Consider the following 278589-nt stretch of genomic DNA (forward strand, 5'->3'; position numbering starts at 1 on the left):
CACGTAACACACACATATATTTCACATTGTTTTAAAATTTTGTCTAAGCCAGGATTTCCCAACCTTGGCACTACTGACACTTTGGACTGGATCCTTCTTTGTTGTGAGGGGGCTGTCCTGTCTGTTGTAGGATATTTAGTGGTGTACCTCTACCAACCAGATGCCGGGAGCTGCCCTGTCCCTGCCCCCCAACCCCCCATTGTGACAGTCAAAAATGTCTCCTGGGGGAGGAGACAAAAACCACTCCTGCTTGAAAGCCACCAGTCTGAGCAAATATTTGGCAATACTCAGTTGAACAAATTCTGCAGCTCAAATGCCCTAAGACAACACCCATTTGTGCTGTGCGCCTGGCTGCGCGGTGTGGTCCTGAAGCCAGCAACCTGCACATCTGGAAGCCCGTTAGAAATGCTGAATCTCGGGCGCCTGGGTGGCTCAGTGGGTTAAGCCGCTGCCTTCGGCTCGGGTCATGATCTCAGGGTCCTGGGATCGAGTCCTGCATCGGGCTCTCTGCTCAGCAGGGAGTCTGCTTCCTCTTCTCTCTCTCTCTGCCTGCCTCTCTGCCTGCTTGTGATCTCTCTCTGTCAAATAAATGAATAAAATCTTAAAAAAAAAAAATGCTGAATCTCAGGCCCCACCCTGGTCCTGATGAATTGGGATCTGCATTTCAACAAGATCCCCAGACCATTCCTGAAATTTGAGAAACTCTGACACAGAGATGACACAAATTCTGCTTCTCTGAAGAAAGTCACCCAGATGCAGTGTCTCTCAGTGGGGAGTTTTGGGTCGGGACAATCCTATTGTTGTGTGGGGTTGTCCTTCGCTTTGCAGGACATCCCTGCCCCATCCTTATTAAATGTCCACAGCACTCCCCAGAGTGCTCCCCAGACAATCAGCAATACGCTCATCTTCCAGACACCCTCTGGGGAGCAGGAGAGTGTTTTCTTACAATGAGAGCACTTTGACAGTGGCGCTGCCTCAGTCTGCAGACATCCAGGAGGCAAGGAGAGAGGCAGAAGTGAAAACAGCTCCAGGGCCTTTCCGTCACATCTTCAAGGTGGGAGGGCTATGGTGCCAAGGGCTGAGCACTGGCCCCCTGGGGCCAAGAGGAAAGCGTCAGAGCTGGGCACAGGGAGGGGAGCAGGGAAGCCAGAGCTGTGACCCGCAGCCCAACCAGTTAGACCAGCCAGGGCAGTTCCCCCTGGTCCTGGCAGCCTTGATAGATAGCCTCATCAGGATAAAGCAAATGAGTGAAAATAGCTTGGCATCTGAGAGGTGTGTCTGAGGTACTGAAGGGAATGCATCCAGGTGGGATGAGGGAGGTACCCATTCTGAGCCCTGCCCCCTTCTCACCTGGGACAATCTTCAGGATTTCCCCCAGCCCAGAAGATAGCTAACTCCATGCACGTCTGGGAAACTTGAGACCCCAGTGGGGAGAGACCTAGCTTCCAGGCTGCAGCTGGACACTGACCTACACTGGGAGCAGAAGGAGCTGGGCTTGCCCTCCAACCTTCCTGTTGGCCAGGCACTTGAATCAGGGGCTCCCCGGCCAGATGCCCTCCTCCCTCCCCCAAACTTCTACCATTATGACTCTCTGCAGCCCCACAGACCCCAAGAATACTTACTCTCTTGCCCACCTGCATTAGAAGTGCTGTTCCTTCTGGCTAGAAAGCCCTTCTTTACCTTCCAGTAACTCCCAGTCATTTTCCAAGACCTCTCTTGGAAGCACTTTCTGACAAGGTCATGAGTTGGCTGTTCTCTTTTCCACATTTCAGTCAGTCAGTCAGTCAGTCAGTCAGCTAACCGGTGTTTGTTGAGCACCTGCCTTGGGCCAGGTCCTGAGAATTGTTTTTTTTAAGACTTTATTTATTTATTTGACAGAGAGAGAGACACAGCAAAAGAGAGAACACAAGCAGGGGTAGAGGGAGAGGGAGAAGCAGGCTCCCCACTGAGTGGAGAGCCCAGTGTGGGACTCCATCCCAACATCCTCGGATCAGACGCTTAATGGACAATAATGCCCCAAGTACTGAGAATCTGATGAGGAGCAAGAACTGCCACATCTAGCCTTGTGGCTCTTACACATTCCTGGGAGGAACTCAGTGGATGGTGGCAGGCAGAGAAGGCAGATGTGATCTCTTTGTTTGCAGCTGAGGAGGAAACTGCAGCCTGTAGACTGGAGGGATAAACCTCTCTCAGACCTGTGTGATCGGTCTGCCCCATGACAGCCCCGTAGCTAATGCCGTGCACTGTCCGTCCCCTGCAAACACCTCCTCCCCACCTCCACCCCTGCCACCCCTCAAATGCCACAGCTGGTGAAAGAGACCACCCATAGCACATCTCCCTGTCTCCATCCTGAGGATGCCCATCACCTTCCCTAATTCCTCCCAAGGGGCCTGGATGGAGACTCAGAAACAGGATCAGGTTGATCCACATCTGTCTTTTGGCTTTTAGGGGAAGATATTTTTCTAACTTGGCTGTTTCTGGACTCTCTTCTCCCTGCCTCAGTTTGGAAGCCTGTGTTGGAAGAAAGGCCCTGAAACTTCCTAGAGGCAATGTGTCCTGAAGTCCTCTGTGAAGAAGGGAAGCTTGTGTGGTTTTGTCCTGGCCCAAGAGACTGGGCTTTGCATCAAGGGGAAGTTCAAGTCCAGCAGTGAGTCTCGGATTCGGAAATGGGAAGAATTCTTCCAATGTTGCTCGAGAAGGGTCCCAAATTCATATCTCCTGCTGGCTCTCAGGTTCAGAACTGTTTTAAGAAAGGAAAAATGTTGGCCAATTCTAGGGAGGACCCACACCTTCAGACAAGGTCAACAACAACAACAAAAAGCTGGAAGGGAGGAGGGTAGAGTTGGGAACAGAGGCCTCGCTTAGCTCTTCTCTGAATCATCCCACTTCTGGCCACAGTCAGCTTCTCACGGTGCGATCCAAACAGCTCCATGTTGGCTCCCACATCTAGCCAAACTAAGTTGTTTCCCAACATCCCATCCTCTCCCAGCCGGAGCCTGTGGGCCCCTGACCTCTGGCCTTTCCTTGGAAGAGCCTTGCAGAGCCCAGGAATGCCTCCCATGGCTGGGCCCCTCAGAATGTCAGAAGGGAACTTTCTACAGTCTGCCCTAGGACCCAGGAGGCAAATCTGGGAGAGGGAGCAAGGAAGCCTGACTGGCAGAGAACCAATGAGAGCACGAACATACCCACCCGCAGCCATGCCGTCCCCCTGTCAGCTTTCCCACATTGCTTGACCCAGCCAAGAACCATCCCAAATATTGTTCTCCTATCACCTCCTCCTCGCATAAGGACAAAGAGGCCTCACCGCTGTGGGGCCGCATGAACACAAGTGATGGAGACTCTACCCGCTCCTCCATCAAAACCTCTAGGCCCAGGGCCACAGCCAGCAGACACCGTGCTTTCTGTGACTTAGAAAAAGGAGGCTCCTCTGAGCAGAAGGACTTTAGAAGGATCTCCCCTGAGTGATCCAAGCAGGAAAAAGTGTCCCATCTGTGCCTCTGGACTGGCTCTCTTGGGCATAGCATAATTTGTTCAACTATATATGTGGCCCTGGTTCAGCACCCCCTTCCAAAGCCTCCCCTAGGTGGTCTGGGAATCTTCCAGAGTGCTTGTACTCACCAATGAGTCTTACCCACAGTTACCCCCCAGCCTCCACCACGCTCTTCCTTTCCTGCTTCAGTTCCCTGATTGATGGCTCTACCTCTGAGGCCACTGGAGGATATTTCCCCTCTGCTGGAGCTTGCTGGGAGGGTGCTGATGTCCAGGCACAGAGTAGCCCCAAGGCCTTCCTAGAGCACAAAACTCTGGTCAGGATAATGGCAGGGCAAAACAGCCCAAATGTGTTCTTAATAGCTACAGTTTATTTAGCTCTGTGTCTACCCAGTTTCTCAACAGCACTGCCATATGATTACGTCTGTTCTCAGCTTGTGGTCCATTCTGAACTTTTGTTTTTGTTGTTGTTTCTTCGTTTTTTTTTTTTTTTCCTGCCTGATGCATTGAAGTTGATAACTGGTATTGTTTTATTCAGCATGTATTTTTTTGCATATATCAGCATGGAAATTCGGGGTCAGGAAATTTCTAATGGTTTGAGAAGACCTATGAAAAGTAAGGTAGTTCTGCAGAAGAGCAGAAACATCATTCAGAAAAGAATTTCCACGGAATTGAAGAGAGAGAAGTCCTGCTCCTTGGAGCTTTCCCTAATACCCTGTCAGCAACAGCTACTGTGAGATGCAACTGGGTAGCAGCCAGTAGTCTCCAGCCCTGGGCTAATGCATCTTTTCACCCTTCACCTCCCTTCCTCCTGCAAACACAAGATGGTTTGGATTAATATGCTCCCTTCTCATTGGCCCTTCTACCTCAAGACACCTCATCACTGGTAAAGACAAGATGCAGCTGCTGCCCTGATTGGCTGATCTGTTGCTGGGGTAAAGGCCAGCAGGGTGATTCTGCTTTCCCAGATGTGGTCTCCTTCAGGCCCTGAAGATACACACCCCCATTCAGTCTCTCTTGACCTTCCTCCTACCCCCAGATAGTCCCTCCTTCCTCTTGTGGTTGCACAGTAAACAATCACGCCATCCAAGGGTTCCCTGGGGAGATCCAGAGGTTTTCGTCTTTGCAGTGGTTAGTGTGCAAAAGTAGGATTTCATATAATCCATGAAGGCAAAATTGGGGGAAATCAGCCTTTGATAATCAAGAACACATACACTTCCACAATACCAAACAAGAGGTCATAGATTTTCTGACAACTAAATACCTCTGACAGCCACTAATGCAGATTAAGTAGGGCTTTTGCACGTAAAGCGAATGTGTAAAAACACAGGGCATCCTAGTCCCCAGCTGCTACCAGTAGCCACTGTGCCTGAAATTCCCACTAAGACTTATTCCTTTATAAATTTTCTTCTCCTGGGGCCAACTGTTAAAATACAAAGAGCCCAAAGTCTTTTCTGAAAGATGTGTGAAAAGCATGAACTCAAGTGAGTTCAAAGACACCAATATGTTTTAGGACCCCCTGTGATAGGCAGAATTGGGGCCCCTAAAGATGTCCATATCCTAATCCATGGAACCGGTGGCAAAAGGGACATGGCAGATGTGATTAACATTCAGGACTTTGGGATAGAAAGGTTAGACTGGATTATCTGGATGGGTCCAAAATAATTACATGAACCCTTAAAGGCAGAAAGATTTTCCTGACAGTGGTCAGAGAAAGAGACATGGTAATATAGAAGCCAAATCAGACTGATGCTTTGTTGCTAGCTTTGAAGATGTAGGAAGGGGGCTACCAGTGAAGGAATACTTGTGAATGCTTCTAAAAATAGGAAAAAAAGGAAACAAATTCTCCCAAAGGGCTTCCAGAAACACAGTCCTACCAACACCTTGTTTAACCCAGTGAGGCTTGAGGCAGACTTCTGACCTGCCAAACTGTAAGATGATAAATTTGTGGTGTTTTAAGCTACTAAGTTTATGGTATTTTGCAGCAATAGGAAATGAAAATAACCCTTCCTTAGAGATTCAAAATACACGTTGGCATATTAAAGAGACGAGGGAGACTTTCAGTAAAGATACCAGTTTAAGTCGTCATTTCAGAAACTTATTTGAAAACCTGGGGAGATCCAGAGGTTTTCATCTTTGCAGTGGTTAGTGTGCGAAAGTAGGATTTCATATAAATCCTGCGATGCCTGGGTGGCTCAGTCAGTTAAGCATCTGCCTTCAGCTCAGGTCATGGTCCCTTGGTCCTGGGATGGAGTCCCATGTCGGGCTCCTTGCTCCTCAGGAAACCTGCTTCTCCCTCTGCCTGCTGCTCCCCCTGCTTATGCTCTCCCTCTCTTTCTCTCTCTGACAAAGAAATAAATAAAATATTTTTTAAAAAAATAAAAGGAAACCACACCTTTAGTCCCCTGTAACATCTACTAAGCATCTTAGAACATGATATGGAAAATACTGCTGTAAAGCATTAACTGTTACTAACATCTTAGTGTGACTTAGTTCCTGTTTTCAGTGTGATAGCTAGGTGAGAGAGAACAGGACACAGGACAGGCAAGTTTTAGCAAGCCGACATGGAGCCCTAAAGGGGTGAACTCTGGTACAGGAAGTCAGGGGAGAGAGTGGGGAATAGAAAGGAAGTGGACACAGACTAGAGAGAAACTTCAGCTATGACAAGCCTGTGTTGACATGCTCAATAGTTTGTGCCAAATCTTCCCTACCTTTCAGGTTGACCATCTTCGCTATAAAATCTGCCCTGACTTCCTCCTCTCCCCCAGGCCTGGGCTGGAAGGTCCTTCATGAGCCTCCATGGCCCCCTGTGTTTGTTCAGCTCTGGCCGTGGCAGCCATATAGTGAAATTGCCTGTTTATTCGTCTGTCTCTCCCACTAGCCTGAAGTTGCTGGAAGACAAAGGCTGTGTCTGGTTCACTGTTCACATCTTCTGTGTCCCACTCATGCTCGGCACATGGAAGTACTCAGGCTGAGCCTCTGTCCTCCCCTTTTTGGACCAGAACTGTATATGAGATTATTCCTTTCTTTATGACCAGTGAGTACTGTTGAGACCTGTATCACCACTCAGTCACAGTCCAGCCCAACAAGAACTAACCTTCCCAGTAAGACCACAGAGCACCTTCTGTCATACCTTTAAAAAAAAAAAAAAAAACAACAAAACCTGTCTCCCTTCTCTGGTGAAACAAACAGAGTTTAGTCTGAAAGTGTTCCACGTTGGACCACAGTTTGTGGAGCTTCTGTAGAGGCTATAAGGAAGGCAGGTCAAAAGAGCACATGCTACATCTTCCAAGATGGTTTATAGGAAGCAAACGGAATTAAGGGTTGTATGTGTTGAACAGGACACTCCGGGGAAAGGAAACAAGGGCTAGGTCAGTACTGGTGTGAGGTGAGAGATAAAGCAAGCCAGAGAGAGAATCCCCTACACCACCTCTCCCACAATCCCGGAAGTCTTCTTGGACGTGAAACACTTAGAAGTAAAGAGAAACCAAAATTTCCTGTGGGGAACCACCCCTTCCCCTCTCCCCCCACCAAGAAGAAACACATGATTTGGGCCTGGATGGTTAGAGCCCTGAATCTGCTAGTTCCAGGAAGGGGGCGGGTTGGAGGGATAGAGGGAAGTAGGCAGATGAGAGTGACTTCTGAGTCTGAACTTGAACCTGGAAGGACAAAGTCCTGTAGCTGTCACTCAGTGGAGAATGACAATAAACTACCATAAAGAAGAGCAGAGGTGAGAAACAGAAAGGGTCCCAGTTCTGGTGCCACCACATGAGTCCTGGGTTAAGTGTCATCTGAAGTCTTTTATATATGAGTCAATAAACTACCCCCCCCTTTTAGATTTTATTTATTTGAGAGAGAGAGAAAGAGAGAGCGCGAGCACACAAGCAGGGGGAATGGCAGTTAGAAGGAGAGGCATAGGAAGAACTGGCTCCCCACAGATATGGAGCCTGATGAGGGACTCCGTCCCAGGATCCCAGGGATCATGACCTGAGCCAAAAGCAGATGCTTAACCAACTGAGCCACCCAGGTGCCCCTAAACTCCCTTTTCTGAGGAAGTCAGTTTAAGTTGGATTCCTATTCCATTGCAATCAAGAGTCCTGATGATGTAGAAGAAAGAAGAGCTTACATAGTATGAGAAAATAGTGGAAGGGCACTCAGGTGGCTCAGTCGGTAAAGCCTGCAACTCGGGGTTTTACGTTTGAGCCCCATGTTGGGTGTAGAGATTACTTAAAAATAAAATCTTTTTAAAAAATGGTGAAGAAACCTGAAAACCAAGAGGCAAGGGGGTAGTGAACACCTACTTCCAGCTCTCCTCTCTGGGAACTGCCACCTCTCCCCACCCCCAAGTTCACAGGAGGAGGGCTCCCTTGTAACTGGGTTTTGTTCAAAAGACCCTGCTCCCCCGGCCTCAACTGAGCCCACCATATTTTCTTTCTCAGGAAACTGGAGCTGGGACTTAGAGTGCAGTGCCAATGGAGGCTGGTATCCCGAAGATGAAAAGACGCCAGGCATAGCTGGGACGCGAGGCATAGCTGTATTTTCTGCCTGTGGACTGTGCAGTAGAGAGAAAGGCAATACATCACATTACAGATGAGAAATTTGAAAAGTCAGAGAGACTATATAGCTTTGCCTAAGGTTGCACACTTGGTACGTTTTTCACAGAACTAGAGTCTAGCTTTTCTGATTCAAAAGTTAGGCAGGGGGGCGCCTGAGTGGCTCAGTGGGTTAAAGACTCTGCCTTCAGCTCAGGTCATGATCCCAGGGTCATGGGATCTAGCCCCGCATCGCGCTCTCTGCTCAGCAGGGAGCCTGCTTCCTCCTCTCTCTCTGCCTGCCTCTCTGTCTACTTGTGATCTCTGAGTGTCAAATAAATAAATAAAATCTTAAAAAAAAAAAAAAAGTTAGGCAGGAAACAGCGGGATCGGGGCGCCCCAAGAACTCTAGACCTGTGAGCAACTTGCCTTGCTTTACAGCACTTCCCGAGAATTTACACCGCCTCAACCTCAGCGGTCCGAGCAGCCACTAACTCCCCGAAACTCCAACTCCCATTATGCATCGCGACTGCACGGACTAAACCCGGGATAAACTACAAGCCCCAGAATTCTTTGGGAGAGAGCTACGCTAGAACGAAGGGGCGGAGGCGCGTATTCACGTCGGCCGCGCGGGACCGTTAAATTTGAAACTTGGAGGGTTTGAGGAGGCTGGTTTGCCAAGGAGTCGGTGCAAACTTTTGTCCCTCTGGTCGCTTTGTTACTTCTAAGGGCAGGTTGCGGAAGGAATTCCAGGCGGTCTGCGGCCCTGAAGAAAGGCCTGCGGCAGGAAGAGGGCTTGAACCGGGAATGCAGGATGGCGGCGACAAAGAAGGAAGGGGGTGCTCTGAGGTGGGTACCGGAGAAAGGCTGCCGGGAACTGTGCCTGGGAGACCCGAGGATGTAGCCGGTGACAGTCTCTGCTCAGTGCAGTCCAGAGGAACACGGTCGGGAGAAGAGTGGGCCTGGCTGGAGCCTCCTTCCTGCTGGAGTCGGGGGCGCAAGTGTTGGAGGTGAAGACAGGGTTAGTTAGCATCGACCTCACTGGGGTGAGGGCACGGGAGAACGCAGCTGCATCAAAGCAAAGGAGGCTGTGCGATCCCAATGTACAAAGAATTGGGAATTTGTAGTATGGTCTATGTATCTCCGCTCAGCCATTTTCTAGCTCTTTGATCTTGGACTCACTCGTCTTAGGATGGAAAATGCTGGTGGGTGGGGGACGGCCCTAACTGGGTGATGGGCATTAAGGAGAGCACTTGAGGTAGTGAGCACTGGGTGTTATATGCAACGGATGAATCACTGAATTCTACCTCTGAAAGTAGTAATACTGTGTATGTTAAGTGACTCTAGATAAAAAAAGGATAGCCGAGATATAATAAATTGCTACTTAAATATGAAAATCATACTGTAATCTTATAAATAAAATCACACTGTTATCTTTTTAAAAAATATGGAAAATGCTGATGAATTCAAAGTATGTGTAAGGTAAATGCCTCCAAATAAGTGCCAAATGGTAGGTGTTTCCATGTCAATGGCATAATTAAAAATATAAAAAGCCCTTCTCTGCATGCTTGCTGCTTTTCTATATATATATATATATATATATATATATATATATATATCAGTTCTTCTAGGTTGGAAATCTGTATGCATTTTTTAAAAAGATTTTATTTATTTATTTGAGAGACAGTGAGATAGAGCATGAGAAGGGGGAGGGGCAGAGGGACAAACAGACTCCTCGCTGAGTGGGGCACCCTAGGTGGGGCTCCACCCCAGCACCCTGAGATCATGACCTGAGCCAAGTCAGATGCTTAAACTACTGAGCTACTCAGGTGCCCTAAGGTATGCATTTTCATTATGGGGTACACCATACTTAGATAAATGCTATATGGAGAACTCTTTAGCTTATGCAACAAATATTTATTGATTACCTACTAAGTGCTAAATATGGCAAATAAAAGACACAAAAATCCCTACCCTTGTGAAATTTAAGTTCTGGAGTGGGGTGAGGGTGGGTGCAGCAGACAAGAAACAAGATCAATAAACTTAAGTTAAATGGTCAGTACGAAAAGAACTAAAACAGTGGGGATTAGGGGCATTGATGCAATTTTAGATATTTTTTGAACAGGGGGCCTCACTGAGAAGGTGTCTTTTGGGTCAAGACTTGAAGGAAACTGCTCTGAGTTGGATTCCCTGCTCACCATGGAGTCTGCTTCTCCCTCTCCCTCTGCTGGTCCCCCTGCTTCTCTCTCTCTCTCTCAAATAAATAAAATCTTTAAAAAAAAGACTTGAAGGAAACTCAAGAGTCAGTCAAGCACATATCTGGGGGAAGTACAGAGATTTGAAGGGTGAGGGTTGGGGGAGGGAGCTGCATCTGGCAAGTAGTTGGAGTCAAGTGAACCAGAAGAGCAAAAGGAAATGAAGGATGAGGTAGAGGTGAGGATGCAAAGATTGTAAGGACTTGGCTTTTACTCTGGTTCAAAAGTCAGTGGAAGGTTTTGAGCAGAGGAAAGACAGGATCTGATATTAGTTTCAATAGGATCACTAGCTGCAGTGTTGAAAAGACTAAGGCAGAAGAGGATGAAAGCAGTTATGAGGTTACTGAAATAATCCAGGCAAGAGAAGATGGTAGCTTGAGCCAGACTAGAAACAATGGAGATGATAGAAGGTTGATTTCTGAATCTGTTTTGAAGGTAGAGCCGACAGAATTTGCCAGGTAACTGGAGGTGGGGGATAAGGAAAGGGGTGTCAAGGTTGGCACTGAAGATTTTTGGCTTGAGCAACTGGAAAAATGAAATTGCCATTTATTTGAGATGGAGGAACACTGGGAGGAGCAGGTCTGGAAGGAGACCAGACAAGCAAAGAGGGAGGGGAGCAGTCCCAGCTCAGTTTGGGACATTAGGTGAGGTAGTTTAATTGCTATTTCAAGATTAAGAAAAGAAATTCAGATGAACTCAGCAGACATTTATTCAGTGCTTCCTGGAGACAGAGTCTATAATATTAGACCATGAGGTTGTAAAAATAAATGACATGGCCCTTACATTTATAAGATTCACACATATAGTTAAAAAGATGTGAGTAGTTACAACCTAAATTATTAATCACTTATAGTTAACCTTGAGAGTTTTCAGCTCTCATCTAAACTAAGGTCACATGTAACTTTCACTTTATTTCAAAGATTAGTGCCTATCTGTTTCTCTGTTTTAAACCCAGAGATTGTGTCTCTCATAGTTACAGAGCTCTGAAGTTCAGAGCACATACCCCATAAGGTATGGGGTGCCTCCAAAAAACTTGTGGGAATTTCCCCATCCACAGGCTGGGGGCAGTTGTAACCAATAAATCGTATTTTTGTCTGCTTGTGCTCTGGGCTACCTGTATATACATATAAACTTCAGTTTTAAGTCATCAGTTGAAGCATGGTGTGTTGGTCTGACAAACTGCTAATTTTTTTTTTTTTTAAGATTTTATTTATTTATTTATTTATTTGAGCCTAAGAGAGAGAGAAAGCACACACAAGCAAAGGGAGGAGCAGAGGGAGAGGGTTAAGCAGACTCCATACTGAGCGCAGAGCCCAACGTGGGGCTCAATCCCACAACTCTGAGCTGAAATCAAGAGTCAAATGCTTAACCAACTCAGCCACCCAAGTGCCCCTGTTTGCTAATTTTAAACTGAATGAGATGATGCATTTAGTGCTTTTTATCTACTTTGCCAAATTTATAATTTTTCTCCTTCTTTTCTTCCTTAAATTTTATTCTTATAACTGTCTTCAGTACCCTAGTTACATTCTCTCTTCTGTTAGGCAATACTACAGCCATAAACTTGGAAACCAGGTTACAGAAAGGCCCAGACACTTAGGAGTATAAGAACACTACTAATGTGCCAGCCCACCATATTCAGCCCAAAGATCATGAATAATCACTTATTTGAAAACATTTATAATAATCTATATATACATAGAAGTATGAAACTTACTTTCATTTCTCTTCACAGTGAAGCCATGTCCTTGGAAGGAGATGAGTGGGAACTGAGTAAAGAAAATGTCCAACCGTTACGGCAAGGGCGGATCATGTCCACACTTCAGGGAGCATTGGCACAGCAAGAATCTGCCTCTAACACTACTCTTCAGCAACAGAAACGGTGTGTAGAATGGTGGGGGGTGAACCTGTCATCATTCATCTCCAACTGTAGTTGGTAATGAAGATGTGGATCCATGCCTACTGGCATTAAGAAGTACTTTTCAAAATTTGATAGTGTGAGAATCTGTTCCCCACCTGCTTTTTCATCACACAACAGCTACTTAAAGATCTGCTCAAGTATGATTAAGAACAAGAGCTATAGGATTTCATTTAATTATGGAGCAGTCAAACTCTTGTATCAATAGAAATAGATCTTATACAGAACAGTGAGAAACAAGGGAAAGTAAGTATCATATTAAACAATATTTATCAAAAGTGTTATATCATGCTGGATCCCTAAATAGAATTAACTCTTGAATAGTAATCAGTTAAAAGAAATTGCTTCCTTGGATTCTGAGTACTGAGAGAGTAAAATCTTCTTTTTTTTTTTTTTTTTTTTTAAGATTTTATTTATTTAGGCAAAGAGGCCAGCAGAGAGAGAGAGGGGGAAGCAGGCTCCTTGCTGAGCAGAGAACCCAATGTGGGGCTCAATCCCAGGACCCTGGGATCACGACCTGAGCTAAAGGCAGAGGCTTTAACCCACTGAGCCACCCAGGTGCCCCTGAAATCTTCTATCTTGTGTATGCATTCAATTTTTAACTTTCCAGGAAAGCATTTTTGAGAGTACGCCAAAAAGAAATAGTGATCTCTAAAGAAAATATAAACCTGAGAGAAATTAACCCACTGAGCCACCCAGGTGCCCCAAGGACTGCTGATTTTTTTTTTTTTTTTAAGATTTTATTTATTTATTTGACAAGAGATCACAAGTAGGCAGAGAGGCAGACAGAGAGAGAGGAGGAAGCAGGCCCCCTGCTGAGTAGAGAGCCTGATGAGGTGCTTGATCCCAGCGTCCTGGGATCATGACCTGAGCCGAAGGCAGAGGCTTTAACCCACTGAGCCACCCAGCGCCCCGGACTGCTGATTTTTATCAGTAGTGTCTTAGATTTTAGTTTTCCACCATTTCTGCAGGTAATGGCCTCATTATCTCATACCTAAATCACCATATTAACTTCATAATGGCGTTTCCTTTTCTAATTTCTTTTATTCTTAAAATGTTACTTAATTGATCTTTTAAATCTTTACTTAACATATTCAAGATACTCTCCAATTAAAGAACCAGTAGTGGCTTGAGCAGATGGAATCCAAAGTCTTTTAGTTTAGTTATATTTCTTTTAAGTAATCTCTGTGCCCAGTGTGGAGCTTGAACTCATAACCCTGAAATAAAGAGATGCATGCTCCACAGACTAAGGCAGCCAGGCTCTCCAAGTCTTTAAATTTACATTTAAAACAAGCCCTTCTTCTCCAGTAGACATTCTAACGTAGTGTTAGACGTTACTACTGACCTCCTGACAATATGTCAGAAGGAAGATCTTTTGCTCCTAGACCATGGTTGTGTGTTTGTATGTATATCATGGTAAGGTTAATCCCTTACTCTGTCTATCTCCGTTTATTCCTGATACAGTTAGTGTCAGGAGCTAGTGTTAGTAACTCTCCCACTTTTACAACTTTATTCAACATTGATTTCTTGGAAATCTTGGAAAAATCCCCCCCCCTTTTTATTTTCCCCAAATTTTATGGTTCCTTCAGAATCCCACCTTCTGAAGCTGCTTCTGTGATACCTCCTTTTGACTTATCAAAACCTTTATGATCCATTCTTGGCAACTGTGATATACTATCCTGCTTTGTATTGTTAGTTAATTTTCCCTTTGTATACTTTGTCTTTCTTATTATAGATGCCTTTGCATCAGTAATTATTGTATAGTTCTTTGTATCAGATATAACCTTTTATATGGTTTTTATAAATTTTTTATTTTAATTTTGCTTTATTAATTTCTATTAATGTAAATTGTTTATTACCTAGTACTTCCTATCATTTATGGAGTACTTATTATGTCTAAACACTTTATAGTAAGAGTAATCAACCTAAATAATTAGATAGGTACTACAGTAGTCCTGCCTGATCTGTGGTTTCACTTTCCTCAATTTCATTTACCTGCTGTCACCTGTGGTCCAGGAGCAGATGATAGTCCTTCTGACATTTTGTCAGGACGTCAGTAGTAGTCTAACTCTGTGCTAGAATGTCTACATCATTCACCTCACTTCATCTCATCATGTAGGCAATTTATCATCTCACATCATCACAAGAAAAAGATGAAAGATGAGTAGAGTACAATAAGATAGTTAGAGAGAGAGACCACATTCACATAACTCTTACTATAGTATATTGTTACAGTTTTTCTATTTTATTGTTGTAAATTCCTTACCATGCCTAATATATAAATTAAAGTTTATCATAGGTATGTATGTACAGGAATAAAACATAGTATATATAGGTTTAAGAAGTATCCTCAAATTCAGGCATCCATTGGGGATCTTGGAAATTATCTTCCTGCAGATAAAGGGGGGACTTCTTTATTTTTATTCCCAATTTACAGATGAGGAGACTGAAAACAGAATTTGAACTGGTTGTCTAATGTCACTGTGCTATTGATTAGTAGAACTGCTAATTTGAACCTAGGGAGTTTTTTTCCAGAGTTCTAAACTGCTGTGTAATTCTGTTTTTCTGTATGTTGTTTTGGAATTTATCTAATTTCCCCATGTTTTGTCCTTTCTGTTATATTATCAGGCAGAATCTTGATTATTTCTATTTTTCTTCCTGTTTAACAAACCCTCAAGCTCCAGTGAAGTTATTTGGATTGATGCTAAAAAATGAATAAAATTAAATGAATTATGAATGAATATGAATAAAATTCATATTAATAAAATTGAATAAATAAAAATAAATGAAATGAATAATAAATGAAATAAATAATAAATAATAATATAATAAATAAATATAATAATAATAATAAATGGAGTGAATAAATGAAAAATGAATAAAATTAAAAAATGAATAAAATGGAAGTGATGCTTATTTATTTGGCTATTTATTTATTTTGCTAATGCTAACATTTTCTGTTTAAATTTCAGGGCATTTGAATCTGAAATTCGGTTTTACACTGGAAATGACCCTCTGGATGTTTGGGATAGGTACGTCTTTTATTTCACAAGGGCACTAGCAACTTTTTTTTTTCTCATAAAATCAGTTTATTTACAGTTTGCCACCTTACTCTAAAAGGATATGATAAAGGACACAGATGAACATCCAGATGGATGAGATGCATAGGGCAAGGATTGTAGAGCTTCTGTCAGTCTCTTTGAGGGCCGTTCTCCCAGCACCTCCACCCACGTGCTCCAGCCACCTGGTGGAGGCTCTCCAGGCCTTGTACTTGTGGAGTCTTAGGGAGGTTTCATTGAGTTGGCATGACAGTCATTAACTCCATTTCTCCCCTCTCCCCTCTTCGGAGAGTGGGCTTAGGGCTGACTTCCAAGCTTCTAACCATGACCAGCTCCCATCCAGGAGTCACCACATTAGAACAAGAGACCTTGCTCTCATCCAGGAAGTAAGGGCACTAGATGAGTCCTTAGGGCCATGCCTCTCAAATTAGGGTGTACGGAGCAGTGTGTCAGAATACAAAGTGGTATCTCCCTCTCTCTTTTCTTTTCTTTTTTTTTTTTTAAGATTTTATTTATTTATTTATTTGACAGACAGAGATCACAGGCAGAGAGAAGGAGAAGCAGTCTCCCTGCTGAGCAGGGAGCCCAATGCAGGACTCAATCCCAGGACCCCAGGATAATGACCTGAGCTGAAGGCAGATGCCCAACCATCTGAGGCACCCAGGTGCCCCAAAGTGATATCTTTGAGAGAGACAGTGTTTCTTCTTGAGGTGTTCGTAACTGAAGAAATTTCAAATTTGTGGCATGCAGCTGAGAGCTACACCCTTTTATCCCCATACCCATTATTTCCCAGAGGCACATGTTAGCAAAATTTAAGAAATATAGGCTTAGGACATGTCATTGAGGGCCTCTAAATAAACATACTTTCAAATTAGATATTTTTGCTTAAGAAAGTCAAGAATGGGTCTTGGTGCAAGAATAAAAGTACACATTAAACTTTAAAATTCTTTTTGAGCGCCTGGGTTGCCCAAAAAGTGGCTCAATTGGTTGGGTGTCTGTCTTCAGCTCAGGTCATGATCCCGGAGTCACAGGATTGAGTCCCATGGCTAGCTCCCCGCCCAGTAGGAAGTCTGCTTCTCCCTCTCCCCCTGCTCTTTTTCTTGCTCACTCTCTCAAATAAAATCTTTAAAAATCAATCAATCAATAAATAAAACTTTTCTTTTCCATTCAGGTATATTAATTGGACAGAGCAGAACTATCCTCAGGGGGGGAAAGAGAGTAATATGTCAACATTATTAGAAAGAGCTGTTGAAGCACTACAAGGAGAAAAACGATACTATAACGATCCACGATTTCTTAGTCTTTGGCTCAAATTGGTAAGTCTTTCTCAAGTCTGTTTGAGTTTAAAGTATTACGCCAGGTGATTTTCTCTAGAGCTTTCTGGTACATACCAAAAAAAGAAAGGCAAAACCTGAGCTATTTAGTAGGTACTAAACTAAACAATTAATACATACTCAATATTTGTCAAATTGGCTCTATTTAAAGATGGATTTTAATGGAAGTTGGGTTTTTTTTTGGCCCCTTTAAAAGTGATCATAAGGCCTGTATACCTCCTCATGGGAGTGGATTATTTATTTCAAATATAACTGGGCCATGCAACTGTACTGGGAGAGGATCTGTAGGAGCCAACACATGGCAGTAGTATGATTGTTAGTGAAAAAGTTTTCCAGGTGATTCTGGTATCCCTTTGTCCCCTTTCTGAGAATCAATACCATGAAAAGATAGTGTTTTTTATGTAGTATACTGCTACATCCAAAAATATCTGCCTGTCCACTTTATATCATCTCATTTGACATGTAGTTCTTTTATTTCTAGAACACTCTTTAGGCTTTTTTTTTTTTAATGAAAATATCTTCAAATAAGATAATGACCAGAATTTCTTAGGTATTAATTTCATTGCCTTTATCCTAAAAGAGATAAGAAAAAGTAAGTGATTTAAAAAAAAGAGAGAGAAAAGAAAGATAAAGTAAGTGATAAATATTTAGAATAGAATGTTAGATAATAGATAATTAGATAATGGATAACTGGATACTTATAAAAATAAATTATTTTTATTAAAAAACCAATAAAAATAGATAATTTTATATTTTTAAATTATTCTAAATAATAGCATATTTACAATAGCCATTGTAATATAAAATATTGACATTTGAAATTGATAAAATTTTTGGCTAAAATATATCTCTTGAGACCTTATTTTAAACTTCAAATATCACTAATAAAGGAATTAGGTGAGTCCTGAAGGCATAAGCTATCTTGGTTTCCATAGGACATTTGACATATCTTGGCATCATTATTGACAATTTGGAAAAATTATCTTTGGAGCATTAGTGGTAAGGATGTCAAAGGATGGTACCCAAGGAATGCTAAACAGATTTGTTAGCATGGAGACTATGGTCCCTGGTAGCTTACAAATAGATTTTTTTTCTTCATTCCATCCTATATAATATTCTTATCCTAAATAATGTTCTTATATGTGATTTACCTAACGTTTGGACTAGATAAATCTCTAAAGTAATTCTTTATCTCAGGATTAGATGATAATATTTAGTTGGAACTATTGAAAGTAACAATTAATTGGAATAATTTTGCTCACAAAAGCTGACCTGGTGCTGGTATTGAAGAATAGTGATATTATTATAACATAAAAAGCATAGTCTAGACCAAAACTACTGGAAGAATGGTCGGCAGACTGTTCAACATATGTAAAAGTTCAGAGCAAGCATTTCGAAGTTTTGTTAAGTTTTGTTAACAAATTTGACTTTCCCGCAACATCCAAACACATCATCGTATTTCTAGTAATTTGTTTTTATTATATTTTTTTAAAAATACCAATCAACAATAGGAAAAAAAAAATACCAGTCAACAGGGTGCCTGGGTGGCTCGGTGGGTTAAGCCTCTGCCTTCAGCTCAGGTCATGATCTAAGGGTCCTGGGATTGAGCCCCACATTGGGCTCTTTGCTCAGCGGGGAGCCTGCTCTGCCTGCCTCTCTACCTACTTGTGATCTCTGTCTGTCAAATAAATAATTAAAATCTTTAAAAAACAAAACCAAAAAACAGTCAACAATGGAATGGAAACTTGAAACTCTCACACACCAAAACTAGCTTCTTTCCCATGGACAGTCTGAGAAGTGCTGTTCTAGACAACTCTCAGAGTCAAATGATCAGCCCTAGAATGATCAGCAATAATCTGAACTTTGTAGATGGTTAACAGGATGCATGATGAACTATTTTGCTGGGTTTTTTTTTTTTTCTTTATGTAATGGTCAAGAAGAGTAACAGTTGGCTTCCTCACACTACTTTCTTTGCTTTGCAGAAAAATTTCTCTAAGAATTATTTTTGTAAGGGGTAACTACAATCTAGCTAAGGAAAAAATTGTTCTTAGGCAGTATCCAGGATTTCTAGTTAAAAGTGTAAAATAAAATTGTTGGGCGCCTGGGTGGCTCAGTGGGTTAAGCCGCTGCCTTCGGCTCAGGTCATGATCTCAGGGTCCTGGGATTGAGTCCCGCATCGGGCTCTCTGCTCAGCAGGGAGCCTGCTTCCTCCTCTCTCTCTGCCTATGTGTGATCTCTCTCTGTCAAATAAATAAATAAAATCTTTTAAAAAAAAAAAAAAGTGTAAAATTGTTTTAGTTGGCTTGTTAGGGATTACCAGAAAGATTTGTCTAACTCTTGGATATATTAATCTAACCATGTGGTCCTTTTATTTATGTTATTTCTTAAGTAATCTCATTCAGCACTCTAGAATAACCTGATCTTTTTTGGCTTTTTCAGGTTGAACCAGAGCTATTTAGAAAGCCATTAACAAGTGCAGTCAATGTTAACCTTTATTTATATAGTAATAGATGTCGAGGACTATATCTGATACTGATAACATGTTCAGAATTACAACTTGAATTGCTATCACAAAGGGGAAAACATCACTCATTTGGATAAGCAGAAAACTCCATTTATTGTATTACTATACAATTAAATTATAAAATACTATTTGTTTTTGTTAAAGATAGAAATGGAGTATTTCATTTATTCAGTTTTCTACCAGACCCTATCTAGAGATTGGGATATAGTGGATAGTAATATTTTGTGCCTTTGTGGAGCTTACTTTATTGGGAAAGACAGATGTTAAGCATTTAATTGTCACAAAAGAGAAAGCAGGAAAGTATTGAGTTGTGTAGGAGTGAATACATACAAGGAGGACTTAACCTAGGCTAGACAATCAGGGACAGATATAGAGGAGAGAAAATGTATCAAGTAAATAAATAGGAGAAAATGTTAGTCTCCTTTGTGGTATAAGAACTCCTAATTAGAACACTGAAATGCCATTTTTGTATGAAATTAAAATTGGGTATTTTCTGTGAAATTAGTATTTGGGTATAACTACTAGCATTTTAAATTTGTACAACACTTAGAAAGCAAGTTGTTGCTTTTTAGAGTGATTTAGGGTGATTCAGTCCATTAGGCGTCTGCCTTAGGCTCAGGTCTTGATCCCTCGGTCCTGCGATTGAGCCCTGCATCAGGCTCCCTGCTTCTCCCTCTGCCCCCTGCTGCTCCTCCTGCTCATGCTCTTTCTCTCTTTCTCTCTCTCTCTCTGTCAAATAAATATATAAATAAAAATCTTCTAATAAAAGGGCAATTTTTTACTGTTTAACATAGTTCTATTTCTAGGAATTTATTTAAGGGAGTAATATGAAACATGAAAGGTTGTGTGCATGAAGATATTTGTTATAAAAATTATTGTAATGGGGCAAAGTAGAAGCTGTCTATCCAAAAAATAGGGAGTAGCTAAATGATGGAAGATTTCTGGGTGGAATATTTTTTACTTATCTAAAAATAATAACGAATAACCAGCAACATGGAAAAATGAATGATGGACAATTAAGTGGAATAAAAGCAAATTTTCTTGTGATTAAAACTTTATAAAATGATAAAAACCCCTTTATCTGTGTAAGATGATATATGTTCTTTTTTTTCCTTAAGGAAAAAATATATGTTGCACTGTTAATGATGTGGGATTTTTTTTTTTAAAGATTTTATTTATTTATTTGACAGAGAGAAAGATCAAGATAGGCAGAGAGGCAGGCGGGGGGGGGGGGGTAGCAGGCTCCCTGCTGAGCAGAGAACCTGGTGCGGGGCTTGATCCCAGAACCCTGAGATCATGACCTGAGCCAAAGGCAGAGGCCCAACCCATTGGGCCACCCAGGTGCCCCTGATGTGGGATTTTTATTGAGCCATTCCCCTACCTTCTTACTACTAGAATTATCTACATTATATCTGGTCTTATAAGACCCTCCTAAAATACAAATACAGATTTGACCATGTCATTCCCTTGCTTACAGCTCTCCCACCCAACACACATACATTTACTATCAGGTAGATTTAAAATTAATTATCTTAACATTTAAGACCTGTTAAACCCTTTTTTCCAAGCTCCTGTCTTGTCTGCATCCCTATAAACTTTAAGTCTCTGTCTTTGCTTAAACCATTTTCTCTGTCTAGAATGTCCTTCCTTTCCCATTCTCTACCGGATATGTCTATTCCTCCTTCAACGCCACACTCAAATGTCATACTTTCTTGAGATCTTTCCTTCTCATCCCTTTTCCTTTTTTTTTTTTTTTTAAAGATTTTATTTATTTGACACAGAGAGAGAGAGATCACAAGTAGGCAGAGAGGCAGGCAGAGAGAGAGGGGAAGAAGCAGGCTCCCTGCGGAGCAAAGAACCTGATGCAGGGCTCAATCCCAGGACCCCGGGATCATGACCTGAGCCACCCAGGCGCCCCTCTCATCCCTTTTCTTACAAATTAATTTCTTTTGCTTACTTTTTAAGTCTTCCCAGTAAAGTCCTTATAACATTGTATTATAACAGATACATATTTTTTCAATGCAGAAACTACATAAAACTCCAGTGATTTTTCTGGCACATAAAAGACAGTAAGTGAATAGAAATTGGTTAACTGTTAATGCTTTTAATTTGTTACAGGGACATTTATGCAATGAGCCTTTGGATATGTACAGTTATTTACACAGCCAAGGGATTGGTGTTTCACTTGCTCAGTTCTATATCTCATGGGCTGAAGAATATGAAGCTAGAGAAAACTTTAAGAAGGCAGATAAGATATTTCAGGAAGGAATTCAACAGAAGGCGGAACCACTGGAACGACTACAGTCACAGCACCGGTAAACTTCTCTAGAGCTTATCTTCACTCTTTAAAACTAATAGATATAAATCATTGGTTTTGCATCTGAATAAAATGTTCTCCATGGATTGGCAAGTTTCCTTAGTTTTGATTTTTAATTTTTTTAAATTAAATTTTTTAAAAGACCAATTTATATTTAGCATATAGTAAAATCTACTCTTTGTTGTACAATTCTGTAAGTTTTCACAAATGAATGGAGACCTGTAACCATTACCATGATCAAGTTCCGACACTCCATAGAATTTCCTTATGCTCTCTGCCTTTGTAGTTTAACACATACTCTCATTCCCAAACCTTGGCAACCATTGATCCTATTCTCCACCTCTATAGTTTTGCCTTTTCCATAATATCACATAAATAGCATCATTCACTGTAGCTTTTTGAATCTGACTGCTTTCATTTTAGCATAATGCATTTTGGTTGTTAAATTGATTCTGCTTTAAAGATAGATATTCTGAATTCAAGTCTTTGTCAGGTATGTGACTTGTAAATCTTCTCCCAGTTTCCCTATGGTCTATTTGTTCTATTAATAGTGTGATTATAGAACAAAATGTTTTAATTTCGCAGAAGTCTAACTTACTTACTTTTGCATGGATCATGAGAACTCTGTGTAGTGGAAGGTTGCCAAAAGTTTCTCCTATGTTTTTATCTTGAAATTTCAAGAAAAAAAATTTGAGTATAGTTTATACACAACATTGCATTAGTTTCAGGTGTATAGTATAAGGATTGGCTAAGTTGATAAATTAAGCTGTGCTCATCACAAGTGTAGCGCCCATCTGTCACCATACAAAGCCCTTACAGTATCAATAACTTTCTTATGCTATTATTCTTATGCTTTTATTCCCATGACTTATTAATTCCATAACTGGAAGCCTGTGTCCTCTCTGGCAATCAACAGTTTGTTCTCTGTATTTATAGGTCTTATTCTGCTTTTTGTTTGTTTAAGTCTGACTTATTTCACTTAGCATAATAGGCTCTAGGTACATCCATGTTGTCACCAGTGGCACCAATTTATGCTTTTTTATAGCTGCATAATATTCCATCATACACGTGTGTGTGTGTGTGTGTGTGTGTGTGAGTGTGTGTGAGAGAGAGAGAGAGAGAGAGAGACATACACACATAAGCACACAATATCTTCCTTAATCTATTGAGAGGCACTTAGGTTGCTTCTATATCTTAGCTGTTGTAAATAATGCTGCAGTAAACATAGGTGTTAGGTGTGCATATATCTTTTTGAATTAGTGTTTTTGGGTTTTTTTGGGTAGATACCAGATAGTGGAATTATTGGATTATATGGTATTTCTATGTTTCTATGTTTAATTAAAAAAAAAAGATTTATTTATTTACTTTAGAGAGTATGGGTAGGGGCAGAGGGAGAGAATCTTTAAGCAGACTCCCCACTGAGCACGGAGTCCGATATGGGGCTCAGTCCCATGATCCATGAGGTCACAATCTGAGTTAAAACCAAGAGCTGGATGCCCAAACAACTGATCCACCCAGGCGCCCCAGTCTTCAAGTCTTTGTCGTTTTACTTTTATATTTAGCTCTCTGATCCACTTTGAGTTAGTTTTTGTAGAAAGTATTGATCAAAGTTTTGTTTTTGTTTTTGCATACAAACTTCCATTTGTTCTTGTACCACTTGTTGAAAAGATTTTCTTCATTGAACTGACTTTGCACCTTTGTCGAAAATCATACTCGACATTAAAAAAAAGTATTTGTGTAGGTTTATTTCTGTTATTCTGTTCTGATCTGTATATCTGTTAATTAGTGTATATACCACAGTATCTAGATTACTGTAGCTTTATAGTGAGTCTAGAAATCAGGTAAATAGGAGACCTCTAACTTTGTTCTTCTTTTTAGGTCTTCTAGTTCCTTGGACTTTCTGTAAAAGTTTTAGAATTAGCTTCTGGGATTTTGATTAGTATTGTGCATAAACTTGGTATATTTCTCCATTTATTTAGATCTTTGATTTCTTTGAGTATGCTTTTATAGTATTTGTCTTTTGAGGAATTGACTCATTTCATCTATGAGTTTAGGAGCATAGAGTTGTTTATAGTGTTTATTTTCCTTTTAATGTCTGTATGTTATATAGGTACCTCTCCCCTTTCATTCCTGATATTCGTAATTTGTGTTTTCTCTTTTTTCCCTCAGTCTAGCTAAAAGTTTATTGATTTTATTCATCTTTTTTTTTAAGACTTTATTTATTTATTTGATAAAGACACAGTGAGAGAGGAAACACAAGCAGAGCGAGTGGGAGAGGGAGAAGCAGGATTCCAGCTGAGCAGGGAGCCCTATGTGGGGCTCGATCCCACAACCCTGGGATCATGAGTTGAGCCGAAGGCAGACGCTTAACGACTGAGCCACCCATGCGCCCAGATTTTATCGATCTTTTTAGAGAACCAGCTTTTGGTTTCATTGCTTTTTCTTAATTGACTTTTTCTTCTTATTTTTATTAATTTCTGCTCTTTATTATTTCCTTCTTTTAATTATTTTTTAATTATTATTTCCTTCTTTGTGTTTGCTTTAAGTTTAACTTGCTCTTTTTCTAGTTTAAGGTGATAACCTGTTTCACTAATTCTAGATCTAATATCTAATCTATGCCTTATCTAATATAAAAATTTCCTTCTTAACACTGCTTTAGCTATACACCACAATTTTTTTTTTTTTTAAGATTTTATTTATTTATTTGAAAGAGAAATCACAAGTAGGCAGAGAGGCAGGCAGAGAGAGAAAGGGGAGCAGGCTCTCTGCTGAGCAGAGAGCCTGATCGGGACTTGATCCCAAGACAACTGAGATCATGACCTGAGCCGAAGGCAGAGGCTTAACCCACTGAGCCACCCAGGCGCCCTATACTCCACAAATTTTGATATAATACTGTATTTTTCATTTTCATTCAGCACAAAATATTTTAATTTCACATATGTTGTTCCTTTGACTCGGGTTATTTAGAAGTGTATTAATTTAATGGGAAATGTTTGGAGATTTTTCAGATGTCTCTCTGTTACAGATTCCTAGTTTAATTCCATTAAGGTCAGGGAACATTTGTATGGTTTCATTTGTTTTTAAGTTTTGTTTTATGGCCCAGAATATGTTCTGTTGTCAGTGAATATTCTGTGGACACTTGAAAAATATGTGTTTTCTGCTGTTCAGGGGTAGAATGTTTTAAATGTTATATAGGTCAAGTTGATGGATAGTCTGTTCTGGTCTTCTGTTTCTTTGCTGATTTTCTGTCTACTTGTTCTATCAGTTACTGAGAGGAGAATTTTGAAGTCCTTTTTATTATGAATTTGTCTTTTTTTTTTCTCAAGTCCTATTTTGTTTTGCTTTATATATTTTGAAATTCTGAAGCATGCACATTTATAATTGATCCCTCTTTCATTATACAATGTCTATCTTTATCCCTCGTCATACACGTTCTGAAGTCTCCTTGGTCTGATTACTAGTACAGCCAGTCTGGCTTTCTTTTGTTTATATGATATATCTTTTTCCTTTCTCTTTCTTTCTTTCTTTTCTTTTTTTTTTTTTTTAACAGTTTTAGAGTTGTGTGACCACCACTATCTAATTTTAGAACATATTTAACACCCTAAAATGAACCCCATACTTATTAGCAGTGACTCCCCATCCCCACTCATCCACTTCCAGGCAATTGCTTATCTGCTTTCTCTCTCTAGATTTGCCTATTCTGGGCTTTGCCCATAAATGAAATCCTACGTTATGTGGTCTTTTGTGACTGGTTTCTTTCACTTAGCATACTGTTTTAAAGGTTCGTCCTACTATGTTCACTGATGAACATAGTTCTGTCGTATACTAGTATCTCATTCCTTTCTATTGCTCAGTAATATGCCATTCAGTGGCTATGCCACATTTTGTTTATCCATTCATCAATTAATGAGCAATTAGGTTGTGTCCATTTTTTTGGCTATTATGAAATAATGTTGCTGCAAACATTCATGATGCAGGCTTTTGTATGGATTTTCTTTCATTTTTATCCCATGTCTTCATATTTAAAGTGGGTTTCTTATACACAGCGAATAGTTGGGCCTTGTTTTTTCATCAGCTCTCATATTATCTTTTTAAATGTTGTGTTTAGAACATTTACTTTAATTATTGTGTTGGATTTAGATCTATTATTTTCTTATTTGTTCTCTACTTGTTGTATATATTTTGTTCCTCTCTTGCCTCTTTCCTGCCTTCTTTTGGATTATCTGAATATTTTTTAATATTTTGTTTTAATTTATATTATTGGCTTTTTTTTTTCCATTACTGTTTTTTTAGTGGTTGTCTAGGGTATATTATAAACATACCTGACCTTTCATGGTCTACTTAGAATTGATATTTTACCACTTTAAGTAAGAAAATACTGAAGCTTTATAACTATATAGGTCCCTTGATCTTCCCTACTTTTTTGGTATACTTGTCATATGTACTACACCTACATATGTTGAAAGCCCCACCAGACAATGTTATAATTTTTGTTTTCAACAGCCTTACATATTTAAAGAACTATGGAGGAAAATGGTCTTTTGTATTTATCATTTTTATTCTTTCTTCATTCCTTAAGTCCCAAGTTCTCCTCTGGTATAATTTCCCTTTAGCCCGAAGAGGTTCATTTAGCCATTCATTTAGAGTGAGCCTATGGCTAATAAATTGCCTTAGTTTTTCTTCTTCTTCTTCTTCTTTTTATTTTTATTTTTATTTATTTGACAGAGAGATCACAAATAGGCAGAGAGGCAGGCAGAGAGAGAGGAAGGGAAGCAGGCTCCCTGCTGAGCAGAGAGCCTGATTCGGGGCTTGATCCCAGGAATGACCTGAGCCAAAAGCAGAGGCTTAACCCACTGAGCCACCCTGGTGCCCCCTTAGTTTTTTTTCATCTGAGAATGTCTTCATTTCATCCTCATTCCTAAAGGATATTTTTGCTGGATGTAGAATTCTGGGTCCACAGTTCTTTTGTTGTTGTTGTTGTGTTTTATATTAAATTTTATTTATTTGGGAGAGAGAGAGCACAAGTGGTGGGGAGGGGCAGAGGGAGAGGGAGAAGCAGATTCCCCAATGAGCAGAGAGCCTGACACAAGGCTTGATCCCAGGAGCCTGTGATCATGATCTGAGCTGAAGCCAGCTGCTTAACCGTCGGAGCCATCCAGGTGCCCCTCAACAGTTCTTTTCTTTCAGTACTTTAAAGATGTTGTACTGTTTTCTGGACTCTGTGATTTCTGATGAGAATGGTTCCTTCTCTATATGTAATATGTTGATTTTCTCTGGGTGCATTTAAGATTTTTTTTTTAAGATTTTATTTATTTGACAGAGAGAGAGTGCATAAGCAGGGTGGAGGGGTAAAGGGAAAAGCAGACTCCTCACTGAGCAGAGTGCCCTCCATGGGACTGGATCCCAGAACCCTGGAATCATGACCTGAGATGAAGCAGACATTTAACCGACTGAGCCACCCAGTCACCTCTAAGATTTTTTTCTTTAACATTATTATTCAGAAGTTTGATTATGATGTGTCTCTGTGTGATTACCTTTGCATTGAATCCATTTGGGGTTTACTGAGCTTTTTGAATTTGTAAATGTGTGCCTTTCCCAAAATTTGAGAAGTTTTCAGCCATTATTTATTTCTGCACTTATATGTCTTTTTCTGAGACTTCAGTTACACATGTTAGACTTTTTGATATTATTCCATAGATCCTTGAAGCTCTTTTTTATTGTTTTCTTTTTGTTTTTATTTTTTTAATTTACTTTTTTTAAAAAAGATTTTTATTTATTTATTTGTCAGAGCACAACCAGGGCGAGCAGCAGGCAGAAGCAGAGGGAGAAGCAATCTCCCTGCTGAGCAAGGAGCCCAAAACGGGCTCGATCCTAAGACCCTGGGATGACCTGAGCTGAAGGCAGATGCTTAACCAACTGAGCCACCCAGGCACTGCCCTTGCTTTTTTTTTTTTTTTTTTTTTTTTTTTTACTTTTTTAACTTTTCTTTTTTCTCTTCTTCAGAGTGACTAATTTTTGTTGATTTGTCCTGAGGTTTATTTACTCCTTCCTTAGCCATCTCCATTCTGATCCAGTAATTTTTTATTTCAGATTATGTGTCTTTCGGTCTAAATTTTCCATTTGATTCTTTTTTATAGTTTTTGTGTCTCTGCTGAGAACTTCTGTCTCTCTATTCATTTCAGATATTTTTACCTTTATCTCCTGGAGTGTAGTTATAATAGCTGCTTTTAAATTTCTGTCTGGAAATTCCCAATACCTAGCTCATCTTGATTTTGATATGTGTTGATAGCCTTTTTCTTTGAGAATTGATCACATTTTCCTGGCTCTTTTTCTGTCAAGTCGTTTTAGATTATATCCTGGACATTTATCCCGTTACTATGTTATTAGACTGAGTCCTGTTGGCTAATATTCTCTGGGGAATCTGATATTTTTGTCTTAGCAGGCAACCAACCTTCAGATATCATAAGTTCTTTTTCATGTGGGTGGTGGTTCCATTGGCAGTTCAATTTTCAAGACCTTTGGGTCTATCCCATGTGTAGGCTGCTCAGTGGTTAGTCTAGGACTTGGCCAATGGTTTATATCATAGTTCAGTTCTCAAAGCCTTTTCTGTGCTGCTTTGGGCCTGCCTTCTGTATGCATAGCTCAGGAGTGAGTCCAAGGCTTGTGCCCGTTCATGTAGAGAGTTAGGAGATCCCCTGCTTCAGCTCATCCTCTCCAGTATCTTTCCCACATTGGTTGGCCCTCAGAGTCCCCTTTTCCCAGTACTCTGGCCAGAAAGATGAGGTTTTAGCTTCCCACACCATTGTTGCAACAATTTAAAACCACAACAGAAAAGAGAAGAAGAAAAAAAAAAAACAGGAAACAACCCTGTGTGGGTTGTTTCTTCAAGTTTGACCCCTCTCTACAGTCTACTTGCTTTTGTTTACTTTTCAGAGGCCTCAGTTGCTTTTTTTGTATTTTGTTTAGAATTTTTAATTCTACCCAGTGAGAGAGAGGCGATCACAGGCTTACTTCTTGGCCAGCATTTGCAGTTTATTCTGCTTTTTTACCCTTTTGATAATATGTAAAACTTCAGCAGCAGCATAGAAAATTTAATCTTCAAACTTCTGCGAGCTTTGCTAAAGTAAAATGACATGTGGAATACAACTTCATTTCAGATGGGTTGGGAAAAAATGATATGGGGGTGAGCAATGTGCCTAAAGAGAACAAGAGACAGGCGGTGATAGAATAGATGTGGCAAGACATTAACAGTTGCTGAATCTAGGTGAAGAGTATATGGATGCTCATTTACTCTTCCAACTTATTTTGTAAGTTTAAAAAGTTGGTGGGAACTCTGACCTTAATACATTCTTTAACCTTAGTCACCCCAGTCTGATCCTGAGATCAGCCTAATGGTGCTCTTCAGAGTATGCCAATTGGTTGAGCTTTGGACATTAAAGGGGAATTAAATCATCCTATTCCAAACTTTCTCTGAATTCAAGGTAGCTTTGTTTATTCCTGAGAGAATAAACACTTTCTTTGGGCTATTTGTCTATATTTCTTCTCCCTTGTTTTAATAAATCAGAAATTTTTATTCCAATGAGTAGTCTTCATCTCCTCCAAAAGTTAATTATCCATTCTCTTAGACAATTCCAAGCTCGAGTGTCTCGGCAAACTGTGTTGGCCCTTGAGAAAGAAGAGGAGGAGGAAGATTTTGGATCTTCTGTACCACAACGAAGCACACTGGCAGAACTAAAGAGCAAAGGGAAAAGGACAGCAAGAGCTCCAATCAGCCGTGTAGGAGGTGCTCTTAAGGGTAAGTTTGTTAAGTGTTATTATGGGAAACTCTTAGTCGCGGGCGGTAGGCAAATTATGTAAAGAGATAATGTATAAATATATATGTGGACACTGTCCTAGTTTTCTGAATACTAGGTAGCAAAAAGAAGGAAGTCTTCAGAGAGCTGAGATTACAGTATGCAGTAAAAGCAAAACATGTCAGCAATTTTGTGTCTTAATTAAGAAAAACCTAATATATAGGGAGCATCGAGAGTTTCTGAGTTTGAGTTGTTCGGCTAATTTATCTTCTTTAAATTCAGCACATTTCAGCTGATATCCATTGAGAGAAAATTTTAAGTTGACAAATGAAGATTTAGGTTAGGGTAGTCTCTGAGAAAACTAGACAACATTAGAATGATGATTGAAGGAAGATGTAGAATTTTTTTTTCCCGAAGATTTTATTTATTTATTTGTCATAGAGAGATAGAGAGAGTAAGCACAAGCAGGGGGAGTGGCAGGCAGAGGGAAAAGCAGGCTCTCTGCTGAGCAAGGAGACCAATGTGGGGCTCTACCCTAGGACCTTGGGATCATGAACTGAGCTGAATGCAGACATTTAACCATCTGAGCCACCTAGGCGTCCCTCTTTTTTTTTTTTTTAACATATCTATAAATAAAAGACTGTAGGTGAGAGAAAGGAGGGGGAGAGTATAACAAACAGAATAGATTAAAAAGTTAGTAATTTGATTCATGTAAGGTTTTAAAAAAATTATTGTTTTAAAAAATCTCTTTGGGTGCCTGGGTGGCTCAGTGGGTTGAACCTCTGCCTTCAGCTCAGGTCGTGATCTCAGGTTCCTAGGGTAGAGCCCCTCTGCTCAGCAGGGAGCCTGCTTCTCCCCACTCCCTCTCTGCCTGCCTCTCTGCGTACTTGTGATCTCTATCTGTCAAATAAATAAATAAATAAAATCTTAAAAAAAGAAAAACTTTGTTTCTATGGTAGTAGGGGTAATCTCCTTGGCTTTAGGAAGAATTAGGTATACCTTACTAGCACCGCAGTTGATAATTAAAGATTTTACATGAAGTTTTAATATTTTTCTCCTAGCTCCAAACCAGAACAGAGGACTCCAAAATCCAGTTCCTCAACAGAGGCAAAGTAATTCCAGAATTACTATTTTTGATGAAAATGCTGATGAGGCTTCTAGAACAGAGTTGTCTAAGCCTACAGTTCAGCCATGGATAGCACCCCCTGTGTCCAGGGCCAAAGAAAATGAGCTGCAGCCCGGCCCATGGAACACAGGCAGACCTTTGGAATACAGGGTAAGGACTATTATAGCCAGTGTACTTGCCAACATAACAAAGACTTCAGATTTAGTGTAGAGGAGTATTTTTAGTGTCTCTTTTAATTCCTCCTGAATGATTAGGCATGGTCTGCATATACTTTGTCAGAATGGTAATTATCATTTTCTTCTTCATCGCCAGCCTCGTGGTGGTACAGCTTCTGTGACCACTGTACCCCCTCTGCTTCCCAGTTTTACTCCATATGTTGAAGAAACTGCACAACAGCCAGTTATGTGAGTTTAATTTCCTGATGTTTTGAGGGGGTAATTATTAAGAGTGAGCAGGGGCCCCTTTATTCTGGTTCCCAAAGGCATTTCCTTCTTTACAGTGATGAAAGTAACAAAGAGAGTGTGTGTGTGTGTGTGTGTTTTAATGTCTTTATTCTTTAGAGTATATTAGGACTAAAAGACCATTTGGTAAATTCTTTTTAAGAAATAAACTTTATAGGTTAAATTTAGATTGCTATAGTCAAAGATAATCCCTTTGATTTAAGTGAGATGTTCTATTTTTGTTTTGACAGTAATTAGAGATTATGATAGTTTTTCCTCTTACCCTGCTCTTTCCTTCTGAATATCTTTTTCTTTTTCTTCCTAACCCTTAGTATTTCTGTTATAGGAAAAAGAATGATAGGTGATACTTAAATCATTAGGCAGTGTGAGATCTAGTCTAATACACACTGCAGAGCTTATAATACTAGGTTCAGATTCTGTGTCCCAGTTCTCAGTGCAAGAGTTTTCTCATAACTTATCTGTAACCCATCATCCCTACATGCTAGGTACGGTAGGAAGACAAAAATAGATAAGATTCATAACAAAAATTTCTGCCTAATAAGAGCTCAACACAGGGGAGGATATTATTAGGAAATTTCTATGAGGGGCACCTGGGCGGTACAGTCAATTAGGTGTCTGACTCTTGGGTTTGGCTCAGGTTATGATCTCAGGGTCATGGGATCATCTGAGTACAGAGTCTGCTTGAGACTCTCCCACTGTGCTCACTCGCTCTCTCAAGCAGATGAATAAATCTTTTAAAAAAAGAACAAAAGAAAAAAAATCCCATGAGCCTTTAAAAAAGATTACCTGAAGAAATTGCTAGCACACATTTGTGGATATTTAATTTTTCTAATGTTTCAGATCACCTGTAAGTACAATTATGGCAAAATAAATATAGTATAGAAAATGTTGAACTTTATTTTTATTTGAACTCTTCTTCATGGCTGTCTTATTTGACCTATCTGCAACACTTTTCTTTAGTTTGTGTTTTCTTAATGATGTGTTCCAGGGTCTCTTCATAGATTAAAATAATTAGCGAAAATCTTTAATAGGAGTTGCAAATATTTCCCCCTAATTTGTTGCTGCTTTCGATCTTGTTAAGCAATAACCATTACCAATATATTTCTAATTCCTATATAGATTTAACAGTCTTCTTTATGGTGTCTGTGTCTCCATCATTCTTTGCTGGGATTACTACAACCTACCTAATCTTTCTACTTCTACTGTGACTCATCCCATTCATTCTTTATGCTGTCACAGGTTTGCATTGCAAATCTGATTGATTCATTTTCCTGATCAGAATCCTCGCTAGGTCCCCATAACCTTTGTGATGAAACCAGAACTCCTTAAGATTAATTATGAGACTGTTCTTGATGTGGCCTCTGCTAACATCTCCAGTTTCCTCCCCAACATATAGTCAAACCAGATTGTTTGCAAGTCCCTGAACTTGTCTAGAGCAGCTACCATTTGGACGTTTGGGTTGTTTTTAACTTTTTGGCTAATTATGAATAATGCTTCTGTGAACATTTGTGTATATGGGTTTTTTTGTGGACATATGTTTTTGTATTCTATGAGTATATACCTCGGAAGGGAATTGCAGAGTCATATAGTAACTCCATATTTAACATTTTCAGGAACTCTCCAATTGTTTTCCAAAGAGGAAAACAATTTGTTTCCAAATTGCCATAATGAATAAGGGCTCCAGTTTCCCCACATGCTCACCAACACTTGCTATTTTTTGTTTTTTTGTTTTGTTTTGTTTTTTGTTTTTTTTTGTTATTGCCATCCTAGTGGGTGTGAAGTGGTATCTCATTGTGGTTTTGATTTGCTTTTTTCTAATGATTAATGATGTTGAACATCTTTTCATGGGCTTATTGGCCATTTGTATTTCTTTGAAGAAATGCCTTTTCAAATCCTTTGCCTATTTTTCAATTGGATTATTTGTCTTTTTATTTATTTTTTATTTTTATTTAATTTAATTTTATTTGTTTTGTTTTGTTTTAAAGATTTTATTTATTTATTTGGCAGACAGAGATCACAAATAGACAGAGAGGCAGGCAGAGAGAGAGCAGGGGAATCAGGCTCTCTGCTGAGCAGAGAGCCCGATGCAGGGCTCCATCCCAGGACCCTGGGATCATGACTTAAGCCGAAGGCAGAGGCTTTAACCCACTGAGCCACCCAGGAGCCCCTCTTTTTATTTTTTTAATAGATTTTATTTATTTATTTGAGAGAGAGCATGAGTGTGAGTGGGGGGTGGGGCAGAGGGAGAGTGAGAAAATCCCAAGCGGACTCCCCACTGATGTCTTAGCCTAAGGCAGGGCTTGATCCCATGACCCTGAGATCACACCCTGAGCTGAAATCAAGAGTTTGTCACCCAACCCACTGAGCCACCCAGGTGCCCCTGTCTTTATTTTTGAGTTGTAAGGATTTATATATTCTGAGTACAAGTCTTATCAGATATATCATTTACAAATATTGTTTCCCATTCTATCAGGTGTCTTTTCACTTTCTTTGTTTTTCTTTTCAGTTTCAAAAGGTGTTACCTTTTGAAGCCCAAAAGGTTTAAAAATTTTGATGAAGGGGCGCCTGGGTGTCTCAGTCATTAAGTGTCTGCCTTCGGCTCGGGTCATAATCCCAGGGTCCTGGGATCGAGCCCCACCTTGGGCTCCCTGCTCAGCAGGAAGCCTGCTTCCCCGTCCCCCACTCCCCTTGCTTGTGTTCCCTCTCTCGCTCTGTAACTCTCAAATAAATAAATAAAATCTTTTTTTTTTTTTTTAAAGATTTATTTATTCATTTGACAGACAGAGATCACAAGTAGGCAGAGAGGCAGGCAGAGAGAGAGAGGAGGAAGCAGGCTCCCTGCCGAGCAGAGAGCCCGATGCGGGGCTCGATCCCAGGATCCTGGGACCATGACCCGAGCTGAAGGCAGAGGCTTTAACCCACTGAGCCACCCAGGCGCCCCAAATAAATAAAATCTTTTAAAAAAATTATTTTTGATGAAGTGCAATTTATTCTTTTCTTTTTTTTTCTTGTATATTTGGTGTTGCCTAGCTCAAGATCATGAAGATTTACTCCTGTGTTTTCTTCTGAAAGTTCTATAGTTATGTAGCTCTTACATTTAGGTCTGTAATCCATTCTTAGCTAATGTTTGTGTCTGATATAAGGAAGGAGTCCTACTTCATTCTTCTGCATGTGGATATACAGTTGTTGTTTGAAAAAACTTCTTTCCTCATTAGATGGTCTTGGTACTCTTCTTTTCATTTCTTTTTTTTTTTCCAGAGAGGGGTTCAGGAGGGACAGAGGTAGAGAGAGAGAATCTCAAACAGGCTCCATACCCAGCACAGAGCCTGATGGAGAGCTCAATCTGACAACCCAGCATGACCCAAGCTGAAGTCAAGAGTCAGATGCTTAACTCTCTGAGACACCCAGATGCTTAACTGTCACAAATGGTCTTCGTACTCCTGTTGAAAATCAACTGACCATAATATATTCTTGAGACTTTTCTATCGCATTGATCTACTTGTGTATCCTTATGCCATATCCTTGATTAATGTAGATTTGTTGTAACTTTTGAAATCTAGAAATTTGAGTCTCCCAACTCTCCCAACTTAGTTCTTCCATTTAGACTGTTTTGACCATTCTGGCCCTTTGCAATTCCATCTGAATTTTAGGATCATTTTGGTAATTTGTGCAAAATAACCAGCTGGGATTATGTTACAGATTGTGCTCTAAATTTGGTGTTCAATTTAATAAATATTGCCATCTTAATAATACTAAATCTTTTGATACATGGACATGGAGTATCTTTAATTTATATCTTTAATTTCTTCCAACAGTTTATCATAGTTTTTAGAATATAAGTTGTGCACTTTTTTAAAAAAACAAGTAGATGTTGTTTTTTTGAGTTATTTTAAGTTTATAGAAAAAGTGTACAGAAAGTACAGAGTGTTCCCATATACTTCCTCCTCCCCCACCCTTTACACAGTTCTCCCTATTAACATCTTGCCACCAGTGGTTCTTTTGTTGTAATTGATGCACCAGTACTGATACATTATTAACCAATGTTCATAGTTTACATTCGGGTTCATTCCAATGTGTTTTACAGTTCTATGGGTTTTTCAGGTGTCCATCATTACTTTGTCACATAAATAGTTTCAGTGCCTTAAAACTTAATTCCACCTGTTCATTATCCTTTCCTCAAGTCCCTGGCAACCACTGATCCTTTTATGTCTTTTTATTTCTACATTTTCCAGAAGTCCTAGAGTTGGAAATAAACAGTGTGTAAGCTTTTCAGACTGGCTTTTCTCAGTAATATGCACTTAAGCTTTTTTCATATCTTTTTTGTGGCTTAATAGCTCATTTATTTTTACACTGAATGATATTCCATTGTGTGGATGATCATCCATTTATAGGAGGACATCTTAATTGCTTCCAATTTTAGCAATTATGAACAAAGTTGCTCTAAACCCTTGTGTGCAGGGTTTTATGTGGACATAAGTTTTCAACTCATATAGCTGGATTATATCAGAAGATTCAGTTTTGTGAGAAAGTGCCAAACTCTCTTCCAAAGTGGCTATACCATTTTTCATTCATTCATACCTCCACATCCTTGTCAACACTTGGTGTTGTCAATATTTTAGATCTTAAAGATGTATGGTGGTATCTCATTATTTTAATTTGTAATTTCTTGATAACATGTGATATTAAATATCTTTTATATGCTCATTTGCCTTCTGTATATCTTCTTTGGTGTTTGTCTATTCACACTTTTAAAAATTTATTCTGAAGTACTTCACTCTTTTTGGTGCTGCTGCCAATAGAAATGTTTTCTCAATTTCTTTTCCATTCATTACAAGTGTATAAAGCACAATTGCTTTTCATATATTGGTTTTATATCCTTCTTTTTTGGTGAACTCATTATTTGCCCTTGTCATTTTTATAGATTTTTAGGATTTTCTGTATATAAGATCATGTCATCTACAAGTAGAGATCATTTTACTTCTTTTCCCACCTGGATGTTGTGTTTCTTTTTTTAGTTATGCTTTATTTCTTTTTTTTTCCTGATTGTCCTGGCTAGAAATTCAAGTACAGTTTTGAGTAGAAGTGGCAAGGGTGGCACAGTGGGTTAAAGCCTCTGCCTTCGGCTTGGGTCATGATCCCAGGAGTCCTGAGATGAAGCCTCAGTCCCACATCGGGCTCCCCTCAGCAGGGAGCCCGCTTCCTTCTCTCTCTCTGCCTGCCTCTCTGCCTTCTTGTGATCCTGTCTGTCAAATAAATAAAATCTTAAAAATAAAAAAAAGGACATTCTTATCTTGTTCCTGATCTTAGAAGAAAAGCATTCAGTCTTTCATCATTAAATATGATGTTTGTGTGTGTTTTTTGTAGATATCCTTTATTAGGTTGAACAAGTTGAGGAAGGCTTTTAGGTATGTAGATGTTTGGTCCCTACCATTAAAAGTTCTGATTTAGTAGATCTGGGGTAGGGACCAGATGTCTGGGCTTTTTGTTTGTTTGTTTGTGTAGATTGTATTTGTTTATTTAGAGGGGGTGTGAGCAGAGGCAGAGGGAGAGAGAGAGAATCTGAAGCCAACTCTGCACTGAGTGTGGAGCCCGATGTGGAGCTCCGTTTCAGGACCTGAGATCATGACATGAGCTGAAATCAAGAGTCAGATGCTTAACTGACTTAACCAGGTGACCTGGGACCAGATATCTTTAGCTGTGAAAAGGCACATAAGAAAATAAAAGGTAGGGGCGCCTGGGTGGCTCAGTGGGTTAAGCCGCTGCCTTCGGCTCAGGTCATGATCCCAGGGTCCTGGGATCGAGCCCCGCATCAGGCTCTCTGCTCAGCCGGGAGCCTGCTTCCTTCTCTCTCTCTCTGCCTGCCTCTCTGCCTGCTTGTGATTTCTCTCTGTCAAATAAATAAATAAAATCTTTTAAAAAAAAAGAAAAAAGAGGGACGCCTGAGTGGCTCAGTGGGTTAAGCCTCTGCCTTCAGATCAGGTCATGATCTCAGGGTCCTGGGATCGAGTCCCGCATCAGGCTCTCTGCTCGGAAGCAGGGAGCCTGCTTTCCCCTCTGTCTCTCTGCCTGCCTCTCTGCCTACTTGTCATCCCTCTCTCTCTCTGTCAAATAAAAAAAAAATAAATAAATAAAAAAATAAAAAAAAAGAAAAAAGAAAAAAGAAAAGAAAAGGTATATAAGTAATTTTGTCCATTGCCAGGATTGAGAATATCTGCCCTATTTTGGTTGAAGTATTTTATGCTTATTCTTTTCAAACCTGTGTTATCACTTTCATTCTTCCCCTTCAGCTGAGAACCTTGAACTTCACATTCCTGAATGTTGTATTCCTAACTCTAATTGTTTTTGGCAATAAACAGTAGCAAATGGGCTATATTGAGTAGGTTAATTTTTTTTCATACACTGGGTTTGATTAAGATATGATATTCAGATCTGTTTTACCTATAAGGAATATAAGCTATTTGATGACCCTAGCTTATGGCTAATTTCATTCCTCATCATAACAGAGTAATACTCAGAACATAATTGTTGATAATCCACATAAATTATTTTTTAGCCTCTTTTTTCCATCTTTTTAATTTTTTTTTGAAATCAATTATACATAGTCTTACTACTGACATTGTCCCTGTGTTCTTTCAAAACATGTAAGAAATAACTCATTTGACCTGTATAGTGAATAATAATTATTTTGTTTCTTTAGGACACCATGTAAAATTGAACCTAGTATAAACCATATTCTAAGCACAAGAAAGCCTGGAAAGGAAGAAGGAGATCCCCTGCAAAGAGTCCAAAGCCATCAGCAAGAGTCTCAGGAGAAGAAGGAGAAGATGATGTATTGTAAGGAGAAGATTTATGCAGGGGTGGGGGAGTTCTCCTTTGAAGAGATCCGGGCTGAAGTTTTCCGGAAGAAATTAAAAGAGCAAAGGGAAGGTATGTGTATTTTTCTAGTTCACAGCAAAATTTCTTGGGAATTGTAATCTTTGTCCCTGCCCATTATTTTCACAAGCATTCCCTCTAGTCCAGTGAAGCAGCTCTGATCATGGTCACCAGAAACCTCCTTTTTGCCAAATCCAGTGGCCATATTTCAGTCATGATCTTTTTTCCATCTTGGCTTCACTTGACACAGTTGAGGAGATACTTGTTTATGAAATGCTTCTGTTGGCTTTTCCTTTTTGTGCATTCCCTCTCAGTTTCCTTCACTGCTATTCTTATCAAAGACATCTTCCTAAAACCCAGAACAGAGTCTTGGAATATTCCAATTATCTTTTCTTTCAACAACTATCACTAGATAATAGATTAAATACTGTTTACAAGATGGGGATTCTTGAATTTATATCTCTATCCCTGACATTTCACCTGAACTCGAAACTTCTATTTAGTTACCTGTATCTATTGGCTATTCCAACAGATGTTTTTAAAAATTGTTTTTTAATTTTTTTATGTTGTTAATCACCATACAGTACATCATTTGTTTTTGATATAGTGTTCCATGACTCATTGTTTGCATATAACACCAGTGCTCCATGCAATCCGTGCCCTCCTTAATACCCATTACCAGGCTAACCCATTCCCCTCACCCTCCAATAGACATTTTTAAACTCAACGTAGCCAGAATAGAATTATTGATTTCTGCCAAAAACTACACCCCAACACATGCACATACCACAGGCTTCCCCATTTCAGTAAAAGGGAACAATATGCACCCAGTTGATTCAAACCAAAAAAAGCCAGAATTCATCTCTGATCCCTCTTTCTGTACCATTCCCCCATATCTAATGAATAAGCCTATCAACCACACCACCAAAAAATTTCCCAAATCTTTCATTTATACTGTTCTCATTATTAATCCAAACCTCCATCATTTTTTTAAAATATTTTATTTATTTATTTGATAGAGATTACAAGTAGTCAGAGAGGCAGGCAGAGAGAGAGAGAGGAGGAAGGAGGCTCACCGCCGAGCAGAGCCCAATGCGGGGCTTGATCCCAGGACCCTGAGATCATGACCTGAGCCGAAGGCAGAGGCTTTAACCCACTGAGCTGGCCAGGCACTCCCTAAACCGCCATCTTTTAGTTAGACTATTGCAGCTAGACTTTCTGCCTTTAGTCTGACCTTACTGTAGACCATTTTGCTCATAGAAGATGATTTTTATAAAAAGTCCAGGTCCTGTCATTACTTAAAATTCTTCAATGTTTTCTCATTGTCTTACCATGCAGTACAAACTCTACCCACACATGGTATTAGCCACATAATATTATATATTATATATAATATTATATATATATAATATAATATATAGCTACATAACATGGCTCCTGCCTACCTCTCCAATCTCATCTTTTACTTTTCTCTTCTTACTTTGCTACAGTCATACTGGCTTTCTCTGGAACTCACTTTTGAACATAGTGATCTTGTTCCTGCATTTGGGCCTTTGTGCCAGCTTTGGCCTAGAATCTTTCCCCAGATATTTATATGACTGGCTCCTTGTCATTCAGGTTACAACTTTATGAATGTCGTTCTCTTAAAATGATCTTCCCGACTTACCCATCTTAAGTAGCTCCTGACCTCCATTCTCCTACTCAGTCACACATTCTTTTATCACCTATTTTATTTTTAACACTGATTTCCTTATTAATTTGTGTGTCTGCATGTCTCCCCTAAACTGAATATTAGTGTCACATGGCCAAGGACTTTGTGTTATGTACCAGTGACAAGTAAATGCTCTGAATTGTGCTTGGTACATCATAGATATTCTGATTCTTATTGATTAAATAAATGAAAGAATAGAGACCTAGACCTCAAGTAGAGGACTTTGGTCCATTTATATTAATCTCAATCTGTAATATTAGCATGCATGTTAAGGCCATGAGCTCCAAAGACATTTTTTGACAGAATAAATTGCTATGAGGACTAATGCATCAGCCAACCTTACTGTTTCTAGCTGAGCTACTGACCAGTGCCGAGAAGAGAGCAGAAATGCAGAAACAGATTGAAGAGATGGAGAAGAAGCTAAAAGAAATTCAAATTTCTCAGCAAGAAAGAACGGGTGATCAGGTCATTTCTCTCTCTCTTTCTCATTTTTTTTTTTTTTTAAAGATTTATTTGTGTATTTTAGAGAGAAAACATGCAAGCAGAGAGAGGGACAGAGGGTGAGAGAAAGGGAAGGCAGATTCCTCACTTAGCGCCGAGCCCTGTGCAGGGCTCTCTCTATCTCACACCCTGAGTTCATGACCTGAGGTGAAATCAAGAGTCACACGCTTAACTGTGCCACCCATATGTCCCCATTTCTCTTTTTTTTAATGTAGAAAACTATGCTTATTGAAACAAATTTAAACAATATCAAAGCATAGAAGATAAAAATCCTTTTAACCCCCATTCAGAGTTTCTGGTAGTTTCATAGCTATTAGTAGCAACAAAGTCCAGCAGGAAAGTAATATAACAGGTGACCTCAAATGGAACTTGAGCCACTAAAAGCAATGCAATTTATTGACTATTGACTTCTTTTTATTCTAGTCATGTTACATGTCACCCAAAGAAATTTGGTATATGCTTGGCACTGCTCAGTTGAGTACAACAGAAACAGCTTATACTAGGAATGTAAATTATTAGAAAGAACTTTTATAGCAGAGATATTTTATATGGTTAGTGGTTATCTACGCAAAGAGTATGGTAAACCTAATTCTGGAACTAAAGCTTGAAAATAGGTAGGATTTTTTAGATAGAGGGACACATTCATTTTGTTTATTTAATGCAAATAGCATGAAGAGAAGATGCCTACAAAGGAGACAGCTGAACTGCAAATTGCTTCAGGGTCTCAGGAAGTACCAGGAATGGCTCTATCCAGTTCTGTTTGTCCAATAAACTCTTGTGCCAGGTAAGACCACATTTGGTGAAAGGGATGATGCTTATAGGAGGGCACTTAGAACCAACCTTTTACTCTAATGACTTGGTCTTTTATAATATCAAGACATAATATCTGCAAATCTCTGTCACAGCATAAGTTCTAGTAATGATGAGGGAAGAAAGGGTACTGACTTTTTTTTTTGGTTAAAAAAAAATACATGTTTGGGGTGCCTGGGTGGCTCAGTGGGTTAAAGCCTCTGCCTTCAGCTCAGGTCATAATCCCAGGGTGCTGGGATCGAGCCCCGCATTGGGCTTTCTGCTCAGTGGAGAGCCTGCTTCCCCCCCTCTCTCTGCCTTCCTCTCTGCCTACTTGTGACGCGGGGCTCAATCCCAGGACCCCGAGATCACAACCTGAGCCAAAAGCGAGGCCCAACTCACTGAGCCACCCAGGCGCCCCTCAAATTAAAAACACATTTTTTAAAGTGGGCTCCATGGATCCCAGCATGTGGCTTGACTTGAACTCATGACTCTGAGATTAAGATCATCGCTGAGATTAAGAGTTGGACACTTAACTGACTGAGCCACCCAGGCACCTCTCAAATATATTTTAAAACCACCCATTTCTACCACCAAGAGATTATTGCTATTAACATAAGTATATTCCTATGTGTTCTGTTTTTTGTTTTATTTGATAAAAATGAGAGTTTACCATTTTGTTATCTGCTTATACTGTTAATATTACAACATCTATTATCAAATATACTTCTATAAAGCAATTTTAATGATCGAAGGAAGGTTTTATCTTCTTAAAGAATTTAGATTGACAGTATTAGAATTTTTTTTTATCTTATAGAGAAGAAGATTGTATTAAATAAAAAAGCCTCTTGGATTTATAAGAATTAAGTAATTCTTTTTGTGGGTACTTAGGACATGTCTTAAAACAAATTTCTTTACAGAGAGACTTCACCTGAAGAAAACATTTGGCAAGAACCTCATTCTAAAGGTGAGTTGCATTTGAAAATGTCATGAAAAACTTACCAATAACAAACACATTATGTAATATGTGGTAAATATTTTTCTTAATTATGGTAAAGGGAGTTGTAAGAAGGCAGAGGGGAACTAAGGTAGTATCATATCTTTGAGTTATGGAATTCAGTTATAAGCATGTAATTTGAGATAGGGAAGACATTTAAGAGTATTTTTGTTTTTATAAGATTCCTTGGTGCTTTGAAATGTTTAGTTTAAATGTAAATTTAAATTTATATTAACTACTGAATATCATCTTCCACCTTATCAGTGTACACTCAGCTAAACCTATCAGTAGTATTTAGCAGCCAAGAAAGTGGTTTTTCAGAAGAAAGAAAAAGAAATATCTAAAACTGAAGCAATTTAGGGGTACCTGGGTGGACAAGCGCCTAAGTGTTGCCTTTGGCTCAGGTTATGATCCCAGGCTTCTGGGATCAAAGACTGCATCGGGCTCCCTGCTCATCGGGGATCCTCCTTTTCCCTCTGCCTCTCCTCCTGCTTGTGCCCTCTCTCTCTCAAATAAATAAATAAAAATTATTTTTTAAAAAATTATATTCAAATTTATTATCTTTTTAAAAAGATTTTATTTATTTATTTGACAGAGAGAGAAAAAGAGTGAGTAAGCACAAGCAGGGGGAGCGGCAGGCAGAGGGAGAGGGAGAAGCTGACTGTGCATGGAGCAGGGCGCCTGGTGCAGGACTCAGTCCCAGGAATCTAAGATCATGAACTGAGCTAAAGGCAGACACTTAGCCGACTGAACCACCCAGGCGCCCCAAATTTATTCTCTTTTCATTTGAAAATACATTAAACGTGGTAAAACATAACTATCTACCTGTTAGTAGTTTAAAAAATATATAGGATATGATTAAAACCCCAACTCTAACCACCAATTTATAGGAAATACAAAGCCTGGAGGAACATGTTAAGCAACACAGGAAGATGTAATTGGCAAAAAAAAATCCAGGCTTATTGGGCAAACAACCCAGTTTCTTCAACAGAAAATTACTAAAACAACAACAAACCCTAAAGAATCAAAGTGATTTAGGAGACGTTTCAACCAGTCACAATATATGAATCTGCATTCTCAATTCAGACTTTCTAAATAATTTTGGTAAAAAGCGAATCTTCTGATTGGATATATGATACTCAGAAATTACTAATCTTATAGGTATGATTATGTTTTGAGATTATGCTTTTTTGAACGAGCCTCTCTTTTAGAAATACATACTGAAATATTAACAAATGATATGATGTCTTAGATTTGCTTTAAAATAATTCAGAACTGAGTTGGGTTTGGAAAGTAGTAGCAGTGGTGGGGAATAAAGATGAGACACAGTCATTCATGTTTAGGTAACTGTTATTAAATGATCTCTACTTTTATATGTTTTAAATTACTCATTTCATTCATTTATTTATTTATTTTAAAGATTTTATTTATTTATTTGACAGACAGAGATCACAGGTAGGCAGAGAGGCAGGCAGAGAGAGAGAAGGGGAAGCAGACTCACCTCTGAGCAGGGAGCCCGACTCAGGGCTGTCCTGATCTCAGGACTCTGGGACCATGACCCGAGCTGAAGGCAGAGGCCTTAACCCACTGAGCCACCCAGGTGCTCCTGATATTATTCACTTTTTTTTTTCTTTTTTTTTATTTACTTGACAGACAGAGATCACGAGTAGGCAGAGAGGCTGGCAGAGAGAGAGGAGGAAGTAGGCTCCCTGCGGAGCAGAGAGCCCGATGCGGGGCTCAATCCCAGGACCCTGGGATCATGACCCGAGCCAAAGGCAGAGGCTATAACCCACTGAGCCACCCAGGTGCCCCCAAAATTATTCATTTTAAAGAACAGATTACCTTTCTGCTTCCAAATAGCACAAAATATTAATTGACCTAGATGTCTTGAAGAATAGGCATTTACTCTTAAGAGCATAAATCTGTTCTCTTTTTCTATAGGTCCCAGTTTACCTTTCTCCATTTTTGATGAGTTTCTTCTTTCAGAAAAAGAAAACACCAGGTTTGAAGTTTTTTGTTTTGTTTTGATACTTTAAAGTCTTCTATTATTATAAATAAGGATGCATTAAGGGCTACTATTATCTATATGAACAGAAAAATAAATTAAGTGTTTTTTTTGCAGTCATCCTGCAGCTCCCCCACGGATATTAGCCCAACGAAGACCCCTTGCAGTTCTCAAAACTTCAGAAAGCATCAACTCAAATGAGGATGTGTCTCCAGATATTTGTGTAAGGAACAGTATTCCTAAGTTAATATAAGCAGACTTGTGAATTGTTTCATGCAGTTCTTACAGATTTAGGGTTAAAATTAAAATAATAGGCTTCAAATTTAAGCACATGAAAAGATGCTTAACGTCTTTAGTCATTAGAGAATGTAGACCAAAACCACAGTGAGATAGTACTTCACATGTACTGTGATGACTATAATCAAAGACAGAAAATAACAAGTGTTGGTGAGGATGTGGAGAAATTAGAACCCTCATACAGTGCTGGTAGGATTATAAAATGGTGCAGCCACTTTGGAAAACAGGTTGGTAGTTCCTCAAAATGTTAAACATAGAGTTACCATATGTATGACCTAGCAGTTCTCTCCTAGGTATATTTCCAAGACAATAAAAACATGTTTACATTTTAAAAAATTGTACGTGAATGTTCATGGCAAGATTATTTATAATAGCCAAAAGATACTATTTCACTTGTTATAAACCCCCTTATTTATTTATATTAATACTATTACTGTTTTTTAAGAGGATCCACATCCAGCATGGACCTTGAACTCACGAGCCCAAGAGATAGAGTCACCTGCTCTACCAACTGAGCCAGCCAGATAGCCCTGAAACCCTTTCTTAAGTATATGCGTGTAACCTACCAGGTGTTAAAATAACTGTTCCCTCTGGGGAATAGTAGTTGAAGTGGAGATGAGGGTCAAGTGCAAGAGGGAGACTTTTTCACTATATATCCTTCTCAACTAGTTGACTTTTTAAACCATATACATATATTACTTTGAAAGACAAAAGAAGGCACTTGAGTGGCTCATTTGGTTGTGTCTGACTCTTGGTTTCAGCTGAGGCCATGATCTCGAGGTCCTGGAATTGAGCCCTGTGTCAGGTGCCACGTTCAGCTAGCACTTTGCTTGAGATTCTCTCTCTCCCTTTGCCCCTCCCCTCTGCTTGCACATGTACTCTCCCTTAAATAAGTAAATCAATCTTTGAAAGACAAAGGAATATTTTTTAAAATTTTCCATTTTTTAATACTTTATACTCCATCTTTTCTACAATGACTGTGAATTATCTTTAAGAAATAAAATAAAAATTCAACATTTGGCATAGAAGAAGACTTAAAAGCTAGGAGGATAGCAGATTATTAGAACATTTTCTAGGTCAAAGCCAGAAGAAAAATAGAATTACTCCTCTAGTTCTTAGGTGAAATTGGTTGGGAAAAAAATTATCCAGTATTTTTCCTTTGTATGGCGATTCCTCACAGTATACTTTTTGATAATACTTAGTTTGCTATTTTCATGATGTAAAACTTTTTCCCTCAAACGTTATGATGTGCTTTTTAAAATTATCTTTTCTAGAAATTCTTATACTCTACTTCTATACCTTACATCAAAAATCACTTATCTAATGTTTGTCTCTCTGAATAAAAAAGGTAGGTCCTCTAGATGCTCACTGAAATATTTCAGCTAAACTTCACGAATCTTTTTTCAGGATGAATTTACAGGACTTGAACCCTTGAGTGAGGATGCTATTATCACAGGTTTCAGGAATGTAACTCTATGTCCTAATCCAGAAGATACCTGTGACTTCGCCAGAGCAGCACGTTTTGTATCCACTCCTTTTCATGAGATAGTGTCCTTGAAGGATCTCCCTTCTGATCCCGAGAGACTGCTGCAGGAGGAGGATCTAGATGTGAAGATCTCTGAGGACCAGCAGACTGCTTGCGGCACCATCTACAATCCAACTCTCAGCACCAAGAAGCTCAGGTAATTGATTGTAGGTTGCACAAGCCAGACTGTCTGAGTGATCTCGTATTCTGTGTGTGCTTATCAGTTGGAGCAATCATTTATCAAGTTCTCACTACCCGCCAGGTTCCATGCTAAGTGCTTTACATGACAGTGGGATTCCCCCTGACAAAGTGGTAGTGGTATTTGGTAATTGATTTGAGTATGAGGGTTAGAAGAAGTCAATTTTGATGGTTATGAGATTGAGAGCCCCAGGAGGATTCTGGTGTCTTTGAGGAAACTTGGTAAACTCTGCCATGGGGAGATAGGAGGCATTTTGTTTTTCCTTTAATATTGTTTTAAATAATGGTAGAATAGCTTGATACTAATTTCAGATAGGCTAGAAGTGTACTTTTTTTTTCTTTTTAGATTTTATTTATTTGAGAGAGAGAGAGAAAGAGAGAGATCATGATGGGGGTTGGGGCAGAGGGAAAAGTAGACTCCCCACTGAGCATGGAGCCCTATGTGCTACTCGATCTAGTGATCCTGGAATCATGACCTGAGCTAAAGGAAGGTGCGTCACCGACTGAGCCACCTGAGGCACTCAGAGTATACTTTTTTAAAGTATCTTTTAGGGGCGCCTGGGTGGCTCAGTTGGTTAAGTAGCCGACTCTTGATTTTGGCTCAGGTTATGATCTCAGGATCATGAGATCAAGCCCTGGATCAGGCTCTGTGTTTAGCATGGAGTCCGCCTGAGATTCTGCCTCTGCCTCTGTCTCTCCCTCGCTCTCTCTCTCTAAAATAAATAAATATAAATAAATAAATAAATAAAATCTTTTTTCAAAAAGGAGAATCTTTTTATGGGGAGGTGGAAATGAATAAATGGTATGAAGAAATGGTGTAGAGAGCCACAGACAAAACCTTTTGATGTATTTGTATTTAAAAGTTGGCTAAGTTAAACAAATGTTGGTTTTAGGAATATTCTTTAAAATGCCAATTTGTGCTTTTAAAACTGCATTTTAAAAATTTTTGTCCAATAAACTTTATCACATTTTTGTTAGCATGTTTTCATCTTGAGTGATTCAGGTTTCCCTTTTTCTTTCTTGATCTTTTCTTATTAAAGAATAAACTGTCTAGAGAAAGGATAAACAAGAAAAAAGTACCTCAATCAGTGTTTCTCAGTAGTATAGAATAGATTTAGATTAGGCATTTGCTATTGATTAGGTAAGTAAAGCATAAATTTAGGAAATCTAATGCTCAGCATTGACTGTCAACCAGGATAGATAAAGTCACCTAAATTCTGATTATAAATCTATATCTGTTTCAGGAAAATAATGGACTTTGAAAATTAGACTAATGAATATTAAATAAAATAACACAGATAAAGTGGTATCTATTATCCCTATGAGAACTGACTCATTTGTGTTTCTTTCAGCCCAATTATCGAAGACAGCCGTGAAGCCACACACTCCTCTGGGTTCTCTGGATCTTCTGCCTCAATTACAAGTTCCTCCTCCATCAAATGTCTTCAGATTTCTGAGAAACTGGAGCTTACTAATGAGACTGCAGGTAGCTTCATACCACTTGTAAGCAAACCTCCATACCTGTGTTTACTGAACACTTACTTATCTCAGCAAACTGAACTATGTGGTTTTTTTTTTCTGTAGAAAAAAAGTTCCTATAAATTGTACAGTTTCTGGAATGAATCAGTATTAATTGAACACCATAAAAATCTGAGGTAGATGAATTTTGTTAGGTTAGCCATGTTGATTGTACAATCTGGTGTTTTTTCCTCTCCTCTGTTTATAACACCCATTTTAGGTTTTGGGGGTGATGGGGTTTTTGGTTTGTTTGTTTTCAACTTTTTTTTCCCCCAGACAACCCTACTCAGTCACCCTGGTGTCCCCAGTATCGCAAACAACTACTGAAATCTGTAATGGAGCTGAGGGCCTCTGCAGAGTTTTTTATAGAAGATAGACCAATGCCTAAGTTGGAAATAGAAAAGGAAATTGAACTGGGTAAGTATCATTGAACACATGGGGTTTTTTTGTATGACACTGTAGAAGTAAGTTATTATTTGTACTTGAGCCTGTTGCTTGAGCACAGCAAATATTTTTAGAATCTAAGAACAACATTATAGGGGTACCTGGCTGGCTTATTCAGTAGAACATGCACTGTTGATCCAGATCATAAGCTGGAGCCCCACACTGGGTTTAGAGTTTACTTAATTAAAACAAAAAACAAGAAAACTCATGTATTAAAAGGAAAAAAAAGGACAAAAAGAAACAACATTATAGAGGTTGACACACTGATAAGTTCATGTTCTAGTAACAGTATGGATTCTGTCTTCCCCTCTTTTAACTTTTAACAATGATTTTGAAAAGTATTCTAACTAGCTGTTAACTGACAAATATAAAGTACCTTTAGCCCTTAAACCAGGAAGTAAAAGCTAAGGGGCTGTACATATTCACAGTGATCTTTAAATGGAATCAAACCTTCTCAACAGGTAATGAGGATTATTGCATTAAACAAGAATACCTAATATGTGATGACTATAAATTATTCTGGGTGATACCAAGAAACTCTGCAGAGTTAACCATAATAAAGGTAGGACTGATTCTTTGTCATTTCAGTTACCTTGTAAAAAATAATGTGGGTTGAAGCAGTAACTTTGGCCCTGTGCCACGTGGTACCATCAACTCCCTTGAATAGTCCATAAGCTTCCTGATAGAAAAGTTGCTGAGAAATAAAAAAAAATCACTCAGCATTGTGTGCCAGGATCAGATGTCAAAAATGAGAGGCAATTGTGTATATCTCTTAGAAGTCCAAACATACTAAATATTCTACCAATTCTATCTTTTTGAGGAAATACCCTGAAATTTTCTGGCCCGCGCCAATCCGGAAAAATTACATCCTGGGCTTCTTTCTTTCTCTCTCTCTCTCTCTCTCTCTCTCTCACACACACACACACACACACACACACACACAAACACAAACTCAGAGTACTACCTTGACATTTCCATTCTCCATTTTCCTAGGGAGTCGCATTACGTCTTTCTTATATTGGATGCCCAGTAGTATTGGCTCCCATTTTTATTTCTTTCTTGATTTAAGCCTTCACATTTTAGTAGTCTCCCGAGAAAGGATGCATGGGTATAAATTTTTTTGAAATGTTTCATGTCAGAAAATTTTTTATTCCACACCTTTACTGTATTGGTAGTTTGAATATTAGAATTCTAGGTTCAAAACTTTTTTCCTTAGAATTTTGACTATAGCTTTATTATCTTTGGGCTTGCGGCTTGGTTTTTAAAGTCTTTTGCCATTTTTTGTGTGAGACTATTTTTCCCTCTCCCTGAATCCTTGTAGGATCCTCTGTTTGTCCCTAGTATTCTGAAATTCCACAAATACATCTTTTGGTAAAAATCTATTATTGCCCATCTGCTAGACACTGAATGGCCATTTCAATGTGGAAACTCCTTCAGTTTTGAGAAATTTCCTTCAAAGAATAAATTATTTCTTCTTTTCAGTCTTCTCTGTTCTCTACTTAGGATATAGGGTCTCTTAGAGATCCTTTAAAAGTCTTACTTTTTTTCTCCTTTTCTCTGTCTTTTTGCTTTACGTTCTGAAATGTTTTGTCAACTTTGTATTCAGACTTGTTATTGGGTTTTTCATTTCTTTTGTCATGTATTTGATTTGCCAGAGCTCTTTTTTATTCTCAAAATTTTCTTCTTTATAATATTCCACTCTTCATTTCAAAGGTGGAATATTCTTTCTCTGAGTGTATTTGCGAGGGTTTAAATTTTTTTTCTCCTTGCATCATCTGTTTCCTTTTGTCTGTTTTGAACTCTGTCTTTCATATTAGAGGATTCTTCAAGACTTTGACTCTATTCATATTTAAGTATGAGACTCTTAAAGCTAACTGAAAACTCTATGTATTTAGGGCCTTAACAGCTTTGGGGCTTCACAGTAAGAAGATCTTGCTTGGCCATTCAATAAAATGCCTCAATTCTTGACACCTTTTCTTTTGAGCTGATCAGATTCTTCACAGAAAACTTCTAATATCCTTCCTGGAGCACATAATCCTGGCTGCTAGCTTCTTAAAAGCTAAGTGGGAAAATTAGTCTGGAGAGTGGAGGGGCGGACAGGTACATCTTAATATTTGAGGTATAAACTTCCCCCACCCCTATCTCCCTTAAACAGTCCCTGGCAACCTCTAGCCCAGAGCCCTTCTGCTTTATACTTTCTAGGGGTAAACTTTTGGTCTTCTAGAATGGAGGAGAGGCAGTTGTTAGGCTGGGCTATAGGAGCAGCAGAGGAGTTTGGGGTTTAACTTCCTCATTAATAGAATTCAACCACTCCTGTGTTTGTTCCTTCTCTACCTTATTTCTCTAGGTAATTGGTGTGATCAGTTTTATACCATGGGGAGATGGTCCTGTGGCATAAATTCAGTTGTGCTCAGCTTTCTCTACTGCTAGAATCAGCTTTCCTTGGGTCTGCTAAGTGCATTGTTACCTCTTACTATACTCTTTCCAGCTTTCAGAATTTGTTGCTGCTGTGTTTTTTACTATTGATTTATGACTTTTAAAACATTCCTTTACTACTATTTCTGTTGGGGTATCATAAAGGCTGGAGGGAATGTTTTGAATCTGCCAACCATAATCAGAGATTCTAATAGCTCTTATTTTTAAAATTTCTTGCAGGTATCATCTCAACCTGTCCCATGGGACTTTTATATCAACCTCAAGTTAAAGGAACGTTTAAATGAGGAGTATGATCATCTGTGCAGCTGTTACCAGTACCAAGATGGTTGTATTGTTTGGCACCAATATATAAACTGCTACACCCTTCAGGTTTGAATAATATAAAAGCATTATCATTTAAAGCCCTTAAATAGAGAGATTTGTGCTCCATTTAGCAAAAGAATTTAGTGCAAAATTCCTGTTAATCTTCTAGAAATAGACCAATTAAATTATAAACTTGAAGCATTGATCATTTTCCTTTCCCAAGTTGTTTTGACCAAAAACTTCTTTGGTACGTTTTTTCTTAACTTTTTATTATGTCAGTTTTCTTCTTTTTTCTTAACATTTGTTTATTTACATAATCACTGCACCCAAGAAAGATGGGGCTCGAACTCATGACCCCAAGACCAAGAATCCACACTCTACTGACTGTGCCAGCCTGGCCACCCCTATTATGTCAATTTTCAAACAGACAAAAATAGACAGAATTGGACAGTGACCCAGTAATCTAACTATGATCGTCATCAGCTCATGGCCACTCTTAAGTTAAATTCCTGGTGTGATAATTCCAATATTTTTTCCATGTCTGGTTTTGATATTTCTCTGTCTTTTCAGATTGTGTTTTTGGCCTTTTAGTTTATCATATAAATTTTCTCTTTTCTTTTTTAAAGATTTATTTAATTGAGAAAGAGTGCATGTGCGTGTGTGAGGGGGAGGAGGGGCCGAGGGAGAAAATCTCTAGCAGACTTCCTGAGGAGTGCAGACCCCTGTGTGGAGCTCCATCTCACTCACCCATGACCTGAACCAAAACCAAGAGTCAGCACTTAACTGACTGAGCCATCCAGGCGCCCCTAATTTTTCTTGACAGACAGGCATGATATACTGGGTAAAAGGACCTGCTATAAATTGGCCATTAATAATGTGGTGATAAGGTATGAGGGGAAAGAAAGCATTGTATAGTTCTGTGTGTTATGTTCTTTTATAGTGAGCCTATGCCTCTGGACTGTGTTCCTCCCAAGAATTTCTCCTCCCTTAGGTGAGACATGATGGCTAGAGCAGGCTGGTGTTGGGTTATTTCCCTTCCCCAGGTCAAGTAGGCTCAGATAATACTCTAGCAGGTTAGGTCTGGTTAACTGGTTTCTCCTGATGACAGTTTTTAAGAACAGTGCCTGTAGCCTATTTCAAAATGGTTCCTCTTCCCCTCCACCTCTGGAAGCACATGGAGAATTTTTCTCCAACACTTATTGTGAGAACCTGATCTAGCTCCTAGACATAAAACTCACAGAAGTGTGAGGAACCCCCTTTACCACTGCTGCCACCATGCTTATAGATCCTAGAAGAGTTGATTTTTCAGTCTGTGGCAGAGTGACACAGAGTGGCAACTTCTAAACTCTTTACATAAGGAATGGTCTATTTTTGCTACTCTTGGTCTATCTATGCTATCCCCCAGTAGATTATTTTTAGAACCCAAACACAATATATCATTTTATTCTTTGGAGTGTTTTTTTTTTTTTTTTAAGGTTTTATTTATTTATTTGAGAGAGAGTATGTGCAACCCAAGGAAGGGGAGGAGCAGAGAGGGAAGGAGAGGGACAGCATGTGCTGAGGGCAGAGTCCAACTCAGGGCTTAATCCCAGGACCCTGAGATCATGACCTGAGCCAAAACCAAGAGTTGGTCGCTCAACTGACTGAACTACCCAGGTGCCCTTGGAATGTTATTTTGATGGTAATATGAATTTTTTAAAATGGTTAGAATGAGGGTATTTTGAAATTACCATTTATAAAGCACCTATTGTGGGCCTGGCTAATCCTTGATGGTCTTCATCTATTATTATTATTTTTTAAGATTTTATTTATTTATTTGACAGAGATCACAAGTAGGCAGAGAAGCAGGCACAGAAAGGGGAGGAAGCAGGCTCCCTACAGAGCAGAGAGCCCAATGTGGGGCTTGATCCCAGAATTCTGGGATCATGACCTGAGCCGAAGGCAGATGCTTTAACCCACTGAGCCACCCAGGTGCCCCCTCTTCATCTACTATTTCATTAAGTCCTTATAGTATGGGATATATATATATACACTATTTATACTCTATACTATATAGGAGAGCAGTGTTGTTAGAACTGAGACAAAGACCCAACCTATGAAAGCCAGATTCTAGTAGAGAACAACAAGGAGTACAAAGCAGCAACTGATAAGGTATTGAGGGTAAGTACAGTCACCCCAACTTAAGAAATACTGAATTTTCTGTCCTTTGGTTTCTAGGATCTTCTTCAACACAGTGAACTTATTACCCATGAAATAATAGTGTTAGTTATTTATAACCTTTTGACAATAGTGGAGAAATTACACAGAGCAGAAATAGTCCATGGTGACTTGAATCCAAAGAGTCTGATTCTTCGAAACAGGTTGGTCCTTTTCATTCTCTTAAAATTCTGTCAACTTTCTCTTAAAATATGGATAGTTTCCATTTCCTTTTGCCTCTTGACAAATGCTGTATTGAGGAACACAGTATGTTAAAGTATTTGCTATCTAAAAGTAAATAATCAAGGGGAATGGTTTGAAAGAGTTCAAAGAAAATACATTGAGGAAATACATTAATTCAGAAAAAAATTTAACCACTCTGAGTATTGTGATGATTCCTTACAAGAAGAGATATAAAATATGATTCCTTGGAGGAATGTGACTTAGATTGGGTAGTCTTTCTCTGCATGCGGCCAGTATGGATTGAGTGAAGGTGCTAGCAAAACCAAGGCACTTCTTGGTTTCAATACCAAAATTTAAGTCAGGCCAAACTGAGGTCATTGCTAAGAGCAGTGGCTAAACCAGAGTGCAAATGCAAACTCTGCCAAGGAAAGGGGCTTAGAGTTCCAGTTAAACCCAGTTAAGCCATCAAATTCAAGGGTATCATTCTGTGCTGTGGAGGTATGTGATGGGATTAGTCAAAGCCTACACTTAAAAATATAACATCTCTCATTGATACTCATCAGGGATTTGAGGGAACTGAGGAAAGCAGAGACAAAAGGAACACAAAAATAATTCATTTTTTCTCTCACACAAATAGTGTATGTCTTCTTGGAGAGTAGCTTTATTGCATGGAATAGATAAACCCAAGGAAAATATAATTAATAGTGAATTCGTGTTATTAGGTTTTCTTTTATCTGTTTTGGGGGTTAGGAAATAATGGTTGGAATTACAGGTAAGAGTTAGAGAATATGGTGTTAAATAAAAACAGGATAGTTTACAGTAGAGGTGGCATCTTACACAAAAACAGCCTTTTGTTGTTTCAGTTAAACTCTGAGAAGGAGGACTCTGAATGACCCTTGGAAAGCCTAATCTATAGTAGTGAACAAGAAAGGCTATGACATCTATTGAAGCTTCTAATTCTTCCATAGTTCTCATCAGTGTGTAAATCATTGCTATTGTACCTATTAATGTGTCTAGTATAAGACACTTCCAGTACTTGTTTTTTATAATAACTATAATATGATAAATGTTCTGTGGTGCCTATACATTATGGTTTAGATATCCTTGTATCACTAGACTAACCTCAACATTCCCCGCTTAGCTGGACACTGCCACTGCCCTTACAGGTGCATTTCCATAGCTAACCACAGGAGGGCGCTGTTGGCATAGCTAAGACCCACCTGCAATACCTTTTTTCCCTCTTTTTTTTTTTTTTTTTTTTTTTTAAAGAGCAGCTCTGCAGCTTCTTTCATGGCCTGTTTTTATTATCTCTTTCTCTTAAATCTGGGCTTAGAATCCACGATCCCTATGATTATAATAAGAACAATCAAGCTTTGAAGATAGTGGACTTCTCCTACAGTGTCGACCTTAGGGCACATCCTGATGTTTTTATCCTCAGCGGCTTTCGGACTGTACAGATCCTGGAAGGACAAAAGATCCTGGCTAACTGTTCTTCTCCCTACCAGGTAAGTGTAAAACAAGCCTGAGCAACTATGAGGAGGGTTTCTTAATCTCTTTCTTCCATGGATAAACCATGAAAGATAGTATTTACTGATATTCTCCCCTGGAATAGATGACCTAGTTTTCAGATATCACCAAGTCAAGCAAAATATACCATTTTTGTGTTACAACACTGAAGACTATACACATACACGTGCAGATACATGACTAACTCAGTAACCTAAGTAACAGGGCCATTTCTATCACTCATCTGTGTGATCTTCTGTAAGTAATTTTCTATAATCTTTGTAAAATAAGGCTAAACAATCTGCTCTGTATCAGAATTGTTGTGAGGGTTAAATGAAACAATGTACATAAAAAGATTACAAGTGTTAAGTGCTTTATGTGATAGTGTTCTATACAAAGTCCCTTCTGACTCATCTCTGGATATTTGGCGTTTGCTGATTGAAAATGTCGCATGAACTTAAATCAGTCATGTGGATCACATTTAGATCACAGCTAGAGTCCATGCACATTAGTAGGTCTACAAATTTGAATTTGACAGTCTGTATAGTTTTGTTCTTCAGGATAATTTTTCCCATCTTTTGTTCTTAAGGGTAATTCCCAGAGTTAGCTTTATAGATCATTTCTTTGGGGAGCTTCTCTCTTCACCGTAGGAGTAGGGAACAGTCTACTAAAATGTATGTCATAAAATAAACTTCAACACTACAATAACTTTCTGCTTTCTACATAAAGAAATTGCCATGATATTAGCAGAGAAATATTTTAGCTGATGGTGCTTTTTGTGATTTCAGGTAGATCTGTTTGGTATAGCAGATTTAGCACATTTACTATTGTTCAAGGAACACCTACAGGTCTTCTGGGATGGGTCCCTCTGGAAACTTAGCCAAAATATATCTGAGTAAGTACTGGTGATTTTAGGGTCTTTGCCTATCCAGATAATTTTCTTTTACTCTTGGGTGCCCTCTGCTCGGGCGGCCTTAGTTTTCTTAGTCCGAATGCCATGATTCCATTAATTTCGAACAGTTTTCGTTAGTGTGTCAGTGGAGCATCTAGTGCAGAAGCAGAACAAAGGAATTGCTAATTAAAAATAAGAATCATACTATTCAGACTTTAGGACATCTTTCTGGACCTAGATATATCATATAGACTGTGACTATGGTATGGAAGCCTCTCATTCTAGAAGTGTTAATAGAAACATTTCATAAGAATAATTTTATAATCAATTGATGTTAGTCTAATAGCACTTTTTAATAGCTATTGTTATCAAAGTTAATAAGCATCTCTTGAAGAGAATTAAATTTCTCAATTATATACTAATTTTAGGCTATTATTTATTTAATGAGTGGGTAGAATCAAAGCAGAGAACTGAATTCTCCTTGGAGAAGTAAATGCTCCCTTAATAAGAACTGCTTGGTCTCAGAACCTTAGTATTCCCTCTAGCCAACTCATAAAACTTATTAAATATCCCATGGTCCACTTTAGCTTATCATAGCTAATAACTTCACAGAATAAGCTTACCATATACCAATTAATTGGTATAGTCTTTGGCTTAAAAAAAAAAACAAAAAACCACTATTGAGAATTTAACACCCCTTCTCCATTCCCCCTACTCCCAACAAGTGAATTGTATTTTTTCTTTATTTAATTCAGAATTTGGCCAGTCTCATATGTCTCTGAAATATACTTTTTAAATGGGCTTTAAATATAATGTAAGACCTGTAGGATAAATTCAGGTATCTCCACTTGGCTGTGGTCCTCGGTGGGTGTAACACAAACAAATAGGTAGGGACAGCTGGGGTTTCCTAACAACTCTGCCTTGTCTGATAATACAAGCTTCTTTGGTTAAAAGAAAACAAGGAGGGGCGCCTGGGTGGCTCAGTGGGTTAAGCCACTGCCTTCGGCTCAGGTCATGATCTCAGGGTCCTGGGATCGAGTCCCACATCGGGCTCTCTGCTTGGCGGGGAGCCTGCTTCCCTCTGTCTCTCTGCCTGCCTCTTCGACTACTTGTGGTTTCTGTCAAATAAATAAATAAAATCTTTAAAAAAAAAAAAAAAAAAACAAGGAAGTTAAACATCGTAGACATAAGCAGTAGTTAATTTAGTCAAGCTTAGGGTTCTCGGAGGATTGTGAAGATAATGAAACTCTGGGCAGGGGAGAAGGAGAACTGCAGCCTGTTTAATGACCTAGACTTTAGGAAAGTTAGAGGAGAGGAGCAAAATTCACTTTTCTTTTTTGTAGAGCAGTGCTACATCTTAGCACACAGAGGAAATGTGTAGATTCCCAACAGAGACTTATGGGAAGACTCTCCTCTCTTTTTTATTATCGTATTATGGCTCTCCTCTCTTTTATATAGTTCTACCTTGGACTTTGAAAGGATTACTTGAGTTCTAACCCTAGACTTCTAGCCGTTACCTTAAATCAGTCAGTGCATAATGTAGCACTGATTTAAATACAGAATTCTTTTATATGCCTAATCTTGATGGAAATGGTTTTATGTATTTTTAGGCTAAAAGGTGGTGACTTGTGGAATAAATTCTTTGTACGGATTCTGAATGCCGGTGATGAGTCCACAGTGTCTGTTCTAAGGGAACTTGGAGCAGCAATGAGTGGGGTGTTTGATACCACATTCCAAAATCACCTGAACAAAGCTTTGTGGAAGGTAGGGAAGTTAATCAGTCCCGGGGCTTTGCTCTTTCAGCAGGATAGGCAATCAAATCTCTCACAGATTCCTGCCTAAAACCAATGATTGTATTGTGGAACACTGGACCTGTGTATGCTATAATTTAATTTAGGACATGTTTAGATACACTACCAATGCATTGCTACTTTTTAATAGAGCTATATTTCTAGTAACTGGCATTTTTAACATAGTACTATATCTGTTCTTGACTTTGTCTAACAAAGAACTGTTTTATTCTTAATGGACTCCATTTGAATGGGTGCCTTGTTGTCATTTAACACATTTGTCTCTACTTTTCCCTGTACATTTTTCTTTTGTAATTTGTGACATATACCCTTATGATCACTCTGTATTTTTTTTTATCACTCTGTATTTTTAAGTAATAAAATAGTATTTGTTGAATTAATGCTTCTAACATCTCATCTACTTTTTGCCAACTAAGGTAATAAATGGCTTGATTTCACAGACAAGAGCTGTTTTACCATGGAAATTTATATATCCTAGACTTGGAACTGCCATGATAGAATCATAACAAGACAGAATAGCCAGCCATTCCTTTGGGTGTTCCTGACCTTCCACTAATGGTCTAAATTTAAAAGTATATAAAATGATTTAATATAAGGCCAAATTTTCTTAAATTTCAAGTGGCAAAATTGTTCTATTTCTATTTTTATGTTTTCATTTTTTTTATCCACCAAACCCTTTGGACTATTTATATAATCTCGTGGTGTTGCAGCTTCTTGGGTCTCTTGATTAGGACTGTGGCTCTAAGAAAGGAAGAGAAAAGGTTTTGAACAGGGTGTAGCAACCTTTCAGAAATAGAACAGTCACCATTCTACTACCTGCAGAATAACTTGGTGGGGCAAGTGTTCGTAAAGGAATGGAAGGAACTTTTGATTGGGAGATTTGAAGAGTTAGAGGCCAGGATAAAAAGATAACTTGGAAGCATGTAATAATCTGGGAAAGACTAGATCTAGAAGAAGTATCAGACCCCTCAAACAGAAGCATAAATTATACCTGGCTTTGGACATAGGGAGGAAAACTGAAAGAAAGGGCAATGAAAATGATCAATTCCATATCCAAATATCAAAATTCTCATCTCTGCCTCCCTCCATTGCTGGTGCCTGATATATATATATTTTTTTCCTTTACTCTAGTTGTCACTGTTAGTGCTCTAAGATTGCTGGAAAGCAGAAAATTCTAAGTATATCTCAACTAAAAATATTTAAGCACATATAGTTGATGCACTGAAATATAACTTGAATCTGAAAAATAATCAACTTAGAAAATTTTGCTCTTAGCCAAAATACAACTTTTCAAACATTTTCATGTTTGCTTCTCATACAACTGATGATGTAAAATTATAAATCTGTATCTTTGATGTAATTGAGCACTTCTTTCCCCTATGCTCTCCTCATTTCTTTTTCTTTTTTCTTTTTTTTTTTTTTTTTTAAGATTTTATTTATTTGGGTGCCTGGGTGGCTCAGTGGGTTAAGCCTCTGCCTTCAGCTCAGGTCATGGTCTCAGGGTCCGGGGATCGAGCCCTGCATTGGGCTCTCTGCTCAGCAGGAAGCCTGTCACCCCGCCCCCACCCCGCCCCGCCTGCCTCTGCCTACTTGTGATCTCTCTCTCTCTCTTTGTTGAATAAATAAAATAAAGAATTTTTTTTTTAAATTATTTATTTATTTATTTATTTGTCTCAGAGAGAGAGAGAGCACAAGCAGGCGGAGTGGCAGGCAGGTGCAGAGAAAGAATCAAGGATCCCCATGTAAGACTCGATCCCAGGACCCTGGGATCATGACCTGAGCCGAAGCCAGCGGCTTAACGGACTGAGCCACCCAGGCATCCCATGCTCTTCTCATTTCTTAATCCACCATTTTGACACATAAAATCCTTAATCTGAGGATGGACAGTAAATTTAGATTCTTTCTTAACATAGGCTTAGCTACTAATTAGTGACTTCTTCAAGAACTTGGCAGCAAGATGGAAAACCCAAAGCTTTGTCTCTGAAAGTCAACTTTGAGGAGAGGGAAGAGAATCTGGGCAAGTTCCTTTATCAGAGAACTTGCCAATGTTTTGCCACCTCTCCCTCCATTCCCCATCCCCTCCAACCCTGACCATTCTTTGTAGTGGAAGAAAACAGTAAGGACCTGTGATGCCTTAGTTTTCTCTTTGCCTGGGCATAAAACCACAAAGTGTTTCCATTTCCCTTGTATTTTATGCTTGTTTGTCTTGGAAGAAGGAAGCTTTTGGCAGAAGCTTCAAATGGTTCTTATTTCTTGTCTCACTAAGGCAGAAGTAGCACAACAATGGACCTGGCGGGCGAAACAGCTGAAAAGACTGGATTTTTACTTTTCTTTGAAAAGAGACCATGGAATGCGTAGAGCCTCACCATTCACAAAGTCCGCATCCACTTATTTTTACTGCTGTTAGAGCCCTCATCTTCCTGTGCTGCTTGAATAAGAAACTTTCCACCCAACTCAGAGTGCTTTAACTGATGCCAAAGCTGAATCTGGAAATAAAAAGGGTTTTCTATAGCATAGGACTTTAGACTCTTAGTTGAGCTATTATCTCAAGGTAGATAAGAAAGCCTTCCAGACAGCGCAGGGCTCCCTGGAAAGACCCTTGATGGGTTTAAGCTAAAGTCTTTAAGCAAAGACACCAAAGAAAGGCTTCTTTTTTGTTGCATTGGAAAATGGAATTCTTCCAACTGCACCCTCTCTTCCTAACATGCCAAAATTTGCTGCTAGTCTCTAAAATTAAGACTTCCCTAGTGAGAAAGATGTATTTTAAAAACTTTTTTTAATATAGAAACTTCGACCTTAACGAGGTCCTTGGTTCCACCAAAGACAGAAGAAGCTATGAATACTTAACAGGACAAATGTTTCATTTTCAAATCCGTGTGTGAGAAGATGGGGCATTCAATAACTGGTGCGGAAACAGTGGGTTAGAGTTTGAACTCTGTCACCAGTGCAACCACTGGTTCATACCTTTGTGCAGATTACCAAAAGGCCTCTTCCTCTAGTGGATTCTGTACCTCCTGGTGCACGGTAGCCTTGCTGGATTTCAGCCCCCACACAGCCAGTCAGCCTGCTGCCCTTGTTTGTACAGCCGTATGCAGTGGGCTTGCCTATTTCACTGCCTGTCTGCAAAACCATCTCAGATAGATCTAAAGTGTTAATGTAAGAAAATGAAAAGGTAAAATATTAGGGGCACGTGGCTGCCTCAGTTGGTTAAGACCCCGACTCTTGGTTTTGGCTCAGGTTGTGATCTCAGGGTCCTAAGATCAAGCCCCGCATTGGGCTACACGCGCGCACACACACACGCTCAGTGCAGAGTCTGCTTGAGAGTCTCTCCCTCTCCCTGTGCCCCACCTGTTCGTGCTCTATCTCTAAAATAAGTAAATAAATCTTAAAATATATATATATAAATGTATATATATAAAATACTAGATGACTTTGTGACCTTTTGTCGCTGTGATGTAAAACCAAGATATAGGCAAGAAGATTGCTGTTTACTACTATAGTAGATAAAAGCCAAAATCGAATATAGCTACCTATCTCCCATCCAAAGAAAAACATAAACTGAAAATACCTTGCAACATATATTTGCATCATCTTTCACTTGCATTATCTCAAGTTCTCATAACTGATCTATATGCTTCCCTACCCATCTCCAGTCATAACAGAAACTTATCACAGCCTGTGAGACCCTAGCAGTCTGTCCCACTACCCCTAACCTCTTCCTTGACTCTCCTTTTCCTCCTCATGCCTCTTGAACCTGTTCGCCTCCTTGCTCCTCCCTAAACATGTCAACTATTTTCTCTCTTTACGGCCTTTTTGCCTGCCATTTCTTCTGCCTGTATCTTCACGTGGATTACTCCCTTCAGGTATCCTCTCAAATCTCCACCTTAACAGAGGTCTTCCTTGGCCATTCTGTTTAAGCAGCATCCCCCCTCCCCCCACACATACTGCTGCTTTCTGTCCCTCTTTATCTGCTTTGTTTTTTACAAAGCACCTATCACAACCTCATGTGTGTGTAACTTTCTTTTTTGTTTCTGCAGCCCACTACTAAAATTTAACTTCCTTAAGGGTGGGGATTTACTTTGTTTCCTGTTTTAAGCCCAGCATCTGAATGAATAAAATATGACAAAGCACTATCTAACCCTAAAGTACAAAGAACTCTTTAAAATTTTTTGAAAACCAGTAGAAATAGACAAAGGACATGAACAATCCATTAAAAACATTTTAATGGCCCCAACTTACCTGAGCTGTTCACCCTTCATTCCTAATTAAATCGAATGCAAAATAAACCTTAAATTTTTATCATTCACATAGGCTATAGTTGAAAATTGTGATTGTGATGGTGAAAGGAAGCAGATGCTCGTATATTATTTGAATTATTAGCTGGAGTGCAAACTTTACCTTATCAGAAGGTGATTTGGCAATATTTATTAAATAAATATTCCCTCTGGCTGAGAAATTTTTTTAAAAACATATCTTTTTTTTTTTTTTTAGATTTTATTTATTTATTTGACAGAGAGAGATTACAAGTAGAGAGGCAGGCAGAGAGAGAGAGAGAGAGGGAAGCAGGCTCCCCGCTGAGCAGAGAGCCCAATGTGGGACTTGATCCCAGGACCCTGAAATCATGACCTGAGCCGAAGGCAGCGGCTTAACCCACTGAGCCACCCAGGCGCCCTTAAAAACATATCTTAAAGAAACGTTGCCACACTCCCAAGAAAAGCGCCATTTGTATTATTGTCTTCCTGCTTCCAAGGCTCATTAGTCAAAAGGGATGATCAGTATGACAGACCCCAGGAAAACAGGAATTCTGGATTGTGCAGAGGTGACATGGGACCATTTTTGTAAACTGCAGGGGTGCTGAAAGTCTTCCCATTTGGTCCGAGTGCATAGAGACGTTCATTAGGCTTGGAGAGCGAAACTCCATTTTCAGCTTCGGCTAAAGACAAAAGAGAAGCTGAAGAGGAAATGTGATTACCTTTGGGGAGAGCCATTGGAGTGGGGAGAGAAAAGAATGAAGGCTTTTACTTTTCATTTTGTGCATTTCTGGACTTCTTGAATTTTCTGATCATGTCCATGGATTATTGCTTTTTTTTTTCTTCTTAATCTATGGTCTTAGAAATGATGGGCCATGGTTTTGTGATCTTTTCTTTATATTAAAAAAATAAAAAGCCTAACAACTGTTAGTTTTGTTTTAGTTTTTGTTTTAATAGGGAATTTGGGAAGCTTTATCATTCAAATATCAAAGCAAGATTAATTTGGAATTAAAATGAGACTGAGGGGTGCCTGGGTGGCTCAGTCGGTTAAGCGGTCAAGCGTCTGCCTTCAGCTCAGGTTATGATCTCCAGGTTCTGGGACTGGCCTGCATCGGGCTCCCTGCTCAGCGGGGAGTCTGCTTCTATCTACCCCCTGTCTATGCTCTCTCTCTCTCTCTCTCTCTCACTGGAATAAATAAAATCTTTTTTAAAAATGAGAGTGAAAATATTTTAAATCATTGAAGAGAATATATCTAACTTCTATTTTTAATATGCTAAAAACTCATATATATTCAAATCTTTTGTAATTTTTCTATTTAAGATATGCTTTCTAAAATTACCATCTTCCTTATATTTTAATTTCCTATGTCTGTGAACAAAGGATTAAATTACATAAAACTTTTTTCTTTCTTTTTGGTAAAGATTTTTATTTATTTGAGAGAGAGAGAGAACAAGTAGGAAGAAGGGGCAGAGAAAGAAGGAGAAAAGCAGACTCCCTGCTGAGCAGGGAACTCCATGAGGAGATGCGGGGCTCGATCCTGGGACCTGGAGATCATGACCTGAGCCCAAGGCAGATGTTTAATCAACTGAGCCACTTGGATGCCCCAAAACTTGACTTTTTTCAAAACAAAAATGCATTCTTTGGTTTTCATATAAAAACTTGAGTTTCTATAAACTGACATTGATTAAGAAAGGAACAAATAGACTATGATGAACTTAGGCTAAACTTCTATAAACTTAGACCTTTTTTCTAACAAAGCATGCCATTTCCAGTAACCTTGCTCCACAGAGGCCCCGGTGGCAGATTTTCGGCTGCTGAGCAGTATTGTCCCATAAGTTCAGATTGGTGTCTCCATGGGAAAGGAGTGGTTGCCCGAACTGCTAGTTTTCAAACGCCTTGTGAACAAAGGACTCTGCATCTATTAATTTTATATATTCCCAGAAACTAGCACATAGTTGTCAAAAAGAAGTCGTGAATTAAAATGTTGGAAAAGAGCTGCTCTGAGTTCAAAAACTAGTTGAACTGGAGCCTTGACGAGGGGAGTAAATCTATCCTAGGATCTAGATGTGCACAGAATCGTAATCTCACTTTTCTTGTGTGTCTCTTTATGTTTCTGTAATCTTCTGTTGGAACTGATTGCTGACCTCACATTGTGATACATTTCATTGTCCTGTTCACTCCTATCAAAATTAAATGTTATTTCCCCAGGTATATTTACTCCATTGGAATGTGTACTTTATTTCCCACATGTATTTAATCCAGCCTCACATTCATTTGAAAGTTATGCGAATCAGCCTATGCTGCGATTTCAATCTTATTGGCCTAGTCATGTGATGTATTTTTAGTTAACTGCTTCAGTCCTGCAATTAGCAAAGTGAGAATGGCATAAAAACAAATGCCCACTAAAATCTCTGAACAAAATGATGAATATATACATTTGTTTGCTTTTTGCATTTTTTCAGACGAGATTGAAAAATCTGGTAATGTTAGAATCAGGTGATAAAAACATTGAAAAGGTGACACGTGAAGCTTCAGTGAGATTGGCTCATTCAAGGAAATGAGATCGCTAAGGATGAGTGCGTGTGTGGTACAGTGAGTCAAGGAGTCCCAGCAAATCAAGGGGTTAGGTGGGCAGAAATAGGACCTAGGCAGAGTAGATGAAAGTTAACTAGTGTTGCTGGAAGACACCTTCCACCTCAACTGGACTCCTCATTGAGCAGATCGCCAGTGGTTGAGGGTCCATGATATATGCCATTAGGGGGCGCCCCATAGCTCCTACCTGTACCATTTCCCTGCTGCCCTGTAGTCCCGTGTACTTACCCTATCTTTCTCACTCAGGTGACCTCTTTGGGGCAAGATCTGTGGGGTTTTTCCTACCTTAGTTATAACTTGCATGGAGTGCTCATATTATAGGGGGTCAACTGCACAGGCCTAGAGCTTTCTAGAATGTCCTCAGTATTGAGGTGGCTCCCTGCCTATGGTGTCAAATCAAATACTAGCATGGTGGTTAGAAATGCCTCCAGAGCCAGAATACCCGGACTTAAGTCCTGGCTGTGTGGCATTGAGCAAATTACTTACCCTTTCTGAGCTAGTGTCCTCTATGAAATGAGGATAGCATGAGTGTCAGCCTTATAGAATATTGTGAATTAAAGTTCTTAGTATGGATAACATGTACATATCTGTATTGATGTAGTTCTGATGTTGCTTGAACGGTCTAAAGTTCTCTGGAATCCTCTCAAGTACATTGGGATCCCAGCTAGTTGATCCCTACCTTTACTGTCTTTTGAGTTAATTTATAGTATAGCGTATAGCCAGTCTGTGATATGATAAAGAAGCATGGTGTACTGTATTCTAAAGATAAGGGAAAGGAATTGTTTCTGTTGGAAGTGACCTTCAGAAAACCAAATCTTTGTCCTTAAGACAGTCTCAAGATCACCAAGCTATCAGGAAGGTCCCCAGTCTTCAGTCCACAAGAGCATTTTCAGTCTGCAGGCTCTCCTCTACCTTACAGCTCTCTGCAGCTTCTGTGCCATGTTCATAGCACAGGAATCCTTAGAAGACTGCCTCCGGTCAGTTTGTTCTGATACATCAAGCAGGGTCTTGCTGCCCTCGGTGGTGGCCAGCAGGTTGCAGATTTCCTTCCCTCTAGCCATTGACAGATACAGCTTCCCCCACACCAAGGGAAAGATTGTCTGGCTTAGGGAGCAGGGCCTACTTACCCCACTTAAGGCCAAGACATTTAGTCTCTTTCTATACTCTTCCTGCTGGAGCTTGGGCTTTTGGAACGATTTCTATTTCATGCTCTGCTATCTCCCTCTCTCGAGCCAATGAGTAAAAGATGACCACTTGCTTAGTAGGAAAAAGAAAAAGGGGAACAGAGGGAACCCTATAAATTCAATTCAAAAACTAGAAAACTTGGGCTCAAACCCTAGGTCTGCTCCTTACCAGCTACTTGAGCTGGGCAGGTCAGTATTCCATCTAGAAACGAGTATCAATGGCTCCTACCCCAAAGGGCCATTGTGAGAATTGAAAATAAGATGTGGTTGCTCAGTATGAAAGTTCCTTGGCTCATGGCAAGCAGCAGATTCCTCTGTCTCCCCAGCAGCCCCCAGAGCTGGGTGCACAGGAGGTGGCTGGAGGTGGCGTCATCCGCTGTGGACTCTAAGCCAAGATGGAGAACGCTGACATTGTGATTGACTCAGGCCTCCAGCTACAACCTGTTGACACCTGTTATATCCTTTGCTGAAATGTGTTCACTTACCCCTCTAGGGCAGCAGATAATCTCTCGGAATGTGTCAAAGAAGATGAGCCAAGAAATATTTATTAAACTCTATTGGAGTTCCATATTAATGACAGGCACCACGAAGGGCAGAAAGAAATATAAGAATGCTAACTCTCTTCAGGGAGTTTATGATTTAAAGAAACAGGATATTATAGGTTAAAACCGATAGATGTAGCGAGAAGAAAGTAGGACCTGCCAAGGTAAGCAACCAAAAGCCAAAGGAGCCGAACTGAAGTGTTTTAAGACACTCAGGAAGTGAGGGCCAGATGAGGTTGCGGTGCCACGGCATGGCAGGGACTGGAGCTCATTGGTATTAGGTAGTTTTCAACTACAAAAATCAGGAAAATAATCCAAAATTTCATAAGGGTAAGAATATCTGTTCCCTCCCATAACAAGCCCAGAGCTCAGCAGATGTGGAGGGCCCGTTTCCATTCCATCATCTTCAGCATCTTCAGGCTGGTCACCTTATGGAACCCAGCTGGCACCCCAGTTCCCAGATCCACCACTTGGAGCAGCACAAGAAAACATTGCCCAGAAACCCTCCCAGCAACCTTCCCCTCTTGTTACCCACATGGGGATCCCTGGGGCCTAACTAATCCCTGGCAAAAGGAAGGGAATTAAGAAGGTTGGTTCAAACTAGCCAAGATTCACTCATGGGGCTGGGGCTGGGAAGGGGCCCTTCTCTGAGCACACAGGTATGAAAGTGCAAGTCCAAATAAATTGGGAATCTTCCAGCAAGTAAGAAGGGAGATGGATTCCAAGAGGCAACCAACTGTGTCTGCCATGTGAGTGGTGTTGGGAAGAAAAGAAGGAAGCATTTGGTAACAAATAGCATCCTGGACTCTGAAGCAGACAGTTCAGTGCCCTGCCCTGTCACTTAGTGACCTGAGCAAGTAAGTTAAATGCAGGAGGCCTCAGTTTTCTCATCTCTGGAATGGAATAATAGTTCCTACCTAGATTGTAAACTTGATGAGGACAGCAACTTATCTTGTTCACCGAGCTATGCTCAGCACCTAGCACCTTTGCCCCTAGCAGCTACTCAGTAGATACTTACTGAATAGATTGATAAATTAGATTGTTGTGAGAATTAATTGAGTTATTATATGCAAGGGTTTAGCCCAGTGCATAGCCTATACATTGTGCCCAAGAAAATTAGATTTTCGCCACATGATAGAGACCGTGGGAACCCTCCCCTTTACGTGTCCTTTTGCTGTTTTTGTCCCACCTGGGCTGCCACATTGATTACAAAGGCCTTTGCTCGTGCAGAAGCTGAGATGTGTCAAGAAAGCTCTGCTCCTGGTGGACTGGGGCTGGGACAGGGAAGGCACGTCACACCCTCAGTTGGAAAGAGGATAACACTTGTGAGTTCAATACTTGGGACTCTAGTTTGTAGCTCTGACCGGTTTCTGAGCCGGCCTTCACATTGTTGTTAACTCCTCAGGGAGGATCCCCTGAAACCACCACCACCACCACGGGGACCAGCTCAACTCACTTCTAAGGCCAGAATGGGAGGGTGCCTGTTTCACTCTGACAGAAAGCTTCCCACCCCAACCCACTCCCATCTTAAGTGAGGTCCCAGCCAGTCTGACAGAAGGGGCCATGCTCCCAGGAAAGGCTCAGCCTGTTTCTCTTGGGGGATCTCCTGCAAGGCAACAGCAGAGTCCCCAAGCAGGGTTATTCCTAATCCTTTTAAGATTCTGATCTGTCCTCCTCTCCCTCATGTCCCCTATAGCATCGTGATAGAGCATAATGGCAAGAAGGGAAGACCATACAAAATGGCGCCCACCTCCTGCCCTCTTAGCTATCTGCTGCCACTGGCCTCTCCTCTGGGTCTCTTTCCCCACTGGCCATGCCCCATCATCCTCTCTTCTGTTCCCCCCCTAGTTGACCCAGAGCAGGGGCACACTATGGGGATGGAAGCATGGGGGACGCTAAACCAGTTTCTCAGGGAATAATCCCAGTCTTCCCAAAACTGCACTATGGTCTCTTGGCCTCCTCCCAGCTTCCCATGTCCATTGGTATCCAGGTAGGTTCTGTGGCCCAGACAGGGCTACCAGGAGGCCTCAGCATTCCCTCTTCACTTTTAGGCAGTACTGCGCCTTCTGATCAAGGCCAGAGGGTCAGAGGCCAGACAGGAAGGCTGTTAGCCCACAGCAACAGTAACTACCCCTGGGCTTTTCCCATCTGCTTTTGTTGAGGAAAAGGGTTCCTGAAGAAATTGCCTAATCTGCAGCCCACAGACATCCCTACTCCACGGAGCATGGTGGAGAAAATTCCCCTGCCATCTGTCTTCCACACACCTTGCTCAGCCCCCAGGGCACTTCATGACCCTGGGCTCCCTTTCCCCCCTTCACAAGATGGACAGAGGAGTAGGGCCAGAGAGAGGGCACAGAAGGGACCCATAGCACCCCTATCGAACAAGGCCCTTAAGCTTCCTTCCCACTGAGGACCTTTATTGACCATCTAACCCTAACCCTTCACTACCAACACCTTGGAGGGTGTGCAGGTATCCCAGAAACCTCTTCTTCCCAAACACCCTACCTGCCATGTAGAAAGCCATCTGGAAAAATCTCTTGAAGGTGGGCCTCTGCCTCCGGTCTGGTTCTCCTGGAGGCCTGAGGCTTAGGGGCCCCTCTAAGGTGAGGCTGGCCTAGAGTATAGGACGCACAGGCCTCCAGTGGCAACACATGGTCATTAATCCAAGCCCTTCCTTTCCCGGTAGGGGATGAATTTGTCCCTCCCTTCCTGGCCCTGCAGTAGAGCTGTTGACAAGTGTAGGCAGGTGGAGACAGGCCCACACAGCCATTAGGAAGGTCTTCGGAAAGTTTCCTATACACACTCAGCACAAGGGAAAGCCTGGAGAAGAACTTAAAAGTCTAGAATTCGTCCGGAGAGAGGAATTTTTACCACAGACTGGGACCCTCAATGTTGTTTCTGGAAGCTTTTATCCTTTGGGAAAACCTGGGAAGCATTTGTTTATGAATATTTTCGGACTTCCCTGCTGCACGGCCTTTCTGAGCACATCTCCAGTGATTTCTTTAAACCGTGCAGTGGGACACTCCTGATGTAAGCAATCCTTCCAGCTGAACCTGACTTGACCCCAAATGAGGCACATTACCTTTGGGGCTGTTATCTCCATTTTCAAGAACAAAAGAATCAAGTGACAAACTTCTGTTAAATTGTAAGACCACTGTCTTGGCAGATTCTCAAGGCTGCCACTCCCAGGGAGCCAAGACTCAAAGGCAGAAAGGTCCCCCAGTGACAGCACACGCTGCTTCTGACTGAATTACAGAGACATCACACACTCAGGGCTGCAGCCAGAGTGGGTCTGTGTGGGCAGCCAAGGGAACAATCCAGGCCTGTGAGGAGGGAAAGCTGAGTTCCAGTCATGACTCTGCTTCTCATTTCCTCTGTGGCTTTGCTGAGTCACTTAATCTCTCAGAGCTGCAGTTTTCACACTTGTAGAGGGGGGAGGGGGCTGAAGGGGGGAGGAGGTTAGTGATTCTAGAATCCCTTTCAGTTCCATGATTCACCGTATTCTAAGTAATGCTGGCCAGAGCACAGAACCTCTTCAGATGTTCATTCATTCCACCACATTTCCAGGAGCGTTTACTATGTGCCAAGCCCCATGCTGGCTTTCCTGCCCTGGGGAGCTCAGAGCCTGCTGGAACTAGCAGAGATGTGACTCGGCTGGGATAAAGGAGGGCACAGGGCATAGCCACTGGCCCAGGAACTTCTGGGCATCTGCCCACCCGTCCCTACAATGGGCGGTCAAGCTTGGCAGGGGGTCTCCCAATGGCTGGCAGGTCCCCCTGCCCCTTGCACCACCTGTGAAAGAAATGGATCTCAGTGGGCAGGTATTCTCACCCAATCAGGAAGTCACACCACAGGATGGAGCAGAGGAGGTCTCTGCGTATGGGGGCCATCCGTTTCCAGAAGCTCAGGAAGACAAGAAGAATAAAAGAATCAGCAATTAGTAATCATCAGGCTCAGGAACTGAAAATAAATAGGAAAAAAAAAATAACAAAGAGGTGCCTGGGTGGCTCAGTCGGTTAAGTTGCTGCCTTCACCTCAGGCATGATCATGATCTCAGGGTCCCAGGATCAAGCCCTGCATCAGGTTCCCTGCTCAGCGGAGAATCTGCCTCTCCTTCTCCCTCTGCCGTTCCCTCTGCTCTTGGGCACGATCGTGTATACTCTCTCTCTCTCTCTCTCTCAAATAAATAAATACAATCTTTAAAAAAAAATAGCAAAGATGCTGTTTGGAGCATCAGCTGGTTTTTGGCCCTCGGCACCCATTCCCCTTTCCTTCAATAACAGCACCCTAGTTTTCTTCCCCACCTCATGGGTGAGAACAAGAGCACTGTGCCCAAGGGGACCCCCCACACATACACGTGACCTGAGCCTGCCAGCCACTCCCCTTGCTCTTGGAGTAGATGCTGGGGTACCCTCGGTGATACACGTGGTAGGGCACCAGCTGCGACCAATCCTGATGCCAGGAGCGCTGGCTTCTGCCCTGGCCTTGATTCTCCAGGCTTCTCATCAGGACTAGGACTCGATTACCTGACAGTCACCAAAACTCTCCTTTCCTGCTTGGGATGGAGCTGGAGTGGGTTCCGTGGCTGGGAGTTGGGGGACCTGACTTAACGAAATTTTTGTGCTTAATGCCATGAGGTCCAGTATTGTGCAGTTCAGTCGAAGTGTCTGTGTGTGCAGCTTGGGACCTTAGCTCATGAGGCGATGGGGTGGGGGGTGGGAGGTCATGGTTTTAGAAGGTGAACCCGCCACCCTTTGGTGGGTGGCTAAGGACGAGTGACAAAAAAACACAGTCATGGAAGTAGAGACAAAGATTAATGTTTATTGAGCTTTCAGGATGAGCAGTCCCTATGCCAGGAGCTTTGTTCATTTAATTCCCACAGCCCTAGGAGGGAGGTGAAAGCATCCCCATTTTGTGGATGAGGAAATTGAGTTCAGCTGGTTAAATCACAGGCCAAAGGTCACTCAGCTGATGACCAACAGCTGGGATTTGAACTCAGGATTGTGGAAACTCAGAATCTGGTACCAGATACCAGATATTTAACCAGATACCACATTGCTTCACTCTGGGAGATTTATGAAAGTGTTCTCAAAAATAATGTGAGCAACCTAGTGCCACCTTGGATGTAAGGGCCTAGGGCTGGGAAGGATGGGCAAGGAGAACAGCAGTCTCCACCAGCCGTCAGCCACAGCGGGCCCTGGCAGCTGGGCCCCTGGCTCATTAGGGCTGGGGTCTGCAGTGGGGGAGCCAGACACGAGTTTTGGGAGAGCCTGCCCAGGTTGACAGTCAACACCACGGACAAGATGGTGTTTCAGCGAGTGTGGTGAGAAAGGAGCAGGGGGCCAAAACTGGGGGACTCAGGGGCCCCCCTGTTGGACACTGGGAGGAGAAAAGGAGCTAGGGAAGGATACAGCAAGGCTCAGAAACCAGGAGTGTGTTTTGGAAGGCCAGGTTCCCCCTGGTGTATTCAGGGGAGCTGGCCTGCAGGCACTCAGAGGGGCTCAAGCTGCCGACCCGCACATCCCCCTGGCTCCAAACAATCCGGCTGAGTGGCTGGCTTCTGGCCCCTGCCCACCCAGGAAGCTGGCGTTGCTGCCCAGCACCCACCGTGTGCTGTCCTCCCGGTGCCCTTCATGCCGACACCAGCTGAGACCCTGAAAGGGGCATTCAGCCCAGCTGTGGCCGGGGCCAGCCAGTTCTGTGGTGTGGGGGAGAGCGTGGGGGTTGCAGAGGGGTAGGGGGGTGTCTGGCTTCTTCAGGCTGGGGGAGGCTTCCACTGAGCCTGGCAGGCAGCCCTTCCTTTCCCTCCCCCTCAGTAAAGGAAGGCAGGGAAAAACGTGTTTTTATAAATAGCTCCAGCCCCAGCTGATTTGTAAATTCAGTGGGTTTTTTGTGTCAATGACATCACCCTCCTCCCCATAGCAACCCCCGACGATATCAAAATTGCCAAGCAACGTTGGAGCAGCTCAGCGCCCCAAACGAGCAGGTCGTTGCCTGAGGATTTAATGGAGAAATCCCAAAGTGAGCCTGGGTGCGTGGGGGAGGAGGGGCACGCTGCGGCTGGAAAGGAGGCCGGAGCTCGCTCCCGCTCCCAGTACAGCCTGCCAGGCAGCCCCGGGCCAGCTGGCTCTCTCGGGCCAAGGCCACACTCCCTTTGACAGCCCTGCTGTCGACAGCAGCTGGGGGAGTGCACCGGCCTTGATGTGCCAGGACCTGGGAGCAGCCATCCAGGTGACTAAGCCGGCCCACCGGCACTGAGTCACCTGCTGGCCTGGGATTTCTTCCTTCCCTTTTGCGTCTGATTGTTCTGGGAGCTGAAAACTCGGAGCTGCACCTGGGTCCCACCCCTTCTAGTTCTCCTCTCTCTCCTTGGGGCTCGGAGGAAGATGGGACCTATCAGCAATCCGCTGCCACCCTGTAAGGATATGGAAGATGCAGTGGGGGGCCGAGGTTCCGGGAGAGAGATGCCAGCCGGTCAAGTGCAATAGCAGATATGGTGATTGGGCTGCCGTGTCCTCTGGAGGTGTCAGGAGAGAAGGGGAGACTGGTCTGTGCTAACTGGAGTCCTCCCGGGCTGGCTTTGAACTCACCTCCCACAGGACACCGCTGTACACGAGTGGCTTGTAGGGTCAGAGTGGCATTTGAAGAGCAAGGCTGGATTGGCTAGGCTGCCCTGGGCAGGTAGGTGGCTCTGTGCTGGGTGTGGCCCCATGTGTGTGTGGGAGTGTGCATGCCCCCCCACACCCTCAGCTGAGGACAGAGGGCTGGGGACGGCGCGGGGGGGGGGGGGGGTGCTTGGCAGCACTTTGTCCTAACTGATGCTGGGCCCACCCAGGCCCTGATGTGGGTGCTGTGGAAAAGGACGACAAGGCACCCAGCCTAAACGGGATGAAGCTCCAGCTCAGACAGGCCCAGGCCCTCTCTGAGCCCCCAAGACAGAGACCCGGGAGGATTTCCAAGTAGGGAATGGTCCAGAGGGGCAGCCCAAGGATGGAAGCCAACCTGCCAGAGGGCCAGACTGAGCCTTGGCCACCCCCTCTTCTGACAGCCTCCACACAAGGAATTCCGTCATTCGCCCGTGTAGTGCCAGCCAGCACCTAAGTGTGTCCTCTGGCCAGCCCACAGGGACACATTCCCTGCACAGGGGCAGGCCGGGACATGGCTTCCCCGCACTCAGGACCCGGCTGGGGACACCGCTTGGCCCCTGGAGCCCCCCAGTCCCCACAGAGCATGCTCCAGTGTGTCAGGCAGAGGGGCGTGGGCCACCTCCCGCCGCATCCCCCCACCCCCAAGGCCGCCCCCGTGGAGCTGGCAGCCTCACGGGCACACCGGTGAGTAAGCCATCAGGGGGAGGAAGGCTGTGTGCCCGCAGAGGCAGGACGACACTAACCAGGAGCCTTCAGGAGAAGCGGCTCAGCGAGCAAAGCACCGAGGTTTCCTTCTTTTCCTTTTTCTCCTCTCCTGCCTGAAGGGAGTGCCTCTTCCTGGGCTAGAGACAAGCACCAGCCCGCAGTGAGGAGCTTGAGGCCCAGCAGCCCCCCAGCAGTGGCCACGGTAAGGTTCCTGCGGCCGCGGTGTGTTCGGGCTCCACAGGCAGGGCTGGGGGGACCCAAGTGTCCGGGCTGCTCAGCGCCCGGGACAGGGCCAGAGGTTGCGGGTTTCTAGGACAAGGAGCCCCCACACCCCACCCAACCTGCTGCCGCCTTTCCTGGTTCATTTGGAAACAGCCCCTTTTAAGCTGGCGTCTGGCTTCCCGGGTGGAGGAAGAAAGGCTTGTTTCTGCTATTCCTGCCTTTACCTCCCCCTCCTGCCCTGCAGAGCTCGTGTGGGGCCCCCCGGGATGCCCCTCAGGGAGGCCCTTCTCACCCCACCACCTCTGGGATACTCCGCTCAACTAGTCATCCCACAAATATTTATGGAGCTTTGCTGGGACCCAGCTCCCAGTCACGCCCTGATGCAGAGTTTGACCTGGCAGAGGTTCCGACTCTGAAACTTGGCATCAGGTCAGGTTCAAGGGGGGCTGCCTGGCTGAGCACCAGCCCTTCTCACAGGCCTCAGGCTCCCCAGCTCGGCTGCAGGGTTAATGACCTGGTTGGCTCCACGGGGTCAAACCCACTGAATTTGGGGCTTAAAGTGCTGGGGCCTCACCGAGAAGCCAGACAAATCCAGGGTACACAGTTTGTTCTTTCCCTGGTGTCCCACAGCAAGGTTGGAGGGTCCTGCTTGAGGGTTTTCCCTAAGCTGGTTCTGGTGGGAACAGGGCTCCAGGATGGACTCAGCGCCACAGAAGCTCATCGAGTTAGGAATAAGGCCTTCGGGCCAAGCAAGGGGTCTCCTCTGCAGCTTAGGAGTGGCAAACCTGGGAACCCTATGGACAGGCGTGCCTAGCCCAGAGGGTTTTGGCACCAGGAGCAAGCTCTGGAAACACCCAACTGGGGTGAAGTGCTTTGCATTGCACACCCGAGAATGGGCACAAGGTGGGAGTGTGGGGACTGCACAGACCTTCTAGTCCCCCAAAGACAGACTGATTGCCTGTGAGCTGAGCTCTCTGGGATGTACCAGGCACAGGGAAGGTGCAGACGGGCCTGAGGGCTCTAGACACAGCAAAGCCCACTCAGCACAATTCCCAAGGATGACCAGGAATGCCCTCGGTCCTGGAGGAGCACATGGGACTGTGGTCCAGATAGAATCCTAAGTGTCTCCCGTGCAATTGATCCCTACACCTGGCTGCAGTATGAGGAAAATGACCCAGCTGTGGGGGTATTTGCCTCCTTGCAAAAGGTGATGCCAAGCCTCGGGCACATATGCAGAGCTGAGCAGCCGCTGGTCACCAGCTAGGGGCAGAGTGGCAGAGACTACGGAGGGCAGACACAGAGCAGACCAGCTGCCTGGGCGAGGAGAAAGCAGAAGATAGAGGCCAGGGCACAGGGGACAGGAGGGGCAGGAGGAACAGGAGGAGAAAAGGTTGCCTGGGTTTTTAAGAGGGCTCAGGGAGGGTTCTGGATGGCTGGCTTTCTTACACCTGCCCACCTCTGTGGGAGGCAGCCTGGGCAGGAAAGAGCTAGAGACACTGAGAGACTGTGCCTCTTACCCAAACAGTCCCCCAGATGCTGCTTCTGGATTTTTTTTTTTTTTGAGATTTTATTTATTTGAGAGAGAGTGGGAGAGAGAGAGCATGAGGAGGGGGAAGGACAGAGGGAGAGGGAGACCCAGAAGCAGACTCCCACTGAGCAGGAGGCAGACACGATTAACGGAAGGCAGACGGTTAACCAACTGAGCCACCCAGGCGCCCCCAGAGATGCTTCTAACACACAGCGTCCTGGGTGCACTGTCCGGTGGCCTGAGCAGGGCCCTTCCCATAGGAGACCCTCCACATCGCCAGAGGGAAGGCCCAGGATTCAGGACTGCCTTAGGCAGTAGGAAGGTTGCTGGCAAACCTTATAAACAGGCATAGCCTACAGGTTAGAATGGAGCATGGAAGGAGGAGCTGCTTTGGAGGCAGAAAGAACTCCACTTCCTGAAGCCAAGTTGGCCCTGTTGCCCCGGGAGAGCACACTGACTGGAAGCAGCTGTCCCCTTCTGAGCTCTGCTTGAGGGCCCCCTCAGGGCTAAGGTGAGACAGCAGGAGATGTGAGATAAGGGGGAACTCGACTAGTCTGTTCTTGGCAAGACGTAGGGTCAAGGCAGCACGTGGAGATGGCAGTTGGCACCTGGTCCTGGCTCCCTGGCTTGCAGGGAGGGAATAGGGCTTGCCTGACTCCTAAGTACAACGCCCAGGTGGCGGGGACAGGTGGTGGGGGAAAGTGCTGATACATGAAGGACCCAGCCCTTCCCCTGGGGAGCTAACAGCTCTTAACAGAGGAGTGGAAAGGGAAGCTGAACCTGGAGCCGAGCCCACCAGAAACCAGATGAGCTACCAAGCGTTGATCAGCCAGCCACGGGGTGGTGGCGTTCTTCCTCCCACCCTGAGCCCCAGACTCCTGGCTGAAGCTGTCCTCCGTGACCCATCCAGTCTAGCGAATTCATAAATTTAGACCACCCCTGGGAGATGGCTCTTAACACAGAACTTAAAAAAGATGGACAAAAACAGATTCGTTGGGAATGCAAGGCAAAGAAAGAAGTGGTGTGAACAGCAGTGGGCAGAGGATGCGGGCTCAGGGAGACAGGCAAATGCAAGAAGAGGGAGAAGGCGGGGAAGCCACGCAGCACCGGCTCCAGCTTTTCCTGGAGAGCAGATCGCCTGCCGCTGAGTTTCTCTAAGGAATGACTTGAGTCTGTTCAGAGTTGCCTTCTCCGGCGGGGGTCTAGTTTCAGGTCTTAAGGACTTAGAACAGGCCAGAGACAAGGAAGGAATCAAGAGGCTGGAATTTTATCACAGAGTGGCCCTGATTCATTGAGGAACTATATACTCATGAGCCCCACCTGAAGCACAAACCTGGAGGGGCTGCATGCGGGGGGCCAGACCGAAGACCACAGGGGGCTTCTCAATCACTCCGGCAGATGACTTCGAAATGCCCAGGAACCATAAGGTTCAGACTCAAGAGACTTTATGCTTTTTTTTGCCAAAGTTATCTGTTCTTTGGATTTGGAAAAGGGAATCCCAGATTCTCTTCACCTGAAAGAACCAGAACAAAGTACGAACCAGAACATGACATACTTTTGTATGCAGGGGGAGCAATTAGCATGCAAAAAATGGGTTCTGGTTCCCCTGTAACTGCATGGGGCCACATCAGCCCCAGCAAAGGGATACCCATGCTGGCCGGCATTTTCTATAAAACCTCATTGTAACACATCAGCCAGTGCAGAGAACCAGGTCTTCATAGAAGGAATACAATGACATTTTTTGCACACCTGTGGGTTGTTTGTTTGTTTTTTTTAAGATTTTATTTATTTGAAAGAGAGAGAGCGCGCAGAGGGAGAGGGAGAGTGAGAGGGTGAGCAGACTCCCCGCTGAGCGGGGAGCCCGATGCAGGACTCGATCCCAGGACCCTGGGATCATGACTTGAGTGAAAGGCAGGCGCTTAACCAACTGAGCCACCCAGGCGTCCCCACCTGTGGGTTTTCTGTGGCAACCTTCCCTCCTTGAAGTGCTGCCTCAGTCAGCAAATGCTGGCGTCTTTCTGCTTGGCTCTGATTTGCCCAAGTCTCAGAGCACTCCAGCCCCCGGGGGCTGCTGGCTGAGCAGGTGGAGGCAGATCTGGGTTCTCGTGCAGAGTCAGGCTGATTAGGACGTGGAGAGAGGGACCTCCAGGTGCTCAGGGAAGCAGGTCCGGAAACCTCAGGTCAGCTAGTGAGTTGTTCTGGTCTTCCATCCCAGCACCCAGGACCAGTCCAGCCTGCTCCACCCCTCGCCCCCTGGGGGCAAATAGCAACCACCCAGTCACCTTTACTCAAGGTAAGTTAAGTTGCTGCCTGCTGCCTGCTGGCCTGCCCCCCTCCTGATGGCTGTAGGAGCAGCTGCAGTGTTAAAACTGGGAGGACTGGTTCTCTGCTTCAGCTTCCTGGCCTGGAGCCTCCAGCCTCCATTTTCTTTCTTTTACCTTCAAATGAGGAATTGCACAGGAAGGCACAGAGGGGAGTGGGAGCAGGGGACCATTTATTCCATGGCCTCACGGGCAGCCAGAGCCCAGTCTGGGGTCAGGGAGGTGGGTACAAAGGAGGAAAGGACTGCCCTGGAAAGTAGCTCACTGCCTTGGAGGGTCATAGCACCTTCAAGCCAAAAGGATTCCCTAAGCATGTTTAATCAAGCCCCTTAATTTTATAAAGGGAAGCAGAGGCCCAGAGAAGGAAATTGGGTCCAGAGATCACACAGCTAGCTGGAGGCAGAGCCTTGGTTTCAGGTCTTGGGGGTCCCCACCTCCCAGTCCTATACCCCCTTACTACCCAGGCTGCCTTTCTGTCAGCAGCGGCATCCAAGGTGCCCCCCAAAGCAGGGGCAGGAAAAAAGCTGCAGTGTAACCTGATGGCTTGAGGAGACAGCGCGGCCCAATACACTAAGAGGCCAGACAGGTCCTGATGCTTGTCTGTGCCTCCTGCCCCAATAGGGGCCCAGCCCTGCCACACCTGCCCCCTGCCGCCCTCCCCCTGGCACCTTGTTAGCGTGCAGCCCCAGCTCAGCCCCAGTTCATTCCTCAATGGCCCCCAAGGAGAGGCTTTGTCCCACCCCAACCCACCCCAGCCCCCTTCCCAGATTCTCTCTGATAAACGGACCCAGCTCATTCGTAAATGGATTGATTTATGTTCTCCTTGTCCCACAAAGCATTTTACCTTTTAGCCGTAAGGCTGGCGGTGTCTTAAGCCAAAGAAGAAAGCAATGATGAAGGTATCTAGGAATGAAAGAGATTCTGGGGCAGAATTCAGATGCGGCCCACAGGAGACCCTTTATTTCCGGTGGTCTTTTCACCAGTATATACTGTGACCCCAGGCAGGAAATTAAATGTCCAACGGCCATCACCAGAGGTTAAATCCCAGAAGCAGGAGGCCTGTCATCTGTCAAAGGTCACCCTGTCACCAAGCCCAAGCTGGACTAGAAAACTTTTATTTTCTGTTATGGTGGGTCTTGCTGGAAGACAGTATGTCTGGGATCCAGATCCATGGGGTCCCATACCCTGGGGAGGGATGAAGCCAGGCCCAGAGGCAAGAAGGCAAGGCCAGGAGTTAGCCTGCATGCAGAGCTCCCGTGGAGGAGAGGAGAGTCAGACAGGAGGAGCTGGCCTCACACAGTTCCTCATCCTGATGAAGGCCATCATCCCAGCCACTAGTGAGGACGGCAGTGCACACCAGGACCCCTCTCATGTCCATGTTCATATCAAGTTCCCTTAGGCACCATCCCTGGGGTAGTCAAAGCATGAGCCAGAGAATAAGGCAGGAAAGCCCCCACAAAGGGATGGCAGTAGCTTCCTGGGCCCTCCAGGCCCCTCTAAACATGAGCCCACCCATGAGTTAGACAGGTCATGCCTTCTAACACTGACCCAGGGCTGATGCAGAAGGCAGAATTCTGGGAGCACTACAGCCCAGAATGTGTGAACTTGGCACATCCAGAGCTAAGGTGTTGACCCCCAGAGGGTTGCAGATGGGGCTTAGGCAACCAATAGCACGTGTTCTCAGATTCTTCCCTTCCCTGGGGCTCTGGCCTTACCCTCACTTGGTCAGACACAGCCTTCTGCTCTCCCCCAACTCACCTGTCCTCAGGCCCTGGGACCCAGGGCCTGGGTGCCAGACATGGGCCTGACCCAACCTTAGACCAGGGACAACTGCGAGAGGCTCAGAAGAGAGAGGGAAGGACAATGAAGGGTTTCCATCCAAGCAGCTTCCAGCTGTTAGTTCTGCCAGCAAAGATGCCAGCCAGAGAGTGAAACTACCGGCAACAGACATCTGGATGGAGCTTTGGAGCCCATTAAGAGCAAGGGCACAAAGCAATCACAGTGAGAAGATATTAAATGAATTCATCATGTTTCTAAAACGAGTGCCCTTGGCAGGTAGGTGGCCCTTTCTGTTTCCAGCACCCCGCCCCGGGTAGCCCCTACCCCCTGAAGCTGGGAAGGGTGTGTCACAGCAGCTGGCTCTGTCCCTGCTTCAGCCCTGTGAGGTGGGTGGACAGTGGCCCCCACATTTGAGAGCTCATCCACATCCCTGGGCTGCTTAGGGCTATCAGGCCAGCTCAGCCCCCAGGGGCAGTTTGCATCTGGGGAGGACAGGCCTCTGTGGTCCCAGGGGCACAGGAAATCTAGTACAGATGCGGAACTTGAGGAAAAGGCAGATGAGATGCCTGGAGGCTTCTGGGTATGGCTCACCTCCGCTGAGGTTCAGCACGGCATAAGGACACATCTGTCCAGCCGCTGGGCAGGTGAGTCCCAGAAGCTTTTCCCAAACACCTAACTGGGTCCAGGTGGGGCTGCCACCCGGGACTAGTGTTCTCTCTCTGGGATCTGTGGTAGATAGACCATGAGTTGACATAGCCGTGAGTTTCCCCTGGAAGAACCCAGAGCTTCTGCTCCTGAAGCCCCCACACTGGGCTCTTACTGCTTCCCTGTAGCAGCTGTGTGTGCACACAGCCTAGGGGAGGGGAGTTTCTGCCTGGGTCGCTTTAGCAGCTGTGAGGGCTGGAGGTCAAGAATCTCTCACCCTGTCTGGGAGTGCAGGTCCTCGGGACTCTGGTACCCCAAGGCTCTAGCCTCGCCATTCTATCTCCTTTCCAAGAGAGAAGGACACCATCTCCCCTGTTATGCACATCAAGAAACTGAGACTGAGATATGCTGGAAGCCTAGAGAGGCACAGGGCTCCAATCCTGCAATATCCCTGGGTCTCTCCAGCCACACTGCCCACCTCTCTCCCGCCTAAGAGCCCCAAGGGCTTGGCAGTGTCGGCTCCCTCCATTCATACTCCCAGACCCTCAGAGGTCTGCACCTGCCTCTCGGCCCCATCAGCAGAAACAGACAGGTGATCCCATCAGGTGAGAGGCACTGGCCCAGGCTGCCCCACGAGCAGGAAGGGACAGGTATCAGGCACCCCGGAGGAGAGGGAGAGGAAGGGGTCTTTCCCCAAGTGTGCCTCTCTCTTGGGGCTGAGGGCTACAGGCTGAGTGAGTGGCTACCCCTCCTGGGACCCAGACTCCAGGAGCTCCTCCAGCCGGGTAGCAAGTGGGTGCACCAGTGCCCACTGGCCTAGCGGTGTGCATGCGGGCCTGAGAGCGCCCAGCCTGGTCTAGGTCTGTGAAGGCCAGATGGCTTGCTGCAGGGACTTCGTGACTGGCAAAATCTTGCGCCTGGCTCCTAGCAGGGAGCTCAGGGACAGGGTGGAAGAAACGGAGGCCTCCCTGCCCCACATACCCACTTGTCATGCAGGGGCCCTCAGGCCCTTGTCAGAAATGGGGGAGCAATATTCCCCAGAAACAGTCTATGTCACGTGACCCACCCTTCCTGGGTGGTGGTCAGAGTTGACACAAGGAGGCCAACGTTCTCCCCCACTCTTGCCAACTGTTTCCTGACCTGACCCCACATGGTCAAGTCATATCCGACAGTCCTTGGAACCAGGGACCTCTGAAGAGCCCGGATCAGAGCACAAGCTGAGGGCAGATACAGCGGGGCTGAAATTCTGGCTTCACCTTTCAGTGACTACAAGGCCTTGAACTACTTCCTTACCCACTCAGAGCCTGTTTCCTCACCTGCAAAGTGAGAATATAATAGTATAGGGTTTCTGTGCCAGGGCTGTTGTGAAGACTTGAGAGAGACATGCGTAAATACTCACTGGCAGGCATTACTAGTTCGGTTACTAGAGGAGGGCAGAGTCACCCGGAGGAAGGAGCCCTGGAAGGAGTAAGTGAGCCTGTCAGCAGTTCTTGATCCCCAAGGAAGATTCTCAAGGCATGGAGCAGAAAGGTACAGGGAAAGGATAATGTGTTTTTGTTTCTAAACCACAGCAGATGTGTATCTTTCCTCTTTGGCCCTAATCTGGGCTCTCAGCCCTGGCTGGAGGTGCTCGGATATTCCAACAGGTCCCAACAGCCAAAGGCTGAGAGAGAGCTAGCTGGGCGTACCGTACCCGCCCTGTTCCTCTGCCTTCTCAGACGGTACTGCTGGCCAGTGCCCCAGAGCTGGAGAGGCTCCAGTGGTGTCCCCCACGGCGAAATGTCAGTTGTCAGGGTTCCTGCACAGAACTCCTGTCCCCTCTGCAGAATGGCAGTGCATGGACAAGTAGGAGGCCTCTTCAAATAAGGCTGTACCTGGTCCCTGTCCTCATGCTCAGCACTGCCACCTGGGAACAGGGCCAGAGGGAGGCATAGGGCTGCTGGAGGAGACGCTGTCCCCCAGACTGTTCCTGCCACTGCCTGGGCAAGGCTGAGTTGGTGCGTAGGTCAGAAGAGGATGGGGTGCAGGGGGTGGGGGAGGGAATTCACATGCCACACTTAATCACTGAGAACCCAATCTTCACATGCCAGTTGTCCCATTTTGCACAAGGTCATCCAACACAGGGCAGCAGACCCACCTGTAGATGGAATTAGACACGCAGAGACTTGGGGTTGGGATCAGCCCAAGAGGTCCCTTAGTCTTGCCTAGTATCCAGTATGAAAACCTTTTCTCTAGCGTATCTGACTGATAGTTATCTGGGTTCTTGAACACCTCTAGTGATAGGAGATTCATTACCTCCCAGGCCAGTTGTATTTGAGAATCTCTGCCTCTCTTGAGGCCCCAAACCTACCTCTGCTCCCAAAGGACCCCACGGTTTCCTAGAGTCACTCCTACAGGGTGAGGATGAGACTTGTCTAGTAGTCTTTCTGGGACACCCAAGCCTAGATTCAAATCAAATTAAATACCAGTTCAATTCTGATAATATTCTAATGATCAGACACTTTTTCGTAGTTCAACAGGTCAAGAGTACTGCTTGGAGAGCCGGTGTTGGTATATAAGTTGTTTGTATTTTTTTAAGTTATTTGTATTAAAAGAAAATAATTCATGTGTGCATTTGTGAGTCAGTAAAAAATAATTTAGGGTGTTCAATCTAGGCTCAACAACGTCATGCTGTTTTGTTCCCCGTTCATCTAAAATCCTCAGCAACCAGTTTCCCAAGCCCTCGCACCCAGCACAACCTGCTCCTGGTAGCCAGCACTGAGCCAGCATTCCTACACGGCTAGGTACCTGCTCTGTGGGGAAAGTCACCCTTGTACCTGCTGCCCCCTCCCCACATGTTCCCCTGAGCCTAGGGTCAGCAGGCAGCTTCCTGAGGGGCCACAGGAGGTCAGGGTTTGGTTCACAGGATCAGGTCCTGTCAGAGGAAAGTGAAGGAATCCTCTTGGGAAAGATGTAAATAGGAGAAAACTGTCTCAAGGTCAGGTCCAGACAGACCAAGACGTCAGGTTTAAGGAGGCAGAGGGCAAGGAAAGGAGCAGAGACTAAATGTAAGTATGAGTGTCTGGAGGCAGGCAGGGGACCTGCGCTGAGCTGCCCAGCTTCCACACCACTAACCTAGGGCTCACCAGGGACAGCATCTCCACCGCCATACTTTCCCCGGGGTGGGGGGCTGTGGTGTAGCCACACAGGGTACAGGAGTTCTGGGCTGGCGACTTCCCCCTAGCCTTCTTAGCTGGGTTTGGCAGGAGCCTAGAGCAGATCATTCATAAGCAATAGTGCCCATATGCAAATGCTTTATCTAGAAATTGCATTGATCTAAAGAATCAGTGAATAAAGACAAGACTTGGCAATGGTGAACTCAATAATGAAAGTTTGAGGCCACCAACAAGGGCGAAAATCTCAGCACTGTCCTCAGTCCCCACTGTGACATTGGTAGTCAACCAGCCACTGCCTAGGGGCAGCCACTCAAGGGCTAGATATACTGGAATTTCCATGCCAGAATCCTCTCAGTACCAAGTGGGATACAGCCCTCCCCGGGGGGCCAAGTCTAGGACAGCAAGGGTCTGCTCACTTGTTTAGGAAAAGGACAGACAGGTGGCCCTTCCTGTCCCCCACAGCATCTTTACCCTCTAATTCAAAAGAAGCAGGGTAAAATGCAGCCAGGAGTGACCCACTGAATGACCTTCCTGCTCCCAGGTCAGGTCATTCCAGGGGACAAACAGGGGATGCCAGCTCTGTCACCAGGCCCATTCCCTGAGACTGCAGGGCACGCGGAGGCTTTCTTTTTTCCAGAGGTCCCCTTGGTGGGGAGGTGGAAGGGTGGAAATTCTGGGGCAGAGGATAACAGATCATAGCCAGGTCTGACAAGGCAGTCTGAACCTCTGTAAATCCTGGCTTTCCTGCCCGCGCATGGGAACTCCTCAAAACTGTCTCAGGGTCAGGTCCAGACAGACCAAGACGTCAGGTTTAAGGCCTCGGGCTGAGACTCCCCAGCGTATGTAGGTGGGTGCCCTCGCCCCGCTGCACCTCTGGAATCCAGGAGGAGTCTGCGGCCTCCAGATGTGCATCTGCAATGCAAATTAATGAGTTAATTACAGCGGGAGGAGCTCAGCAGATAATCCAGGTCAGGCCCCTGCGCGGCCATTCAAGGGCCACGGGGCCACCAGCAGGTCGCAGCGGGCCCGACCCGGATCAGGGTCCCATGGCAAAGGGCCGGTCAGAACTGGAGCCGAGAGATTAGAGGAAAAGGGTCGAGCAAGAGGGTGGGGGTGGGGAGCGCCCCTCCGGCGAGGAGGCTCCTGGCCGCGGCCCCTGCACCCCTCGGCGACTTTTCCCGGGCTTTGTGTGCGCCCTGTCCTACCTGAGGCCACACCCTGAAATCAAACTCGTGGCCAGGTGAAGCCGGCGCTGCACAAACAAGTCAGCACGGCCTCTCTCCGCCGTTGCCGGCGCCGAGGTCCCTCCCGCGGAGGGCGGGCCCGGCTCCCGCCGCCTCCCCGAGCTCTCCAGGGACTTCCCGCTGGGCAGGTGGGTGCTCCCGCCACCCCGGGAGACCGACGACCCTCTCTCCCCGGGCGGGGCCCTGGACGCGGCGACAGCTCTCCCGCCCGCGCGGGCCCCTTTCCCTGGGTTTTCATTCCCCAAAGTTCAGGGCTGGCCGGCGCCCGGTGCACCCAGGAGCGGCCGTGGGGAGGGCGCGGGGCGGAGGGGCCCTGAGCGCGGAGACCGGGACCGACCTCCGCGTGTGCGCGGGCGCTTCCGGCCCGGCTGCCGGGACTGCCGGGGCGCGGGGCTGGGGGATTCGCTTCCCAGAGGGCGCCCCACTGGAGCCTGCGAGGTGGGGCTGGTGGCCGCGCTAAGTCCGAGCGCGGTGAAGACAGGGGCCCCAAAGCCCTGCTGCGCCCACGGCCCCTCCTCCCCGTGCGCGACGCGGGGAGCCCGCCACCTCCCCTCGTACCTGAGATGGTGGCTCTGTCGGGAGGCAGGCCTGGGGCGGTTCCGAATGCTCTGGATTCCGGCCAGTCGCAAAATCCAGGGAGACACCTACTACATTTGTCACAATGCGTTTCTCATCTGTTTCCACCCAGGCCTCGGAGGACTGGCCAGGGAAGGTCCTCAGTCTTCCCTCTCCTCGGTGCCTGAGAGCTCTGCCAACGAAAGGGTGAGGAGTCGGGAGGAAGAGGAGGCGAGGAAGGCGGCCAGGAGGTGAGTGAGGAGGCTTCAGCCCTGGTAAGGTGTCTGGGAGCCTTCTCAGACCTCCTTGAGGAACAAGGCTGGACGGGGCAGTGGGCAGGCAGGTGGCCCTCCTGGGATGTTCTTGGTAGCCTAAGGCAGGGGCAGTGGTCCCTTCCAGGTGCCGTTTCTCCATCCTTAGTGGATGGGCATTATAACTTCCACCAGCCCAGCCCACAGCAGATGCCCTGCCTGCCCCTGGCCCAGCCTCTGCTGGCCTCAGGTGTGATGCCTGTCTGGGGCGAGATGGTGTCACCAAGCCTGATGCCCTGAATTCTTGCTTGGGAAAGATGCTCCCAAACAGGAAGGGTCTGTGCAGAGCCTGCCAGGGGGCAGCCCCAGGCAGAGGTGCTGCTCTGCACATCCTGCCTCCTAGCTCATTCCCCACATCTCCAACCTGCTAAAATGGATCTAGCTTTTCCCACACCTGCAGATGATGAGCAGCTGACCCCCATCTGGGATATAGATGCTGCTAGGAACACCAAGGGCTAAGACCTGAAGAGCTCTCGGGGTGTGGGCTGTGTTTTCTATGTCATGTCCTTTTCTGGTGTGTTTTAGGCTCCCCTGGTCTCTTTTTCTAGGCAGGGGAAAAGAGGGGGATCAAGCCTATGTCTGTGCTTGGCTCTTTTGGAACGGTTGCAGCATATACCATAATACATAGGACAGTAGCTGAGAACACATCTGGAATTGGAAAGAGCTGGGTTCAAATTCTGACTTTGCCTTCTATTCCTCAAGCAAGTTGTTTTACGTCTATTCAAACTTGAATGTCCTCACCTATAAAACATGGAAATCAAGCCTGCCTCAGAGGATAGTTGTGATATGTCCCAGTGATTAAATAATAAATGTTGGGCAGCCCTGGCTGTGAGCCCCCTCTCCAGCCTCTAATTATTACTTAGGAAAGGTTGAACTACCCAAGCCCTGAATTCTGGAGAATTCTGAGAATGGTCTGGCTCTGTGGCGGGAGACTCTGGGGTGTAAGAGCAAAGCCATGGGAATAAAGTCAAGTAAGGGGGTCTGTGGAGGGCAGGTAGTGAGGCGGCCTGGAGAAGGGGCCATTTCTGGAAGAGGATCCAGCTGTGGAGGCTGAGACAGCACATGTCACCTGTACTCACATGTCCGTGGGAGACCCGGACACACCTGTACATGTCACCTGTGCTCACACGTCTGTGGGAGGCCCAGACACACCATTGCCACAGGGCTGCCTTGGGCATAGGGAGCCTCTGGCTTGAGGCTTCTAGTCCTAGCTCTGCCCTCAGAGGCTGTGTGACCTGGGGAAGGTTGTTTGACTTCTCTGGGTACCAAGCATATGAGAGAAGCTTAGATACACTGGGTTTGAATACAAGCTCCACACTTACCATTTCAGACAGCCTTTCTCTCCGAGCCTTGGTTTCTTCACCTGTAAAGCAGAGCTCATAATATCGAGCTTGTAGGGTTATGGCCCTTAAATGCACTCTAAGAAGCCCTTAGCGCAGCATCTGACATATGCCACACACTTTACACCCGTATGTGTGTGTATATTCCCTTTCTGGTCTCCTCTGTCCTCTCCACAGCCACCTGTCATCTTTACGATGCTCCCAGTAAAGCAGGTTTGACCCGTCTCACAATAGTGTGAGCAGAAAGAGGGGAACAAAATGGAGATATCGAAAATAAGAGCTGTGAAATGTAATCTTTTAGTGTGGTTAGGGGCCCTAAGCCTATGACTGGGGACTCGAGGGGCTCTTTCTGGCGAGGCTCTAAGGACTCTGTGATGAGGACTCTGGCCTCTGCATGTGGAGGCTGCTAAAAATTGGGGAAAGGGAAGAGGTGCTTGGCCTACAACCCTCCTGGGAAGGCCATTCTTTACTTTTGCCATAGAGATAGTACTGTGCAGGGAGGGAGAGCCCACTGCTGTGGGTTCTAAGTGCAGTGAACAGGGGTCAGAGGGGCTGCTCTGGCCCGGGCCACTGCTGGACCACAGCACAGCACTGGTAGGCTGGAGTGGGCCTGAGGCAGGCCTGAGTCAATATTGACCTTCCTGGCTGGCCAGCCTGGCTCTTTGGCCTCTCATTCAGCTGGAGTGTTGACACAAGAGATTGAATGAGCTTTATTATCATATTCTTTTCAACAAAGCCCCATTATCTCTCCCCTGGGGATTTGCTGAGACCTGTAGTGTGGGAATGGTGACAAAGGCAGGGAACTGAGGCATTTTGGCTTATGAGCATAATGTCCTGTGCCCTGCACACTCAGCTTTTCTCTGGGCCTGTCCAGGGTGACAAAGAAACCTCAAGGTCTTGCTGAGCATCCTGGGGACCCCGCATACTTCAGCACAGAGGCCCTGTGCAGATCTTATGAGGCCCGCAAGCCATCGCAGTGAGGGGCACAGCCTGGGTCTAGGACCCAACCACCCTGCAGGTGACCATTGAGCAGAAAAGCACATGAAATTCTCTTCAGGTCCTGCCCCCTGGTGAGACTTCGGTGGCCAGGAAAGGAGTCTCCTGACTCATGTCATGTGAAGAGGGGTAGACCTGGCAGGCTCAGATCCCCGCTAGAGGCTGAGGGAGGACAGAGATCAGCTCCATATAAAGGATGAGCAGCAAGAGGACAGAGGGACAGAGGTCAGGGGCCTTCGGGGAGCATGGGGGAGCTCCCCATCACTGAACACATTCTAGCAGGCCACAAGAACAGGCCACAGGCACGTCCCTGACAGGAATGCCACTGAGTGACTGAAAGTTGACCAGGGACAGAGGAGAGGCTAGACCCCATGAGCAAGTCCCCAAGCACGTGCACTCTTCTGGCAGGTGGTGGGGTCTAGCATCATCTATTTGGAAAAGCAAGCCAAACTGCATGAGCCCCAGGACTTTGTTGTATCCACCACATTCCCTAGGACCCGGAGCAGAGTTGATATACAATAAATGAATTTATTGAATTAATAAATGAATAGCATACTTTTACATTTAAACAAACTCCAGAAAGTAACATTTGAGAAAAATATTCCCAGCCAATAAAAACACCTCAGTGAAAGGCTGGTATTCTCGGCCAGGGTCCAGTGAGGCCCATCATTCTTCACAGAAGTGGATGTGGGATGACAGTTCCCACGTGGGTCACAAAGAGGTCGGGCAACCCAGCCACAAATCACTGAGAAGGGCCCAGCTCTGGAGGTGACATGGTCCTTTTTAGGCCATTCTGTGCCTGGATGGTGGCAGTAGTGGAGGTACCTTTCTAAGTGCTCTAGAACTTGGGCTTGGGGTAGGGGTGGTGCCTGCCTGGGTGGCTCGGTCAGTTAGGTGTCTGACTACTGTTCTCAGCTCAGGTCTTGATCTCAGGGTTGTAAGTTCAAGCCCCGCATCAGGCTCCATGCTGGGCATAGAGCCTACTTTTAGAGAAAAGGAAGGAGGGAGGGAGGGAGGAAGGATGGATGGATGGATGGATGGGTGGATGGAAGGGAGGGAAGCAGGGGGCTGGCCTCTATCTCAGCATCTTGCTTCTAGAATAGTGACTTCCCAAAGCATCATGAATAGGTCTGAGAACGAGACAGGGGCTGGTGATGGCGGGTGGCAGCTGCCTGCAGCAGCATTCACATCAGTCAGACAGACACAGGTCTTCCTCTTCTTTGCTGCTTTACTTGGGCAATGCCTTGATCTCTGTGAACATGGGTTTCCTTGTCTGTGTAATGGGCACAATAACAGCCCTGCCTTATAGGCTGGTGGGGAGCAGAGCCTGTTTGTGATATGATCAGCCCAGAGCCTGGTACTTACACCAAGCACTTCCTGAGTGATGACTGACTGAGTGGGTATTTACTACAAATACCTCAAATTGCCCCTTGAGCAAGAACAGATACTGTTTCTCTCCTCATTTACCTGGAGAAGCTGGCAGAGGGAAATGGTCCATTACCTGGCCACCACTGGAAATGCTACAGCCTAGAAAGGAAGAGAGTAAGCTGAGGTTGCAAGCAGGAACTCAGGAGCCCCACACTCTGGGGCCACCCCAAGCCAGCATTCAGTAGTGACAAGCAGCCACCAAGCCTCCTTCAGAGGCAGCCCATGTGTCCTTCCACTCTGGCTTCATAGCACTTGGAATGGAGCCCGTGATGCCTCCTTCCCAGTCACCCAGTATGGAGGGGAATCCCACCGACCTCATTCCTCAGAATTTACCAAGATCTCAGGACTAACACAACCAACTGAATCCTGCCCCCCCCCCGCCACCCCCAGATTAACTGCAAACTCCTCTAGACTCACATTCTGGAAGCCACTCCCCAGCCTGCAGCCCCTTCTTGTGGATCCCTTCAGTGGGCTACAAGTCTTCCTTTAAAAGGGATTTGATATGGGGCAATAGCCAAACCCCACTCCAAGCTGGGCGTGGAAGGTAAGGTAGGTGACTCAGTGGGCCACCAGCACTGCTGGGGAAACAGCTTGATGGCTTTGGCATGCCAAGCCTGGGCAAGTGGCTGTCTCCTCCCCCAGAGGAGCAGTTTGAGAGGGTGACCCACCCACAGTAAGCTCTTTTGCTTATTCCCGATGTGGTCTCTAGATCAGCCTCACCACAGCACCCAGACCTCTTGGAGTCATGGAACAGTGGCATCAACCACAAAGCCCTGCCCCCCACTCCTTGAGCCAAGCCTGCAGGTTGCCTGGCGTTCAGCTGAAGACCGCCCCCCCCCCCATCCCTAGGGGCCGTGGATCCGTGCTGGAGAGAATATACCCCTCCTGCTTCTGCAGCTTTTCTGATATATGCAAGGCCCTCATGTCACAGCCATCCACGTGAGCTCTCTGGAACATTCTACCCACCCCTTGCAGGGTAAAACCAAAACCTGATGCCAAACAAAGTAAGGGTCAGCCGACAAGTCAGGACAGCCCCAATCTCCTCTGGCCTCTGACTCACAGAGAAGCCCAGGGAAAAGGCCTAGCAATCTTGATTGAAGGAGCTGGCCCTGCTGCCCTCCCCCTTCTCTATGATTCTGTGCAGGCAGCTCAGCCCCACGGATGTTCATGGAGACCCCCAGGAAAGAGAGGAACAACAGCCCAACTCCCTCAGAACGAGCATGGTGGACAGAGCAGGGGCTTTAGAACCAAATATAGGTTCAGACCCCCAACTCAGTCCTTTCCAGACTCTGTCCCCTTGGGCAAGTTATTTAGGCTCTCTGAGCCTCATCTAGAATCGTGGGTAATAATAGGAATTCCTACCCTCCAGGGTTGGCAGGAAAATGAAATGAATTGATCCTTGGAAAGAGCCGAGCACATTTCCTCTGCGGCTCCTGCTTCTCTGACATGACAGCCGTGCCCCTCAGGGACGCCCGGTTTGTGGCTTTCCGAACTCTCTCCCCAGTTCCAACCTCGGGAGCTGGGTGTGGCAGGATTTCCTCCAGAAAGTGTCTGCCAGGAACTGCCAGGCTCCCCATCTGCCAGTCTCTGGCTGGAGGAAGCAACCTCAGTAGGAACTGTGCCTGGGGAGATTCCTTCCCAAACTGGTCTGGGCAGGGCTCCTCCCCCTCCGGGTGCTGGGCATCCCCACTCTGGTCCAGTTTGGGGCCAGCTGGAAGTTCAAAGCATTCCCCAATCACAAGGATGCATCCCAGCATGGGCACCTCTCTCCCCTTTGTTGGGATGAGGAATCTGGCAGGAGGGTCTGGGGCAGCAGAGGGCACCCTGAGCCTGAGCTGGTGCCTTGTTTCTGGCTGTTTCTACTGCGGAGTGTCTGCGGAGTGTTGGAGTGTCGGGTCCAGGTGATTTCTATCAGGTTAGGCAGAAGAAAAGGCAGGGCTGGCTCTCAGCGGGATCATCTTCCTTCCTCCCTCCCTCCTCCTCCCCCCTCAGGGTGTCTTCTTTGAGGAAAGCTTGTCTACTAGGTGAATTGAATGTGCATGCAAGGAGGTGGAGATACTGGGACTGCAACTTGAATGGCTGGCACGGGCTGGTTTAGTACTACGGCCCAATGGCGGAAGCAGCAACCACCCTCCCTCGGCCCCTGGGCCCTCAGCCTTGGGTCAGTAGGTGGGAAACTGGGCTGGAAAATGGAGCCCTAGAAACAGAAAACCCATGCCTCTGTCTTGGGGGGTGGGGGGTGATATGCTCCAAGTACTCAGGGCCTGTTTTATGGTGAGATGTAGGATGTCTGCGTCTCAGGGGTTTCACACTCAATGACTTGGCAGCGTTGGACCCCTGAGTGGGTGAGTGTGTCTCCTAGAAACCCAGACCTCATGATCACTCTTTATTCTAAAATGTTCTGTTTTCTTTAGAAAGAAATTCTAGAGGGGCGCCCGGGTATCTCAGTCAAGGTTAAGCGTCCAATTCTTTCAGCTCAGGTCATGATCTCAGGGTCCTGAGATGGAGCCCCATATTGGGCTCAGCGCTTAGCAAAGAGTCTGCTTGTCCCTCTCCCTCTGCTCCTCTCCCACCTTTTGCCCCCGAAACAAATAAATAAAATCTGGAAGGAAGGGAGGGAGGGAAGAAGGGAGGAAGGAAGAATGGAAGGTAGAAAGATCCTAGGAAGAGTCCCCTCCTCCTAACATTTGCCATCAAGAATTTTATTTTGGGCAAAGAAAACCTTGGCAGTTTAATTTATCCCTGGGACCCGTGGGTGTGGAGGTTTTGGCCCCAGCATGTGAGGGGTTACAGGATGGCCCACCAAACTTAGGCCCTCACATAGTCATCCACACTGGACCTGGGGCAGGCGATGGCCAGACTGGGTTTCCTCCTCTTCCATCCCCCCATCACTGCCTCCAGCTTATTATTTTACCGTTCACATTTAGATCTGATTAATTTGGGGGTATGACATGAATTCATTTTTCAGGATTCTTTTTTTTTTTCCATATGGATATCTAATTGTTTCAGCTACATTTTTTGAAAAGATCATCTATTCCCTACCATATTGCAGTGTCACCTTTGTCATAAATCAAGTGACCTTTTATGGCTGGATCTATTTCTAGATTCTCTCTTCTTACCATTGGGCGATTTGTCAGTCTTTGTGCCAGTTCCACACTATATCAATTATTGTACTGTTACCATAAATCTTGATATTTAGTAGTGTAATCCTTCAACCTTGTTCTTCAAGACGGTGTCTACTATTTCTGATTCTTTATGTTTCTCTGTACATTTTGGAGCAGAGTCAGCTTGTTAATTTCTTTTTTTTTTAGAGTTTTTTTTTTTTAAGATTTTCTTTATTTGAGAGAGAGCAAGGGAGCAAGAGAAAAAACACAAGCAGGGAGAAAGGCAGAGGGAGAGAGAGAAGCAGGCTCCCCACTAAGCAGGCAGCTCAATGTGGGGCTTGGTCCCAGAACCCCGGGATCATGACCTGAGCCAAAGGCAGATGCTTAGCCGACTGAGCCACCCAGGCTCCCCGTTTGTCAATTTCTACCAAAAGAACTATGCTGGGATTTTGATTGAGATTGAAACAAATCTGTAGGTTAATTTGGAAATAATTGATATCTTTATATCATCGAGTCTTCCAATCTATGAATGTTCTTTAATTTCTTTAATAATGTTTTCTGCTTCTCAATGTAGGGAACTGGTACATCTTTGACTAGGTTTATTCCTAGGATTTGACATTTTTAATGTAAAATGGGAAATGGTGTCTGAGGGGTTGTCTCCCTAGTAACACTTTTGACAGCAAATGAGAAGGGTTTTTTCTCTCTTGCGGCCATTTCTTCGACTTTCAGACACCAACTGGCTATTCAACAATTCCGTTCAATTCTGGCAGTACTTGGAGTAAGCACAGACCCCAAGGTCTCAGTCTCACAAGCCGTCCTCCGCCTCAGATATCAGTTGTAAGTCTCAGGACTCCCGTACTTCTGACCAGCTGGGTACGAGTTGAGGGTTCCCATGAGCCCCTTCTCAGGTTCTATAATTTGCTAGAATGGCTCACGGAACTCACTCATCATAAAAGATACAAGCCAAGCACAACCCAATGGGAGAGATGCATATGGGAAGGGATGGGGTAGGAGGCACAGATCTGCTTTCACACCCTGCCCAGCTGCCTCACCTTCCCACTGCCTTGATGTGTGCACCAACCCAGAAGCTCCCAGAATCCTGTCATTGAGGGGTTATTCTAGGGAGGCCTCATTACAGAGGCACAATTGATTAAATCATTGGCCATTGACAATTAACCCAATCATCAGCCCCACTCCTTCCCCAGAGGTGGGACAGGGCCAAAAGTTGGAACATTCTTTCCATCTGGGATTGCAAGGATGTTAGGAGTTGTATGCCAGGAACAGGAAACTGAGACTAAGAATCTATTCCCCATTGTACCACAGAATCTTTAAAAAATATATATGTATATATATATTTTCTATTTGTTTGCTGTTGGTATGAAGAAATAAAAACGGATTTTTTTCTTTATATTGACCTTGATTCAGGGACCATCTAAATTCACTTATCTAATTCCAGCAGTTTGTATGTAGATCTTTTTCGATTTTCTGGGTACACAATCGTGTTGTCCCAGGTAGTATTAGCCTCACCACATTCTAGATGTGTCTTAGCAGCCTCTCTTGAGGTGGGGATTTCTGTTGGCAAAGTAACTGGCCCTGATTTCTGGCTCTATTCTCCCCTCCTCCAAAACCTGAGCTCAGGTCATTGTTTCCAGCAGCTCCCCACCCTCACTACCACAACCTTGGGTCCTATGACTCTGCAGTGTCCTACTGCCTCTGGGAAAAACTTGTTCTCAGGAGGGGGATCCCAGAGCCATTTACCATTTGCTAATGCTACTGTCTCCATGCATTCCTGCAGAAAAAGCTGGGCACTCAGGTGGGGCTGGGAGAGTTGGGAAGAAGGATGTTTGGGGCTAAAAGTATTAGCCCACTCTTCTTTAGCTTGCGGGTATGTCCCCACACCTGCAAAAGAGTTTGAGTTCACAGAGAGGCGCAGGGGGATGGGGAGGCGGCAGTGAAGCCATCAGTGAAGCTAATTTAGGGCAGAGGGTCTATCTGTGAGGCCATCAGCGCAGGACTGCAGAATGAGGACTCTGGGAGCCAAAGGCTGAGAGGTAGGAGGCCAAACCACAAAGCGTCTACACAATGGAGAGGCAGTGAGGCTCCCGGGTCCCCCAAATGAGGCATGGTCCTTTGACCAGCGAATCTGCAAGGAAAGGCATTGGGCATCTCTCTTGGATTTGGATCTGTTCCCGTCCAGTAACTGCAGGGCCCTGAGGTGCACAGAGAGGCAACAAAAAGAGAATCAGCCCCCATTCACTGGGGGTCTGCCCACTGAAGCCTCCTGAGGCCTTGTGAGGCAGCCTTTACTAACCCCGTTTTATAAGTGAAGAGCCCTGAGGCACAAATCGTTTAAGGAGCTTGCTCAGAGTCTCCCCAAATTAGTGGAAGTCTCCCTTCAATCGCCTGCAGCTCAGCAGGTGTATTTCATTCCTAAGGGCTCCCTCTGTGGGGCTCCTGCACACGTGGGTTTGCCTACAGGGAGCATTTGGTAGTTGGCCCAGTGTCAAGGCCACCAAGGCGGCTGACACTCCAAGACACAGGATGTGGATTCACATTGACTCACAGGTGCTGAATTCCTCATGGCAAAGCTGTGGGACAGATGAATGAGGCAATCATGCAATTCAAGAAACAAACGTGTCTGCGTCTTAAAACCTAGAAGTGACCTTTCCAAGGGACAGTAGAGCCCACTGAGTGTATTTTCCACGATAAGGAAAAAAAATTAAAAACAAAAAACCCCATTGAGCTGCTTTGAGCTCCTTCGGAGACAGAAGCATTCAAGTGAGTCTTCCATCCACATGTGGTCTTGGCCCGGGACTCCTGGAAGGTAAGCCGGAGTCCTCACTTCACGCTGGGTTTGTGGTCTCCCCGTCTCACATCTGCATGCCCACGTCCCTGTCGACATTGCTCAGAGAGCCTTAGGCAAAGTCCAGATCAGCAAGGGACAGAGGTTTGGCTGCAAGTGATATTTTGCCCGGAGTTCTGAGACTCCAGGGAAAAGGGCCCAAAGTGGAGAGGCGCTTTCTTCCCTGGGGAGACTTACGCCTTGACAGCTGTCCTCACCCACACCAGATGTGCCCTTGACTCAGGACCTTGCTGGAATTAGGGCCAAGCACTTGGTGACCAAGAGGGCCCTTTTGGGGGCTCCTGGTCCTATGATACATGGCCCCAGACTGGATAACATGTTGGCTTTTTATGAATGTTGTTTATCACATAAATAGGTTTTCTGTCATTGGACCATCACAGGACTAATCTGAGTTAAACAACAACAAAAAAAACCCTGTAACATACTGTTGGATTCAGTCTATTCATTTAGTTTCGGACCTTCACTTTTGTTCATACGTGGGATTGGTTCAAATTTTCTTTTTCTTGCCCTATTCTTACCTGGTTTAAGAGTCAAAGTCGTACTTGCTTCATAAAAGGAATTTGCCTGCTTGCTTCCCTCTCTCCCCTTTTTAAATTATTCGACAGTGGAATGATATTTGTAATGGGCTTTGGAGCTTATAAAAACACACCCCCAGAGTCTGCCTGCTCGGCAGGAGACTTGGCACAGACAAGAAGACAGACACCTCTTTTCCTTGTTTATAGTCTGTGTTGGCTTATTTCTGGCACTTTTGTTGTTTCTGGGACTGCTTCGCTGGGAGCTAGCCATATCCGTGAAGCAGTAGGGACGTGAGGTGAGGGGAAGCCCTGGGCTGGCGGGAGGGAGCCCTGAGTGGGGTGGGGGTAGGGGGACCCCAGCACCCACTGCAGCCACCTATGCTTCCCAGGGCCAGGCAGCCATGAAGCCCCTCTAGAGCTCAGTTCGATCCTCCCCATGCAGGCACCATGTTCCGAAAGAAAAAGAAGAAACGCCCTGAGATCTCAGCCCCACAGAACTTCCAGCACCGCGTCCACACCTCCTTCGACCCCAAAGAAGGCAAGTTTGTGGGCCTCCCGCCACAATGGCAGAACATCCTGGACACCCTGCGACGGCCCAAGCCTGTGGTGGACCCTTCTCGCATTACGCGGGTGCAGCTCCAGCCCATGAAGGTAAGGTGGGCAGGGGCGGGAGGTCGGGGCTGCTGAGGTCAGCCTTTTCCACTCCGCAGAAGCCCATGCCTGGCCAGACCACAGAGGCCCTGGAGGGACCACCTCATCACCAGCTATCGATCAATGGGCTGTTCTCATATCCCCAGCCCACCATGAGCTTCACCTGGGGCGAGGACTCCATTTCCAGGGAGAAGGAGCCTGGGGTGCCCCTCTCTGTAGGCTGAGAGTGTTGCCAGATTTAGCAAATCAAATTGCAGGATGCCCAGCAAAATTTGAATTTCAGGTAACACCACATAATCTTTTAGCATTAAGTGTGTCCTGTGCAATATTTGGACCTGCAGCTGGGGCTGGGACTCCCAGACCAGGGGGATTTTGGTGTGTGGGTCAAGAAGGGCAAGAGGAGTTGGAGTCAGGGGCCTGTCAGTGTACGTGGAGGAGAGCCCTGCCCTGGTTGCTGCCTCCTCTGGGAGCTCCATATATCTCCCATAAAGCCGCAGATAGAGCTAGAGAATGATAGCAGGCCCCCCGAGGCGAGAGGGACTCCCTCACCCCACCCCCTCAGCTCCCCAAGCTCAGCTGCCCACTCCATTTCAGGGGTTTACCCCCTGTCTGTGCTGTTGGACTGCGAGCCCCATGACAATAGGCTTTCTCCTTGGCTCTCTGACTCCCTCCCCGCCCCCCCACCTCACCGCCCCACAAGGGTCTGTCCCCTCTCCTGCCCCACCCCTCGCCCCGCCACCCCCGCAAGGGTCTGACCTGCCATGGTCCTGAGGAGTAGCTGAAAAGTTATGGACCAGATGGATGACACAGGAAGGGAGGTCCTTAGGGGTCCTTCCCCAAGAAGCTCCCCCACCCCACCCCATGGAGGCTTCCTACCATGAACAGGCCGCTGGCTCATGCTCTTCTCTCTCCCCCACAGACTGTGGTGCGGGGCAGCTCGGTGCCCACGGACGGCTACATCTCAGGGCTGCTCAATGACATCCAGAAGCTGTCGGTCATCAGCTCCAACACCCTGCGTGGCCGCAGCCCCACCAGCCGGCGGCGGGCACAGTCCCTGGGGCTGCTGGGGGACGAGCACTGGGCCATGGACCCAGACATGTACCTGCAGAGCCCCCAGTCTGAGCACACTGACCCCCATGGCCTCTACCTCAGCTGCAACGGGGACACACCAGCAGGCCGCAGGCCGATGCCGTGGCCAGAGCCACAGAGCCCGAGGGTCCTCCCCAATGGGCTGGCCACAAAGGCCCAGTCGTTAGGCCCTGCAGAGTTCCAGGGCGCCACGCAGCGCTGTCTGCAGCTGGGGGCCTGCCTACAGAGCTCGCCACCTGGCACTTCGCCCCCCGCAGCCACCAGCAGGCGCAGGACCAAGGCTGCCAGGCATGGTTCCGAGGAGGCCCGGCCACAGTCCTGCCTGGTGGGCTCGGCCACAGGCAGGCCAGGCGGGGAGGGCAGCCCCAGCCCCAAGACCCAGGAGAGCAGCCTGAAGCGCAGGCTGTTCAGAAGCATGTTCCTGTCTACTCCTGCCACGGCCATGGCCACTGCAAGCAGCAGCAAGCCGGGCCCTCCCTCCCAGAACAAGGTATGTGGGGGTGGGGCAGCCCTCAGCAGGGCCGGGGAGCCCGGCCTTCCCCATTTACAGGGTCAGGCTAGGGAGAGCGAAAGAGAACAGAATGATCAAGAGCCTCAGCTGAGGAGTCTATCCTGAACCAGCTGAGAGTTCTGGTCTTCCAGACGCTTAGCCCTGGTGAGTCCAAGTGAGGTTGCAGGCCCGCTCACTTTCTGGGGGGCCTCCGAGGGACTTTCATTCCTGCCCCCTACTGTGTGTCTGGGTGGATCACAGTGGGAGGCAATCACCTTTGATGATAAGCCCAAACACCCCCAGCCAGGCCGTGGCAGAGACGGGTGCTCCAACACTGGTTGGGGGCAGAGTCTCGGCCTCCCTCTCCTCAGAGCTTCTTTCTGTCTCCACCCCTCGCTTGCCCCAGTGCCCTCCTGAGGGCGACCAGAGGTTCCCTGAACTGCTTCTCCCTCAGGAGTCACAGATGTTCATGTGAACCCCTTCTCTGGTGAGGAGGATTCTTCCCTTCCTCCCCTGCCCCTACCTTTTTTTTTTTTTTTTTTTTTTTTTAAGATTTACTTATTTATTTATTTGAGAGAGAGAGTACAAGTGCAGGGAGGGGTGGAGGGAGAGAGAAATTTGAGCAGACTCCTTGCCGAGCTCAGAGCCTGATGTGGGGCTCAGTCCCACAACGCTGAGATGATGACCTGAATGGAAAACCCAGAGGCCGACGCTTAACCGGCTGAGCCACCCAGGTGTCCCCCTCCGCTTTTCTGGAGAGGTTGTTTCATTTACTGTTTCGGTGATGATTTGTTTTGGGGTTTGTGTGCTCTGTGAAAAGCTGGGGGGCTGAGTTTGCCTAGGCCCGGGAGCAGCAGGAAAGCCAACTTTTGGCACGTGCCACAGCCTGGAATGCACAGATTTTTCTTGTGAAATAGGAAACAGTGAAGGGACATTTCTTGGCGGGCAGAGGAGACTGCACTTGTTTCTTCCACGCCCTGTGATGTCCTGTCTGTGGTGACAGCACCATCCTTTCCCATTTGGCCAATGAGAAGGTGGGCTCAGAGAGGGTTGGGGAAGTCCCAGGGGTGGAGAGAGAGTCAGGGAAGGCAGCAGTGAGAGGGCCCTTCGGGCTCTTGCTCCCCAGGGCTTCCTGATCATGGCATCTGCACCTCCTTCACGAGGGGCAGGCAGAAATGACCTTATGCTGCAGCACGAGGTTGGGAAGTCAGACCGAAGAAACAACGGGTGACAGTGACACGAGTGACAGAGCTCCTGTCCCCCGAGGGCTTTCAGAACAAGCCTGGCGCCTCCCCAGCGGTGGTGATATCTGAGTGTGCTCCAGCCAGGACTTGGGTGGAGAGTTTGGGGAGTGGCCTGGACCCTCAACCTTTCTAAGTCACTGCCAGCCCAAGGCACCCAGGGAAGGTTCTGGGCTTTGTGCCATCACTGGGATGAAGGACGCAGGCTGGGCTCCCCTGTGGAGTGGGGAGTGGAGAGCCGAACAAGTACCCAGGAGGTGAGAACTGGAACTTGCTTATTCGCTGGCCTCTTGGGAATCCTGTGGCGGGGTTTGGGGGATTTGGAAAAAGGGGGTATCAACACTGGGCTGGGCGTGACCTGCATTTTTCTGAGCTCCTGCCAGTACCCCACAGCAGGGAACAGGCTGTCCAGCCAGCCACAGTAGGCCTGTTCATCCTGCATTTTACCAAGGATCTACCATAGGCCACTGCAGCAGGGTGTGCAGTGGAAACGGGATCGTCGCCTAGGGCTTGGAGACACCACCATTCCCAACCCAGGGCAATGGTTTCCTTCCCGGCACCTGGGGCATATATTTCTAGAGAAATACTTTCAAGTCAGGCCTCTAAAAGCCAGGAGAGAGACTTCCTCTCCACTGATCTGGGCCAGCGCTTCTCACCCCCTGCCCCAGTGACATTTGGGTCAAGTAATCTTTTGTCCTAGGGGCTGTCCTGTGCATTGTGGGATATGTAATAGCATCTCTGGCTTCTACCCACTAGTCGCAGATAGCACTTCCCAGCTGGGACACCCGGAAATGCCCCCCAGACATTGCCAGATGTCCCTTGGTAGGGAATAAAATCAGCCCCAGTTGAGAACCACTGCGTCCAGCTTCCTACCCTACCCCCACAGCCCCAGGACCCACCAGACCAAACCAGCAGCCAGCCTTCTGCACCTCCGTACACCCCAGGGCTTGCTTCAGGACCCTCAGCACCTGGTTGGACACTGGTGCCCTGGAGGTCAAGCCACCAATTGCCACCTCGGGCCAGGAGAGGCTACAGAAGGGTGTGTGGTTTTAGGGCTTTTGTACCAGGAAGCGTGGCCACAGTTACTCACTTTGACTAAAAACAAAAGACCTCGAGGCCTGACTGGGGCAGGGAGGCCAAAGCATTAAGACAGGAACTGGGGAGATTTAGAAGTGGTTCCTCTTAGGCAAAAAGGCTAAGTCAAAAGACCCCAACAAAATCAGCACATCTTGGTTAAACACCTGCTGTGTACCCTGTACTCTGTTATATGTTAAGGACATCCATTAGGACCACAGCTGAGAGATGAAGGGTCAGGCTAACCAGGAACGAAGTCAACCTTGCTCTTACCATTTAGTGCCTCTGGGCAAGTTACTTAACCTCTCTGAGCCCATTTCCTTATCGACTTATACAGGTAATAATAGCACCCTTGCAAAGATAAAACAACCAGAGGTTATGAGAATTAAATGAGATAATGCATTTAAGGGCCTTGTCGAAGTGGGACACCCTCAATAAACGGCTTTATTATTTTTAAAATATTAAAGACATGGCCTTTGCCTCCAAGGCACTTAGATTATAGCCCCCCAAGCCCAAGGCTGGAGAGCCTGGCCCTGTTGCCATGGTCTAGGCAGATGGCGTCATTGTAACCACATGCACGCCCCTTCTGGTGGCTTCCCACCCAAGAAGATGTCTCAGTCACAAAACGAACTCCAGAGCTGGTAACAACTAACTCCATCTTTTGTCCCCCTTTCCCTTTCTTGGTATGGCTTAAGAGGTTTCCTCTGGACTTTTCTTGTGGTGACATTAAGTCAAAGCTCCCTTCTTGTAGAGGGTAACAAAGGGATGCTCGGGTCCAGAGCTTGGGGAAGTGAAGACCAGACTACCCCGCATCCCATGTCCCAGGCCACATTGGGGATGGGCCCTCGGCTGGATCCCTGCTCTTTGCCGCTTCCAGCCAGCCAGTCACCCCTGCTGCACCCTTGGCCTCTGAGTTCAGCAGGCGCCTGCAACAGTGTCTCCATAGGGGCCTTGACAGTGGAGGGGGAGCAAATCCCCTCCTTGGCCCATCTCAGCGCCTGGCTTCACCTCCCCCACCCCGCCGCCCAAGCCAGCTCAACCAGAGAACAGAGCTGGCCTGTGTAGGGGGCCAAGAGGCCAGCAGGTGAAGGGAATTATTTTAGAGCCTGCCTTTGACATCCAGGTAGAGACAGATCAAGGGTGATGAAAGCAACCTCAAGAGAAGCTCTAGATGCTTCTGGGCTCCCACATTCTATCCAGTCCGACCCAGATGCTCAGAGAGCATGTTTTCTGTGAGCCGCACCTTGCAGGCCAGCAGGCAACCTTTTTACTGGGCCTTGGGGGCTGCCTCGGTGACTGTGTGACCAAGTGAGCTGTGTAGGGTGCTGTCCTGTGAAACCTCTGCTCCCAGGACATGGCCTCCCAGCCTCAGACGTGACCATGCTCCCCGCACCCCCAGTCCCAGCCCTCCCACAGCCTCCATGAGGCCGAGGAATCACAGAGCCCATTTGTCCAAAGCTGCTCCTGTGGTAGTCCACAGTCCTCTGGCATCAGAGCCCAGGGGCCTCGTTAAAATGCAGAGTCACTGCTCTAAGGACTTACTGGAGCAGGATTCTGCATTCTCTCCAGCTCCCCAGATCACCGTGCCCTGACAGACAAGGTGGGCTCAGAGAAAGTGAGTTGCCTGAGAGTCACAGCTGGTCAGAGCAGGAGCCATACTGGAGTCTAGGTCATGACCCCAAGTCCAGAGGTCCCACTGCTCCACTACACAGAGTGGGGAAACGTGGGTGAGGGTCGGGTGCTGGCAAAGACATGGGAGGGTCTCTTTACTCCCCAGAGGTGCTCACCGGGCAGGATGGAGTTGTGCAGCAGTGCTGGGACGCTCTCCTGGCTCCTTGGCTGTGAAGGCTGAGCCCGCGCCAGGCATAGCCTGCCAGAGGCTGGTGCACATTTTGGAGTGTGCAGGTGGGGCGGGGGTGGCAGACTGCCACAGCTCGGCTCGCTGCTGGCAAGGGCACTTGTGTACATGCTCCCCTCTAGGCAAGATCAGGCACTGGGTAAGGGGGGGCACCCTGAAGCCTGGGGAGAAGGTCAGAAGATGTTGACAGGGCTCTACTGAGCCTGGTGGGATCCAAGGCCCAGACTTGGGGTCCCTTGGCCCAAGCTAAGCACTTAGGGAGATTTCTTGGAGGTTGTTGCAGTTCTGGGGATCTGGACCAGGACCCAGTGGGCAACTAGACAACTGCCATATGATGGGTTCTGAGATTTTCTGGAAAGTTCTCTGCAGCCCCTCAAGTGTCCCTTGTTAGGTTACTTAGAGCCCTTTCCAGGTGCCCCTTCTAAAATCATATAATCGCTGGGAAGGATCACGTTGCACCTCGCCAGCTCCTTAGAGAGAACCCAAGGAGGGAATGCTTTCCTGCCAGGCTGGCTGGAGGGCTTGGGCCCTGAAAGACAGGAGCCTCAGAGGCTTCAGGGCTGGGCCTTGGGCTCACTGAGGCCCAGTCTGCCACTCATTCCCTCCCTCCCTGCCAGAGGCCATAAGGATTGGGGAGGGCGTGCCCCCTTCCCTTCCTTGGGGGCGGGGCAGTCATCAGCCAGGAGTCCTGTTTGGGACAGAGGCTGCTCTGGGGGCCTCTAGGAAATCTCCCTTCCCCTGGCCTCCTAATTCCAGATCTCTCTGGCACCAGTTCCCAACCCCGGCAGACATACCTGTGAACCCCCCAGAGGGTAACACAGCTCTGTGGTCCTCTGTTGGGGACATACTCTCAGGACAGACACACAAGCTCCTGCTGTCAGGCACGAGTGGGGCTAGCAGACCCCTTGCTGTGGCTTCCCTGCCCTGGGCTGGGGAGCAGTCCCAGCTGCAGTGCTGCCCACCGACCCCCCCCCCCCCGCCACCCCGCCACTGTCCAGGGCCTCTTCCGCCCACATGGGCCCTTGGGTGAGAGCGCCCCAGGAATGCAGAATGCTTCTGACCCAGATTCCCCACACAGCCCAGCAGTACAGAGGGAAGACGGCCTCTTGGTGGCCTCCCTGGGGTCTGGCTGTCAATTACCCAGGAAGAAATACCCAGCAGAGGACACCCCAGAGACTCTGCTTTCTTCGGCTTCCCGGGAGAGGCAGAGCGGATATAAAGAGCCGCTCACCTGGGAATGCTGGGGGCTGAGCTCCTGAGCATGAACTTCGGCTTCGGCTCCCTTTGAAAATCCTTGCCCATGGCACCTCCCTTATTTGGTCCAATGCCCTGCCAGACACGCCCCTGTCCAGAGGTCACCCCCTGCTTCTGGGAAGGTCACTCCAAATGCTCCCACAGCCAAATCCTTCTCTGTTCCTCTTTCCTTCCCTGCAGCCTAACTCCTCCTTCCGACCACCACCACCACCACTGCAGAAAGACCCCCCACCGAGCCTGGTGGCCAAGGCCCAGTCCTTGCCCTCGGACCCACCCATGGGGACCTTCAGCCCTCTGACCACCTCGGACACCAGCAGCCCCCAGAAGTCCCTCCGCACAGCCCCCACGGCCGCCGGCCCCACCCCAGGCCGGTCTTCCCCCGCGGGCTCCCCACGCACCAGGCAAGCCCAGATCAGCACCAGCAACCTGTACCTGCCCCAGGACCCTGCAGCAGCCAAGGGCGCCCTGGCTGGTGAGGACACAGGTGTTGTGACACACGAGCAGTTCAAGGCTGCGCTCAGGATGGTGGTGGACCAGGGTGACCCCCGGATGCTGCTGGACAGCTACGTGAAGATCGGCGAGGGCTCCACGGGCATTGTCTGCCTGGCCCGGGAGAAGCACTCGGGCCGCCAGGTGGCTGTCAAGATGATGGACCTCAGGAAGCAGCAGCGCAGGGAGCTGCTCTTTAATGAGGTGGGAGGAGATGGCGGGACAGGGTCCGGCGCTGAGGATGACTGTCCGGGAGCGGGGCCATGGGCACCGGGCCCAGCACTCAGGTACCCTCCCTCCCCATTCTGCTCCCCAGGTGGTGATCATGCGAGACTACCAGCACCTCAACGTGGTGGAGATGTACAAGAGCTACCTGGTGGGTGAGGAGCTGTGGGTGCTTATGGAGTTCCTGCAGGGCGGGGCCCTCACGGACATCGTCTCCCAAGTCAGGTGAGCAGCTGGGGCAGGGGCTGGGCTCTGAGCACTGGCTGCTCCCATCATTGTCCCAGCAGGGGAATTGAGCAGCCTCAGGCCAGGAAAACTCAGGGTGCCTGTCACATCACCGTGAGCACCCCCCTGTCCGTTCGGGTTTACAGACCCAGGAGGGTTCAGGGGAGTGGGGTGGGGGTCTCCAGCCTCGGTCCAGGCCCATTTCCACCAAGGCTCTGGCCTGACTGGACCCCCGCGTGTATTGCCCGGGAGCTATGGGGCCTGGGCCCAGGGGCACCCGATCTGCCCAGCCCTGCAGTTCTGTTAAAGCTCATGTCTTCTTCTGTCTGTGGCCTGGCCTTCCCTGTCCAGGCTGAACGAGGAGCAGATCGCCACTGTGTGTGAGGCCGTGCTGCAGGCTCTGGCTTACCTGCATGCCCAGGGTGTGATCCACCGGGACATCAAAAGTGACTCCATCCTTCTGACCCTTGATGGCAGGGTAGGGCCCTCCCCAACCTGGCGTGCCTGTGCCCCGCCCCCTGTGTCTGAGCTTGGAGCTTACTCAGCTCCTGCTCCTAGTTCACCACTCCCTGTCCTCCGCGACCTACCCCATCTCAAATACAGGTGAAACTCTCGGACTTCGGCTTCTGTGCTCAGATCAGCAAAGATGTGCCGAAGAGGAAGTCCCTGGTAGGAACCCCCTACTGGATGGCTCCTGAGGTGATCTCCAGGTCTCTGTATGCGACTGAGGTAAGCAGTCCCTCCATGCCCCCATCCTCCCAGAAGTTCCAGTTGGGAACAAACAGCTCCTGTGGCCCCTGCAGAGACATCCCTCCCCCAAATAGCCCTGGTTTTCGGATTCCCACTTAGTCCATACCCTACCCCACTTCCCAGTGCCCCCTACCAGCTCATGAATGGGTCTGCCCTCACTTATGACTTTGCTGCCACAAACTGTTCCCTCCTGCAGCTCATGGGCAAGGTGGGGTATGACCAGGCTTCCTCGTGTCTGATGGCCAGTCTCCAAGAATGGCTGACAGCTCTGTCCCTCCAGTCAGTGGGCACTCATGCAGGAAGTAACTGGTCACAGGGCAGGTGGCCAGGAAGGAGGCCAGCTGCTCCCGTCCCTGTGCAACACACTGCTACCCAGGGGCCCTACTCTGGCCAGCACCATCCCGGACATTCTCTTCCTACAGGTAGACATCTGGTCCCTGGGCATCATGGTGATTGAAATGGTGGACGGCGAGCCACCGTACTTCAGTGACTCCCCAGTGCAGGCCATGAAGAGGCTCCGGGACAGCCCCCCACCCAGGCTGAAAAACTCTCACAAGGTCAGTCAGTGCTCATAATGGACCCTGCTGACCCCATTCTTCTTGAGGCTGAGGGGACCGGAGCCTGGGTTCCTAGGCCCACCTTCTCCCTTCCACGGAAGCCAGAGGCTCCCAGAAAAGGCTCTGCCTTCTCCACACAAAGCCTGTGGCAAACTCCTGTGGCCCCTCGAACAAGTTTCCACCTGCAGGCAATTGACAGGAGCCTGAGAGAAGGGAAAGCAAGGCTGCCAGGAATCCCTGATATCCTGGGGAGGAATTCTAGAGAAGCTAACTGAGCAGGAGCCCCTCCACTGCCTCTGTCAGGGGAGCCATCCCATGGCACAGTGTTCCTAGTCTCGTTCAGCAGATCAGTTTGTCCTCCACCAGTGCACATCCTGGCCACATCTGAGCCACAGGTTTTCCCTTAAAACCAGTGAACATGTGAGTGCACATGCATTTAACCTTTTCTGCCAAATCCACCCAAGGCCTTACCTGCGGACACCCCTTGCTGGTGGCCAGGTCAGCACAGGGCAGCAAAATGGCACTGCCATCTGGTGGCCAGAGTGAGAAATGTCGCAGAGGGTTGAAATCCAGTCCCTAAATGATAAAATACTCCTGTGGCCCCTGCACAGCTGGATGGGAGGACAGTCAGGAAACACCTTCCCAGACCACTGGTCCTTGGAGCCTGCACTGCCAGCCCCAGGACCAACACATACAGGAGATTTCCAGTTGGCTAATTGCCCAGAGGACGTAGCCTTGGGCAACAGCCCAAGACTTAGCCTCATCCCGAGATACTGGCTCAAAATGAACCAAGATAAGCCCTTGACTTAGACTCCAAGGCTTAGAGCATTAAAGAAATCTTCCTTGTCAGGTCTCACTTTGCTCTTTTCTATTTTTCAAGACACTTCACCCCTAGCCTCTTTTTTGATCTTCACTAAAGACAGGGCAAGCACATTTTATCATTAGCCCATTGGACAGATAAGAGAACTGACGTCTAGAGAAAATCACAACTTGTCAAAGATCAGGGATAGACCCAGGACTGGATCACTAATACCAATGCCATGCCCCTTCCACAAAGCCACAGAGCCTGAAGGTTGAGAGCCTCCAGCAGCAGGGTGGAGAAAGGGCTGTGTATTTGCAGCCGGGCTCCCCAGGAGCAGGGCATTTTCCTTCCTCTGCTCAGCAGCACCCCCTAGAGGTGAACTAGCCATTTTTCTGGACTGAGGCCAAGTTTCTTTACCTAATTGATGATCTGAAAACTGCCGAGCTTGGGAGCGGCCAGGAAGTAAGAAACAAGAGAATTTAAGACCTTCCAGTGATGGTGGGGATGGGCAGACGAGTCACCCCAAAGTGACTGCATACGGCAGCTTGCTCTCAGTGCTGCCCTCTCTCCACAGGTCTCCCCAGTGCTTCGAGACTTCCTGGAACGGATGCTGGTGCGAGACCCCCAGGAGAGAGCCACGGCTCAGGAGCTCCTGGACCACCCTTTCCTGCTGCAGACGGGGCTGCCTGAGTGCCTGGTCCCCCTGATCCAGCTCTACCGCAAGCAGACCTCCACCTGCTGAGCCCACCTGCAGAGCGCACCTGCCACCAATACCCCCAGGCAGGGGACACTGGGCTGTCAGCCCACCAGCAGGGCCCGCCTGCCTCATTCTCTCAGTATTCTCTCCAAAGATTGAATGTGAAACCCCACCCACACCTTCCTGCCCTTCCGCCCACTGGGCCAGGCCGGACCTGCCCCTCGGTCTCTCTCTCTCCCAAGAGAGTCCCCAGTTGCCTTTGGGATGACGGAGACCCCTTCTACAGGATGACCCTTTGTCATTTGCACAGGGATATTTCTAAGAAACTTGGAGACCAGCACTGCTGGCCACTATGGCCAACCCAGCCGAAAAGGCTGCTGCAGTTTTTTAAAGATAGATGTACACAAGCATCCCAGGCTACCCAAGAGGGCAGACTGCTGGTCTTCCCCAGGATAGCTGCTGTTCTCCGCTCCAACTCTAAACCCTGGGGTCTTGAGAGGGCCACGGGGAAGGTTTCTACTGCCTGAAGCTGTCTTCCTCCCTCGTGTCTGACTTCCTGAAGGTACAGTCCAACCTGCACCTGCTTCCCAACTCACCTGCACTGACATCCACTCTCCCTGCACAGCCTGCCCCAAAGTGTGACCAGCCTGCTCACAGGCCAGGGAAGGAGGTGGAGCGTTGCTCTGGGTAAAAGAGAAAGAATGGAGTTGGTGGTAAACGTGGTCTCACGTTACAGTATGGAGAGAACATCACGTGCACGTGTGTGTGTGTGTGTGTGTAAGTGACAGATGGTCACTCTGACAGCTTGGCTCCCTTCAGGTCACCCACAGCCAGCTTCTGTAAAGTTTTCCCAATCTTTCTGCCACTAAGTTCTACTCCAAAGGGACCTGCTTTCCTGGCCTGGCTTCCCACCTCCCAAGTCCTTTGCTTCTACCTGACCAGCAGACAGCGCTGCATTGAGTCTAATACATCCTAGGGGCTTGGCAAATTTCCAAGTTTCTCCTCTACGCTGGAGTCTAAGAGCCGAGACAGGAATGGTGAGGGAACACACTGTGTTTCGGCTATGAGCTTCCTCTCAATAACCAGGTCATCAAGGACCTGTTCTTTTTCAAAATCTTGGTCTGGGGGGAGGTGAACCACCTCCTGGGGCCCCATCCTGTCAAGAAAATGGGTACCCCCTTTGTGCAAACCATTTGCCCTTGCTTCTTCCCTCCTCCCCCTTCCCTCCCCACCTTCAGGGATATTGTGAGTCAGGGAATCCAGGGAAGAACTTCAGGTGTCAGGACCCTATCTAGATAATATTTTTAGATTCCTCTGCTCCCCAATGGCCTGCTTTGGGGCCGGAAAAAAAAAAAAATTGCAAGGACTTTTTTAAAGGTCAGAGTTTTAAAAAACAAAAGCATCTTCCCTAGAAACTTTTGTGAATTGTTTGCACTTGTGCCTGTTTTAAATTAAACTGAGTGTTCAAAAACGTCTGGGCTGTTGTCTCTGAGAACGGAGCCAGGCGTCTTCAAGCTGGATACTTGCAGTGGGGGTCTGGTTGCCCCCTTCCCCACCATGTAAGCTCCCCAGCAGCCACTCCAAGTCCACAGAAAACCCAATTCCCTGGTGGCCTGTGGGCCCGTGAAGGCAGATAAGGAGGGAAACAGGAAGTGAAAGGCCCTCGGGGCTGAAATAGATGAGAAAGAGACAGAGCTCTCCTTCCAAGGGACCAGAACCCCGCCAGGAAGGCCCAGGGCCATGGGCTGTGCTTGCTGGTACCAGAGGGGCTCCGGTTATAGCCACCAGGGCTATAACCACTTTCTGCCTCAGTGCCCCCCTTCTCCCTTTCGCTTCTCACTCTAAGGCAAGTCAGAGGCTGCTCTCCCCAGGCTTTCCCTAGGAAGTGGCCTGGAGCTGCTTCCAGAGAGAAAGCAGTCTGTTTCGGTTCTCAGAACTGAGGGGTTATCAAAGAGCAGTTTGGTGGCTGAAAATCAAGAGACCTTGGTGCTAGTCCTGCAGGTAGGGGAGGTGGCTGGAATTCTCTTTCAACTTCTAGCTCTGACTCTGGTTCCAGCACTGCCTTCCTGAGAGCTCATCCTGCGTCCCCCAGCCCCCTCCACTCCGCTCCCCCCACCCCAGCCCAGGGTTCAGGGAAACCTCTCAGGCAGCATCCAGGAGTCATGCCGACCTTTTCCTGCTCTCCGCAAGCAGTCCCACCCAGACAGCTGCCCTGGTTGGAGGGTCTTAGTCCACCAACTCAGTCCTGCCTCCAGGATGCAGCCGCAGTGCCTAGTGGGACAGGCAGGGATGGAGGCTGATGGAAGATGGAAGCTTGCCAGGAAGCAAGCACACCCTTCTGCCACCCCAAAGGGAGCGCCCAATCAGGAGCCGTTGGCAAGGCAAAGAGAGGCCAGTTCTTGCAACTGAATAATACTGGATTTATTAACTATTCTTCTGAGTTCTAATAGTCCTTCCACCACAGTGTCATTCCAAAAGCGTATGTGTACGTCACTTAGCCTCCCACACAGACTAGTTCTGAGCTTGATGTTAGGGTACCGAGATCCAGTGGCCTGGGCAATTCTGCACAATGATGAAAGCAACAAGAGTTGGGAAAAGAAAACGGTTTAGAAAAGTCTCTTCTAAAGTGGAGTGAGCTCGAGAGGACCCCAGCCCAGCGTCAAAGCTCTGGGGCTGACAATGAGTAGGAAGAGCAGGAGAGCAAAATGCAGGGACACAGGGAACTTCTGCACAGAGCTGGGCCCAGTAAGAATCTGCAAGAACAGCAAGTCAGTCAAACACAATTCAGTGCAGACAGGAAAGATCTGCTGTGGTTTTTTTTTTTTTTTTTAAGAACATTGCTTTCAACCACCAAGCCCTTGGCAATTCGGTGGAGATGAGCCCTCATGGTTGTTTATTCAATAAGGAAGGAGGGCCCCAGGGTGACAATGAACCAGAAAGTCACAGGTCAGCGACATTTGAAAGATGACAGCACCTCCTACCTAATGTTCAACCAAGACCTTATTATGTTCTGAAGAAGCCAAATACTTGTATCCTTACACCATTAAAAAAAAACTCCATGAAGGTGGCACCTGGGTGGCTCAGTGGGTTAAAGCCTCTGCCTTGGGCTTGGGTCATGGTCCCAGAGTCCCGGGGTGGAGCCCCACATTGGGCTGTCTGCTCAGCGGGGAGCCTGCTTTCCCATCTCTCTGTCTCTGCCTGCCTCTCTGCCTACTTGTGGTCTCTGTCTGTCAAATAGATAAATAAAATCTTAAAAAAAAAAAAAACAACCTGCGTGAAAATTAAACACAGACAGGGAATAAGTGAGCAAGCCAGGATCAGGAAACAAACAAACAAACAAACAAAAAAAACTGAGTTTGTACTTGGGATGTCCAATTATCCCCCATCCCACCCCAGATCCTCTCCTTTTGGCTTTTCAAGTGCATCTGTATTGTTCCACCGCCCAGACAGTGGTACTGAGGAGAGGCAGGTGTATGGGAAGAAACGAGTAGGGGGAGGGCAAAACACCCCAAAATGAAAGCAAATCTCATCAGAAGAAAACAGTGCAGGTCCCAAGCTTCAGAAATTATAAACAAGGGGTTGGAGACTCCTATTGTTCAGAACAGAGCAGAAGCTCTCTGAACTTGGGAGCCTTAACTTGGAAGATCTTGGGGTCCTTAGTGAAGACAGGTCTGGGCTCCTGCTATTCCAAATCCGAGTTTTTGTGTTTACTGTCCCTCACTTCACTGCTGGGAAATGACTTCAAGTATCCGGATTTAACATACTGCTAGAGGAAGAGGGTTCCATGGGTCAATGCACACAGAGGGAGAAGTACATTGCGACGATCCCTAGTAAAACCAGAAGTCCAAACTGCTAGCCCGGGCGCCGCGAGGAAAGCTCAGCGCTGCCACCAGGGGGCACCAGAGATCACGTCCAGCGCAGGGCGCGGGGAGAGGGCGCGGCCTTGCAGACCTTAGGGAGAAGTGGAAAGATTTGGGAGGAGTCTGACACCTACACCAGGGCTGCTCACCTCCGGGACCAGTATCTCAGCACAGATCACTCTCGCTCCGGGCAGTTTCCTTAGAGTTCACGTGAGAAACCTTCCGTTCTGCAAAGGCGTATATAGATCGACGTCTTGAAAGGACCCCACTTCAGACGGGTGAGGCGCTGCACGTTCAACCTTCAGGGTTCACAAAGAGAGCCCCCAAGCGCCAACGATCCTGCGGGCTGGACGCACAGATACCTGTGCTAGCGCTTTCGCAAGATCTTGGGGCACGCGTTCTCCAGATCGGCTAAAACTCTCCCCACCCCCGCCAGCCTCTCAGGCCTGCACAAAGGGGAAGGCAGGGAGGGAGGGGAAGAGGAAGGAACCTGCCGGGAAAGGGCATTTAACCACCTCTCCACGGTTGCTTCTGACTCACTAATCTGCCCAGTAATGAAGCTGGGCCGGGCCAGCGTCCCACGCGCCTCCTCGGCAGAGGCAGGGGTCCTTGGTCTCGACCTCCAGCATCCATCATCCGCCCTGCCCTCCATTAAAGGCCCAGCGAGAAGCAGGAGCCCTTTAACAGCCCCCTTCCAGCTCTCTCAGGAGTTTGATGTAATTTAAACCCGGACCTGCGGCTCGTGTGGGCTTCCCGACTCCCGCGCGCCGCCGTTTAACGTGGCAAACACTTCAGTCAATTATCCCCCTCGCAGAGCTTCTATTTAAAGAGATATTGTCAGGTTCTTAAGCCTCGGATCAGACCCGCTGCTTTCGGCTTCATATACAAAGACTCAAAACACGAGTTCTTTGAGGATTGGAAGAAATACAATTAAACCAAGCCTTCCCAACCATTCCACCCTAGGGGGGAACCCACGTGCACTGCCAGGGGAGCTGGGAAGTGGTGGGAGCAGGGAAGGGCCAAGTCCTTTCCATTTCAGGCTCTAAGAGTGAGAGGAAATAAGGCTGGACCCTGAGGGGTGAGACCTCAAAGGTAAAACTCAAATGCCGCCCAGCTGAAGCTGGGCTCAGGTGCTGGGAGCTGGGCTCCACAGGCGTAGCTATAGTCCAATGACCCCACATCATGAAGCTGAAAACTGGGTCTGCCGGTGGGAGCTGAAATTACCCAGAAGCTATTTCAGGGGACAATTAGCCTTCAATACCAGGGCCTCTCCCACCCCTAAATATGATCTCATCTTCTGGAGGCAGGAGCTTTTCCCCCAGAAAACCTTAACCTCTAGATTCCTTCATAATCAGCCCTCCTGTCCAGAAGGGCTCAAAGACTGGTCTCCTTGCTTTCTGTCTCCAACACCTAGGAAGGGAGACTTCAGTAGCCTGCGACATTACGGGGCACATCACTAGGCAAAGGGGGGAGACTAGGTCTTTGTTCTACAAGTCAAGCTCTTCTGCTGCCTGGCTGCCGATGTATGAAAGGGGTAAGGAGGAGGTGACCCAGCAGGAGTCGGCAAGGCTCAGAACCGAGCCTTAGGGCTCAGGGTAGGGGGTCCATCTTCCTGGCTGAAAGGCTGTCTAGTCTCCAGAATCCATCTTCTATTCCTCCCCTCTAGGACAGGAAAGGTACGCTGTAGGGAAGGTGAGAGACCTAGGCAGGGAATACCGACAAGCATAAATAAATAAATAAATAAATAAATAAATAAAATAGGGCTTCTTTTCAGAGAGAAGATTAGGGGTCTTGTCTGGGCAGTGGGGACAGATTATGGGATCACAGGCCAGGGAAACTGCTAGGAAAATGAGGGACTTGGAAAAAAGAAATCCCAGCAGAGGAGAGACATAAGAGGAGGAGGAGCAGGGCTCAACCTCGACGCTGTTTACCGCTGAGCGTGCAGCACCACGGCCTCCGTGTCCCCCTGCCAAGGCTGAGGCCCAGGCACCGAGTAGGGCAGAGCGTTGGCCTCTAACTCCGCGCCGCTCTCGGGCCCTGAGGCCTCCCCGACCAGGCTGGGGATGTCTGGAGCTGTGGAACGTCGGCGCAAACCCAAACGGCCAGAGCCGGGGCCGCCCTCCGGGTGGGGGCTCAGGCCAATGGGGGCTTGCACTAAGGTCGGAGGCGCTCCCTCCAGCACCTCCTGCGAACGCCACCGCCCGGACCCTGAAGACTGGGGCGAGTGTTGTCGGGCCATCAATGCTCCCGCCCGCAGCCGAGCCGCTTCCTCCTCGGTTACAGCACCCAGTGCTAGGCTCATGCTCCGGCCCAGCTCGGGCCTCTCGCTGCCCTGTGCGCGGTGCCGGCCGGAGCCCTTGCCCCCTGACCCAGCCTCGCCGCCATGACCGTGGCCGCCGGCAGCTCGCGCAAAGCGCGCCAGGAGAGGCCGAGGTAAACGGCGGGGGCTGGGTCGTCGGCGCTCCGGGCTGGGCGCGGGAGCCGGACGGCCGGGGGGGCTGTCGGAGTTGGAGCCCCGGGCCGCGGCGGCGGCAGCTGCGCGGCCCCAGGGCCCGGTGAGGGCTTGCACGCAGGTCCCGTGGCCGCGAGCGGCTGCCAGCTGCAGCGCGGTGAGACCCGCTCGGTTGGTGCGGTCGAGGCGCAGGCCTAGGCGGCGGAAAGAGCGCACCAGGAACTCGAGCACCGCCCCGTGGCCGCACGCCGCCGCCCACATCACTGGGCTATTGCCCGCCGAGTCGGCCGCTTCGGGGTCGCCGCTGAACTGCACCAACAGCTGCACCGCGTCCAGGTGGCCGCGCTCGCACGCCAGGCTGAGCGCTGTGCGACCGCGCTCGTCCCGCAGGTTCACGGCCGCACCCTGCTCCAGCAGTAGCCTCACGAAGCGCGAACGCAGCGCGGGGTCCGGCAGCCCCACCGCCACCATGAGCGGCGTGCGGCCCTGCTCCGCGCGGCAGTCGATGATGCTGCGGTCCAGCGCATCCAGTACAAAGCGGGCCAGGTGCACTTTGCCCGCTTGCATGGCCTCCAGGAAGGTGCGCGTACCCGCTCGGGGGCACAGGTCCTTGGGCTTGAGCATGGCCCCGGCCGCCGCTCCTAGGCGGCCGGCAGCTCCGCACGGGGGCGCCCCTGTTCCCGCGCCCCGCTGGGCTCTTGGCCCCACTGGTGCTCTGGTGTGGCTCCCTCAGCGCGTGGGTGGCTGCAGTCGAGGGTCCCGACGTTTCCACTCTTGTGCCCCAGCGGATCCCTTTCCCCCGCCGCTCCTGGGCCGCACGCCTGGCGTCTCGCAGCTCCTTCCCTGGGCTTCCCGCCTGGAGGTGTAGGTTGCTTGCTACTCTGGGCTCCGCGCCTGGCCCGCCACGAGACTACGGGAGCCAAAGCTCGGCCCCCTTCTGTCTGTCCCGCTGTTTTCCGCTTGCCCGGTGCCCCTCCTCCCCTTGTGGCTTGGAGCCGCGCCACTCACCCTCACCCGGGACAGCCCCCGCTCCCCCGATGAGACGGTGGCGCCCGCCGTGCGCGCCTGCATCCAGCCCTGGCGGGGCGCGCCGCTCCTCAAGCTGCTGGCGCCGCTCCTCCGCCTCCTCCCCGCTCGCGGGGGCCGGGCCACACCGGGGCGCTTGCTCCTTACTTGGGGGGCTCAGTGGCGCGGAAGTCGCCGCCTGCCTGCTTATCCGGCTTTATAGCCTCGGGGGTCTCCACGGCAATGGCTGCCCGGGAAGCGGGCTGAGCCGTCAGGGCAGGAGCGCACCTGGCGGGAGAGACCGCCCCTGACCCCCACCCTTTCGTGGGCCACGAAGTCGGGGAGCGGCTCCTCCTCCGCGCTCCCCTGGGGCTGCCGCGGCGGTTGCGGGGCGCGGGCGGTGGCTGCTAGCTGGGGGGCCACATGCACCAGGCCAGGCCAATCCCAAAGTCACAGTCGTCTCGTCTCGTCTCCCCGCTCTCCGCCCCTACCGGAGTCGGTGCCCTCGGAGCCTTACAAACTTAGGACCTCGCGCCCGTCGAGGAAGGCGGAGGACTGCCTCCCAGCGATCCAGGAGGAAGGAAATGGGACCCCATTAGGGCAGAACTGACCATAATGGAGCTGGGTGGCGGCGGCAAAAGGCGAACAGCGAGTAATTGGCGGGGGTGTGGGGGTACCTGCGCTGCGCTGCGCGCGGGGTGAGGGGCGCTTATTCTGGCTGAGAACTGCCACTCGAAGTGTAGCGAATCACGCACTCGCATACAATTGTTCCTCCCGCACACGCTCGCTCGGAGCGGGGGTGGCGGGGAGACTGCGCCCTCCAATCTCCGACGTCTCCAACCCCGACCACGCGCCCGAGCGCCGGTTCCCGGCGGCTGACAGGCGGGCGGAGCCGAGACGCGGCGGCCAGGGCGGGCGCCTGGGGATTCGAGAGTGCTGCTGCCGCGTTCACGACTCCCCCGCGCCGCCTCCCCACCGCTTCGGGGCCCGGCCGCCACCCCGGAAAAATGTGAGAGACCTACGCAAGGCTCCCCTACGGTCCTCGTCTCCCTCCCAAGCACAAAACCACCCCCAGCCCACCGGGCTCTGATTTTGACTACTAGCTGACCCATTTGGAAGGGAAGGAGAGAGCCAGCGTCACTGGGGGGTGGAAAAACCGCATCCCCTCTCCCTCCTGAGGTGGGGGGCAGTGGTGCTCAGGCCTGTGTTGAGGGGAGTCAGGGCTCCTCAGAGGGGGCTACCGGGGTGGGGGGTAGAATGAATTATTTGTGAAGTCTAAAGAAGTGAATCAGTTATCAACTCATAACAGAATTTACTGAGACTTTTCCCGAGCTGGGCATTGTGTTCCCCAGCTGTAGGAAATACAGAAGCAGAAGCTCAGTTCTGGAGAGAAGAGACCATCCCTCTCAAGCAGGAAGACAAGATCAGCATAAAAGTGTAGAGGCTATCAGCAGAGGGCTGGCTACACCTGTTATATCCAAACAAAACCAAGCCACTGCCTAGAGGGAAAGGTAGAGCGAGGTGTGAGGTGCTCCAGGGCAATCTGGAGGTGGTCTTCAAGGATGGGGGGCGGGGGAGAATCTGGCTTCCAGGAAATAAGGAAGACATTCCAGACAGGGTTCCTGAAGCAAAGACATGGAAGCAGGAAAAACACCTCTAGGGGACAGTACTGAGAGCTGCTTTACCAAGTACCTTCCTATGGAAGATAGGCAATAAGGGGAATGATACAGCTGTTGTGAGGCTGGGCGGAGCCATGATAAGATGCTGTCTGGGAAAAGGTTCTGGGCAAGGAGAGGATTCGCCTTTGGGAAGGAGACAGTGGGTCCAGATAGGTGAGTGGTGAAGAGCACACAGGGCCCTGCGCTGCAGGCTTCTTGCCTTTCTCTAGCTCCTAGGCTTCAGGGATGCCCACCTAGCATCCTGGGCACAGCCATGGAGCAGGGTCTCCCACTTTCCTCTATTCTGGGGTGGGGGGGCAGTGCATGTGATGTATGCCTGTATATACTGTCAAGCCCCTACCCCCTTTATCATTTTTGCGTTCTCTAATCCCCCCTGCTCTACCGATTTTCTCTCATGGTGCCACGGAAAGGGCACGGCATTTGACCTCAGAATTAAGTCCCAGCTTGAAGGCCTTCCTTCTCAGCAAAACGAAGCCCACAGTGCTATCTCTGCCTGTTTTAGGCAAGATCAAGCTAGGGAGTTTCACGGAAAGAGCTGTAAGGTTAGGTTATTCAGAGTGTAGAAAGCCATGTCTCACCCCCAGACGTGGGGGCCTCACCTGGAGTGTCACCCTGGGGGGGGGGGGACACAGACTATCCAACCCCAGGAGGGTTGCAGGAAAGCTCTCCTTCTACTCAGATAGCAGAAGAAAGACTTTCTTCCCTTCATGAATCGATTGCCCTTTTCTGCAGCATGAGGGAAATTGCTTTCTTCCTTTCCTTCTGTTTCCAGAGTCGGAGAAGGAGGTAACCCTGGAATCTGTGTGTGGCAGGCCAGCCTGACAAGCTGGAGGTCACCCAGTGCAGGGAGAGGAGAAAAGCAGTGGGAAGATGGCATGGGTGCCTGCTTGGTCCTAAAGAACCAGGGCCCCTCCTCTGTGAGCTTCTCTGAGACAACTCTGCCTCATTTGTGTCCCTCCTGCTGGGGTGGAGACAGTTGCAGGGAAGCTGAGGAGCGGAAGCAGGGCCCTGTTAGGGCCTCGCCCTAGACTGGCCCAGAGTGCCCTGCTGGCCACTGTCCAGAAGGAGCAGCCAGTGCATTTGCTCCAACTGGTACCCCCAGCCCGGCCAGGCCTGTGTTGGGATGGGATGGTGGCATGTCTCAGGCCCCAGAGCCTTTGCTCTGACTTTTCCGTAGGCTCAGTATGTTCTGAACAGAAAAGAAATAGCAAAACTGAAAAAAAAAAAAAAAAAAAAAAAAAAAAAACCGCTGCGCGTGTGCTGCAGAGCACTGAGGCCCCGACAGCCGGAATTAGAAGCTGTCGCTTAGGGAGCCGAAGGCTGACAGGAGAAGGAGCTGCGGCAGGGAGCAGGCAGGCGCACAATCGGCACTCCCCACTCACTTCCCCTCCACCTGCCGAGCCTCACCCTTTGCAGGCCCCAGGCTGGCAAAAGGGCGTCTTCCCAGAGGCGTGCTACGCTAGGCTCCTAGGCTCCTGTCTGCAGTCTGTCACTCTGTCTGCCGCTGGCCACCCCCTCCCAGACCCCCTTCTTTCCTCCTCAAGTATCACCAGCCCCCTCAGCCTGTCACGTTGCACCAGCTCAGCAGGGTTGGGCCTGGTGGCACATGGCTGGGAGATCCAGAGAGCTGGGGAGGAGTGGGGGGTGCAGGGGATGGGGTGAGTCAGCAGGGGACTCTGGTATCTGAGTCAGCAATGGGACTGAGAAGGGGGTAGGAACCCTTCCCTTGACGTAAAAAGTGAAACTAAGGCACAAGGAGTGGACAGGGAACCTTGCCCCTGGCCCACGGGTACACAACAGGGATTCACCTACCCTGGGCCCTGAGGGAGGGCCTTAACTCCTCCCCAGCACTTCCCCTGCAGCCAGAGATGAAGTCATCTCCAGGGCCCAAAGACTCCAGCATTTTCCCACCCTTTTTCCAGAGTACAGGAAGCAGAGAGGTGGGTATCTGGGCCTCCTGGGAAGCTCCCAGCCTCTTGTGCTCTCCTAGTCCATTCCTGGGCTTCCCAGCTCCACCCTGGGGGCCCAAGGACTCTGCCTGGTCTGGTCTCCTTGCCCTCAGCAGTCATTGGCAGAAGCTAGGGACTCTCCAGTGGGCTCTTTTTGGTGTTGGCTCTGGCTTATGCCCACGTGCTTGGGTCAGTGAATTCCTCTAGCTTGGATCATCATTCCTGTAAGGCTATATCCCTGGGCTGGCAGAGAGATGGGGCAATTGAGTGCCCAGCAGGAGAGCTAAAGACAGGGCACTGCTCTGGGGTACAGGTATCCCACTCTTGACTATAGCCAGTGCGTGTGAAAACCAGATGTGTCAATGACAGGCCTTACTCCTGTGATTGGGCAGGGCTCCTAGTCCCAACCTGTAACCAGGGAACACTAGGATCCCAGAGGTCAGGGCCCCAGAGGGATGGAGGGTAGTGGTGGTGGTTCCGTTTATTTTCCGAAGGCACGGGGCTCATAGCTAATGGCATTTGTAATAACTCTCTGATGAGAAAACAACCTCTTCCCAGAATCAATCCCCACCTGCCTTCCCCCAAGCCAGTGCCTATTCCCATTTGGGATCTGGGATCACGCCACAGGTGCAGTGAACAGCTGCCTACAAACCCGTTTCGAGCAAGTGTTGGATTCAACCATAACCACTTGGTGTAGAATCTGACCGTTGTTACACCTGCCTAAAGGGGTCCAGGTGGCCTGGAAGTTCACAACTCCCCAAGAGGAAGGGGGCACAATTGCCCTAGGCTCTTCTGCTACAGCCCTGAGGGTAGAGACAAGGAAGGGCCACGTCTAGGTGGGGGGTGGAGAAGAGGGGAGACCTCATTTTCCAGTGGTTGTGGCATCAGAGCTGACAGAAAGGGAAGTGAATCCCCTTCAGGCCCAGAAGCAAGGCGATTTCACTGGGCTCTGGAAGGGACCTCACCCTGGGATTCTCCCAGGCCATTTCATTTCAGGAGCATACTCCCATCCAACCCCCCATTTCTCAGCTGTAGAACAAAGACCAGGCTTAGGCAGGAAATATTGGGAGGAGGATTCTCTTTAGTAAGAGTGAGGAGGAGAAAAATAAATAATTCTCAAAGGTGAGAAAAATGATGCTAACCTTATTAGGCAGCCTGAGCAGGGGTACATACTGAGGATGTACCCACCCCCCACCAGGCCTAGGAGAGTCCCCCCAAAGGCCTTCTTTAGCTCTCCCTACTAGCCAGAGGCCCAGTCGTCTCAGCAGACAGCTGAGGCAGCTTTTCCATGTCAGCTTCCCATCCCCCACAGGCAGAAGGCCAGGGAAGGGACCTCAGCCCAGGATCCTGGAAGCAGCTGTCCCCAGGGAGCTCGGACAGGCTCTGTATCAGGGAACTGACAAGGTGGCCGACTCAAGACAGGTCTGAGAAGGGGCTTACAGCAGAAGGGTTAGGAGTTTGGTCCTGCTTGACCTAGAGGGGCTTCAGTGGAGGCTCCAGACAGCTAGGCCTAACCCTCCAGGAAAGGACACAGAGTCCAGAGTGGGGCGTCACTGGTGACACACTAAGGAAAGGAGAGTGGTGCCACGACCCCATTTTCTGCCTCTCAGTCCATATCCTTTTGCCCTCAACAAATGTGAGACACTCAGAGGCAGAGAAGAAGGATGAGGAGTAGGAAGTCAGATTGGAAAGGACCTTGAAACCTCAGATGGGCCCCTGCCCTGATGGTACCTGTTTCCGGCCTCCTCCTCTAGCCTGGTTGTTGAGGAAGGGACTCCAGAGTCCAAAAGAGTCCCAGCTTCCCACAGCCTTAGAATGGGCCTTTCCTCCTGGGGGAATGGAACCCCATCCGAGAGAAGAGTGAATATCCTTACAGAATGTCCCAGTGGGGTGAGGGCATCAGAGGCGGCTCTCCTCGGCGCCTGCCTTTGCTGTGAGTGGGTCCTGGTCACACAGCTCCCTGAAGGCCTCATAGGGCCTCTCAGGCTTGTCCTTGGCCTCAGAGGGTAAGCAGTTCCTGAGGCAGGCCTTCACTGACTCCTTCACCTCAGCCTCCAGGCCCTTCATCCGGACTTCGTACTCTGCTAGCACCTCCTGCTGGAACTGTAGGGACAAGACCACCACCTGGCTCAGGAGGGGCCCACCTGCTCACTGTCCCTCCCCTGGATAGTCAAACATGGAGATGCCCAGTCTGTTCAGATCTTCCAGGAGACGGGTGGTGAGGGGTAGTGGAGACCATCAGGGAGCCTGCCAGAGAAGGGGATCCCAACCAAGTAAAGAGCTGTAGAGCTGCCTCATCTTAAAGGGCCCCAGGATCCCGCAGGAATGAGGACCTGCAGCCACCAGCAAGGGGTGAATTCCCTTCCTGCCCCCACCCATCTCCTGACTGGCAGCTCCCCAGTGCAGGACAACTCTCCTGGCGGGCAGGGCAGTAGACCCTGTCACACCTGCTTTTCCATCTCCCGGATCTGTTCCAGGCAGGCTGCCTGCTTCTCCTCCAGCTTCTCCTGGTGCTTCTCCAGGTTTTCTGTCATCTGGGTGGGAGTGAGAGGCAGGGAATCAGGACAGCCCAGACAGGCAACCTGACTTGGAATCCAGCTAGTCCCTTATCCAGCAATAGGACTTGGGACGAATTTGTTAACCTTTGAACAGTTCTTTTTAAATATATAAAATGAAGATAAGAGTCTGTCTTGCTGGGTTGTGCAGGACTGTATGAGACAGTTCCTGGCTTAAAGCATACCACACAAGATCTGGATTCAGTAAACAGACCCCATAGAATCCCCCTCCCAAGCAACCCAGCTCAGCCAGCTCTGTTACTGTTGTTAATAGACCCAGGAGAGCTTTAAGTCCATTCTCAGCAGGGCTTTACTTCCTCTTCTGACTCTTTGGAGCCTCAGGAAGTCCCCCTCACTCCCTCATACCCACCCATCCCAATGCCATCCTCCCCTGGCCAGCTAGCCCTTGTCATTTTCATCCAGGGCAGCTGGCCAGAGACAGATCTCTTTAGGCTGGTACCCTAACCTCCACATAAAGGCCAGAACCCTGGAGTGGTCCAGGAGCTCCATCTTCCCTTCACTGCCTCCTCCCATCCCCAGCTGCATGGGCCACTCAGGACTGTGTGCTTCCTGAAGACAACTTAAAAGCCTGGGACCACCCCATCCCTTCTATGTAGAGCATGAGTGTATGTGTGTGTGTGAAAGACACAGCTCTTACACACCTGCTTAATGACTTGCACCACCTCCTGGATGTGAGAGTTGTTAATCTCTCTCTTCAGTCTGTTGGGGTGATCAGAGTTTCAGAGAGGGCAAGAGGCCCTTAGGAAGAGTTGGGTATGACCAAGTCTTTTCAGGGTGTAGACCAAATGAGAACTCTACCATAGGAGCAGATACCGCCCGAGGGTGGGTGGGAGGGGGGGCAGGACGGTGGTGGTAATCATAGGAAGCCAAGGAGGAGGTTAAGGGGCCTTTGGGAGCTCCAGGGGCTGTCTGAGGAGAGGGCTTGGTTTCACCATCCTGTTCCTATGATTAGTTTTCCCTGAAATTCTCTTTGCTCAGGGTGATGGCTTCTGTGGCCCATGGAGAACGCTCTGATCAGAGGCGACAGAAATGGGGTGACCTTCCAGAGCCACGGGACAGGCACATCTCTGGGAAGCGAGTCAGGATCCACTTACAGGGAGGTCCCCTTCCCACCTAGTGTGGTCTCTGCTCAGACTGGCCCTGGAGTTTGAGTCAAGGGCGCACCTTTCCTGAGCCATCTTGTCAGGGGTGACTTTGACCATGGCCTGAATCCGCTCCAGCCTCTTGGCCTCCAGCTTTTTCTTCATCTCTTTGGTGTCACTACAGAGAGACAAACATCAGGGAGATGTTCTGTGGGACCTGAGCCCTCCCGGTGGGAGGTGAGGGTCAGGCATGGGTGGGAGGCAATCATACATCTCCAGGGTCTCCTTGAGGGTCTTCAGCTCTGCCGCCTGCTTCTCTCTGGCCAGCTCCATCATCTTGGCGATTTGCTGCGGGGCAGTGCAGGGACCGGCTTAGTTAGAGAAGCCCTTTGCTGTGCGGAGGCTGGGGCAGGGGCAGGGGCAGGTTGGTTGGGTTGTGGCTCCCGCCCCTCCCCCCGCGCAGGCACCTCAGCCACGTGCTGCTCTTTGCGCTTCAGGATGCACTCGTACTGCTCCTCACCCTGCTGCAGCAGCTCCAGCTCTAGCCGGTCCTGCAGCTCACGCGCACGCGCGTCCGCGCCCTCGGAGCCCTCGCGGCCCTCGCCCGGCGCGGGCCCGGCGGCCTCCTCGCACTGCAGGGTCCTGCGGACGCCACGTGGGGACCGGCCTTGAGCCCTCGGCCGCCCCCAGCCCGCCGGCGCCGGAGGGCTGAGCCCGCCGCTGCCGCCGCAGCTGCCCTTACCTCTTCTTTCGAGAGCCCTTGCCAGGGCCGAGCCGGCGGCCCCCGCAGCCCCCCGCGCTGGGCTGCCCCAGCCCGGCCAGCTCCGCCGCGCCCCTCTGCAGCAGCTCCTCCCAGCGCCGCGCGCCGCGCCGCTCCAGGTCCCGCAGCTCCTTCTCGTGCCGCCGCTGCAGCTTCAGGACGCCCTTCAGCTCCCGCAGCTCCTCCGGGCTGGCGGTCTGGGGCTCTGCGGGGGCCGGGGTGAGGTGCGCGCCGCCCAGGAGCCCCCCATTCCCACCCCACGGGGTCCTGGACCATCCCCCGGGCTCGTTCTCAAGATCACTCGGACTCAGCAGGCCTTACCCGTAGCTTCTTTCATAGCCTCCTCCTTGGCCCTGGCCCCAGCTGCTGCAAGAGCCACAGGGTGGGCTGACAGGGGTCCCGGGGTAGGGGTGGGGGGTTGGTTCTGGCCGGCTCCTCCCCGACCCCTGGTGTGGGGGGTGTGGCAGGATGGACCCCCTGCAGCGCACTTTCCCAGCAGTCTTTCGCATCCCAAGTGAAAGTGTGTTTTGGGGGGATATTTCTGTGGGTACCGCTGGAGAGGTCAAGGCCCTTCCATTCTGCGGGAGGATACTACGGTGCATACCTGCAGACCCATTGCTCGTTGGGGCCAAGGCCCCGTTGACCGGGCGGACAATTGGACTCCCAAGTGGGAAGGGTTTCTGTGTAGGGAGAATAGATTAAGAACAAGGCTCCAACAGCTCTCTCTGCCTCTCAGCCTAGGACCCTGGCCCCTCCCTCATCCTCCCTCCGAGGGCAAAGCTCCTGGACCAGGCAGCACAGACCTCAGGCAGACCTTCCATGGCTTCCTTGAGCTTCACAGACTTCTTGTCATGGGCACTGAAGAACTTGATGGGATTGGCCAGAGCCACGGTGAGATCTGGGTGCATAGGGGCATCCTGGGACTGGTGTGGAGTTGCCCCTGGAAGGCACCCCCATCCCACCTACCCCCAGACTATCCTATCATACCCAACTCTGGAGGTTGGCTTGAGGAGGAAGAGGTGGAGTGGACCACCTACCTGCCCAGGTGTCAGGTACATAGTCCTTCAACTCCAGGAAGACAAAAAGGGCGGGCATGGTAAGGGGCAAGTTGCTCTCGCTATGCAGGCACAGATGGTGGTAGCCTGTTGGGCAGGACGGGTTGGGCGGTAAGCCATGCCCAAGGCCACCCAGCACTGTAGGAGCAGCCCAGTACTCAAGGCCTCTGGTTTAGAGGAAGGGAGACCAGAGTCTGAGTCTGGTTTTGTACCTTCCTCCTTATGTGACGTTGGACAGTTTCCTTTAAAGCTCTTGAGATTTTCTTTAGCTGTGAAATGGGGTGAATAGGATCTCCCTCATGTGGTTATGGTTAGGATTAAGTGAGAAAGTGTTATAAACCCATAACTCATCTTAGGTTTCCCATAAGTATCAGGTCCTTGGTAAATTGCCCCAGTAGTTCCAGAAAATTATAGGCATTCTGTGGCAGAGGCCCCACTGCTGTCAGTTTCCTCTTCTTGCCCCAGTCCTTCTACGTGAGAGGATTAGGTAAGGTCTCAGGGACATCCCCAGAAGCTGCTGCAGCGCTGGGACAGGCTCCTAATGCTGGCCTTGGTCTCAGACTGACTAGCAACAGCAAAGAAGGACTCCATCCTTACCAGAATTCAGGGCATTAATGGGGATGATGCGGTGTCCAAGAAATTTGTTGCCTTCCTCCAGTACAGCCACCCTGAGGGATGCCAGCTCAGGCATCAAGATCTAGGGAGAGTTTGGGACAGGACAAGCTGGGGAGGGGAGAGGATGGCCATGCTGCCCACGTCCCTGGCTTCAGAAGTCTTAGTGTCAGTGTGAGAACATGGCAGGTGTTACCAGATTTGGCGAGGACAGAGGGCACACTCTTAGGCCACACACATAGGCATCCTCTTAGCTCATGCCATGGCTGGTCCACACAGGGGAGAAGGGTTGGCTAGGCAGCCCAGGGCTTGGGGGTCCTGGTGCAGACAGTCCTGAACAGCCTTACCAATGAGTATTGAATCAGGACAAAAGACCCCTGCTGGACTGGGACTCTGTACCCTGGACTAGGAGTTCACATTTCTGCCTCTCATCCTAACATGAACACACATGTGCGTGAACACACGTGCACCTGCGCGTGCACATACACAGATTCACACATAAAATTGTTCAGTAAGTAAATTTCAGTAAATGTGAATTTTGGACTCTTAAAAATCAGGAGGGCACAGGGCGAGGGGTAGGGAGAGCTGAAAAATCAAGGACTGTTATTTAGTTCTCTTTTCTATGAGTAGAGGCCAAGAAGTGGGGACAGATCCCAGCCCTTGCCACGCCCTAGCTCCCCACCTTCTCAAAGACAAAAGGCTCCTCCTTCCAGACAGGATTGATGGAGTTGGCGGTGGGTGACAGCTTCGTGCGATAGCGCCTCTTGGGGTCCCCGGGAAGGCCAAAGAGTTCCACTTCCACATATGTGCGCACACTGCGATCTGACAGGAACTGTCCAGAGATGACCTGGGGACCCATGGGAGGCCAGCCTCAGCTCTCTACCACCCCCCACCCAGAGCTCTTGCCTCTAACCTAGAGCCTCTAGCTCCTGGAGCTGAAGCACCTGTTCTTGGCTACTGTGAAGAACCCCATCCAGCTGGGGCCATGTGGCTCAAGGACTTCGGCTAAGCTCTGGGCCACTAGGTGCTTCCAGCATTCAGGGAAGAGTCATGGGCCTCCCCACCTTCCTCCCCAGGCAAAGAAGGAAAACAGCACCCTCCCTCCCCGAGGTCCTGGGGCTCCTGCAGCCCCACTCTGCCCACTCTTCTCCCCTCCCCCACCCCAGCCTCAGCCCTTCCCCTTGGTTTCCATGGGGACCAAGAGGCAGCCTCCAGTGCTGAGGAGGAGGCAGTTTCCAAGGCAACTCTCTACTGCAAGAACTGGCTTGGGCTGAAGTTTTCAGGATATCAGGGGAGGGGGTTGGGAGTGGAGGAGTAGAGCTCCTGTGTCCCAGCCCTCCCAGCCACATGTCTGCCTCAGGGGCTTGCCGTGATGGAAAGGGTGGTAGCCACCACCACGTCGATGCGGTCCACTGAGAAGGGGTTGAACTGCTTGTCCGGCCGCCGCATGAACTCATGCTTGAGGAGGTAGCCACTCTGCCCGTTGAACTCAAACAATGCCATGTTCTGCTGCATGGGCAGGTCTGGGGAGGGGGTTGTGAGACAAGGGCACTCTGTGAGCAAGGCCCTGCCCCACATCTGCACCTAGTCTCGATCTCCTACGTCCCTCAGCCTCTCCCGTCTTGTGGAACGGGAAGCTTGGGTGGACTAGAATGATGAGGGATTCTCATGACCCAGCCTGTTTCTCTAGGGTGTCTCATCACTCAGGAAGGCTCGACAGGTGGAAGTTAGCGGAAGCAAGGCCACGGTCGGTCCGTTACTCACAGTGGAGGCTGAGACCAGTGAAGCCAGGGTTTCTGTGGGCTCATTCAGGCACAGCAGCCAGAACTTGGGCCAGCACTCTGGCCTCATCACATGTGTACTCACTCATACACGTGCCATCATATAGGCGCGAGCCAAGGCATTTATATCCCTAACCGCTGACATGCCCACATGTGCTACCACAGCCTCAGCCAACCTCAGGACTCCAGGTCTGTTCTAAAGACAACCCCCCAGGAATGGGGTGAAAGTAAGAGAGGCAGAGAGCGGGTGCAGGTTCTTAGGGGCCTCGGAGTACCCTCACCCATGGTCTGGAAGTTGAGGGCCACCATCTGGCAACCGGCGTTCCAGAACATCTGGGGCATGTAGTTGGAGGAGTCCATGCGTGTGCCCTTCGGGTAAATGCGACTCATCTGGCGCTTGTTGTAGCTACCTGGGAGTTGAGGAGCTAGCCCGAGGCCTGTCCACACCCGGAGGACCCAGCAGCTCCCTCTGTGCACCCTGTCCCCAGGCCTTCCCCACCCCACCACCCCACCTGGGGACCCTGGCTAGGGAGGCCTCAAGGATACTCCACGAACTGCACTGAGGCCTTGGAGAGCAGGTCATAGGCCTTGAGCTCTGTGAAGGACGAGATGACGTAACTTCTGTTTTTCTCTGTGTGGGAGAGAAAGGTGGGGGGGCTGTCAGGTGGGTTCCCCCGACCCCGGCCCTCCTCCCTGCCCTCCCTTCTGGGGTAGCTCCCTCCAGCACAGACATCCCTTCAACCTAGCAATCCCCCAGGCTCAAGTGTTGAAGAGGCCAAACTGCTATGCAGTCTGGGTGGGTAACGGTGGGCTGAGGGTGAAGGATATGGGCGGGAGATATGCACGCGGAGGGGGTGTGGGCCACAGTTCTGGAGGGTGAGGGGCGCAAGCCTGGGATGGCACAGAGAAGGGGAGCCCAGGGGGTCAGGAAGACGGGAGGATGTGCAGAGGGTGAGCACTCAAGCTTTGGCTGAAACGTGAGGGCTGGGGCCATGGGTGGGAGGTGTACACTGGAGGTGGGGGGGGGGGCAGGCATGCCTGGGGTTGGCCTAGGTGGGGGCTGCGGACTGCGGGTTCCAGGCCCTAGCAGTCAGTGCGGTAGAGGCCTACACTGCACAAGTGTGTGTAGAAAAAGGTGTCCACCTCAGGGGCACGCCCCGCTGAGAAGAGCAGTGAAGCTAAGTAGTGTGTGTGCACACAGAGAGGGAGGGTTGCGAGGGAGGGGCAGATGTACCCTGGCCGGTTTCTCTGCCTGTGGCTCTTCTCTGGAGCTCTGACGCCCTGCCCTGCGGGGTCAGTGCTCCTGGGCGTGGGCCAGCCCCAGGCACCATTTGGCCCCCCAGGAGCCACAGAGCCTGCAGGAGGCTGCAGGAGCCCCAGGCCAGTAGGGTTCAGATGGCCTGTCCTAAGTGGCCTGCCTGTCACCGACACACTCCAGAGCATTCTGGTTGGTGCCAAGTTCCTTAGTACAGCACAGGGAAGCTAGGAGCCACTGCCACTGAAAAAAGCCCTTTGCCTGCCTCCTCTGCTGGCTCTTTCTATAAATAGAGCCCCCACGTCCAAGAAAGGGGGGATCCCTTTTCCCCTTCCTCCCACCCATCCAGCTGCTCTACTGTCAGGACATACTTCTCAAGGGCCTTCTCCTGAGTCCAGCCTAGCTTCCCGCTAGCATTTTCCTCCCACCACGTGCTCACTTACGGGCAGAGAACTCAAAGGAGATGAACTTGGTGGGCTGGATGTAATTCACTAGGCTGGACATCTCCTCGTAAGCTGTCACCTCTAGGCCTGCTGTGCCCTAGGGAGGAGAGGGGAGGATGGAGAAGGGGAGGGCAACCCAGGCAGGTGGCCCCATGCCAGCTCCTGGAGGGCTCCGCCCTGGGGACAGCAGGAGGGGTTCGGGGCTGCCCCCTACACACCTCATCCGACTGCATCTTCTTGAGCTCCTCCTCATCCAAGTTTCCCGACTCCTCCTCCTCCTCTTCCACCTCTTCCTCCTCCGGCTCTGCCCCGTCCTCACCAGCCCACACTGCCACACGCACATCTTTCAGCACTGGGACCACGGTCCCTACACGTGGCCTCCAGGCCCAGCCCCTCTCTCCCCCTCTAGGCGCTTCCACACCCTGACCCCTCGCCACCCGGGCTGACTCACCTGGGTCCTCTCCCACCGAGGCTCTGGGTGGGCAGTTGTTCTCAGCACCCCCACCCGGCTCCTTGCTGGGGGTTGCTGGGACAGAAAACTGGTTCTTTTTGTTCTTGATGAGGATCTTGCCTCGGAGATCCTCAGGGCTGGGCAGGGGGATGCCTGGTTTCAACTGTGGGAGAGAGATGGTCAGCACCATCTCCATGCCTTCAGGGTGCAGCCTAAGCTCCTTCTTCCCAAGCTGTGTTCCATCTGCCCTGCCTGTTCTCCTGCCCTGCTTCGCCTCCCACAATTTCCCCCATCTTGAGCGGTGCTCCTGCCATCCCAACTTACCCAGTTTCCTCAGACAACACTCTTCTCCCTCACTTGCCTAGAATGCCATTTCCTTACTCTCATCAAGATAAATCCAGTTACCCCTTGGATTCCAGCTTGCCATCCTTTCCTCCAGGAAGCCCTCCCTGATGCCCAGGTACTCCCATAGCAGCCACTGGTTGCGCTGGCTTGGTTACTTGTTTATGGCCCCACTAAAGGTGAGTGACCTGAGAGCTAGGACTGTGTCTTTGTCACTAACAGGCCCCTTAAAGCCCAGCACAGTGCCTGACACATGGTAAGTGATAGGATCCTGGCCCCACAATCCTCCCAGATAAATCCCAGCATCCTCTGGGGACATCTGCCTCCTTAACCTGGCCACCACGCTTCCCCAGGCCCCCTGCCCCCAGGCCCAGATGTCCCATAGTGAAGTCCACTCACTGGGAACTTTTCCAAGGGCTCTGTGAGCAGCATCTCCCCAAACGTCATCCGGCAGTATTCAGCCATCTTGGCCTGTTGGCGGGGTCTGCAGGGAGCAGAACTGACGTAGGGTTCAGCAGCTCCACCCCCTCTTGTCCATCCTTCTGGACCCCTGACCCAGGTCATCTCATTGGGGATGCAGGGAGGTAGGGACATAGGCAGCAGAGCCTGAGGTCCTGAGGAGCTTGTATGAACACCCTGGGCAGTGGGAGAGCTGCAGGGCATGACTAGAGGTGGGGGAGGGCTGCGGGAAAGCAGATGCGGGCAGGAGATGGGGACAGGGGAGAGAAGGAGGCCAAACAGGTCTGGTCTGATACGCACGAGTCCACATGGTTTTCAAATGACAGAATGACAGGATAGGGGGAGGTCTTAAAGGCACTTTCTGCAATGGCTTCAATTGCTTCCTGGAGGAGAAGAGGGCCGGGTGGGGAGGTGGTCAGTGGCCCAGGTCCCTCCTCACCCACCCCACCCCACTCCACCCCTGCCCCCAGCGGCACCCTTCTCCACTCCCCAGTTTCAATATGCAGAGAACTGGAGGGTCCCCGTTGGCCCTGTCTCCTAGGGTCCCCTCTAGTCCCCTCACTGATCTGAGGCCTCCCAGCCATCCTTCTTTTCTATTTTCACCCGCTCCCCTAATCCCTACACTGGGGCCCTTCCCTAGTGCCACTGCCACCAGCTTCCATGCCCGCCCCGAGTCTGACCTTGAAGTAGATGTCTGTGGTCATGGTGAAGCCATGGGTGATAATGGGCTCCTCGTCAGGGGGCTTGCCCTTCCAGCAGTCCAGCTCCACGCAGCGGCAGCCGGCCAGCAGCACCTGGCGGTACATCTCGGCCGACGACAGGCCAGAGAACTGGCCGGCTGAGCCAGAGCAGAGGGGAGAGGCCGGTCCAGCTCACCCCCGCCCACTCCCACACCGTCTGTCCTTTTGCAGCCCGCTGGCTCGCCCCGCAGAGGGATGGATTCAGGGGAACAGGAGCTGCACCCACACCCCAAGAGGAGAGAGCACCCTGGTCACCTGTCAGGTAAGTGTTGTGTGAGGAGTTGATGAAGTAATGGTTGAGGGGCTGCGTCATGTCCTGGTGGAGAAGCAGCTTGTCCTGGGCCAGCACGCTGTTCTCAGGCCCGCAGAGAAACCACACCATGCCCTCGGGGGAGAGCTGGCCTGGGGGTGCGGGGCAGAGGCCGGAGGGGAGAGCTGTCAGGGTTGCAGCCCCTGAGCAGGGCGGGTCAGGCCACAGAGGGGAGGGGCTCCCTGAGTCCTCACCCCTCTGCACGTTGATGCCACTGGGCTCATACTTGTCGATGAGGCCCCGCACCTGGTCAGGCCGTGCCAGTGGAAACAGCAGAGAGTTGAGACGGGGGTCCCTCTGTTTCTGGTTGATGAACTTGGTCAGGTGTTCTTTGGTCATGTAGGGTTTGGCCTTGGCGTGGCTGCAAGCCAGAGAGGGCACAGGTCTGTGGCCCCCCCACCCCGGGGCTAGAGAGCACGGACTACCGCCTTCTCCAGAAAAGCCACCTAATTCCCAGCAAGGCAAGGGGATTTTAGCCACCAGCCCCTTCCCCAGGCCCAGCCCAAACACGGAAGCTCACTAGGAAGTGAAGATCTCGTCTATTTCTGGCCGAGGACAGAGGCTCATGAGGAAACTCTTGTAGACGGATTCTGGGAAGTCCTCAGGATTGATGGCATCGTTCTGGGGGAAGAATGACCTGATCATTGCTGCACCCACCTTTTCCATGCTAAAAACCACAAATGAAGCCCAGACCTGTACAAGGGAGCCTGTCAGAGGGAGGGCTCAGGGCAGGCAGAGCAGCACGGAGCAGGCTTCTGAGCACCCACTTTTCAAAGGGCTGGTTGCTGAGCAGAGAGCATGCTGAGCTGGTCTGTCTTGACCCTGAACTTGGACACTGGCTAGTCCCTTGGCTGGGGCAGGATCAGAACTTGGAACAACCACAGAAGGAAGAAGAAAGGGTTAGAAGTAAGCAGGTCTGCCAGAGCTGTGGGTGGTCTTCTTTCTTTCTTTCTTTCTTTCTTTCTTTCTTTCTTTCTTTCTTTCTTTCTTTCTTAAGTAGAGGGCAGATGTTCCAAAAGAGGCATCTCGAATAGAAACAATGCACCTAACAGCAGAGCCCCCCAGTGCATGAGCAAAGCCTGACAGCAATGAAAGGCAAATAGACAATTCAACAGTAGTGGCTGGAGGCGCCAGGAAGCACGAGGGGTGGCCACAGAAAAGACAAACTGGGCTTCATCCAAATTAAAAAGTTTTGTGTTTTTTTTTTTTTTCCAAATTAAAAACTTCTGTGCTTCGAAGGATAGCGAAAAGACAGTCTACAGAAGAGGGGGAAATATTTGCAAATCAAATATCCAGGAAGGGACAACTCAACAGTAAAGGGACCAAAAAAACCCAGTGGAAAGACAGGCAGAAGATTTGAACAGACATTTCTTCAAAGAAGATGTGCAAATGACCAGTGAACACATGAAAAGATCCTCCATCTCGTTAGTCACTTGGGAACCGCAAACCAAAAACACAAGGAGATACCACTTCACTCCCACAGGACAAGTCCAATTCTAAAAAGACAATAACAAGTGTCATTGAGGAGATGGGAACCTTCGGACATTGTCGGTATGATGGTACAGTGGTCAGTCACTTTGGAAAATGGTTTGGCAGTTCCTCACAATGTTAAATACAGAGTCTCCATGTGACCCAGCTATTCTACCTCTAGGTATACAGAGTGAAAACACACTTCCCGACAAAGCCATGCACTTGAAGGTTCATAGCAGCCTTATTCGAAATGATTAAGATGTGGCCACAACCCAAAGGTCATCAGCTGATGAACACAGAAGCAAAAGGTGATAACTCCAAATCCTGCAATATCACTCAGCGGTGAAAAGGCACAACATGCCGATCTGGACTACAGCGTGGAAGAACCCGGAAACCCTTATGCTAAAGGATTGAAGCCTGATGTCAAAGGTCACGTAGTCTGTAATGTCCAGCTTAGGCAACTTTATAGAAAGAAACTGCAAGGAGATTAGTGGTCTGTGGGGCATCTGTGCCTTTGCATTCCAACCCAGAAAAGCCCCTTAAACATAGTCCAGGATCTGGAAGGGTAATATCAGGCTTAATTTGGAGCTAGAGCAGAGGGTCTGAACAAGAGAGCCAGACCGTATCTCCCTAAGACTGGATCTTGGACCCATTGGCTCCAAGCGAAGAGGGGTCAGTGACTTCTACTGGGACACAAGGAGAGCTGACACGTACGGAGGATGGCCAAGGCGGGAGCTCAGGAGGCAGGAGAGAAGGAGGGTGGAAGTGTAGTAGAGGTCCTGACAGCAGGGCCGTCCGCAGGAGCCTGTTCCCACCTTCTCTCCACCCTCATGCTTGCGTTCCTGTGACCTTCAACATCAAGGGGGCACCAGAATGCTTGAGCTGTGACTTGAGAGGGAGGAGTCTTCCTGGGCCCCTTGTGGACAGGTGACGGATGAGGTCTTAGTTTTATTTATAAATTACAAATTCTTATCATGAGGCAAAACCCCATGGGGTGCAGGTGGTACCCCATACAAAGGCTCTGGCCAAGGGGGCCCCGGGGTCTTGAGATCCACTTCCCTAGCCAGGCGCAAACCCCGGGCTCAGGCTGTATCTGCCCAGAGGGCTCCTTTTTGTAATCCACAGAAGGTCCCTCGTGGGGTGACCCAGCCTACATCTTGTAATTAAAAATCATTTAATCAGAAGGGAAAAAAAAAATAATGTTTTCCTGGGTTGAGCTAAAGGCTAGATCTTGGCAGCTTCAAGACTTGGTCTGTTCCCCTCCCCCCACACTCTGCAGAACTAACCCCTTCCCCACCCTGGGTGCTTGCCCTAAATGCAGTCCACCAACTACTGCCCTCTGTAGCCACCCAGGTGTAGGCAGAGAGACCCAGCTGCTCTGGACCCAGGCACCCCATCCCCACTCCCTGGGATCTCTGTGCCTTGTAACAGAAACCAGTGCTCTGGGGTTAACTGGCTTTTCAGGCTATTGGCTGGGCCCTGCCACCCCCAACCGGGCCTGGCCAGCTCAGGGGAGGGCCTGGGCTGGGCCAGGAAAACCACTCACCTTGCCTTTTGGGAGGTGGCAAGCGCTGAGGGCAGCTTCCACCCGCTTGCGGTCAGCAGGAAACATCTGGAAAAAACTAAAGGAGCAGAGAAAGGCAGGAGCCAAAGAGCCGGATCAGACCTGGAGAAGGAAGGCTTCGCGGAGCTGGGCGGAAGTGTGGGGAGAGGGAGAGCAGGGGAGACTCACTTTTTCACAGGAATCTTCCCTTCGGGGTTGAGCTGCATCTTGAGCTTCACCAGGCTAGTGGGGCAGAAAGTAGCTTATCAAGGCCCTGGGGCTGGCACATGGAGCCCACACGCGGATGTCAGGCACGCAGAGGCCGGGCACACAGGCACTTACATTTTGTCCAAGAAGGTGCTACGGGAGGCATTGGCTGTCAGTGGGTGCTTGACGAGGGCCAGCACATCTTCGGCCCAGCTCTGCAGGACCCCAGAGCACAGCAGTGAGAACCCCTGGCCACACATGGATGCCCCCACCCCCTGCAGCCCAGGCCTGTCCTGCAGGAACCCCGAGCTACCCCAGGTACCCAGCCCCAGGCCTGCGCCGCACACCTCCCCACACACCCTTCGGCACACCTTGCCCACATTCTCCTTATAGGAGACGAAGTTGTGGAAGGTGAGGTCTACCATGTCAGGGCCAGACACCACAGTGAGTGTCTTGAGGAGGAAGTTGTTGTCGGGGAAGTCCATGTTGAAGACGTCCCGGAGCTTCTGGCTCTGCAGGAAGCAGAGTCACAGTGAGGATCAGAAGCGTGCCCCTGTCCCCTCTCCACTGCAGTCCTCCCATTCCCTCCCCACCGCACTAGAACCACTAGAACGGTGGCCATCTAGGGTGGAATCCCATCCCCCCATGGGTGGGCCTCAGCATCTTGGCCTCCCTGACTCCAGGTGCTGGAGTGTGGGCGAAGAGCCCACAGGAAGAGATGAAGCCGGCAGCCCAGCCTGGGTGTGCTGAGTATCGTGTTTGCCATTTTCCATTTGGAGATGGATTCTTAGCTCCCAGTCTCATAGAAGCCTGCTTTCCGCCAGCCCCTTCCTCCAATTTTCCTGCCGGCTTTAGACAAATACAGGCAAGCAAGACGGGGAGTGCGGTGGGCATAAGCCACACTCCCAGGTAGTCTGAGCTGCTCTGGGGCAGGACCTGGCCACCTGACATCTCTTCATAATTCCCTGGTACCAAAGCTCTGGCAAGCTCAGGGGCAGCCACACCCCTTCCTCAACTCAGGGAGGAGGCCCTGCTGCCCAACCTGGGAACTTTTCCTTTTGCTGTAGAGATCAGGCTTGCTACCTCCACAGGGATTCCTGCTCTCCCCGCACAGAGCTTGTGGCCATGCTGAGCCTGGGCTGCCACTGGGCCCGCCTACCTTGGGTATCTTGGCAAACTTCCCAAAGCGGGTATCCCTGATGTTGGTGATATCCAGAAACTCCATCTCCTGGAGTGTGCCCCAGCAGGAGCAAAGAAGGGATGTAGACAAAAAGATCAGTGAAGAATGAAGAACAGAGGGGAGGGAACTTCCAATGCCCCTTCACATCTTGGCCGACTGCCTTCTGTAGAAGCCAAGACTTTCCAGGGTGGCCCCTGGAAGGTTGGTGGACCCCAACCTTCCCTTCCCACCAATCAAGTTCTCCCCGTTCATGGTGAGCCTCCTCCCTTCTTCTGTCCTTTCCTTCCCTGGCCACTCAAGTGACTCCGGAGCTGTGGCCTGCGATTTTGCCCACACTCTCCTGGACTCACCCCAAGCTCCCCCTCCCTCCCCTACATCCCTACAACCCTTCTGGATCTGTCTGAGCCCTCAAGTTTCCCAGAACCACAGGTAGCGAAACAGGCTTTTTCCTTTCCCTCTCCCAGGGCAAATAGCCCCGGCCCACAGGAGCAGAGGCTGCCCCAGAGCCACCCTCCCAGGTCACCGTGTACTCCCTGGGCATTCACACCTCCACCCCTGCACTATCAAAAGGCCGCTTGGACTGAGTGCATCAGCAGGAGCTCAGGGAGGGGGCTGCCTCACCTTATTCTGATATGTCCAATATAAGTAGTAACCCTTGGGATCCACACGGAGGATAACTGGGGAGGCTATTGTGGTTTCCTATAGAAAGAAGTGGTCAAAAGGAAAAGAAATGAAAAAAAAAAAAAAAAAAGACAGAAAAAAAGAAAGGGTCAGCTCTCAGCTCTGAGACCTCAGGCCAAGCTTCCCTGGCCTGGACCAGGGTTTCAGAGCTCACCATCTCCCTGGGAGGTGGCTGACCAGGGACTCTGCAGGCATATTCTTTGCTTTCCAGAGCTCTGGGCTAGGCACAAGCCCTGAAACCTCTGAATCAGGGGTGGGGAGGAGGAGAGAATTAGAGATAGCATTTCTGAAAGAGAAGTTTCCCCTCTAAACGCCAAATAGAGGTTCTCCCTCTAGACCCCAAACATGTCTCGGCCCCCACCTCCCCCTGTTTTCAAAGGCCACAGCTCAGCCAAAGGGGTAGAATGTCTCTGCAAGACTCAGTGCTGCCCCTCAGGAGAACTCAACACAGTGAGAGCTAAGAACCCAGCTCCTGCACTTGCACTCGAGGCCCTACACCTGCTACCTGGCTTCCCACAGGCCCCATCCCTGCGTCCACAAACCACTCCTCAAAGAACCCATCCCCAGCCAATCCAGCCAGTCCATGTCTATGGTCTCCCACAGACTCCAAGCGCATTCCCACCTCCAAGCCTAAGAACCCAGCCCTCCCCTGCATGAAATACCTTCAAAGAGCCCCCCAAGTCTCCCCTCTTCTGAAAAGCCTTCCATGAAACACACTAGAATGGTGTGTATGTGGTTTGCACAGCTAGAAGCCTATCCATAAAAATCCCTGAGGGCTTGTGGACTCCAGGGAAACCAGTCTGTGCAGTAGCTAAGCTAAACTATAAGTCTGTGTGCTAGACCCATGAGCTCAGGGATCCCTGTTTGCTGAAGAAGCCCGGGAATGATCACAGCACTAGCTTCTAAACTCCCATTGCACTCACAGAGTGCACAGGCTCGCCTTCATTTTGATGGTCTTCGTATGCATATAAAACAAGATAATGAATTTGAAGTTTCCAACAAGGCATGGTCGTTGCTGCCCACCGAACAAGACCACGTGCAGAATTTACAAAGGAAATGGTGAAAAAAAAAACAGTTCTCAGGTCAAGGATGGTTAGAGTCTGGGGTAAAAAAACACTTTGTGAGGAGGCTAATTTTGGAGAGAACTATGTTGTGAGCTCTACTCTCTGCCCTCCCCACAGGAGGGTTGGCAGTGCCTGACCCCTCACTTTATTTATTTATTTATTCATTAAGATTTATGTATTTATTCGAGAGAGAGACAGAGAGAACATGAGTGTGTGGGCATGTGCACAAGCAGGGGGAGGGACAGGCGGAGAGAGCAAGAAGCAGACTCCCCACTGAGCACAGAGCACAGCGCAGGGCTTGATCTCACGACCCTGAGATCATGACCTGAGCCTAAATCAAGGGTCAGAGGCTTAACCGACTGAGCCATCCAAGTGCCCCCTGACCCCTCACTTGAAGTGTAGTGAGGGGTTTCGACTCTACTTAAAAAGCTTTGGTCCCCCCTGCAGCTGTGAGGCAAAGTAGACTGAGATCTGACTCCTGCCCAGGAAACTGAGTGTCAGAGGCACTGAGACCCTGGTTGTCCTCGATGAGCCCAAACCCCAGGGTGTGTTGGTGCAGTGAACAGAGTGTATGTGCTGGGGTTCAGAGTGGTCCTGTGGGAAAGAGGGGCAGAGTCCAAAGCTACAGGAAACTGAAGGTCGTAACTGGATTCCAAGGACCTGAAGAAGTAATTTTGAGTGACCTCCCAAAACAGGGATGGCAGAAGGATCCTTATGTAGGGGACCACCAGCTCGGTGGGCAAAGGTCTCCTTACTTTGAGGAGAAGCCTCAAAAAGTGTCCATCAGAGAAGGACTAAGCCCAACATGTGCGAGGCTCAGAAAGCAGGAACCCGTTGATGATAGCGCCTGTTCAGTTAAGAACTTTGCGACCCCCTCCACCTCTCTCCCTGCACCCCATGGTGAGGAGGGCTTGGAGGAAGATCAGAGACCCCTGCCACCAATCTTAGAACACCTACAGCCCACATAAACCACTCCTAGAAGGAGGAGGGCAGAACACATCATCCAAGACTTGAGTTCAGAATTATAACTCACTTCTGAAATAAGACTGCATTTTATGAGGAAAAGTGATCCTAGGATTGTCTATTACCCAGAAGCAAATGGAATGTCTTGTGACTGAGTGTCAAGACTGAATGTCTTGTGGCTGAGTGTCCTTCCACGAGCAGGAGAAGAGCTTCTCCCACCAGATATACTGTGAAGGGACCATGGGAGGCAAAACTGAGCTGGGAGTTGGTTACATCTTTTGCCTCAGGCTTATTCAACGTGGCAGGACATACTCAAGTCATTGGCCGACTGGGCTAAAGGCATTTTGAGCAGAGCCCTGTCTCACAGGAACACATGCCCTGTGACTAGGCTTAGGAGATTCCTGCTCCTGGAGTCAGGATTCTTGGGCCATGCCATGCTCTGCATCAGGGAGGGGAGTGGGGCACCCAGCTACACAGGTACTGGCCTGCAGAGAAGGCCATAGAGCGTGTCCCCACCCCTAATGACCCTCTGCCCAGTCAGGTTACACACACTTCCCAGAGGAACTGAGAGAGGCCACTTCATTTTTCATTCTGAGCCACTTCCCTCATTCCAGAGTCTCCTGGGACCTGTCACCACCATGCCACGTCGCCCACACCACTCGTAGGGAAGCAGAAAGCGTCTCACCAGGGGCCTCCTACCCATAGTCATGGCAACCAGATTACTCAGCCTACCCGAATGGCCAAGAGCCCCAGGCTGCCTTAACTCACAGACTCAGAATCCCCTCATCACACCTGTGAGGAGAATGAGCCAGTCCTAAGGGCCTCCTCCCCCCCCCCCCCAAGAGCCTTCCAGCTTCCTTCCCAGGACCAGCCCACTGTGATTAGTTCATGGGTCTGCCCAGCAGCCTCATGAAGGACCCCACGATGTTCTCTTCGCCTGCCCAAGGGAATCCCTGGCCTGTCCCAACATTTTCAGAAGCCAGGAGGCCCAGAGTCTGGGAAGCAGGCCCCAGTCTGAGAAAGAAAAAACAGCAGAGACAGAGGGACAGGGCAAAGCAGCGGCTTCCCCCTTTCCTTGCCAACAGGCGGGTGGCGGGTGGCGGGAGCTCAGCTGAATGCAGCCTGCAGAAGCAGAAGTCGATCAGTTCCTTCCTAGGCCCCTGGGAGCAGAAGCCTCTGGTTCTCCCTTAGGGTGCCCCTCAGGCTTTATGGCTGCCCCGCAGCAGCTCGGGGGAGAATGGGGCCTCCCTGGGCCAGGGCAGGGCCAGATGGAGAAGAGCAAGAGCAGGGCATCTGTGCTAGGAGTAGGGGCCTGGCCCTGCCATAGCTTTGGGGTCTTTGCTCCCACTCGTGCTGAGATCAGGATGCCCCCTGCTTGTCTTGGGCGTTTGGGGGACGACAGACCCCAATGCAAAGAGAGTCCCTCCCGTGAGAGCACCCCAGTGGGCACATCCTCCCATCCCATCCCGACACAGAGCCCCAGCCCCCGCTGTCCCGGGGTGAGTGTTCAGGGGCACGTACCCTTGCCAGGCTGTCCTGTCTGCTGCCTGGCCAAGCCATACTGGCGCCACACGGGGCAGACATAAACCAGCCCCCCCCCCCAAGCCCCTAATGGCAGGGCGTCACCACCCCAGTGCCCCACTCACATCGTCCCATTTGATGAAGCGCTCCCCTTGGCTCAGATAAGCCTTCACCTTGGGGGGCAGCAGGACGGGGTTGAGGAGAGACATGGTGCTAAGGGTCCCTCTCTGGAGAGGCTGGACAGGCACACACGGGCAGGAGGAGGGAAGGAAGGAAGGCCGGCTGGAGGTGCGCCAAGCTGGGCTCACATGGCATCCGTCCTGAGAGGGTCCGGAAGTCTGGGTACTCTTAGAGCCCCCGGGGTTGCAGCGGCTGGTGGCTGGTGGCAGAGCTGAATGCTTTGGCCAGAGACCCGTCCGCCTTTTAAATTGGCCTCCTCCCACCTGCCTTCAGTAGGGGCGTTGGGGGGAGCTGTGGTCACTGCTCCTGCCCAGGGAGGTTAGGCTCCCCTCCCCAAAGCCCCCGCCCTCCGCGCTCCGCCTGTGTCTCAGCACTTCCTGCTCAGGGCTTCCTTCTCTGTGCTCTTCAGGACTGAGGGGCGGGTTCCTGAGGCCTGGTCTCCTAGGAGCCCAGGCTGGTGGGGTGTTGGTGGTGGGCGGGGGTTCTCAGTCCCAGGAGTAGTCTCTGGTCGGATGAAGCTGAGGGGCTGGAGAAGGAACAATACGGGGACCACGTGGGGTACTGGTGCCCAGGCCGAGCCTGAGGGGAGGGTGTCAGGAGCTCCCAGGGGAAGGGACCTTTGCAGAGGTGGCCTCTAAAGCATAGGAGTCTCTTCCAGGGGCTGAGGAGGCTGGGACACCCCTGGAAGTGGGAGCTGAAGGTGGGGCAGGGCCCAGCTGGGATTGGATGTTTTGAATAAGCAAACTTTGCTGAACACCCAGCTCCTCTTTCTCAATGCTTCCTCCCATGAAAATGAGGTACGAGTGAGGCAATCACACCTCTCAGCCGCCGCCACGCGTAACTAAGTCCTCTTGGCCCCCGAGCCTGGCAGGGCCTGGACCCTCCATAGACCAGACGTGACCCGACACACGGCCACCAGCCTCCACAGTGCTCTCTTGCCAGGCTCTCTTCTCTGTTCTGTGCCTAGGGCCTGGGGTGAGAACGCTGGGACCAGGAGGCTGCTTAGGAGGCTGCTTAGAGAGACCTCGGCTCTGGGTTCCTTGTCAGGGTACATGAACCTCACACTGACCTGGCCCAGGGAGCTCAGTCCCAGCCTTGCTCAGCCAGCTCACTTCCTCTTGCCTAACTTGCTCCTCTTTATCACCCTTTTTAACTCAGCTGGGGTAGCAGGGAGCTCTGCCTGGGACTTCCTTCCCCTCTCAGGGCCTGCCTTTCTGCCCTAGGGGCCACTGTGGGCCTTTGTGCCACCCCTGAACAACTGTGGGACCCTCACCCAGGAAAGGGATTCCAAGATACTGAGACCAGTGGGGTGGATCTGGTAATAAGACCTCACAGGCTATGGCAGAAGCTCTGGAGCTGCTCTCTTCTCTCCTGCCCTCTGCCCTCAGAACTCATCCTCTCTCCCCTCCCTCCAAGCCTGCAGGCTCTCATCTCTCCTCCCTGCCTCCCTCCAGCTTTGTGCCCCTCTGGAGGCCCCTCTGGTGCCCCAGCAGTTCCCTGTTCCCTCCCAGGGATCAGGTTCCCTCTTGGTCTGTTTGAATGGATTTTGCAAGGGAAATCCTGGCCCTTTCCCAAAGACCCTACACCTGTCACCTGCAGCCATCCCTGCTCCTGCACCCAAGTCCTTCACCCTCTTGTCTGCCTTGAAAGATAATCCCTTTCCTCTCCGTCAGCCTGGGGAAAGACAAGAGACAGGCTCCTCTCCTGTCATGGGATTGGGGATGCCGCAAGGAAGGCAGAGATTTCAGTACTCCTTACTCTGATTCTGTGGATCTTGGGCTCTGAAGGCTGAGGCTCTAATCCACAGAATAGAGCCTCACCCATCTTTGGCCAGTGATGGCCATGCCTGGACCCCATTCTTGAGACAACCCCCCCATTGTAGCTTCAGTAGGGCCTGTATTCTCCTGCCCACATCCTACCTAGCAGCACTGAGAATGCAAGAAATCCACGCAGCAAGGGGAGCCAGGAAAACCTTCATCAAAGAGAACTTTGTTTTTTCTTTTAAAAATACACTTCGGTTTCTTAAAATGTGAAATGACAAAAATGTTGCATAAATTATGTTGGAGTGGCTATGGAGAAAAATCAGGGAGGTCACACGAATAGCCACTTTGGGAAATGGGGCTCCTGGGCTGAGCTGAGTAGCAGGCACCCCACAGTGCCCATCTCACACGCCCCCCCACCCCCAGTAGGGCAGAAGGTAGAAGGACAAGGGTGCCCCCTGGTGGGCACACTGGAAAGCACGTACCTCCAGGCAAGGAGGACTCTCAGGGAGATAGGTCACTGGTGGGTCCATATCCTGTGTGATCCACAGAGACAAGTTTGCTGGAGAGTTTGGCACGTGTGAGCTTTGGCGGCCAAGAAATTGTATTCAGTATAATGCCTCCCAAGAAGATCCTGGGGACTAGAACCCAAGAAGCAGGTCTGGAATTCTCAGGCTTACTTGGTGGTTTTGTGTGGGGACCCCATGCTGTGGTTTCCCAACCTGTTCATCAGAGATCAGTAGTGGAAACTGAACTCTGATCTTCGCCTGATAGCCAAGCAGGAGAGTCAGATTGGCCTGATATGGCCTGATACCATAACTTACCTGATAAAAGCACTGGGCTTTGGGAGCCTGGAGGATGAGGGCGCCTCTCAGGCCGACGGCTAGCTACTTTCAGAATGAAGATGCCTTGGTTGTTGAATCCTCAGGGGTTCGCTTCCCACACTGTCACAGGGAGTCAGGCTCACTGCTTCATGACCCCAGCCACTGACCATCTGTTTTATCTTGTGATACTTAACCTTCCTGTGCTGCCTCTTTCTCACCTATAAAGTGGGGATCATAATACCTCAAATGGCGTTGTAAGCTTTCAACAATATAATGTATGGAAAGTACTTAACATGGTGCCTGCCCCTGAGCTTAGTAGTATCATTATTGTTATTTATCACCGTTATTTATTAGCAGACACTGGCAAGGGAAATACAGTTCTCTACTTTGTCCTCAGTATATATGCAGTTCTTTCCACAAGTGTCTTCACTGACGTGCATTTTGGAGTGATTTTTTCTTTCTTTTTCTCAGCAGTTTGTGTGGATCGGGGACTGATTGATCTTCCCAGGGCAGGCAGAGTTAGGGGTGCTCCTAGTTGTGGACTTGAAGCAGGCTGTCCCCTGTTGAAGCTGGCAGACTGAACTCATGAAGTCATGAGCATGAGGACTCAAATCACGGACAAGGGCCAACCTCCTGCCACCTTTAACCACCACAATCCCACAGTGGATGAGGCAGGTGGGAGAGTGAGGACCAGGAGCCGTCCACCCATCCAGCTGTTTGTCCAGCAGTGGCTCCAGATCTAGCCACCCTCTGCACTTTGAGGGCTGGGTATGGACGAGGCAGCTGAGAGGCAGGTGCTGGGGTTCTGGTCCCTTGGGGAGGATAAGAAAGACTGTAAAGAGTTTTCTGCAAAAGCCCAGGGGGAAGACAGTGCCTGTCCTCCTATGCCAAGCCCTTCTAGAATCATAGAAGGAACCATCTGGGACTTAAATAATTCCCATGTGTATTTCCCTTTGTTTTGTTTTTGTTTTTGTTTTTTGTTTTTTTGTCGTCTTTTTTGTTTTTTTAGAGAGGGAGAGGGGCAGAAGGAGAGGGAGATCATCTTTTTTTTTCTTATAAATTTAAAAGAATTTTATAAATTTTTAAATTTATTTGAGAGAGAGCATATGTGGGGGTGGAGGGAGGGCAAGGTGGGGAGGCAAAGGAAGAGGGGAAGAACCCCAAGCCAACCCTGCTGTGTTGAGCTGGTCACGGGGCTCAGTCCCACAACCCGCGAAATCATGACCTGAGCCAAAATCAAGGGTCCACCGCTTAACTGACTGAGCCACCCAGGTGCCCCACTATGTGTTTCCCTTTTAAGTGCTGTCAAACTGGGGCTCCTGGGTGGCTCAGTGGGTTAAGCCGCTAACTTCGGCTCAGGTCCTGATCTCAGGGTCCTGGGATTGAGTCCCGCATCGGGCTCTCTGCTCAGCGGGGAGGCTGCTTCCCTCTCTCTCTCTCTCTCTGCCTGCCTCTCTGTCTACTTGTGATCTCTGTCTGTCAAGTAAACAAATAAAATCTTAAAAAAAAAAAAAATCATTTAAGTGCCGTCAAACTTACCTGAAGGAGTGAGCGCTGGGCCCACCCTCAAAACCCAGAGTTTCATCTCAGCCAGAGCCCTGAGATCTTGGCAAGTTACCTGAGCTCCCTGATCTATTAAGCTTTCAATTTGTTCTCAGATTCCTTCCAACTCTAAAAATCGTTCTCTTTCTAATCGAAGGGCCAACCTCGTCACTCTTTTCCCCTGCCTTTCCTCTGACAGGTGATAAACCTAGAGACGAGAGCTGCAGATGGCAGGAAAGTTTGACTCCTACCCCAGTAGGATGTTCTTGGACGCGGTTTTCATATTCTCTGCCTCTGTTTATCTCTGTGAGATGGATCAGTCTTTATGAGCGCAATGGGAGGAAGTTAGATGCTGTCCTTCTCCCGGTGGGCCGGGTGTGTGACGCGAAAGCGATGCTCTCAGAGCCGACCTTGTCGGCTGACTTTGTCCTTCCTCCTGGGCTGGCCCACCTTTTCTATCAGGGCCTGGGTCAAGGCACAGTGAACAAGCCCCTCACCTTTTTGCATAGCAGGAAGCCAGAGAGGATGGGAAATGTGTTGGGAGATATGCTCGGGATCCCAAAACTTCCTAACCCGCTGGATGGAGAGCAGCCTGAACCTCACAAGGTAAAAGGAACAGGGCTCAACGGAGAGATCTGGGCTGGGCTCCAAGGCACCAACTGTACAAGGACAGGGTGGGAAAGTGGCAGCTTAGCAGAGGCATGTGTGAATAAAACTGAGGGTTTTCGCCGACAGCCAGCTCCATATGAGTCAAATGAAAAGGCTGCTAGCTAAGCGGACAGCCTCTCGGGCTGCTGAATTAAAGGACTGAGCCCAGTGATTCTCCATCTTGGTATCTAACAGAATGGCCTGAGAAGCTCTGGGAATACTGGGAAACTGGCCGCATCCAGACCCTCTGAACCAGGACCTGGAATGGGTGGCTGGGGAGAGGGAAGCAAGGCGAGGCGTTCGGGTTTCTCAAGTGCTTGATCCTTGGCTCCAGCGAGCCGCTAGGGCTCGAGAACCAAGAAAGACTCAGCCCCTTCTTATTCTTGGCATGCGTGTCAGACCACAACCGAGATACGTGGGGGACCTCGGTTTAGGATGCTTTATCCTGAGGAAACACACAAGCTGGAGAACATTTGGTGAAGGGCAGTGAAGATGTAGGAAGCCCACACATGCTGTGAGGACTTAGAGAAAACCATAGCATGGAAGACAGCGGTGGTCCACGAGACCCACCTTCAGATGCTTAGCCTTGTCCTCTGGGGTCCTAAAGGTTAGAATCTTAGGGGACAGTCTTAGGTCAGGCTTCTCATGAAACATTATGAGACAGAGATTTGCTTGCGGGAAGTTTATTGGGAGGTGTTCTCGGAAGCAACACAACACCCTTGAGGGAGGGAAGGAATCAGGATTGGGGAGGGGGATAAGAATCAATCAAGGACACAGTCACCACAAAGGACACCTCCACGAGGAGCTTTAGGGTTGAGATGACCATTCAGAGGCAAGTTGAGATGGCCCTAACTGAAGCAAGAGGACTGGTCCTTTGAACCCCTGCACTGGCCAGTTTATCCCTAGGAAGGGCTCCTGAAGTCAGGCAAATCTCCCTTTGGCAGCTTAAGGAATTCCCCAGAGACAGACTCATCTCTCAGCCTTCAGGCCAGCACTTCTGGCAACATGGGGATAAGCTTCTTTGTCCCAAAGGCGGGATTTGGGTAGTAACCACAGCAATCATGGCAGGACCTACTGTGAGCAATTCAGACCTACTTGCTTCTGTGCTAAGCTCCCTCTACCTGGAATCACTCCTCCGGGATTCTGGTGATTGTTTTCCCTGGGAAACTTACAAGAAGGTGAGTGGAATGAACTATGGCCCCCACTACTGCAGCTTATCTTGTGACATAACATATTCAGCGCCCCCCCACTCCCCAACCATTACCCATTCTAGATTCTCTTTGCTGTCAACTTGTCTATGGGTCTAGTTGTCTTACCTGGTAAAATGACTCAGATCCTCATTCAAGAGATATGAGCCTCTAATCACCATATCCTCCTCAAACGAGGCTGCTGCATTTCCCTACTACTGTCAAAATTGGGCAAGTGGGTACCAAGAGATATCCTAGCAGATGACCAGGGTGCCGAACCTATTTTTCCTGACCCCATTGTAGCAGCAAATTTATCACTTCCAAAGGATCAGAGTCAAGTACCTCTATGAGAATGTGACTTTTTTTTTTTTTTTTAAACTACTGGTCTTTTGGCACAAGGAGTTTGAAGGACAGAAAGCAGCCATACTAAAAGTTTATGGGATTCTTGTTCTATCCCTTGGTGGAAGTGTTCTACATCTGGGAACCAGATTCTCTAAACCTAGAGAGCCTGGAACTGTAGGAATAGGAACCACAAATTTCCCCAAAAGAGTCACTGGGAGTGATGTTAAGTGGGGTTATTCCTCCTTCCACCCCTGGTTTTGTAGACCTCTCGATCATACTCACTGGCTATATTACAGTTATTGAATAGGGTACACACTTCATCCTGGAACAGGGTGTCCCATCATCTCTAAAATGGCCCTTCACCTGCACCTTTGAAAGGCTGTTCTTTTACTCTGCCAGCTCAAGTGGGCGGCAAAGTACATGAGGGTCCCAGAAGATTCCACGATCTTTTGCCCACTCTTGCTCTGTTACTATGTTATGTGAGATTCCATGTCAGTAAATGGAATTCTCTTTAAGCCCTCAGAGAGTGGTACTGATTGAGGTCTTTGGCAAGAAAGAGAAATCCATATCCGGAACATGTGCTGATTCAAATCAAGATTAATCACCAGCCTTCCAGAGATGAGCAGGTCCAATGTAGTCAACTTGTTACCAAGTAGCTGGTTGACCATCAGTTGCTGGCAGGTTGAACATCTGGCAGCCACAATTGGCAGATCAGCCTTGGTGAGTGGGAGCCCATTCTGTTGGACCCACCCTTACCACCATAGACAGGATGCCTGTGTGTGGCCTCCTCTGTGCCAACATGGCCGCTTTATTCATGTGCCCATTGTGCCAACGTGAATGGTTGATGACAGAGGCTGGCAAACATCTCCTAGCCAAGTCCTTCTATTTACTTGGTTATTTAATGTCTCGTCTGGTGGAGGCTCTCAGATAGACATTTATTATTAACATGCAATATATAGATCTTCACGCTTTGTGCTCACTCATACATCCACATGCCTTTCTCTGAGACCTTCATGTTCCCATTTCCCCAAGATTGCTTTTTCTAAGCCTCTAACCAACATTTGTATAGCTTATGAGCCTATACGTATGTTTACCCAGGGCCACTCTTCTGGGGAGCCCTGATGATGATTCAGATCCCCAGATATCAATATAATTCAAACACCGCATGACCTTAAAATGTTTGGCTATGGGCGTCTGGGTGGCTCAGTTAGTTAAGCGTCTGCCTCTGGCTCAGGTCATGATCCCGGAGTCCCAGGATGGAGTCCCATACTGAGCTCCCTGCTAGGTGGGGAGTCAGCTTCTCCATCTAACCCTTCCCCTTCTCATGCGCTCTCTCTCTCGCAAATAAATAAAAATCTTTGATTTTAAAAATGGCATTTCACTTTCCCTAGTGTACAATTACCCAAGTAAATGGCCATGGGACCCTTTGGGGAAGGACTAGTGAAATCATTGCTGTATGGCTATGGTATTAAAAAGCCTTCTTTGGGGTGCCTGGGTGGCTCAGTGAGTTAAAGCCTCTGCCTTCGGCTCAGGTCATAATCCCGGGGTCCTGGGATCAAGCCCCACATTGGGCTCTCTGCTCAGCGGCAAGCCTGCTTCCCCTTCTCTCTCTCTGCCTGCCTCTCTGCCTACTTGTGATCTCTGCCTGTCAAATAAATAAATAAATAATCTTTAAAAAGCCATCCTCATAGGGCCCTACCCTCTCCTTCAGGCAATAAGCTCTAGATCTGGGGGCGCCTGGGTGGCTCAGTGGGTTAAAGCCTCTGCCTTCAGCTCAGGTCATGATCCCGGGGTCCTGGGATCAAGCCCCACGTCGGGCTCTCTGCTTAGCAGGGAGCCTGCTTCCCTCTTTAAAAGAAAAAAAAAAAATGGTTCTAGATCTGAAAATTGAATCAGATCTGGAAACTGGACAAGGTGTTGTGACTTTATACCGGAACAACGTCCATCAGTCTCCTGGCCTTTCATCCTTGATTTCTTTTCATTGTACAGCTCAGCAATTTTGTGTGTGGTCTGCAGATTCTTGGAGGTCCTGCAGACAACTGGAGGCCATTTCCCAAGGTTAAAATTATACTAGGATGTAATTTGCCTTTTTCACTGCCTAGACATTTGCACTCACAGTGCAAAAGCAATGGTGGATAGATCTTCCGACACCTTAACAAAGCAAGGCTGTGACACGAAGCTGTTTTGGTTGTTCATTGTGAAGACAGACAGAAGAAAGAAGGAAACAAAGAGGGAATGGGGGAGGGGCGTGGAGAAAGGGAAGGAAAAACGAAAGAAGAGTCAGTTTCACTTAAAACTGTTCTTAATGAAGCAATGAAAATTGCTAAAATTTATTAAATCATGACCCTTAAATACATGTCTTTTAAATATTCTCTGGGTGTCCACCAGTCTCCATAGAGTGTACAGCTCTTGATCTCAGGGTTGTGAGTACGAGCCCCACATTAGATGTAGAGATTACTTAAAAATTAAAAAAAAAAAATCTGTTAGGGGTGCCTGGGTGGCTCAGTCATTTAAGTGTCCAGCTCGTGACCTCAGCTCATTTCTTGATCTCAGGGTTGTGAGTTCAAGCCTCACCTTAGGCTCCACGCTGGGCGTGGAACCTACTTACAAACAAAAATATTATTGAAAAAAAATATTCTCTGTTATTAAATGGGAAGTACTGTACTGCATGCACTGCATACTGTACTCTTATGCACCACTGAGTTACGAGCTGTACAATTTTTTTTTTCATGGAAGACCATTTTCGCTTGAAATAATAACTTGACAGATAAACTGTGGTTGTTAAGACTTTGTTATTTGGCAGACTTTTTTTCTAATTCAAACCAACTAAGCCTGCTCCTTTGAGGAAAACAATGGAGAGTACTTGTGACTCATTTTAAAATTTGAACTTTTCAGTGAAAATTAGGATTTTAGAAAACTTATATGCACTACCCTGAGTTTGACAGAATCCAATAAGTTTTTCTGACATTAACAAATAAAACTTTTAATATTATATAATGGATTGTATCAATATTTGACAGATCAATATAATCCAATGAGCCAGTGTTTTCCAGATGACCAAAGAAGGAGGTTATAAAACTATATATGGGTAGAAGAGCCATTCATAGTGCAGGTAGATTAATACACTTTAATGTGATTGAATTCATTGATATAGTTTCATATTCTACATTACAACTACCACTTAAGAAAATACTACTTGTTGAGTTTTGGTGTAGTCTCAAATTATGTGAAAAGGCTATTAAAATGCTGCTATCTTTCACAACCACATATCTGGGTCAGGCCAGATTTTCTTCATATATTTTAACCAAAACAACATATTGCCAATAGAAGCAGATATGAGAATCCAGATGTCTTCTATAAAACCACTTTTAAGAGATTTGCAAAAACATGAAAAAAGCCACTCTTTCACTAACTTTTTTCCTTCCATAAATACAGTAATATGTCTTTCTTTTTTTTTTTTTAAGATTTTGTTTATTTATTTGATGGAGACTCAATGAGAAGGGGAACACAAGCAGATAGTGGGAGAAGGAGAAGCAGGCTTCACACTGAGCAGGGAGCCTAATGCGGGGCTCGATCCTAGAACCCTGGAGTCATGACCTGAGCTGAAGGCAAACGCTTAATGACTGAGCCACCCAGGTGGCCCTGAAGTTACTTTTCATAAAAATATACTATTGATGTTAACATAATGGGCCAATTATTTTTTAATCAATTGGTAAGTATTTTATAAATTTCTCAGTCTTATTTCTAATGAGATAGTATCAATAGACATAATCCATATAAACAAAAGCTCTTTGGAGATGTCAGTTTCAAGAGTGAAATCGATCTTGTGATCAAAAGGTTTGAGAACCACTGGCATGATTTGAGCAAAACCATTGCTGGCTGCCTATCTAGTTTGCCCTAGGGATGCTCTGTTCTATTCCCTGTCTGCTTAGCTCTTCCGTCAGGACCTTCCACTGCATCCAACTTGCTGCTCATCACTGTAGTGTACCAACCTCTGGCTTCTATTAGTTCATGGTCCTATCACCCCCCATCACTATCAAAGAGCCAGTTCTGTAATGGCCTCTTGCTGCCAGACCTGACTTTCAGAGGACAGCCAAACAGCTTCTCCCAGTGTGTTCCTCTTTGCTTTGATAACCAGAGTATCCTATGGGCCTTCCTGCAGGACTGGCGTGGGTTTCTGGCCTTACACAGAGTACCGACCATAGCAGGCTCACTTCTCTGAGCTTTCCAAAGCCTTCTTCCATCCTCTGCTATGGCAGTTCTGGCATTTCCTTTTCCCTTGGCTGACCATTGCCTTTCTCTGTCTCCCAGGATCCTTGTCAGGGTACAAAATCCTATTTCACCTGAGAGTGCTCCCATATCAATAAACTCTCCTTTTTTTTTTTTTTTTTTAAACTTAATATTCCAGTTCAGCTCCCCACGGATCCAGCCTACACACCCTCTCCTGGCTCCTACCACTCCATGTTGGCCACTTTTGTAGCTGCTTTTGTAGCTTGCCCATATCGCCCTCTTCCTTCCCTAGCATGCCTCTGAACATCCCTGGCAGAGTAGAGCAGGGGTCAGAACCCCCTAGGGTCAGAAGGACTCACGTTTGAATTCTATCTAGCTATGTGACCTTGAGCAACTTACTTAACTTCTTTGAGGCTGTTTCTTCATCTCAAAAATGGAGATAAAGAGTAATTGCTTTCTAGATTGTTGTGAGACAAATGAGATGAGGAAAGGAAGGGCTAAATCTGGAGCCAGCACATAATAAGGGCAAGGATATTGCTACTGTTACAATGGGTCAGAACTTTCTAAAGCTTAAAAGGCTGCCTTATAGAGCGGACAATAAGGTACACTATCAGGGATACTGTCTTAGCTGCTGCTGAGAGGGCGCCATAGAGATGTTGTGGAGAAGGTTCTAGGGCCCTTGGGGGTATAACAAAAGATGACCTTTGGGACCCATTCTGTCCCCAAGCTGCCTTGATTTTCTGATTTCTCTGACTGCTTACTCTTGGTTGGGGAGAGGCACTTAGAGAAGCATGTTCACTTTCAGGCCACTAGGGGGCCATTGAGTTGACTGCAACAGGAATACACTAATGGTTTCTTAATGGCTCAGGCACCAGGGAGATCAGGCTCAATTATATCTGAAAGCATTTTGAGTTCCTAGGGTAAAAGACACTCTGTAAATCCAGATAATAAATAGGGCTTATTGATGACAGGTTAAAGAATCTGGCACTGTTTCGTTTGGAGAAAAATAGGGTGAGAAGAATTGAATAAGGGCTTTGAATATATTTATTCCTTAGCATAGAAAAACGTGACATGCTGTTTTCCTACCCCACTGGGAACCAAGCAAGAGGAAAGTTTACTTTGCAACAGAAGAAACATGGAGTACACTCAAGAAAGAGAATGGAAGGAGGCTTTGGGCTGGCCTTACTTGGAACCTTCCAAAATAATTCACCTTGGTATAGTTGACCTGATCAGTTCTGCCAGGAAGACCAGAAAGCAGGCAAGAGAAGAGAGGACAACTTGGAGAGACAATTCAGAGATTTTAACTTCACAGGCCTCTCTGCTGGGTGAGCTGGGAACAACCTAGGAGCAGGACAGAGAAGGAGTGGTGGTCTTTTCCCCTAACAGCCCACAAAAAGAAATTAACACTCCAAATTTCCGATGTCCTTAAAATTTCTCAGAGAGTACAAAGGCAAGCTAGGCTATTCCTGGAAATAGCATGCAATTGACCACTGCTAGTGGCAGACTCACACCTGCGTCTCAGGAATGAGAGAGAGAGGGGCTGAGTTACAGGCCCATGGTTTAAGCAGCTGATCAAGAACCTCAGCTCTGGTAGCCCTTGGCCTCTGTTTGGCTGAGGTCGTGGGCAGGAATGCTGGGGAGGAGCTTCCTTATAAAGGCACAGGTGTCTGGAAGGCAAAGATTCTTGTGGAGGAGGAAGGAAAATGGGAAGGGCAGAGAGGGTCCTGTCCCACAGAGTCAGGAGCCAGGAGTCAGTCTCACACATGAAGGGGGCCTGTGTCACACACAGGATCCCATCACCACTACAGCCCTCTCCCCGACACACCATCCACAGGCACAGTCTCACATACCCACTAAGACACCCAGGCAGCCTGCACACCCAGCTCCAGGAACACAGGAAGTAGAATTCAGGGAGGAGGGAACCATGAATTCTGGAAAGCCTTCTACAGAGGGAGTGGGGAGAACAGAAAGCTGGAGAGAGGAGGGCAGAAGGACCAGGGAGGCACAGGGGAAAGCAGCTACTGAGACTCCGAGCTAAGTGAGGGGATGTCATCACCTTGGTGAGGGGATGTCAACAACAGCCCAGACCCCCAGGCCCAGAGGGAATCAGAGAGCAGAAATTTTCTGAGAGCCACCGTTTCAGTGCACCTCCTTGAGTCCAAAGCTGGGAGTCGGAAGTCCCCCAAAAGCGGGATCTGGGACCTGTTGCGAACTTGGGGACTAAGATGGGAGGCGAGTCTGGAGAGCCCACCTTAGCACGGGGTTCTGTCCCAGAAACTTTAAAAAGGTCTGCGCACCGTGACCCGGGCTCTAAGAGAACGAGGGAGAAAATCGGGAAGATTTCACAAAAGCCCCAAACCCCAGCCGCGGCCAAAGACGGTGGGGGAGGAGAGGAGAGGACGCGATCAGTTGATCAGTTGTGACCGCAGTGAGTATTCCAGGCTCCTTAGCTGCCTGGGTGGGATGTGGGCCAGGCCCACTAGGAGTGAAGGGGTCCAGGAGACCCGCTCCTAAGGTACATGGAGCGGGGTATGAGCCGAGAGCATAAGCGTGTTATCGCCCCCACTTTGTGGGGCGCAGGCTTGAGGAACGCAGCCCTTGCTGCCGTTCCATCTGTCACTTCGGACAGTCTGGAGCGGAGGGTAGAGGCGCCAGAGTTGACAGCTCCTTGCTCAGACCGCCCCCCCACACTCCCTTTCCAGTTCCGCACTCCGCCCCAAACTGCGCCGTTCCCCTTTTAAAGAAGCGCCCCGGGCTCTCATCCTCGTCGCGCCAGCCCGCGCTGGGCTGCGGCGCCGTTGCCCTTTTAAGAACCAGCCTCCTTTAACTCTCTCCTAACGGGGCGTCCCGGCGGGGCTCGCGGCGCCCGACAGAAGCCCGCCTCCCGCGCGGCACTTCCGGACCCCGGTGTCGCCCTTTTAAGAGGCAGCCCCCAGCAGCGTTCCCCCCGCCCCCTGGTGCCGGCGCGCGAGGTGGGGGAGCCGTGCTGGAGCGGAGCGCGCCGTCCGCGCGGCCACTGGAGACCGGGCGGCCGGCGGCCGGGCAGGCGGCGGCAGCAGCAGCGGATGGGGACGCGGAGCCGGGCGGCTGTGGCGGCTGTGGCTGTGGCGGCGGCGGGGAAGCAGCTGACGGGCCGGCGGCGGCGGCGGCGCTGGCGGCAGTGACTGGTCCAGGCCCCGGCGGCGGCTGCAGCGACGCGGTGGAGGGCTGCGGGCGGGCAGCGTGAGGAGCGGCGGCGGAGCGCGGAGCTGCCGGGAGCGGAGGGCGCCGGGCCGCCCCTTGTCCAGTCCTCGCAGGCCGCCAGGCCCCCTCCAGCCGGGGCCGTGGAGCACCGGGGCAAAGGCCGGGGGCCCCTCATGAAGGAGCGCGACGCGGCCCCGGCCGAGCGGGGCAAGCCGGCCACCTACACCGGGGACAAGAAGGCGAAGATGGCGGCCAAGACCAACAAGAAGTGGGTCCGGCTCGCCACCGTGTTCGCCTACGTGCTCTCCGTGTCGCTGGCCGCCATCGTGCTCGCCGTCTACTACAGCCTCATCTGGCAGCCGGTGGGCGCCGGGACCTCGGGGGGAGCCGCCGGCCCGCCCCCCGGCGGCTCCAACGCCACCGGCCCGTCCGGGACTTCGGGGGCGGCGGCGGGGCCCAATGCCACGGGGTCGTCCCGCCGCGAGGCACCGCGCGACGCGCCCCCGCTGCAGGCGGCGCGGCCCATGCCTCCGGAGCCCTCTGCCGACAGTCCCCTGGCCGGGCCGCTGGAGCGGCCTCGGGGGCTGGAAGAGGACGAGGAGGAAGCGGCGGCGGCGCCGGGGAGTCGTTGAACCCCTGTGCGCCAGGGGCGGCCGGGAACAAGTCTCCCCTCCCCAAGCCCGGAGGCAGGACTTTGCAGCAGGATGGGGCGGGGAGCCCGCGGGAGTGACCCCCACGGGAGTGAACGCCCTCCCTTCCCCGCAACGATCGCCAGCTCGCCCCGGGAGCGGGTGGCCTACAGCCCGATCTTCAGCCAAGGGACCACGATTCGCCGGGGGCTCGGGGTTTGGTCTTCCCAGGACCGTGCTGCGCCAGGGCCCTGAGCCATAAAGGGAATGGGGGGAGGGGTGGGGAGATCCCTGCTCCGAACCCTTTTTCGCCGCTAGCTCTTGTGTATCCTATGTGCACGAGTGACTCGGGCTTTCCCCCAAGACTCAGGGGAAGGAGGGAGCTATAGGGGCTCTTTAATAAGCTGAAGCTCTCGCAAGGAGGGCACCAAAAGTAGTGGAGCTCAGGTACGTCAACCTAGTTGCAGTGGCCACAGATGCATTTAATTTATCCATCCCTGTATATAGTTGTTGACATATGCACTAGAAGCTATAATTACACAGAACTGTATGTATCCTCCCACAACCCTGGGTAGCTACCCACTGATGGGGTCATGCAAGGGCTATTTGCTGGCCCCCAAAGTGCAGCTAGCCAGAAGGGCACAAACACTGTTGGTTTTTTTTTCATCACCCATTCTATTCCCCTTACTTCAGAAAGATAGGTTTATGACCCAAAAGAGTATAATCATCCTTAGACTTGAAAGGACAGTGGAAAACCTTAGAAGTAGAAGCCGTTTCGGGAGGGTGGAGAACGAACTAATCCCCTCCTCTTCCCACCCTAGTGCCCCCACGGAAGAGGCTTCCTGTTGCGGCCCTGACTATCTGGATATGGGCCAGGGAAGAAGGAAGGGGTAAGAGCAATGCCTCTGTGCTTCAGTCCTTGGCCTTCTCACAGAGTTCTTTTAGGAAGAGCAAGCTTTTGTAAGTAGAGTGGCTCACAAGTGTTTTTATTTTATTGTCCACTCCTCAAGATCTTGTCTTGTTCCAGTAATCACCCTTGCCTGCCTTCTTCCCTGAGCCTGTGACAGTATAGCCCTTCAATTAGGCTGAAATCTGTGTGAAACCAGAGCTCTGAGCACATTTTCTGGTTTTGCGTTGTATTCACAGAACCAGAAAGGCTTAAAGGTGGGCTTCAAGCTCAGGATTGTGCTGTGATAGCCAGTTAATAGACCAGCCATGGGAAATTTACCTTGGTTTGTCTTTACCTCTCCTGATAAACCCTACTTACACGCAGCCTATACTTTGACGGAGATGAGAAACACCAAGGAAAGTGACATCTGTATAGTTCTGGGATAGCAAGAATTATACATCCTCAATTTGGATTTCATTTCCTTCTGCCACTTGTTTTTAGGCAATGAGTGTGGGTAGTGACAAGATATCAAACCCCTTAGTGTTTCCTTTTTGGGAAATTAGGCACTTTAAAAAAACAAAAAGACAAAAACTTATCCACCTGAGTCCTAAAACAGTTTGTCTCCAGTTTTCTGGCCTACACTCTAGTTAGCTCTGATCCAAGTTTACAGAACCACAAGTCTTGCTTTAAGCCATGTTGCGGGCAAGGTAACAGCAGCTGAGCTGGTATAGCCTAGGAGCAGGCTGGTAGCACCCCCAGGGTGTCTTGGCTGGAGGAGATTTCTGAGCAGCTGATGTGACTTTGGTCATTAGGAAGCCTTTGAGGCCTTTTTAAATTTTTGGTGGGTGTCTGGGGGTGGGGAAGAAACATAAAATGCCACTTTATAACTCCAATAATAGCCTGTAATTTATATTTATTGTGTGAATTTTTAGTCTTCTATTTTAATAATTTGTAAATTGATCTCTTATTCTAAGAATCCTTTGAATTTGCAGGAGGACATCTGGGAATCTAGTCCCCTGTCCCCATCCCTGCATTCTGGACTGTTGAATCCACTTTGAGATGGATCAAAGAGTCTAGAGAGACCACTCGTAGGTCCAGCTGCTGGCCTCCTGACTCTAAAGCCTTCACTGGAATTGGGACATTAGCTCCAGCTCTAGCTGTGAACATGACCAGAGACATTATTTATAATTCAGCCATTTAAGATATACCTGTCCTCAAAAAGTCCTGTATATTTTTTAAAAGTTTTATTTTTCAGGTGAACAAAAATACATTCTAAGAACTCTACATAAGCCTGTGTAAGTTGACCATTTCTTTTTCGTACTCCTTGGGGAAGGAGTAGAGGTTGGAAGAAGAGATGGTCTGCGAGGTGGTGGATGGATGTTGATGAATAGGTATAGGAGGAAAAAGTAATTGCTCTGATGTTCTCTGTGCCTGATGGCCTGACGGAATTGATTAGTGAAGGGTAACAGGAATGCATCTTAGTCGGGAAGCAATCATAGGGTCAGATGAACCATGATAGCTAGCTCAGCCACCTTTTACGAGCCTTCAAAAACCTTGAAAAGGTTCTGCTTTTTTTAGGATTTTTAAATTTTTTTTTTTTTTTTTTTTAATTTGAGAGAGAGAGATAGAGCACAAGCAGGGAGAGGGAGAAGCAGACTCCCTGATGAGCAGGGAGCCTGATCCCAGGACGACCCTGGGATCATGACCCTAGCTGAAGGCAGATGCTTTACTGACTCAGCCACCCAGGAGCCCCTAAAAGGTTCTGCTTTTAAAAGACTCTGAGCAGCAGATGCTTAGCTGGGGAAGCTTAGGGACCAGTGAGTATAGATACTAAGAATTATTACCAGGAGGAAAAAAAAAAAAAAAGAATTCTTACGAACACTGAGCTGGCTGAGAGCTGGGGTGAGGCTGAGCCACCTGCTAGCATCACTGTTCTCACCAGTGAACCACCAGTTGAAGCCGAACACCAGGAGAAACGTGCTGTGCCCCCCCCCCCCCCCGCAGTGGTTGGTCAGAGCTTTGACAGGGGAGCAGGTGAGAGAGCCAAATGGCTGAGAGAAGGTGTAGGTTGCTTCAGAGGGGAGGCTTTTTCTCCCCCTAAAGCAAACAATAAAAGACATGTGGGTGAAAGCAAAATATGAGGGATTAGTTATGCTGCAAAATACAGGGCACACAGTTGAGCTGAGCTCATTATTAGACAATGCTGCCCAGTACAAAGAAGAGTGAGAAGCCAGTGTCGGTGGGGCCCCCTGAGGCCTGCACTTCTCCAAAGCTGTAGGGGGGTAGCTTCTGTGCTTTTTACATCACCTTGTAGTCTGCAGGGGAGCCTGGAAAAAGCCCGCCCTTCTTTTATTTCCCTCTGCAGCCTACACAATGGCTTTCTGTGAGAGGGCTTGGTAAGGCAGAGCAGAAGGGAAGTGAAAGAGTTTCCAGGGTTCTTCTGGTTCCCCCTGGCCTTTGTGTAGATGGTGACCTGTGGCTTTTGCAGTGGCACACGGCTTCACACACTGGACACATAAGGCAGGCAGTGTGTACAGCAAGAGCCCGCTGACCGCCAAAAAGGGCACCATTGGCCAGAACAGGGTCGGGTTGGTGGGGAGCCGTAGTGGGAACAGCTTTATTCTCGCGGGTTAGAAATGAGCTGCAAAATTGTCCATCAGGAAGGAGAGGTCTGTGCAAAGTCAGGGAGGGGGTTACTTTCCTTTACCTGCTTTTCCCCTGGATGACCAGGATCATTTCTAGGTGTTTACTTCCATGAGAAGTTCCTCTGTGCATTTACTCCCTGATGGCCTGCGTTTGAAGGAGGAGATCATCCTCTCTTGGAAGTAAAGTTTCGAAGGGTGAAGGATCAGGAGTTCGGTAAGCTGTTTGACTGAGTTTGTTGGAATCCTTCCTTTCCCCCATGATGCTGAGGTGTAGAGAAGGGTTTCTGTGAAGTTTTAAGCATAAGAAATACTTTTCTTCCTAACAGCTCTGGATTTCTGCACAGTATGAGACCACAGCTTGGGAAGCTTTTCTGTCTACCTTGTTTTTCAGTTTTCACTAGGGAATTCTCAGATACTGTGTTCTTCAGTTGAGTATTTATATCCTGTTTTGAAATGCTGAGTGGAGAGCATCTACTTGTTTCTACATGTTTCTTTTAGGGGAACCGAAAGGTCAGGTCCTGAGCTTTAGGGCTACCGCAGCTATTAAAAGGGGTAATAATTGTCCTCCCCTTCCTGTCTGCAGAGAATGGAGGTATTTCTGGAATTGCAGTGTAATAACAAAAGGGCCACAGCTGTATACTTTTTTTTTTTTTTTTTTTAGTCTCCTTCAGTGGAGGGATAGACCCCAATAGCTTTGCTCATTTCGTGGGACCAGCACTGAGCTTGGTGCCTGGCACATAGCCATAGGTGCTCAGAGGTTGTTGGTCGTCTGGTTGATTGTTGTGTTAGATAGAAGTAGCCCCAGTATCAGTGTGGTGTTGCTGGGGTAATCCATTTGCGTTCCCACATCCACAGCCCGCAGTCTGGTTCAGGGGAGTTGATGACTGAAGAGAACCCATGTGCAGACCACAGTCCTTCACAAGGTAAAGGACTTGGGGCCCGTCTGCCTGGTCTTTCCAGGCACTGGAAGTCCCCAGATCTATCCCCTGCAGTGCTTAGCAGGGGCAACATAGATTATGCGTCTCATCCATTGTTCCCTCTGCCCTGGCCCCATGGCCCAATACCTGCTTTCTCTACAGTTTTTGTCACACCTGTTTTACTTGCTGACAAAGTTTGTGGGTTTCTGCTGCCACAAAACCTGTGTTAAACTCTTTTTTCCCTCCAGTAGCTAATTAAAAAAAACGCAAAAACAATTTTTTCCCCCTTAACCACACACCCAGACTCCATCAGGCTGTCCATCCTCAGTGCAGAAAAAGCCATGGCTCCAAGTCCTGCACTGTGTACATAAGCCACCTGGTCAGGAAGGAGCACCTGGGCCAGACCAATTTCCATGCATTCTATAAACATTTGTTAAGCAGCTATAAGGGACCAGAAAATTCCCACGCTGTTCTCTCCCTCAAGCCATTTCCAGTCATGCCAAAAAGAATCTACCTTTGTTACTGCCCTGTTTTCTTAACTTCCAGAATCTGGTTTTACAGTAGCTTACCAGTTAAACGCAATAGGATTCTAACTTCCCTTAGAATATTTTCCACGAGCCACTACTATTAATCTGAGAACTATTTATTCACTGCCTACAGTGTGCCAGGTGGGCCCCAAAAGCCCCCAAATGGACTTGTCCAGAAAAGCAATTCCATTGATGACCAAGGCACTCCTTTTTTTTTTTTTTTTTTTTTTTTTAAGATTTTATTTATTTATTTGAAAGAGAGAGAGAGAGGGAAGCAGGATCCCACTGAGCAGAGAGCCCCATGCGGGGCTCCATCCCAGAATCCTGGGATCAGGACCTGAGCTGAAGCCAGAGGCTTTAACCCACTGAGCCACCCAGGTGCCCCGAGGGCACTCCTTTTTAATCCACCTCTCTCTGCTCCCTCCGTGTTCAGAGTCATGAGCTGAAGTCTCTGCCCTGCTTGTGACCTGGAGGCCATCTCCACTCCCTGTGGGTAGTCTGGACAGGATTGCATCACATGGCAGTCAGCGTCTGTGTGCGTGGCAGGGTCAGGACATCACAAGGACCTGGGGGGTGGTGGGGGGAGGGAGAGGCCATGTGCTCTCAGAAGGGACCCTAAACTGAAAAATAGGAAACTTGCAGACTCAATAATGACACTGGTTAGGCCTTGGCCCCACTTTTCCCTCCTAACCCAATGGGAACTTGTGAGAGCCACTGGGGGGAATCCATGTGAGATGGCCTGGAGATCTGGGGACTAAAATTATGATGTATACATAGGAGGTAACATAGTTTGAAGGGAGTGCCTGTCCCTTTGGGCAAAATGATACCTGGAGAGAAATGTTATACCCTGTGCCCAGACCATCGGCGTTAGCATCACCTGGGAACGTGTTAGAAATGCCATGTCTCGGCCCCCTCCCAGACCAACCGAATGAGAGGTTCAGAAGGTGGGGCCCAACTTTGCCTTTAACTAGCCTTCCAGGTGATTCTGACACTAAAACCTGAGAACCACCGGCCCAGACTCTCCCTCTGATTGTGGAACTTCGGGTTTAGGTATTTTTGTTTTGACAGATGGCTACAAGGTGACTTTTGACCTTTTTTCTTGGTTGAAGCCAGCTGCCCTGCTGGAGAGAAAGGAAACACCGTATCCCCAGAGTTTGTAAGAAAAAGGGAAAAAGCCTGTGTTACTGGTTATTTTTGAAGGTGCCTGGAGAACTTGTCGTGGAGCTCGTTAAGAAGGATGCACGCCTGCAAGTATCTGCTCTCCCCTCCCACAAAGGTACTGTTGTGTCTGCCTCACCTCCTGCCCCAGGGCCTGTGCTCCTCGTGTCAGTCCTTAAAAGGAGCAGTGGGTGCCACATTCATTCTTTCTGGTGCCAGGTCTGTGCTGTTTCACTTTGCCGGCGTCAAGTGGTTGCTTAATGAGAGGCTGTGACACAGGCCGGCACACTTGAGAGAAAGCAGCCTCAGTCTGTGCTTTCTGCAGCTCTGCTCCACTCCCTGCCTTCCCAGTCTCGGAGTCTCCCCTCAGTGAAGTTGTGGTCACCCTGGGGGCAGCCCTCGCTCAGAAGAGCTGCTTGCTGGGGTCTGTGGGTGCTGATAAGTGACTAGAGAGGCAGAGTGAAGTTGTATCTTTAGTTTCTCCTATTCCCTTGACCCCCCCCTTCCCAACTTCGTCCCCAAAATAAGAAGACATAGATAGCCACATGGGGATTATAGCTATTTCCTTTGTGGGTTTTTCTTTCCTTTTTTTTTTTTTTTTTTTTTTTTTTTTTTTAGGGGGTGGCGGTGGCTAGTACCATCTTTTCCTGTTATTCCTGTCCCTGAGGCCAGGATCAGGGCTGGAGTTGACTGATGGTCAAACCCTCCAAATGTGTGCCTTGTGAGATAGCTAGGGATTCCCCAGTTACCTGTCCCTTGACCATAAGAAAATACAGTCATGCTGCTCCTTTGGGGAAAAAACAAACAAACTTTGGGAGGCATAGAGCAAACCCTACAAGGGAGTTTTAATTCTGGGGAAAATAATAAGCAAAGACTATGGTGGGAGTCCATGAAATTACCACTGAGATTAACAGAAGAAAAGAGGAAACTCTTGAGTTATGAAAGTTGGTGCGTGGAGTTAAAGGAAATGCTGAGGGCAAAGAAACCCCAGTAAGAGCAGGGTCCCTGTGTGAGTCTCTTTAAATCCAGTCAACTCCCCCAAGTGACCTTTCTTTAAGAAGGTCACTTCCCTGGAAGGCTGAGTAAACTTTACAGACCATCCCATATTTCCCTGAAATGTACTGACCTCAGTGAAGGTGAGGCCAAAAGAGGAGGTAAAGGAGAAAATCGAAAACAAAGTAGACAGAGATCAAACCAAACAGCTACTTCATTTATTCAACACATTTGACTAAGTGCCAGGCTCCTGTTTCTACATTGCCTACTTAGTGAGCTGGGCATGTTTTGCGTACTCTTATCTTTAATTTGTTTTTATAACCCTTCAGGGTTGTTACTGGCCCCATTTTGCAGCTAAGAAAACTGAGGCTTGGGGAGGTTAAACTTGATCAAGGTCACCCAGCTAGCCACTGACAGATGTAAGTTAAGATTCAGTCTGTTGGACTCCAAGGCCTATGTTGGTTCCACTCTACCATGCTGCCAGTCCTCCAAAAACATACCTCCCTTGCAATCTGGTCTGTTGCTCCCTTCTGCCCAGGTGCTAGGGGCTCAGGCTCAGGACAGAGCTATCTTCTGCCCTTTCCGCCCTCCTGGTTATACAGCTTTAAGTAAAGCTATCATCTCCCTACTCCTCTTCCGGCAGCTTCCTTCTCTCTTCCTCCAGCTCCATGCCTGGGTTCCTGAGAGCTGTGTCTCATGAAGAACTTCCCACCTTTGAGGAGGGGCTTGTCGGTTGGAGAGGAGGTTCTAAGAGGAAATCTCCCAGCGAGGCCTTTCAACAAAGGAGCCAGGAGTTGCTACAGGCAGGCTTCCATGATCCTGAGGTCTGTGGAGAGTGGTCCATGCTTTTCTCCTGCTCCATAGCTGGTTCCATCCAAGGGAAGGAGGGTGGCCACCATAGCTGCTGGTTCTCTTATCCTGAAGAAGTGCTCCCCCTTTTTTGAGAAAAGTTCAGTGATACTTGCCTGGCACTACAGTCTTCCTATAGGGAATATGTCCTGGGCCAGTCTCTGCAGTCTCCAACCCTTAGTGACTCCCAGGACATCCCGCGAGAGAAGCTCTCTTTCTCGACAGCCCTTCATAACCCAGCTTTCTCTCCTGCTTAGGTCCTGTTGTGAGGGTTGAACCAGAGCTCTGTCCCAAATCTATGTCCCCATCCCATAGTCAAACATACATTGGCCTATACTCTTGGTAGCGCTGGGGGGTTGGGGAGCAGAATTCAAACTCTTGATCATGATTATTTTGGGAGATCTCTGAATTCAAGGGTTCTGCCTGAATCTGCTTTTCCCCAGCTCCATCCTTTGGGAGTCATGGGTCAAGTCCAGGGTCATGCTCCAAATATATCTATGGATGACTGGTGGGCAAGAGGCAAACTTGAGCTTGGAGTCATTCACCTTTACCTATTCCTGTCTCATGGGAGTCTCTTTCCCACGTGCATAAGAATATTCCCAAGCCTTTTTAAAATTCCTCCAATCTGGGGCACCTGCGTGACTCAGGTTAAGCCTCTGCCTTTGGCTCAGGTCATGATCTTAGGGTCCTGAGATCCAGCCCCGCCAGGCTCTCTGCTCAGCAGGGAGCCTGCTTCCCCCCCTCTCTCTGCCTGCCTCCCTGCCTACCTGTGATCTCTCTCTCTGTCAAATAAATAAATAAAATCTTAAAAAAAAAAAAAATTCCTCCAACCCCATACCAACCTCTTCCACCCCCTTCACCTCATCCCATTCCCAAGCAACTTCCTCACTCCCCACTACAGGAAGTTGGCATCAGCCACTCACTGGCCTCTTAGAGCGTCTTTTTCCCAGGTGCCTCAGCTTCCCACCCAACTCTGAAGCCAGGAAGCCCCCACCTGGCAGGGGCAGCCCTCACCAGGTCCCCGATATAGCCAGCAATAAGTCCTCAGAGTCTAGAGTCTGTCTGCCCCTGGCCCTCCATATATTCTAGCCCAAACCCTTCCTACTCAACCTGTGGTCCAAGAACCAGCAGCATAGGTATCTCCAGGAGCCTATTAGAAGTGCACATTTCTAGGCCCACCACAGACCTTACAGAATTAGAATCTGCATTACTCTGCACCTTAACGCGCAAGGAGCACACTGATCTGCTGAAAAGACACCCCCTACTCATGCTTCCTGAGTAGAAGGGGTGGAGGGCAGAGCAGGAGCCCAATAGGAAGCTGTGACCCCACAGTTCAGCGCTCACTTTGACAGGACAGAACACTTGGGGATGATCTAGACACTCCCTAGAGAAGCCAGAGAGGCTGGGGAGGCCCGGGACCCCCAGCAGGGAGGACAAGCCATGGCAGGGTCAAAGGGGAGGGGAGTAGGGGGGCCACATGGGGAGATCCACGCGTGGTGAGCGGGGAAGGAGCACCTGCCCTTTCTAGCAGAGGTGAGATGATTCTCTGGGCTCCTACCACCATCCCCAGCTCCTAGCAGGCTCTTAGAGCCAAGAACGTTGCCTGCTGTGCGGCCTAGATCTGCTGGATGCCTGGGTTTCTCCCTCCCTCTTGCTGGCAGAGTCACTATCGCCCACCGGCTGCACTGCTGCTGGTGGGTGCTCAGGAAATGTTTGTTGAATAGAGAGGAAGCCACAGCTTGTGTGGAGTCTGAATAATTCACCAGCCGTGGGCCTGAGGGGAGGGGCGGGAATGGAGACCAAATAGGAAAGACAAGTTCCGAAGTTGTACTGAGCTAGATTGAGCCCCTTTCTCTGTCCCTTGTCTGAGTCCTTGCTTTGGTGTGCCGGTAGTGCAGGGGGGTGGCGGGGAAGAGGAAGTAGGAGACGGCAGGAAATGGCCCTGGGCTGCCCTCTGCACCGCCTCAATGCTGTCTTGATGGTACACTTGATGTCTGGCCTGGGTATGGGGGAGGGTATCCCTGATCATGAACCCTCCCATCCTTCTGTGGGGAGAAGGCTGTCCTCTCCCCACCCAACCCCAGGCTGTTTTAGAGACGAGGCCTTCCCAGGGACTCTCTTTGGCAGAGGCTCTGCTCTTCTGTCCCCAGCTCGGTCCCTACCTGCTGTGGCCTCCCTTTCTTCGAGCCTGGGTCTTCTCTTGCAGAAAGGCCAGAGGCTGACAGCTGATGGCTGAGATTCCCCTGGTTTCACCATCCTGGGAGTGTGGGGACTGTGAGTCACCTGGGCGCAAGGCAGAGGCAGGGGAAGGAGCCCAGGCCTCCTGGACTGGGCCTGCTGGCTCCTGAGGCTGCCTACACCCAAGGAGCCAAAGCCATAGGTGGAAAGAGAAGCCAGGCCTTGGGGTGAGAAAGGCCTGGAGTGCCAGGTGCTGAGTGCTTCTGAGCCTCACCTTGCCATGGCAGGGAAGAAGTTTGTGGCCTGGGTGGCAATAGACCCAGGACGGGGCTCACCAGTCTCAGAGACCAGGAGTGGCATAGGACTATACCAAGACCTTTACCTGCAGGTAAAAACACACCTATACACGGGACATGCCCAGTGATGTGCCCATGAGGTGCAAGGAAGGACAGCTCCTTGCCCTCCCAGTGTCCCCACACTGGAGAGTTTGCCCAGCTGTGCAGCCAGACGGCCACAAGCCACCTGCATCCACACACCCATCCCACACCAGACTCCCGCCTATGTTCTTCCCTCTTCCTCTCCCCAGCCCGGCCCCTGTGCTCCCAGGAGTTTTGCTCAGCATCTTCCTGCAGGGCCAGGCCCTCCTTTCCTGCTTCTCATACCTCTTGTGCCCCTTGCCCTTTGGCCCATTCCTCTGGGCGGCCTGCTTCGTGGTGCCAAGGCCTGCTGGGCCCCAGGCTTGCCAGACCTGTCTTCTCTGGGCTCTAGGGGCCTTGCTTCTCCCTGTGGCTCAGAACTAAGCTGTACTTCTGGCTCAGCCTGGGTGTCATTACACCCCAGGATCTGCTCAGAACCATCTGGTGGTGGCAAGGACACAGGGTTCTCCTGGGCCCCAGGCCTTAGAGTGAGTGCACACGTACTCTCCCCGGACCCAGGGCTACTGGCCCCTCCCAGAGAAAGGTCAAGGGGAACTAAGTCAGTGTTTTGTGGAGAGCTAGGGTTTGGACTGGCAATGGAGGCTCCTGATTCCCTTTTTGGGCCCCCGGGGGCTGGGCTAGTTGCTGGGGCACTTGTGGGCCGGCCCAGCTCCGTTGGGCTCTGCTTCTGTGAAGGTTCCTCCTCACTCCAGGTCTTTCTGGTACTTTGGCTTCCCTGAAACAAGAGATTGGTCCTGCTGGCTGGCGGATTCAGAGCTCATGCCCCTGGCCCACCCCATCCTACTTCCAAGCACCCACCTCCTGGTTCTGCAGCTCCTCCTTGACTTCCTTTGTTTCCCACCTGTGGAAACACAGCACACGGCAAGCCCTACTCCTCCCCACCTCACCTCACGTCCCTCTGTCGCTCTGTAGCCAGTGGCCCATGTTCCCAGGAAGCAGCCAGAGCTAAGGATCTCAGAGGAGCCTCAGAGCCAGAACAAGGCTCCAGGATGCTCCCCTTCCAGCCTGACCTTGTTCCCCATCCAGCCATTTCCTCCAAACGCCACCCACTTGAGCGCCATCCCAGGTCCCCAGCTGCTGTTTATGGCCGAGCCCAAAGCACTTAGAGTTCCGTGGGGGCTCTGGATGTGTCTCTGCCTGCACCGTCTGGGAAAGGCACGCCCGACTTCCCGGGGGAAGGCAACTGCTGTAATTACTGCCAGCCTCCCTGGGCACCAGGCTCTCATGGCTCCCGCCTTTGTGGCTGGCCTCTCCCCAAACCTCATTAACCTGCCTCCAGGCAGCCGTCAGGCAGAAGGCAGCAGCCCCAAGGGCTGGAGCAGCCACCTGGACCAGTGCTGAGCCTGACCTCCCAGGGCCAAGGGAGATCCAGGAAATCAGGGAGCCCAGATGCTTCCCCCAATTCTGCCCCCTGCCATCTGTTACCTGCGGGCCCTGCCGGTCAGCCTCTCTGTCCCCCGGGCTTTGCTTCGTGTGGCCGACACCACTGAGGGTCTGCTGGGTTGCCCACCCCGAGTAGTACCACCTGCAAGAGATGGTCCACAAATCAAGAAGGGAAGAGGGTCATGGCAGCCCAGCTCCATCCCCAGCTCATGCAAACCTGCTTCTTTTCTCTCAACTCACCTTTACCATCAAGGGACAGTGGTGGGGGTTGTGATTTCCGGTGGCTCCTGGGACCTAAGTGAGGCAAAGGAAATGGAGAAAGAGTGGGGTGATAAAGGATCAAAAGCAGTAACAGAAGTCTTCCAGCACCAGGAAGATGTCTGTCTTTTTCTTGGTCCAGGTGTGGGTTTTCTGACTCCCAAAAAGATCCTGGGTCTGGGGATCAAGAGAGCTGGGTCTCTGTGCCCCCGTTGATGTTCCTGGCTAGGTAACTGGCTGAGTCTCTCCAGCCTCAGCTTCCTCAACATGTAAAATTAGGGAACTAGCAATTCTAAAATCTCTGTTCCTACAACAGGCCAGGGGCAGGGAAACTGGAGCTTTTGCCCATAAGGGACCAATCTTGAAAGGATCCCGGGGCAGATTTCCTTGTGAGTCTCCTCCCCTAGACCTTCTGAGGTCAGAACCCAGGGTAGGAGCTGTGGATTTAGGGGGTGGGAAGGTGCCCTGCTCTGATAATGAGGGAGAGGAAGTAAGATATTCTTCCATGCCTCCTTCCAGCTCCAAAAATAAGTGCTATGCCAAGAGACAGAGAAAGGAGAGGAAGCATGAGGGGACAGGTGGGGGTGCTGTGATGAAAGCCAAGGAGGAGAAGGGGCTGAGGTGGGGTGGGTATTGACTCACCCCTGGTGCCGCCCACCCTGGCCAGGCCCTCTTCCCGAAGCTTGCTGGAGTCCTGTAGCCTGTGGAGCCAAAAAGTCAGGCTTCTGTGGGGCGGACACAAGCTATAGGGAGACCCACACAACCCCTGCCTCCCCTAGCTCCAACCCCAGAACCAACGACAAGATAATGGTGAGCCCCTAAAAATGGGGACCTGGCGCCCACCCTCTCAGCCCAAGTTCCCACCAGAGAGCCCAGACAGACCTTAACCACCCTGGAGAGGGTCCCACCAGCCCTCCAAGAAGCACCCACAGTTAGTCCTACCCCAAGTCCCATAAGAATGTCAATACAACGAGCTCCCTAGCCCTGCCACCCACGTGGGCTTGGTCTTGTCCAGGTCCCATGGCCGACGCCAGTCACCCTGTGCATCTCTATGCCTGGCCACACGAGCCAAGTCGATCTGCTCCCGCTCCTGCTTCCACTGGGCATAGTCCCAGCCCACCTCCAAGGGTCCCCCCATGGGCCGGTGAGGAGCTGAGCCTGGGACCAGTCCTAGACTCTGGGACTCCCGGGTACTCTGAAGAAGAAGACAGAACCATGGGGAAGAAGCAGAAAGCCTTGGACCTGGAGTGGAAATCTGGATATTATCAGCCCCTTCCCCTCAAGGTTTTGACGTCCCCATCTAAAAACAAAATCCATTCCGTCTCTGACATGTTTGTTTGCCATAGGCACCGTTTCCAGTCACATGTTAGCTGTGTCTTTTGGGCAAGTTACTTAACCTCTCTGTGTATCATTTCCTTATCTATAGAATGGGACTAATAATAGCACCTATCTGCTGGGTTGTTGCAGATATGTATGTGTGTGTGTGGACAGGCCCGGAGTGGAGAAGCTCCCAGCAGCAGTGAGCAAGAGCCAAGACTAGGGGCTGCTGCCACCTAGAGGTCACACCTGGCACACAGCCCACCCCCAAGGCCCCCACAAGCTTGCATCAGAAATCCAGTTAGGGTAAGGGGCTGACCTCTGACGTACCCTGTCAGGGTAAGGCCCACCCAATGTGGAAACTGGCCAGAGAAAGAAGGAAAGGGTGGGAATTCTTGCTGGGGCTTCCATCATGTCTCCAGAGATAGGGGACACAAGTGACTCAGCTTCTCTGCCTCCCCCAAATGATGACTACCACTTTCATGTCCCCATCCCCTCTTAAAGATATACTTTCTGTGCAGAATCCGAGCTGACGGGCATCTGCATGGAGGGGGTCCAGCCCAAGCCCCTTCCACGTGACTCTTCTGCGACCTGGTTCCTTGCTCTGCTGGGCTTCTCACTCACGATCCGCTTGGCCTGGGTGGGAAGAGGGGGGAGGCGGGGACAGGCAGCATGGCACAGTCTGGTAAGAAGAGGGTACTGGCCTGATGCCCTGGCTTCCCCTGCCCAACCTGCTCACCTCGGCTTTGTTTTCCATGGTCACAGCCAGCTCCACCCGCTCCCCCAGACAGAAAGTACCAGTGTGTTCATCCCCTCCCTCATCCTCAAGCATTTCGTCGGCTGCTCCAGGTCTGAGGGGTCTTGCCCAGTTCCGGCTGACCACCCGCTTCCCCTGCAGAATGAGATGCCATGCCCTCAGACCACATGGCCAGGGCCGAGCAGGAGCTGGGGACGGAGTCCTTTGGAAGCTTCCACCGGCTGGGTTCCAGCACTGGCCCTCCCTGGAATGCCCACAGAGGAGCGGACACCCTGGGGCATTCACATGCCGGTGCCATGAGGTTATCCAGGGACCGGGGCCACCCCAGGGCCCAAGATGCCACAACAGCCTGTCATCTCTGAGCTGGGAAATCCAGAGTGCTCAGACAATGGGGCTTTGTCCCTTGCACTCTGTTCCTGGCATTCAGCCCCCCTTCTCTGTCCCTCCAGGGTTGGGGACTCAGGAGTGGCCTGGGATTTAGAACACAGGTGCAGGGCTGTGGGTGGGGGCCCTCCCTAACTTTCACATTCACCTAGAAAAGGGCTTGAGGAGGACTCGATTTGGTAGCCTTTTAGCTGTGGCCCTTTGGGGTCAGGGGAACCACAATGGGCTAGGCTGCCTCAGTCTGGGAGCTGAAGGGTGAACCCCATAAGTGGAAGCAGAGGAAACAGAGGAGCAAGAGCAGTTTCCTTTTTGGACTTGGACATGGGCTGGGCCTCCACCTCCTTACCACCCCACCCTCTCTTCCTGGGGTGGGGGAGGGGGTCTTACACCAGGAACCTGGCTGATAGTGACAGTGAGGCCATCAGGCTGGAGGAATTCTGCTGTGGTCACGGCCATGCCCCCCTGCTCTGCCTGCCGCCGGTCTTCCTGGATCTCCTGCGGGAGGGCCCTGGGTCAGCACAGGCCACGGCCCCCCAGATGCACACAGAAAGGCCTACACAGAGAGACACCAGTGGGACACCAGGGGGCAGAGGCACCTCATCACAGCATCCCCGGGACCCTCCCAGAGTTTCTGAGAGGGACCACACCACTGTAACTCGGACCCCAGGCTTAGCACCTGCAGGGAAAGACCACAGCGCAAGGGCACAGGGGAGGTTAGGGGGTCAGACAGGCAGTGCCAACCCAGTCAGTCCTTCCAGCTCCCATCACAGCCCACTCACCTGGTACCTACGTAGTAAGGCCTGGTTCTTCTTTCGAAGGGCAACTATCCTCCGGTCCAGCTCAGCATCCTTCTCTTCCTGCCTGCTCATGGGTGACTCGGCTCTGTGAGGCCCCTGCGTAAAGCAGGGGTGGCAAGCTCCTGACTGTTGTGCCCATCCCTTATCAGGCCCCTAACTTTCACATTTACCTGAGAAGCACTTTCTTACTACAAATGGACCCCCGCTCCAGAGCTAAGCTTCCAGGGGGAGATGGCACATGGAAGGCCCCAAGTCCGTGCTCTGCTAGGCTTGTCTACCTGTCTCTGCCTCCTCAGAGGCTCAGGTCAGGGCCTTACTACCCTCGCCACCACCACCACCCCCCACCCCCCCACCCCCGCACCCACAGCTCCCAGCAGTGGGCCGCCCCTCCCCCGGGCTCTCCTGGGAGCTCCACCGCTGAGCAGAGCCTGGAATGAGAGTTATAAATGGCTCTGGCAGCGGAACCTGCGGGGACTGGGAAGTTGCCAGGGGATCCAGGAGGTCGGTGGGGGGCGGGGGGCGCTGTTTGGCTCCCAGGCCCAGAACCACAGTAAAAAGAGAGGCCCCGGCTCTCTGCTGGGCTCCCAGGCCCTGGGCTCCACTCCCTAGGCTTGTGCCCTGCCTGTGGGAAAGAGCCGCTCTCATGGGCCCAATCTCTCCCGGCCTGGAACTGCTGGTAGTCAGGACAGAAGAGAACCAGTTCCGTGGGCAGGCCCGGCCAGGGAGCCACCCAAGCAAGCCAGGCCTCTGCCCCTAGATCCCAGGTCTCTCCCTGTCTAGTCGCAGGGTCTCCATTGCAGCCAAAGGCCCCTGCCCAGAGCCCCACCGGCCTAGGCACAACCCTCTTCCTCCCAGGCCCAGCCGTCCCCAGCTGTCCCCAGAGTGTGACCGCCTGGTGTCCCAGCCTCCTCCCGGCCCCAAGAAGCCCCCCACCGAAGGTGAGGTGCCACTCACAGCTGAGTGCATGGTAACAGTGGGCACCGAGAGAATTCCAGAATAGCCCCAGGGGAGCCAGAGCAGGAGGGAAGCCGGAGCTGCAGAGCCACAGGAGCTGGAGCCGGGGCCTTTGCCGGCCTCTCCCTGCCGGCTTCACTGCTCAGCACACGAGATCATGTTGTGATTACAAAAGACTCCTCTGGGCTCCCAGCCAGGAATGCGCGCCGCCACCCCCACCCATCCACTCTCAGAGGGCAAGGACCAGGGCTCCGGCCCTGCCCAGCTCCTCTCCCAGCCCTGGCCCAGCGTCCCCAGAGACACAGGCAGGAACCTCTCTCTGTCGGGTTGACCCCACACAGGGGGCCTGGCTGCCCCAGGCCCTGCCTTCTCTGAGGCAGTTCCCCCAGCAGAGGCCCAGCCTGGACCTACCTGCCAATGCACAGGCAGCCAACATAAGCCTCCATCTCTCCCAACAGTAAAGAAAGGCCTGGGGGATGCAGCTGAGCCCACCAGCTGTCCTAGTCTGAGGGTCCACACCTCAAATGAGCCCCCCTTTACTGTCCTCATCAGCTCTGGTTTAACTCATTTGGAGGGATCAAGAAGCTTAACTCCCCTAGGCCACCAAATACAACTACATACCTGAAATGACACCATTAGTCATTCCTTGACGTAGACACTGGCTTCCCTGTGTTTTAAATCACAGCCACTTCTGAGAGGCTCAGCTGTTCGAGTCTCCCCTCGGTGTATGGGGAACTGGCCCTTCCTGCAGGGCCCATACCACTGCAGCTTGTGGTCTGCCTACAGCCTTCCCCACCCAGGTTCCTCACGCCGGGCCCTTCCTGGCCTTGGTCCCCACGGCTGACTTTTAAGCCTCTCCCACCCCGAGAAAAGAAGCAGCCTTTCTCAAGAAAATCTCTCCCCAAATCTTCCCAGTACAGCTGTGGCTGGTCCCAGTGCCCAGGGGAGCAGCTGGCCTGGCAGTCCCACGTGTGGAGCCTCCAGGAGCTGGGGCTTGGGGTAATGGGAGGGGTGTCTCTGGATCAGGGGTACCTGTGTTCTCCTTCAATAGCTACAGGGCCCCAACCTCTAAGCCCTAAAGGGAGGGTCAGAGATTCTCTGCATCCCCCACATCCCACCTGACCAAGCCTCAGTTTCCCTAATTCCTGCCCCACTGCCCTCTCTCCTCCCCAGACCAGCTCAGTCGGCCAGCATTTCAATCTCTATTCCCCTTGAACCCTGTCTTCCTGCCCTCCTCCCATTCCCACCATGGTTAGCCTCTTTCCTGACCAGGCCTTCACGTAGTACCCCTGACCCCACAGCCAGTCTCCACAGCCCCAGAGTTCCTATCCTGCTTGGAAATGCCACCACACTCTCTCTTCCTTTCCTGCCGGATGTTCTCACTGAGTCAAACTCCCAGCAATGGTGACACACCCAGGCTCCTCTCCCCAAACCTCCTCTCTCTCTCTCTCTCTCTCTCTCTCTCTCGCGCGCGCGCGCGCGCGCTGTCTCTCTCTGCCTTTCTGTCCTTCTCCCACCCTCTCTGGGCATTGCCTCAAACAGGCTGCTGAGTTCCAGCCTAGCCCCAGAAGGCCAGAGGCAGGGCCCTCCTGGGCCTCACAGTCGCTGGCCCCACCCTTCCCAAGTGTCACTGGTGGCCGCCCAGCTTCCTACCACCTCCCCCGCACTGTGGTATTGGAACTGGGAGGCCTGCCCAGCATCAGCCTGGGATGGGGAGATCCACCTGCTGAGACCTAATGTTCTCCATCATCTCTGGAACCCAGGCTTCCAAACCAGGTCTGGGGCAGTGGGGTGTAGCTAGAAGAGGCTACGAGGGGCAGGTGGGTGGGGAGGCCAGGTCAACTGCGCCTCTCACTCCTGTTCCCAGCCAGAGTTGGGGTGGGACAGCCGCAGGGGAACAGGAGGCCTGGGTAGCAATCCAGCCGTCCCATAGGGAGGGCGATCCAGCTCTTCTGGGAGGGCCTGAAGGGAGAGACTCTCCCAACCTAGTGACGAAGGCCTCTGGGCCCCTCAGGCTGCAGGCCCATGTGCCTAGGACAAACCATTGACCAGATAGGACCCCGCAGTCACTGGCCCCACCCTTCCCAAGTGTCACACAGTATGTCAGACCTCAGAGCAACCCTGACATTGTCCTGTATTCTCCAGAGTCCGGGGTGTGTTTATCTGATCCCCCACTGGACAGAAGCTCTCTGAGGGCAAAAATGGTGTACCAAGTGGCACAGTGCCCTTCTAAACCCCAGAGTCTAGTGTGCCTGGGTGTTTCAGTTGGTTAGCCGTCTGCCTTCTGCTCAGATCATGATCCCAGGGTTCTGAGAAAGAGTGCCACATGGGTCTCTTCGCTCAGTGGAGAGTTTGCTTCTCCCCCTCTCTGCCCCCACCCCTGCTTGGGTGCTCTCTCTACCTCAAATAAATAAATACGATCCTTAAAAAAAAAAATAGGGGTGCCTGGGTGGCTCAGTGGTTAAGTGTCTGCCTTTGGCTAAAGTCATAATCCCAGGGTCCAGGGTTCGAGCTCTGCATCGGGCTCCTTGCTCAGCGGAAAGCCTGCTTCTCCCTCTCCCACTCCCCCTGATTGTGTTCCCTCTTTCACCATCTCTCTCTGTGTCAAATAAATAAACTATTTAAAAATAATAAAATAATAAATAAATCAATAAAAATAAAATAAACCACATACCCTCCCTCAGCTCTTGTAGAGCAAATATATGCGTGAATAAACCATTCTGTCCTGTACAGACCCGTGGGTATCCTATGGGTATGTCTTTCTCTAACCAGAACGCACGCAGCCCTGAGAGAGGCCATAGGCTGTAAAGGGCCTATGTAGTGCAGAGGACCCTGGTGTCTGGGGGAGGTAGGGAGAGACCATGTGTCTGTTACTCCCTGCCACCACTAGAGGACAGCAGAGTCACAAAGCCTGGGGCCGTGGGGGCGCTCCTCCCCTTCCCTCCTGCTCCCGGGCACCTCTCGGAGTCTCTACAATCCACAGAGAGAACTCCCAGTTCTGCCACACTAGAGAAGCCTCATTATTGATGAGGAGACCCAGAGAGGCAGCACCACCTGCCCAGGGCACACAGGCCTTTTGGGTCACACATGAAACTAGAATCCAAGGCTCCTGCCCTCCTGCCAAGCACTCTCCTCCCCCTCCCCACCCCCAAGCTTCCCCCCAAATTGCTGTTTCCACTGCAACATCTTTCTGCGCCCTCACCCTCATCCTCTCTGCCCTGAGGCGAGGCATGGTCCTAGCGCCTCAGCCATGGGTCTGGGTCCCATCTTTTTTCCCTGAGGGGTCTCCCACCCACAGCCCCGACACTTGGAGTGGACCATATCAGGGTGCCATTTGCGGTCTGTGGTATACAGACCCGAAGCTCATCCTGAGGGCAAGATGGCAGCAAGTCCGGGAATCTTCACTGAGGAGGAAAGGGGGGAGAGGTCTGCAGGGGAGGAAGGGACTGTCGGGACCACACACAGAGACTGGGAGCACACACCTGACAGAGGCCCCACTCATGGGCCTTGTTCACGGCTTCCAGAATGGCTGCTCCTGCCCGTGCCTGAGTAATAACATTTAAGCACTCTGGCCCTTGCCCTCCCTCAAGCTCATCATAAGATGAGGCAGAGGGGGCTAGGGGAGTTCAGATTAACTTCACCCTCACTGGCTGTGTAGGTCCCTTATCTCTCTGGTCCTCATCCGGAAAATGAGGTGTACCTACTCCTCCAAGTCATTGGCAGATGAAATGAAATAACAGTAATATCCATCTCCAGAACAACATGCAACCCAGAGTGGAGTTCAACCTAGTTTTCTTCTTGCCTCAGGTAACCATGAGAGCTACCTTCTGGATGCTACCACTGCAGCATCCTTCGAGGGGCCCCAAAGACTGCCTCCTGCAAGCCTGCTGGGATCTGCACACATCTAAGCCCTCTGAGGTATGAGGCCCTCTTATGACCTGGTGGGGAGATCCTGAAGCACCCCATCAGCCTCTCTGAGCCTCCCTTCATGCTGAGCCCTGGCCGCAAAGCCTGCACAGCCAGGTTCCTGCCCCACCCTGACTGCCCTCCTCCTCCGTGACTGTTCCCTCTGAAGTCCCAGGCTCCGGCGGCCATCTCTGGCCAGCTAACGCTGGTGCTTCTGGAGCACCTCCTGTGCTTCACCTGCCTCTGTTCCAGCAGGAGAACAGGAGGGCCCAGTTCCGGGTTCACCTCCCAGCACCCAGGAACGATTCCTGGCTGGGCCGAGCACTTAGAGGTCATCGGTATCACCTTCAGCTCTGGGTGTGTGGATGAGTGTTGAGGAGGAGGACGGGCCAGGCTGGATCACGTGAGCACCCAGAAAATAGGCAGGCAACCTGCCAAATGGAAAAGGTCCAGAGGGTGGCTTAAAGGTTTCCTTTCCTGCAAACCCAGTCCCCCTCAGGGTCATTTCTGGGCTCAAGAAATTGCTGTCCTGACTCCTCCTGACCTGAAGTTTGTGCAAGCCTCTCAGGGCAGGCTAGGCCTACGCCTGGGTGGGGAGGACTCAAAAGTACATGAGGTATGGCTGGAGGGATAAGGGCTGGCCAGGCTCCAGTCACCGGGAACAGGCTGGGCCTCGCCTCTCCACACATGCCAGAACAGGGCGGGACTGAAGCCTTTTGAGGCATCAGGAAGGTGGAAGGAAGGCTGCTCTGGGGACCCACTCCTCTGGTCTGCTTTCCAGGGCACACCCAAGGCTGGGACATCGCGAGCTTTGGAGCTCCTGCCTGTCAGTTAGAGATGAACTCTAGTATGGAAATGAACCCCTGGGGTCTCCCTTGTTTGGGGCCCTCTTCTCCATGGGGAGTGTAAAGGTGACTCCCAGTGTTTTCCCAGGACCCACTCCTGCTGCCCCCCACCCCCGGCCTGGAGTTGCCTGCAACCAGAAGCTGAGGGCTGCCTTGTCAAGCGCTTGCCTGCAACATTAATGCGGCACCTACTGGGTGCTTTCCCTGGCGGAGATGAGGGACCCAAGAGGCAGGGACCCAGACTCCACCTTCGAGGCACTTGCCAACGCCAGTCTGCACTAGCCTGAGGCCAGGGCCCAATAGGGCTCAAACTAACCCAACCAAGGAATTTCCCAGCTGAGCTTCAAGGGGTTGAGCAGGACTCAGCAAGGAGATGGTCGGGAGAGGTCGTTCCATAAAGCCTCGTGGGAAGTGGCAATAGCACACACGGAAGGGTGTGTTCAGATCCTGGAGGGAGGGTTCTGGGTCAGGCAGAGCAGTGGGGATCCAGGGAAGAGTGAGCAGGGGGCCCTCACGAGGCCTCATGGGGGTGGGCAAGGTGGAGAGGGGAAGAACCAAGGCATCAAGGACTCAGGCCTGGGGGTCCTCATGGATGTGGGGAGTAGCCCCGGTTTGCCCGCATGCAGCAAGAGGGCTCTTTCCTTGGAGCAGACTGAGAGGCTGGAAGGCTGGCATGGGACAGGCATGCTCTATACTCCATGAGCTGCTCACCACAGGGAGGTGAGAGGTGGGTGGAGTCATACCCTCCAGGCATAGGGGAAAAGCCTGGCAGGGTTTTGAGTGGTAGAAAGAAGGACAGAAGCCCAACAGAAGGCAGAGGGATTGTAGAGAACTGTCCTGTCCCACTGAGAAGATGGAGGGGCCTTTGGAATGGCTGAGGGGGGCCCCACTCCCGAGAGGGGAGCATACCCTCTCTGCAGGTGGCATCACCGAGCCTGGCGGCTTCAAGACAGGAAAGAACAACCCATGTGAAAAGAGAGAATGTGCCTGGGACACCGTGGTCACCACAGGGAAGAGGAAGCAGCCTCAGGGCGGGGAGAGAAGTAGGGTGACCAATTGTCCTGGCTTGCCTGGAACTGATCCCTTCGGAGCACTGAAATTCCTACGTCCAGAACACACTCAGCCCTAGGCAAACCCGGATGTTTGGTCACCTTAGGGGGAAGGAGGGTATAACAAGAGGCTGGGCCAGAGAAGGAATGTCTCCAGAGCCTCTTTGTAAAATATTCAGTGATGCCAAGAAACCAAAAATGGTGACATATCTGGCAGGAAGATCCCAGTGTGAGACAGGGCAGGAATGATGAGGCCAGGAAGTCAGTAGGTTGTCGGTGCTAATACTGATAATAATAACACCGTGCCGGTGCACCTGGGTGGCTCAGTCGGTTAAGCATCCAACTCTTGATTTCAGCTCAGGTCACGATCTCAGGGTCATGAGAATGAGCCCCGTGTTGGGCTCTGAGCTGGGCGTGGAGCCTGCTTAAGATTCTCTCTCCCCCCTCCTTCTGCCTCTCCCCAGCCATGATGCACGTATGTTGGGGGTGGGGGATGGGGGAGAACGTGCTTTCTCTCTCTCTAAAAAAAAAAAAAAAAAATGGAACACCATTCACTTACATACAACCCTGCCAATGGCCTTATACCTGTGATGTCATTTGGTCTCATCCATCTTTGAAATGTGTATATTAACTAGGGCAGGAGTTGTTAGCTTCTTTTTAGAGGTCAGTGTGAGTGTCTCGCCCAGTAGGCTCTGTGGTGAGGTGGGGGGTCCCCATAGCACCTATGCTGCCTCACGGAGGCTGATGTTCAGCCCTGCCCACTCTCTCCAGCCCACGCCCAGGACCAGCCACCTTTGCCCTGTTGCCATGAGAAACCCATCCACCCAGTACTGTGTAAAGATGCCTGGCTCTCCGGCCTCCCTCCCTGACTCACAGTGCAGCCCAGGAGCAGGGCGGCGCCTTGCTAGCAGGCTCTGCTGACAGGGGTTGGGGGTCACAGAGACTGACCCCTGATCTTCTCCACTCATGACTTTCTGGCAGGGAAGACCACCTCTCTCAGCCAGACAGTAAGTCCAAGCACGAGGTGAGCTTTCACCATCTCTAAGGCATTGTCCCCAGGGAAAGAGGGGACACACCCATGGTTGAGGCTCTGCTCACCCACATCTTAAGTTTGGGCAGGGGAGAGTCCACACACATCATACTCTCTAGTAAATTCACCCTGCAGTGTGCACCACTGCTATGGGCATCATCACCTGCTGCAGGAACTGCCCCCATCCCGCCCCTCCCCGGCCACAGCCACCACATCTGTCCTAGCTTCTCTGTCCACCCCATCAACACAGGTCCACCTGCTCTGCCCAAAGCCTCCTTGTCTCCCACAACCTGCCTGTAGGACTCAGAACCAAGTTCAGACCCTGACTCCGGAGATGGTGAGACAGGAACCTGGAGCCCAGGGCATTGGGACCCCATGGCACTCCTCAGTCCTACAGCCCCACTGCCCCCTTTGGGGGTCCCTGAGGATGCAGACCTTCTTCTCCCTTCAGCCTCCTTCCAAAGGCTGGGGGTGGGGGTGGGGAATCTTGCCACCAGGGCCCCGAGGGGGGAAAGGAGGTTTCCCAGAAGAGGGGGGCTTACAGGGCTCAGGGCTGCAGAGGCCAGGGACATGGGTGGATGCCGGTGGTGCCATTCCCGTGGTGTGGGCTGGAGGGTGGGAAGCTGCAGGCACCACACCTCTGTCAGCTTCCTGGGACTTGGGCTGCCTCTGTGTCCTGATGCCCTGATGCCCTCATGACCCAAAGCCCTTTGCCCACAAAGTTACCAGAGCAGGCTGGAATTTTCCTAAAGAGCATTCCTGAAAGGAAAGGCAAGGTTAAGGAAAAGAGGCTGAGGCTCCAGGTCCGGGGTTCCTGACTGGGACTAAATACACATTGGCTGGGTGACCTCAGGCAAGTTTCTTAACTTCTCTGAGTCCTGGCTTCTTTTATCTATAAAGAAGGGAGAAATAATAACACCTTTCTCCGAGAACTTGTATAGTTTTTTGATAGTGCAAAAGCACATGATACAGGAATAATTTCCTGTCCACCATGGAAATAAAGGAGAATCACTTTTTTCCTTCTCTCTATTTTTCAAACCATTTTCTTTTTTTAATTTTTTAAGATTTACGTATTGATGAGAAAGAGTGCGCATGCGTGGTGGGGGGGGGGGCAGCCGGAGAGCTCCTCGTTGAGGGCAGAGCCTGCCCTGGGGCTTGTTCTCAAGACTGTGAGATCATGACTTGAGCCGAGATCAAGAGTAACCAACTGAGCCACCCGGGTGCCCCTCGAATCATTTTCTGATGTGGCTATGTTACTTCTGTTTTTACAGCTCTTAACAGAGACCAAATTGACATACCATAAACTGCACAAATTATGCAGTTTGTTACGTGCCATGTGTATACTCCGTGAAACCATCACCACAATCAAGATAATGAACATATCCATCAAACCCCAGAGTGTCCTCCTGTCCCTTCTAATGGCTTCTTTTTTTTTTTTTTTTTAAAGATTTATTTATTTGAGAGAGCGCGCATGCGCAAGCGCTTGCTCAGGGGGGAGGTTCAGAGGGAGAGAAAGTCCCAACCAAGACTCTGTGCTACCGGCAGGCCCCCATGGGGGGCTCCATCTTATGATCTTGAGATCTCACCAAGTCGCTTAACTGAGTGAGCTACCCAGGCCCCTCTAAGGGCTTCTTCTACCTCCTCCCAATTCCTACCCCCACTGTCCCTAGGCAACCACTGATCTGCTGGCGTTAGTTCACATTATAGAATTTTATAAAATTTTAGACTTTTCTAGACATAACCATACATTTCTTGCTTCCTTCACTCTGCACAGTGATTTTGAGATGCAGGCATGTTTTGGCGCACGTTCGCAGCTCATTCCTTCTTATTGTCGAGTGTTGGTCCATTCCATAAACATGGTCCACAAGTTTATCCACTTGGCCTATTGATAGACATCTGAGAAATTTTCAGTTTCCAATTTCAGCTATACATTCAAGTAAAATCCTTCCTGAGGACCGGTTTTCATTTCTCTCCAGTACGTTACTTTTTTTTTTTTTTTTTAATCGGATATGTTACTTTTTAAAAAACTAATTAAATGCAGCTCAGGTGCAGCCAGTCCATCCAGGCTCTTTACCAGGAGGCCTGGCAACAGTGGCCGTTTTAACTTCTCTGCTTTATCTTGCATGCTTCTGATTTTTCAGGGTTCTTGATCTCCTGGATTGAAAGGGGCCAACTGAGCCCTTTTGTCTAACTGAAGATTTAGAGGGTTAGCGGGCTTCAGTTTCACCCAGCACTGGAAGCCCAAGAGTTGCTGAGGTTTGAGACACTGATTGGTTCTATGGCTTCTATGGCGCCTCCTTACCAGACTGATGGGGTAAAGGGTTGTTCCCCAACCCCTTCACCTGCTCCCCCTCCCCAAATGCTCCCCACCCACATCTTCAACTATCAAGCTTCTGGCTGCTCTTTGCCCTGAGAAAAATTAGCCCATCCTCCCTCATTCCTCCACACCCTCTGCCCATGACTCTCCTGGTGTACCTGATTCATCAAGCCCCTCCCCACCCTATACAAATACACCTGAGGACAGACAGAGCCTCAGACTTCCTGCAGCTCCTGGCTCTGTACTCTCAGGTAAGGCTCTGCTGACTGTGGACGGTGGACAGGAGGGGCTCTCTTTGCAAGTGTGTTGTGGGTCTGTCTGGTCGTGCTTTCTCTGAGTACGTGCGCATGTGTATCGAATTGGTATCCGTGCCTCTGTTTCTGCTTGTGTGGGCCTTGTACATCTGTGAGTGACGGTCTGTGTCGCTCAGGAGCAGAGTGTGGGTCTGTGGGCCATGTGTCTGTGTATCTGCATAGGCGCCCACCCTAGGACTAGCCCGGGTACCTCTGCTGTGGTGCCAGGCAGAATGGTCTCTCTGAGGGGGCTGCAGGGAAGTCAAGTGTGCGGGGATCCTTTTCAGAGGAACCTGCCTGCCAACTCCTCTCCTTCAAGCTCCTTGGCCTGAACTGGGGAGAGAAAAGTCCAAGTCTCATCTTGTTTTTTCTAATTGAGGTTTAATTGACAAAAATATTTGTTTCAGGTGCACAGCAGTTTATACTTTTTTAAAAAAAGATTGTATTTATCTGACAGAGAGCACAATGGGGGAGGGGGGAGAGAGAAGCAGGTTCCCCGCTGAGCAGGGAGCCTGATGTAGGTTGATTAGGTCAGTCACGTGACCTTGAGATCAGGACCTGAGACAAAGGCAGACGCTTAACCAACTGAACCACCCAGGCATCCCAGTTTTTACCTTTTGACACCCATTTTGCACCTCCACCCACTGACCACCAAACACCAGTCAGTTTTCTGTGTCTATTAGCTAGGGCGCTTTTGAGGAGATTTGGGTTTTTTTTTTTTTTTTAGATTCCACATATAAGTGAGAGCATATGGTATTTGTCTCTGACTTATTTCACTTAGCATAATGCTCTCAAGGTCCACCCAAGTTGTTGCAAGTGGCAAAATTTCCTTCTTTTTCATGGCTGAGTAATAGAACACTGTATACATGTACCATGTTTTCTCTGTTCATCCACTGAAGGACACTTAGTTGCCTTCATGTCTGGCTACTCTAAGTAATGCTGCAATGAACCTCGGGGTGCACACATCTTTTCCAATCCATATCATCAGTTTCTTTGAATAAATACCCAGAACTGGAATGTCTAGATCCCATGGTAGTTCTGTTTTTAATTTTTAGAGGAACCTCCATGCTGTTTTCCATAGTGGCTGCACCAGGTCACATTTGTACCAAAAGCGCATGACAGTTTCCTTCTCTCCACATCCTCACCAACACTTGTTATTTCTTATCTTTTTGATACTGACAAGTGTGAGGTGATAGCTCATTGTAGTTTTGATTTGCATTTGATTTGATATTGAGCATCTTTTCATGTACCCGTTGACCATCTGCACATCTTCTTTGGGAAAATGTCTATTCAGATCTGCCTCCCATTTTTTAACAGGCTTGGATTTTTTCTCCTTCCAACCTAATTTAGTCCTAAGCTTCTCTTGATCACCCCCTTACCTCACCCCAGCCTCACGGATCTCTTCCAGACTCATTACTCACTAGGGGAAGGTTCAAGGGTCAGGAAGGACCATGGACATAGCTCAGAGGCTAAACGCAACTGAACATTTGTGGTACAAGTAGAAGGCAACAAAAACGGGTGACTCGAGAGGTGCAAAGGGTTGGGGCTCTTAGGGATATGCGTGCGTGAGGATGTGCGTGTGTGTGTGTGTGTGTGTGTGTGTGTGTGTTTGCATGTTTAGCAACCATATGGGTACCAGAGTGCCCTGATGTCAGGTGTTTGGTCCTTTCATCATATACTAGAGTCTGACTTGGGGTCAGAAAAAAATGAATGTATTGTGTGTGCATAGGGTCCATTCTGGGGTTGTGCATTGTGACCGATGTTCCAGCTCCAAGCGAGACAAAGCCAGCCTTGGTACCAGAGCATATCAATAGTTCCCTCCAATGAGAGTATACTCATTGGAGAACGACAAACTGGCTCAGACCCCAAGCCTCCCACCAGCATTCAACGTCCTGGTGGGAGGAGGTAGGAACAAGCAGCTAGGGTGCTGGAAGGCTTTCCATTCCTTTGTGCTGAGTCCTGCAGAGGCCCTGATAACCCCAGCCTGCTCTTCCCTGCTCTGACTTCAAGCCTCCCTCTCCCACCTTTATGCCAGTTGTCTACATGGGGGCAAGAATCTATAGGGACTGGGTACCATGGCCCAGCCCATGGTAGGCACACGTGAATGAAGAACATGACTGACATTGACCAAGTGGAATTGAGTTAATACATGACTGGGAGTCTGGGGGTGGTTCTGGGGTCAAGTGTGAGGGTGTGCTGTTCAGGGGACAGTATATGATACTTTTATGTCTCTGTGTACCCTCCATGGGGTGAACCCACTGTGTGCATTCACCACCCATGCCTGGCACCTACTCTGTGCCCAGCTCCATACTGGGTACCAAGCTAAGCCAGAGGGAGCATTTTTCTCCCTTGAAGGAGCTGTGTGTATACATCCCCACGGGGGTGGGGTGAGAGAAGAAGGAGAGAGTGAGATTTAGATTACAGCCAACTAAACTTGACCTGTTGAACCACAGGTGTTCCTTTTGTCACTCCCTGTACTTGGCGGATAAAGATGGATCCAGGTAAGTGCTGTGGCTGGGAGGCTGTGGGGTGAAGAAGGAAGGAGACAGGTAAGAGCAGAGGCCGTCAGCCATATCTATGCATGCCGAGAACGTATGTGTGTGTGAAGGTGGTGGAGGGTTCTAAGAGGAAAACAATCTCTTACATCTTGTAGAACCCTTCAGAGTTTAGGAGACATGCTCATACAGCCTTCATCTCACTAGCCCTCAGGAGTAAAGCAGACAGGTGCTTCTCCCACCGTACACATGGGAAACTAGGGGCCATGCTCAGGATGAGATTGTGGGGATACAAGGTCTGGAGCCCAGAACTCCGCTCTTGGCAGCTGTGCCCTTGGCTCCCCTCAAAAGGAACAAAGGACTATCCTGGTCCTCAAGAAATTCCAGTCTCCCCAAGCAGATGATTCCCACCAATGGAGCACTTCAAAAGGCTCTGGACCACCCAGATTGGTTGTTGCAGATTGAGCCCCCCCCCCACCCACTGTGGGCAAGTAGAGTGGCAGGATGGCCCAGTAGAAGCATACTTTCTGCAGGAAGGCACACAGAACAGAGCGAAAAAGCTATCCAAGAGGCAGGAGCCACAAGCAAAGGCTAAGAGCTGGGGCCAGAAGATCAGAAGCAGGAACACATGAACACCTGAGGTTCTAAGCAGAGACTGGGTCAGAAAAAGTCAGATTTGTGGGAGGAGGTGGACTGGGGAGGCAGAGTGGGGACCATCTGGAGGTGTAAGCAGAAGAGTCAGGATTTGCCACTGTGGAGTACCTCCCTTTGTGTCACGGAATTTGGCCAAGGTTGAGAGGGCAGACAGCCGGCAGGCTGGGGATGAGAACCCATGTCCCCTGACTTCACCCCACCCTGGAGGACTCCGTCAGCTCTCCAGCAAACAGGGATACACAACAGAGCTTCGTACTGACTTCCAATTATCTGTATCTGTTGTTGAGAGAAGGAATGATGGTTAGGCAAGTGACCAGTTCTGAGGAGCCTTTGCGGGGCTTGGCAATGAGGGTGGGGCAGTTTGGTGGCCACAAAACCAAATGACCAAAGCTACTTCTTTTTCTCCTTTCCTCTCCCACAGATCCAAAGGTAAGAAAGCTCTCCAGCCATCTCCCTTGCTCCTCCCCACTGCCATGTCCTCCAGACCTCCAGCCCCCTCCCTTGACCTTCAGGGAGTAGCCATGACCTTCCTGAAATGAAGAGTGCGGAGCAGGCTTGGCCATCAGCCCCATGGGCGGGCAGGCAGGGGCACCACAGTGCTCCTCCACCCCCAGCCCGCTGCAGCCTTCTCCTCAGCGCCTCTCCTGTTTTCCCATCTGTCTCTCCCGCTTCCTCACATCCCCTCCCTGTCTCAGCTTCTCTCCTGCTGTTTCCCCGCCTGTTTCATGCTTCTCTGCTTTCCTGGCTACCCCCACAGCCTCCCTGGATGGCTGGCTTGCTCCCAAACCCCAACCACACTGCAGGGCTCCAGTGACCTGCCTCTGCTGGAGAAAGGAGGCTGCCTACCCACCTCCCCCCATGGGTTCCCACCAGCAGATGGGGCTCCTAGGCCTGGAACTGGCCCCACCCCAAGGAGATTCATAGAAGGAAAGGCAGGCGGGGTGGGAAGTGGTTGTTTGCAGGCATCACTGAGGCTAGATGAGGAAGGGGCTGCTCTGACATGGTCAAGGGAAGCACCCCCCGCCCCCCAGCCCTAGAGCCTACCTCTACTTTTCCCATGCCAAGCCCTCACTGGGGCTTAGGGGGCAGAAGCCAACAGGGCTAGGGCCATAGCCCCACCCCTGCTCCCTCAGGGCTCCAGGTCCCCAGTGCCCCAGCACCGGGAGCAAGGTACCTGGTGTCTCCGTTCTCTTCCCTGGGCCTGTGGCAAGAGGCAAAGAAACTCCTCTGGCATTGGGGCCTCAGGAATTGTTCCAGCAAAGACAGAAGGTTAAGCCACACTCTTTCCGGCCTCTGCTGGCTGAGGCAATACAGCCTTGATTTTACTATTTTTATTCTTCCTGGTTTCTTGAGTCTAGCACCTGCTCAGGGACAGGCAGGGGCTCACGCACGCTCCCACTGTCACATATACACATGCACACACGTGCGCCTACATGCGTGTATCTGGGGGCACAGCAGGTATGCGTGCCTCAATCTGTGTACCTGTGCATGGGGTGGGGCCCACCTGTGCACAGGCACACAGACATAACTCTTTGCATGTAAATAGAGCACATCCCCTTGCACCTACACACACACACAGAGACACATAAAAACACTGTATAGAGAACGGACATATCCTCACCTGCCACCTCCTGCTTTTGTTCTCCTCCCACCCTCCAGCTACCCTCCCTCTCACCACCCCCCAGGGCTCCTGCATCACTGTTAACCCTGCCTCTTGTCTCCTCCTTGCTCCTGGCCCTCAGGGAGCTCCCTTAGAGCCACCCCCAGCACACCCTCACTTGTGAGTAGTCAGCCTGCAGTTTCCAGTTGGGCAAAATCTCCAATGACTCTGTAAGGGTTCCTGGGTGAGAAAAGGGAGATGAGATCATTCTGCTCCTTAGCTATAGAAATAAACCAAGGTCCAAGGAGTAGGAGTCATTTCTTGGCTCAAGGAATGGAAACCAATGAATCTAGGTTCTTCCCCTTTTGTCTGCTTAGTGCTCTGGCTTCATCACTTGCTGACCCTGTCTCCCAGCCCTCCACCACCATCCCCTGCTAGTGTCCAGGAATCCAGAATCCTCCATGACAGAAGGTGGAGGGGAGGGGGGAAGAAGAGGGAAGTTGATCTCAGGCAAGACTGCCGCTGACCCCTGACTCTAACATTGTTCATTTGGTTTTCCACAGGGGCACTGCCATGGTGGTGGCAATGGCCCAGGGCACTGTCCTGGGGGAAACCACCCCCAAGAGCCCTGTGGGCACCCCCCTGGCCATGGCCCAGGACATGGTCCTGGGGGAAACCACCCCCAAGAGCCCTGTGGGCACCCCCCTGGCCATGGCCCAGGACACGGTCCTGGGGGGAACCACCCCCCAGGGCCCTGTGGACCCCCACCTGGTCCACCTCACTAAGGAAGCAGAAGAATGAGGACACAATGGGGAGCCCGAGTTGCGTTGCCCTGCTGACCTGGCATGGAGCCTGAAGCAGAATCTTCTCTTCCTAATAAACAGCCTCCCAGAGGCCATATTTTATTCTTAAAGAGCCTATCTTCCTTCTTATCCAACTGCGCACCCAGGGGCCCTGGTGGTCTCCAGGTTCCCTAATTATAAAAATGAGTACCCAGCTAGGCATTCTCAGAAGCTTGACTCAGTGGCGCCCATTGCACATGGTTGTGTATGGTCACCGCTCCTTTCCTTTTCACTTCTGCCCTCTCCCATCAAACAGCCTCAACTGTGTCCTCACCAATTTAACCCCATCATATACAGCCAGACTTGATGGGCCTCCTGAGGTTCCATCTAGATGCCTCGCACTACAGATCAAAAGACTTCAGTGAATCCCGACTGTCCAGCTGTATTTCTCACCATTCCCTAAAAAGACACTGACCTTTCCAGCCTCCTTAGCTTTGCCTATTTCGCCCCCACCCCCGCCCCTTCCCCACCTCCAGGTCAAGAATACCTTCCCTCCCAGCCAGCTTCCTTCCCATATTGAGGCTCTACCACCAATATGAAGCCTTCCCTAAAGCCCATGAGGAAGAGAGAGGTCCTATTTGTACGCTGCACCCTTCTCTGTAGTTTTTATCAACCATCACAGGGGCCTGACCACACCCTACCCAGTCGGCTCTAGTTTATGGGCTGGCCTTTTATATCTCCAGCCAAACTGTAAGCTATTCAGGACAGGCCCACCACTCCTACACCTGCCTCTAGATTCTCCCACCTAGTGACCTATGCCTTGCATAGAGTGACACATACGCACAGTTTAAGGATACCTATATTCTAAATGCTCATAGGTTCTGACTCCCTCCCCAGCTCCACTCCTCAGCCATGGCACCTCCCTGCACATTCAGCCAGCGTGCTTGCTGTGAAACCCTTTCCATCCAAATCCCACATCGGGAACCCTCTCCGCCCCCCAACTCCCAGGCTTTTCACATCACCCCTATCTATTCTAGAACTCTACCCAGGCCTATCCCAGGCCCTTTACTCCCTCCCCTCCCTCATAGGCGTTCCCTGATGGTGGAGCAGCAAGTGTCTTAAAGTGAGTGGCTGTTAGGTACCTCCTCGTCTGAAGTGGGGTGATTATAAGAAAAAGAGCTGTGAATTCTCTTTTCTCCCTCTTGCCACACCCCATACTCCCATACTCCGCACTTGAATCAGAAGCCAGGCTCCAGGTCCGAGGGTTGCAAACCCAAGTCCAGGTCCAGACAAACGTGAAGACAAACCCAACCTGAACAGTGCCTTAGTCCCACTGGGGAGGAGGGTGTTGCTGGGCAAAGCCGAGAGAAATGTGGGACTTAAGTCGCCCAACCTCTCAGCCTTTCAGTTTCCTGCACTATGAAGTGCGGGTGTGGAAGTTTCTTCCTCTTTCTGGCTGGAAGAGTGCGTTTCAAACAGTGAGGCTCTCCGCACGGTGCCTGGAGTCGCGCTTCCTGGTCCCTTAGGGGAGGATCGATGTCCCTCTGGAAAAGGCCAATGTGCGGACTACAGCCAGCCGGCCGGACTCCTAAAAGCTCTCAGACCTGGCCTGGGTAGGTCCCAGGTCTTGAAGACAGCAAGCCTCCAGCGCTGGGCAGCAGGGCAGCCACAAGCCTCTGTCCCCGCCCCTCCGTTGCCGCGCCCATTGGCTGGGCTCCTTGTCGGCCCCGCCCAGCGATCTGTCCGACTGGCGCAGACGCATGCGCGGGAGCCAGCCGACGCCGCCGCCGCCACCACTTCAGCACCAGCGCCCGGACAGCGGTGCCGCCCACGGGCATGGACGCTGGTAGCGGCGGCAGCAGCCGCGGTCCGGCTCCCGGCCCAGGTCCGGAAGGGGAACAGCGGCCCAAGGGGGAGCCCTTGGCCCCAGACGGCAGCTCCCCAGACAGGTAGGGCGGACCGCTCCGCAAACCCAGCTCGCAGACCTTCCCAACACCCCCGCCCCAGGTATCCCCGTAGCCGCCATATGTGTCCCTCATTCATTCCCCAGCCCCTCCCAGAGCCCCTTCCAGCGCCTCAGAGCAGCCGGCCCCCTGGCCACGCCCTCATTCAGCCGGGTCAATTTTCTCTCTCCCTGATACCACCTACTGCGAGTCCCCAACGCTCTCACTGTCCCAATACCTGCCCCACCCACTGTTCCTACCTTACCTCTAGTGCCGGGGTCTCCTCCGACCCTCCAGCCTCAAGAACCCCTCCCTCCAGGCCCTGCCCCCGCATCTTCTCAGTAAGCCCCAAGCCCGGGGAAACCTTAGTCTGGGTTCCAGCATGGCAGTGTGCTCAAAGGTGCGTGTGTGACATAGACGGGAGGATCCCCCAGGTGTGTGTCCTGGGGAGAGCAGACCCTCGCCGCCACGCCAGGAACTGTCTTTGTCCATCACCGTCAGTCCCCAGTCTGCCTCCATGGCCGGCTGCACACGTGTCGGCTTGAGTCCCCGCGTGTGGCGGCTACCAGCACTCACTCGCTGGAGGCGCAACGGTGGGCAGGCTCAGGCTCAGGCTGCGGTTAGTACCATCCCTGAGGGAGTCCCAGGCTGGCAGGACAGTAGGAGCATCTTCTCACTGAGGGCCCAGATATCAGTGCCTCTCCTCCACCTTCCCCCACCGTATATGTGAGGGAACAGCCCAGCCAGGTAACAATATGGCGCAATTTCTGTGCCCTGCCCGGTCTGCCACCCTCAGAATCCCTCCCCTGATATGACACTGTCTCTCTCTCTCTCTCTCTCTCCTGCCTGGACTGAAATAAGAGGCATTCTTTGGGGCCAAAAAGCAGAGATGGACATATACTGCCTTAGTTAAAATGTATGTTCTGGACCTCAGAGCAAAGAGGAGGCCCCACAAGTAGAAAAAAATGTTTTTTTCCCTTTATTGTCAACACTCAGCCTGGATAGATTTAACCACCTGTCACTCTGAAAGGCACAGAGCTTTCTTCAAGGGAGTGAGACACAGGATGAATGTGTTCCCTGGACCAGGGGGCTGCCTGGGACTATTGCCTGACCAAAAAGCCAAGGATGGACAGGGCAGGACAGGGGCCCGGGGCCAGAAGTCTCCCTAGAAGGGGCCAGAGAGTCATTTGCTGCCTTGGATATTTCATTAAGGATAAGCCTTGTCTGGTCTGATCACTTCCTTTGCATGTGGGGTCATTCCTGGGCACAAGAACCACTGGCTCGTCTTCAGCAACTCCTTGGGACCTCTGGCCTCTCTCTGAATTTCCCCAGAGACCCTGGTCACTAATCAAGCAGAGGGACATAGTTCAATTCTAGAAACAAAAATATGTTCATTGTGAGCTAAGAAGTGCTCTGGAGTTAGATACAGAGTGAATAAAACAGCATGTGTGTTTAAGCACACCCATGGTTCTTTACTAATTCATTGACTACAGAGCAATTTTAAATAGTTCATTCTCTGTGTTTTTGAAACTACCTTTTTATTTTCCCAGTGGCATGACTGCTCCCTTATCCATCTTGGCCACTCTGCGGGATCACATGGAAGTCCATATGGCTCTGTGTCTGTGGGCCTGGGGGTGTCCTTAATGTGCATGTATTTACCTCTTATGAGTCTCCCAAGTGGGTGGCTCTGGGTGGGGGGCAGCCCTATCAGCCAGGCACTGCCTGCTTTCACTTTGGCCTTGAGGAAGCCTGCATCAACACTTTCCATCCCCTTGCCTGCCTGCCCCAGTCACTTGGGATACAGGCCTGCCTAGGAGGTGGCTCACTCTTGTCAGAGCCATGGAACTGAGGGGGTAATAATGAAAGCCGCCTGGGGAGGCAAGGCCTGGGGTGTTTAACTTGTGTTATTACTAGATCTCCTGAAAACTGAGAGCAGCAGAGGCTGGCAGAAGAAAGCTTTTATTCTCAGAAGAGTTTGGCTCTTCTCCTTGGGAGGGTTGAGACAAAGGCACAGTTCCTAGGGGAATGTGAAGGGTTTTAAATTCTGCCACATTGACAATGATGAGCACTGTCAAGAGGATGGGATTTGGGAGAAGCTGACCTTAGGTCCCTGGAGAGGGGTGAGAGGGGTTGAGAAGAAGGGGCTGGGGTCAGGGAGACCCCAGTAGAAGCAAACCAATGGTAGAGGCTGGAATCCCCCTTGAGCAGAAGGCAGCTAAAGAAGGGTGCAGGCTTATGAACTTTGGTAGACTGGCTAGGAGGGAGTGCTCCCTCTCTCCTCCAGCACCCCCATAGTGCTAGCTAACCTTAATTAAAAAAAAAAAAATCCCCACACTCCAGCTGGGGCAGGGGAAGCCTGGCTCTATGTACTCAGTGAGTGCTCTAAGACCATGGGCAGCTCAAATAGACACCCTGGCTGCCCCACCCTCCTGACCCTTGGAATGCAGGTTTGCTCTAAGGAGGGAGACCAAGGGGGGCCTGGATGGCTCAGTCAGTGGAGCATGTGACTCTTGATCTCAGGGTTTTGAGTTTGAGCCCCACATTGGGTGTAAAGATTACTTTTTTTTTTTTAAGATTTTATTTGTTTGACAGAGAGATAGAAAGAGAGCACCAGTAGGCAGAAGGGCAGGCAGAGGGAGAGGGAGAAGCAGGCTCTCCATTGAGCAGGGAGCCTGATGTGGGGCTCGATCCCAGGACCCTGGGATCATAACCCAAGCTGAAGGCAGTCACTTAACCAACTGAGCCACCCAGGTACCCCAGTAAAGTTTACTTTAAAAAAATAAAACCTTGGGGTGCCTGGGTGCCTCAGTTGGTTAAGGGTGTGACTCTTGATCTCAGCCCAAGTCTTTTTTTTTTTTCTTAAGATTTTATTTATTTCGGGGCACCTGGGTGGCTCAGTGGGTTAAAGCCTCTGCCTTCAGCTCAGGTCATGATCTCGGAGTCCTGGGATCGAGCCCCACATTGGGCTCTCTGCTCAGCAGAGAGGAGCCTGCTTCCTCCTCTCTCTCTGCCTGCCTCTCTGCCTACTTGTAATCTCTGTCTGTCAAATAAATAAAAAAATAAATAAAATCTTAAAAAAAAAAAGATTTTATTTATTTCACAGAGGAACACCCAGTAAGAGAGGGAACACAAGCAGGAGAGGGAGAAGCAGGCTTCCAGCCAAGCAGGGAGCCCATGTGGGGCTCGATCCCAGGACCCTGGGATCATTACCTGAGCAGAAGGCAGATACTTAACAACTGAGCCACCCAAGTGCCCCTCAGCTCAGATCTTGATCTTAGGTTGAGTTCAAGGCCCATGTTGGACTCCACAGTGGGCATGGAGCCTACTTAAAAAAAAAAAAAAGAAGAAGAAGAAGAAGAAAAAGAAAAGATAAAAAATTAAATCTTGTAGCACCTGTGTGACTCAGTTGTTTAAGCATCCAACTCTTGATTTTGGATCAGGTCATGATCTCAGGGTTATGAGATCAAGCCCTGCATGGGACTCAGCCCTGGGTGTGGAGCCTGCTTAAGATTCCCTCTCTCCCTCTTTCTCTGCCCTTCTCTCCCCACCATGTGCTCTTTCTCCCTCTCAAAAAAATAATAAATAAAGGGGAGACCATGACTAATGGGTCATTCTCATGCCTTCGGGATAACCCAGACCAAAAGCGGTGTCCAGCATGTGAAAGGTGCTCAAAAGAAACCTGCAAGGGGCATCTAGGTGGCTCAGTTGGTTAGGCATCTACCTTTGGCTCAGGTCATGATCCAAGGGACCTGGGATTGAGTCCTGCATCAGGCTCCCTGCTCGAGGGGAGTCTGCTTCTCCCTCTACCTGCCTCTCTCTCTCTGTCAAATAAATAATTTTTTTTTTTTTTTTAAAGACCTGCAGGGGCGCCTGGGTGGCTCAGTGGGTTAAGCCTCTGCCTTCGCTCAGGTCATGATCCCAGGGTCCTGAGATCAAGCCCCACATTGGGCTCTCTGCTCAGCAGGAAGCCTGCTTCCTCCTCCCTCTCTGCCTGCCTCTCTGCCCACTTGTGATCTCTGTCTGTCAAATTTAAAAAAAAAAAATCCTAAAAAAAAAAAAAAGGCCTGCAGAATAAAAACCTTAAAGAAGAAAATGTCCACACTTATGTACCTTCCCTTTGGCCCACAGAGATGGGCCAATAAAGTCTTTTATCTGCAAGGACCTTGGTTGCTATATCTACTTTATGGGTAATCTGAGGGCTTGCTTTAGAACAACTTTGTCAAACTCCTCTTTTTCTAAACAATGAGTTAGTTAAAAAAATAAAAAAAAAAAGGTATCAGTGATTTAAACCATGAGATCAAATGCTGATGCAGCTTTCGAGTAAAAAAAGGCAAGTATGTGTAATTATATATGTAGTGAGTGTCTCAAGGTGTGAGAAGTTCTAAAACGGAGCTATATTACCTGAGGTGCCTAAAGAGGTCAAATTGTAAATATAAATATACTTCTTAAGCTGCATGCTCCCCACAGCCCTGAGTGCAAATGAGGGCGGGGGGACAAATGTGTCTTCCCTATGCCAGGCTCTGACAGGGAGCTCATGTATGTTATACCTTAATTCCTGTACCAACCCCAAGAGGGGGTGTTACCATCATACTCTCGCTCAAGACAAGGATGCCAGCACCCCAAGAATTGTGTGTCTTTCCCAAGGCCTCAGAGCTAAAGGATGGTAGAGTCAGCAGCCCACCTCCAGTGCTCCTGCATTTTCCCTTGGCATGAAGGTTGTGCTTTCCCAGACTGCTATACCAGCCAGCCATGCTTCCAGGAGGAGCAGGAAGAGCTTGCCTCTTCTTCCCAGTTCCTCTACTTAGTTTCCAGGCAGAACCCAGCCTCCCTGGGCAATGTCTGCTTGCCTCCAGGACAGGGACTCTGGCCTCTATCCCCTTTGGGAGTGCAGCAGGCAGGTCTGAAAGCCACAGGTGGGTCAGCGTAAACCACACAGCTACACAATTTCTGGCAGACCAGGTGAGTCCAGTGAATGTGGGGAGGAGACAGGGCTCTGCCAGGGCTTCCTAGTCCAGAACCTCTCTGGGAGCACCCCATAGCCCTCAGGGACTCTGTTCTGCAGCCATCTACTCCTGTCCCAGGTCTGGCAGTCCTGCCACTGGGGGGGACTTTGCCTCCCCATGCACCCAGGGAGTGGAGCTGCGTCCATGCCCTGAATACTGTCCTTGTGAGTAATTCTGAAAGAAGAATCTATTGCTGATTCCTCCTTGGCATGTTCTTTGGGGGTCCCAACTCCCTCTCCCAGCCATATACACTCTTGCAAAGCAAACCTTCTGTCCTGTGGCCCAAGGGTGGAGGAAGGGCAGCACTCACAGCTGCCATACCTTCTGTGACTACCCCCACCCCCTCCCCCATCTAAGTTGGGCCTTCCTTTTCAGTGCTCTGTGACTTGGACTCTGGTCAACATCTCCCACCCACTATGAGTGCCTGGTAGACAAGGATGGACTTTATTCATCCCAGCATCACCATTAGCAGCCCGTCTAGGGCTCAGCATTCACTCAACAAACATTCCCCGAGCCCCTTCCGAGTGTAAGAGATGAACAAAGCCATGAGACCCTGCTCTCCCAGAGCTCACATTCCATCGGAGAGGCAGGCTCGAAACAGGACACTGGATAATGTCCGGTTGTGGCAAATGCTGCGAAGAAATATAAAGCAGGTGGGGGGATTGAGAGCTGGCAGGTGGTTAGTTGGTTGGGGAAGGCTTCTCTAAGAATGTGATGGTTGGACTGAGACTAAAGGGAGGCTCTGAGCCATCCAGTTATCTCGTGGAGGAGACCCCAAGCTGAGGAACGAGGAAGTTCAAAGGCTCTAAGGTGAGAACAAGATTGCAGTAGGTGCTCAATAAATGCCTGCCAAGAGAATGAGCAGTTGGCTGCAGCAGAAAGAGTGCAGGACTGGGGTGCCTGGGCGACTCGGTCAGTTAAGCACCTGTCTTGGGCTCAGGTCATGATCCTGAGGTCCTGGGATCAAGCCCCAAATCGGGCTCTCTGCTCAGCAGGGATCCTGCTTCCCCTGCTCTCTCTCCCTGCCTCTCTGCCTGCTTGTGATCTATCTGTCAAATAAATAAAATCTTAAAAAAGAAAAAAAGAAGAGGGGGGAAAGGAAGGAAGGAAGGTAGGAAGGAAGGACTGGAGCAGGACTGCAAGACAGAATGGGTTTAAGGCCCAGCTCTTGTCTCACTGAACCTATTTTCAAATATAGAACAAGGAAAGTATCTCCCCTGTAGGGTTTTGTGAGTACACAAGATCATACATGTAAAAACACAGTGTCTGGCATGTAGCAGGCTGCCAATAATGTTTTTTGAGTGCATGGACAGGTAAGTGAATAAGACAATGGACTCAAGAGATAGGTTGGGGGTGTATGGATGGAGGCTGTGCCCCCCTCCCCTCTCCCCTAGGACTAGTAAGAACAAACCTAAGCCCTGTCTCCTTGTCTCAGGGCATGGGGTGGCCCAACAGCACCCCCCACCCTCATCACCCTTGTCTCCTCTCCCCCCAGGTCCCAGAGCAAGGCTGTGGCCCCTGAGGCAAGCCCAGAGAAGAGCTGCTCCCTCCAAAGTGGCCCCCCGGAGGATCCTTCCAGTTCTTCAGGACCCCCACCAACAACTTCCACCCTCCAGCCTGTGGGCCCGTCCAGTCCCTTGGCCCCTGCACACTTCACCTACCCCCGGGCACCGCAGGAATACCGGGGAGACAATTCCCTGCCAGGGCTTGGGGACCGAGCAGCTCTATGCTCCCACGGCTCCAGCCTCAGCCCTTCACCAGCCCCCTCACAGCGAGATGGGGCCTGGAAGCCGCCATCTGTGCAACACCATGTGGTCAGTGTCAGGTAAGGAGGGATCCAGTAGCCTGCAAGCTTCCACTGGAAGATGGGGCAGGGCTTAAAAGTGGGGTGAGCCCCCCGGGCTCTGGACTCCTTCATTAAGAGGCAGCCCAGGATGTCCCTGAGGGAGGAGGCAGCCTGGATGGAGGAGGAAGGAAGGGTTGGAGCTTGAGAGTAGAACAGCCTGAAAGGATGAATACCATCTTGCTCTGTCCCCACACCATACCTCCCACCCTGCAGGGGGGCTCTGACAAGCAAGTGTCTTTTCTTCTCTTCCACAGGCAGGAACGGACCTTCCGGATGCCAAAGAGGTAGGCCTCTGGGCCTCTGGCCCCCTAGGGGTGACTAGGTGGGCACCGAGTCTGGCCCTGCCACCCCTTCCTGGTGACGCCTAAGCTCACACACCCAACACCAGTTCCAGTGGCTTCTCTTCCTCTTTCCCAGCTATTCCCAGCTGATTGCTGAGTGGCCAGTGGCTGTGCTGCTGCTGTGTCTGGCTGTCATCCTCGTCTGCACCCTGGCTGGACTGCTAGGGGACCAGCTGCCCGACTTCTCCAAGCCCTTGCTGGTAAGAGGCTAAAGGGAGGGACAGGGACTCCCAGGCCTAGCCACCTCAGCTCAGTCTGGGGCAGAAAGTTGGAGTGACCCAGCTGGGGGGTGGGATGGCACTGGACTCTTGACCCCCAGAGTGAGATGGGGGAGATGGTAAAGAGGGGATACTCTCATCCAATAATCCAGAAAGGCAGGCTGGCCTTCCCTGCTCCAGGGACCCAAAGGGGCAGAGCCAAGAAGGGCCAGATGGGGCATTGCTCCTTTTGCCCACCTGATCTTCTCTGTCCCTCTCCCTGCAGGGCTTTGAGCCTCGAGACACAGACATTGGCCGCAAGCTGGTAGTGTGGAGAGCACTGCAAACCCTCACGGGCCCCAGGAAGCTGCTTTCTCTTTCCCCAGACCTTGAGCAGAACAGGTACTGGGTTTCCATCTTTCCACTGTTAAAGGGAAAGGGGGAATGAGAGAGGACTTCCCAAATTCCAGGTCAGAGGGACTTGCTGGGGTTCACTGGGAAGGGGTGTCTGGCCTCCTCTGAGTCCCTACCCCTTGATGGTGCCTGGCATAGGTTTTTCTCTCTACCTTAGTTCCAACGCCCACACCATTCTGAGCCCCACACCCTGGAGCAGTACCCAGGAGGGCTTAGTCCGGCCTCGAAGGATGGTGGAGCCCCTAGAGGACAGAGGGCAGGAGAACTTCTTCTGTGGCCCACCTGGTAAGCAGCAACCTGGCCAGTTCCTGTCTTTAATGTTGGCCCCCATTGTACCGACTAGAACTGGAGGGCCCAGGAGAACAAATCTGGGCAGTCAGAAAAGGAAGGAGGCCAGCTGGCCATGTTCAAGTCATAGAAGTTGGTTTATAGTCGGGAGGCTGAGCTAGGCCTCAGCTGCTCCAGCCACATGAAATCAGGCTGGGTGGGGGTGGCGGGGCACAGAATTGGGCAGCCAGGCACAGGTTTCAGACTCCTGAGAATCTGAGCCTCATATGGCCCTGGGTGTCTTCCCTCCAGTGGGCCCAGGACCTGATGCCGAAGAGCTGAACTCTGGGGTGTGTTGGGGGGGTGTGTTGCAGAGAAGAGCTACGCACAGCTGGTGTTCATGTCCACCTCGGCAGGCAGCCTATGGAACCTGCATGCCATCCATTCCATGTGCCGCATGGAACAGGACCAGGTGAGCTCGCTGGGGAGGTGCTGTGGGTGGGAGGTGAGGCAGGGGGAGAGAAGGAACTCTTCTTGGCCTAATCCCAAGGAAATACAGTTGAGCCAGGACTGCTAGGGTGGACTGGGAAGAGTATTCCCTGCTCAGAAAAGTCTTCCTGTCCCTGTTGAAAGGCTCCAGGTTCATGTGGGGAAAGAAGAGTCAGCTCTTCTTAGAGAAGCCAAGACACAGAGACTAGCAGAGCCTGGGGATTTTCAAAAGGTCCTGAAAAGGGGCCCCTGGGTGGCTTAGTGGGTTAAAGACTCTGCCTTCAGCTCAGGTCATGATCCCAGGATCCTGGGATTGAGCCCCACATGGGGCTCTCTGCTCAGCAGGGAGCCTGCTTCTGCTTCCTCCTCTTTCTGTGACTGCCTCTCTGCCTACTTGTGATCTCTCTCTGTCCAATAAATAAGTAAAATCTTAAAAAAAAAAAAAAAAAAAAAAGAAAAAGAAAGGTCCTGAAAAGGAGCCTCAGGGGCTGTTGTGGAGGCTCCAGCCCAAGGCCTCCTCCTGATCAATCCAAGCAGTGCCAATCCAGTTCCTCTAATCCAGGGCCAGATACCACCATAACATCTGAAGAAAGGTTTGTTGCCAAACAGTGTAAACACCATTGAATAGCTCAAGGCATCCACACAAGTGTATCTGACATTCCAAAAGACACTGGTTAGGAACACGTGCCCTGGAGCTAGATTCCTGAATTCAAAGCCAGTTCTCTCTCTCTCTCTCTCTCTCTCTTTTTTTGTAAATAAGAATTTATTTATTTTTTATCTGAGAGAGAGAGAGAGCTGGGGGAGGAGCAGATGGAGAGGGACAAGCAGGCTCCACCCTGAGCGTAAAATCCCACATAGAACTGCATCCCAGGACCCCAAGATCACAACCTGAGGTGAAATCAAGAGTTGGACACTCAGCCAAATGAGCTGCCCAGGTGCCCCAAGGCCAATTCTAATACCCCCCTAGCTGTGTGATTGTAGGCACATTTCTAAACCTCTCAGTGCCTCGGGCTTTGGATGTAGAAAATGGGACAAATAATAGTACTTTTCTCATAAGGATGTTGTGACAACTGAACAAGACAGATTTGCCTGGCAAATTGTAGAATAATGAGTGGCAATAGAAATCTCTCAGTAAATGTTGCTATTGTCACCATGATCTCAGGCCCAAGGCCATATAGCCAGCTGGTAGCAAAACAGGGCCTCGGATCCCCAGGCCAGTGCCTTCCAGGCTACACCAGCTGTCATGATGTGTTAATACCAGGTGGGAGAGAAAAGGAGGCATGAGGTCTGAAAAAGAAATAGCTCTGTCACTAAGATGGGTTAAGAGCCCAGTGGACAGAGGTAGGAGGCTACGTTTGGCACTGACCCTGAGCCTGGAATGTTCTGGTCCCTACTTTTCCCCCTGTTTGCTTCCAATTCCCTGGACCCTTGACCCATCTGTGGCTGACACTGTCACTTCCCCTCCTGGTTTAGGCAGGGCAGAATTGGGGTGTGCAACTTGCAGAGGCCCTTAGGGCAGGACCTCTCAGAAGGAGGCCTCGGACAGCATTCCTGAGGCTCCCCTTTGGTAGTCAAGATGTAGCCAGGAACTGAACACAGCTCTAAGATGAGCCTTGTCTGCTGGGCTGTCAGGATACCTCTCTGCCTCGGCCCTCTAGGTGAGGTGTCCCTCGGCCCTCTAGGTGAGGGGCGGGGGAAACCTGGGCCCCTGCCTTGACCCTGAGCTCTCTCCTGCTCTGTGTGCTGTACAGATCCGCTCCCATAGCCACTTTGGGGCTCTGTGCCAGCGTACGGAAGCCAACAAGTGCTGCCCCAGCTGGTCCCTGGGCAACTATGTGGCTGTGCTCTCCAACCGCTCCTCCTGCCTGGACACTACTCAAGCCGATGCAGCCCGAACACTGGCCCTTCTGCGGGCCTGTGCCATCTACTACCACCGTGGCGCCCTGGTGCCCTCTTGTTTGGGCCCTGGACAGGACAAGCCAGCACACTGCACCCAGGTGCCCACCAAGTGCTACCGGAGCAGTGCTGTCTACCAACTCCTCCATTTCCTGCTGGACAGAGACTTTCTGAGTCCCCAGACTGCCGACTACCAGGTGCCCTCCCTTAAGTACAGCCTGCTCTTCCTGCCCACTCCCAAGGGGGCCTCCATGATGGGAATCTACCTGGACCGCCTCGCAGTGCCCTGGGGGCTCTCTGACAACTACACGTCCATCACTGGCATGGACCTGGGCCTCAAGCAGGAGCTGTTGAGACACTACCTGGCCCAGGACACGGTGTACCCCTTGCTGGCCCTGGTTGCCATCTTCCTCAGCATCGCCCTCTACCTGCGTTCCCTCTTCCTCACGCTCCTGGTACTGCTGGGGGTGCTGGGCTCCCTGCTGGTCGCCTTCTTTCTCTACCGGGTGGCCTTCCGCATGGCCTACTTCCCCTTCGTCAATCTGGCAGCCTTCGTTCTTCTCAGCAGCGTCTGCGCCAACCACACACTCATCTTCTTCGACCTGTGGCGCCTCAGCAAGAGCCAGCTGCCCTCGGGTGGGCTGGCGCAGCGCGTGGGCCGCACAATGCACCACTTCGGCTACCTGCTGCTGGTCTCGGGCCTGACCACAGCCGCAGCCTTCTACGCCAGCTACCTGAGCCGCCTGCCGGCCGTGCGCTGCTTCGCCCTCTACCTGGGCACGGCAGTGCTGGCGCACTTGGCGCTCACGCTGGCCTGGCTGCCCGCCTCCGCCGTGCTCCACGAGCGCTACCTGGCGCGCGCCTGTGCGTCCCGGGTGCAGGGCCCGAGGGCCGGCAGCGCGCCCCGGCGACTGGCGCTGGCGCTGCACAGAAGGCTCCGCGGTCTCCGGAGGGCGGCGGCCGGCACCTCGCGCCTGCTCTTCCAGCGCCTCCTGCCCTGTGGGGTCATCAAGTTCCGCTACATCTGGATCTGCTGGTTCGCCGCGCTGGCGGCAGGGGGCGCCTACATCGCCGGCGTCAGTCCCCGCCTGCGGCTGCCCACGCTGCCGCCCCCCCGCGGCCAGGTCTTCCGGCCCAGCCACCCCTTCGAGCGCTTCGACGCCGAGTACCGCCAGCAGTTCCTGTTCGAGCGGCTTCCTCAGGGCGAGGGCGGCCATTTGCCCGTGGTGCTGGTGTGGGGCGTCCTGCCCGTGGACACCGGCGACCCTCTGGACCCTCGCAGCAACAGCTCACTGGTGAGTGACCCCACCTTCTCGGCCAGCGGCCCCGAAGCCCAGCGCTGGCTGCTGGACCTCTGCCACGGAGCTCAGAATCAGAGCTTCTTTGGCACCCAGCCCGAGGGCTGGCCCACGCTCTGCTTCATGGAGGCCCTCCAGCGCTGGGTGGAGAGCCCCGCTTGTGCTCGCCTGGGGCCGGGCCTCTGCTGTGGCCACTCTGTCTTCCCTTGGGCACCCCAGCTTTTCCTTCACTGCCTCAAGATGATGGCTCTGGAGCAAGGCCCCAACGGCACCCGGGACCTGGGGCCCCGCTTCAATGCCCATGGCAGCCTGGCTGCCCTGGTCCTGCAGTTCCAGACTAACGTCCAGTATAGTCCAGACTACGGCCAGGCCCACCGCTTCTACACTGAGGTTAGCCACTGGCTGGCGGCCGAGCTGGGCCGCGCACCCCCCGGCCTCCACCGGGGCTGGTTTACCAGCCATCTGGAGCTCTATAGCCTGCAGCACAGCCTGAACACTGAACCAGCTGTGGTGCTGGGCCTCGCGCTGGCACTGGCCTTTGCCACACTGCTGCTGGGCACCTGGAACGTTCCACTGAGCCTGTTCTCCGTGGCAGCTGTGGCGGGCACCGTGCTGCTCACTGTGGGGCTACTGGTTCTTCTCGAATGGCAGCTCAACACTGCCGAAGCCCTCTTTCTCTCCGCCTCTGTGGGCCTCTCGGTGGACTTCACAGTCAACTACTGCATCTCCTATCACCTGTGCCCGCACCCTGACCGCCTGAGCCGCGTGGCCTTCTCCCTGCGTCAGACCAGCTGTGCCACGGCAGTGGGCGCCGCGGCCCTGTTTGCGGCCGGGGTGCTCATGCTACCTGCAACCGTGCTGCTCTATCGCAAGCTGGGCATTGTCCTGATGATGGTCAAGTGTGTCAGCTGTGGCTTTGCCAGCTTCTTCTTCCAATCTCTGTGCTGCTTCTTTGGGCCAGAGAAGAACTGTGGGCAGATCCTCTGGCCTTGTGCCCACCTGCCTTGGGACACTGGAACTGGAGAGTCAAGTGGTGATAAGGCAGGCCGCCCACGGGCAGGGCCAACGGGAGGGGCGCCCGGATCATGCTCGGAACAGTACGAGCTCCAGCCCCTGGCACGGCGCCGGAGCCCCAGCTTTGACACGAGCACAGCCACCAGCAAACTGTCCCACCGGCCCTCTGTGCTCTCTGAGGATCTCCAGCTGCATGATGGCCCCTGCTGCTCCCGCCCCCCACCGGCCCCTGCATCCCCGAGGGAGCTGTTCCTGGACCACCAGTCCGTCTTCAGCCAGTGCCCAGCCCTGCAGACATCCTCCCCCTATAAGCAGGCGGGCTCCAGCCCCAAGACCCAAGGCAGGCGGGACTCCCCAGGCCAGAAGGCTGAGCCTGCGAGGGCCTCACCACAAGTCCCTGCCCACTCTCCCAAGGCCAAGGCTGTGGAGCCTCCTGATTGCCTCTGCTCTTCAGCCAGCACCCTAGAGGGCCTCAGCGTCTCTGATGAGACCTGTCTGAGCACCTCGGAGCCCAGTGCCCGAGTTCCAGATTCTGTTGGTGCCTCCCCAGACGACCTGGATGAAACAGAGCCAACTGTACCCCCCGAGCGGGGCCAGCTGAACGAAAAGCGGGACACCCTATGGCTGGCGCTGAGGGAGGCCGTGTACGATCCTTCGGTGCCTGCCTCCCACCAGAGCAGCTCATCCTGGAAGGGCCGTGGGGCCCCGGGGGATGGCAGCCCTGTGGTGCTGCCCAACAGCCAGCCAGATCTGCCAGACGTTTGGCTCCGCAGGCCCAGCACCCACACTTCAGGCTACAGTAGCTGAGGGAGGCCCAGACTAGGGTGCAGAGCCTGTTGGAGGCTACGAGGTGGCCCCGACTGAAGCTCAATGGTGTCTCCCCACCTCAGCACGGAGAGGTTTCACCATCCAGCTGTGGAGTTTAAACCCTGCCCCATGTGGGTCAGCCTCGGTCCAGACTGCTGCTTACTCCCCACATCTGGAAGATTCAGTGGGGTGGATCTTGGGAAAGAAAGGTCACAGGCTTGTGTCTTGTGACTTGCTGATCTCTCGTCTGCCCCCCCCCCCCAACAACGTAATGCCAACCAGGACCTCTAGAAGGGGGAAGGCCAGATTCGTGGCTCTGGGTATCAGGGGGAGGCCAACCTGGCCCCCAAGCCAAGTGGGTGTGAGGGACCCAGTTCCTGGGACCCTGCAGGGCACCTTACCAACCAGAAGAGCCCTGGGGAACCCCAACAGCCTCCGGGACCTCACATCTTTCAGGGGCTCTTTATCAGGACACTCCCTTCTCTTCAGGGAGCTTCTCTGGGCCAGAATTAGGCTAAGGCCTCTTTCCTGAATGGCCTTACCCCCTCACACTCCCTATGCTGATCAGGAATTTGTCAAGGCCGGGTGGAGATGGCTGCTGGCAACGAAGCAGGGGGAGGAAGGCCAGCCAGCCTCAGAGTGTCGTTCAGTTGCAGAAACAGTCCCTTGTGGGGAGCAGGAAGCGTGTGCTCCCCTGGAAACAAACAAGAACCCTTTATATCCTGCATCTTTTCCTTTACACAATACTTAACTTGCATACCCATGTCTCCTTGGAATCTCACCATTTCACTACGGGGTAGCCTGCAATTAGCCAGATCCTCCCCCCCACACACACCCCTGGTTTATAGGTAAAGTCACTGAGAATAAGTAAGGTTAAGTAATTGATTCACAGTCTTAGAGCTCATAAGTGTGGGGAGAGGCTTCCTGCCTTGATCCACTGCTAGAATTCCCACAGTCCTGGTTACCCGTCCCAGGGCATTGGCCTGTAGTTAACTTGATGGTTCACCTTGCAGGTGTTTCTGAGGATACCCCATCCCACCCCTCTTCAGACCTCTGTCTCCAGACAGCGCTGCACTCTGAGCAAGCCGCGCTTTGTTCTACATCTGCCCCGTGCTTCCCTCCAGATCCACTGAGAACCTCCAGGCTCTGGGGCATCCTGGCGGAGCTGATTCCCCGGTTCCAGGGCATGCTTTTTCCATGGCCGCAGTGTGTGGAGAGGCAGAGGGTAGTAGAGGTTGAACAAAATTCAGCAAAGGCAGGGATCAGGGCGGTCCCTTTGGGGAGTGTACGAGTCTGAAACTCTACCCCAGGTCAGGGAAACCCCAGCTTCCTATAGGCAAGTCTGTCTGGGGGCACTCAGGAGACCAAAAGGTGACTCCCCGTTCCCCAAAGCAAAGAGTCACTCTGCAAAGTTTTATGCCATGTGAGAGTTCCTGGCCCTTGAAGCAAATTTACTCGAACACCTACTCTCATGTGGAACCACGAGGAGACAGAGGCCTGGAAGGGAAATTGAACACCTACCCTTGAGGGGCTCACATGCTAGCTCTTCCCTTAGGCATGGATGGGTCACTGGTGGCACCATGCAGTGTGGGCTGAGGGCCATGCCTGTCACCATTCATATTGCTGGAGGTCAGGTACCCAGGACCAGTAACCAGGATGGCTTCCCTGAAGGGAGACAACTTGAGCTGGGCTTTGGAAGTCCAAGTGTCTCAGACTGGAAGGGACCTTAATGATCATTTATTCCAGCAGTTTTAAAGCTTTGTAGCCTCAGGATCCTTTCTTCAAAGATTCCTTGTGTGGAAACACAGTTACAAAACAGATAAGAAGCAGGGACTTCTGGGGGAGGGTGCTGGGTGGGTGTGTACAGTCAGCTCAGCCTCCCTTTCTCCTGGGCTTCTTGGGGGCCCTGGAGAACCTCACAAGCTCCCAGTAGCTCTAACAGAATGTGGTGTGAAAACCACCAATCCAGGTCATTTTACAGATGAGTAACACAGAGAGGAAGGGATTCTTCTAGGGCCAGACACTTTGTGACCCAGCTAGAGGCAACTCAAGAGGTGTTTCTGTTATGTTTTGTTTTGTTTTTTTTCCTATATTCTTAAGACTTACCTCCCACCATAAGAAGCCCATGAGAAGTGGAGCAGAAATCCAAATGACACATAGGAGTTCTGGAAGCACGAGAAGACCATGGGTGGGAATGACAGGCTACGTCATTCCTACGTCAGCTCCTCTGCAAGCTGAGAAAATCAAACCCATTTGACCCCTGACCACCAGGAAGAGGAGGCAAGGATGAGGACCTAACTTGCACCTATTCTCTGGGAGGTCTGTGGGACCACTCTGTCCTCATGTCCAAGTGGAATTCCCTGTCTCTGGCCTGGGGCTGCTCATCAGGGTCTTGGTTTCTCTGCACCGTGGACCGTGTCCTTCTGTATCACACACCCACGCCTTGAGAGCCCTGGTCTCATCTGGGACAATCAGCCAGAGGGAGGAGAAGGTGAGCCCTTCCTTCTGAGCATGAGCAGAAGTTTGGGTTTGACTCAAAAAAGAGACCAGCATTTTAATTGTTTTTTCCAAGCACCTCACCAAGGCTTCTGCCTTGTATTGTGGGGGTGGGCAGCAGGGACCTGGACCAAATGGACCTGCTCTTCCACATCCTTTTTGTCTTGCAAAGGGAGACATGGTATCTGGGACTGGAGCTTTGAAATTTTGCCAGAACACAACCACTGAAATGTCAGAGAGAATACAGAGGGGTGGGTAGGGTGGGCATCAGGGATGTGGGCACAGCTGAGGATCCTACGCAGAGATTTCTGGGACCCATTCTTGCAGGCCACATCCACAAAACCCAGCAGGAAGGCTGATCAACCAGAGTAGCTGAGGTACAGACTGGATTTGGTCTTTATACCGCTGGGCCCCAAAGACTGGAAGACCCCAGCGGTAATCTAAAACACCACCTCACTCCCAGGGTGGCCCACACCAACAGCAGGCAACCCACATTAATGGATAATCTAGCCGGCCTCTCCAGCCCCAACTCTGAAAAGCAGGATTTAAAGTATTGTCAATTTCCTGTAAGTTTCAGCAGACCTATTTGCTTCATTACATTATCAGTGGTTACAAGGAGTATATGGCTCAGAAGCATGCTGAGGCAGGGGAAAACCAGCTAAAGCATTCATGTTTGCTCTGTGAAATTCAAGAAATGGTTTCTTAACACTGAGACACTTTAAAATAGAACTACATTGACACCCATTTGGGACTTAAGGTCCTTTCTCCTATTTGTGCCACAGATCCTTGAACTTCCACTCAGAGTATGAGTACTTGTGCTGTATGTTTTTAAAATGTAACTTGGTTTACTTTGTCACTATGGGAAAACCCATCCTTCCATGGCTGTGGTGCTTTGTTGACAATGATGGAGACTGGTTTGACTAGCAGACTCTTAGATTGGCACATGGCATAAGTGATACCATGATACTAAGGCAATATCCCAACCTAAGCCCGATTCTAAAAGAGACATCTTGCAAGAGATTTATAAGCCAAACTTCCTTAGCCCCATCTAACTCATTCCATTCTTCTCCCATTGCATGACAGGATAGAGAAGCAGGTGAGAGGTATCAGGAAAGAAGATGCATTGGTTTACAACCTTCACACATTTATCTGGAGAGTTTCTGATCTTTTCTTCCATGGTGGCCTTTGATAATACATATGGGCAGTGACAGCTCTCTGACACCCCATCCCATCTATCAGGACTCCATTTGCTTGGGGATAGAAAAAGCAGGTATTCCTCACCCTTTCCACACACACCCTTGATCCCAGGGACAACTATAACTCAAGGTCAGGAGGTGTTTCTGCGTAAGAGAAGAGAGTATAACTCAGTTCGATGGGAAGATGAAAAACAAAGGAAAGCCACTCTGTGCTATGTAAATGACTGGTTGTCCAAAGCCACTCTGCTGAAAAGCCCTGGAAGGACCTTGATAAAGCTGTAATCATTATCAGGCTTCCGTGTGATTATTCAGTTCTGTGCCTTCTTCATTTAAGAATTCAAATTCAAGAGTGAAAGGCTGATACAGAGTGCATTTGTTTGAACTGAAAAACAGTAGCAGACTTTTATGATAGAAAGTCAGTCTGGGTGCATCTGGGTGGTTCAGTTGGTTGAGGATCCAACTCTCATGATCTTGGGGTCATGGGGTCAGCCCGCATAGGGCTCCATGGCCTGTGGGGAGTCTGCTTAAGATTCTATCTCTCTTGAGGCACCTGGGTGGCTTAGTCAGTTAAACATCTGCCTTCTGCTCAGGTCATAATCCCAGGGCCCTGGGATCAAATCCCACTTTGGCTCTCTACTCAGCAGGAAGACTGATTCTCCCTCTGCCTCTGCTGCTCTCCTTGTTTCTGCGCTCTCTGTCAAATAAATAAAATCCTTAAACAAAGATTCCCAGGGGCACCTGGGTGGCTCAGTGGGTTAAGCCTCTGCCTTCGGCTTGGGTCATGGTCTCAGGGTGCTGGGACCAAGCCCCACGTAGGGCTTTCTGCTCAGCAGGGAGCCTGCTTATTTTATTAAGCTATTTTATTTAGTTAAGTTATTTCATTAAAAAATAAAATCTCTGGGGCACCTGAGTGGCTCAGTGGGTTAGGCCTCTGCCTTCAGCTCAGGTCATGATCTTAGGGTCCTGGATCCTGGGATCAAGTGCTGCATCAGGCTCTCTGCTCTTTCTCTCTGTCTGCTGCTCTGCCTACTTGTGATCTCTCTCTCTCTCTCTCTCTCTCTCTCTCTCTGTCAAATACATAAATAAAATCTTTAAAAAATAATAAAAAATAAAATCTTTAAAAAAGAAGATTCTCTCTCCCTCTCCCTCTGCCTCTTCTCCCCCCAATCTCCCTCTGAAATAAATCTTTTTTTTAAAGATTTTATTTATTTATTTGACAGAGAAAGATCACAAGTAGGCAGAGAGGTAGCCAGAGAGAGGAGGAAGCAGGCTCCCCGCGGAGCAGAGAGCCCGATGTGGGCTCTATCCCAGAACCCTGGAATCATGACCTGAGCCAAAGGCAGAGGCTTTAACCCACTGAGCCACCCAGGTGGCCTGGGTGGCTCAGTTGGTTGGACGACTGCCCATGCTCGGGTCACGATCCCGGAGTCTTGGGATCGAGTCCCGCATCGGGCTCCCGGCTCCGCAGGGAGTCTGCTTCTCTCTCTGACCTTCTCCTCGCTCATGTTCTCTCTCACTGTCTCTCTCTCAAATAAATAAATAAAATCTTAAAAAATATATATATAGCCAAGGGGCGCCTGGGTGGCTCAGTGGATTAAGCCTCTAATGATCTCAGGTCATGATCTCAGGGTCCTGGGATCGAGCCCCACATCGGGCTCTCTGCTCAGTGGGGAGCTTGCTTCCCCCTCTCTCTCTGCCTGCCTCTCTGCCTACTTGTGATCTCTCTCTCGCTCTCTCTGTCAAATAAATAAAGTCTTTAAAAAAAAAAAAAGATAGTCAATCTGATTTGGCTGATGGGCACAGAGGTTTGGCTTTGCACATAGGATATACAGTGGGCATTTTCCAAAAATTGAATGATTTAAATCTGCAGCTCCATGGTTTGAACAAAAATACATTTAGAGTACATATTACAACTTCCCATTTCAGACAAGATGGAGTAGCAGAGACCAGATTTGCCCTCCTTCCAGAAACAATCAACTAAGCATAAAAACTATGAAACAACAGTTTTCAAGATGGTGGCCACCAGACAACAAAGACAGTGATCCCTGAAAGACAAGAAACAGATGAGATGAGCCCTATGATTGCCTTAGCTTATTGCTTTAGAGAGTTTCCAGGATGAATTGCAGGGAGGGAGAACACAGGCAGGGCCCTGCAGGCTCCTTGAACTGAGGAGATAGCTCAGAGTTTGTGGCAATCCAAACTCTGTGCTCACAACAGAGTGCTGGTGAGAAAAAAGGTGCATTGAGAGAGAATTCTGGAAAGGGCCCCTCCCCGCCAAGTATTCAGCCGAGCACTACTTATCATGGAAATGTTAGGAAATTACTTGAGACTAAGGAAAGAATCATCCGAAATAATTAGAGGGAACAGTAGCCAATATTCAGAAAGGACTGGAACAGTGACTGTTCCCATCAATCAGATTGGAAAACCTCATAATTTTAAGAAGCATTGGTTGGAGTTCTTAGAAGAGTCTTGCCTTAGCAGTGGGGACAATTTAGCCCCAGTTTATTTATTTATTTTTTATTAATCATAGTTGTTCATCCCATTTAATAAATTTTAAAAGCAACACCTGAAGGGATCAAACTATTTCTAGGTGATGTAACTGCATCTCAGAACAAACCTCAAGAATGTTTACAGAAGGGCTGCCTGGGTGGTTCAGTGGGTTAAAGCCTCTGCCTTCTGCTCTGGTCGTGATCCCAGGGTCCTGGGATTGAGCCCAGCATAGGGCTCTCTGCTCAGCAGGGAGCCTGCTTCCCTTCCTCTCTCGTTGCCTGCCTCTTTGCCTACTTATGATCTCTATCAGTTAGATAAATAAATAAAATCTTAAAAAGAAATGTTTACAAAAATACAAAAACAACCAGCATGTGAAAACACAAAATTTACAGTGCCTGAGGTCTAATAAAACATTAGCAGTCGTACAAATAAGCAGAAAAATGTGAACCATAGTGAGGAGGAAAACCAATTGACACCAACCCAGAATTGACACTGATGTGAGAATTAGCAAAGAGATTATTATAGCTGTATTCCATATGTTCATATAGCTAAGTAGAGACTTGGAAGATATTTTCAAAAATATGCAAGTTGAACTTCCAGAGATGGAAACAAATGAATGAGATGAAAAGCCATGAGATGATGGCTTGATGAAAAGCCAATGAGATGATGGAATTAACAACAGTTTAGATACTGCAGAAAAAAAGATTAGTGAACTTGAAGACATGAAACTAGAAATTGTCTAAAATGAAACACCAAAAGAAAACAATTTTAGAAATTAATAAAGAAGTACATAATACATGATAGGTAGAAAGTTGGCTTTTAAAAATATTTAAAATTGGGAAAAATGCAGGCATCAACTAAAAATGGGTGAGAGGGCATATTGTTTTTGTTTAATTATATGTGAAGGTATGTGAACAAAAAAATAGATGATCTTGAAAATGCTACTCCAGGTTCCATCTTCCTTCTCCATTTGCATATGACTTTGCTCCTGTGATCATCCCCTCTCCCCCTGAAGCATCCTTTTCCTCCTCTCAGCTAGCTCATTCCCCTTAGTACATGTATCCACCAGTAGCTGCATCTTGGGGAAAACCCTTCCTTGACCCCCACAACCCAGCACCACAGTGACTGCCCAGTTGCTCTACTCCATTCACAAAGTTTCTAATGTCTGCATCTGCCATCCCAACTTCCTCATCTCTCATGTACTCTTTAACCCACTCCAATGTGGCTTCCACTCAGACCCACCTCTCCACCAGAATTCCTTTTGCTGTATTTGCCAATGACTTCTTTATCAGTTATTCTCTATAGTTTACCACTCCCTCCTTTGGCAGTTTTTACCACTTCCTGCTCCTTGGCTTCTAAAACACCACCCTTTTTTGTTGTCTTCTTACCTCCCTGGCACCTCTTTATCAGTTTTTTTTTTTTTTTTTGGCTGACAGCTTTTCACTGCAACTCCTAAATGTTACTATCCCTATCCTTGGCTCTCTGTAGACTCTGTACACTTCTTCCCCTGGTGATCTCACCCAATATCTCAGCTTTTTTTTTTTTTTTTTTAATACATCCACATATACCCAGATCTCAAGAGTAGATCTCTAACCCAGATTCCCCTTTGGGCTTGAAGCCTATATTTCAAACTATCTACTTGACAGCTCCACTTGAATGTCTGAGAGGCATTTCAAGTTAAATTCAAAACTAAGCTCTCAATCTCCCAGCAACATAAAATAGTGACGCTTTCCACACAGTTATTCAAGCCTGAGAATTCTCCTTAAGACTTCCTTCTCAGAGCACCTGGGGGGCTCAGCGTTCAACTCTGAGTTTTGGCTGGGGTCATGATCTCAGGGATCCCAGTTGTGGGATCGAGTCCCACTTTGGCTTTGGGCTCCATGCTTGGTGGGAGTCTGTTCAGAGAATATCTTCCTTTGTCCCTCCCCTCATTTGTGCTCTCTCTCTTTCTCTAAAATAAATAATTTTTGAGGGGCACCTGGGTGACTCGGTCAATTAAGTGTCTGCCTTCAGCTCCTGGGGTCCTGGGATAGAGTCCCACATCAGGCTTCCTATTCAGCAGGGAGCCTGCTTCCCCCTCTCCTTCTACCCCTCGCCTTTCTTGTGCTCACTTGTGCTTGCTCATGCTTGCTTATGCTCTCTCTTTCTTTCAAGTAAGCAAATAAATAAATAAACCTTAAATAATCTTTTGAAAAGAGTCCTTTCCCTTCTTCCCACATGCAGTCCAACACCGAGTCCTGAGATTCTATGTCCAAAAGCTGTCTTAAATGTGTCTGCTTCTCTTCCACCCTTGTGGTGTCTAAATGGAGTGTCTGTCCAATTGGAACGGGGCCTACAGAATGTAGGGCAATGATCAGGTGGAAGTCGGTGGCATGGGCGGTGAAAGGATTCGCCTGAAGCAAAACAAAAGAGATAGACATTTATTGAATATGCCACAAGGGAGCCATGGGGAGGACAGCAGAGGAGAGGTTGTCTGCCAGGAGAGAGTGGGTGGGAGCTGTTTTTAAGGAAGGAAGGTGAGGACAGTTTGAGACTATGGAATCTTCCCTTTTTTGGTAACTGTGCCTAGTTGTAGGAGCCCATTGGTCAGTTAGGACCTAGGGAGGTTTTGAGGTGGGTGGCCTGATGGGTCTGTCTGTATTCAGCCAGGTGTTGCTGTGGGCTCTTCCTGCATTCCATCGCTCCAGCCTGTTTGCCTCAAAGTGGCCTCTGCACTCTCACTATTACCAGCACCCTCATGGCCAAGCCACCATCATCTCTCATGGGAATGATTGCAGCAGCCTCCCAACTATCTCTACAGTTTTGCCCTTACCCCCTTCAGACCTTTCTCCATGAAGTAGTCACAGTAAGCTTTTAAAAGATAAATTGAATAACATTCTCCTGCTCTAGTATTTCAATGACTTTCCATTACTCTTAAGATAAATATCTAATCTTGGGACATCTGGGTGGCTCAATCGTTGGGTGTCTGCTTTCAGCTCAGGTCATGATCCCAGGGTCCTGGGAATGAGACCCTCATTGGGCTCCCTGCTCAACGGGAAGCCTGCTTCTCTCTTTCCCACTCCCCCTTCTTGTGTGTTCTCTCTCTCTCTCTCTCTCTCTCTCGCTGTCTCTGTCCAATAAATAAATAAATAAAATCTTAAAAAAAAAAAGTAAAATCTAATCTCTTCATCTTCAGTCTGCAAACCTTGCCATTTGGCTTCTTATTTCTCCAGCTTTATCTGTACTGCTTTCCTCCCATCTTTCATTCCCAACTAGTCATTCCTGCTTTGTGACTTCACATTTTTCCTCCCTCCCCCACTGTTTATCTGGTTAACTCCAGTCACCCTTTAAGAATTTTATTTATTTGAGAGAGAGCGAGAGGGCACAACCAGGGGTGAGGGGCAGAGGGAGAGGGAAGCAGTCTCCCCACTGAGCAGGGAGCCCCGTGCAGGGCTTGATCCCAGGACCCTGGGATCATGATCTTAACCGAAGGCAGACACTTAACCCACAGAGCCACTCAGGTGCCCCAGACTCTCATCCATCTTTCATTAATCAAATATCTCCTTAGATGTCTTTCCTGACTATCCAATTTCAACTGTTTCCCCAATTTTCTCTCTCATAGCACATTGTGCTTTTCCTTCATAGTTTTACTACAAATGGTAAATATATTTATTTGAGATTTTTTTGAGATGTAACTAATAAGTTTGTGTGTGTGTGTGTTTTTTTTAAAGATTTTATTTATTTATTTGACAGACAGAGATCACAAGTAGGCAGAGAGGCAGGCAGAGAGAGAGGAGAAAGCAGACTCCCTGCAGAACAGAGAGCCTGATGAGGGCTCAATCCCAGGACCCTGGGATCATGACCTGAGCCAAAGGCAGAGGCTTTAACCCACTGAGCCACCCAGATGCCCCAGTTTGTGTGGTTTTTTTGTTTCCATTTTTTAGATTGTAAACTCAAGGAGGACAAAGCCAAAGTCAGTCTGGATATTTGTTACTTCTCCTCCATCTGTCCTCTTAGAAGAATGGTCTGGCACACAGCCGGCGCTCATTAAATATTTACTGAGTAAAATGAATGAGTGCCTTAAGTGCTTGAAAACCCTGACCTGTTCTCTAGGAGTAGCTCTGAATCTCTGCTTAAAATCTGGATAAGTTTTGGGACACGTGGCTGGTTCAGTCGGTAGAGCCTGGGACTCATGATCTCCCGGTTGTGAGTCCCAGCTCCTTGTTGATCATAGAGCATACATTAAAAAAAAAAAAAAAAAAAAAAAAATCTGGATAAGTGTTATTAAAGTTAGGACTGGGGTGCCTGGGTGGCTCAGTCACTTAAGCCCCCCACTCTGGGTTTTGGCCCAGGTCATGATCTCAAGGTTGTGACATCAAGTATCGCCTGGGGCTCCCCACCAGCGAGGAGTCCACTGGAGATTCCCTGTCCCTCTCCCTCTTCCCCGATCACATGCTTTCTCTATCAAATAAATAATCTTTAAAGTTAGGACTGAGGGTAGGTGAGGTGGCGATTTCCGCCCACAGACCCTTTTTAAACCTCACTGGCTACTCTCCACCCTGCGCAACCAAACACTCCTCTGCTCTTGCCAACAAATAAAGAGGATTGTGACATAGACTCTAACAGCGATGGCGTTTATGTCTCAAGCCCGGAATATGACGCTGGCGGCTCATAGCTCCTTTCAGGCAGGCAAAGTGCACCACTCCCCTCCCCCACCCAGACCTGGGGCCTCTGACACCCTAAGCCTACAAGCTCCTGCTGTTGCCTCAGTTCTGACCTGCCGTACAGCATGGCAGCTTCCAAAGGCGTGGTCCCCAGCACGGCTAGCCGTACAACATGGCCGCCTACAGAGCGCGAACCGCGCCCCCTCCCGCCCAATCACCGGAAGTTTCCATTTGAAAGCCCGGCGGCAGACCCGGTCGCTGGTGCGGCAGTTACCGAGGAGCATCCTTTGAACCAGGGCAACGAGGGCTGCGGGCAGGAGCTGCAGGAGCCTGGGTTCGACTCTCCCGGGGCGAGGGATGGAGCTAGATATGGGGCGGGCGGAGTGGTCTGGGAATGGAGAATTTTATTTCTCCCGACTTCTTTCCCTGGCCGAGACAGGCCAGGTCGCGCTCTCCGGGGGCCCTCCACCTACTCCGGCCCCCAAACCCAACCCAGGGTAACTTTCACCTTGCACCTTTCAGACCTCAGCTGCGCCGCCTCGTTACGATGACCAGCGTGGTTAAGACAGTATACACTCTGCAGCCCCCCGCTGTGCAGAGCGGCGGCCTGCCGGCAGGTGGGTATCCACACAGCCCTGGCCCAGCGGGGTGGTCAGGCGGAGGAGTACGAGGGAACAGACCAGTGGCCAGAAAAGGGGGGCGCGGTCTGGGAAAGGGCAGTTTATCAGCTCTGACAACCTGCTACCTCCGCTAGAACTAGGCTGTCTAGGTTTATGACGGGAGTTGTTGGGGCAAGGGCCCTGTCGTAGGATTTAGACGTGCCCTCCCCCATTCCACTTCCTGAACCTAATCGTGCTGCATTTACTAATTAGATTTAAGTTGCTGATTGTTTCACAGTATTATTTCCTCAAGCTAGGAATCCCCTCCCCCCTTTTTTAAGATTTTATTTATTTATTTGACAGAGAGAGCGAGCGCGTACAAACAAGGGGAAAGGGAGAAGCAGGCTCTCCACTGAGCAGGGAGCCAGATGCAAGGCTCAATCCTAGCACCCTGGGATTATGACCTGAGCTGAAGGTAGACACTTAACCGACTGAGCCATCCCAGGGCCCCAGGAATCCCTTTTTAAACAGTTGCCAGTTTGATTTCCAGATCTGGGCTACCTGGAGGGACTGGATTTGTTGTCAGGGAGAAGGGAAGAGAGTCCTTTGAGAAGTGTGATTCTGGGAGGCACCAGGGTTTGCACCTTGTCTCGTTCACATTTGTTTCTGCACCGTGTCACTTATACAGTAAATTGTCAATCAATTGTTGGGTGAAGTAAGAGAGAGGGGCCAAGCCTAGCCAGAGTTTTCCATAACCTTGGGAAAAGAAATAGGATTAAAAACAATTTTTGATTGCTTTGCCATCTTGCTTTGTGTTGCTGAGCTTGTGGTTGAAAGTCATGTAGGCTCTTGAGCTCCTTAATCTCAAGAGCAGGGCACAAAATAAGCTTCAAACATCAGAACCTGTGGGGGCAGATTTGGCAGTAGCTATTTAGGACTCCTCCCAGGGGACTCTGTGCTGCTGGTAGATGAGCAGTAGAAGATTGATCTATAAATAAAAAGGGTTTCCTCAAAAGGCTTAAAGGTTGGTTGGTTGGTTGGTTGGTTGGTTGGTTTTACCTGACCTCCGAACACCTAACTGGTAATCTGGCATCAGCAGGACCTAGGAGTTATTGGGAGGTAGAGGGGAGCATGCTCCTGCAACAGCCTTTGCCTTGGAGAGCAGTGCCCTCTCTTTGAGTGGAGACTGGCTTTCCCCAGCCAAGTTGGAAGTTTTTAATCTCAGCTTTCTATCCCTGTCCCAGTTTTATGATCATATATAACCTCAACAGTTTAACATTTTAAGGCTATCTCCTACGGTTTTTGCCTACCTAATATACACATGTAAAAAAGAGTCCAAAGTTAGAAAATATTATGCCATGAAGAACAAGTCTCTTTTCCTTCCTTGACCAGCTATCCATTTCCCCTCCTTAGCATCTCTCATTTTTTAAAAAAGATTTTATTTGAGAGAGGGCGGGGAGGGAGAAACAGACTCTTTGTTGAGCTGGAGAGCCTGCTTCGGGGCTCAATCCGGTAACTCTGGGATCTTGACCTGAGCCAAAGGCAAGCACTTAGTCAACTGAGCCACCAGGTCCCCCACCTCTCTCATTAAGCCACCCAGGTGCCCCACATCTCTCATTTCAAGAAGATAGTCTTTGTTAAGTCCTGCTAAATTTTTTCTACAATGCAGTCCTTAGGCTTTAGCAAGTACAGATTATTAGAATTGATTCCAGTCAGCAAAGAGTGGTCATTTTGATCACTTTATTAACACCCTTTCATCTGGGGGAGGATGTGTTACTGTGCATAACTTACTAATACTCAGAAGAGAAGGTAAATATGTTCCCCCAAGGTTACCTTTTACTTGAAAACAGAGACCTGCGGTGCCTGGCTGGCTCACTTGATAAAACATATGACTCTTGAGCTCAGGGTTGTGAGTTCAAGCCCTACATAGGGCATGGAGCCTACTTTAAAAAATGAATAAAAAGATTAAAAACAACTATGCAACCGTTAAAGGAGAACTTCGCAGCAGCTTGAGTGTAGCCTCCGAAGAGCGGGCAGAGGGCAGAGGGCGGAGGATTTTTGCAAGGTGTTTCGGTTCCACTGGTCCTGGAGGAAGGCTCCAGCTGCGCATCAGCCCTGCTGACAGCTACGTGACCCCTCTTTTCATTCTTCTCTTGTATCAATGTCCACTTTCATGCCTGTCCCCTTAGCCGTTCAGTTTGCCAGATCATCAGGCTTTTGGCTATCCTCAAGTATATTGCACTATCACCTTCCAAGGATTTTGGTTTCCATCCCCTGTTAGTCTAGAAGTGTATTCTTCTGAATTAGTCCTTGCAAATTGAGACAGGCCAGAAAATACAGGGTGCTGACAGCCTGGAACGGAGCTGACATAGCATTTCTTCGGTTGAGTCATGACCATTGAGGTCTCAGCAGCTTGTCTTCCTTTGCAGACACACAAACTCGAGCCACTTCTAAGAGCCTGCTACCTGTTAAGTCCAAGGAAGCAGATGTTTCCAGACTTCATTCAGGAGGTTCAGAAAACGATGTTATAAAAGTCACTAAACCAAGACGAGAGAACGGGTGAGAGTTGAATCATTGGTACCCGATGAGAACATCTTGCTAGAGGTTGCTCGGTATCAAGATTTAGAAAAGAGGGGTTTTGAGAGCAGCAGGCAGTCGGAGTCCGTGGCCCCGAACAGCGGTGTGTTAGAACCGTCTGTGTCAAACAGTTCCGAGGAGGCCCAGCAAGGGTTAGGATAAGAGGTACTTTGTTTGCTCTGAGTGTGCAAATAGCCAGACCCTGGCCAAACACCAGGCTTTAGTGGTGGTCGGGGTGTGTGGGGCTGCTTGTTAACTCAGGTTGCTTGTCTGAGTGTCGTCCTGTCCCAGGTAGCATGCTTGTTTCCCTATACTCAGTTCCCATGTCAGCCAGCTTGACAGGGCGTAGCTATACCACTCTGAGCAGGAGCAGGTCAGTCGGGCCATTGAGGTGGGCCAGGAGAGGAGCCCATTCCCTATTCATAAGCCTTTTTCCAATAGTCTAGGCTCAAACGACAGCACATGGGCCCTCTGAGCTTCTCAAGCTGTTGGCATTGTATATGGTCTCTGGTTTTTTCCTCAGAAATCCAGGCTCTTTGTTCTGCCTTGTTCACAACACACAGAACAGCAGTGCTACCATTCTCTGATTTCTTTATTACTTTTTTAAAAAAATTTATTTGATAGAGAGCACAAGCAGGGGGAGCAAGCAGGGGGAGCAACAGGCAGAGGGAGAGGGAGAAATAGACTCCTCACTGAGCAGGGAGCGGGAGGCAGGGCTCGATCCCAGCATGACCTGAGGCTTAACCGACTGAGCCACCCAGATGCCCTCTTTGTTACTTTTTTAATTGCCCCAAGTCTACTTATGCACAACATTGTATTAGTTTCAGATGCACAACATAATGGTTAGCTATTTGTATATATTGCAAAATGATCACAGTAAGAGGAGTGAACATCATGATTTCTTTGTTTTTGCTTCTCTAGGCAGGTAAAAGCTGCAGACCCTGGCACGAGGAAGAACCTCAGAAAGAGGTGAGCAGCAGGGTAAGCAAAAGTTGGCCACCATTTTAAGGTGGAGGCTCTCAGTCCTGGTTGTGCCTCAGAAATCACTCATAAGTTTGTTTACTGTGTGACAGCCTGGGTGCCACGCCAAAAATCTGAGTGGAATTTTCAGTGAGGAGGCACAGCCCGGTTTGAGAACCACTGGCAGGACTAGGATCTTTGAGGCTCCCATCTTGAGAACCAGACAGGAGCTTTCTGGGTTCCATGCCAGGTTCACTGCTGATTGGACTTCAAAGCCACCTATAGCCGTGGATAGGAGGATCGGAGGGTGAGCCTACGGGATATGAGGCATTGCATGTGGTTAGTGACTTTAAAATGGTGGTAGTAGAAATCCTGGGGGAGAATCCATCTCTCTGTTTGAGGATAGCTTGTCTATTTTGCTTCTGAAGATAGAAATAATACAAGCTGGAAAATTGATAGAAGTAGGTTCTAATTCCAAATCTATTATTTGTGCATGTCTTGAAAGTTCTGAAGATAGGGGCCCTAGCCAGCCCAGTTGGTAGAGCGTGTAACTCTTTCTTTTTAATTTTTTTAAAGATTTATTTTAGAGAGTATGTGCAAGCAAGATAGGGGCACCGGGAGAGGGAATGAGAATCTCAAGCATGTTTGACTCCCCACTGAGCGTGGAGCCCAGACATGGGGCTCGATCTAATGACCTTGAGCCAACGTCAAGAGTAAGGCACTCAAATGACTGAGCCACTCAGATGCCCCAAGCATGTAGCTCTTAATCTCGGGGCTGTAAGTTCGAGACCCACTTTGGGTGTAGAGATGACTTAAAAAATAATTTTTTTTTAAAGTTCTGGAGATAAAATACTACTCAAGAAGGACTCTGAGGGCACTGAAAAGTTAGTGATGATGATGGCTATTTATTGTTTACTATGTGTCGGCTATTATTTATTGTTTACTATTGTTTACTATGTTACCTGTGCTAAGAATTCTACATGTATTCTCTCTCTTATTTTTCACAGTAATAGAATTATGAGTTGTGGGTATTATCCTAATTCTAGAAATGAGGAAACAAAGTCTCAAGAGAGGTTATGTAACTTACTGAGGGTCAGATGCTACTATATAATTAAGCCAAGAGTTGAACCCCTGTTTGGATGATTCTGTAGCCCATTTTCTTATACCTCCACTTCTTCACCTAAACACAAATTATCATTACAGCTACAAACCACTGAGTAAACAGAAATCAGAGGAAGAGCTCAAAGATAAGAACCAGCTCTTAGAGGCCGTCAACAAGCAGCTGCATCAGAAGTTGACTGAAACTCAGGTAAGAGACCACCACCAGACCTCTGTCATCACCGCACTAGGCAATGGCTAGCCTCTGGTGGGATGGCCCCAGGACAGGAGAAGCTTGTCTTGCCCGGGGGCCCGAGTAGAGGAAGAAAGAAGCCAGGCTTTTGCTGTGCAGGTATCAGAGCAGGGGAAGGAGAGAAACCCCCACCCACCCTGTAAGGGGAACAGGTCTGTACTGTCTGTATGGCACCTCCATAGGGAGAACTGAAGGACCTGACCCAAAAGGTGGAGCTGCTGGAGAAGTTTCAGGACAACTGTTTGGCAATTTTGGAGAGCAAGGGCCTCAACCCAGGTAAGAGACAGTGCACGGTTGCCTTCGGAGGAGTCAGTGCATGTGCCCCTTCCTGAGGTGGGGCAGGGGTGGGGGAGTGGTTGTGGACTGTCTGTCTAGAGTGCCAGCCTAGCCAGTGCCAGCTGGGCCATTCAGTGCAGGGTGCTTAGCAAAGCAAGAAATATTGGGAGTATCTTTTTTTTTTTTTTTTTTTTTAAGATTTTCTTTATTTTTAAGTAATCTCTACACCCAATGTGGGGTTTGAAGTCACAAGCCCGAGATCAAGAGTTACAGGCTCTGTAGCCTGAGCCAGCCAGATGCCCTGAGGAGCTTTTCTTTGTTCCCTTGTGGTTGTGGACAGAGGACTATCTCCTATCTGAACACTTCATTCATGCCATTCATTTGGTGCCAACAAGTGTGACCTTGCAAATAAACCAGAAGTATTTTCTTTTTTTCAAGGTAGATAGCAAAGTAACTTTCCCAAGTGGGAAAAGACAGAAGTGATACTTTATTAAGGGCTCCTAAACCTGGCTCATCAGCAGAATCGCAATGGTTAAATGTGATTTTGGTTCTGACCCTGTCCCTAGAGAGTAGAGTCTGTAGCAAGAATGGGAGTGGAAGCAGGAATTGCCCAAGGACTGTACAAGAGCTTCAGACTGAGTTGAGGAGCCTGAGAATACCCAGTGAAGGGGCCCAGGCTTCTCTGGATTCAGGAACACTGAGTTTGAATGCTGCTGATTAACATGTTACCATACATTTATATATATATATTTTTAAATATTTTATTTATTTATTTGTCAGAGCGAGCGAGTGAGAGCGAGCACAGGCAGACAGAGTGGAAGGCAGAGTCAGAGGGAGAAGCAGGCTCCCTGCGGAGCAAGGAGCCCGATGTGGGACTCGATCCTAGGACGCTGGGATCATGACCTGAGCCGAAGGCAGCTGCTTAACCAACTGAGCCACCCAGGCGTCCCACATTTTTATATTATTTTAATTTATAATGCATATGTACTACTTTTACCAAAAATAATAATTCTTAAGCCCAAATACTTTTTTTTTTTTAAGATTTTATTTATTTATTTGACAGAGAGCAAGAGAAGGAACACAAGTGAGTGGGAGAGGGAGAAGCAGGCTTCCCATTGAAGAGGGATCCCGATGCAGGGCTCAATCCCAGGACCCTGGGACTGTGACCTGAGCCGAAGGCAGACATTTAACAACTGAGCCACCCATGCGCTCCAAGCCCCAAAACCTTTAAAAAATAGTTTTTTGTGGGGTGCATGTGTGGCTCAGTTGGTTAAGTGTGGGACTTTTGATTTCAGCTCAGGTCATGATCTCAGGGCGGTGGGATCTGGCCCTCTGTCAGGCTCTCAGGGAGCCTGCTTGAGATTCTCTCTCTCCTTCCTCCCCTCACCCCACTCCACACTCAAGTGTACTCTCTCTCCTCTATAAAATAAATCTTCAGAAAAAAATTTTTTAAAATATTTTATTTATTAATTTGAGAGAGATACAGAAAGAGAGCACAGCAGGGTAAGAGGGAGAGGAAAAAGCAGACTCCCTGCTGGGAGCCTGATGTGGGGCTCAATCCCAGGACCTCGAGATCATGACCTGAGCCGAAGGCAGACTCTCAACCATCTGAGCCACCCAGGCGCCCCTAGAAAAAATTTTTTAAATAAAAATGGGTTTTTGTATTATAAAAACAAAAACTCAAATGACACATTTCGTTTGTACAAATTTTCTGCTAAGCTGAAGGGAAAGCAGAATGAACTTTTAACCATATCCAAAGCTAGAGAGGAGGGAGATAAAATAAAGCTCTGATGGTAGGTGTAGGTGACCCTGCCAAGGGGAAAACTGCCAGACTCTTCAAGAAGTTTCCCTCATGAATACTCCTGTACTTGTCCATGGAGGGGTTTTTAGTTTTTGTTTTAGGTGCGGTTCCCTAAGCAAGGCTGACTTTGTCGTTTGCATCAGTTTTAGGCAGTGAGGCCCTGGCATCACAGCAAGGATCCACCACCGATCACACGGACTCTATGGTGAGGGCATGGGTGTGAGTGGGCGGAGGCAAAGTGACTGTGGGGCTCTGCCGGGCCAAGAAGGGCTCTGCCACGTGCTCAGCAAACCCCAGGAAGCCGCATTTATTTTCCATGATAGTGGAAGACAGCTATGTGTACTCCAAATAGCATATTTCACTTGGAAAGCAACTTTGTGCTTACAGATGTTGAGCGAGTCTGAGTTGAAAATGTGCTACTTTAAGATACTTTTTTTTTTTTAAGATTTTATTTATTTATTTGACAGAGAGATCACAAGTAGGCAGAGAGGCAGCAGAAAGAGAGGGGGAAGCAGGCTCCCTGCTGAGCAGAGAGCCCAATGTTGGGCTCAATCCCAGGACCCCGAGATCATGACCTGAGCTGAAGGCAGAGGCTTAACCCACTGAGCCACCCAGGCACCCTTTTAATTCACATGTTAACATGGACATGTATAGAGAACTTTCTGGTTTCTTTCTTCTCCACTTTACCAAACTTCTCCCCTGGGCCATTTATTGAGAACTGTAGGATGGAAAGGTCCAGCCTGGAGTAAAATTGGCTTCTCCAGTAGTAAGTAGGAAGGTGGTTGTTTGGGCTAAAGTCTTTGAGATTCTATGCCCTCTTCACCAGGAAGATCAGTTGTCATCTTAGAATCATAGAATTCTAGCTACGGAAGGCTTCCTCCACCCCCTAGGGCAGTAGTCACCTCTTCAATGGCTACTCTGTTTTGTGTAACATAGAGCACAGGGAAGTAGGGTGATCTGTCCATCGCTTGGACTGAGTTCCTCCAGGGGTGCCCCAAGAAAGAGCCTGGCACATGGGGGACACTCAGTAAATGCCTGAAAGAATGGAAGGATTGTTAGCAATCATCTAATCAACTCTCATTTCATATGAAGAGATTAGTTTATATGAAGAAAGTTTTCACGTATCCGTAACGATTTGTTACTACATTGTACTTTCCTCTTAGTTGCTGCTAGAAACTTTGCAAGATGAGCTGAAGTTTTTCAATGAAACAGCCAAAAAGCAGATGGAAGAGTTACAGGTGAGAGGCAGACATCACCTTGAGGCAGGATTACCATTTCCCACCATGGTGGGTAGGGCTCTGGAGGATTCTTCCTTTTCATACATTTCTTTCTTTTTAATAAACTGCTTTGTAATCATAGATTTATAGGAAAGTTGCGAAGATAAATACAGAGAATTCAGTGCCCTTAATATTAACATCATACATTATCATAGTATATTTGTCATAATTTAAAAGCCAACATTGATGCATTACTATTCACTAAATTCCAAGACTTCACTTGATTTCACCATTTTTTTTCAACAACTGATTTTCTCTTCCAAACACTCAGAAATGTTCACATCTACAGGGCTTGAGGCAGTGTACAAAACACTAGGTTACTCAGTGTATGAGGTGGACCTGTGTGACAGCTCTGCTTTGGAAACTTGGTATCTCAAGGAAATCTGTAATAGGAAACCCGGATTGAGTCTAGACTGCTTTGGACTGCTTGGAAGAATCATGGGCCAGTACACTGAATCCTAGAGGATTTCATGGCTCCAGTTTAGATATAGGAGTCTGTAGTAAAGAGAGACCATTCCTAAAACCAGCCAAGATAAACAGATCTAAGACTGAAAAATCTCATGTCAATATTCGCATCGTCTTCTCAAGGGAAGAGAAGCATAGTGTCCTTAAATGGTATTGCCTTTCGTGTGACTCAAAGTCCTGTGGGTGTTCGTTTGTTTCTTCCTTCCTTTCTGAATGTCTTTACATGCAGGCCTTAAAAGTAAAGTTGAAGATGAAAGAAGAAGAGAGAGCCCGGTTCCTAGAACAGCAGACGTTATGTAACAGTCAAGTAAATGACTTTACAGCAGCCCTTGAGGAAATGGAACAGCTATTAGAAATGTGATAAAAAGCAAGTGACCAGATGGCTCCCACAGAGGAAGCCACGTAGGACATCTGCTTCTCGGCCATGACCTTCTAGGACTCACTATCCCCAGAATGGAAACAGTTTCTGCAGTAGGATTAAGGACAGTCTATGCTGGAATGGCGGTTCCTCCTTTAGGCAAGCGTGCGCCCCCCCTCAGACTGATGGGCCCTCCTGAACCTTGCACATACAGAATCGAGGCCAACAAGAGAGCCCCTCTGTCCCCAGAAGCTTGGATTGACCCTCTAGCCAACAAAGCAAACGGCAGGCCATTAGAATCAGGAGACTAAACTAGCCACAGCCAGACGATCCCAAAGGTCACATTCAGATGCATAGGAAGAAAACCTTAATTGTACCGTGGAATACAGAGACTCCATGGGAGACATCACTGAGAAGCGATGCTGTCCCCTTCTAACTTGGAACACACTTTGTCTAATCCTGGTTGGGCTCTAGACCTCATTGTTAAATGAATGAACGTGAAGTTACTGGAAATGGCTTAATAAATGAGGGTGAAGGTTTAGATAGCAGTAACACCTACCTGAAATAATACAACTTGGAGCTTTTAATCTAAATCACTTCTGCTTTTATTTTTTATTAAGTGCTACTTTTAAAATAAACATTTCTGTGACAATCCAGACTGCAACACTGAGAAATGAAAATAAGCCATTAACTGACCCATGTCCACCGAATACTCTTGGCCTAATCCAAGGAACAAGTTCAAGACTCCAGTGTAACCCACAATATTTTTCTTCCCCTTCAGTGCTCTGTGGTTAGCCCTGCTGTCTTTCAGGAGCAGAGCTGGTCTTCTGAGGGTGTCTGCTGTTTGTGGCAGTAGATGCCTGACTCCATCCTCCAGCTTTGTGTCACTAGCTACCTGTGCCCTCTCTATATTCCTGAGCCTGGTTCTCTTCTGCTCTTTGCATAGCCAATCCAGGGCCTGGCCCCATGGATCCCTAGTTAGCTAAAGTCCATGGTAGGCTTCCCTCTGGTTTACCAAAGGCAGAGCTCTATTTCATTTCTTAGTTGTTCTAGGCAGACTTGGGCTATCTTCCGTGTTTTTCTGCATCTCCCAATTTCTATACTAACCTCACCCCCCTCCACTCTTGAGCATTGAGACTACCACACAACCAGGCCAAGGAATACCCCCACCCTGACTTTAGGGCTAAATTTCTTTGCCTTCACACACACATTCATACAGTTGGTTATGTCCCCAAAATCAGACGTACATAGTTACATAACTCACCAGTCAAAAGGGCTGAATATTTTCTTCTACCCATTTTCAGCATGTTTATAGTTTAAAAGATTATTTACCCAAATGAATGTATAATTGGCATTTCTGCCCCCCACCCCCAAAGTTCTACTTCCTTCTTGGAAAGAGAGCGGGAGAACTCAGCTGTGGGATCCTCACCTCCTTGTCAGGCCGCCCTAGTTAACACCTAGGAACGTAACTTCCTCAATGCCTATGACTTCTCTAACCCAGCGCCGAAACCCTGTTCGCTGGTGGCCAGCCAAGGGCCTTTGCCTCACCAGCTCCCCTCTGTGCTCCTTTGCCTTTTCTGTTGCTTCCTCCTACCTTTGTTGCTCCATCTACCTCTCGTACTCGTGGAGGTGTTCGGGATGATTCATCTGTTCCGTAGGCTGGATGAACTCATGTTAGGAGAAACTCAGCAGACAGTAACTCATACTCTCCAATCTGCTGGGTGCTCTAGGAAACTTTAATAGAGAATGGCATTCTTAACCTCAAAGATGCTTACCATCTATTTGGGAAAACTTGTATGTGTAGGTTACGTGTAAGTGAAATAACAAACAGCAACACTTTACTAACTGGGTTGTGTGGCATAGGTGTGTACTCTAGTAGTTCACTATGGGCTAGTTTGGTTGGGGAGGGCTTCAGGAGGAGGCAGACCAGAGACTGAAGGAAGAGTAACATCTGGAGAGGCTAGCTAGAAAGTAGAGGACATTCCAGATCAGTGAACCTGTGGAGGTTCAGGGAGAGAAGCAAGGTCAGGTCACAGGCAGCTCCGCTTCCTTTCCCCCCACCTCACCCTCTGCGTATCTTCCACCTGGCTATTCCTGAGTTACAGCCTGTGCAGTAAATAAAATGTTTCTCTGAGTCTGTAAACTGTGCCAGCCAATTATAAACCCAAGCAGGGGGCTGTCATTGGAACCTTCAGGGAGAAAATCAAAGTATGAAATGCTGAAGGAAAGAATAAAGAGCTGAAGGGATATCCAGATGAGTCTTGGGGAAGTGAGTTAGGCAACTGGGCTTATGCAGAGGTTCAAGGTAAGAGGAGATGTCTGTCACTTAACTGACCATTTGTACTCTGCCATCCATGGGGCCTATACCCATGATTCCTTGCTGTATTTCTCAGGTAATCCTCATTACTATCACAAGGTAAGCACCATTACCTCTTTATGCAGCTGGGGAAAGAGACTCACAGATGTTAGGTTAATTTACCGAGGGTCAAACACCAAGCAAATAATGGAGAAAGATTTGAACCAAGGAATATTGGGGGTGGGAAGTACTTGGTGTTAGTAGAAGTCTTGAAGATCCTTGAATCCCAGGCTTTTGCCTGGCATTTTTATCATTTGTCCAGAGGTTTCCAAACTCTCTCAGTTCATGATGCTCCTAGGTAGTGTCTTACTAATATTTATGATATCCAAAGAAGTATCAGTGATTCCATTTTGAATGGTCAGATCCAACAACTTAGTGTAGGTACTTGAAAAAGTGTTCTTAGTTCATTTTTAAGTAACTACAATTATTCCCTAATGGAATTGTCAACACAAAATGAATAAACTCTTTAGAATCTCTAAAAGTAAGGAGGGGCGCCTGGGGTGGCTCAGTAGGTTAAGCTGCCAATTCTGGGCATGATCTCAGGGTTGTAAGATTAAGTCCTTCCTTATGCTCTGTGCTCAGCGCAATCTGCTCATCCCTCTCCCTCCCCGTCTGTGCCCCCTCCCCCCACCAGCTCCACTAAAAAGTAAAACTAAGGAGAGACCTGATCTGAAGACAGTCGCCTAACTGGCTGAGCCACCCAGGCACCCTGAGAACTCCAAATTGACTGGTTTAAAATTCTATTCTCGGGAGAAATTGAAACTGCAAATAGGTTTTGATTTGCTGCTCTGGGGGCAAGGCTTGGGCCTAAGGCTTCCTTTTTAGCACTCCTAACAGCCTTGCTGTATGGGTGGTATTCATTTCATTTCAGCCTTTCATCCCAAGACTCAGGGCATTCAACTACCTGAAAAGACCGGTTCAGGGCATTAGCCCACCACATTAGAGGGGGAAAATAGCGAAGGGGGTTAGAGGCTTAATTGCATCTCTCTTCCCCTGTTAAGTAACAAAAATTCAACTGAGTCCATTTTAAAGATCTAATTGGCTTTATTAAACAATTCATGACTCTGGCAGCATCCCATTTAGCAAATAGAAAGGAACTCCAAAGAGGCTCAGAAAAGGAAAGGTTTTTATTTTTTTAAACATTTTATCTGTCAGAGAGAGAGAGCGCGCACAGGCAGGCAAGGCGGAGAGAGAAGCAGTCTCTCTGCCAAACAAGGAGCCAGATGTGGGACTCGATCCCAGCACTCTGGGATCATGACCTGAGCTAAAAGCAGATGCTTAACTGACTGAGCCACTCTGGCATTCTAAAGGAAAGATTTTTAAAGGTAGCAAAGGAACCGAAAAAGGAAATTATGAGAAAAAATTGATTGTTTCAGGCAAGATCCATCCTAAGAGGTACACAAGGGGGGGGGGGGGGTTCCATCAATAAATTTCCCAGTGCTGACTGGCAAATCCCATGTTGAGTGGTTAGAGGTTACATTCCTGGGGCGGGGGCAGTGGGGGAGTGAAACTACAGTAAGGTAGTTAAGTCTCAGTTTACTGATTCAGAGCCTTAAGTGGCTCCACTGTGGCTCTGTGTTTTTCTTTTTAATACTCGTGATACACTACTCTTGCTTTTCTGTACCTTCATTCCCCTCCCCCAACCCTGTTTTTTAAAAAGCCCTGATACTCTTCTTGTACGTTGAATAATTTGCAAGATAGTAACTCGTTCGCATAAAACTCCAAAATCACTCAACCCTATTACATAATAAAGCAAGTTTTAATGGCTTCTAACAGTGTGCACAACAGAGCCAGCGCTCCCTACCCAATCTTAGACATCCCAGATAGGCTTTTAACAATTTATTTCCAAGCACTGGACATCTGGAGAGTTTTCCCAGGCTGTTTTAACATTTTCTTTCCCGCAGATATAGACCTCTGTAGTTAGGGACTGCTACCTCAAAGCAAGGGAGATACAACTCCTAGACTCCCAAGACACCTTTCTCGCTCCTCTACTTGGTAAGGTCTCCACCTAGGGATGACTCCCGCAAAGTCTCCCAAGAGCGCCAACCCAGCCCCGCGGTGGGGACCCGGGATCAACTCTTCACCGCTGATTGGCTGATGTGGTGACCTAAGGCAGCGCGGCCTTCAGCCAAGGGTGATAGGCTGCTGGAGACCCACCCCCTCGCCCATTGGGTGGGGCAACAAAGCCCGGGATTGGTGGAGCCCAGGGGGCGGGTCGCCGCTGCTGGCGCTGGAGCTGGCTCTGCAGCTGCGGCTTGGGCTCCGGTTTCCTCTTGCTATTCGCGTGCAAGGCCGCGATGGCGACTTCGGCTTGGCTTCTGGGACGGCGTGCGGTGAGTTGGAGGCTGCGGTCGCCGCGGGCGCAGCTTGCTAGCCTCGTGTCCCAGCGCGCCCACTCCCTCTTGCCCGTGGACGATGCGATCAACGGGCTAAGCGAGGAGCAGAAACAGGTAAGGAACCTCATCCCCTTTCAGGCCCCAAGGCCTCCTGGCCAGGCCGCATCGCCCTGCTCGGAGGTCACTCAGACGCTCCTCTGCCCGGCGCCCACTCAGCCGCGGCAGTCGGAGGGCGGGGGACGGGCGCGGGTCGCAGCCTCCCCGCTGTGGAAACAGCAAAGCCTAGCTGCTGAGTTAGGAGGAGATCGGAAGGCTCCTGGAAGGCTGATGGTATTCTGGTGGAGGTTTGATGGTGTTTTGGCTGGGACACTGGCATGTAGTAAAAAGCCCTCTTTCTGAAGTCCAGTTACACCTGAACACTGTCTTAAGACTATGGTTCTCAAGCCTGCTTAATAAGAATCACCAGTGAATCTTTTTTGAATACTCAGCTCCGGGGGCTTTGAAGTGCACTGTCTAATCTGCTATAAGTTCTTCAACACAGTTGCGTCCAAAGCACAAAGTTGAACAAAACACGAAATTGCATTTCAGGTGAGCCTGAACTAGAGCCTTCCTGGAAGATGACTGTTCCCTTTGAGATGTTGGCAGAGTTCCCCAGGAGCCTGTCTCCTGGCTATTAAGCCAATATCTAAGGCTCCAGGAATTACAAAATCCATTTGCGTTTGCAGGCAGCAGATAGAGGTTTGAATCCTCTTCCGCAGAAAGGGTTCAGCCCTTGCTCTCAAACTAGTCAGCCAAGAGTTTCAAATCTCTTTCAGTAATCCTTTGTAACCAAAGTCTAGGGGAATAGAAAGCCTGGCACGTGCCAAAAACTGAAGAGGGTATGGCTAGAACAGTGAATGGGCTGAGAAGGATACTGAAGAAGGCTCGAAGAGTCAGTAGGGGTCAGCTCATGCAGGGCCTTAGAGACATGAGTAAGGAGCTTGCCTTCTAGGTACAATGAAAAGCCATGAAATGATTTTATGTACAGGAGTGACATTTTAAAAATACTCAAGCTGTCTAGGCTGAGGACCTTAAAAGAGATGAAGATCATCTCTGAGGAAGTATAAACTGTTATGATCTCTAAGTTTCGATCTGATGCCGGTTGGTGGGGTTACTTGTGGCCTGTTTTCCCCAGTGTGTCCTCAGTAGTGGAGATGCTGTTCTTAGTGGCAGCAAGGGACTGTCTCAGTGGCATCTGTCCACCTCTCTCCCTCTAGCTTCGTCAGACCATGGCTAAGTTTCTTCAGGAGCATCTAGCCCCCCAGGCCCAGGAGATTGATCATATCAATGAATTCAAGAATCTTCGAGTGAGTCATGATGCCTGTGCTGGGGGGAGTTGGCTGGGAGTGGGGCCAAGCAGCAAGGGGGCAGTTTAGGGGCTGGGCTGGGTCGGGAATTGTGCGCTTCCTGGAAGAGCTCACAGTCTTCTGGTAAATAAAACCTCCCTAACAGTGCAGCCCCTTCATGTGAAGCATCTGAGTCTCGTTCCAGATGTGCCAGATGCATGTGACTGACTTCCTTCTCAGAGCTCACTGCACTTCACTTTTTTCTGTTGGCAGGAGTTTTGGAAGCAGCTGGGAAACCTGGGGGTCTTGGGTATTACCGCCCCTGGTGAGTATAGTTTCCTTCCCTAATGAAAACTTTTCTTGCATGCCCTTTAACACCATTTCTAAAAGAAACAGGAAAGGAGGGGAAAGTTTGTGCTCAAAGAACCCAGCACTTTCTCTTGGACCTGAGAATGCATCCATTGACTGTCAGCCCAAGGAGGAGTATACAGTTTAAGCAGTAACATCCAGAAGGCAAAGGGATGAGGCCTGTGTGGTTCACTGACTCAGAATTACTTAGACTCTTGAACTCTGCATGTTTAATAAGTTCCCCCAGGTCCCCCAAGTGATTTGAGTTTAGAAAACTCCATTATCATGCAACTGTCTTGTACTTCAGTCTTTCTTTTTTTTAATTTTATTTACTTATTTGACAGAGAGAGATCACAAGTAGGCAGAGAGGCAGGCAGAGAGAGAGGGGGAAGCAGGTTCCCTGCTGAGTAGAGAGCCTGATGTGGGGCTCAAGTTTGTGTTTGCTGTAAATTCTGGGATCATGACTTGAGGTGAAGGCTTAACCCACTCAGAGGCTTAACCCACTGAGCCACCCAGGCTCCCTGCACGTCAGTCTAAACCCATCTCCCTAATTCCTAAACTCTGCCCTACTAGTAGCCTCTAGGCAGGACTGCTCAGGACAGGTATGTTCCTGTTGGGACCACCTATGTCCTCTCCCCACAGGTGACTTGCAGTGCCCAGTAAAGAAACCAGCCTGTGGCCTCACCTGCCAAAGCCTGAACAGTGCACAATGCCTCAGCTTGTAGTGTTAGAACAGAGGTGGAACACGGTGTTCTTACATCTTCCCTCACCACTTGGAGACGGTTGCAGGGATTCGAGCTGATTCCAGAGTCATAAAATGAAAAGACTTAAAAATGTAGACCACCTTAAGTAAAGTGGTAGAGGGAACGCCACTGGGAACTCCCAAACCAGACTGTGTTTGGAGGTTTATGAGCCCTCAAAGAAAGCCAGTTCTGGTAAATTCTAGTTTCCACCAGGGTTGTCCTGGTGGCTCTTTCCGGTGCCTCCCGCCTGTGGGCTTACCTTCCTAGAGTTGCAGGGGTTGGGCTCTCCTTTCCCTAGAGCCTAAGATGAGCCTGACTTTTTGGTCAGAGTAAATGTGTTCCTTTCGTGGGGCTTGAACTCTTAACCTCAAGATCAAGAGTTGCATGTTCTACTGACTGAACCATCTAGACAATCCCACGTGCGGAGAGTCTTACCAGGGTTTGCCCAAAGAGCGAGCCTAGGGGTGGGAGGTCATAATACCAGATGAGCCAGGTACTTTGATTTTGGATCTGTTGCCAAGGAAAAATTGGCGAGGAATTCTGAAATTCACCATTTGTGGCACTCCAGTCCCCCATTACTAATCTTGCCTTTTTTTTTTTAAAGACGTAATTGACATATACTATTGTATCAAATAACATGTTGATTTGATAGTCAAATCACCTATGCTATGCTAGTCCAAACACCTATGCTATGAAAATCTCACCTTACTCAGGCCTTTCGCACATGGCGTCCTTTGTTTAATGTCCATTCTTAGTGCTCTGACCCTCCTTCTTTGTGTTTCTTGGTTAATCCAGGTTGCCCTTTATTTATTCATCTGCTCATGCACTTCTGTGGCTTTCTGAACAGTGGGTACGCAGGCTCTCTTGTCTTACATAAGAGGTCTTTCCAGAATAACCCAGGCATTTGCAACGACTGTTTTCTGAACCACCTCAGCTGACCAGAGGCAGCAGGCAAAGCCAGTTCCATGAGCTGGTAAAGCAGGGCCCACAGTGTCAGCCTACCGACCTTGCTAGAGGGTAACTTGTAGTAGGAGCTACAAGAGTGTTTCTTTGCTGCTGGTAAACATTCCTGTGACTGCCCCAATGTAATCTGGGCTGCCTTTTCCATTCCCCTGCCGATCCCAATTCCCAGTTCAGTATGGCGGCTCTGGCCTGGGCTACCTGGAACAAGTGCTGGTGATGGAAGAGATATCCCGAGCGTCTGGAGCAGTGGGGCTCAGTTACGGGGCCCACTCCAACCTGTGCCTCAACCAAATTGTGCGCAATGGAAATGAGGCCCAGAAGGAAAAGTACCTCCCCAAGGTGAGGAGATGAGGAGGGAGAAACCCTGAGGCATCCTCCTGGGTTGGCAAGGGTCAGTCAGACTTGCTGTCTACAACATGCTGCCCTCAAGCAGGAGCATCTAGCCCCCCAAAGGGTCATGGACTTGCTTTAGAAAAATTCACTCAGAAGAATTAAAAATAGGACCAGAACTCTTGAGTCACTCACAGGATGTCATTTGTGGAGCATTTGAAGAAATGTAAAACTGAGACTCGCTTCCCTTGCAGAGGGAATGGGAAAGGGGAAAGATTTTCAGTCGTATAGGTAGTGGACTTCTCTTCCAGGACTTTACCAGTACCTGGTCTGAGAGATGTCTGAAGGGGTATCACATGAGCGGGTGAGAAGCAGTGTCGTGAGCTCCCGTAGGGGTCGGACATCTGAAGTCATAACCAACCTTTGTGGTTTCCTTACAGCTGATCAGCGGTGAATACATCGGAGCCTTGGCCATGAGTGAGCCCAATGCTGGCTCTGATGTTGTCTCCATGAAGCTAAAAGCAGAAAAGAAAGGTGAGGCTCTCTTGACTTGGGAGCTTCTGGAAAGGGAGCTGAAATGCACAGAGGGACAGCCCTTCTCAGGGTGAGGGAGGGGGTGGCCTCTGCTGGCTTTCCAGAACTATTTCCCATAGGGGGCACCTTCCTGCCCAGCAGTAGGTCCATGAAGTGACTGGTTGGGATGGGCCAACATGGCTTGAGCAAGTAGCCAACTTCTTATCCTTAGGTGATCACTACATCCTGAATGGGAACAAGTTCTGGATCACCAATGGCCCTGATGCTGACATCCTTATTATCTACGCCAAGACAGATCCCGCTGCCGTGCCAGCCTCTCGGGGCATCACGGCCTTTATTGTGGAAAAGGTGAGTGGAGGGCAGTGCATGCCAGGAGGCTATTATCTCCTGAAGTCAGTACTACAGAAGGCTCTCTCCTGCTGGTCATAGACACAATCAGTGTGTGCTAGGCCAAGGCTCCGGAGAGGGCGGGGAGGGTGGAGATAGAAGAGCTGACTGCAAGGAGAAGGGCCACATTGGAGCCCAAGAAGGATGAGTCAGATCTGAGCATGGTTGAGCCACACAGAAAGGTCCAGGAAGATGAGGACTAGAAGGAAGCAACTCGATCTGATGACCACAGTGTCCCTGCCAGCCTTGGGGAGAGTGGCTGTGGAGAACAAGCAAGTTCTGAACATGTGAACAGCTTCGGGGGTGGCCAGGTGGTGGATGAAGGCTGCAGCGAAGCAAGAGGGAGATGGAGCAGGAGTTGGAATGAAAAGGCGGACATTTGAGTTTGTTTTCAAGAATGGGAGAAAATTGGGGCACCTGGGTGGCTCAGTGGGTTAAAGCCTCTGCTTTCGGCTCGGGTCATGGTTCTGGAGTCCTGGGATCGAGCCCTGCATTGGGCTCTCTGCTCAGCAGGGAGCCTGCTTCCCTCTCTCTCTATCTACTCTCTGCCTACTTGTGATCTCTGTCTGTCAAATAAATAAATAAAATCTTTAAAAAAAAAAAAAAAAAAAAAAAGAATGTGAGAAAACTGGGGCACCTGGGTGGCTCAGTGGGTTAAAACCTCTGCCTTCAGCTCAGGTCATAATCCCAGGGTCCTGGGTTCGAGCCCCGCATTGGGCTCTGCTCAGCGGGGAGCCTGCCTTCTCCTCTCTCTCTGCCAGCTTCTCTGCCTACTTGTGATCTCTGTTGAATAAATAAATAAAATCTTTAAAAAAAAAAATGGGAGAAAACTGAGAGATTTATTTGGTAGAGAGATAATTATTTGGTAGAGAGAAAGGAATATAGGAGAGGGAAAAATTGAGGTGTGTGGGAGCAAGTGAGCCAAACCCAACAGTAAGCCGTGGGAAAAGTAGGGCTGGATTACAGGTGATGGTGGAGAAGCTGCCTGAGTCATGACTGTGCAGCATGAGGGCTGGGAACCGTGGGGGTTAGGAGGCTGAGAGAGAATTCCGGGAATTAAGTGTCCTGAAGGTTTGCAATACCCTCTATAGAAAGAGGGAACTAAGACCAGAGGAAAGAAAAGAAGGTAGCCCAAAGAGCCTGGCAGAGATTGGAAATCTCATGGTCATGTGGTACGACCCGCATTAGCCTGCCCGGCCATATACTTTGCCAGTCATTTGGCAATGCAGACTGCATCTGGTTAGCCTCAGGCCAAAGTACATAGATGGCTGAATTTGATCCTGGGGGGGACTCAGATACAGATGGGAGAGGTACAGAAGGAAAGGAATGGAGTTACCTGGAGAGTGTCCCAGAAGTGCTTTCCCCTGAGAAGAGGAAACAAAGCCAGTGAAGGTCAGGGGCTACCCAGGGTGTGGGTATTTCCTTGAGAAAGTACTGCTCCCATGAGAAGTGGGGAGAATGCACCTAGAGGCAGAGGAGGGTGGGGTATTAGCTGGAGCTTATAGGAGTGGGGCAGTCCTACAGAGTGGGCACCCTGGGAGCAGGAGGCAGTGTGTTGTGCAAATTCGGGACCAGATGGGAGGGTGGGCATTTCTCAAGGGTCTGCCTTTTACTAGCCGCCCTGCTTGAGGACTAGTCTGTAATTGGGGCCACCTTTTTTTCCCCCTGTAAAGGGTATGCCTGGCTTCAGCACCTCCAAGAAGCTGGACAAGCTGGGCATGAGGGGATCCAACACCTGTGAGCTAATCTTTGAAGACTGCGAGGTTCCTGGTGAGTCCCTGAGAATGGGCAAGTGCCTGTGTGACCCTTTCATAAGTTGAGAAAGTCCATCTCAGGTAAGAGGAGCTCACCATCATCAGCTTACCGACGACGTGTCTAGATGGTGTGCCTCCATCTACTGTGCTTGCCCTTGGGCCCATACATGTGGGCCTTAGGCTGCCAGGCAGCTGTCCTTCTGGCCAGAGCTGCATGCCTGCCTGTGGCCACCATGAAGGCTCCTTTTTCTTATGTTACTAATACACTGGGTCTGGGTGGTATGCCAGTACCCGGAATAGACAGGTAGGAGGTGCCTCACCCTCTCCTGTCCTCCAGACTGCCCTGTTTGTGCGTGTCCCTGAATAGCCCACGTAAGATTCATTAATGATGTGGGGGGAAAAAAAACACCATTCAGATAAACTGATGGAAGCCAGGCTCAGTGAAGACAAGAGAATTCAACTGGAGTATTTTTGCTTTGAGGACCAGCCAGGTTTGCTCTGCACCTCAGCCATAGACCATTCCCTCTCCCCCATTACCCAGGACCCCAGAACAATAGGCTTTGGTTACAAGGAGCATCTAGGGAGGCCAGATCAATGTGGATCCTTTTAGATCAGCAGGAAACAACGGCCATCATTAAGTCAGTGGTCTACGCTGTATTGAGTGTCCTACCCACACCTCCAAGGCCTTCCAGCGCCCTGGCTTCCAGGCTAGGGAGGTAGTCAGCAGATTGCATAACTGACACTGAATGACCCATCTCTTAGACAAAAACTCCTCCAGAGACTACTTTTGTCGTGGGTGGGGGCTGGTGATACTGGAGCAGGGAGCAGACTCAACCTGGGGGACAGAGTAATTCTCAGTTTCCTTTATGGGCATGGCTAAAAAGAACTAGGGAGGGGTTGGATGGCTTCTAGACCAAATTAGCTTTTCTTTGCCATTCAAAGCAGTCAAGGAAGAGAAAGGGAAAGTCTAAAGATGGGGCCTTTGTGTCTTATGAGTGGGGTGTGTGTGGTAGTGTGGTGGTTGGGGAGTCCCTCTAGCAAGGTCTATTTTTTTTTTTTTTTTTTTTAAGATTTTATTTATTTGGGGCACCTGGGTGGCTCAGTGAGTTAAAGCCTCTGACTCAGGTCATGATCCCAGGGTCCTGGGATGGAGCCCCACATCAGGCTCTCTGCTCTGCAGGGAGCCTGCGTCCCCCTCCTCTCTCTTTGCCTGCCTTTCTACCTACTTGTGATTTATGTCAAATAAATAAATAAAATCTTTAAAAAAAAAAAAATTATTTATTTATTTATTTGAGAGAGAAAGCATGAGCAGAGTGTGGAGAGGGAGAGGGAGAAGCCAGACTCCCCGCTAAGCAGGAAGCTGGATGCAGGACTCAATTTCAGGGCCCCAGGTTCATGACCCAAGCCAAAGGCAGATGCTTAACCCACTAAGCCACCCAGGCCCCCTGAAACAAGCCCCACATCCAGCTGGAAGTCGTAAACTCCATGTTTGTCTCTCACTTGGAACCCTAGTCGGTGGTCAAAGGTCAGGTGACATTTTAGGGCCTGCGTGAAAGCCACGATATCAAACCTAGCAGCTTTTATACAATTGAGGAGGCTGTGGACAGCCCTCTTCCCTCTGACTGGCACTTTTTCCCGGCAGCTGCCAACATCCTGGGCCATCTAAGTAAGGGCGTCTACGTGCTGATGAGTGGGCTGGACCTGGAGCGGCTGGTGCTGGCTGGTGGGCCCCTTGGGTGAGTGTGAGGCTTTAGGGGAGCTGGGCTCTCGGCTTCCTTGGCAAGTTGTGACATCACAGCCTTCACCTTGGTGGGGGCCAATGGGACCTGCCTCCAGGGAGATGCACTTTTTCTCTTGGAAACAAAATGAACAGACCTCCTCCCCCCGCCATGTACTTTTCTTCACAATGGAGGGAGATATTATCAGATGACAGACCTAAGGCCCAAGTTGCACTTCTACTTAATTATTCAGGATGAAACAGAACACACGAAGGCACTAAGACCTCTCTGCACAGGGGTCCTGCTCCTCCATCTGGTGTCCGGGAAAGGGGCACACATCCTGGGCAGTTGGTGCAGTGACTGAGCGGGGGTGATCAGAACCCTCATGCTCCTTGTCTCCTCCCTGGGACTCCAGTTCCTCATCTTGCCAAGCCTCCTCCCTGCAAGCTCCCCACACTGGCAGTGGGGGTACAGCGAGGCGCCTCCCCAGTGTCGTCCTCTTTCCTGGCAGGCTTATGCAGGCTGTCCTCGACCACACCATTCCCTACCTACACACAAGGGAAGCCTTTGGCCAGAAGATTGGGCACTTCCAGGTGAGTGGAATTCTTCTGCTGAAATGTACTTTCTTGACAGGGTCCAGATTGTCTTTATCAAATGAGCGAACAGGGCATTCCATATCTTTTGCCACCAAAACGAGCCTGGAGGCTTGGAACACAGGCTCTTTTGGCATGCTGCCTGGGTTGGGACCTTGTCAGGAAGTGACCCTCGTGTCCATTCACTTCCTACTTGAGATGAATGAACCTGACCTTGTAGGGCTGGTGGGGGAAGCGAGCAGGCTGTAGGCAGGCCCAGGGAAAAGAGCAGCGTTTCTGGTCATGTATCCTGGTGTGAAGTCACCTCTCAGCACGTGGGGTTCACCGTGCAGCGGCCGCTCTCTGGGCAGCTCTGTCATCTAAGGCAAGTCAGCCTCCTAGCTGTGCCCTCGCGTCCCTGGGCCTGGCTCTCAGATGGCCACTGCTGACCTGCTTTGAGTGACTAGGGGGAGTGTCTGAGAGGAACATGGCTCCGGCGTGCTGACCTGTTGACCCCCTCCTTGTGCCCAGCTGATGCAGGGGAAAATGGCCGACATGTACACCCGCCTCATGGCCTGTAGGCAGTATGTCTACAATGTCGCCAAGGCCTGTGATCAGGGCCACTGTACTGCCAAGGTAAGGGCGGGCTGTGGGGACTCCCTCCCTGTGTGGCCCCCGGCAGGGCCCTTCTGACCCCAAGCCCCCTCCCACAGGACTGCGCGGGGGTGATTCTTTACTCAGCTGAGTGCGCCACCCAGGTTGCCCTGGACGGCATTCAGTGCTTCGGTGAGTGGCCCCCACTTCCCACTCCTGACCCCAGAAAGTTTCCTCTTCACTCCTCACGCCGTGCTTCGGCTGCTGCTGAGCTGCCACCTTTAAGCTCCTTCTAACCCCTGTTACTAGGAAGACATGTTAAAGCAAATGAGAAAACTGCCAGAGGCCACGAGTGGCTCATCCCATCAGCAATGCCTCTCTCTCACACTCCCTGCCTGGTCCCATGAACACTGGGAAATGGGGAGGGAGGGATGCCTCAGAGGCTGATGGCCTTAAGAGCCCAGAATTGGGCCAGAAGGCCTGGGTTTGAACCCTAACCCTGCCACCGGCTGGCTTTATGACCCATGCAAAAGACTTACCCTTCCCTGGGTCCGGCCCCCAGTGAGCGCTGTGCAGTACCTTTCTGTCCGCCTTCCCAGGTCTACCAGTGGCAGTAGCCATCTTTGCCTGGTGTCCTCAGCAATCTGGGTGGCCTTCCAGTCCCTTGTCCCCACTCCCACAGCTAGGTGTTTCCCACAGCCTCCCCTCTCAGCTCCATTTGCTGCTTGTCTTTAATCAGCCTCTCCTCTGGCCTCTTTCTGTATACTTGGCTCTCTGTTTGCTTTCCTCACTGCCCCTCACCTCCTGTTGTCCTCTCCTCTCTGCCCGAACCCTGGCCACAGGTGCCAACGGCTACATCAACGACTTTCCCATGGGCCGCTTTCTGCGAGATGCCAAGCTGTATGAGATTGGGGCTGGGACCAGTGAGGTGAGACGGTTGATCATCGGCAGAGCCTTCAATGCAGACTTCCACTAAGCCCAAGACCCTTCACCCCCTTTCTCAGCACCGAGAGGCCTTTCTTTGGACATAGAGATATGGCAGCTCTCCTGCTGCTTGGCAGCACTCACATCAGCCCTTGGCCTCTGCGTGAGGTCTCTACCATGGCTGACAAGTGCTGTGGGCCTCAGAGCCCGGCCCCCAGGATGCCACAAGTTGAAGGCAGACATGGGGGTTGGGGAGCAGCATTTCTAGTTAGACCTTCTGGTCTGAAGAAGCTGGAGGACATGAATGAGGGTTGTGGTGGGTGGAGGGCCTTCCTGGAAAGTGGCTTAAAATGGACTCAGCAGGAAGCATACTGGCTGTTCTGGGGCTTCTGGGAAGGAAAGAAGCCACCCTTTTTTTTGGAGGAGGAGGGGGGCTATGCCTCTTGCAGGGAACCGAGTACCCTAGAGGCATTGCCCCTCTACATGTATTTGAACATGGCAGCCTCGTCTTTCTTGGGAAAACAAACAAACAAAAACAAACAAAAACCCAAACCTAGCCTTTGTTTCTGCTGATTTCTAGAGGCATCAGCTCCGGATAGCTGGTGAGCAGGCACCCTCTCAGCCACCGCTAGCAGTTCTTCCGGGCCCCCCCAGGGCTTTATTCGTTAGGGCTGAAATCCCGTGGTGTTGGGGTGGAGCTCCAGGAAGAGGCAGCTCAGAACACCTGGGCCACCCAGACTCCACTACGTGGCAAAGATCTGTGTGCTTGTGAGGGATCAGCTCGGCGCCAGCTTCCATGGCAGCATCTCTGAGCCCTTCAGCCCTGCCTGGCCGCTGCCACCGTCCAGTCCTGGCCGGATGACAGCCTACAGCTGACCAGGCAGCAGGCCTGGCTGGCAGCACAACTCCAGCCAAGGACGCCTGTGTACATTTCTCTGGATGCCCTATGGCTAGTTTTGTTACAACAGCTCCGTGGCTGCTGCCATTTTGTATTAAGCGTTAGGAAGCAAACCCATCTGCTTCTAAACTGGTGTTTCTGGCAGGGGGTTGGGGAGCAATGTACTTGCTACTGCCTCCTGTCCGGCGCTAGCCTGTGGCCTTGGAGGATAACTAGTCCAGGTCCTACTCTGCCATCTCACCTACTCATTGGTGATGCATGACAAAGAGATGTTATCTGCCTTGAGGACAGAAGAGGTTTCAGCCTCCCTTCCCCAGATCTCCCAATGGTTTTTAAAGGAAGAAGGGAGTCCAGAAAGGTAAGAGTCTTAGAGGTAGAAGGACACCATCCCCTTAGTCTTTTAGAAGACTAAGACAGAGGCACTGCCTGGGTGGTTCAGTTGGTTAAGCTTCTGACTCTTGGTTTTGGTTCAGGTCATGATTAAGATCATGTGGTTCAGGTCATGTGATCGAGCCCCACATAAGGCTCCATGCTCAGCACGAGTATGCTCAGGAATCTTTTTCCCCACCTCCTCCCTACCCCTCTGCTCATCCACCTTCTCACACACACACTCTCAAAAAAATAAATCAAATCTTTAAAGATTAAGACAATTTGATTTTCCCAAGGTCAGAACTGGAACAAGGTTAGATGCAGATCAACAGAGATGAAAATGCTAGCCTGCAGCCCCACTGCACAGACCAGTGGAATGGGTTTGGGTTGTTCCACTGTATCTAAATTCCCTAAGAACTGGTTTGCTTGGCTCTCAGCCCAGGGGTGCCTTTCTGACTTTAGGTCCTGGCCAGTGGCCAAGTGCTGTTCCAGCCTGATGTCTGAGACAGGTGCAGTTAGCTCCTTACCAATCCTACCCTAGTTCTATCCTGAGGGGGAAACCCAGGGCTTGCGGCACTGTCCCTTTACTCTCCTCCAGCCTGCCCCCTGCTATGTTGGAGATGAATGTGGCCAAAACAGTGGTCTTGCTCACATGTAGCCTGGAGACATTCAGAATGTGACAGGATGGAGTGTTACCTCCAGTCTGTGTACGTTATGGAGCCCTGCCACCAACTTGGGGAGAATGTGACTGTTTTCCTGATGCTACATATGAAAAGTAATATTTTAAAGTAAAGCTGAAAACAAAGAGTGTAGCCTGAGTCATGAATGGAAGAGCAAGGGACCCTTCATTTTGGTGGTTTTGGGGTTTTTGGTCTCCATGCGTTTGGTAACTACAGCACCAGCTCCCAGCACTAATCAGTCCTGGGGCTGCTTCTAATTCCACCCACTCCAGTTTTAGGCAGGTCACACTATCAGCCCAGACCTGCTGTTGACTAGCGTCCCATACATTGTTTTCGCTGGTGGATGGCAACAGGAGCTGAGACGGGTTCTCCAGGTGCTGTCTGTAAAATGCAGGTTCCTTTATCAACCCCAGACCGAATATCTTCAAGAACAGTTCTGAGGTAGGGCAGCCTTTTAGAATAACTGACCTGGGACCTAGAGGACACCTCCCCAGAAGCTTGAATCCTAATTCTAGTAAAAAAAACAGCTTTGCCTATGTGGCCAGTCTGGATTTGGTAAGAGTAGCTCCCTGGTCTTCACAACCCCGTGGGAGACAATATTGTGCAGGGCAGCCTTCCAGAAGCATTAGGTACGCGGCCCAGGGCCATGGAACTCAGCAGGGAACCAGGCGCCCAGCCACGCCCAGATGCGAGGTGGAGCCAGAGCTAGTGTCCGCGCGGCGTGGTTTTGGGTGTGTGGGGGGGATCCTCTTTAATTCCGCTGCTGTTGCCCAGCCTACGTCCGCCCGGCAGAGCCGGGACCCAGATCCCAGGTGACCATTAGTCACGACCCCTGGGTTACGGCGGGCCGCGTGTCCTCCCTGTACCCCGCCCAGCCGCCGAGGGGGCGCGCCCCGCGGAGCGCTGCTGGGACTCGTTCCGCGGGGCCTGCGTGGAACTCGCCTGACCTCTGCCGGCCGCTCGCGGGGTTGCAGACGCGCAGAGTCGCTGCTCTCCGGCTTTAAGCCCGGTGCTCCGGACTAGCGGTTCCCAGTCTCTGATTTCAGGATGCACAGGGCTCAAGGTCTTGTTTGTTTTGTTTTGTTTTGCCTAATGAGAACGTGAGGGAAGCGGGGGAGCCGCTGGCTATCCTCTATCTTGTATCGTTTAATACCAAGAGGAAAAAAAAGTCACCTTTAGCAATTAAAAATATACGTGATGTAAACTCGGAACAAAGCCAGTGTTTTTTTATTTTTAAAATTTCGTATGTTTTGGGGGCACCTGGGTTAAAGCCTCTGCCTTCAGCTCAGGTCATGATCTCAGGATCCTGGAATGGAGCCCTGAGTAGGGCTCTCTGCTCAGTGGGGAGCCTGTTTCCCTTCCTCTCTCTCTCTGCCTGCCTCTCTGCCTACTTGTGATCTCTCTGTGTCAAATGTATAAATAAAATCTTTTTTTAAAAAATTTCGTATGTTTTATGTCGTGAGTCTTAAAATATGATAGTTTAGCATGTTAACATTTTTTTTTAAAGTCACCCCTATCCCCAGTCCCTCCTCCCCAGGACAAAACCATCCTTGAATGTTTAAGCAATTTCTTCTGGTAATGTACTTGATGCCTCTAAGTAATGTGCTTCTTTACTGATTGGCTTGCAAACACTTCCAAGGAGAGTTCTTCACTGTGCCTACACTGCTCTTACAAACAGCTCACGACACGCCGTATTTTTCTTGCTTCCTCAGCCCCGTCCTGTCCCACAAGCCAGCCTTCGGGAACCCTGGGACCAAATGGTACAGAATCCTGTTCACATTCCTCTTGCCCACACTTAGTGCTCTTTGGTACCCAGAGCCGAGAGCCACACTATTCTGGCTTGGAGCCCTGCTCCACCTGGTGGCTGGGCAGGGAGCTGGTGTCTCCCACACCCACCACCCATCTAGCCTATCTAAACTGGCCTATCTAAATATTTTTTGGATCCACAACAACCTGACAACTTGTCTGCCTTCCTCCAATCCATGTCCCTCGACCCTTCCTCTATTCTGAGTGGGAGTGAACTATCCAGCTCCCCCCAAATCTTTCAGTAGATCTCAGTACCCATAAAATCCAAGGTTTTACAAGGCAAATATGACTCTGATCCTCCTCGGCTGTCCCCTCGAGCTGCTACTCTCCCCATCCCTGCTGAGTACTTGTGTTTTGGTAGCAAATAGTCCTCAGGTGCTCTTCCTTACCCCTGACCTTTGCCCAGCCGGCCCCTCTGCAAAAGATGACCTTCTGGCCCTTTGCCTAGCTCTTATTTTCCTCATCCTGAAAGTCTCAATTCAGGGTCTGAATGTTTAGGAAGACCTCCCTACTCCAGCCCTCCGCACCCTGAGACTCTCTGCCTCAGTGGGCTTGCTCTCCTGTTGTATTTGTCTTGTATGTGTGTTTCCTCCAAATTAGGCTAAGAACTTAAGGGCTGGGATTGTGATTTGACGGCCCTTATATGCTCATCATCCAGCACAGTTCCTGGCACGTAACGGGTGCTCAACAAATGTTTATTGAGAGAGTAGGTAAGTAGTCCTGTAACACTTAGCTCACATTTTTCTGGTACTGTATTATTTGTGTATATGGTTCCCTCTGAGTATATTGTAAGATCTTTGAGGTCAAGACCATTTTTCACTTATCGGAACCCTCCCCATACACCCAGTGCTCATAGCAACCCCTCCGTGGCTCTGTGCATACTGAATGAGTGAAACAACAGGTGGGCCAGCTCCTTGGCCTAATCCCCAGAGCTGGCAGAAAGAGCGGAGCCAGCCGGCCTCGCCTGGCCCCGCTTTCCCTAGGCCTCCTCACCCTGGAGTAGCCAGAGCCCAGCTGCAGAGGGGAGGCCCTCACCCCTATATTCCTCCTACCCACTCAAAAACAGAGGAGAACTGTGGATGGAGGACCCTGGCCCTGCCTCTGGCAGCAGAGGACATGAATGGGGATTGGATGGAGAAAAGGGGCAGAGTGGAGTACATACCATCCTTTTTTTCCTTTTCTTGTGTAAAATGTATGATATATACAGAAAAGTATGTAACATGCATAAATGCAATATAAACAATAATAAACGCCTGTGTACCCAGCCCCCAGGTCAGTCAGTCCTCCAAGTACCTTAGAAGCCTGCATGCGAGGCCTTGACCCATTCTTCCCAGAGGAGCCACCATCCTCAATTTAATGACAATCTTCTCCCCAATATCCCTCCTTCTTTTACAGTTTCCTGCCTCTGTGTATATCCCTAAACAACATTGTTTGGATTGCCTGTTTTTTTCTGTTTTCTGTTCTTTTTTTTTTTTTTTTAAATATACTCTGTATCTTGTTTCTTTGGCTTATTGTGTGGTTTTTAAAAGATTCGTTCATGTTAAGGGGTGGAGCTATAATTGGTCCAGTTTTTTTTTTTTTTCTTGTATAGTATTCCATTGTGTGAAAATACTACAAGTTAATTATCTGTGCTAGTGTGGATGGATGTTTGGGCTGTTTCCAGTTTGGGGCATTCTGGATGCAACTTCTGGTTTCCGTGTGCAGGAATCCCTCTACGTGTGTTCCCAGGAATGGTGTTTCTCTCTTGTCAGGTGTGCATGTGATCAACTTTACTAGGTAATTCCAACTGTCTTCCAAAGTCATTGTGCGCCTATATTTTTTAGATTGGTGCCACCAGAGAGGACCTGGGACAGAGGCGGCATGTCCAGCCCCAGGGTCAGCCAACTGTATGAGCTTATTTTCAACAAGGGGAAGAACTTGGTGAAAAAGTGTCCATCCCTGCTTTCCTGCCCAGGCCCATAAACCACATGGTCAACGAATCTTTAAAGACAACCTCTGAGCTGAGCACCTGCCAGGGCCTGGGAGACATCACTGAGTTAGCACAGATCAGCCTCAGAGACAGTTATGTTTCCACTTACTCTGCCAAGCCATGTGACACAACTTTGCCCCAAAAGACATGGGAGAGTGAGGGCCAGACAGGCAAGTGAGAGTTTTCTGGAAGAGAGGAACATGGAGGCACATGGGCCTGGGCTCCCTGACAGCAGGTTCAGCATATAGAGTGCCGCTTTCGGGACCACCTGGGGGCCCCAGGTTCTTGCTCTGTTTATGGGAATGGGTGACCAGAGTCTTAAGACCTACTCGAGCCCCATCTGATGCTGCCAGGCTAGGCAGGGTTGGCTATGCCTTAGGTCCCTTTACTCATGGAAGTAAAAGTGTTTAATTAAATTTATTGTGGGGTGAATCAAGATTTAGAACAGAGGCATCTGTCTGGCTCAGTCCATAGAGCATGCGACTCTTGATCTCGGGATTGTGTGTTCAAGCCCCATGTTGGGTGTAGAGCTTACTTTAAAATTAAAATCTTAAAGAAAAATAAATAAATGAACTAAAATAGGGGAAGGGAGTATCTGAAAGGAGAACAGGCTGGATGGAGGTGAGACTTGCTGTCCTTCTCCTTCAGCCTGCCAAGTCTTTCCTTGCTGTCCAGATTCCCCACCGTTGGCCCAGAGTGGAAGGGCGGGGGAGGTTGGGGCCACTGCAAGATCGCCAATTAAGGCTGAAGGTATGTGAATTTTCTGTAACCGCATTTGCCTGGGGCAGCGGGGAACTGCTCCCTAGGCTGAGGCCACCAGAGCTGAGGGACTGTTCAGACTAAAGAATCCCGCCCCCCACCCCCAGCTACTCAGATCCAGCCCCTCTCCCCACTCCCCACCTGTCTCCCTGCTCCCCCCTCCCAGGTATACCTGGGCAGAGTATACTGTGCAGTCCTGCAAAGCTGAGAAGGAGGGGATGGGAAGTAGACTGCCCTTTGGATTCTCTATCTCCTGGGGTACTCAGGGTATCTCAGCTCCCAGGGAGGCTGCCTGGCTCCAGAGTGAAGGAAGGTGAAGTCTCCCTGGAAAGACCTTCCTTAGTCTTCTCCTTCTGTGCGAGCCTCTGGGTGCTTGGAACCCTACCACACACATACCCCTGTGCCCCATTCCCTGACCCCTAGGAGCCTGTTGGAGAGCTTCGGGCTGCGGTTTTTCTGCTGTCTTCACCTGATCACCCACACCACCAAGGGCCTGGAGCTTCTTGTCCGGGACTCGAGCCCTGGAGTGACCCTTGGTGTGTGGGGCGGGGGGGGGGGGGGGGGACTGGAAGGGGGTAGATGGGCAAGAGCCTCTGGAGTGTGGAGCCCATTGTCAGTAAGGCAACAAGACAATGTGTAAGTGAGGGTGTTAGCCCTCCCCGAGGAAGGGTCAGACAGGGACACACTGGCTTCTCAGTGTTAGCTCTGGAGCCCCTTCTCACTAAAGGGTACACTTCCTGTCCCATATTCCTCAAACTTCTATGTCCCCTCTGCTCCAAGGCTGGAAGCCCCAAGGGGCCACTCCTGGGGACTCAAGCACCTTAGGCTTCCCCACAAGGTCCCCTGATAAGCCCCTTCCTGCCACTCACCCTACCCCACCCTACCCCCAGCCTGTTCCTCTCACCAGGAACAATCACCCAATTCATTTCCATGCTGCCTCCTGGAAACTTCATCTCTCTGCTCCTCAGAGTCTGTGGGTTACCTGGGGCCCACCACACAGCCCTCAGTCATCAGATGGACCTTCTGCCCTCCAACCTCCTGCCTGCCCCCCAGCCAGTACACCCCAGGCTCAGCCCACTTGAGTGAGCTGCCCCTTCACCTGCCAATCCCCAGTTAAGAATAACCTGCCTTTACTGAGTGACCACTGTGTGCCAGGGGTGTAAGAATTGTGGAGCCAAAGGAGCTTACAATTCAGTTGAGGAAGTGGACATAAACCCAATTGTTTCCATCACTCCAGCCACTTTTAATGTTTTCTATTCTTTAAGCCCCAGCGCTGAGCACTGCTCACCCAAACACTGGTGCTGTCCCCGGCTCTGCACTCTATTCCCAGCATGAAACCTGGCTAAGTAGAGGTGCCCATCCAATGAATGCCTGCCCTGGGGGCTGCAGGAGCAGACCCCCTCTTTTCCTGTCGCCCTCCACTGAGCTTATCTAAATGAGATCAGGTTTAACTGAAACCTAAAGGGCAGACTTACAGGGGGAGGGAGAGAAGGGGGCAGGTGAAATCCCAAGGCTTTGCCTTGAACTAAATTCTCCCATTCTTCTCAGTAGCAACGGAAGGAACAGGGTTCTGGGGTCACAGACCCTCACTTCTTGTAGAAGCCATCTGGACTGCCAAAGCCAGAACCATGACTTTATGCCTGTGTTTCAGAGTCTGCCCAATCGGAACAGTAACTATTATAATCCAGTCACGGAATTAATCAAGTCAGTAAATTTTATAGTAAGAATGTACACAAATCACAAACCTCCCCCATAGGTGGAGACAGGCCAAGGTGACATCATAATTAGTCCTGAAACCAGGCAAACTGGACTGGGAGGAGTGAGTCTTGGGGCAGCAGGTAGGGCCCAGCACACAGTGTGCCTACAGGACGTAGTCTGCTAAGTTGATAGAGAAGTCCAGTGCCACAGTCACCTGGCAAAGCAGCTGAAGCTTCAATCCTCTGCCTGTTATTTATTCATTCACCATTCAGTAATTGTTACTGAGAATCCAACATGTGCACTTACCCCGCCAGGCTGTGGGGAACCAGTGGGACCCAAAGCAGATGTGGTCCTCCGCCTCACCTAGCCAGGGAGACAAGCCTCACCAAGGAACCACTGACTTGCTCAGCCATGCTTGGGAGAGAGGGGGCATCTCTGGTCCAGGAGTGTGATTTGGGGGAGGAGGGGTTGGGATCAGGGAGCCTCCCCGCTGGGGCACCCTCCGGTCATCCCCGGTTCCAGGTTTGGGTCTTTATCCCGACAGCCAGCAGGAGCCTCAGAAGGGCTCCAGCAGAATGATATGATGCAGTTCTGTTCTGGAAAACTCCTCTGGTTGTTGTGTAGAAAACAGGCATGGAGGGGTGGTGTGGGGTGCATGACTGGGCTATGGTTCCTGGGGTGGGGAAGAAGGGGGTAATTGAAGTGCTGGTAAATGACAGGTTGTGGTGATGGATTAGCTATGGGTGGTGGCTGGCAAGGGAAAGGGAGGCACCAAGGAAGATTGGAATATTCCTGACTTTGGAGACTGGGTGGGAGGTGGTGCGTTTACCCCAAAATCAAAGCCCTGGGAGAGCACGGGAGTTCGCGTGTAGCTGGAAGTTGGTTGTAGCGTATCTGATGTTCCTGAAAGACCACATTGTTACTTCAGTGTCAAAATGAGTGCAGAGGGCAGGGAAAGGGTACTTTTGATGAAGCTTTGCAAAAGGAATATTCTTTTTATAAAGAAATATGACAATACGCCTGCAACATTTTGCCCCCAATCTAATACTGAGATGAACGTTACTCACAGCAACTTCATGTGTAAAATCCAAATGAGTTGCCAACAGACATTTGGAAAACGTAATAGAGAATTGTTTGGGGAAGCTCGTTTAGGAACCAGTGATAGAGGAACAATTAGAAGTGACAAGGCTGGGATCTGAAGCCTGGCTCCCTACTTATTAACTGTGTGATTCTGGACAAGTTATTGAACTTCTCTGTGCCTCCATTTTCTCATCAGTAAAATGGGAACAATAACAGAACCTGTTTCATAAGACAGGTTGAGGATTAAATGAGAGCATATAAAGAATTTAGCACAGGGACGCCTGAGTGGCTCAGTGGGTTAAAGCCTCTGCCTTTGGCTCAAGTCATGATCCCAGGGTCCTGGGACGGAGCCCCGCATCGGGCTCTCTGCTCAGCGGGGAGCCTGCTTCCCCCTCTCTCTTTGCCCACCTCTCTGCCTACTTGTGATCTGTCAAATAAATAAATAAAATCTTTAAAAAAAAAAAAAAAGACCAGTTAAAAGTAATAAAACTGTTTAAAAAAAAAAAAAGAATTTAGTACAGCACCTGGCTCACAAAGTCTCTCTGGGAATGTTACCTATGGCCACAGAACACACTCCAACAGAGAGAAACCGATGAAAAAGGCAGTTGCTGACTTCCCTGTATGCGTCTGAATAGAGCAGAGCTGCCCATACAGCTAGGTATGAATTTCATAAATCCCCTTATAAGATTTTTTTTAAATACAGCAATATTCACAAATCGGGAGCAATATTTGTCAGATCTCGTGCCTGAGTCTTGGTGTCACCTGCCCAGCCATTTATCATCTAACCCTTGACTCTTGGCCAGGTTCTTCAGTTTCAGAGGGTCCTCTGCCCAGTGGAGTGGAAGCTTTCCAAAGTCAGAAGCCTTGTGATTGGCATCACCTTCTAGGTCCCACTGGTGCCTGAATGGTGCTGAGCTTGAGTAGAGCTCTCTGTGGTTGGTACACAGTACTTGTGGCCCAGACTGTAGTTTGGGGACCTCTCTAGGGAATGTCTCTGCTGGGGGGTTGGGGAGGAGTTGTCCTGGCCACAGCTGGCTCTCCATCTGCTCTTGGTTTTGGAAGACTAGAGAGGTCAGTGGCTGTGGCTGGGAGCCTGGAGGAGATGGAGTCACCCACACCTTGGGGAATGGGATTAGGGATGTCAGGGGAGATCTTTCCAAAGGCAGAGGAGGCTGGCTGGGGTCACAGAGACAGTCCTGGTATTAGGATGGTGTAGTGGATAAGCCCTAGGTAGAGAGGCTGGTCCCTCCTTCAGACCCAGCAAAGGAAGACATTCAGCCTGGCTGAAGCCAGAATGGGACATGCTGCAGCTGGGTGGACAGAATACAGCATAGGCACAGCGTAGTAGGGACTCCGTCTGGAAGACAGGGGGCAAACGGGGTTGCGGGACCAGATTCGAATACAGTAACAGGGCAGGCGGCAGGAATGGCCCGACGAAAGCGTGATGAAGTAGGTTCATAATTGCTAATGCTTTGGGGACAGTTGCCATGGTTTGGGCGCTGTTGCAAGGACTTTGCGTGTTTTAGGAGTCTGTAGAGGACTTCTACTCGGGAAGCCTGGCTAAAGAGTTTTATTCTTAAACAGTAGGCTTGGTGAAATGTAGAAGGAGTAAAGGTTTTAAACCTACCAAGGGTTAGACCTCAGTGTAACCTTTATGTTAACTGCTGTACTTAAAAAGGCAGAGGTTTGGAGTCACTCCAAATCTGTGTGATCTTGAGAAGTTACTTAGAGGCTCCAGGTCTCAGTTTCCTCATTCATGTGTAAATTTGAGAATATTTTCCTAATAGTGTTGTTGAGGATTAAAGAAACAGGTGTTGAGCGGCTGCCCCTGCGTTCTGTTTACGACCCTGGCTTTGGAGGCTCTGGGGACCCAGCCCATTCCAGATATGAGTTTCCTCCTCATCCCAGGCGTCTGCAGGTCTGGGTTGAAGGAACCACAGTAGGTGCACCCCCACAAACTTCTAGTCCACAGCCCATGGGGTTCCTCAAGGGAGGGACCTCCCTTAAAATAATCCCATTTGATATCATCAGACAAGCCTCATGAGAGCGGTAACCCTGAGGAAGCCGAAGTCCCAAGCAACATCCCACCCCCAGAACATCTCAGACATTGTGCTTCTTGGAAAGGTCTTTCCTTCTCCATCAATGTATTCATTTAGTTACTACTTACTGATCACTTACTGTTCAGTTCATCAAACATTATTAGGCACCTACTATTTGCAAGACATTAAGCCATGCTCTTAGGAGTAGTCATTCAGAGAAGCCAAAAGACCCTGAACACCCCTTTTCATCTTCAGCCTGGGTCTGTGGCTTCTGTACATGGGGCAATAATAAAAATGCTATTAGAGATGGCCCGTGAGAATAGAACAAGGTACTACAAGTAGGTCCAAGGAAGGCAGACACTCCAAAGACATGTACCGTAATATCCATCTGTGTTTCTGTGGCCACAGCACAAGGATCACAAGACTGAAAACCTTCAGGGATCAGGCAGGTCTTACAAGTGCCTGAACAGGGCCAGGCAGAACCATTGCAAACCGAAGCATGCCTGTCCTGTAAAGGCAATGTTTGCTACTTGGCAGCAGTGTACTGTTGTAAATGGAGATGTGAACCAAAGGGAGCCAGACTTTCTGATTTTTTCAAGAGAAACTGGGAATCCGAATTTTTATTTTCAATCTCCAGAAATTTCAGCATGATTCCTAATTTTAATCTTCTTGAAATCCCTGTGGATAAGACCTTGTCAAACCGGGGGGCCCAGCTGTTTCAGACAGAGGAGTGTGAGACTCTTGATCTCAGAGTTATGAGTTTGAGCCCCACATTGGGTATAGAGATTAGTTAAAATAATGAATAATTTAAAAAAAAAGAAGGAACTTGTCAAACAGAACTTGTCTGCCTGCTGAATTGTGTTTGAAGATTGCTAGTTTGGGATTCCTGAGTTGATCTGTGGAAAGAGAGAGGCAGAGGGTTTTGTGTCCTGAGACTAGGTTCTGAGGGATCTAGAATGCCTCCTTGGGTCCAGGGAGGTGCTAGACACATAGGAAGCCGTAAAGAGGAAGACAAAACCGTAGTGGTGTCCATCAGGGGTCTATAGTCTCATACTGTGATGAGAGAGAGAGCACAAGTAGGCAGAGAAGCAGGCGGGGGCGGGGGGGGGGGCGCAAGCGGGGGAAGCAGGCTCCCCGTTGAGCAGAGAGCCTGATGTTGGGCTCAATCCCAGGACCCTGAGATCGTGACCTGAGCTGAAGGCAAAAGGTTAACCCTCTGAGCCGCCTAGGCACCCCAATAAATAAAATCTTTAAAAACAAAAATAAAGTATGAGATTTCACTGACATACCCACACCCCGTCCTACTCCCCTGGCAATCCCAAATGTGGTCATGGTCAAAGGGAAACAGGTAAGCCAGCAGGGCAGGGTTCTTCAGGCTCATAGAAGGCAATGCTGTATAGTGGGGCCAGGAAATCTGACCCTGACCTGAATCAGGCAGGCTGGGGTTTAAGTCTGCCTGCCTGTGTGAGCTAGGACGGACATTAACTGCTCTAAGCCTCGGTTTTCAAATCTGTGAAATGGTGACAGTAATCATGCCAACCTTCTGGGACTGGGGTGAGGGCAGCACCAGCTCCCGGAAGTCAAATGCTCAGTCTGATGCCAGCCCAAGGGCCCCATTGAGGGGCATTTGCTTGGGACTCTATATGGTTTTTATCACTAATGTCCACTACCTGAGGGTTCTAGTCCCAAGTGAGGTGCAGAAAGAGCACCTGCAGGGAAAAGTTGATCCCGCTGTTTGCTGACTTCTTTCCTGTCGCTATTCTAGGAAATAGCAATGACTCTGAAAGGGCAGAACTCTCAAGAAGGAGAGAGATGCAGATACTGGGGCCACCTATCCCTTCCCAGGGGGAGAGAGAGAAGGTAGAGACCCTGCATGGCAGTGAGAGCGGTGCTGAGAGAGGATTCTTTCCCAAAGATGGACCCTTTACAGCCCATTCGGGACCTGAGAGGGAGGGTAGAGACACATCCTTTTGGGATGCCCCCCAGTCTGCTGGGTGGAAAGGGAGGTGCAACATTCTCCCCCCATGAGCCATATTCTTCTGCTCCCCCCAATCCACCTCCCCAGATCCCTGTCAGACATAGATCTGACCAGGACCCTCCAAGGCCTTTGGAACAAGGCTCCCTGACAAGGCTTATGAAGCCTGGGTGGCCCCCACCACTCTCCAATCTCATATCCAGCCTCACCCCCTATTTCACAGCTCTTTTACCTTCGCTAATGTCAGCACCCCGCCGGAGGCTTCCTCAACTTCCCCTCCTACCAAGGGTAGGTCTGACGGGAAGAATGCCTGCTCCTTCAGAAAGCCTTGGCACAGCTTAGCCATTCATCGAACGTTCTCTCACCTCACCCCACCCAGCCCCACACCAGGGGCAGACAGTGGCACCCTTCCCTTTGCTTCCTCAGCAGCCATTACCCGCTGCTGTCATGAAGTTTATCACGCTGTCTTAAGTCTACTGGTCCCTCTATCCCCAACACATTCCAGCCCCCAGACTAGAAGCTTCTTGAGAGCAGGAACAGTCTTGTTCCTCGTGGTAACCCCAGGGCTTGCCCTTCTGCTGGGGGTGGTGGTGCATTTGGCCACTCCGGAAGGGACAGGGACGGATAGCAGGGCGGGGGCACGGGCCAGTGAGCGGCTAGATGGAAGAACTAGCGCAGAGGACCGGGCTTGGTTTTCAAAACCCGTGGCGGGGTGGGTAGGGTGAGGTTAGCATTTCACCCACCACAGGAGGCTCCTGCCGAAGCCAGCCCACCCAGCCCCGCTCCCTCCCTCAGAGCCCTTGCCCACCCAGCCAGGTGATCTTGAACCTTCTCCCTCACACACCCCAACAACAAACAACCCTCGCGCTTTCCCTCCGGAGAAAGGAGGTGGAGCCTGACCTCAGCCGGAGGCTGCAGCAGCTGCCGGAGGGGGGGTGGGGGGGGGAAGGCCTCCAAGCTCCAGTCCTTGGGGGGAGCCTCTCCTTCAGGGAGTGGCAGCCGTGGGGGACTTGGCGAGTTCCCAAGCGCCTGGGGAAGCCCTCCCTTGGCAGCGTCGACCCTCCACGGGCGAAGGGAGGAGGGGAAGAAGGGGTGGCTTCAGTGAGTGCTTCCGACTCTGTCCCTCTGTCGGCCTGGAGAGCCCTCGGACCCTTCTGCACCCCATTCACACCCACCCTCCCTGGAACCCTGAACCCCAAGGGCTGGGTGAGACCAGGTGCCGAGTAAGCTAGAGGGAGAGGATGCAGCTCTGCTGGGCTCCCGAGAGCCGAGGTGTGCCCATCCCCCACCCCCTTGGCTGGTGGCGGGGAGGGGGGGAGGGCGCAGAGGGTGAGGCATACCCCAGGGATGAGCCCTAGGGCAGGAAAGAGCCTGAAACAGTTGTTGGGGCTGCGGTAGAGGCAACATGTATAAGGGGCAGAGAGGGCACCCCAAGGGGAAAGCCAGGGGCCCCAAGGAGAGTAAGAGTCAGGAGTTGGGAGAGAGGAAAAGAGAATGCAGCTTTTCGGGGAGAGGCAGCCTGCTAAGACTTCTCCTGTCAGCAATCTGGAGGCTCGTACTGGACAGATGGGGGTTTTGGACACAGCACCATGGACATGTGTTCCCCAAAGTCTGAGTGCACATAGCCCCCCTTATCCCATCTTAGCAGAGACTGCGCCCGCCCACACAGGACCCCACCTCACCTTGACGTTAACCCTGGCCTTATGCTGTGGCAGTGAGTGCCTTTAGAGGAGAGTGGGGTCCTGTTCTCTGCTGGGCACTCAACAGCTGGCTCCTTGGTGGCAGAAGGGGGCCTTGTCCCTCCAGTTCAGAGTCACAGGGAGAACACTTCTGCCTCCTCCATCTCTAGGGAAAGGGGCCCCAGCAGGTAAAGACCAAACAGAGGCTTGCACTTGGATTTGCTTGGGGGCAAATAATTTCAGGAGATCCCTTTAAGGAGAGGGTCCCGATCCCTTTAAGAGGGAGTGGGTCAGATAAAAGGACTATAAAAGTCCAGCTTTCTTTATTCCCCCACCCTTGGGGGGGGGGTCCCTATTATGGGGGAGAGGGCAAGTGATGCAGCCACATTTAATTGGTGCCCCCGTGTTCCTCCCCCCAGGAGCTGTGCCCTCCAGTTAGTCTGTTGGGGCTGAGGGGCCAGGTGGCTCAGCAACTGTTCCCTGGACCTAAAGTTCAGGCACTTCAGGGGGCCAGGGGAGCAGCCGCCCCACTCCCAGGGGAGAGGGGACCCGGGCATGGAATGGAGGAAGGGGAAAGTGGGTACTACCATCACTGCAAGGACTCAACTGCCCTGCTGAGGTGCTCTGCCCGGTGCCAGGTAGCTGCAACCGAGGGCAGGCGGTCTGCAGGGACTGCGGCGAGCGGTGGGGGAGGTGCCCGGCGGCTAGACTGGAGATGACGGAGCAGCCAGTCTGTCCCGGCTGTCAGTCTGGTCGTGCACCGTGGGGGAGGGGTGTGCAGCGTGTTTTCTCTCAGCCCTAGTTGTTTTCCTCTCTGCATCTCCCTCTCTGCTCTCCCGCTCAGAGGCAGTTAACCCTTCCGGATAGGTCTGAAGGCATCTAGGGAGGGAGAGCTCCCTGTCTGGAAGTACGGAGAGGTGGTGCAGGAGATCTGATGGATCCATTCCTGTCCCCAGACCAAGCGGAAAGTCCTTTGCAATGGAGGACGGCTGGGCTCCGGAGTGAGGAGAGGTGATGGGGCCCAGGTGTTGGCACCACCGCCTTGGTGGGGTGGGGTGGGAGCAGCACTCACTCAGGAAGGGTTAGGGGAGCTGAAGGAAGCTTGGAAGAGGAAGAGGTGGAGGCCTTTTCAGGTGTAGAAAGGCTCTGGACTGGGAAGGAAGGAGGCCCAGGTGAAGAGGTCCTGGCAAAGTGGGGTGGAGAGAGGAGAGGCCAAAAGGTCCCTTGGGGGACAGGCAGGGGTGTGCAGCCCTTGGCCTCTTCTTTTCAGGGGTTTGCTGACCAGATTTAACAAAGGAGGCAGGGTACTGGGGTAGATCGGTGGGCGGGCACAGGAGGAACACCAAGTGCCTTTAGCCAGCCTGTGATTGTAGCCCACTCAGTCAGAGCCTCCTGGGGCAAAGGAGACAGCCACCCACAAGGGGGATGCTCTGAGTAGAATTCCTCCAGATGCTGGGCAGGCTGGGCAGGAGCACATGGGCTCTCATGACCACTTAGCCCCCTACCGAGTCAATGTTCCCTTCTCTCCCTTCCACCAGGACCCCAAATAAAGACAACTCTTCCCCCTACCCCCGACACACACACACCCCTTCCCAGAGCCAATGGATCTTCACTCCTGGATATTGGGGGGAAAGTCCAGTCCTAAAACCTCATCCTGCAACTACTTCCTAGGCCAAGCATGGGCTTCCTGCCACTTGGGTCTCCTTCCCTCTGACTAGGTACGTTTCTCTTCTGACCCTTTTGGCCTCCATCCCTGCCCATGAGTGGGCACGAAGCCAAGGTCAGCACAGGCTGGGCTGCTGACAGAAGCCCTGTCCCTTCTTCTGCTCTGGCTCTAGGCTGCCAGAATGGCATGGCTCAGCTCCAGCGGCCACTGCTGCTTTTACCCTCTCTGGTGAAGGGTGGGGGACATCAGCCCCGGAGGGGAACTGGGACAGGGAGAAGGGGCATTTGGGGAGGTGGGGGGGGTAGGGCTGACCTAGTGGTGGTGGTGGGGGGGAACTGCTAGGAATCTTTGTCCTGGGAGGCTCAAGGAGGGGAGAAATCCTTTAGTGCCCTACTTTTTTTTTTTTTTTTTAATAGGTTTGGGGAATCAGCTTTCCCTTAGGGTGGGAGGTAGGAGAAGTAGAGAGACTTGTCCTAGGAGAAGCTGGCCCTTTGAGAAGTTTCTGTGCCATGGTCTTAGCTTTCAGCTCTCATTCACACACTTCCCCTGCTGGGTGACCATGTCCTTTAAACGTGTTTCCCACAAAGCTTAGACTGGCTGGGCCCTCTTCACAGCTCGGAGATGGGGAAACCATCTTCTAGAGTTCTCTTTCCCCACCATAGAGGCTAACAGCCCTGATTGATCTTAAAGGCTGCCTTTCTGAGTGCCGGAGTCTCAAGGTCTAGGAAAGGCTAGGCAGCATGTGTGGTGCAGGAGGAGCCCCTCAGCCACACTCTGAGGCTGGCTTTCTCCGTAAGCCCAGGCTGCCCCAGCACTCGGGGTGCTTCTCTGCCAGAAGCGGTCCTCAGCCCAGCCCCTCCCTGGGCTGCTCCCAGCGCTCTGGTGACTTGACACTACCGTCTTTGCTGCTGCTCCTTTTACCTCCCAAACGTCCCCTCCCCCGCCTGAATTGGGAATGAGGCTTTGTTCTGGGGTGGACTCAGCATTTCTCAAGAACCTACTATGTGCCCAGGCAGCGCTCACTGAAGTGAAGCCCTGTGCGGACTCAGGCGACACCAGCTGCCCAAGACACAGCCCTTCCCGCACCTCCCAGGGACCTCCCACACCTCCGTGTGACCTCAGCCTGCTGTGCCCACCCACCCCGCTGACCCCGCGAGCGTGCTTGGGCTTGGAAAGGCACGTCTGTGGGTGTGAGACGGAGCCACAGCGTTCGGGGTCTAGGGGGAAGCCAGGTAAGTGACCAAGCTTGGTCCCATCCTGGCTTGGGGACGCCGGGGAGGGAGTCCAGCCGGGGCTGTCAGGCTGCCCGCCCCCTCCCCCCTCCCCCGGAGAGCTCAGATGTTGCCCGCGGTGGTGGAAGAGGGTGTGTGGGTGTCAAGGACTCACAGACCAGGCTCTGCTGTCAGCTGGGAATGGATGAGGGTTCCACACACTGCTTCTGAGAAAGGTGAATTAGGAGCTGGAGTGGGGGGGCGGTAGGTGAAGGGGAGAAAGAGGAAAAAGAGATGCGGGTGAGGGGTTACCGAGCTAGGACCGACCTTGCTTGAAAGGAAAGGAGACGTGGCAGGCAGGGAAGTCGGAAAGATGAGGCAAGGGCGGGAGGGGCTTTTCAGCAGTCGGGGCCCTTTCGCTGGAGTCTGGGGCCCTTTCTGCAGGAAAGGGGGGTTGTTCTGGCTTGATTTTTCGGCTGGTCTTCCCGAGGCTTTGCCCTGGGGGCAGCAGCCGCTGGCGAGGGTGGGGTGTTTCTCGGCCCGCAGTTTTCTACAGTGGGTGCTAAGGAGGAGAAGGGGGGAAAGGGGATGTAGAGGGGTGATGGCCAGGGCGGGGGCGAGAGATTTCTCGGGGGGTGGGGTAGCAGCTGGGGGATTGGGGCTCCAGGGTCGGGTCACCATGGGATACCGGCTCCGGCTCTGCAGCCGAAGAGAAAATCCAAGAAGCCGGCAAAGAAAACCACCCCCCGCCACCACCCTTGGCACCGTACCCCTCCCCCCAGGCCCCACCACTCCCCGCACCGCCTCCCCCGGCCGCCTCGTGCTGCCCCCTGCGTTGGGACGACCGACCCACGGTTCTGATTGGTCGGAGACCGGGAGGGGGAGCCGAGGGCCGGATTGGCTGGCGGGGCCAGCGCAGGGCGGGGCGGCTGATTGGCGGAGCTGGCCGAGGGGCGCGCTGCTGATTGGCTGGGGACGAGGAAGCAGGAAGGAGGGCGGCGGAGGCTCCGCTCTCGGGGAGTTTGTGGGGGAACCGCGAGCGGCGTAGCGGATCCCGGAGCCCGGCCCCCGCCGCCCGCCCGTCCGGCTGCCTGCCCCGCCCGTCCGGCCCCCGCGGTCCGCCCGCCCCGGCCAGGCGCTCCCGCCCCCCCGACGGCCCCGCCCGGCCGCGGCCCCCGCTCCGCCCGCCCGGCCCCGGCCCCCAGGAGGAGGCGCTGACGCAGCAGCGTGGAGCCCGGGAATTGAGCGCCCCCGGGGGGTTCCAGCCGCCGGATTCCAGCCCGGCCGGGGCCTGCGGGCGCCCAGAGCCGCGCCGTCCGCGCCGCTGTCCGGGTGAGCTAGGGGCCAGGGTCGAGGAGGTGGGGGTAAAGACACGAACAGGCGAGAGGGAGCGAGCAAGGGAGGTAGACGAGTGGAGGGGAGAGAACCGGCCGCCCGTCAGCGCGCCTCACCGAGCGCGCCGCGCCGCCGCCCCCGCCAGCCCGGGAAGGGACGGACGGACGGACGACGCGAAGCAGGTGCGGCCGCTCGCTTGCTCGCGCCGCCTCCCTCCCTCCGGGTCCGGCGCCGCGGTCCCGCCATCGGGGAGCGCAGCGCGCCTCGAGGTGACAGCCCCCGGGGGCCGCCCGCCTCTCAGGCTGGGGGCGGGGTGGGTGGCGGCCGCAGGGTGGCAGCTTGGCCGGGCGGCGGCGGCGCGGGCGTCCCGGGCCGCGGAGGGCGGGAGGACGCCGGTCGTCTCCTCGCCGCGGTGGAGCGGGCTCGCCTCCGAGTGCGCGGGCGGCAAGGCCCCCGCCCCCCCCCCGCCGCGCCCCCTCCCCCCCCATCGCGGTCCCAGAGGCAAGGGGCCGCGGCCGGGGGCGGCGCCGCGGGATCGCCCGCTCAGGGTGGGGGGCGCCCTCCTGCGCTGGGAGCTGACCGGTTATTGCTGGGTGGGGGGCTGGGGCTGGGGGCCACACCGGAGCCGGGGGTAGTGTAGACCCGACCCTATCGGGCTGGAAGGAAGGGAGGCGCCGAAGACGGAAGGGAACCGGTTCGAGAAGCGAGTGTGGGCCGCGGGAGGCCCGGCGGAGACCGTGCGGAGTGGCGGCCGAGTCCGAGGTGGGGCGGGGGGAATCGAAGTTGTCAGACCGCCTCCAAGTGACAGCGGGACCCCATGCTCGCGGCCCGGCCTGGTCTGGCCCAGCCCGCCTCTCCGCCTCTTCTCCGGGGCGGGGGGCTAGGTCAGGTCGGGCCCGAGGGGCCCGCTCCGCGGTGAAGCGCCGGACAAAGGCGGCGCCTGAGCGGGCGCAGGTGGTGGCGTCGGGGAGGGGAGCAGGTCCGAGCCACCCACCCCGAGGGACGGGCGGCAGGGCCGGACTCTGCCCCAGGGATTGCGGGGGGCCAGGGTGCCCGCTGGGAGAAGCTGCGACAGTGGCTCACCGCTCCAACCGCAGATCACCTCCCGGTTCTGGGAAGAGTGGGGTCGACACGGCTGGAGCCGAGAGCCAGAGGTGGGGTTGTGCACATAGTGGGCCTAGCCGGTGGCGACAGTTTGATGAGCCACTCTAGAGCCTGCTAGGAATGAGGGGTTTCAGCAGGCAGAGTCTGCCCATGAGAGAGGTTTAGTCCCACCTGGGACATCTAGTCGCCCATTGTCGACAGTCTTAAGAGGACAGACCAGTTGGATTGGAGACTAGGAGATACCCCACAAATGTGCTACAGCAACCCATCCACAACTGTTTTCGGCACTTTTCTTTAGCCAAGAAGGTACCCACAAAGGGTAATGAGAAGCTGGAATTTAATGATTAAATGAAAAGGTTTCCAGTCTTTTTCCTTTGTGCCACCTAAGAGACTGTCCCACCAGCCTCTCCACTCCCATGTCTTCTGAAAAAAGGAGAAAAGGGCCCAGCACATATCCTGTCCTGGAGGGATACCACTGTGCTTGGCTGGCTAGAGGACACTTGGGAGCCAGTGGCTTAAGCTCTTGAGTGCCTGTATCCCCACCAGTGATCATTTCTAAGCTGGATGCTGTTTTCCACTTGTGAAAACCCACCCAGAACTCAGGGCTCCTCATGGGATCATATACCTCTGTGAAGAGTTGGGATCACAAAGACAGGGAGATTGAAGCTGTTCTGATTGTCCACTTTTGCTGAGATTCTGGGTTCAAGTCCCACCTCAGGTAGCTGTTGGGTTAGGAGCTTCTCCCAGCTGAGGTTAGCTGTAATCCCATCCGGGGAGAGTTGCATGTCACTCCTGCTTAGTGCGGACATAGAATTAATTCACAGCCACCCTCTGAACCCCTCCTCAGAAGGGTCTAGAACCCAGCCTGGGTGGAGTTGAGGCTTGTGGGAAAGGGAGGTATTATCTCATGCTGGAGATTCACGTTTGTTCTGGGAAGATTTAATTGTATGTCTAAGAGACATTGGAGAACGATGAAGAATTTCAAGGCCTTGTCTCCTTTAGGGCTACACAGTATATGATTTCTTTTGGTGGCAGTCAGAAGGGGGTGACCTGGTCTGGCCACTAGAATATAAAGGGAAATTGCCGAACAGTGTTTCCCTGTTTGACAGGCTCTTACCTGTCAGTCCGGTCAGGTGTTCAGGACGGTTTGCTCTGGAGAGTTTGCTCCAGTGAAGAGTTTCTCTGTTTTTTGTTTCTCTTTCCTTCCCTTCCTTTCTGTTGCTCTGCTGTCCCCATGCAGCAGGCCTGTGTTGTCCTGACCTGGCCGGCCACCTTTTCCCTCCTGCTTCCTCTGGCCCTTCTGATCAGTCTGTACACAGCTGCTAGACGATTCTTCCCAGAGCACTCCTTCTCCCATGTCATTCCCCTGTCCACATACTTCCAGTGGTTCTTCTTTTCCTGCAGCCTGACCCTAGACGATCCCCTCAGCTCTCCTGGCCGGGCACAGTGATCTCCCCGCATCATTGCTTCTGCTGCTTTCTCTAGTTGTCCCCAGTGAGGAGCCTCTTGCCTTTCTCTCCTTCTGAACCCTACTCATCTTTGTTTTGCTGTCACTCAGGCCACTCCAGGCCAGCATTGCTTGCCTCTGAGATTGTGACCCTGGGTTTTATAACATGATATCTTCTCGAGTGGTTTTGTAGGTTGATAGTTTCTTAAAGAAGGGATAGTATAAGTGTTAAAGCGGTGTGTGTGAGAGAGAGAGAGAGAATATTATGGGATTTCTGATATACTGCTCTGCATGCTGTTATGTTGAATGAAATAATGCAGTTGGCTACTTAGTTGATTGGGAACAGGGGAAACCTTCCCTTCTTCCAAAGAAATGCTCAGTATGGAGTCCTTGGTGGTTTCCAACCTTTTCTGTCAAAGGCACATAAATAGGGCATGTTTGGGATGCTTTCGCTTGGGGAACAATTGAAACTTAGCTGTTGTTTCTGATACTCCGGCTGATGGAGAGTTCTGTCCTGTGGATTGCTCACATGACACCATATAGACGTGAATTGGAAAAGAGCTGTAATCCTGTTTTCCTCCTATCCCACCAGGCCATTCTCTCCACCCGGCTTTGCTGCTCTTATGCAATTTTCCTTGTTGTCCATGCTAAATGAATCCATATGTTTTATCTCTTCGCAATCCTGGGTGTAAATGAGGGAGAATACAGTTTTGAGAACAGAAAAGAATAAGATTCCTGGGTCCGGCCACTGGACAGGACTTTTGGGACTGGCATGGGAGAAGGTGTTTATCACTGACATCGGAGCATGATCAGCCTCGTATCAGACCTATCCCATTGAAGGGAAAGCTATGATCCCAGCTTTCTTGGAACTTCCGTTCTTGTTTACCATCAAACCTTGGACCATCGGGAAATGGGAACAAGAACTGGTGACTGGTTTGAGTCTAGACAGTGAAAAAATAAATTCTGCATCCATCCCCTTTCCCCCAAACCTCCCTTTTGTGCCCCAGTTTGATGATTAATGGGCCAGCATTTCCCTTCCAAGCGGGAAGGCCACCCCTCACAGTTGCCATGGCAATGCAGACCGCTCCCGTCAATTAAAAAAAAAATCCCTACTACTTCTCTCCTCCTTGCTTCTCCTGTGGCAGGAGACAGACTACCTAAGAATGCATCTCCTAGGCTCTCTCCTCAGCTGCTCAGGTTGTTTGGCTGTGTGTCCTAGAACTCAGTCCTTCCTCTCTTTCTGGGGTCTTCCTGAGTTTCATTACCCTGAGCCAGTGGTGCCCTTCTTAGATCTAGCAGTCCCTGGAACATGTCTGTGAGAAAGCAGAGAAAATTACTTTATCTGCAATGCGAATTAAAGACCACAGTGAGCCCACAGCTTTCTTTTCTTTTAGGGTTAAAAAAAATTCCTTCCATACCTTCTCTTTGCTGGGTAGAGGTAAAAGTTGGGGATGGTTTTGACATCCATAAAGGAAGTTTCAGTAAACCTGGAAGCATACATAGTTCATATTGAAGTCGTATGGGGATTTTCAGTTTATTGATTTTCGTCTCTTCCCACCTCTCTATCCCAGCATTCGGGAGGACTTGTGTGTTTTCATTTTATCTGTCCTTACTCCTTTTGGCCTTGCTTCGGCAACATCTGGCCTCAGTGCCCTGTCGCAAGGTGAGTCATGAAAGGAAAAAAAAAATCTTAAGGGAAAAAGCCTCTGGAGTTGAGAAGTAGCCTGTGTTGAACTGAGGCTGCCAGCCGAAGCTGCTGGGTTTATGGAGCATTATATGAACAGCCCCAACATTAAAGGGCCTCCTTTTTATGAATGGGTTGTGAAGAATGTAAATAAAGCAGCATCTCTCAATGGGGAAGCATTTTACATAAGCAGTACTACCCAGGCCCAAGTATTTATGGGAATTTGCTAGCTCAGTCTGGCAAGACTCACTTCCTTTGTGAACTTGCCATTGTGTGGGGGACTTCGGAGGGACAAGGAGAGTGCTGGGTTCGACACACCGAGTGCTGCCCCAGCGCTCCTGCTCTGTGGGTCCATGGCCTTGACTCGATGGGCCAGCTCATGGCTAGAATGCCTGTTAACTTTGAAAAAACAGAAAATACAGAGAGTATTCAAGAGTCCGTGAAGATGAGAACCTGAGGCTCCTGATGGCCTAGGCCCTGAGATTCTGCAGCGCCTCACACTCTGGGCTGCTTCGACCTCCCCAGGTCAGGGGGCCAGGGAGATCTTGGTGGATGAAATCCTGCCTGATTTTATGGGAGGCACCTCACCGGAATAAAATGGGCCGGCTTGAATTTCAGCTCCTTTATGTTTCCCCTGCCCACCTCCTGGTACTACCACTAATGAGCAGTAAACCTGCTAACAGGGAGGAGGAGGAAGAGCCCTGGCGGCGGCAGCGTCAGAGGCCTGCTCTGGGCCAGACGGCTGGCCCGACAGGCCCCCTCAGCTCCACTGAGCTCCAGTCTCCCCCATGGCTTTGCCCAGCTGAGCAGTGGCATCCAGCCCTGGGCTTCCAGTGGTGGAATTGGTACCCTGCCCAAGGTGATATGCTGGAGCCGCTTGGGACCAGAGGACTAAGGATTTGCTGAGCTTGCCTCAGGGCAAAGTCATGTCCAGGACTTTGTATTGTGTCCCAAGAAAGATTTTTCATCCAGATTCCGTTTTTCCTGGTGGGAGACACCTGCAGAGGATGGTTGGGTATTCACCTGACTCAGCGTCCTACAAAAAAACAAAAAACAGTGTCCTTGAGAGCCTCCGCAGGCCCGATCCACCAGGAATAAATGAATGGGTTTGTCTCTGAGCCTTCCTGAGATTTGAAATGGGAATTTTTTTCCAAGGCCAGGTGACCAATTTACCTGAATGGGAGAAAATGGTAAGTGACTTCTCTTAGTTAATGGGATCAGTGCCAGGCAGGAATTTGGTGTCTCCATCTTTTTTTTCTCACATACGTTTCTTTTCGGGGAGGGGGTGGTGGTGGTGCTTTGATCCTCCCGCCCTTGGTTGAGGAGGTAGGACTATAGGGTATGCTTCTGCCTTTTGGGACCCGAGGACCTCACCGGGAGTGGTGTTGGCTGCTGCTCCTTCCTTTCCATCTCTGGTCCTGGTTTGACGCTCCCAATGTGGCTCTTTCAGTTTCCTGCCTGCAGAGGAGAGGGGTGGTCCACCCTTGCCCACCCCCCACCTTGAGCCCCCCTGTCTAAAATGGGGCGGGGGAGGGAGGGCTATTCAGTTTGTTAATCACATTCTCATCTGGCCAGGTGGTTTAGAGGTGAATTATTAGCATTGAGAGGATCTTTGTAGAAATCATGGGAAAGGTGTTAGGGTGCTGTTTGATGCCAGGATACCCTGACAGGGATGCCAGAAGGGAAGATGGAGTCCCATTCCTACTAGAATCAGAGTTGGCAGGCCCTCCTGCCACGTGCCTGGAGGGGGGTTCACACAGATTCCACAGAACAGAGAGGAATTATAGAGTGGATTAAATGACTGTAAGACATGATCTTCAGAAAAAATTGGAAGGACTTAGATTTATCAGCCCCAAGAGAGCTAGCCATGGGACAGTTAATACATCTTTGACTATTAAGATGGCTGTTCAGTCCGCGTGCGATGACCAGACTTCAGTCCACGTTGCAGTTCGGGCTGGAGGGAGATTGCATCTGGTTCGGGAGATGTGGTGAGATGTGTGGGGGATGTCTGGAGCCCTCTCTTTTGTATTTATTGTAAAATGAAGGCTACATCTTTTCAAAGCCCTTTTCCCCTTCCTAGGATATGAAATGGATTTCTTCCCAGAGTTGACTGGGGACTTTGAGCAGATTTTGCTGTAGAAACAAATCTGTAAAAGTATGTGGATGTTCCCTGGCCGGCCGGCCGCTGCCATTTCATTGGAGTACATCTCTGGTTTCTTTGTGGTGAAAAGTCAGGGAAAATGACTAAGGTGTTAATACCAGCAATGAAAACAACACAGAAAATGTGAAATAGACTGTGCAGGTTTATCTCCAATGTTGGTCTGTGAGCCAGCAAGCTGTCCTGGGTTGCAGCAGGGGTGTCGGCTCTGGGACAGACACCAGATGCCCCGCCCCCACCGTGCACACCCGGGGAGTGTGGGCAAGTTCTTTAACCCCTCTGTACCTGTTTTCTCCTCATTTGGATGAGATGGTAACAACCCCCTCGTGAGGCAGTTGTGAGGATAAATGAGAGTGAACATTTCACATTTAGGGTGGTGCTGGGCAAGTAGTGAGCACTTGACAAACGTTAGCCATCCTGTTCGACTAGAAGCTTCAGCAGTGAATCAATTCCCTACTCTGCACACTTAGGAGATTTGAGGCCTTATAATGCTAGTTCTCTGCTGCTGAGTTCACCTGCATGTCTGTGACTCTCTTTGTCTTGATACAAGTGTGCCTCTAGTACTGTCCTCAACTGCTTAATGCTTTGGAGTGAGAAGTGGAACGAGAGGAGTATCTTCCTGATTACAGAGCTGGGCAAGCTTGGGGAGAGAAGGAAGAGGGTGGTAGTGGACGAGGGTTGTGCTCTGTAAATAGAGGTTTCCCTGAAGTAGTCCTATTGAACTGTTGATCACACTGAAGAGGCACAGTGCTCCGGACTCCAGGGAATGGGGGAGAGTTTTTTTTGGGGGGGAAGGTCAGAGTTCCCAAGTGATGCCATCAGTTTAGAATAGAAGTGTTGAATGGGGTGGAGCAGGTGGGCAGCCAGATCTCAGTTCATTCCTCGAGCTCTTATTAAGCTCTGGGGGTGAGATTTAGTGCTAAGGTAGGCAGAGCCCACCTGTCCCCATGGAGCTTGCATCCTAATGAGGGTGTCACTAATCACTTAGTTAATTAGTTACCTGTGAGGGTATTTGTGTTGGGTCTAGGAGGGTTGGCCTCGTGGTTCTCACTGTGCTGGTGGAGTGTTAGGAAGGCCCTGTTTTGGGTCTTGTTCTTTGGGGCTGGGCACCCCAGTGGAGAGTCTGAGGGCAGAGCCTCCAGCTTTGCCTGGCCAGCCTGTTTCTTCTGTTCAGGACGAGAGACAGCACTTCCAGGCTTGGCAGACCATCTTAGCAATCTAAGTTGTTGGTTCCTGGAGTGTCCTGATGGTTGAATCAACATATATCCTTTGCCCTCCTGGGCAGGTACCCAGAGCAGGCTGGTGAGCTCTAGTTGGCGTATTTTTTTGAAGAATTGTGTATCAGTAGCGTGACATTTCCTGTTGGTTTTGCAGAGGGCCTGTTGGTGAGCTCTGGGGGGCCCTGTCTCCATTCCTATTTGATATCTCCCCCACTGTTCACGGCCCCGGAGCAAACGAGTCCTGCTCTAGGAGCAGCTGTGCTCCTGGCCGAGCCTGGCCACTGTGGGGTCTGCGTAGGAACATGTGAGGGAGCCTTAGCCTGGGATTCTCTTTTCCCCAGACTGGAGGAATCCTACAGGGAGCTCCTTAAGGTGAGTCTGGGAACAGTTGCATTTGTCTTCTGCCTCGAGACTTCAGCTTTGGTCTCTTGCTGCTTCCTACATCCGGACATTTCTGAAGCAAAGTTCCCAGGCTCCTGTTCCCTCACTACGCCCAGCAGGAAGCAGGCCCAGCTCTGATTTGCCCTCCGTGAAGTCGCTGTGAGCCAGAGCTCCCACTCCAAGCCCCATGCACCCTGTTACAGTCACATTGTCTTGTCCTCTTTTTTCCTACCAGTCTAAGCCCCAATTTCTTCATCTCTTTGGTGGTTTTCTTCTGCATTTAGCCGAATACTTGATACAGCAGAAAGGAATAAGCTGGTAGGAGCACCTGGTGTATCCCAGGCATCCTGCTAGGCACACTTCTCATTTAACTTGATCCTCTTGATGGCTTTGTTGTGTAGACAAGGATACCAGGGCTCAGGGAAGCTCAGGCTGTTAACCAGCCCCACTCAGGGTTAGCAGCAGCGCGGAGTGGCAGCGGGTCTCACATAAGTTCTTTGGAGCCCCAGTGAGAGGCTGGCCAGCATTGGCTAAGTGAGGAAGGAAGGTCCCAAGAGATGCCTTGTGCCTGGGAACGAGCAGTAGGGGCTCTGGCTTAGCTGGACTGGCACCTGTAGATTCGGGACCACCTTGTGTGCGTGGGGGGCATGGCCCGGGAAGAGGCTGAGGCAGGCACATCGCCTTGAGTGGGTACCTGTGCCTTTAAGGAAACCCTCTAGAAAAACCACACTTTTGAATCGCGTGTGATGACCTTCTGATTTGCCAGGTCAGGGTTTCTTAAAGCAGAGCACGGAGGTGTGACTGAAATTCGGTGCTCTCTGCCCAGCATCCCCGTTCGGTGGTCCACGTGTGTCTGTTGACTTCCAGGTCCTAGTGGTACACTGCCTCTTTCACTGTCAGCCCCTACCTGAAGGAAGGGCTCACCCTGCAACCAGGGTGCTGGCAATTTCTAGTGAGGAGATTCCTTCAGCTCTACTGTTAACTATATTCCTGTACTTAATTGCAATCCTCATATAAAATTGGAGGGTCCCTTTGTAGTTCGACTCTGAACTCCCCTTCCTCCCCATTGAGATTTGTGTTCCTTTACAGTAACAAGAGGCAGGCTGTCTGGCTTTGTGTCTGAAGCCAGAAGTAAGTGGGGGTCCTGGGTACTTGGGTACAGTTGTGGGGGGATCTGTGGGGATCCCTCCTGCTGGGATGGTCACAGCACATAGGAGCAGCCAAGATGGGGGCCGGGGGCTGGGCTGGGTTGGCGGAGGTACCAGATGCAGGGGAGGAGGGTGACCTTTGCTGCTAGGCTGCTGCCACCTTTCTGGGCTCCTGGGAGCCTCTGGTGTGAAGTGTGAGGAGTAGGTGGTCTGATGGGCTGTGGATAGGCTGGGTGCTGCTAAGGGCGGGCCCAACTCCTCAGATGACCTGAAGGCAGTCTATAAAACAAGCTGTTTCCAGACGGGTTGGGCCAGTTCCTTCTGGTGGGTGGGTGGGTGCTACCTGCGCAAGTGTTGTAGGACCCCAACCTGACTGCGGAGTGAATTGGGTGCCCACAGCTGGGGAGGTGAGGCCGGTGACCAAGGCCACTGCTTTCTCTTTGAGGGCAGGCCCCCGGGGGCTCTGGTGCTTCTGCTCTCTGTGGGTGCTCATGCTGAAACAGCAGTCTGATGGCGGGAGCTGGTGAACTCACGCCTCCTGAGCCCATCCCCTGGGCCTTTCACTATCCAGTTGAGTGTTTCCCAGAGGCATGGAGCAGTTGGTCGGGGTTTGGTGGGGTACAGTTTCTGCCCCTGTCCACTTGTGTTATAAACAGAGCCCCCCACGAGTCTCCCCAGTGTCTCCATCCGTCCCCCAGGTTGACACTTGTGTGGTAGACTAGAAGTTGAGCAGAGTTCAGGTGCAGGCTGGGTTTTCGGGTTTGTCACAGCCCACACAGCTCCGGGCCCTGATGTGGGGAACCCCTGGGGCCAAGCCAAGGGCAGATTGCCCTCCTCTGTCTGTGGGTCTGGAAGGCCAGGTGGAGGCGTATGCTGGCCCACCGCCCAGAGACTCGTGTCATCCTCACCACCAGAAGGTTCTTCTGATATATCCATTTGAGATGAGGAATCTGAAGTTCAGGGAAGCTAAGTAAGTTGTTTAGCAGGGGCAGAGCTGGCATGCAAACCCGGGCTGCCTCCCTCAAAGGTTTGCTGCCTTCCAGTTTACCAGCAATGGGGGATTCAAGAGAGGCCAGCTGTGACTGAACCTGCCTTTAGCATAAGACGTTTCATCAGCTTCACCTGTTACTCCATGTAGTAGCACTAGCTACATTTAAATGAACAGGAGCCTGCCTTTGTGCTCTTGCTGCATTTCTTCTGATAGGAGATTGAAGAAACCCAGTGCTCATGAAAATCTCATCCTTTTGGGGGAAGTTATGCCAAGAGAGCGTGCAAAGGAAGGCAGTGCTTAACTCAGTATCAGTTGTGTGACTTTGGGTATCATTGGAGGGAGGTGGCTTGGGTCAGGGCTCTTCCTTACCCTCACCCAGATGACCACCTGGTCTGCCTTTGCCTAGGACTCCCTCCCTCCCCATACTTTCCTCCTATGAAAAATAAACCAAAAAGTTGGAAAAGCAGAATTTGAAGTGCAGTGCGTAATCAAGGTTTCAGGAAGGGTAGTGGAGCAGAGCCCTGGGTCCTGAACCACTAAGAATGCAGGTGGGTATAGAGTCTAGAGCTGAGTAAATACGGGGTAGAGAGAGAGCAGTAGCCAACCTCTTCCTGCCGCCGGGCAGCCCTTGCTTACAGGAGTATCTCGGCTTGACCCACTGGTGTTCCCTTCAATGGTGCCTGCAGGCCTTTGACCCTCCCTTGCCCACAGCCCCTTGGGTGTGGTGCCTGATGCTTTTGCAGGCTGAGGGCAAAAGGCAAGTCCTCCCTCCCTTTCTGCTCCTATGGGGAGGACTCCTGCTAAGGAGCCTCACCCTGCAACAGCATCAGGCACCCTGGACAGACATGGGATGCAGGATAGTGACACTTCAGCTGGGCGTGTTGGGCTTGCTCTCCCCCTCAATTGCATGACCCACAGTGCCTGGGCCTGTGATGGCTTGTTTGCCATCTTTAGGGTACACTTGTGATTTGGGATTCAGCCTGTTGTTTGCTGGGTCTTCGGCACTGAGGACACTGGCCGGTCACTGTCCTTCATGGCAGCTAGCTCTGTGCTCATCGGAGCTGGGGACAGTCAGACTGGTTTTCTTCAGTGCGGGCTAGCTTGACACAGTCTAAGAGAGTAGTCATAGGCCCTGGGGAGTCCGTCTTTGGAACCTTCTCTCTGGGGGACCCAGACTCCCCATGCCTGGGAGGACAGGGCTTCCCCAGAGAAGGAGTCCATGCCCCCTTCTCTCTTGGCAGTGGTGGGAAGTTCCTGGTTGGGCTCCCGTGGGGACAGGGCAGCAGGAGGATTGGCAGAGCTGGAATGGGAACCACGCCTCCTGCTTTTCCAGGGTTTTCTTCCCTTGTGGGGCTGGGCCACCCCTGCAGGTTAGAGGGGCCTGTCAGTCTGGGTGCCCCTCTGCCCAGCCCCACCCCAGGGAAAAACTGCAGCTGAAGTTCTCACAAGCCCGGCTTCAGAGCATGACTCACACTCGCTCTCCTCAGATTGGGGTGCGGGAGGCTGGCAGCTGAGTCCCCAGCCTCTCCTCAGGACGGTGAGTGACGCTGCTGCCTTAGGCACCATGTGATAGCCAGGAGTTCTTTTGCTGGTAACAAGGGATTCGGTGGGTTCAGGGGAAGCCAGCAGGAGGCTCTCAGGCTTTCAGGCTTGATTTGGAAAGGTGACATGCGCCCTGTGGTTGAGAGGCTTCCTGGGATCCTGGGACAGTGGAACTGGGGAGCTGAATGGGAGGTGAGAGAGTAAGACACTGAGGAGAACACATCCCCAAGTTCTGGGGACAGGCTCCTCTCCCAGTCTCTCCCTGCTGAGACCTTTTGCATGTTGAGAGGGAGAGGCTGGGGGGGGGGGCGGTATCCCAGAGTCCTCCCTTGCAGCTGGTCCACTAGCAAACTGGGGAGGTGGGGGGGAGTGGGGCAGGCCAGTCCCCTCTCTAAGAGCTCTGTTGCTTCCCAGGCTTGCAGGCACCTCCCCAAGCTCACTGTCTTTCCCATCTGGCTCCTCCTTGCTCTGTACTTGGTGTTGGTGTCCTTAAGGCCACAAGCCCAGGTGACCTCAGCCTTGGCCCCCAGCCATTCCCAGTCTGACTCCTCTGGTAACTTGGGGCCTGTTGAGGGGCTTCGGCTCTTGCTCAGCTGTGCAGCTCTTGCTCAGCTCTTGCTCAGCTGTGCGGTCTGTTCCCGAATCCTCTTGTCCCCAGGCCCTTTGGGGGTGGGGAAGGGCTGGGCCTAGGCTTTCCTAGGAAATACAGATGTGCTTCTTGTTTGGGCTCCTCTAGCACAGGGGTGCCCCGCGTTTTCGAAAAGGGCCTGTTGATTATAAACGGCTAGGATGCTTTTCAGAGTGAAAGGAGGCATTGCTAATAAGCCTGCTGAGCAAACAGGGATGGGGGGCCACCCTGCATGGAAGTTGAGGGGCCCTTAGGGAGCCTAGCAGACACCTGGGATTTTTTAGGAGCTCAATGTCTGTGCTTCAGGGAAGGAATGGGTTTGCCCCCTCTGCCTCTGTCTTGCCCCAGCCTGGTCTCTGGGCAGTGGCAGGGCCCCGCACGTGGCCAGAGCAGTGCCTGGCACAGTGCCTCCCTTTTCCAGTTTTCCGACTCCTTTCTGAGCCTGACACCCACGATGCTCTTAGCCTGGTTTTCCAAGCACTCTTTCTCAACTAGTACAGTGTGTGTGGGGAGAGAAGGTACCCAGTGACCCCAGCCATTGGCCCAAGGCCACAGGAGCTAGCCGGGAAGGGCTCAGTAATCCCTGGGAGCCCTCAGGCTTGGGGCTTTCAGGGTTAAATCCTGGCCCAGCAGGGACTGCTCCCAGCCTCTTGGGGAGAGGGAGTATGAATAACAATAGCAGTGGGAAAATTGAACTGGAAAGCCTGGGCCTGCTGGGTGGGAAGGGGGTTGCTGGGTGCCTGGGAGGGCTGAGCCTTGTCTGGCACCTTATTTGGCAGCACCTTGCTTTGGATTGGGGAGTAGATAGGGAATGAACAACTCCGTGGGCTGTGACCACTGACACTGACACCTCCACCCCCCTCACACACCCCCACCCCCCACACCCTCCGCCAGTTCTGCATTGCCTTGGCCATGCCGGCTTCCAGGATACAGCTCAGCTCTGGCCTCTCATTCAGGACGGGGGGCCCAGGCTGCCCCAGGTATGTTGCGGGGTATTTGCTGAGCAAAGTTAGGGGATGCTGCCTGGTCATGGGCATTTTCTGCCCAGGGTTTTGGGCTTCTTGCCATGCATCCCCACAGCCTCCCCCCGCCCTCACCTTAGTCCTCTTCTCTGCCTGGCATCTTGCCTACCAGGAGGGAGACCTGAGAAGTAGGACAGGACAGCAAGGTAGCCCTGGGCTGGTTTATCGGTTTGTCTCCAGTTAGTTCTTCTCTTTGCTGCTTTATTTCCCTAACTATTAGAGGCTGGTGGCGGTCTTGTATGTGTTCCTACCCAGGAATGCTGGCCCTCGCCTTATAGGCGTCCCTTCTCTAGGCCCAGGCACTGTTTGGGCTGCCCTTCCCCAGCGTCTGAACCAAGGTGGGGCTGGCCCCTGGGGCTGGCTGAGACCTCCCCTGTCCACTCCTCAAAGCCAGGCCTTTCCCTTCAGGGGTTTTTCCAGCAAGGCCCAGCTTATGGCTGCCCTGCTGTACGTGCCAGGCAGGGTGTCCCCACAGGCTGGACTTTGCTTTCCTCTGCAGCCAACCAGGCAGGTTCTTCACCTTAGTTCCTCGCTGTCCTTGTTGTTATCTTCCTGTGGCCAATCTCAGAAGCCCCAAGATGGGGGAAGGGTTGGTAATATTGTCAAAGGAACAGATGGGCTCCCACCACCCCAGCCACATCCTGGCCTGGTGTCTTCAGAGCCTCTTCCTGACCTGTGATAAGTATCTAGCGGGAGAAGGACAGGTAGTGAGAACTAAGCACTTTGCCCCCAGAGCCTTCTGTCTTCTGACCCCGTGGTCTGCATCCTTCCATAGGCCCTTGATGGGCTTAGTTCAAAGAAGGACCCTAGGCTAAAAGAAGAATGGGGCAGCTAGCCCATGCACAGCTGTTGGTAGCCTGACCCCACTGGACCTTTGCACTCTGGAAGAGAGGTCTTGGGAAAATCCAGGCTGTAGATGGATGGGGTGAGGGTAGGCTAGAGTTACCGAAGCGGGCGGTGGGAGGGTGACACTGGACGGGCTGCTGTAGAGGAGAAAGCAGGCCGGGCAGCTCAGGATGGGCTCGTCTCATTGCCCACCTTCTGCCCTGCAGATTGGGAGTACTCCATGACACACACACGGAGGAAGTCCCTTCCCATGCTGAGTTCGGGCCCCGCTGGCCGCCGGGAGCCCCTACAGATGGAAGGCAGCAGCACGGAGCAGGGGGCAGAGAGTGTGGAGACAGGCGTGCCTGAGAGCCCAGGGCACCTCACGGGGCGCCGCAAGAACTACCCACTGCGCAAGCGCCCGCTGGTAGCTGAGAAGCCCAAGGCCTGCAAAGTGCTGCTGACCCGACTGGAGAATGTGGCTGGTCCACGGAGCGCAGATGAGGCCGACGAGCTGCCCCCAGACCTGCCCAAGCCCCCGAGCCCAGCCCCATCTAGTGAGGACACCGGCCTCACCCAGCCCCGCAAGAGGCGCCTGGCCTCCCTCAATGCAGAGGCCCTCAACAACCTGCTGCTGGAACGGGAGGATGCCAGCAGCCTGGCAGGCACCCGTCGCAGCCGAGGGGGTGACCCTCACCGCAGCCGGGACCGGGACCGGGCCACTGGGGGCTGGGCCTCCTCCAAGAAGCGGCCCCGGCTCGGGGACCTTGAAGGAGGAAGTCGGGACCTGTCCCCAGAGCCAGCGCCAGATGAGGGTACCCGTCGAGATGGTGACCCGGCGCCCAAGAGACTGGCCAGCCTGAATGCGGCTGCCTTCCTGAAGCTGAGCCAGGAGCGGGAGCTTCCCTTGAGGCCACCTCGTGCCCATCCAGAAGTAGATGGGCGTGCCGCAGAGCCACCAGTGTTGAGGGCTCCCAGGCCAAAGTGGGCTAATAAGGTCAACAGCAAGAACTATCCCAAGACCCGGCAGGGCCCTGGCTCTGGGGAGGCTGTAGGCCTACTCGGCTGGCAGAGGCACCCTGAGGAGCCGTGGCCGTCTGCCACCCCTCGTGGGCCAGCCAGCCAGCCGCCTTACCGGCCCCTGAGCCAGGCTCTAGAGAGCCCCTTGGGGCTACGCCCCCACCTGCCCCTGCTGATGGGTGGGCAGGCAGCCTTGAAGCCGGAGCCTGGGCGCCCAGGCGAGGAGTCGCCTGCCCCCAAGCAGGAACTGCACCAGCCTTCCTTCCCTGCACCTCAGCTGTCCCCCCTGCCACTGCCCGGCAACCCTGCCCACTACAGCGGCCTATGCGGCCGGCCTGAGCTCAGCGCAGGAGGCAGCTTCTACCTGTACTGCAGCCAAGACGGGCTGCAGTGTGGAGGCTACTCCCCCTGTCCCATGCTTCCTGAGGGCAAGTTGTCCCCAGTGGCTGCGCCTAACGAGGGGCTTCTCTTGGCACCGAGCTCAGTGCCCGCCGGCACCCCTTTCCAGCACCCTCCCTGGGGCTCTCGCTACTGCTCTAGTGAGGACACTGGAGTGAGTGGCTACAGCATCTGTGAAGTGTTGCCGCCATCTCTTACCCATATTGGCACTACCTGCGGTGGCTGCCCCTACAAAATGCCTTTTCCGGCAGGTAAGACTTCCTGGCTGTGGGATGTCCCAAGAACTTAGATGTGGAGTCCCAATAGGGTAGACCACGGAGTGGGGGTAGGGCTCCTTGAGGTCTAGCTACTGCGTGGGAAGTAGGGGACTTTGGGAAGGGATGACTCCCCCAGTTTCACACCCCAGACTGTGGGGTAGTCCCAGAAAAGGGGCCCATGTCCCTTAGCTCTTAGCTCTGTTCTGTCCCCACTGTCTGTAAGATTTTTTTTAGCTTGGCGCTTAGATAGTAGCATCATGGCAGGGGAAGGGGTAGGGAGAGCCACCCATCCCTCCCCGTTGGGACACCCATTCTTCTACTCTTGAGTAGCAAGTTGGATGTTGAAAATAGGGCTTTTGCCAAGTCATTCCTGGATCCTTCTGCCTCCTTCAAGGAGGGCTAGAATTCTGCTTTGCAGGAGCTCATTCCATCTGCCTGCTGGCCTAGCTCAGTGTTCATGGGAAGGTTGGTGGGTGCCAGGCCCGTGCCAGCTGCAGTAGGACTCCTTCGCCCTGGCCAGACAGGCCTTGAAGGAGAGGTGGGACCCAGACATAGCCTCACCTTGTCGGGGGCTAACAAGAGCGGGCACCCTCCAGGAACAGACAGGCAGAGTCCCCTGGCCCAGGCAGGATGCTAACAGGGCCCTTGGCTTTGGTGTCTACCTTCCTAGTGAGGCCTAGACACCTGAGAGGCTTGCAGTGCAGCCACTGAGACACCCGCCACGGGGCTCTCTTCCCCCAGACTGGCAGGGGTGTCCTCACATGCCTCTCCAGCCTCTGTCCCTGGCTTCTGGGTGGAAATGAGGTGACCAAAGTCATCCTGTCTGGCAGGTCTGCCCTGCTGCTGATGAAGTGAGAGGCTGGGCCTTACCAGGGCTCTCCCTGCCACCACCCCACACCCCTTCTTGTAGGGGTCTATAAAACAACTTTATAGACCAGTTGACTCTGGCCAGACTGGTTGTTTCAGGTTTTGGCGTGAGTTAGAGCTCTAAGAAATGAGATCAGGCTGCTGCTTGGGCTTTGCCTTCTTTTTTTTGTACCACACTCCCACATCTAGACACCAAATCCGTGGGACCCAGGATCCTGTCCCCTTACCCTGGAACCCCAGGAAGCACCATGTGCTTGCTGGGTATTGTTCTGAGCGCTTTACATATGGGAGGCCACATGGCAAGTAATTGAGTACAGATCCTGGAGCCAGACTGCCTGGAGTGAAATGTTCTCCCCTACTTCCTTAGACACGTGATGTGGGACAAGCCAGGAACTGCTCTGTGTCTCAGTTTCCTTAATTTATAGAATGGGTCATGGTACTTAGCTCATAGCATTGTTGTGAGGATGAAATGAGTTAATACATTGATAAACACCCAGGATCCCCTGTATGATAGCTACCACCCCTCCTTCTATTGCAGGGCACGGAGAGGTAGCATGACTTACCTGAGGTCACACAGCCAGTGAGTGGCAGGTCTGGGGTTCATATCCTGGGCTGACCCCAGCCCCCCTGCTTCTAAGCACTGTGGGAGCCTTAAAGAAGAATAAGTCAGAGCTAGAGACACTGTTCCCATTGCGCCCCTTCTTTCAGGCCAGTGGGGAAGATGGAGATGGCCATGGCCAGCCTCCAGGGGCAAGAAACACCCTTGGCCAGTCACTCTGATGGTCCACCTCAAGGCCCCTGACTCCACTTGCCACCCCAGCGACCCCTGGAATGAAGACAGGAGCAGACTTTGAAAGTGGGGGCACCAGTGGGGTTACTGCTCATCCCTCCCTGTCTTCACCTCCCTCTCCTTTTTTCCCAGAAGGCTGCAGGTCCCTAGGCCAGTTGGAATTTCCCCTCCCGGAAGCCGGCCACCCTGCCTCACCTGCCCACCCCCTCCTGGGATGCCCTGTGCCCAGCGTGCCACCTGCAGCAGAGCCCGTCCCCCACCTTCAGACACCCACCTCAGAGCCCCAGACAGTAGCCCGCGCATGCCCTCAGAGCGCCAAGCCTCCTAGTGGTTCCAAGTCTGGTCTGCGCACAGGCTCCAGCTGTAGGCACACGGCGAGAAGCAAGGCCGCCTGCAGGCCCAGCCACCCCAAGCAGCCACGGGTCCAGCGCCCACGCCCACGCCGCCGCCGCCGCCGCCGCACAAATGGCTGGGTGCCTGTTGGGGCTGCGTGTGAGAAGGCTGTCTATGTCTTGGTGAGTGCCAAGTGAGAAGGAGGGTGGCAGGGGGACATAGGACCTACTAGGAGAGGATCTCAGGAACCCTTGGCTTTGGCCTCTCTGAAGAAGTGACAAGGGACTCTAGCTGACTTACACTGTGGGCGCTGATCATGCCGGCCCAGCCTGCTCCCCCAGCCCCGGCTGATCTGGGATCATGTGCCTTGGGGAGTTGAGGGGGTGCACAGTCAGGATCGGCTGCTGGTCTCCGTCTGTGTCACTGACTCTCAGGGAATCCATCTCCAGTGTCTTCACCTCTCATCCTTGATCATGCGTGTGGCCTCTTCTGTCCTGGATTATAAAATGGAGGACTCTCCCAGGGGCTTTTTGGATAAGTGTATGTAGAGGGAAAGTAGAGATAGAGAGAAAGGAGTGATCCAGGAGCATGGGGGTTGATGAAAAGAGTATCAATTAAACTGGATGGAGCTAAGGCGCTCTCATCCTCACCGCCACCCTGTGAGGTGTGTATCCTGTGTTTGTGTCCTCACTTTATAGACGAGGAAACAGGTATAGTGGTGGATTAAGTCATTTAGCCAGGGCCACACCACTTCACCGTGGTGGTTTAAGGGTCAAAACCAAACTGCCCCAATAGGAAGTTTGAGGACCTTCTCAGTGCTGGGGCTTGGAGCGAGAGAATTGGCTGCTGGGGTATGGTGGTCACAGCGCAGCCCCAGAAGCTTTAGGCCACTTTCCCACCCCTGTTCCTATTTTTTATCCTTTCTCCAACCATGGGAAGCTCCCACCCCATCCTGCCCCTGAAAGCCAGGCTTAGGGAGAAGAGGCCACTATGCAAACTGCTTTTGTCGCTTCCCGTCCTCAGTGGTTTGCTCGGAGGAAAGCGCACAGAGAATGTCTTCCTCTCGCCCCCTCCTTCCTCCACTCCTCATGAGCTTGTTTGTGTCCTTGGTTGTTGCTCAGGATGAACCAGAACCAGCCATCCGAAAGAGCTACCAGGCGGTGGAGCGGCATGGAGAGACGATCCGAGTCCGGGACACTGTCCTCCTTAAGTCAGGCCCACGGAAGACATCCACACCTTACGTGGCCAAGATCTCTGCCCTCTGGGAGAACCCTGAATCAGGTACCCCCTGCCTGGAGTCTCACCTGGCACTCATCTTCTTGTGTTCTTGGCACGGAGGCTGCCTTCCACTCAGCCGGCATCTGTCTGTTTGGAGGGCTGCAGATGGCCTTGTGGCTGGGGTCGGATCAGCTCTTTAACCTTTCCAGCCACCAGGACCTGGGCACCTGTCCCCCCACCTCACCTGTCCGTGCCTCCCAGAGCCCTTTCTGCCACCATGCCTGACAGCACTCCAGGGCCCTGATCCACCAGGCTTGGCCCAAGGTGGGGGATCTGGGCGGCTGGAGACTGTAGGATTGGCCCAGACGTCGAACCTGGGTGATCGTCCTGGGCAGGTTGCCAGCCTGCCTGCTTGTCTGAATGACTCTCAGGTCACCAGCTCAAGCCCTGACTACTTCTTCTCTCCCCCTAGGAGAACTGATGATGAGCCTCTTGTGGTATTACAGACCAGAGCACTTACAGGGAGGCCGCAGTCCCAGCATGCACGAGGTGAGTTGCCTGGCGAGTATGACAGGGAGGGCAGAGGGGGCAGAGGGAGAAGTTGTGGCACCAAAGAACATGGTATGGGGAGGCCGTCAAGGGCAGTCAAGTCATTGTCACCTTGGACACCACAGATGGGCCTGAGTTTTAGCCTGTTTTCCCAGCACTGCCCCACTTTACATTTCAAAGGAATGGTAGCTTTTCCCTTGAGAGGGGCAGCAGGGAGGGAGATCCCCCAAGGGCATGCCAGAATGGGAGCAAGAGGCTGTTTCCTTGTGGCACCAGGAAAGGGGAGGTGGAGCTGTACATCTAGCCCCTTTTGCTGCTGTCCGGGGCGTGAGAGGGAGGAGAGAAAAGGCTTAGAACACCCTGGGCACTCTACTGGGCAGCGTGTGAGGAGAGGCAGTGCTGGCGGGTATGGTCACTCGGCCCCCAGCCGAGGCTCCTTTGTGCTTCGTTGCCCTTGCTGGACTTGTTGTTTCATGGGGGAGATGAGTACCGCTTACCTTCTCCCCTGAGCCAGGGGTGGGGGTCAGGAGGCTGATGACATGGGGGTAGGGGATGGGTTTTGCTGGAGCAGGCTGTTCCTGAGTCTGATGGGATCTGGTAGACGCTAGGTGAGGAGCAGGGAGGCTGAAATCCGGGGGCTGCTCCCTGGCCTTCTGGGCACCAGCTGGAGTTATCTCAGGTCAGGAGGCCCAACAGAAGAGTTAATGTTGGCCTTTCTTCAGGCGTTAATGTGCTTCCAACCCTGGTACCAATGTCCCCCTCTCTCTCCTTGAGCCTTTGCAGAATGAAGTCTTTGCATCAAGACATCAGGACCAGAACAGCGTGGCCTGCATTGAGGAGAAATGCTACGTGCTGACCTTTGCCGAGTACTGCAGGTGGGTGCTGCCCTGGCCCTTGGGCTAGCCTCTCCCTTAGACTCCTCGGGGCTGTTGAGGGGCCTGTCTGAGAGTCCCAGGAGGATCTCCTTCACAGGGCCTGACCTTCCAGAATGTTCTACCTCACAGCCTTCTACCGTCTGATGTTTATAGAAGAGAGAAAGATTGTTTCTTCTCTGAGGCAGAGAGCTTGGGGCAGCATTTGGGGGTGGTTACGGAACTGTCTGCAGAGAAGCGTCGAGAATTGGCAGGTGTTGGGAGGGAGGTCCCAGCAGATGTGCTCCCCCCAGTGCCCAAGAAGATGGACGGGCAATGGTCAGCAGAGAGGCCAGAGCGCCTGGGGACAGGGATGGAGGCAAAGCCGCAGCTCCCTGGGCATGGTGGGGAAGGGGTTGATTTTCTTTCAGAGGTGTCCACACTAAACCCAGCAAATGGCGTGTGTCACTGCAGATTCTGTGCCATGGCCAAGCGCCGAGGCGAGGGCCTCCCCAGCCGAAAGACAGCACTGGTGCCCCCCTCTGCAGACTACTCTACCCCACCACACCGCACAGTGCCCGAGGACACGGACCCCGAGCTGGTCTTTCTTTGCCGCCACGTCTATGACTTCCGCCACGGTCGCATCCTCAAGAACCCTCAGTAGCTTGGGCCCACACTGGGGCTGCCCACGGGCAGGGGGGCTCGGGGAAGGGGGCACTGCTTGAAGCACAGCACTTGGCTAAGGGGCCACGGGGGCTGGAGGTTGCTGACCTGTGGTTCTCTTGGGTGGGGGGGAGGGCAGGGACCCCTGTGGGTACTGGGCCCCTCGGGAGGGAAGGGGAGGCCAGGGTAGAAGGAAAGCATCACAGCCGTCAGCCTCTCTCTGGTTGCCTGGGTGGAGGAGACTTGAAGAAGTAGTCTTCCCCGAGGTCGGGCCAGGCCTGAGGGGGGCCTTCCCCAGGGGGAGGGGAGAGTCCTTCGGGAATAAGGCCCAACAAGGCTCTGCTTTAGCCTCCCCTGGGCCTTTGGAGGGGGGAGTGGGAGCCAGCTTTACCTCACCCACTGTGACCCACTGCTTCCCCATTGGCCTGGGACCAGGCTCTCCCAGATTCTAGCACAGCTCCAAGCTCCTTCCTTTGAGGCATAGAGAGCCAGAGTCTGGCTTCCAGAGCGTAGACTTCCCCCTTTGTAGACTTGGGGCCTGTCCCTGGCTTCCTCCTTTGCCCCTGGAGTACCCCACAGTGCTGGGACAAGTGACCCAGTGCTGCACAGTCATGGGTGTGGCACACTTGTGGGTGTCAGCTTCCTGTCTGCCTCCTGGTGAGGGTCATCCAGCAGGTCTGGCTTCCCAGAAGCTGACTGGTCAACATGGGGTTTGTCGCGTCTGGGAGGGCAGAAGGGAGCTGAGAGGGGGTTAGGGGGCAGGGGGCAAGGAAAATTGCTACCTGATTTATTGAAGACTTTTCCTCTTGCCTTACACTTGGAGGTTCTAGGAAACCTCTTGCAGAACTTCATACATGACTCTTTAAGCCACACCCACCTGGAATCAAACCAAAGGAGTGCTGTGGCTCCCCTGCCCTGCCACCCCTTACCCTAGTCTTTTGTAGATTGCACTAATTTACATCCCTGCGAGAATCAACACTGTATCAGTCCACAGACCTGCTGAGCTGCGGCCACTCACTCTAGGAGCTATGGACCTGCATTTTTAGTTTGTTCCTGTTGCCCAAGGGCCCTGTTCTCACCTCAAGCTGTTCCCCAGGGTAGGTTAGGAGGCTGGACTCCCTGTTGTCCTTGCCAGGACTAGGCCCCGGCCCCTCCTACCTCCCCTGGGGGGCTCTCTGTGAGGGGGTTGGAGCAGTCTGGTTCTATCCTATTTGTACCAAAGAAGAGCATGGTGGGGAGGAGGAGAGCAGCATGGAGTGGTATGGGCCCTGCTGTTAGCACTTCCCCAGGGCACACCCCTGGGGGCAGGAGCCAAGGGGGGCAGCTGTTCCTTCTCTTTCCCTAGGAAGGGGCAGGCACAGACCCAGCTCCAGCTAAGCAGGTGACACTGGGTGAGGACAGTCAGGCTGGGTCTGGAGAGGGAGGTAGAAGCAAATCCTGAGGGCCCTCCCAGCAACCCTAGGCCCTGTGCTATCCCTGAGAAGACAGGCTCCTCCTGATTGGTCACTGGGCTTAGCGGAGGCCTAGAGGCTTCTGAGGTGAATTTACACATGGAAAGCCCAATCCCAGACCCTGGGGAAGGGACTAGGGTGCCCTAGTATTGAATAAGCTGTTCAGAGGAAGGCGTGGGGCAGTGAAAGAGGTTGGCAGAGAATGGCTGTGGGGGCTTAGAGAGCCAGCCTGGGAACCTGCTCATTCCCAGGGTGCTGGGCCCTTGCTGCCAAGGAGCTCAGCCTCACTCAGCAGGAGAGGAGATCAAGGCCCCTCCTCCCCCGGAGGCAGGGTCTGCTGCCCAGAACTTAAAATGCTTTTGAAATCTCTTAGATGTGGAAATATTTTTTCGAACCTGAAAATGCAGCTGGTAGAATTTCAATGGAAGCATAATTCATGTAAAATATATTTTAGTTGATATTTTGTAAAATGCACTTTTTGTGTGTGTCGACCCTGGTTTCTCAGATCTGTATTTCAGTGTTTACAAGGGAGGGGGGACCTTTCCTCACCTCCCTTTTGACAGAGATTAGAAGTACTTCTTTAAGAAAAAAATAAATTTGAAAAATTGTATTGATTTAGAAAAGGATCGTTTTCCTCTGTGTCCTGTCATCTTTGTTGGGGGTGTGAGGGGGTGTGTGCAGAGGGGCTCACTATTTATTTTGGGGGGCCCCTCTTAGCCCTTGCCGTGCAGGAGCTAAGGCCAATAAACAAAAAAGGACAGGAAAGTAGGGGGAAAGGAGACTGAGGGAATGAGAACTTGGGGTTGACCTCTTGGGATTACAGTGGCCAGAGCTACCTGCCTGGACAGTGTGAAATGCTGGGGTTGCCAGACTTCCCCTGGCCAGTGGCCCCGAAACAGGTCCCCAGGTGGGTATAGGGTGAAGATAGCACCTCATCACCAGGGGTCATGTCATTGAAGAATAAAGGTCACATCACAGGCCTAGGCTTTATGACTGCCTGGCCCTTGGTTCAGCCCAACCTCAGTGTTGATCATACTCAGTGTGGAGCAAGCTTTGTGGTCATGGTAGGTCCTCAGGGACAGAGCATAGCTACCCCCCCCCCCCCCCCGCCTTCATGCTGGTAAGGACATTGGGCAGGTGTGTTTTAATAGAGGGTATTAGGGGCACAGACTCTGCCACAGACATACCACAGCACTGCCATCAGTTGCTGCCCACAAGAGTCCCACAAGGTGGATGGCGTCCTGTTGTTTTACAGACAAGAATGGTGTGGAGACAAGTGCCTTGCCCAGGGACTCCCCCAAACAAAGCAGCTGTGTCTATACTCCTAACTCTGTTGTTCCTGTTAACACAGAAGATTCTTCGGAGGAGTAAGCACATATTGGCCAAATCATCAAAACATTTTAAAAAGGTTTTTTTCTTTTTCCCCCTCTTCCAGCAAAAATGACATTGTTTTAACCGATTTCTGGTGGAAAGTAATCCCAACACCAGAAATCTCCATTCAATGCTACTAGAAGTGAGGAGCAGTTCAGGGAAGGCTGACCCGAGGCAAACTTAATCAGCAGATGGTGCTTCCTGAGATTCACCCCAGCAATCAGGCAGTGAGATGTGGGGTGCCCACTGCGAAGCTGGAAAGCCACCAGGCTTCCTATTCCTTCCCTGCACTCACCCTGCGTGCTCTCATGTCACTAGGGATCAGGGGCTGTCTGTGAGCCCTCTAGCTTCATCTCACCCCCTAGGACTCCTCAGGCTTCTGAATTCATCTGATCAGTGGTACCACCATTCTCCTACCAAACTCAAAGCTTCTGGCATCTTCTATTCCATTCAGCCCTTTTAGTACTATAACCTGGGATTAGCTGCTTCCTCCCAACAATTCCATGCTTGTGGTCCATTAATCTCTGAAGGATCGAGATTAGGAACTTAGGTTTTAAAATCAGACTGACTCATATAGACTCTCAGCTTCCCTGAGCCTCTCGATTTCCTCAGCCCTGCAGTGGGAAGGCCTGTAGTACCTGTCTCCCAGGGCAACTCTGACAACTGGAAGAGAGCACCAAACACCCAGCAGGCACCTGCCTTGGTAAATGTGGACTCTGACCACACTACCACCTCCCATCAGAGCATCACCGCCTCCCGACATGTACCTAACAGGATGAAGTCTGGACCCTTAGCTAGGTGCCCAGTTCAGGTGGGGAAAGGCTAGCCCCTGCTATCCTAGGCATTCCTATAGTTGTCTGTAGCCCACATGGTCAGCCTGGTGCCACTGAGCACGTTTCCTTACAGGTAGGGAGGCTGCC

General features: G+C 50.2%; 10 protein-coding genes and 1 long non-coding RNA gene across 26 annotated transcripts; 8 read left to right on the forward strand and 3 right to left on the reverse strand.

The window, feature by feature from the left end:
* Window positions 1-8636: 8636 nt before the first annotated feature.
* On the forward strand, window positions 8637-57366 carry BUB1B (BUB1 mitotic checkpoint serine/threonine kinase B). The gene is made up of 23 exons (XM_059181142.1): window positions 8637-8870; window positions 12009-12155; window positions 15164-15223; window positions 16422-16566; window positions 21227-21423; window positions 29051-29220; window positions 30280-30494; window positions 30657-30748; window positions 37503-37732; window positions 39742-39854; window positions 40559-40674; window positions 41600-41646; window positions 43618-43678; window positions 43799-43904; window positions 45386-45660; window positions 47054-47187; window positions 47496-47636; window positions 48125-48225; window positions 50319-50468; window positions 52620-52762; window positions 54115-54286; window positions 55076-55182; window positions 56790-57366. Exons 1-23 carry the CDS (start codon window positions 8836-8838, stop codon window positions 57019-57021), a joined length of 3189 nt encoding a protein of 1062 aa, XP_059037125.1. The 5' UTR covers window positions 8637-8835; the 3' UTR covers window positions 57022-57366.
* A 14185-nt stretch (window positions 57367-71551) lies between these two features.
* On the forward strand, window positions 71552-107792 carry PAK6 (p21 (RAC1) activated kinase 6). 4 transcript variants are annotated; one of them, XM_059181143.1, is made up of 11 exons: window positions 71552-72240; window positions 73031-73113; window positions 84494-84611; window positions 95360-95568; window positions 96488-97147; window positions 102755-103267; window positions 103380-103513; window positions 103865-103991; window positions 104117-104242; window positions 104686-104820; window positions 106197-107792. In XM_059181143.1, exons 4-11 carry the CDS (start codon window positions 95365-95367, stop codon window positions 106362-106364), a joined length of 2067 nt encoding a protein of 688 aa, XP_059037126.1. In that variant the 5' UTR covers window positions 71552-72240; window positions 73031-73113; window positions 84494-84611; window positions 95360-95364; the 3' UTR covers window positions 106365-107792. The 4 variants fall into 4 exon arrangements, with proteins under 4 accessions (XP_059037126.1, XP_059037128.1, XP_059037127.1 ...); XM_059181145.1 differs by lacking the exon at window positions 71552-72240 and adding an exon at window positions 72679-72890; XM_059181144.1 differs by lacking the exon at window positions 71552-72240 and having other exon boundaries at window positions 72918-73113.
* Window positions 107793-111948: 4156 nt separating this feature from the next.
* On the reverse strand, window positions 111949-113980 carry ANKRD63 (ankyrin repeat domain 63). Its single transcript, XM_059179673.1, has one exon. The coding sequence runs from the start codon at window positions 113253-113255 to the stop codon at window positions 112107-112109; it is 1149 nt and encodes a 382-aa protein (XP_059035656.1). The 5' UTR covers window positions 113256-113980; the 3' UTR covers window positions 111949-112106.
* A 4345-nt stretch (window positions 113981-118325) lies between these two features.
* Window positions 118326-138297, reverse strand: PLCB2 (phospholipase C beta 2). Of its 7 annotated transcripts, none has more exons than XM_059181148.1 (32): window positions 137885-138291; window positions 134152-134229; window positions 133510-133578; window positions 132722-132862; window positions 132486-132565; window positions 132333-132386; window positions 132147-132222; window positions 129651-129751; window positions 129325-129491; window positions 129076-129222; window positions 128761-128918; window positions 128381-128463; window positions 128021-128105; window positions 127280-127442; window positions 127047-127156; window positions 126829-126925; window positions 125677-125761; window positions 125412-125536; window positions 124718-124872; window positions 124032-124196; window positions 123335-123434; window positions 122720-122824; window positions 122486-122580; window positions 122287-122362; window positions 122004-122045; window positions 121665-121887; window positions 121390-121564; window positions 121194-121270; window positions 121005-121100; window positions 120482-120539; window positions 119712-119798; window positions 118326-119367 (listed from the first exon to the last, which is right to left on the reverse strand). In XM_059181148.1, the coding sequence occupies exons 1-32, from the start codon at window positions 137966-137968 to the stop codon at window positions 119164-119166; spliced, it is 3561 nt and encodes a 1186-aa protein (XP_059037131.1). In that variant the 5' UTR covers window positions 137969-138291; the 3' UTR covers window positions 118326-119163. The 7 variants fall into 7 exon arrangements, 6 of the variants coding, with proteins under 6 accessions (XP_059037131.1, XP_059037130.1, XP_059037132.1 ...); XM_059181147.1 differs by having other exon boundaries at window positions 122004-122048; XM_059181149.1 differs by lacking the exon at window positions 122004-122045.
* On the forward strand, window positions 128936-183829 carry LOC131836109 (uncharacterized). Its single transcript, XR_009355516.1, has 4 exons — window positions 128936-129082; window positions 172535-172645; window positions 177699-178125; window positions 180621-183829. It is a non-coding gene; the product is annotated as an uncharacterized LOC131836109 (long non-coding RNA).
* Window positions 151245-154462, forward strand: INAFM2 (InaF motif containing 2). Its single transcript, XM_059181157.1, has one exon. It carries the CDS (start codon window positions 151829-151831, stop codon window positions 152285-152287), a length of 459 nt encoding a protein of 152 aa, XP_059037140.1. The 5' UTR covers window positions 151245-151828; the 3' UTR covers window positions 152288-154462.
* On the reverse strand, window positions 159610-168885 carry CCDC9B (coiled-coil domain containing 9B). 5 transcript variants are annotated; one of them, XR_009355515.1, is made up of 12 exons: window positions 168728-168885; window positions 167756-167869; window positions 167364-167471; window positions 166575-166727; window positions 166346-166471; window positions 165514-165713; window positions 165161-165219; window positions 164501-164554; window positions 164303-164402; window positions 163676-163718; window positions 162425-163592; window positions 159610-160348 (listed from the first exon to the last, which is right to left on the reverse strand). XR_009355515.1 is itself a non-coding variant. In XM_059181153.1 (11 exons), the coding sequence occupies exons 1-11, from the start codon at window positions 168737-168739 to the stop codon at window positions 163056-163058; spliced, it is 1506 nt and encodes a 501-aa protein (XP_059037136.1). In that variant the 5' UTR covers window positions 168740-168885; the 3' UTR covers window positions 159610-163055. The 5 variants fall into 5 exon arrangements, 3 of the variants coding, with proteins under 3 accessions (XP_059037136.1, XP_059037138.1, XP_059037139.1); XR_009355514.1 differs by having other exon boundaries at window positions 159610-160767; XM_059181153.1 differs by having other exon boundaries at window positions 159610-163592.
* A 1625-nt stretch (window positions 183830-185454) lies between the features above and the next one.
* On the forward strand, window positions 185455-203198 carry DISP2 (dispatched RND transporter family member 2). Its single transcript, XM_059181158.1, has 8 exons — window positions 185455-185647; window positions 192140-192469; window positions 192745-192774; window positions 192908-193031; window positions 193315-193430; window positions 193600-193727; window positions 194084-194181; window positions 195950-203198. Exons 1-8 carry the CDS (start codon window positions 185535-185537, stop codon window positions 199211-199213), a joined length of 4203 nt encoding a protein of 1400 aa, XP_059037141.1. The 5' UTR covers window positions 185455-185534; the 3' UTR covers window positions 199214-203198.
* Window positions 203199-210044: 6846 nt separating this feature from the next.
* On the forward strand, window positions 210045-220360 carry KNSTRN (kinetochore localized astrin (SPAG5) binding protein). Its single transcript, XM_059181160.1, has 9 exons — window positions 210045-210372; window positions 210561-210655; window positions 213067-213196; window positions 214136-214183; window positions 215378-215483; window positions 215708-215801; window positions 217746-217807; window positions 218766-218840; window positions 219574-220360. Exons 1-9 carry the CDS (start codon window positions 210164-210166, stop codon window positions 219703-219705), a joined length of 951 nt encoding a protein of 316 aa, XP_059037143.1. The 5' UTR covers window positions 210045-210163; the 3' UTR covers window positions 219706-220360.
* A 3916-nt stretch (window positions 220361-224276) lies between these two features.
* On the forward strand, window positions 224277-235138 carry IVD (isovaleryl-CoA dehydrogenase). Its single transcript, XM_059181159.1, has 12 exons — window positions 224277-224508; window positions 225651-225740; window positions 225993-226044; window positions 227943-228112; window positions 228544-228637; window positions 228849-228985; window positions 230698-230794; window positions 232421-232514; window positions 233008-233089; window positions 233600-233704; window positions 233782-233854; window positions 234505-235138. Exons 1-12 carry the CDS (start codon window positions 224356-224358, stop codon window positions 234636-234638), a joined length of 1281 nt encoding a protein of 426 aa, XP_059037142.1. The 5' UTR covers window positions 224277-224355; the 3' UTR covers window positions 234639-235138.
* Window positions 235139-253373: 18235 nt separating this feature from the next.
* Window positions 253374-276924, forward strand: BAHD1 (bromo adjacent homology domain containing 1). Of its 3 annotated transcripts, none has more exons than XM_059181162.1 (7): window positions 253374-253747; window positions 268128-269570; window positions 271366-271748; window positions 272688-272847; window positions 273257-273333; window positions 274108-274208; window positions 274659-276924. In XM_059181162.1, exons 2-7 carry the CDS (start codon window positions 268142-268144, stop codon window positions 274846-274848), a joined length of 2340 nt encoding a protein of 779 aa, XP_059037145.1. In that variant the 5' UTR covers window positions 253374-253747; window positions 268128-268141; the 3' UTR covers window positions 274849-276924. The 3 variants fall into 3 exon arrangements, with proteins under 3 accessions (XP_059037145.1, XP_059037147.1, XP_059037146.1); XM_059181164.1 differs by having other exon boundaries at window positions 274117-274208; XM_059181163.1 differs by having other exon boundaries at window positions 271369-271748.
* The last annotated feature ends 1665 nt before the right edge of the window (window positions 276925-278589 follow it).

The sequence above is a fragment of the Mustela lutreola genome, chromosome 7 (assembly GCF_030435805.1).
Source record: "Mustela lutreola isolate mMusLut2 chromosome 7, mMusLut2.pri, whole genome shotgun sequence".
Taxonomy (NCBI): domain Eukaryota; kingdom Metazoa; phylum Chordata; class Mammalia; order Carnivora; family Mustelidae; genus Mustela; species Mustela lutreola.

Bases quoted from the DNA above. Each gene is read 5' to 3' on its own strand.
- CCDC9B (XM_059181153.1), bottom strand. The intron at 166,472-166,574 runs GTGAGCAGGTTG...CTTCCCACCCAG, and splicing joins CCATGGAAAACAAAGCCGAG to GCCAAGCGGATCGTGAGTGA. The intron at 164,403-164,500 runs GTGAGTTGAGAG...CATCTCTTGCAG, and splicing joins ACTGTCCCTTGATGGTAAAG to GTGGTACTACTCGGGGTGGG.
- ANKRD63 (XM_059179673.1), bottom strand. From the start codon at position 113,255: ATGCTCAAGCCCAAGGACCTGTGCCCCCGAGCGGGTACGCGCACCTTC.
- BUB1B (XM_059181142.1), top strand. From the start codon at position 8,836: ATGGCGGCGACAAAGAAGGAAGGGGGTGCTCTGAG. The intron at 30,749-37,502 runs GTGAGTTTAATT...TTGTTTCTTTAG, and splicing joins ACTGCACAACAGCCAGTTAT to GACACCATGTAAAATTGAAC. The intron at 48,226-50,318 runs GTAGGACTGATT...AATTTCTTGCAG, and splicing joins CAGAGTTAACCATAATAAAG to GTATCATCTCAACCTGTCCC.
- PAK6 (XM_059181143.1), top strand. From the start codon at position 95,365: ATGTTCCGAAAGAAAAAGAAGAAACGCCCTGAGATCTCAGCCCCACAG. The intron at 103,992-104,116 runs GTAGGGCCCTCC...TCTCAAATACAG, and splicing joins TTCTGACCCTTGATGGCAGG to GTGAAACTCTCGGACTTCGG. The intron at 104,243-104,685 runs GTAAGCAGTCCC...CTCTTCCTACAG, and splicing joins GGTCTCTGTATGCGACTGAG to GTAGACATCTGGTCCCTGGG.
- BAHD1 (XM_059181162.1), top strand. From the start codon at position 268,142: ATGACACACACACGGAGGAAGTCCCTTCCCATGCTGAGTTCGGGCCCC. The intron at 269,571-271,365 runs GTAAGACTTCCT...CTTTTTTCCCAG, and splicing joins CAAAATGCCTTTTCCGGCAG to AAGGCTGCAGGTCCCTAGGC. The intron at 271,749-272,687 runs GTGAGTGCCAAG...GTTGTTGCTCAG, and splicing joins AGAAGGCTGTCTATGTCTTG to GATGAACCAGAACCAGCCAT.
- INAFM2 (XM_059181157.1), top strand. From the start codon at position 151,829: ATGAAGGAGCGCGACGCGGCCCCGGCCGAGCGGGGCAAGCCGGCCACC.
- PLCB2 (XM_059181147.1), bottom strand. From the start codon at position 137,968: ATGTCTCTCCTCAACCCCGTCCTGCTGCCCCCCAAGGTGAAGGCTTAT. The intron at 129,752-132,146 runs GTGAGTGGTTTT...TTCTTCCCCCAG, and splicing joins GCCACCTCCCAAAAGGCAAG to AACGATGCCATCAATCCTGA. The intron at 128,919-129,075 runs GTGACCAGGGTG...GCTCTGGCTCAG, and splicing joins ACACAACACTTACCTGACAG to CCGGCCAGTTCTCTGGCCTG.
- DISP2 (XM_059181158.1), top strand. From the start codon at position 185,535: ATGGACGCTGGTAGCGGCGGCAGCAGCCGCGGTCCGGCTCCCGGCCCA. The intron at 185,648-192,139 runs GTAGGGCGGACC...CTCTCCCCCCAG, and splicing joins GACGGCAGCTCCCCAGACAG to GTCCCAGAGCAAGGCTGTGG. The intron at 193,431-193,599 runs GTACTGGGTTTC...TCTCTACCTTAG, and splicing joins CCAGACCTTGAGCAGAACAG to TTCCAACGCCCACACCATTC.
- KNSTRN (XM_059181160.1), top strand. From the start codon at position 210,164: ATGGCAGCTTCCAAAGGCGTGGTCCCCAGCACGGCTAGCCGTACAACA. The intron at 210,656-213,066 runs GTGGGTATCCAC...CTTCCTTTGCAG, and splicing joins GAGCGGCGGCCTGCCGGCAG to ACACACAAACTCGAGCCACT. The intron at 218,841-219,573 runs GTGAGAGGCAGA...CTTTACATGCAG, and splicing joins AGCAGATGGAAGAGTTACAG to GCCTTAAAAGTAAAGTTGAA.
- IVD (XM_059181159.1), top strand. From the start codon at position 224,356: ATGGCGACTTCGGCTTGGCTTCTGGGACGGCGTGCGGTGAGTTGGAGG. The intron at 233,090-233,599 runs GTGAGTGGAATT...CCTTGTGCCCAG, and splicing joins AGAAGATTGGGCACTTCCAG to CTGATGCAGGGGAAAATGGC. The intron at 233,705-233,781 runs GTAAGGGCGGGC...CCCCTCCCACAG, and splicing joins AGGGCCACTGTACTGCCAAG to GACTGCGCGGGGGTGATTCT.